Here is a 288,358-nt window from a genome sequence, read left to right on the forward strand (position 1 = left end):
ATTTGAGTGGGAGTGTCTCTCTCAGTAATACAGGCTGGATGTTAGCCAGGGAGCTGCTGTCTTTATTGCTTATATAGAAGCACAGCTTCTATCCTGCACTCATTTCCTCTTCATATGCTTTCCTCCTATGCTGCAGCCTGTTTTCTCTGGTCTCCCTAAGACTGTAAATGATTTCCCCCTCCCCCTCTCTGGCTGCTATCTCGAACGCTGAGAAATGACAACGTGGATCAGAGATGGCCGTACGTTATTTGCATAAGAGACTTAAAAAAAAACTGCAGCAGTAAAATGGTAGATCACTTTATAAATGGTCATCCTAAATAATGTTCTAACTTTGAATCGGGGTCCTATAAATCTTATTTTTTTCAGCAATAGCCTTTAAATGGTGTCTGCCATCAGGTGTTCGCTATGTAATCTTAGCACTGCATAATGTAGGGGCAGAGACCCTGATTCCATTGATGTCAATTACTAAGTTATGATTTGCTGTTTTTCAATACAATCAGTGTTTTATCAGCAGGAGATTATCATTACCGGACTAGGTGTCTCGTGCCTCCTGGTCCAACCACACCCCAGCACTGATTGGCCGTTCTGTATACACTATATTGACAGAAAGCTGCCAATCAGTGGTGTGGGCGGGGCTAGACACAGCTCAGCATTCTGAGCTCTGCCAAATCTACAGCAGAGAAAACAGGGATTCTATCACAATTGCTGCATCCATTGAACTAAGTGATACATCACTGGAATCAGGATCTCTGTCCCTACATCGGATTACATAGTAAAAACCTGCTGACTGATTCTTTTTCAGCCCCAACTACCAATGTCTCTGAACATTGACTACTACTTTGCCCTTTTACCAGCTGGGGTGCCATGGTTTTTGGCAACTCTCATTACCAGCCATCAACTAATCCAACTATCCATAAGCGATGAAAGATTTAAAGGGGTATTCCATAATAACATTTAGCTTTTTATATAATGCAGACATGATAAATGGTAGATTGGTGGGATGTCAATCGCAGGGAGATAAACCGTATCCACCCAGATTACGCACATATCAAAAGGTTGTCAAAGTTTTATTTCAAAGTTTCCTTTTAAATTTTAGGATTGTTTTTTTTTAATTCTGAAAATCTTTCACAAGCAGATTCGTCTTCTGTACGTTACTAATAAAACTTCTTCTTGATGATTCATTTTATTTTTTGTATATTAATTTTTGCCGATTTATACAAAAAAGGATCGAACAATATTTATAATGTTATGAACAAAACTAGGACAGTTCTGCCAGTTTCCATGTAGTACCATCTCATGACCTGTAGGTGTCACTGTGTTTTTTTTTTTCCATGACTTTACATACATTTCATGGCTTTATCAGAACTTGTCACTTATTTCATCAGTAAGAATTTATACATAGTAAGAACCTGCTGGCAGATTAATTTTTAAGGTTTTTTTTTATTATTATTTTTTAGAGAATATTTGATATAACTCTGAAGTTTTGATTGCTGGGAATCTGGGTGCTGCGAATCCCACTTAAAGAAAAGGGCAGAAGTGATACTATGATGTGTCAATTTTTTTAATTTTTTTTTAAAGTGACAGTAACTCTGACAAAGTAGCTGGTGAACTTTTCTCCCGTGACTATTTCCAGTTATTCCTTCCGACCGATCTTCGTGGCTCTCGGTGATGCCTTAGCACAATTATGAGTTGTTACATTTTCGAAGTACTTTTGTATTTTATGCTCTGACGATTTGTATGCAATCTGCTGCTTTCAGCAAAACTTTCCTAACAAATGGTATATTTTATTTAACTTATCATTAAAACTGAATGTCCTCATTCCTAGTGCATTATTATTATGTGTATATTATTTGGGGGGAGGGGAGGCCTCCATTGGTGGTCTGGGTATAAATAGTTTGTAGCAACACTTTTTTTTTTTTTTTTATATAACAAAGAAGTTTTCTGTCTGCTAAACACTGTATGGTAATCGATGAGCATGTTACGTGCACTGACAATATCCTGGCCCTGCATTAAACAAGGTGTATTTTTCTAAAACTAAATAAAGACGTCCCTTTATATTTACTGATGTGTTGAGTTGTGATCTTTTCAGTGCACTCATAGCTCCACGCACCCCTGGTGGAGCATCGTTTGTGAAACAAACCCCACGCAGCCCCTGATGGAGCATCGTTTGTGAAACAAACCCCACGCAGCCCCTGATGGAGCATCGTTTGTGAAACAAACCCCACGCAGCCCCTGATGGAGCATCGTTTGTGAAACAAACCCCACGCAGCCCCTGATGGAGCATCGTTTGTGAAACAAACTCCACGCAGACCCTGATGGAGCAATGTTTGTGAAACAAACTCCACGCACCCCTAATGGAGCAACTGTTGTGAAACAAACCCCACGCAGCCCCTGATGGAGCATCGTTTGTGAAACAAACCCCACGCAGCCCCTGATGGAGCATCGTTTGTGAAACAAACCCCACGCAGCCCCTGATGGAGCATCGTTTGTGAAACAAACCCCACGCAGCCCCTGATGGAGCATCGTTTGTGAAACAAACCCCACGCAGCCCCTGATGGAGCATCGTTTGTGAAACAAACCCCACGCAGCCCCTGATGGAGCATCATTTGTGAAACAAACCCCACGCAGCCCCTGATGGAGCATCGTTTGTGAAACAAACCCCACGCAGCCCCTGATGGAGCATCGTTTGTGAAACAAACCCCACGCAGCCCCTGATGGAGCATCGTTTGTGAAACAAACCCCACGCAGCCCCTGATGGAGCATCGTTTGTGAAACAAACTCCACGCAGACCCTGATGGAGCAATGTTTGTGAAACAAACTCCACGCACCCCTAATGGAGCAACTGTTGTGAAACAAACCCCACGCAGCCCCTGATGGAGCATCGTTTGTGAAACAAACCCCACGCAGCCCCTGATGGAGCATCGTTTGTGAAACAAACCCCACGCAGCCCCTGATGGAGCATCGTTTGTGAAACAAACCCCACGCAGCCCCTGATGGAGCATCGTTTGTGAAACAAACCCCACGCAGCCCCTGATGGAGCATCGTTTGTGAAACAAACCCCACGCAGCCCCTGATGGAGCATCGTTTGTGAAACAAACCCCACGCAGACCCTGATGGAGCAATGTTTGTGAAACAAACTCCACGCACCCCTAATGGAGCAACTGTTGTGAAACAAACCCCACACAGCCCCTGATGGAGCATCGTTTGTGAAACAAACCCCACGCAGCCCCTGATGGAGCATCGTTTGTGAAACAAACCCCACGCAGCCCCTGATGGAGCATCGTTTGTGAAACAAACTCCACGCAGACCCTGATGGAGCAATGTTTGTGAAACAAACTCCACGCACCCCTAATGGAGCAACTGTTGTGAAACAAACCCCACACAGCCCCTGATGGAGCATCGTTTGTGAAACAAACTCCACGCACCCTCTGATGGAGCAATATTTGTAAAACAATCTCCACGCACCCCTGATGGAGCAACTGTTGTGAAACAAACCCCATACAGTCCCTGATGGAGCCATGTTTGTGAAACAAACTCATGCAGAAACTGGCTAGAATTTTAGCCACGGGCAACTGGTCCCTGCTTGTGAACTCACCATTAAAGGTCTCCACTGCCAATAAGTTATCAGTTTCACTGCGCCGCCACCACTGACTAAAATAAAACTTTACACGGTGCCCATACAAATCAATTTTTTGTTTCGCTGGACAGAACGGGTCCTCTGGAGCGAGAAATGCTACTTGCAGCCCTATGTAATCTGGTTAGCAAATGAGAATTCTAGACTTCGCCATCAAATCCCCTCGAGTTTCCTATTAAGCATATATAAAAGGCGTATAAATCCCAAGACACTGATTAAGTGTTGTTTTTGAAGACTATAACTGTCGTGTTGTGTTTTGTGGGTTATATGCAGTAGTACAGTCCGTCACCCCTATAGCCAACCATTATGGAATGGATAGCGTTTCCTCACACTTCCGCGGCCCTTTCCCTTTTGATTTAGCAATAATCGTCAGTCTCGGCAGGAGGACGTGATTGTGGCGATGACAGCATTGGTCTCCACTCGAGAACCTGCTGAACAGTCCACGGTGTGACGGCTGCCGACAGATCCCAGGATCTCCAGGAAATAAGGCCGAAAAGTAAAGATGAGCAAAATGGCCTCATGAAGTGGAAACGCCTGATCTGTCCGCCCAGGTTTATTCTACAGGGTGCGCCATTAAGATGACAGAACTATGGTGTCCCGTCCACACTACACCGTCATCCCGAAGAGTGAGGTCACACACTGATGGTGGGGAGCGGCCGGGGCCACAAGCTCCGCTCTAGTGTGTCCCAAAAATGTCGGCTGCGGTCTGTGCGGCCGCGCGTGGTTTGCTCGGCGTTGTGCTTGGTGATGTATGGCTGCATGGAGCTGCTCCTGCTGGGGTTATTTGTGAATGAGCGAAATTGCTGGGATAAGGTGTTATCTGAGCATGCTCGGGTGCTAACAGAGTGTCTTCAACGTGCTCGAATAATATGCTCGAGTCCCCGCGGCTGCATGTGTTGCGTTTGTAACAGCTACAAGCCTGGAGTATAGCGCCCGAGGGGGTCTGGACTCTGCAGTTATGGGGTCAGTCAGGCATTGGGGACTTTTCTGCCCCTCAGCACTCGGTGACCCCATTCTGTAACGTAAGAGTGTCACGTGACGCTGTGGCGGCCTTGCACATGCTCAGTGAGTTAACCCATCCGTGCAGGTGTCTAACTGACGCATGCGCAGCGGCCATCCGTGGATCTGCCGGGTTGGAAAGTGACTTGCTGGAAGCGGCGTGGTGGAACATTTATAAGCCCCGCCCCCTCACACGTTTCTTCGTAACCGCTCCCTTCTGTCTAAACCACGCCCTCAGGTCATGTGGCTAAGACCGCGCCTGCTCCCTTCCCCCACTTCCGGTGCAGTTCGGGATGTGGCGTTCGTGACGTCATTTGGACCGCGTTGGAAGCGCTGCCGGGGCTGAGCGTGACGTGGCAGAGAGACGAGTATCCGCCGGGTAACAGAGCGCAGCACAGCGGCCGCCGAGCACCGACCATGGGCCTCACCATCTCCTCGCTCTTTTCCCGGCTCTTCGGCAAGAAGCAGATGCGAATCCTGATGGGTGAGTGCGGGCCTGTGACAGCCGGGGAGAGGCCGGTGTGGGCAGCGAGGTCAGCGCTGAGGGGCCCTCCTGGCACAGAGCGGAGCACAAGGGCCACAGTGGGGAGCGGTGAGGACGGGACTGGAGGCCTGACAGAGCGGTGTGTGGCGGGGGGCCGGGGCCAGCATCTGGGGGGGGCCGGGGCCAGCATCTGGGGGGGGCCGGGGCCAGCATCTGGGGGGGGGGGGGGGGGGCCGGGGCCAGCATCTGGGGGGGGGGCCGGGGCCAGCATCTGGGGGGGGGGCCGGGGCCGGGGCCAGCATCTGGGGGGGGGGGCCGGGGCCAGCATCTGGGGGGCGTCTCTAGTCACAGCTAAGGGGGCCCCGGCCAGGTCTGTGCGTGTGTGTAAAATATATATATATATATATATATATAATCTGTGCTGGTCCCTGACCAGGTGTCTATATGGCTTCTGCGCTGGTTCCTGGGGGGCCCCGGACAGGTGTGTATATGGCTTCTTAGCTGGTCCCTGGGGGGGCCCCGGCCAGGTGTCTATATGGCTTCTGCACTGGTTCCTGGGGGCCCTGGCCAGGTGTCTATATGGCTTCTGCGCTGGTTCCTGGGGGCCCTGGCCAGGTGTCTATATGGCTTCTGCGCTGGTTCCTGGGGGGCCCCGGACAGGTGTGTATATGGCTTCTTAGCTGGTCCCTGGGGGGGCCCCGGCCAGGTGTCTATATGGCTTCTGCACTGGTTCCTGGGGGCCCTGGCCAGGTGTCTATATGGCTTCTGCGCTGGTTCCTGGGGGCCCTGGCCAGGTGTCTATATGGCTTCTGCACTGGTTCCTGGGGGGCCCTGGCCAGGTGTCTATATGGCTTCTGCGCTGGTTCCCGGGGGCCCTGGCCAGGTGTCTATATGGCTTCTGCGCTGGTTCCCGGGGGCCCTGGCCAGGTGTCTATATGGCTTCTGCGCTGGTTCCCGGGGGCCCTGGCCAGGTGTCTATATGGCTTCTGCGCTGGTCCTGGGGGGCTCTTGTCAGAAGCTGACCAGCCACCTTCTCTCATCCCATCACTTTTACAAGGTTAAGACAAGTATTGCACTGCTGTCGACCGCCCCTTTAATCTGTGATAAACGCTCCAGGGAAAAGGTTTTAGGCATAGCTCCATTTGTTTTGTCCATGCCTTACAGAATTGTGCTGCTAAGTGTTTTTTAAAGGATTACTTTATTCCTGCATTGTTAAAGGTGGTGTCCAGGACTTAAAGGGGTTTTCAGGTTCTCCCTGGGTTTTTTATAAAGCTTTACTTGCCGTCCCCAGGTCCATGACTGAGTCTCCACCGCTTCCCCCAGTGTCTGTTACTGTCTTCAGCGCTGGCATCAGATTTTCCCAGGGTCTAAGTTCTGGTTCCCCCCTTCCCCAGAATAAGTGGATCTCTGGAGGAACAGAGCAAGAATACAGCAATCTGTAAGAAAATTAAAGGGGTTTTACAGATAAAGAGAAAAGTTCCCCAGGGGCTTGGAGCTATAAGTGTTTCCTGCCTATTGGCACACATCTGCATCTAGTGCAGGCAGCCGTGTGATCAGTGTCTCGCAGGAAGTGATGTCACACCACCAGCAGGACCGCTGCGGCCCGTGATTGACTGCAGGTGACTTGACCAGTGCGGCATCCTGAAAACCATCCACTGCTCAAATAGGCTGACCACTGCAGGCAATCACTGGTGATGGAACAGAGACATTGCAGACCAATGAGCGGCCTGTGCTGGTAGGTGAATACTACTTTTTTTTTTTTGTAGCTGACCCCCTGGGAAATCTCGTCTTCTCGACCCCCAACAAAACCTTTAAAAGCGCAATGTATTGTATCCCCAATATAAATGGAAGTGGTAGCGCTTTTTTCAGAGTGATGCTTTTGACCGATCCTTCACTGTATGTTTTGCTGGTTCCTCCTCCTCTCACCTTCCCCTTACTGTTGGGGGTCCTCAAGGATCAGTCCTAGGCCCCCTCCTCTTCTCTTTGTATACTGCCCCTATTGGACAAACAATCAGTAGATTTGGTTTCCAGTACCATCTCTATGCTGACGACACCCAATTATACACTTCTTCTGATATCACGCCTGCCTTATTAGAAAACACCAGTGATTGTCTTACCGCAGTCTCTAACATCATGTCCTCCCTCTATCTGAAACTAAACCTGTCAAAAACTGAATTCCTCATGTTCTCTCCCTCTACTAACCTACCTTTGCCTGACATTGCCATCTCCGTGTGCGGTTCCACCATTACTCCACAGCAACATGCCCTCTGCCTTGGGGTCATCCTTGATTCTGACCTTTCATTCACCCCCCACATCCGATCACTGGCTCGCTCTTCTTATCTGCATCTCAAAAACATTTCTAGAATTCGCCCTTTTCTTACTTTTGACTCTGCAAAAACTCTGACTGTTTCACTTATTAATTCTCGTCTGGACTATTGTAACTCTCCACTAATCGGCCTCCCTCTTACCAAACTTTCCCCGCTCCAATCTGTCCTGAATGCTGCTGCCAGGATCATATTCCTCACCAACCGTTACACCGATGCCTCTACCCTGTGCCAGTCATTACACTGGTTACCCATCCACTCCAGAATCCAGTACAAAACTACTACCCTCATCCACAAAGCACTCCATGGCTCAGCACCACCCTACATCTCCTCCCTGGTATCAGTCTACCACCCTACCCGTGCCCTCCGCTCTGCTAATGACCTGAGGTTAGCATCCTCAATAATCAGAACCTCCCACTCCCGTCTCCAAGACTTTACACGTGCTGCGCCGATTCTTTGGAATGCACTACCTAGGTTAATACGATTAATCCCCAATCCCCACAGTTTTAAGCGTGCCCTAAAAACTCATTTGTTCAGACTGGCCTACCGCCTCAATGCATTAACCTAACGATCCCTGTGTGGCCTATTTAAAAAATAAAAAAAAACGGTTCCTCGCATCATGTTCTCATTCACATTATGCAGTTAATAGCCCTCTGTGTCTGTACTGCTACATACTTAGGCAGATAACTGGTTCATGCAGCTTTACATGAACACCCGAGCCTTACACTATGGCCGGTCCGAATAACTAAAGCAATTGTTACCGTCCACCTCTCGTGTCTCCCCTTTTCCTCATAGTCTTTAAGCTTGCGAGCAGGGCCCTCATTCCTCCTGGTATCTATCTTGAACTGTATTTCTGTTATGCTGTAATGTCTATTGTCTGTACAAGTCCCCTCTATAATTTGTAAAGCGCTGCGGAATATGTTGGCGCTATATAAATAAAAATTATTATTATTTAAATGCTGCAATATTGCCCTGTAACATTACGTACAGCGTTTGTGATCCTGGTGGGCCCCAGGTGACTCTTAGGCGTGCCTTGCATATACCCGATCGGTCACGATGCGGTACCACCCCTCATCACCAGGGATAACACGTAGACCAGTCTAGCATTGCATGTCAGGAGTGTGTGCGTAGAAAATGCAGACCACCTTGGAGAGCAGATGCACGTCATTTGGGGGGAGGACTGGAGCTCGGAGCTGCAGCAAATTGGAAGCCGAGGAAAGGTAGTGGGGAAAAGTCTACAAATGTCTACTACATCTGTAGCTTTCCTAGATCAGCATTTCCCAAATTCTTGTTTAGATTGGTCATCAATGCGGATACTGTAGAAATATATAAATGGCTACATACTAGTCAGGTCTGATTGTCCTGGTGGCACAAGTAATAGAGAACGTGCCTTCAGACCACCTGCTTTTAAAGGGGTCAAATCAGCAAATATCTTCCTCTGGCCATAAATGAGACTTATCTGCAGACCATTGGATGATTCACCGATACATAGTAAGATTACCGAAGTCAGCGTTATCCCTCATGGGCAGCTGCTAACTCTATAGGGAGTCTAATAGGAGAAAAAAATTACCCTTAGAATATAGGAAAATGCCCGGGGCCCAAACATGTCGGTTCCCCAGCATTTTTTTGTGTGAAATGCCTTTTGTCCAGGACACAGATATTGATGACTAGCCAGGGGATTTCAGATTGGTGCGAGTCAGGCTTTCCAATGATCAGCAATTACTAGGTCTCGTGGCCGCCGTAAGTACAGGACTACCACAGCTCTGCACCCTGTTTAGTGGCCGTTCTTGGGTAGTGCGGCTCTGCTCTCGTTCAATTCAATGTGAGCTGAGCTGCAGTACCCTGGAATGGCCACTATACACTGCATGGCGCTTTAGTGTTCCAGGGACGGTTGATCCGTGGGGCGTCTGATGATGGTGACTCATCCGAAGTGTTTGCCCCAGTATCCAAGTCTTGGACGTCCCCTGTGGGAACAATGTGGGTAGTTTTGAGCAAGCAGAGTAAATTTGGGCACTCCTGGCATCGGACTACATGGGCAGCTAGTGTTTTTCTGCTGGCAGATATATACCCTCTTCTAACAACTAGGAAGCTTTTGCTGCTTTTTTTTTTTTATAGGTTCTTGCAGTAAAAATTTGATTAAAGGGTAACTCACTAACGTGAGGGGCGACAAGTGTTACATTTTTTTGCAGAGCCACCACAGGGGTCTTTATGTGATGGTTACCTTTTCCAGGCAGTACTAGCAAGAGTTTTTCTTCCAGGATAGAGCATATTTGTATGTTGTGTTTTTTTTTCTTCTCATTAATACTTTATACATAGAAGGCTCCCGTCATCTCCCACAACAAAAATCGCTCATCTCTATATTGATGATGCCCCAAATCGGTCTCCTACGAGGCTTATAAAAGGGTCAGCACTAGTGATGAGGTCTGTGGGTGCAGCATGTCCCCTGGTAGCCGTCTGTAGAGGATGACGTGGGGTCACAAGTACGATACCCTCTGGAAGAACAGTGGTGGGACTCTTCTAATCCCAGGTGTCACTATAGGATCTCCCACCCGCTGACTTGTCCACATCACTTTCACTCCAGGCTGCAGATTCCCTTCTGACCCCCTTTGTTATCCAGCAATGTGATCCAGCAGATCCGGGTGTGCGTTATCCAGGAATGTGATCCAGCAGATCCGGGTGTGCGTTATCCAGGAATGTGGTCCAGCAGATCCGGGTGTGCGCTCTGCCAGTGACTGAGCTGTAGTTTGAGGTTTCCTTATTGTCTCCATTCACCATTATGCAATCCTCTCTTCCTGTTCCGGGAGTCCTTTGTGATGTGGAAGGAGGCCAACAATGGGGTGAGCAGAGGCGGCACAAATATATTCCAGCTCCTCTTTAATATTTCTTATTTTTTTTATTAATCCATGGGGGTATATACAGTTCTCCCAGTCTAGAATTTTTATTTTTTTATTTTTACTTTATTAATTTAATCCATTAGTCAATAAGTAATTTTAATCCTTAAGTTAAAAAAAAAAATGTTCTGGAAACCGCAGCTCTGCAGTGTTAATTACCATCTTGTTTTTCGTACGTTTTCATCCTTTTCAATTATTTATTTATTTTTTTCTTTAGTGTTCGGAAAGGGAATAATCGTGTGTTGGGGGCGAAAAGGGAGAATATGGCGGTCAATCAACAATTTAAGGCACCTGTCAATGCAGAACTAAGAAGCAGAGTAGAACCCTTTAAGAGTTTGTTCACTTGCACCTTTTTTTGTAATTCAGTTTTTTTCTTACTCGGCCTCAATGAGGTGGAAAAAAAAATACACGCTGATTCCCCCTCCCCCCCCCCCCCCCTTAAACTTTTTTTTTTGAACAATGCTATGTGTAAATGAGATTTTAGAACGCACGTTCATTTTGCTGCTACCGTAAAAGCATTCTTTCCTCAAAAAACACAGGTGAAGCATTAACTGTGAACAAGCCCTAAGGCTACATCAGTTAATGTAAAAATTTCTCCAATCTATGGAACTTAATATGTCCTAAATAAGAGATTATATATATTTTTTTCTGTGATCACACATGTCTGATTTCAGCATGTCCAATCTTTCTCACCCCCCTCTTTAAAGCACAGCAGTAGTTTATCATGGAGTCAGGAGGAACAAGGAGGCTTTTCCCATCAGATCGGTTCCTTTTGTGTCGTAATACGTCAGCTAATGACTGATCCTATCAGCTCACGTGTGGATCAATGGCGGATTAGTAATGCATATAGCCGGGGATGCGGTGTAATCCGTCTTTATAGAATATGCCTGTCGGTTGTCTGTGGAGCGGGGGAGACAAGCGGCGCTGCAGCAGTCTGGGCGACGGTAATCTCTGGAGGAAGGACTGAGCGCTGACACAGTATGGCAGATAAGATCTATGGTATGGAAAGGCATTGGGCAATGGTTACCGACACATGTTGTAATTATGATGGTTTAGTGTGAATGATCACATCCTTGTATACAATTCACACTATTGCTGTTGGCACATCCTCTGCATACACGAAAAAGGGTGGCGAGAAGCTCATTATTCAGTGTATTCAGTTTCCACCTACCCTGCCTGACTGACTGCTGCAGCTTGTTCTGAGCAGTGTGAGATCTTAACAGCGGGGAGGAGGTGCACTGAGGAATCTAGGTCGTGCTGAGATTGAATTTAAAATTTCCAAAATGAGTCTCCAGCCATTCTGACATGGATATTTTTGTTGTCACAATAAGTACACCATCATCATCAAGTGAAAAAAAAACCAAAAAAAAAACCAATCTTAATGAAGGCAGTTCGTATTGTGAAAACTGCTGACTGATCCTCTTCAAGTTTTCTGTTCACTTTAGTGCTTTGGTGCGACACTGCAGGAAGTAGCAGTGGAAATCGGTGAATCAGCGCTTGTGCCACAGTCATCTCCTGTTGGTCAGGGTCCCTGTTAAAGGACCCCCACCATTATGGATGATGCCATATTATATCATTATGCCCTTTTTAATAATCCTCAGATTGTTCTAATCCTGAGAGGAAAAAAAAAAATCAGACCATGTGTCCAATCAGTAGTTCCCTTCGGAGCTGGTTGGTGTGCCCCCATACTGCAGACAGGCTTGGCACTGCACCACTAATCGCTGGTATCTGAGGAATGTGAAGGACTGATGGATGCAGGCCCTGCGGTGTGCAGTCTACCAGCCTACCTGCATTGCTCCTGTGCTCGTCTGCGTGCTGGGTGAACCCTCGTGTGACTGCTCTACCCGTGGTAACAGGTGGCATTGCTGCTGCACTCGTCTGCGTGCTGGGTGAACCCTCGTGTGACTGCTCTACCCGTGGTAACAGGTGGCATTGCTGCTGCGCTCGTCTGCTCTGCGTGCTGGGTGAACCCTCGTGTGACTGCGTTGCCTGTAGTAACAGGTGGCATTGCTCCTTTGCTCATCTGTGTGAACCCTCGTGTGACTGCTCTACCCGTGGTAACAGGTGGCATTGCTGCTGCGCTCGTCTGCTCTGCGTGCTGGGTGAACCCTCGTGTGACTGCGTTGCCCGTGGTGTGGTAACAGGTGGCATTGCTGCTGTGCTCGTCTGCGTGCTGGGTGAACCCTCGTGTGACTGCGTTGCCTGTAGTAACTGGTGGCATTGCTGCTGCGCTCGTCTGCATGCTGGGTGAACCCTCGTGTGACTGCGTTGCCTGTAGTAACTGGTGGCATTGCTGCTGCGCTCGTCTGCATGCTGGGTGAACCCTCGTGTGACTGCGTTGCCTGTAGTAACTGGTGGCATTGCTGCTGCGCTCGTCTGCATGCTGGGTGAACCCTCGTGTGACTGCGTTGCCTGTAGTAACTGGTGGCATTGCTGCTGCGCTCGTCTGCATGCTGGGTGAACCCTCGTGTGACTGCGTTGCCTGTAGTAACAGGTGGCATTGCTCCTTTGCTCATCTGTGTGAACCCTCGTGTGACTGCTCTACCCGTGGTAACAGGTGGCATTGCTGCTGCGCTCGTCTGCTCTGCGTGCTGGGTGAACCCTCGTGTGACTGCGTTGCCCGTGGTGTGGTAACAGGTGGCATTGCTGCTGTGCTCGTCTGCGTGCTGGGTGAACCCTCGTGTGACTGCGTTGCCTGTAGTAACTGGTGGCATTGCTGCTGCGCTCGTCTGCATGCTGGGTGAACCCTCGTGTGACTGCGTTGCCTGTAGTAACTGGTGGCATTGCTGCTGCGCTCGTCTGCATGCTGGGTGAACCCTCGTGTGACTGCGTTGCCTGTAGTAACTGGTGGCATTGCTGCTGCGCTCGTCTGCATGCTGGGTGAACCCTCGTGTGACTGCGTTGCCTGTAGTAACTGGTGGCATTGCTGCTGCGCTCGTCTGCATGCTGGGTGAACCCTCGTGTGACTGCGTTGCCTGTAGTAACTGGTGGCATTGCTGCTGCGCTCGTCTGCGTGCTGGGTGAACCCTCGTGTGACTGCGTTGCCTGTAGTAACAGGTGGCATTGCTCCTGCGCTCGTCTGCATGCTGGGTGAACCCCCGTGTGACTGCGTTGCCTGTAGTAACAGGTGGCATTGCTCCTGTGCTCGTCTGTGTGAACCCTCGTGTGACTGCGTTGCCCGTGGTGTGGTAACAGGTGGCATTGCTGCTGTGCTCGTCTGCGTGCTGGGTGAACCCTCGTGTGACTGCTTTGCCTGTAGTAACTGGTGGCATTGCTGCTGCGCTCGTCTGCATGCTGGGTGAACCCTCGTGTGACTGCGTTGCCTGTAGTAACTGGTGGCATTGCTGCTGCGCTCGTCTGCATGCTGGGTGAACCCTCGTGTGACTGCGTTGCCTGTAGTAACTGGTGGCATTGCTGCTGCGCTCGTCTGCGTGCTGGGTGAACCCTCGTGTGACTGCGTTGCCTGTAGTAACTGGTGGCATTGCTGCTGCGCTCGTCTGCGTGCTGGGTGAACCCCCGTGTGACAGCGTTGCCTGTAGTAACAGGTGGCATTGCTCCTGTGCTCGTCTGCATGCTGGGTGAACCCTTGTGTGACTGCGTTGCCTGTAGTAACAGGTGGCATTGCTCCTGTGCTCGTCTGCATGCTGGGTGAACCCCCGTGTGACTGCGTTGCCTGTAGTAACAGGTGGCATTGCTGCTGCGCTTGTCTGCGTGCTGGGTGAACCCCCGTGTGACTGCGTTGCCTGTAGTAACAGGTGGCATTGCTGCTGCGCTCGTCTGCATGCTGGGTGAACCCCCGTGTGACTGCGTTGCCTGTAGTAACAGGTGGCATTGCTCCTGTGCTCGTCTGCGTGCTGGGTGAACCCCCGTGTGACTGCTCTACCCGTGGTAACAGGTGGCATTGCTGCTGCACTCGTCTGCGTGCTGGGTGAACCCCCGTGTGACTGCTCTACCCGTGGTAATAGGTGGCATTGCTGCTGCACTCGTCTGCGTGCTGGGTGAACCCTCGTGTGACTGCTCTACCCGTGGTAACAGGTGGCATTGCTGCTGCGCTCGTCTGCTCTGCGTGCTGGGTGAACCCTCGTGTGACTGCGTTGCCTGTAGTAACAGGTGGCATTGCTCCTTTGCTCATCTGTGTGAACCCTCGTGTGACTGCGTTGCCCGTGGTGTGGTAACAGGTGGCATTGCTGCTGCGCTCGTCTGCATGCTGGGTGAACCCTCGTGTGACTGCGTTGCCTGTAGTAACTGGTGGCATTGCTGCTGCGCTCGTCTGCATGCTGGGTGAACCCTCGTGTGACTGCGTTGCCTGTAGTAACTGGTGGCATTGCTGCTGCGCTCGTCTGCGTGCTGGGTGAACCCTCGTGTGACTGCGTTGCCTGTAGTAACAGGTGGCATTGCTCCTGCGCTCGTCTGCATGCTGGGTGAACCCTCGTGTGACTGCGTTGCCTGTAGTAACAGGTGGCATTGCTCCTGCGCTCGTCTGCGTGCTGGGTGAACCCCCGTGTGACTGCGTTGCCTGTAGTAACAGGTGGCATTGCTCCTGTGCTCGTCTGTGTGAACCCTCGTGTGACTGCGTTGCCCGTGGTGTGGTAACAGGTGGCATTGCTGCTGTGCTCGTCTGCGTGCTGGGTGAACCCTCGTGTGACTGCTTTGCCTGTAGTAACAGGTGGCATTGCTCCTGTGCTCGTCTGCGTGCTGGGTGAACCCCCGTGTGACTGCGTTGCCTGTAGTAACAGGTGGCATTGCTCCTGTGCTCGTCTGCATGCTGGGTGAACCCTTGTGTGACTGCGTTGCCTGTAGTAACAGGTGGCATTGCTGCTGCGCTTGTCTGCGTGCTGGGTGAACCCCCGTGTGACTGCGTTGCCTGTAGTAACAGGTGGCATTGCTGCTGCGCTCGTCTGCATGCTGGGTGAACCCCCGTGTGACTGCGTTGCCTGTAGTAACAGGTGGCATTGCTCCTGTGCTCGTCTGCGTGCTGGGTGAACCCCCGTGTGACTGCGTTGCCTGTAGTAACAGGTGGCATTGCTCCTGTGCTCGTCTGCGTGCTGGGTGAACCCCCGTGTGACTGCGTTGCCTGTAGTAACAGGTGGCATTGCTCCTGCGCTCGTCTGCATGCTGGGTGAACCCCCGTGTGACTGCGTTGCCTGTAGTAACTGGTGCCATTGCTCCTGCTCTCATCTGGGTGCTGGGTGAACCCCCGTGTGACTGCGTTGCCCGTGGTGTAGTAACAGGTGGCATTGCTCCTGTTCTCATCTGTGTGAACCCTCGTGTGACTGCGTTGCCCGTGGTGTGGTAACAGGTGGCATTGCTGCTGCAGGTGATGACACCGGTGATTGACCGTGCGTTTACTGTGGCTTGCAGCGTGTGCTGCTTGTTAGGCTACGTTCCCACCAGCGTTGTGCGCCGCTGCGTCGGCGACACAACGCAGCAAAACGCACGCAAAAACGCTGCGTTTTGCGACGCATGCGTCGTTTTTTTCCAAAAATCGAACTTGTTGCGTTTTCTTGGTCCGACGCTTGCGGCAAAAAAGACGCATGCGTCTCACAACGCAACAAACAAACGCATGCGTCCCCCATGTTAAATATAGGGGCGTATGACGCGTGCGTCGCCGCTGCGTCACCCGACGCACACTAGCATAACGCTAGTGTGAACGTAGCCTTAGCATCGGACTGTTAGTGCCTGACTCTTGGTCGGTCAGTATGTATGTATGTAAATGACAAAAGCTTTGCAACTAGATGTACGAGTTGTCTGAAGGACCTGCCGCTGGCAACTGCAGAAACACAAGAGTATTGAGATTTGCTGGGAATCGGTCTCACTGCGACCTCTAATCTAATAGAGCATTACAATGGACAATAATATTTGGAGGGCGTCCGTCAGAGGGGGCAGAGTGAAGGTGCCCTATTACACAGCTGAGCTGTCTCCAGGAGAAGCAGCAGGAAACGCTCCAACAACCTTCACTACAAAGCTCCAGGGACGTCCCAGCCACACACCTATTCTTGGACTGAACACGCTGGGGAGGTGCGATTAATGGGAGCCAGGCATGGTGTGATCTCCCATAGACTCCTGGGGATGTCACTGTTGGGTGCTCCACCCCCCCAGACCACCTAGTGACAGTGACCGGGCATTCCCAACACAATGTACCCCTTGAGAGAGGTGTTGACTTTCTGATTGGTGGAGTAACAACTTCTGTAACCCCCTATAAAGATTGGGACTCACAATGATGCAGCCCACCTCTCCATTCATTCCGTATAGGTCCGACTAGGGTCACATTGCGTTAGTGCAATCCGTATAGCGCTAGCGGATTGCGCTAGCGCAATGTTTTCTATGGGGCCGCGGTTCGGGGTCGCGGTAAAGTCCCCGCTCTCGCAGAACCCCGATCTGCGAGAGCGGGGAACGGACCGCGGGCGCGCCGCGGACGCTGCAAGCAGCGTCCACGGCGCGCCAGGAATCACCAGCGCGTCGCTAGCGCGTGCCGAACATGGCACGCGCTAGTGTAGCGCGTTCCCATTGCCTTCAATGGGCGCGTTAACGGACGCGTTGCACGGCGTTAATTTCGCCGTGCAACGCTGTCCGTTAAGCGCGGTCCCATAACGCAATGGGAACCCAGCTAATTATTACTATTACTTCTCAGTATTGGGATAGTGATGACACGTTGCTCTTCTTGCCATCCCCGGGTGCAACATCTGCCCCTTTAATAACTGCAAAGCGCCGTTCTTCAATGAATGATCAGACGTGACTAATTGATTCTGACCAATATTTTGTTTGTTTTTTTATTTTTGGACCGCTCATCATTTTTTATTTTTTCAGATATTTTTATTGAATTTTACCGAATACGAAAACATTAACACAAATCCCCTACTCCCACCCTCTGATACAGATTAAGAATTATTGGTATAAAAATTAAGAGGCTGCAATATTATCTAAAGGTAATTACACATACCGTATATTAGTTGTCACACTATTAATACAAAGACTATGAACATGTCCATAGTAACGTGGGAGCAGACTGCTGCCCTCTTATCGTTTCGTCATGTGCTCACCTGTTTCCGGAAGACCCGTATTACTCCTGTGTACCGTAACTTAGGTGGTTATATATTTAATATTCCAACTTATACCCTATTAAAAAGTGAGGCCTTTACCCAGATGTAGCACCTAGTAATGACCAAACGGACGCACCATGATGGGCTCTCCATCCTCCCCATATCTTGTGTTTGTGCAGTTTTCCTTTTTTGTATGCTTCTTCCTCTAGCCAAATTAATAAATGCGTCTTGTAATATATCAGCTGGACCCATCCCTCATCTTGTGCATACATCATCTGCTCTCGCTCCTATTTTATACACCAGGTGTAACGGGTACAACTGTCCAATCTGTGGGCATCTGTGGGACTGAGGACATTATTCTGTCCCAATGATCAAGATCGATTCTATCGCGCACGTCATTCTTGGCACTGGTCGCGGTACAATGGATTGTTTGCTCTAGTGTTAACGAGATGAGTAACCTTATACTGTTGACATTTACGCTGTCATTATCATTGATTCGTTGTGTATTTACTCCGGTCAACCAAGGGCATCCAATCCTCCATCCTGAGCCGCCACATCGGTTATAATCGCCAACAGTCTTTGCAGTTTTTTTTTTTCCCCTACTATCCAAATTATGGGCACCCTTATGTAGATCTGTGCACCCTCCTGTAAGGCTGTGTTCACACGTTGCGGTTTTTTCGCGTTTTTCCCCCATAAAAACGCTATAAAACCGCAAAAAAAACCGCATACAATAAGCATCCCATCATTTAGAATGAATTCCGCATGTTTTGTGCACATGGTGCGTTTTTTTTCCGCAAAAAAAACGCATACCGCACAAAATCCGGGCATGCTCTATCTTTTTGGGTTTTTTTTGCGGATTTCCCACTCCAAAATGCATTGGGAAGTGTCTGGAAAAAACCGCGGCAAAAACGCATGCGGTTTTCTTGCGGATTTCTTGCAGAAAATGTCCGTAATTCTCAGGAATTTTCTGCAAGAGATCCTGAACGTGTGCACATAGCCTAAAAGTCATGACTCCAGAGCCTCCAGCAGTCCATGTCAGGCTGGTTTCAGTCCTGTACTACTGGGGTTTGGTTTTTATTACTTACCCCTTTAAATAAATGTAAAAACTATATTAGGGAAAAGAATATATCTACTTGCATGGCCAGCTTTATATCTGTGAACAATTGCTTTAATAAATATGGTAGAAACCTATGACTGTCCACCCATGGTTGAACTATCCTAGAAAGTTTTTGCCATTTTAAAGGGGACCCGTCACTTGCCATAAATGTGTAATTTTTGTTTCCTGGTGTAAATGCCCATGTTCTCCTGAATCCGACTTTGTCTTTCTTTTGTTCCTGCACTGATTCATTCCCCAGATATGAACCAGTCTTCCCTGTATGTAAATTTGTCATTTTATCAGAGGGGGCGTGGCACTCCTGACAACGCCCACAGAGAACAGTGTAGTGCCACGCCCCTTTCACTAACAAGACTAGATTTGCATACAGTAAAGAGTCGGCCATATCTTGGGAACGGAGAGGCGCAGGAAGAAGATAAAAACTACGCCGGATTTGGGAGAACTGCGGCATTTACACCAGGTAAAAAAAATTGCATTTATCTTGCCACACATTATTTTACCAGTAATTACAATGTAGTCATGCTTATACTTACTCAAAAGATACATTTTGGCTATATAAAGTCTGTCTATTGGTGAAACAATTACCGCTGTAGATGCACCAGGGGGTTTAATATTCTGAATTTATACACAGTTATCATCTTAAATTCCCTGTAAAGGTGAAATGGTGAACTGGAGTAATTCTGATCAGTGGAATGCGATACCGGTGATGAATCTAGAGGTTGCCTCTGTCATAAATGGGTTAAATTGTAAAAAAATATATATATTGTTCCTCCGCTCCGGGCTCTGCGCCTCCTGCTCTAGTTCACACTTTATTATCTGCCCCCTTGTGTCTCCTCACACTGTAACTATATAATTTTATAGCGGGAGGAGGTTTACGTCTGATGGATTAATGTAGGTGTTCTTCTTTTTAGTTGGTCTTGATGCTGCCGGTAAAACAACAATCCTGTACAAGCTGAAATTGGGAGAGATCGTCACAACCATCCCCACCATCGGTGAGTCCATTTCTAGAGCTGAAATGTCAGTGGTCCTTGCTGGCTCAGTATCTTCAGAGCTCTAGCAGTGAGCATTGTGAAAAAGCGGTCTGTAGATAACCTCTGAGTGCACCTGTCAATAAGCTTTTTTTTGACGGTTTCTGATAAGTAGCAGAATTTTGGATGCAGCTCTGAATTCTACTATAGGCGGTATGCAAACCAGCAAAATGTAATGTATATCTACTCAGCAACCTGTCCCCTATTATATTGATACTTACATTTTTGGTGCATCCCTTGTAAGTGCAGATATTCCTAAATAAGCCTTCCCTCTGCAATACCTCCTTGCACATGCTGTGATGTCTGCCGCGCTAGGTTACTGAGCTCCCGCATGATGTCGGGGGATGGTGCGATAATTTGGAGTTACAGGCTCTGGTTTTTATGCTTTAAGCTAATTATATATTTATTTTTTTAAGGTTTTAATGTGGAAACTGTAGAATACAAAAACATCTGTTTCACCGTCTGGGATGTCGGCGGCCAGGACAAAATCCGACCCCTCTGGAGGCATTATTTCCAGAACACACAGGTGAGGCGTGCGCTCAGTACTGGCCTCTTGGCTTCTGAAGTTACAAAACATTAAAAAGGGTCAACTGTGGGGAAAAAACGAGCTGTAAAAATATCAAGCCAAGTGATGTCTATCTGGATCCAGTGCAGGCTGCTGTGTGATCTGTGCTGACACAGGAAGACAAGACGTCACCGTTCCACCTGTCAATAACAAGCTGCAGCTGAACTGCTGCTAGTGGAGCTGTGACATCTTGTCTTTATGTATAGAGCTGACCACGGGTTAACATCTGCTTTCTGGTGGGTGAGCATCACTTCGTTAATAAAGAAGGGAAAAAAAAAAAAAAACTGCTTCAACCTCAGTGGTCATCTGCTGTACTGCCTGGTATCATGGCTCAGAGCCAAGCAGTGATGCCAGCAGTACGGTACATCACCACGATCACATGCTGGCATCATTGCTGGAATGGAGATGAGTAGTGTTGTGTGTATTTTATACCATTTGCAGCTTTTGTGTTGAAAGCCGACCACAAACATCAGGGTCGTTGTCAAAAATACTCAGCAAAATATATTCTTAAAGGGAACCTGTCACCCCAAAATTCGCGGGTGAGGTAAGCCCACCGGCATCAGGGGCTTATCTACAGCATTCTGTAATGCTGTAGATAAGCCCCCGATGTTACCTGAAAGAGGAGAAAAAGACGTTATATTATACTCACCCAGGGGTGGTCCTGCTGCTGGTCAGGTCAAACGGGCGTCTCCGGTCTGCTGCGGCGCCTGAGCGCCTCCCATCTTCATTCCAAGACGTCCTCTTCTGATCTTCAGCTCCGGCGCAGGCGTACTTTGCTCTGCCCTGTTGAGGGCAGAGGATAGTACTGCAGGGCGCCGGGCCTCTGACCTTTCCGGCGCCTGCGCACTGCAGTACTATCCTCTGCCCTCAACAGGGCAGAGCAAAGTACGCCTGCGCCGGAGCCGTGGCTGAAGATCAGAAGAGGACGTCTTGGAATGAAGATGGGAGGCGCCGGAGCGGACCAGAGACACCCATCCGACCTGACCAGCAGCGGGACCGCCCCTGGGTGAGTATAATCTAATGTCTTTTTCTCCTCTTTCAGGTAACATCGGGGGCTTATCTACAGCATTACAGAATGCTGTAGATATGCCGGTGGGCTTACCTCACCCGCGATTTTCGGGGTGACAGGTTCCCTTTAAAGAGATGGTATTTTTAGAAAACTGCTAGTCACTTACTGTGATTTTTAAATCTGTAACATGTAATTTATTCCTGTTGGTTTTCATGGTGGACTCGCCCTGTGCAATGTGTAGGATGAAATCTGCAACAAAATCTGCATGCGGATTTTGGTTACTCAGCAGAAAATGTGCACAAAATTCACCCGAAATGTACCGTATATACTCGAGTATAAGCCAACCCCCCTAATTTTGCCAGAAAAAAACTGGGAAAACTTAATGACTCGAGTATAAGCCTAGGGTGGGAAATGCATCAGCTACCAGTAAATGTGAAAAGTAAAAATAGATGCCAATAAAAGTAAAATGAATTGAGACATCAGTAGGGTAAGTGTTTTTGAATATCCATATTGAATCAGGAGCCCCATATAATGCTCCAGAAAGTTTATAATGGCCCCATAAGATGCTCCATATTAAAATATGCCCCATATAATCCTGCATTAAGGTTAATAATGGCCCCATAAGATGCTCCATAGACACATTTGCCTAATATAATGCTGCACAAATGTTGATTATTGCCCCATAAGATGCCCCATAAGATGCTCCATAAAGATATTTGCCCCATATATAGCGCTGCACAAACGTAATGGGCCCCATACAGACACTTGCCCCATATAGTGCTGCACAAACGTTATGGCCCCAGAAGATCCTCCATACAGACACTTGCCCCATTTGCTGTTGCTGCGATAAAAAGAAATAAAAAAAATCATATACTCACCTCTCCGTCGCTCAGGCCTCCGACACTCCATCTTCAGCGTCTCCTGTGCTGACGTTCAGGCAGAGGGCGCACTAACCACATCACGGCGCCCTCTGACCTGAGCGTCACTGCAGATGAAGACGGAGCTGCGCCGGAAAGAGGAGCAGGTAAATATCGTACAGCGCTGTGCTCCCCTTCCCTTTATACTCACCTGGTTCCCAGGTGTCGGCAGCTTCTTCCTGTACTGAGCGGTCACCGTTAACGCTCATTACAGTAATGAATATGCGGCTCCACCCCTATGGGAGGTGGAGCCGCATATTACTGTAATGAGCGGTACCATGTGACCGCTCAGTACAGGAAGAAGCTGTCAGCGCCGGGGAAAAGACGTGCAGGGACCGCGCCAGGAGCAGTTGAGTATAATTAGACAGCTCCCCCTCCCCTGCCGACCCCTGGGTATGACTCGAGTATAAGCCGAGAGGGGGACTTTCAGCCCCAAAAAAAGGCTGACAATCTCTGGCTCATACTTAAGTATATACGGTATATGCATATGGTGTCGGCTTTATGAAATGATCGGGTATGTGCACACACTTTCGGGCAGATCATCTCTAAAACCAGAACGAAAAGCAGAAAAAGTGGACTTGACCACAGTGTGTGAATGCACCTGTATTTAACAAGCTACTTGTTAAATGGAAACTTGTAATGATCCAAAGGACACGAGGCTCAAACGGGGATATTTAAAGCAAATTCTTAATCAAAGCAGCATACACAGCATTAATAAATGATCCTCTGTGGTGAGAGCTTAGTATGTACGAGCAGCGTGTGATGTGAAGTGCTCTGCAGCCATGCAGTGAGCTCCCAGGTACTGGCAGACCTGTCTTTTCGCCCAGCGTGAGGTCACATTAATTAGGATGTGACGCGGAGCTGCAATCTGCTCATGTATAACCCATTGTAGATGTTACTGCGCGATGGACCTTCTATGATGCATTCAGTGGCAGCAGGTTATGGTGACTCTTGGCGGATGCATGACGTTTTGATTTCCTCTGCACTGACATGTCACGGTGGAGGTGCAGCTGCAAAATAAATGTTATTTATTTTGAGTTAGCATGGTGCTCATTGTTAGTTCTGCTTTTTGTTTTCTAGGGTCTCATTTTTGTTGTAGACAGTAATGACAGAGAGCGAATCCAGGAAGCCGCAGAGGAGTTACAGAAGATGGTAAGAGCCTAAGAGGAGGAGGTTAAAATATTCATTCACTTTTCTTTCTGTATAAATAATAATAATAATAATCTTTATTTTTATATAGCGCTAACATATTCCGCAGCGCTTTACAGTTTTGCACACATTATCATCACTGTCCCCGATAGGGCTCACAATCTAAAATCCCTATCAGTATGTCTTTAGAATGTGGGAGGAAACCGGAGTGCCCGGAGGAAACCCACGCAAACACTGGGAGAACATACAAACTCTTTGCAGATGTTGTCCTGGGTGGGATTAGAACCCAGGACCCCAGCGCTGCAAGGCTGCAGTGCTAACCACTGCGCCACCGTGCCGCCCTATAACTGGCCTCATTGGTAATGTGTCAGGCTATGGACGCTCCTCTTGGGAGGGTTGTTGGCGGCTTACATGCGATCACACCCAGACACGCCCACCTTCAGGGGCCAATGAGCAGACGAGTTTGCAGGTGTAACGCCTCAGCGTGCACCGATTGGTGGTTGCAGGTGGGTGTGTCTGTCATCCACACTCCTGCACTGTGGGCTTCTGGCTTTAACACCCTTCATTACCTGTGACGTATAGGTAGATCATAAGTCGTGTCCTGGCATTTGGTGCAGGCTCTTGTGCTGAGCCCGCATCTTTTCTGGCACATGACAGCTGATTTGATTCGCCTCTAACAGCCGCGGGTGATTACATGATAAATGCCGCCGTCAATCTGACAGCATCATTTAACACAAGGTTACAGGAAGCTCGTCACTAACATCCATCATCGCACAAATGTATTTATTATACATTTCTTATATAGCTCCATCATGTTCCACAGTGCTTTACAGATCATCACTGTCCCCATTGGGGCTCACAATCTAAATGTGATGGCACAACAACCAGGGGTCTGCAGAAGACCCCCACCCCACCCTGCTCGTCTGTGCAGATTTCCTATGAACGCTGACCCATGGCTGACTTTCATAGATGATCTTGCCTACACGTAGCAGGACCGAATCCCTGCTTGTGTAGCACAAGTGATGAGATGATCTCAGCTTCCAGTCTCCAAAGGAGGAAATTGTAGGAAAAACTATTTTTCAAATCGACCCATTTTGAAGTAAAACAATATATAAAAAAAATACGCATTTGGTATGGCCGCATTCAGAAACGCCCTATCTAATCAATCCGATCAGTAAGCGGCATAACAATTTTTAATTTTTTTTAGTTTTGCTTTTATTTTTGTACATGCCAAAGTTTAAAAAGGAGCACTATGATAAACTCAAGCTATAGCTCCCAGCAACCCAAAACTGTTCATTCCTTAAGTGTCATACTTGTGTAGAAAACCTCCGATTGATGAGAAATGTCAGCGCCAAGTGGTCAGCTCATTCATTCATTTCCAGGAGGAACAACAGAGGAATGGCACAGCAGTTCTATGAGAAGGTCCATAATGTTATTAGCTTGCCCATTGTAGTAACTACTTGCAGGTCGTAAGATCTGGCTTCTTGGAGCAGCATTACTACAGCAGATGGCATTGTGGATAGCTGGTACAAGATATTCTGCTTCAGTGTGGGCGTCTTCTAGGGCGATCCTGTGCAGTCAGAAATATATCTGCTGTATCGCGGTCCCTACTCCATGTAAATAAGGTCCCTAACATATGGCTGCATTTGTTTTCAGCTCCAAGAGGATGAGCTGCGGGATGCCGTGCTGCTGGTGTTCGCCAACAAACAAGATTTGCCCAATGCTATGGCCATCAGCGAGATGACCGATAAGCTGACGCTTCAGTGTCTACGCAACAGGACTGTGAGTACATCATCAGCATCCTCATTATCAGTGTTCTATATGGCGTCCTTAATCTACAAATGTATTCTTCCTTAGTGGTTATGGGGGTATGTATAGCCAAAGGACACGGGATAAATGTATGATCACTGCGGCTCCTTCCTCTGGAACCCCCCACGATCCTGAAAGCATAATCTTCCTTATGGGGGGTTTCAACTTCCTCTGGGTCAACATGTTAGGTTATAGGTTGAACTCGATGGACTTATTCCCGTCTCCAAGATCCTATCCCTATATGTACTAGGTGTAATAATATCAATATTAGCAAATACCTTTTAATTAAAAATGTAGTATGGTTTTTCTGATTGCCTGTCTCTTTTGTCATGTGCAGGCATTCAGGACCTTAAATATCCATGGTCACAACCACTGATATGACAGTTACCTAGTTTTTAGTGGTCATAACCATGGATGCCTAAGGTCCTGCAGTGCCTGCTCATGAGGAAAGAGCTGTAGACAATCAGAACGATACTACATTTTTAATTGGAGATATATAATAATACACCTACTACATATTGGGATAGGATATTAAAGATGGATATACCCCTCTAAGTCTTCTTTCATATGTAGCCTGCGCTGTTCTTGAACATCTGATGTTGGATGTCCATATATCTACTATGTCGGGAAAAGTCAAAAATACATTTAGATTTGATTTTGAATGCTTCTAAGTATGGAAACGTTTGCGACTTAATCTCTTTCTCTCATCTTTTAGTGGTACGTGCAAGCGACATGCGCAACTCAGGGGACCGGTCTGTATGAAGGACTGGACTGGCTATCAAACGAGCTCTCCAAGCGTTAAGGCAGTCGGCGTTCAGCAGAGGACACAATGAATAGAAGTGGTCTAGGCACGTAACATCCAAACTAGTTCGAAAAATGGTATAAAGAAATGGAATGGGGGGCGGCAAACACTCTACAGTTTCCAGATTCTTTTGTTGCCGGTTACTTTGCCGGGTTTTCATATTGCCTTCAGAGCAATGTGGCTAGATATAAAGCGGAAAATAATAAATTCTCCCTTATGTGAAAGTGTTTTTTTCTGGTTTTACTTCTCCTTTACATGCCTGGAAATGATTATTGTGATGCTATAGATCTGACTGCTTCCCCTCCTTCTCCCCTTGTAATGCCCTCTCTTTCTTTCCTGACGGACACCATGTCCTTTCTGAGTCGCTCGCAGCTCTCCTATGTAAAGTCGGGCTGTTTTAATTATTGCACACTTTGCAGAATTCTTGCTTTACTGATGTTTTTTTCTGTCCCCCTTGCTCCATCTCTGTGTCATTCCTTAAGACTTTCTGCTGAATTAAAACGTAGCGTTCCATCATTCCTTATCTATTTATTTTTCATCCATGCCAAAAAATAAAATACAATTTTTTTGCTAAAAAAAAAACCTTTTTCGGAGATTAAGATAAACACTATGAATCAACAACAATTTTCATTTCTTTTAACCATGTGTTGGCCAAGACTAAACTTTCTAATGCCTTTGCAATGAGGGTTGGTAATAAAGGCCTTTGCTGCAGAGAGTTTGCAATAACACCTTTTTTTTTTTGTTGTTGTTGTTGCTGAGAACGCCCGCAGCAGAAGGAGCCCCCCGGCTTGTTTTATTTCTCAGCAGATTGTCTCAATTTGGGGGTATATTTTTATTTTCTTTGTTGCTTTCAGCTTGGCTGTTTTTTTTTTTTTTTTTTCTTTTGCCCATTGTATCATAGTTCTGCTGATGTTTTATTGTTTATTGGTGAACATATCTTCATGATGCAAAACTTATTATTTTTTGTTTTTGGAATTCCTCTGAACAATTGACGTTTTCTTCATACCCCACTAAAAATTATTCCTAATAAAATAACAAAAAAGTTTTTTCTTTTGTGGTGTTTGTTTCTAATGAATCTGAGTTATTTCTATGCAAAAAAAAATACTATTCCTCTCTACTCCTAAGGCCGACTTCAGATCTGTGTACAGGCTGCAATTTCCAGACAGATAGCGGTTCTCCCAACCTGAACTTACAGCTTCATAGACCCATAGCAAGCTGTAAAGGTATGTGCATACGTTGCGGATTCCATTGCAGATTTTTCCTCGCGGATTCTGCAGAATCCGCAGGTAAAATGACCTGCATTTTACCTGCGGATTTCGCCTGCGTTTTGACACCTGCGGATTCCTATAATGGAATAGTGTAAAACGCTGCGGAATCAGCACAAAGAATTGACATGCTGCGGAAAATAATCCGCAGAGTCTCTGCGTGGAATTTCCCACAGCATGTGCACTGCAGAATTGGTTTTCCATAGGTTTACATGGTACTGTACACTGCATGGAAAACTGCTGCGGATCTGCAGGGCCAAATCCACAACGTGTGCACATACCCTAAGTTCGGGTCGGGACACCCTCGTGCGTAGGATGCTGTACGTTTGGCTCAGGACACCCTCACGCATTGGATGCTGTATGTTTGGGTCAGGACACCCTCACGCATTGGATACTGTATGTTTGGGTCGAAAGACAGTCAGTCCCGGATATTGCTGTCACACATGGACTGTGAAATATGCAGCAATCTCTGCCCTCCTTTATTGGCTCATTGTCTCACAACCCATCCACGTCTTTGCAATCATTACTGTGTCAAGGACGGCACTAATGTAAAATCATAGGTGCAGTGTGAGCCCATATGGGCAACACAAAGGGATTATTCAATTTTTGTACTCGGGTGTGATTAAAAAAAAAAAAAAAGCACGCATGCAAACAGTACTGCACTATAAAGCATGGAGGATAGGTAGTTAATTTTAGATTTGAGTCACTGACTTGTTTCCTAATAGGAGTCTGTCTACAGAAAAATTACTGTTCAAACAAAGCACAGGCAGTTGGTGAACCCTTAGGCTATGTGCACACATTGCGGAATGGGGTGCAGACATTTCTGCACAAAATCCGCATCTCCTGGCAGAAACCGCAGGTGCAGATTTGCTGAGGATTTTGTGCGGTCTTTATGCGGTTTTTACCACTGTGGATTTTTATAATGGAAGGGTGCGTGCAGAAACGCTGCAGATCCGCACAAAAGTAACATGCACTTCTTTTAAATCCGCAACGTTTCTGCACTGATTTTTCCGCTCAGCTTTTTTTTTCTTTCACTATTGATTTACATTGTACTGTAAATCAGTGCGGATCAGCAGCGTTTCTGCGTGGAAAAATCCGCTGTGGATCCGCACTAAATCCACATTGTGTGCACATAGCCTTAGGGTATGTGCACACGCTGCGGATCTGCCGCAGTTATCCATGAGTTTACAGTACCATGTAAACCTATGGAAAACAAAATCGGCAGTGCACATGCTGCAGAAAAAAAGTGCGGAAACGCTGCGTTGTATTTTCCGCAACTTGTCAATTTTTTGTGCGGTTTCCACCTGCTCCATAATAAGAATCCGCACAAAAACTGCATAAAATCCGTAGTAAATCCACAGGTAATCTGCAGTGCGGTTTACCTGCAGATTTACAAAATCGGGTGCGGAAAAATCCGCAGACACCCCACCTAGGTGTGCACGTGGCCTTAGTGTGGCCAAACAGTTCTGTGCAACCCACCCTCCTCCACTTGTTTTCCATCTATCTGTCACTGGAGATGAAAAGCAAGTGGAGGGAAGGTGCACTGAACGGTTTGGCCCCACCGAGTGCCTGAGCTTTGTTTGATCAGTCGTTCTAGGCTGACAGCTAGGCTCAATTAAAGTCCAACAAGCAGCAAATGATAGATAATAAAGACTAGGGAAGTGTTAAAAGGGAGTGAACTACAAAAAGTGGTATTCCCATCTCCGCTATGACAATACCAGTCTGTATGCAGTGGTCACAACTACAGACCCCCAGAGCGGGATGGGCCATGGGTTGGAACTGCTAGTCTCTACTGTGGATGGTCTGCATCGACAAAAACTAAGGGTATGTGTCCACGTTCAGGATTGCATCAGGATTTGGTCAGGATTTTTCACCAGTATTTGTAAGCCAAAACCAGGAGTGGAACAATTAGAGGAAAAGTATAATAGAAACATGTGCTCCACTTTTGCATTTATCACCCACTCCTGGTTTTGGCTTACAAATACTGATGAAAAATCCTGACCAAATCCTGATGCAATCCTGAACGTGGACACATACCCTAAATCTCCGAGCAGTCCCAAATACTCGGAGACCACCCGAGCAACGAGTACTCGCTCATCACTAATAAGGAATATTTGAGGTGAGTACTTCTATAAGGTTGTTCTCGTATTGCTGATACAGAACATTTATTCGGACTCCCATGAGAGCACCACGAGAGGGCATCCGCCCATTAGGAACAGGAAGCCTACAGATACAAAAGGGCGGCACCTCTCCCACGTATCAGTTGGTTTTCTGTTCCTAAAGGGATGGGATCCTACAGAATTTTGTCAAGGATCCCAGGCCGGCCGATTCAGGTAGCAGGGGGGGTCTCCTACCTCGGTCCGTGCGGAGATCCTGGAAGACGGTGGTCCTGCCAGGACTGCACAGCGGTGGCGTTTGCAGCAGGGAGCAGTCACTGGTGGTGTTCGGTCTCCAGGAGCCAGGGCGGGTAAGTATTCCTCTGGGGTCACTCCTTTCAGGCAGGCTTGTGTGCAGGCCGGGGTCCGTGCGGTGGCATTGTGGTGGCGCCACCCAGGGTACTGCTGGTCCGCCGGGCGTCCCACGCTGCTCTCAGCGCTGACAGGAAGCGCTGTGTAGCCAGGTGACGTCTGGGGTGGAGCCGGCGTTTACTTCCGGGTCGCGGGGTTCCGCGCATGCACGGTGGCTCCAAGATGGCGGCGCCCACCGGGAAATTGCACGCCGCTCAATTTCAGTTCCCCACAGACATCCTACAACTGGAGGGAGGGACAACGAATCAGGGGAGAGGGGTTATAAGGAGATTCCGGAGCTAGTCCCTTGCTTCTGGCCTCAATCCGTGAGGTATGGAGAACGACTGTGAACAGCAGCCTCAGCTGCTGGATGAGGTTTGTCAGAAGCCTAAAGGTGACAGAAGGAGTGTTGACTCTGGCCGCAAAAGCTCCTCCAGACATGGGTCTGGAGCATCAGCCAGGAACAATCCCTCTCATATTCCGGTATTTCCTTTTTTGAGCAGGCACTGGTGGTAAGTGATCTTTGAGAATGTTCACTCAGTGATGTGAGTCCCCTCATATTTATTGTAGGGGAAGAAATGCATCGGTAAGGCAAAACAGTGTGCTATCTGCGGGGTTCCCTTACCTGATAACTGCCCCAAAAAGCTATGTGGCCCCTGTATCCAGCAGACGGTGAGGTCTCAGGGAGGGGGTGAGGGCATTAGATCTGCGGAGACTAGATTGCCTTACTTTGCCCCCTCAGGTAGCGGAAGAATCCCTTAGTGTGGCAGCAAGCCTGAAGGAGATGGTCAGGACGGAAGTCAAACATTCCATTGAGTCCCTATCTAAAGCAGGAAGCTCTAAATACAAAGCTCCTCTGATATCTGACTCTTCTGTGGATGAGAATATAGATGAGATTTCCTCCGATTCAGCTGCATCGTACTCGGAGGAAGATACCGCCCGTTTTTGTCTACCCCTTGAAAGGATAGATAAGGTACCTTCACACATAACGATATCGTTGCTTTTTGTGACGTAGCAACGATAACGTTAACGAAATCGTTATGAGTGACAGCGACCAACGATCGGGCCCCTGCTGGGAGATTGTTGGTCGCTGGGAATGATCAGGACCTTTTCTTTGGTCGCTGTCATCGCTGAATCGGCGTGTGTGACGCCGATCCAGCGATGTGTTCACTTGTAACCAGGGTAAACATCGGGTTACTAAGCGCAGGGCCGCTCTTAGTAACCCTATGTTTACCCTGGTTAACATTGTAAAAGTTAAAAAAAACAAACACTACATACTCACATTCCGGTGTTTGGTCACGTCCCCCGGTGTCAGCTTCCCGCACTGACTGTCACAGTGCAGGGAAGCTGACGCCGGGGGACGCGACCAAACACCGGAATGTAAGTATGTACTGTTTGTTTTCTTTTACTTTTACAATGGTAACCAGGGTAAACATCGGGTTACTAAGCGCGGCCCTGCGCTTAGTAACCCGATGGTTACCCAGGGACTTCGGCATTATTGGTCGCTGGAGAGCTGTCAGTGTGACAGCTCTCCAGCGACCACGCAACGACCTCAACAGCGACGCTGCAGCGATCGGCATCGTTGTCTATATTGCTGCAGCGTCGCTAAATGTGACGGTACCTGTAGTAAAAGCGGTCAGAGGGACAATGGGCATAGCAGAGCCCAAGCCTCAATTATCCTGGGAGGAGATGATGTTTTGTGAACTGGAGCAAAAAAAAGCGTAGTGTGTTTCCGCTTAATGAGAAAATTCAGGAGCTCATTAATAGGGAGTGGAAAAAACCTGAGAAAAAATGTTCCTTGCCTCCAGCACAAAATTGCAGATATCCGTTTGATGACCCGACAGTTAGCAATTGGGAGAAGGCTCCTAAGTTAGATGTGGCAGTAGCCAAAGTGGCGAAGCGAGCGTCTCTCTCTTTTGAGGATATGGGAACCCTTAAGGACCCCCTTGACCAGAAGGCGGACACTTTTCTGAGGGGTACCTGGGAAATGGCGGCCGGTTCCTTAAAACCTGCGGTGGCAACATGTACGGCTAGGTCTATGATGGTTTGGCTGGACCAATTAGAGACCCAGTTGATGGAGGGGGCCTCTAGAGAGTCTATTCTGCTTTACCAGTGATTCAGGAGGCGGCTGCCTTCTTGTCAGATGCTTCCATTGACTGTTAAAATGGCTGCTAGAGCGGCAGGAATCTCTAATGCAGCCAGAAGAGCCTTGTGGTTGAAATGCTGGCCAGGAGATATACATACGAGGTCAAAGCTCTGTGCCATTCCTTGTAAGGGAGAATATTTGTTTGGTCCCACCTTGGACGAACTCCTAGAAAAAGCGGGAGATGATAAAAAGTTTTCTAATTTGTTTGGATCACACCGTCGTCCCTTTAACAAGAAGAGATTTGGCCGGGGAAGGAGGCGTGCCTTTTCCCCTTAGAGATCGGTCTAGATGGGATGATAGGCGTAGAAGAGGTGCAGGATTTATGTTCCGTCGTTCCTCAAAGGAAAGGAAGAAGACAAATGACTAGTAATCCCGGAGGGGGGTAGACTGTTACATTTCTGTTCGGAATGGTCAGAGATCACAAATATAGTGTTTGGGTACAAAGCACTATATCTCAGGGTCTCACACTTGAGTTTGTTCGTACCCCACGGGATAGTTTTAAATTGACTCTTTTACGCTCTTCTCCCCTTGAACAGTCGGCTTTAGAAGGTGTTGTCTCTTTGTTCTAAAAATGTCCTTATAGAAGTCCCAAAATCTGATAGAGGAAAGGGGTTTTATTCTCCCGTTTCTTATTCAGAAACCTGATAAGACTTATGGGGCCATCATAAATCTTAGACACCTTAATAGTTACCTGGTCAAACATACCTTCAAAATGGAATCTATCAATACAACAATAAAAATGGAATACTAAAAAAGAAAGTAAAAAGCACTGGTGCTCCTGATAGTCCCTAGTGGGGAAACAAAATAGCCGAATGTAGAGTGCTGCTGGTGATTGTGACAGGTTCTGTGTAGACCTGTAAAGTATATAAAATGAAAAAGAGTGGTATTCACCTGCGCTGTCTACAAAAACGAACAATAAAATGAAAAATAGATGAATAAATGAATAAGAGAGCACTTACTTAATGAGTAATCATTGGTTATGCAGTGGATGTTGCAATGGGTCCTTAAAGTACTACCAGAATCTTAAGGGAATGAGGAGAGGAAAAAATATATATATATATATAAATGTTTGTATTGGTGAATTTAGTGAGACTAAATATATTTATAATATATACTCACTCAGATATTAAATGGAAATGTGCAATGAAGAGACGTGATCCCTGTGTATCTGCAATTGATGCGGGTATTGTGATGACCACGGTTGCTTAATCTTCAGAGGTTTATAGTAGATGCCCCTGCTTAGATAAATGTACAACCTTTATAGGTAATGGTGGTTTTAAATAAATGTGGTCTAGTTTTCCCAGTACACAATAAACTTACTGCTGGTGGGAGTAGCGCAGGATTCCGTTAGGTTAAGGTAGTAAGATGACCATCAGGTGCTGGCTGACAAGGATTACTGTGATTAGAATGGATTGCCCATATGTTGAGATGAGGAGAAATGCTCCCCTAGTATGTTGGAGCACTAATATGCCACAATTGCTATGTGCACATAAAATATGCTGTACTCACTGCGGTGCTGAGTGCGGAGGGAAGCGGTTCCGGAAAGTCTGAGCCACCACTAGGTGTACCGCTATGACAGAGCGGTGGGTTAAGGAGAAAGTGGCGGCAGAAGCCATGCGACCGCGAAACCTCGCGTGCCCCGGCCGGATGCAGCGCTGAGGTAGCGGTCGGAGAGGGTGGGCGGAGCTGCTGGTGACGTCACCACGCTACGGGGCTAAAGAGGACAGGTGTGCTAGTATAGCTAGTCAGCAAACCAATGCATTTCAAGGGCTCAGGCCCTCTTCATCAGGGTTAATGCTGACCGCATGTCTTCCTGCTTCTTTCTTACTCATTAAGTAAGTGCTCTCTTATTCATTTATTCATCTATTTTTCATTTTATTGTTCGTTTTTGTAGACCGCGCAGGTGAATACCACTCTTTTTCAACAATAAAAATGCTGTTTAAAGATTGTTTCATGGTAGTAGTGGATTTGAAAGGTGCCTATTATCATTTGCCCATTCATGCAGAATTCCTAAGGGTAGCAGTATTAACGGGGGGAGTAGTACACCATTTCCAGTACGGGGCGCTTCCTTTCGGTATAACTTCAGCCCCTAGAGTATTTACAAAAATTGCAGAGGTTATGGCACATTTACGGGAGTCTAATATTCTTATTGTTCCCTACCTTGATGATTTCCTCATTGCAGGGAATTCGATGGATCACTGTTTGTCTCAATTAGAAACAGCTACAGTTAGATTGGAACACCTGGGTTGGATAATTATGAGAAATCTCTGTTGCAACCCCTAAAAATTCAAAAGTTTTTAGGATTATTATTAGATTCAGCTACACAAGTGTCTTCTCCCTATTGAGAAATTAGATCAAATTCCGCGCCAGGTGTTAAGGGCAATCAATACACCCTCCATGACCCTTCAACAGGCTATGTCCCTGCTAGGGTCCCTCACATCATGCATCCCGGCAGTCAGATGGGCTCTATTTCATACTAGAACCCTACAGAAGGATGTTTTGATGAATGATAAAATCTTGAGAGGAGCCTTACGGGAAAAAATAACCTTGAGGCCGGTAACTCTTGACTCCCTAATGTGGTGGCTAGATAGAGATAATTTATCAACAGGGGTTCCCTGGATGACAGACATAACCCGGGTGATAACTACGGATGCCAGCCCCTCAGGGTGGGGGGCCCACATGGGTGATATTGTGGTTCAGGGACAATGGGAACCATATACGTCTTCATCCAACTAGAGGTACTTAATAGAGATTCAATTAGCAGTTAAAAACTCATATCTGCAGGGTCACCACATCAGGATCCTCTCGGACAACCAGGTGGCAGTGGCCTATATAAATCATCAAGGTGGAACTCGTTCCGAGGCTCTGATGCAGGTCACAAATCGCTTATTCCATACGGCGGAGACAAATTTTCAATCTTTGACTGCTCTTCACATCAAGGGGAAAGAAAACGTAAAGGCAGACTTTCTCAGCCGCAATATACTAAGACAAGGGGAATGGTCTCTAAATGGAGACTTCTTCAATCAGATTGTCCGCCGATGGGGTCAACCAGTGGTGGACCTATTTGCCACAAGAGACAACAAAAAGTGAAAAGATTTTGTTCTTTAAATCCCAGGGAGAATCCTCTAGTGGTGGATGCATTCCTAATAAAATGGGATTTTACTCTGGCTTGCGCCTTCCCACCATTGAACCCATTACCTCTAGTGGTGAGGAAAATCAGGGAAGATTGTGTGAAGGTCATTCTGATTGCTCCTTTCTGGCCCAGGAGAACCTGGTTTGCATGGCTCAGGACAATGTCGGTAGCTGATCCCTGGGTACTACCAGATATCCCGAATTTGCTTTTCCAGGGGCCGATATGCCATCCACAGGTGAACGGACTCCATTTAACGGCTTGGAGTTTGAGCGGTCACTATTAAAGAACAAAGGCTTCTCCCCAAATTTGGTAGATACCCTTCTAAAAAGTAGATAACAAATAACAAAAAAAATCTACTCGAGAACCTGGAGAAAGTTCTTGGCCTTCTCAGATTTTAACATCGAAGAAGGGGTACCAATACGCCAGATATTAGAATTTCTGCAAAAGGTATTAGAATTAAATCTTTCTACAAGTACACTGAGAGTGCAGGTATCAGCCCTTGGTGCCCTGTTCTCTTGTAATATTGCCAATAATTATTGGGTGTAGAGGTTCATTAAGGCAGTCGGTAGAGCTAGACCTTTGTATAAAAACAAGGCGGTACCGTGGGACCTAAATCCAGTCCTTTCATCTGTAATAAAAGACCCATTTGAGCCCTTACATGAAACCTCTATCAAAATGTTGTCCCTTAAAACAGCTTTTCTGGTAGCTATAACATCGGCTCGCAGAATAGGAGACATCCAGGCACTTTCCAGACTTCCCCCGTATAGAGAGTTCTTACAGGATAGGGTGATTCTCAGACCGGACCCAGCTTACTTACCAAAAGTAGCATCCCAATTTCACAGATCACAGGAGATCGTTCTACCATCCTTTAGCCCTTATCCTTCTAACCCTAAAGAAAAAGAACTCCATACATTAGATGTTAGGAGATGCCTTCTACAATATATCTGTCACTAATGATTGAAGACAATGCACTATTCTTATCCTTCCAAGGTCCTAGGAAAGGGGTAAAGGTACCGTCACACTAGACGATATCGCTAGCGATCCGTGACGTTGCAGCGTCCTGGCTAGCGATATCGTCCAGTGTGACAGGCAGCAGCGATCAGGCCCCTGCTGTGCTGTCGCTGGTCGGGGAAGAAAGTCCAGAACTTTATTTCGTCGCTGGACTCCCCGCAGACATCGCTGAATCGGCGTGTGTGACACCGATTCAGCGATGTCTTCACTGGTAACCAGGGTAAACATCGGGTAACTAAACGCAGGGCCGCGCTTAGTAACCCGATGTTTACCCTGGTTACCATCCTAAAAGTAAAAAAAACAAACAGTACATACTTACCTACAGCCGTCTGTCCTCCAGCGCTGTGCTCTGCACTCCTCCTGTACTGGCTGTGAGCGTCGGTCAGCCGGAAAGCAGAGCGGTGACGTCACCGCTCTGCTTTCCAGCCGCTGTGCTCACACAGACAGTACAGGAGGAGTGCAGAGCACAGCGCTAGAGGACAGACGGCTGTAGGTAAGTATGTAGTGTTTGTTTTTTTTACTTTTAGGATGGTAACCAGGGTAAACATCGGGTTACTAAGCGCGGCCCTGCGCTTAGATACCCGATGTTTACCCTGGTTACCGGCATCGTTGGTCGCTGGAGAGCGGTGTGTGTGACAGCTCTCCAGCGACCAAACAGCGACGCTGCAGCCATCCGGATCGTTGTCGGTATCGCTGCAGCGTCGCTAAGTGTGACGGTACCTTTAGAGCATCAAAATACAGCTAGCTAAATAGATTAGGGAGGCTATCTCTCTGGCTTACACAGCAGGTGGGGGTCTGGCTCAGCAGAATCTGAGGGCGCATTCCACCCGAGCCACGGGCATCATCCTGGGCGGAAAGGTCTGGAGTGTCAATCGACCAGATATGTATGGCGGCCACATGGTCATCCCCTTCCACCTTTTTCAAACACTATCGGTTGGACTTGGGGTTCTCCTCAGATCTCACCTTCGGGTTAAGGGTGCTGCAGGCTATAGTCCCTCCCTAAGGTAGCTTACATCTCTGTAAATCTCTTGTGGTGCTGTCATGGGAGTCAGAATATAGCATTAAGCTACTTACCGGTAGCGGCATTTTTCAGAGGCCCATGACAGCACCGTTAGTTCCCTCCCTATTCACGTGGGGGTTGCACTTCCTTAAAATATAACAAAAAAAAAAAAAAATGATTTTCTCACGTGTGATATCTGGATTGTTACTTTATTAAAGATATTGTATTTGATTGTATATAATATTTGTGTATGCTTGTCATTAACCGCGGAAGTCCTCTCAGGCTCTGTAATAGAACTGATACGTGGGAGAGGTGCCGCCCTTTTGTATCTGTAGGTTTCCTGTTCCTAATGGCGGATTCCCTGTCTCTCGTGGTGCTGTCATGGGCCTCCGAAAAATACCGGTAAGTAGCTTAATGCTTTTCCAAAAACGCAGGCTTAAAAGTAAAATATATTTCAGCAATGACACCGTTTTTGTGATATCTCAGCAAAAATGTGTACCACAAAAAAAAAAACTTGTGTAAATGCTCTGAAGCTGCAATGTGTGAACACAGCCCAAGGATCACAGCTGCTAATTCCTATAATAATCAACAAATCAGTGCAATCAATTCAGTCACAGAAAAGCCCTTCCTATAGGCAGCTGTGGCGCAACCGCTTGTGTCCCATTCATGTGGATGCGGTTGTCGACAGCAACTACATTAAGATCTATCAAACGCTGCTTCCAGTTGTGACAATTCAGCAAATCGGCCACGTGGCTATAGAAAATACATATATGCACATAAGGCCGGTCTCCTGATCAGGGCTAACGTTGTGTGTATATGTGTAGACGTACGCACGCTGTTTCATGACTGTCTGAAACCAGGCAGGAGAGCGGCAAGAACTTATTTTAAATGGCTTTATATCACTTTTTAGTGGATGATATTTCCTTCTCCTTAGTTGATAAATGTATTCATGCTCTCTCTGAGCCTGAGTGCACTCTCACTTCCTGGGCCTGCGTGTGCTCCCTGGTCCTGAGCCTGCGAGCGCGCTCTTGCTTCCTGAGCCTGCGCGTGTTCCCTGGTCCTGAGCCTGCGAGCGCGCTCTCGCTTCCTGAGCCTGCGCGTGTTCCCTGGTCCTGAGCCTGCGAGCGCGCTCTCGCTTCCTGAGCCTGCGCGTGTTCCCTGGTCCTGAGCCTGCGAGCGCGCTCTCGCTTCCGGAGCCTGCGCGTGTTCCCTGGTCCTGAGCCTGCGAGCGCGCTCTCGCTTCCTGAGCCTGCGCGTGTTCCCTGGTCCTGAGCCTGCGAGCGCGCTCTCGCTTCCTGAGCCTGCGCGTGTTCCCTGGTCCTGAGCCTGCGAGCGCGCTCTCGCTTCCTGAGCCTGCGCGTGTTCCCTGGTCCTGAGCCTGCGAGCGCGCTCTCGCTTCCTGAGCCTGCGCGTGTTCCCTGGTCCTGAGCCTGTGAGCGCGCTCTCGCTTCCTGAGCCTGCGCGTGTTCCCTCTTATTGAGCGTGCTCTCTGGGAGCCTGTGCGTGCTCTGCTAGTTTTGCCTAGTAATTGACCAGTAGTTTCTATTTCCTCATAGAACTGTTTTACAAACACATTTATTGTCGTCATGCTCCAGTAACAATGATTTTAGATGCTTTTGGGCCTCTTTCCCTCTTCATGAATTTTCAGGACACTTATTTTGAACGTAGACCGATTTGCTCACCCGTCCTCTATCCTCCAGCCCCACCCCTTTTACGCAAATTCTTTTGCGGTTATTATTTCACCAATTAGCACCTCAGAAAAAATATTTCATAGTGTCCCAAACAGTCATTAAAGGGGGGGGGGGGGTGTTCCCATCTCCAAGATCCTATCCCAATAAGTAGGTGTAATAATAATATTTGCAAATACTTCCAATTAAAAATGTAGTATAGTTCTTCTGATTCACTATGTCTCTTTCCTCATGTGCAGGACTTTAGGTATCCATGGTACGACCACTGACATAGTGAGTTAGCTAGTTGCTAGTGGTCGTAAGTTGCATTGGGCCAAGAGAGACCACTTGATCCTCCTGGTCTCAGATGAGGGGATCAAAGACTTACGGCTACGTCGGTATAGCAGACATTGGGGGGGTCAGGGGAAGACACGGCCCTGCAGGGGAGTATTAAGCAACTGTACCCCCTCTAGGTTCCTCTGCGACAAGACACCTATATGGCCACCGATGCTTCCACCGCGCACAGCCAGCCAGGATCCCTTAGACCAGCCTGGGTCAGACCTTGGGCACCGACTCAACGCAGCCCTTCGCCCGCACACTGGTTAGGGCGATTTTCTTCCTCTGGAATAAGTAGATTCCCAGCAGGATTTTAACCAGGATAATGGGAGCTCTGCTCCTACACGTTACCCATTGTTATGGAGGATATTACAGGGCTAGATCATGTAACTGATGAATTGTATGCTGCTCCTGTGCTTACCTAAAGCCCCCCTTAGCTCTAATTAAGGGTACGTCTCACGGCATACCTCTAGGACCTGTATTTGGTGGGAGATCAGACCCTTGATGCTGCCTCCGATCCTCAGAACGAATAATCATCTGCAAATTAGATGATAACCAAAGCTGTGATTTTTCTATAGCCGGAGAGATCCTCCTCCGATGAGGAGCCCGTGGTCATTTAGTGGAGGCTCATGGTCTCCTCAGCATTTGGTGAACACTCAACGTGAGGGAAAACCTGAACCAGACCCGACGTGCCATCCATATAATAAACCCCATCATTCACACTAAGGCCAGCTGAACACGAGTCCTCTAGACCCCGGAGCCGGCAGTCATTTTCCTCAAGTATCTTCTCCATCACTCCTTAATTGACCCCACCATGAAGCCCCTGTAGACTTTGAATGATGTAGTATCTTATATGCCAGACCACCACCCTGTGTGCACCGCTTCTCCCCATATTCATAGATATTCAGCAATGAATATTGATGACTTATCAGTTTCTCAGTGGAAAAAAAAAAAATAGTTGCCAGAAACCAAATCTGCATCTTGTTACATCAAACATGAGACCGATCTCCCGCCGTTCCCCCGATCCAGTGTCGTACTCTTTACCTGCTGCCATCAGAACTGCAGTCTGTGGTTAGTTTTTTGTTAGAATCCTAAAGGTACCTTCACACTGAGCGACTTTAGAACGATAGCGATCCGTGACGTTGCAGCGTCCTGGATAGCGATATCGTTGTGTTTGACACGCAGCAGTGATCTGGATCCTGCTGTGACATCGCTGGTCGGAGCTAGAAGGCCAGCACCTTTTTTGGTCGCTGGATCACCCGCTGAATCGGCGTGTGTGATGCCGATTCAGCGATGTCTTCACTGGTAACCAGGGTAAACATTGGGTTACTAAGCGCAGGGCCGCGCTTAGTAACCCGATGTTTACCCTGGTTACCAGTGTAAATGTAAAAAAAAAAAAACACTACATACTTACATTGCGGTGTCTGTCGCGTCCCCCGGCGTTCTGCTTCCCTGCACTGTGTCTGCGCCGGCCGGACGTAAAGCAGAGCACAGCGGTGACGTCACCGCTGTGCTTTACGGCCGGCGCTTACACAGTGCAGGGAAGCAGAACGCCGGGGGACGCGACAGACACCGCAATGTAAGTATGTAGTGTTTTTTTTACATTTACACCGGTAACCAGGGTAAACATCGGGTTACTAAGCGCGGCCCTGCGCTTAGTAACCCGATGTTTACCCTGGTTACCCGGGGACTTTGGCATCGTTGGTCGCTGGAGAGCTGTCTGTGTGACAGCTCTCCAGCGACCACACAACGACGAAACAGCGACGCTGCAGCAATCGGCATCGTTGTCTATATCGCTGCAGCGTCGCTTAATGTGACGGTACCTTTATTCTTTCACATGTGCATTGCTTTTTATGACTTTTTGAGCTACATAGAAGATCATTGTCCTGTATAATCAGGCTGAGCCTGTTGACAATGTCTGGTCATGTGTTGCGAATGTGTGCGTGCGTGTGTTTATTTTTCAGGATACCTTTCTGTAAAAGGAAGACCCACAGCAATACTGTAGACATTTTATGGTGGTCAGTGTTAGTATCAGCAGCATAAAAATACCACATTTATACCCTAATCTGGAGATCTCGATGGCTCCTACTTCCACCTCAGGTCGCATATAAGAGCTATGTGGTCAGACGGGTGCGAGACGCTGGGTAAAGCCTGGTGGCTGGTGACTTCTTCATGACTTGGCATAGGAATGACTTGTTCCACTTCTAAACTTTCGGAGTCAATGAATATATAATCCAGGCAGCCGTGGAAGCCCCCCACAAAGTTGGTGTAGGCGGGCTCCCCGCAGGCGCTCTTCAGTTTGAGCGGGTGGCTGAGAGACATGTTGCAGCGTTCCTCCTCTCCGTTAGATGTCCAGTCCTCGTGGTTCTCCGAGATGGTCCCATCTCTTACAAAACTGTACATCCCCGTGGAAGGGGTGCTATTAAAGTCTCCGCAGAAGATGATGGGAATGCCGGGGTAGAGTTCATACGCCACGTGTCGGATGTGAGCCAACGCAACGGTTATTTGCAGTAATCGGATGTTGCCACCTAGAAAAGAGAAAAAAAATAAATGGATAAAATTGCTGGAAATCCCAAAATCCATCCATAATCCATAGTGGATGCTGGAGGAACCAGAAGTGCCCGGCGTCTGCGCATCCCGTCCATGGAGAAGACGTATGTGGCCAATCTGGACAACAACCATGGAGCTGTACGCGGACCGTCCATTATCAGTTCAGAGTCCACGGCTGCCATCAGAATTGTCAGGTCTCTAATGGGGGGACTGGCAAATGTGGGCACTCCAGCTGCTGTGAATGACAACTTCCGAGAAACCTTTGATGGCTGAATAAGGGAATGTGGTTGTCAAGGAATGCTGGGAGTTGTAGTTTCACAACAGCTGAGTGCCGCCGATCCCTGCTCTAATGTGAATGAAGGCCTTCAGTAAGGAGTTCTATAAAGAGTAACAGATGCCAAAAACCAGGACGGAAGAAGCGGCGCGTGCGTCCATAGAAAGAAGAGCGCACGTTCTCTCACCTTTTGGGTGGAAGTAAAGATGAGTGTTGGCCACACAGAATTTTCTAGAAGGATCAGTCGTGGACTCGAGGACCGACACCTAGAAAGATGACATAACATGCATCATAAGTCGCAAAACTTTATTTAGGCCCCGATACATCATCTGCGTTGTTTTTGGGGTTTTTTGTTATATAGTATTTTTTTTTTTTTTTGCCTTGTGGTATTCAATGCTGTTTTCTTGCAATCAATTTGTGAAAGCGTTGTGAGCGGTTCGTTAATTTTGCGCAAAATCAAAAATGCTTTGACGTTTACATTTTTATATGACTTTTTAGAGCAAACAGTCAAATTTAGTTAAAATGCATGAAAAATGTATAGATATACATAAAAGTCCATTCCAGGGGGAAAAAGGGAGGACATTTGTGCAAAAATTTAGCAATTAAAGAAAAATATTAAAAAAAAAAAAAAAAAAATCACAATTAATAAATCAGCTGAAAACATCCGGCCACAATAGTGAAAATAAACTAAAATAGGCGAAAGCAATAAGGTGGACATGAAAAATGGGGACGCCGGCAGCGCCTGTCCTTTGTGCGCGGGGGACGCCGGCAGCTCCTGTCCGTTGTGCCCGGGGGACGCCGGCAGCGCCTGTCCTTTGTGCGCGGGGGACGCCGGCAGCGCCTGTCCTTTGTGCGCGGGGGACGCCGGCAGCGCCTGTCCTTTGTGCGCGGGGGACGCCGGCAGCGCCTGTCCTTTGTGCGCGGGGGACGCCGGCAGCGCCTGTCCTTTGTGCGCGGGGGACGCCGGCAGCGCCTGTCCTTTGTGCGCGGGGGACGCCGGCAGCGCCTGTCCTTTGTGCGCGGGGGACGCCGGCAGCGCCTGTCCATTGTGCGCGGGGGACGCCGGCAGCGCCTGTCCTTTGTGCGCGGGGGACGCCGGCAGCGCCTGTCCTTTGTGCGCGGGGGACGCCGGCAGCGCCTGTCCTTTGTGCGCGGGGGACGCCGGCAGCGCCTGTCCTTTGTGCGCGGGGGACGCCGGCAGAGCCTGTCCTTTGTGCGCGGGGGGACGCCGGCAGAGCCTGTCCTTTGTGCGCGGGGGACGCCGGCAGAACCTGTCCATTACCACCGCTGGGATATCTGCATAGTGGGCGGAAACGGCAGATTCTCCGGAGAGAGGGACGGTTTTATATCTGCTCCCAACTTTTGCTGACTGATGAGAGTACCAGCTACAAGGAGAAAATTAACTTGTTTTCTTCCAGAGCCGCCAGCTTTCAGTCATGGGGGCGTGCATGGAGAGATTACAGTCATCGCTCACTATTCTGTGAGCAGCCGCTGTAGGACAGCCCTGAAACTTTCATTGATGGCCGGCTTTGAAGCACATCTGAACAGAGCCAGGGCGTGCTTACAGCTTAAAATATAACTGAAAGCCGGCGGTCTCCAGGAGGAAACAAGTTAATTTTCTCCTGAAAGTCACATTTGGAGGTATTTGTGAAATTCACTATGGTGGCAATAGCATCATGGATGCCTCAATTACAGCTTATGAGACACCCAATACCTAGGATCAATTTTGTAAGGATATATGAAAGCCAGTGCAGAAAAGGTGTTGCCTTAACCCCCTTTATAAAAGGGACTGGAAGCAGCAAGCTGCTCGGTTACTACGGGTAACAACTCCGCTCCTTAGCATCAGCTATTCATGTTTGCCCATAGCAACCAGATACCAGCTTTTATTACTCAGCAATGAATACGGTTGGTTGCACCATTTTTTCCTCCAATCAGATCAGGGTTTATTCATTCTCCAGCCTTAGTGGTAATGAAAGCCATAATCTTATTGGCTACAACTTTTTTATGTCAGTTTTTGACCAATGAGATCACAGCTTTCATTCTCTAGACTTTCAGGGCAATGAAAGCCGGAATGTAATTGGTTGTTTTTGCAAACTCCCTGAGGTATAAAGCAGCTGGGCTCGCAGTCCGCGCTCACCTGCAGGGCGGAGGATCTCTGCAGCATCTTCTCCTTGGCGGCCGGGTAGCAGGACAGGCGCTGCAGCATCTCCTGGTGCAGCGGGTCCCCGGTCAGCGCCTCCCCCAGCAGGATGTCGTGCTGGCTATACAGCCGGTAGCGGCTCCGGCGGTAGAAGGTGGCTAGGCCCTCGTGCTGCTTGTCCTTGAGGCGGAAGATTCCGTCCAGGCCGAAGGCCTCCAGTGCCGGGGCCAGGCTGTCGGAGAACACGGCGCGGTCCACCTCCTGCAGGCACAGCAGGTCGGCCCGGTAGCCGCTCAGCTCCTTGCGCAGCAGGCAGTGGCGGTACTCCAGCTCCAGGGCGTAGGGGGCGCAGTAGGGGAAGAGCACGGTGCGGGCGTGCTCGGTCTGCGCGTACACGTCGGCCAGCAGGTTGTAGGACACGGCCCGGATCACCGGCTCCTCCGTCAGCCGCTGCGTGTACAGGTGCCGCTCATCGAACGTGCAGGCCCCGGGGCCGGCCTCCACCGGGCCCGCCACCTCCAGCTCCCGGCTCTCCCCGAGCCTCTGCCCGTCCCCGGGCGTACAGCGCACCTTCAGCCGCAGCCCGATGTCCCCGACCGCCGGGGTGAAGACCCGCTCCTGGCCGGCCTCCTCCCACTGCTGCCCGGCAGGGCTCCCAGGAGAGTCCCCGGCTCCGCTCCGGGCCTGCTGCTGCTGCTGCCTGTACCAGGTGAAGAGCGAGTGCTCGGGGTCGGAGAACTCCAGCCGCAGGCGCGGACACACGGGGAAGCCGGCCATGACGTGCCGGGGCAGGGCCAGCTCCTGGCAGAGCGGCGGGTTCCGCTCCACCCGGTACAGCACGTTCCCCACCAGCAGCTCGGCGCCGTCCTGCCACGCCTCGGCGTTGGGGGCGGCCTCACACACCGGCTGCCCCCGGTAGAAGAGCCGCACTGGGGGCCCCGGAGCCGGAGGTTCCTTGCGCTTCTTGGTCTTGGTGGCGCTGGCGGAGATCCGGGCCAGGGCTCTGCTCAGCGGCTCCGTCTGATCCCGCTGCAGCTGCCGCTGGGAGCCGGACAGGGTGAGGGAGATGCTGAGCTTGTCCTCGGACGGGACGGCCCTCACCACCGCCTTCTCCATGCTGCCCGCCCGGCCTAGGAGCCTGAGCACGCCGCCAACCAGCCGGCCCGAGCAGCCGCTCATCGCAGCGCCCTCTGCTGGCGGCGGCCGCCGGCGCTCCTCCCTGCGCTCCTCCCTGCGCTCCTCCCTGCGCTCCTCCCTGCGCTCCTCCCTGCGCTCCTCCCTGCGCTCCTCCCTGCGCTCCTCCCTGCGCTCCTCCCTGCGCTCCTCGTGACGCTGCCGGGCTGTTAAAGGGAACCTGTCACCCCGTTTTTTCAGATTGAGCAATAAGTACTGTTAAATAGGGCCTGCGCTGTGCGTTACTATAGTGTATGTAGTGTACCCTGATTCCCCATGTATGCTGAGAAATAACTTACCAAAGTCGCCGTTTTCGCCTGTCAATCAGGCTGGTCTGGTTAGGTGGGCGTGGTGACATCGCTCTTTCCTTCCCCAGATGCAAACTCTGCTTTGGGAAAATGGCCGCCGCGATCTCCATCTGCGCACGCGCGGCATCCCGCAGCCATTTTCCTGAAGCCCCGTGCAGCAGAGCACTCCATCTGCGCACGCGCGGCCCCAGGAAGATGGCCGCCCCCACCGATGACAGGGGTAATAGCGCAGATCGCGCGCTGTTTCTTCACGTGCGCGCAGTGGATTCGTAACTTGGACATGCGCACACCACTACGCCACCAACGGAAAGCTGGGGAAGAAAAGAGCGCTGTCACCACGCCCACCCGACCTGACCAGCCTGATTGACAGGCGAAAACGGCGACTTTGGTAATGTATTTCTCAGCATACATGGGGAATCAGGGTACACTACATACACTATAGTAACGCACAGCGCAGGCCCTATTTAACAGTATTTATAGCTCAATCTGAAAAAACGGGGTGACAGGTTCCCTAAAGGGCTGGTTCATACTAGGGGACTGAGTTACTGCGGGTTTATGATGCTGTGATTACACACAAGGCTATGGTTGTACGGTGACTGGTTACAACAGCCGTCAATAATAGGGTCGGCACTGTGACAAGGAAGTCTCAAAAAATTAGTCACTGTGTAGCCTTAAAGGGATCCAATGCACAGACAACAGGAGCGGCCGCAGAGTACACGGCACAAGTAATGGCTCAGTCACAGCCGATCCCATAGGTGATGGTGGCAGTACAGCGTCACTACAGCTCTGTGCGGTATTTACTCCTCATCTAGTACCACACGCCTGCAGGAAAGGGTTAACGCGTTACTCCCATCTTCAGGGATGGATATTGTGGACTGCACTGGTAGAAACAAACACTTCTGCAATTTACTGCTTGTTGCCTTGGAGACCGACCAGTGCTGCAGTCTGGCTGAAGGTGGCCGGGATCAGGAGATAACTGCGCCCCTCAGGACCCATCGCCCAGAACCTCACTTTTGTGGCAGAGTTTGGCTGTTCCTCGTCCAGTCTTATGCCTCCTACACGGCTGTTTCAGTTAATGATTATTATTATGGACTGATATAATGACTTTTATTACAGTTAATGATTATTATTATTATGGACTGATATAATGACTCTATTATTACAGTTAATGATTATTATTATGGACTGATATAATGACTATTACAGTTAATGATGATTATTATTATGGACTGATATAATGACTATTATTACAGTTGATGATTATTATTATTATGGACTGATATAATGACTCTATTATTACAAAATCCCTGACTTTGTGAAAGTTTCTCCTACAATAACTGATGCTGTTGTAAAGTCAGTAGTTGGTCACGTCAGATATTGATTGGCTCTAGATTTCTCGTTTGTTCATTCACTTTGTATTTTGTTAATTGATTACATGAATCATTTAAATTTCAAAATTTTAAACCGATCTTACTTTACATATTTTTTTTGTACATCTTTTGTATAGTTGTTTTTTTTTTTTTTTTGCTGTGGGGGTAAATTGTAGGATATTGATTTCGGAGGGGTTTCCTCATCCTCTGACTCTCCCCTCTTATTGACCCAAAGGCCCTTTTAAGGGCACCCAAATGTGTAACAGATAGAACCAATATTTGTGTCTTTTGTCCGTCTTATGAGCCTGTCATTAACCCCTTCCCACCTTGTGCAGTATATATATATATATATATATATATATATATATATATATGTATTATACATAGCATCCTTAAGGGAACACTTAACGCAATGTGACTCCAAGTCAATGACACTTCAGTGAAACCAACCTGTCCAGTTATGAAGTAACACCGATTGTGAATCAATTTCTCCGGCTGTTCTGCAAATGGAACAGACAACAGGTAGAAATGTTCAGTAATTAGCAAGACACCCCTATAAAGGAGCGGTTCTACAAGGGGTGACCACAAACCATTTCTCTGCTCTCATCCTTTTTGTCTGTTATTTGCGTCACTTTTGCATTTTGTCATTGCTCTCACTCCTAGAGATACCGTACAGTAGCAAGAGGCGGTGTCTACAACACACAGAAGTTGCTCAGGTAGTGCAGCTCATCCAGGATGGCACATCAGTGTGAGCTGTGGCAAGGAGGGAAGCTGTGATTGTCAACAGTGTCCAAAGCATGGAGAAGATACCAGGAGACATGGAGGGGGCCGCAGGAGGGCAACAACCCAGCAGCAGGACAGCTACCTCCTATGTGCAAGGATTAGCAGAGCCAGAGCTCTGCAAAATGACCTCCAGCAGGCCACTAACATCCATGTGTCTGCTCAAACTGTCAGAAAGCGTGCTGCATGCGGGTTATATGAGGTCTCAACGTCCACAGGTGGGTGTTGTGCTTACAGCCCATCAATGTGCACGGCAATTGGCATTCACCAGAGAAAACAAGGATTGGCAGATTCAACATTGGCGCCCTGTGCACTTCACAGATGAGAGCAGGTTCATACTGAGCATGTGACAGACCGGATTGGCAGTGGATCAGTAATGGTGTGAGGTAGCATTTCTTTGGAGGGCCGCACAGCCCTACAATGTGCTCGCCAGAGGCAGCCTGACTGCCATTAGGTACTGAGATGAGATCTTCAGACCCCTTGTGAGACCATATGCTGGTGCGGTTGGCCCCAAATTCCTCCTAATGCAGGACAATGCCAGACCTCATGTGGCTGGAGTGTGTCAGCAGTTCCTGCAAGATGAAGGCATTGAAGCTATGGACTGGCCCGCCCATTCCCCAGACCTGAATCTGATTGAGCACATCTGGGACATCATGTCTCGCTCCATCCACCAACGTCACGTTGCACCACAGACTGTCCAGGAGTTGGCGGATGCTTTAGTCCAGGTCTGGGAGGAGATCCCTCAGGAGACCATTCGCCACCTCATCAGGAGCATGCCCAGGGATTGTAGGGAGATCATACAGGCACGTGGAGGCCACACACACTACTGAGCATCATTTCCTTGCCTTGAGGCATTTCCACTGAAGTTGGATCAGCCTGTAATTTGATTTTCCACTTCCATTTTGAGCATCATTCCAAATCCAGACCTCCGTGGGATATTAGTTGTGAGTTACATTGATAATTTTCATTTTTTTATTGTTCTCACTACATTCCACTATGTAATGAATAAATATTTACAACTGGAATATTTCATTCAGTGATATCTAGGATGTGGGATACTAGTGTTCCCTTTAATTTTTTTGAGAAGTGTATATATTATATGCGTAGTATGTACAGGAGGGCCTTAGTGGGATTTTCCAGGACAGACATATTGATGAGCATCATGGTTCCATTCGCTGTGTAGTGGCCGCGTCCTGGTGCCGCAGATCATCTCCTATTCCATGTGAATGGCGCGGATGATGGGGGGATTCGGTGCCATGTGTCGGACCTTACAGATCTGATATTGATAACCAATCATCATTATGATAATACTCCATTAATGCATTGTCTGGGATTAATACAACGTACCTGTGCACTGGATGAATGCGGGGTTTCAGGTCAGCCATCTACTTCAGTGTAGCTGGTAATGCCACCCGGCAAATCTATGAAAGTGCCAGGGGCCACAGCAATGTACAGACAGTGCCGGAGTATAGGATGGAGGATTTCACAGAAAAAAGCTGAAAATATGCATAAAACGTATGAGGGATGCATCACAAGTGCACATAGTGTCAGCAATGCTTCTCCTGACAACACGGAGTTTTTTCATGGGGACAAAACTGTTTAGAAAAGCACAATATGAACATCCCCCTGATATTAGGCAGCTCAAGGATCTGTATTACTTGGAAATGTTTTATTTAGAAGAAAATCCCTTTAAGCGGCATTGTGATTATATAAATATATATACTGTTCCCCCATGTGACATACTGCATACCTCATAGGGCAGCAGTCGGGAAGCACCAGTAGTACCAGCAGTCCCACTGTACACTGCACATGTAACATTCTCGGTGTGTAATGACCAATCCTGTCCGCCAGGTGGCATCAGCGGGAAATTACAGCGAGGAGACAAGCCCCGCCCCAATCTGCCGCAGATCAGACGCGCCCCCTACCAACACCCCGCCTCCGCTGCCATGACAACCGAAATGTTTAATGTCAGAAAGGGAGACAAGTAGCGGGGCAGCAGCCGGAGCCCGGGGGTCCGCACAGGTGAGCGCCCCCCATAGCCGCTGTGTGCACTGTACATACCGTGTATATACGGCACAGCAGCCGAAGCCCGGGGGTCCGCACAGGTGAGCGCCCCCATAGCCGCTGTGTGCACTGTACATACCGTGTATATACGGCACAGCAGCCGAAGCCCGGGGGTCCGCACAGGTGAGCGCCCCCCATAGCCGTGTGTGCACTGTACATACCGTGTATATACCGCACAGCAGCCGAAGCCCGGGGGTCCGCACAGGTGAGCGCCCCCATAGCCGTGTGTGCACTGTACATACCGTGTATATACCGCACAGCAGCCGGAGCCCGGGGGTCCACACAGGTGAGCGCCCCCCATAGCCGCTGTGTGCACTGTACATACCGTGTATATACCGCACAGCAGCCGGAGCCCGGGGGTCCGCACAGGTGAGCGCCCCCATAGCCGCTGTGTGCACTGTGCATACCGTGTATATACCGCACAGCAGCCGAAGCCCGGGGGTCCGCACAGGTGAGCGCCCCCCATAGCCGTGTGTGCACTGTACATACCGTGTATATACCGCACAGCAGCCGAAGCCCGGGGGTCCGCACAGGTGAGCGCCCCCATAGCCGCTGTGTGCACTGATACCGTGTATATACCGCACAGCAGCCGGAGCCCGGGGGTCCGCACAGGTGAGCGCCCCCCATAGCCGCTGTGTGCACTGATACCGTGTATATACGGCACAGCAGCCGAAGCCCGGGGGTCCGCACAGGTGAGCGCCCCCATAGCCGTGTGTGCACTGTACATACCGTGTATATACTGCACAGCAGCCGGAGCCCAGGGGTCCGCACAGGTGAGCGCCCCCATAGCCGTGTGTGCACTGATACCGTGTATATACGGCACAGCAGCCGGAGCCCGGGGGTCCGCACAGGTGAGCGCCCCCCATAGCCGTGTGTGCACTGTACATACCGTGTATATACCGCACAGCAGCCGGAGCCCGGGGGTCCGCACAGGTGAGCGCCCCCCATAGCCGCTGTGTGCACTGTGCATACCGTGTATATACTGCACAGCAGCCGGAGCCGGGGGGTCCGCACAGGTGAGCGCCCCCCATAGCCGCTGTGTGCACTGTGCATACCGTGTATATACTGCACAGCAGCCGGAGCCCGGGGGTCCGCACAGGTGAGCGCCCCCATAGCCGTGTGTGCACTGATACCGTGTATATACGGCACAGCAGCCGGAGCCCGGGGGTCCGCACAGGTGAGCGCCCCCCATAGCCGTGTGTGCACTGTACATACCGTGTATATACCGCACAGCAGCCGGAGCCTGGGGGTCCGCACAGGTGAGCGCCCCCCATAGCCGCTGTGTGCACTGTGCATACCGTGTATATACTGCACAGCAGCTGGAGCCCAGGGGTCCACACAGGTGAGCGCCCCCATCGCCGTGTGTGCACTGTACATACCGTGTATATACCGCACAGCAGCCGGAGCCGGGGGGTCCGCACAGGTGAGCGCCCCCCATAGCCGCTGTGTGCACTGTGCATACCGTGTATATACTGCACAGCAGCCGGAGCCCGGGGGTCCGCACAGGTGAGCGCCCCCCATAGCCGCTGTGTGCACTGTACATACCGTGTATATACCGCACAGCAACCGGAGCCCGGGGGTCCGCACAGATGAGCGCCCCCCATAGCCGCTGTGTGCACTGTACATACAGTGTATATACTGCACAGCAGCCGGAGCCCGGGGGTCCGCACAGGTGAGCGCCCCCCATAGCCGCTGTGTGCACTGTACATACCGTGTATATACCACATAGCAGCCGGAGCCCGGGGGTCCGCACAGGTGAGCACCCCCATAGCCGTGTGTGCACTGTACATACCGTGTATATACTGCACAGCAGCCGGAGCCCGGGGGTCCGCACAGGTGAGCGCCCCCCATAGCCGCTGTGTGCACTGTGCATACCGTGTATATACCGCACAGCAGCCGGAGCCCAGGGGTCCGCACAGGTGAGCGCCCCCATAGCCGCTGTGTGCACTGTGCATACCGTGTATATACTGCACAGCAGCCGGAGCCCGGGGGTCCGCACAGGTGAGCGCCCCCCATAGCCGCTGTGTGCACTGTGCATACCGTGTATATACCGCACAGCAGCCGGAGCCCAGGGGTCCGCACAGGTGAGCGCCCCCCATAGCCGTGTGTGCACTGTACATACCGTGTATATACCGCACAGCAGCCGGAGCCCAGGGGTCCGCACAGGTGAGCGCCCCCCATAGCCGTGTGTGCACTGTACATACCGTGTATATACCGCACAGCAGCCGGAGCCCAGGGGTCCGCACAGGTGAGCGCCCCCCATAGCCGTGTGTGCACTGTACATACCGTGTATATACCGCACAGCAGCCGGAGCCCGGGGGTCCGCACAGGTGAGCGCCCCCCATAGCCGCTGTGTGCACTGTGCATACCGTGTATATACTGCACAGCAGCTGGAGCCCAGGGGTCCGCACAGGTGAGCGCCCCCATCGCCGTGTGTGCACTGTACATACCGTGTATATACCGCACAGCAGCCGGAGCCGGGGGGTCCGCACAGGTGAGCGCCCCCCATAGCCGCTGTGTGCACTGTGCATACCGTGTATATACTGCACAGCAGCCGGAGCCCGGGGGTCCGCACAGGTGAGCGCCCCCCATAGCCGCTGTGTGCACTGTACATACCGTGTATATACCGCACAGCAACCGGAGCCCGGGGGTCCGCACAGGTGAGCGCCCCCCATAGCCGCTGTGTGCACTGTACATACAGTGTATATACTGCACAGCAGCCGGAGCCCGGGGGTCCGCACAGGTGAGCGCCCCCCATAGCCGCTGTGTGCACTGTACATACCGTGTATATACCACATAGCAGCCGGAGCCCGGGGGTCCGCACAGGTGAGCGCCCCCCATAGCCGCTGTGTGCACTGTGCATACCGTGTATATACTGCACAGCAGCTGGAGCCCAGGGGTCCGCACAGGTGAGCACCCCCATAGCCGCTGTGTGCACTGTACATACCGTGTATATACTGCACAGCAGCCGGAGCCCGGGGGTCCGCACAGGTGAGCGCCCCCCATAGCCGCTGTGTGCACTGTGCATACCGTGTATATACCGCACAGCAGCCGGAGCCCAGGGGTCCGCACAGGTGAGCGCCCCCATAGCCGCTGTGTGCACTGTGCATACCGTGTATATACCGCACAGCAGCCGGAGCCCAGGGGTCCGCACAGGTGAGCGCCCCCCATAGCCGTGTGTGCACTGTACATACCGTGTATATACCGCACAGCAGCCGGAGCCCAGGAGTCCGCACAGGTGAGCGCCCCCCATAGCCGCTGTGTGCACTGTGCATACCGTGTATATACTGCACGGCAGCTGGAGCCCAGGGGTCCGCACAGGTGAGCGCCCCCATAGCCGTGTGTGCACTGTACATACCGTGTATATACCGCACAGCAGCCGGAGCCCGGGGGTCCGCACAGGTGAGCGCCCCCCATAGCCGCTGTGTGCACTGTGCATACCGTGTATATACTGCACAGCAGCTGGAGCCCAGGGGTCCGCACAGGTGAGCGCCCCCATAGCCGTGTGTGCACTGTACATACCGTGTATATACTGCACAGCAGCCGGAGCCCGGGGGTCCGCACAGGTGAGCGCCCCCCATAGCCGCTGTGTGCACTGTACATACCGTGTATATACCGCACAGCAACCGGAGCCCGGGGGTCCGCACAGGTGAGCGCCCCCCATAGCCGCTGTGTGCACTGTACATACAGTGTATATACTGCACAGCAGCCGGAGCCCGGGGGTCCGCACAGGTGAGCACCCCCATAGCCGTGTGTGCACTGTACATACCGTGTATATACCGCACAGCAGCCGGAGCCCGGGGGTCCGCACAGGTGAGCACCCCCATAGCCGTGTGTGCACTGTACATACCGTGTATATACTGCACAGCAGCCGGAGCCCGGGGGTCCGCACAGGTGAGCTCCCCCCATAGCCGCTGTGTGCACTGTACATACCGTGTATATACCGCACAGCAGCCGGAGCCCAGGGGTCCGCACAGGTGAGCGCCCCCATAGCCGTGTGTGCACTGTACATACCGTGTATATACCGCACAGCAGCCGGAGCCCGGGGGTCCGCACAGGTGAGCGCCCCCATAGCCGTGTGTGCACTGTACATACCGTGTATATACCGCACAGCAGCCGGAGCCCGGGGGTCCGCACAGGTGAGCGCCCCCATAGCCGTGTGTGCACTGTACATACCGTGTATATACCGCACAGCAGCCGGAGCCCGGGGGTCCGCACAGGTGAGCGCCCCCCATAGCCGCTGTGTGCACTGTGCATACCGTGTATATACTGCACGGCAGCTGGAGCCCAGGGGTCCGCACAGGTGAGCGCCCCCCATAGCCGCTGTGTGCACTGTGCATACCGTGTATATACTGCACAGCAGCCGGAGCCCGGGGGTCCGCACAGGTGAGCGCCCCCCATAGCCGCTGTGTGCACTGTACATACCGTGTATATACCGCACAGCAGCCGGAGCCCAGGGGTCCGCACAGGTGAGCGCCCCCCATAGCCGTGTGTGCACTGTGCATACCGTGTATATACTGCACAGCAGCCGGAGCCCGGGGGTCCGCACAGGTGAGCGCCCCCCATAGCCGTGTGTGCACTGTACATACCGTGTATATACTGCACGGCAGCTGGAGCCCAGGGGTCCGCACAGGTGAGCGCCCCCCATAGCCGTGTGTGCACTGTGCATACCGTGTATATACCGCACAGCAGCCGGAGCCCGGGGGTCCGCACAGGTGAGCGCCCCCCATAGCCGTGTGTGCACTGTACATACCGTGTATATACCGCACAGCAGCCGGAGCCCGGGGGTCCGCACAGGTGAGCGCCCCCCATAGCCGTGTGTGCACTGTGCATACCGTGTATATACTGCACAGCAGCCGGAGCCCGGGGGTCCGCACAGGTGAGTGCCCCCCATAGCCGTGTGTGCACTGTGCATACCGTGTATATACCGCACAGCAGCCGGAGCCCGGGGGTCCGCACAGGTGAGCGCCCCCCATAGCCGTGTGTGCACTGTGCATACCGTGTATATACCGCACAGCAGCCGGAGCCCGGGGGTCCGCACAGGTGAGCGCCCCCCATAGCCGTGTGTGCACTGTACATACCGTGTATATACTGCACGGCAGCTGGAGCCCAGGGGTCCGCACAGGTGAGCGCCCCCCATAGCCGTGTGTGCACTGTGCATACCGTGTATATACTGCACGGCAGCTGGAGCCCAGGGGTCCGCACAGGTGAGCGCCCCCCATAGCCGTGTGTGCACTGTACATACCGTGTATATACCGCACAGCAGCCGGAGCCCGGGGGTCCGCACAGGTGAGCGCCCTCCATAGCCGTGTGTGCACTGTGCATACCGTGTATATACCGCACAGCAGCCGGAGCCCGGGGGTCCGCACAGGTGAGCGCCCCCCATAGCAGTGTGTGCACTGTGCATACCGTGTATATACCGCACAGCAGCCGGAGCCCGGGGGTCCGCACAGGTGAGCGCCCCCCATAGCCGTGTGTGCACTGTACATACCGTGTATATACCGCACGGCAGCTGGAGCCCAGGGGTCCGCACAGGTGAGCGCCCCCCATAGCCGCTGTGTGCACTGTACATACCGTGTATATACCGCACAGCAGCCGGAGCCCAGGGGTCCGCACAGGTGAGCGCCCCCCATAGCCGTGTGTGCACTGTACATACCGTGTATATACCGCACAGCAGCCGGAGCCCGGGGGTCCGCACAGGTGAGCGCCCCCCATAGCCGTGTGTGCACTGTACATACCGTGTATATACCACATAGCAGCCGGAGCCCGGGGGTCCGCACAGGTGAGCGCCCCCCATAGCCGTGTGTGCACTGTACATACCGTGTATATACCGCACAGCAGCCGGAGCCCGGGGGTCCGCACAGGTGAGCGCCCCCCATAGCCGTGTGTGCACTGTACATACCGTGTATATACCACATAGCAGCCGGAGCCCAGGGGTCCGCACAGGTGAGCGCCCCCCATAGCCGTGTGTGCACTGTACATACCGTGTATATACTGCACGGCAACTGGAGCCCAGGGGTCCGCACAGGTGAGCGCCCCCCATAGCCGTGTGTGCACTGTACATACCGTGTATATACCGCACAGCAGCCGGAGCCCGGGGGTCCGCACAGGTGAGCGCCCCCCATAGCCGTGTGTGCACTGTACATACCGTGTATATACTGCACAGCAGCCGGAGCCCGGGGGTCCGCACAGGTGAGCGCCCCCCATAGCCGTGTGTGCACTGTACATACCGTGTATATACCGCACAGCAGCCGGAGCCCGGGGGTCCGCACAGGTGAGCGCCCCCCATAGCCGTGTGTGCACTGTACATACCGTGTATATACTGCACAGCAGCCGGAGCCCGGGGGTCCGCACAGGTGAGCGCCCTCCATAGCCGCTGTGTGCACTGTACATACCGTGTATATACTGGTTGTCTGCGCTAACAGGCTCCAGTCGTGTATTGTGTATATATACTCTATGTATGTGCGTGTATATATACTGTATATGTGTGTATATATACTTTATATCTGTGTATATTGTATATGTGTGTATATATACTTTATATCTGTGTATATTGTATATGTGTGTATATATACTTTATATCTGTGTATATACTGTGTGTGTGTGTATATATACTTTATATCTGTGTATATACTGTATATGTGTGTATATATACTTTATATCTGTGTATATACTGTATATGTGTGTATATATACTTTATATCTGTGTATATACTGTATATGTGTGTATATATACTTTATATCTGTGTATATACTGTGTGTGTGTGTATATATACTTTATATCTGTGTATATACTGTATATGTGTGTATATATACTTTATATCTGTGTATATACTGTATATGTGTGTATATATACTTTATATCTGTGTATATACTGTGTGTGTATACATATGTATACTGTATATGTGTCTATAAATATATAGAGAGAGTATGTGTTATGTATATACAGTATATGTGTCTATATATAGTATGTGTTGTGTATATATACTCTATGTACGTGTGTATATATATACTTTATATCTGTGTATATACTGTATATGTGTTGTGTATATGTGTTGTGTATATATACTCTATGTGTATATATATACTGTATATGTGGTCAGAAGGTTTACAGTATAATGTAGTAACAAATGTCCATCAATTGTATTAATTTCAACATCAGGGAAGGAGGCGACACATATGGCCGTGCCACCGAGTCTAGTGCCGCAGCTCAGCCGTGCGGCTTTTTATGCATTTTGTTTTATATATAGCGGTCAGTACCTGCGTGGCCAGGAATAGTTTACAGTAAATTGTTGCACGTTTACAATACAGTTTTTGATAAATGAAATAAATATTTTTCATCAGTAAAAACTTCCCAGCTAAAAGCGGCAATGCGAACCCATGCCAGGCAGTGAAGTGTTATGTCAGTGCACTCCCTAAACTCGCCTTCACATGAGTTCTCTCACCCCGTATCACGCACCCTCCTCCTCAAGGGCTCCTGCTTTTATCTTCAGTGGTTCCTCAGCCCAACCCCTTTAATATTTCTTTAACGTTTGTCCCTTTAATAGATGGCTTCCAACAGGACCTCGCGCCTGCCTCCTCCGGACCGCCTCACCGTTCACCTGCCTCCCGCGGACCGCCTCACCGTTCACCTGCCTCCCGCGGACCGCCTCACCGTTCACCTGCCTCTTGCGGACCGCCTCACCGTTCACCTGCCTCCCCTCACCCTCCCGACCACCTCCCTGAGCACTATAGGCAAGAAGCTGATGAGACACAAGAGAAGCTGGGAGACGCAGATGGCCCTCAATGGCATCATGTACGACGTCACTGGTGATGGGAGTCAGATGTGTCGTCGTCTCTTCTTATTTCTTACCGTCATGTCTTCCCTTTACAGCATGAAGGAGGCATTAAAGGCTTATGAAGAAACTGTGACAGAGCAGCAGCGCAGGATCCCCTCGCCCCCTGAGCCCCAGTTACCATCTACTGTGAGATCATACATCCGTTTTCATTAGATCACTTTTCTAATTAGTAGTAAAAAAACCACAAATGCAAATAGTACTCACCCTCCCCCGGTCCAGTGTTTTGCTGCAGTGGTAACATCACCGCTGCTGCCAATCACTAAGCTTGGCAACTTTTGCCATTAGCAACAGCAGAGCAACTAAGTTCAGTGATTGGCCACAGCAGTGATGTGCACTGTGGTCATGATGTTACCGCTGCAGCCAAACCATGTGACTCTTGATTGTAGTGATGGGTCGTACGACCCGCAGTGCCCCGATCACCGCCGATCCCAGTGCTCAGGAATCCTCCACATTACACGTCTCTTCTTACTGATAACATTTACTTTATTTTAGATATATAATGTGAAATTCTCCTATTTTTTCTGACAGATGAACAGTGAGCAGAGAAAACTAAGGGTGAGTTTTATTTAAAGAATTCCTATGTTTTTTATGTATCCCATTTCCCTAACTTATACGCTCTGCAGCTGAGTGGGGTCCAGAACCCGAGACCCCCCTGATTGCTCAAAAATCACTTGGCAGCAGCTGGTCAGCACTGAGATCCTGCAGATACAGAGCGGCAGACGGCCTCATAGACTTTCTGTGCTCAGGGAGGGAGATGTTACTTCTATGTATTTCTTATCCTGTACTCATAATGAGTTATATTCTGCATTATACCCCAGAGCTGCACTCACTATTCTGCTGGTGCAGTCACTGTGTACATACATTACATTACTGATCCTGAGTTACATCCTGTATTATACCCCAGAGCTGCACTCACTATTCTGCTGGTGCAGTCACTGTGTACATACATTACTGATCCCGAGTTACACCCTGTATTCAGCGTCGGACTGGAGCACCTTGGGCCCACCAGAGAAAATCATTCTTGGGGCCCACTATGTAGCTACATAGAAATAGATACAAGACCACCAATTGTGCGGTAAAAAGCGCTAATATCAGGGTATAATATAAGGTAGTTCACGTCTTAATAATGTAGCAAGGGTTGGGGTAGCCCCCTCACAGAATATAATGTAGCCCCCTCATAAAATATAATGCGGTCCCCTCTCATAGAATATAATGCAGCACCCCACAAAATATAATGCAACCCCTTCAGGTATGACACAGTCCCCACCATAGAATATAATGTAGCACCCCCATAGGGTATAATGCAGCCCACCTCATATAGTATAGTGCAACCCACCACAGAATATAATGTAGTCCCCTGAGAGAATGCAGTTCCACCACAGAATATAATGCAGCCCCCCAATAGAGTATACTGTAGCCCCCTCATATAGTATGATGTAGCCCCCCATAATATAATGTAGTACCCTGAGTATAATGCAGTCCCCCCACAGAATAGAATGTAGCCCCCAAGGGCATTATTTAGAGTTTCTGCTGCCCTAGGCACTTTTAGTGCTGCCTCCCCCTTTGGTGAGTATCGGCATAGACTTTGGCAAGAATCGCTGATGTGAAAGTCGCCTTTTGCAGCAGATCGGGCAGTTTTTCTGCATCTGCCGCGTAACGGATCACTTACAGCAATACTGCGTTCGGCCTCATTCATTCCCTATGGGATTTGCGGCACTTGCCGTGATGTGGCAAATGTGGTACCATACCTCCCAACTGTTGAAGAAGGGAAGGAGGTATAAAGTTTGCGGCGCGCTTAGTGCGCCGCGGCAAATTTTGGGCCACGCCTCTTACCACACCCATTTCACAACTAGTCACACCCATATCCATGTCCCAACCACACCCATTCAGCACTGCTGATCACACTGTTTTATATACAATAATTATAAACAAAAAAAAATATGGCCACACATAATGCTCAATACTGTATAATGGCCACACACATGATGCTCCATACTGTATAATGGCCACACAGTGCTCCATACTGTATAATGGCCACACATAGCGCTCCATACTGTATAACGGCCACACACAGTTCTCCATATTGTATAATGATCCCACATGATGCTCAATACTGTATAATGGCCACAAATGATGCTCCATACTGTATAATGGCCACAAATGATGCTCCATACTGTATAATGGCCACACATGATGCTCCATACTGTATAATGGCCACAGATGATGCTCCATACTGTATAATGGCCACAAATGACGCTCCATACTGTATAATGGCCACACATGATGCTCCATACTGTATAATGGCCGCACACAGTTCTCCATATTGTATAATGATCCCACATGATGCTCAATACTGTATAATGGCCACAAATGATGCTCCATACTGTATAACGGCCACACATGATGCTCCATACTGTATAACGGCCACACACAGTTCTCCATATTGTATAATGATCCCACATGATGCTCAATACTGTATAATGGCCACAAATGATGCTCCATACTGTATAACGGCCACACATGATGCTCCATACTGTATAACGGCCACACATGATGCTCCATACTGTATAATGGCCACACATGATGCTCCATACTGTATAACGGCCACACATGATGCTCCATACTGTATAACGGCCACACACAGTTCTCCATATTGTATAATGATCCCACATGATGCTCAATACTGTATAATGGCCACAAATGATGCTCCATACTGTATAACGGCCACACATGATGCTCCATACTGTATAACGGCCACGCATGATGCTCCATACTGTATAATGGCCACACATGATGCTCCATACTGTAAAACGGCCACACATGATGCTCCATACTGTATAATGTCCATTGGCCACACATGATGCTCAATACTGTATAACGGCCACACATGATGCTCAATACTGTACAATGGCCCCACATGATGCTCAACACTGTATAATGGCCACACATGATGCTCAATACTGTATAATGGCCACAGATGATGCTCAATACTGTATAATGATCCCACATGATGCTCAATGCTGTATAATGACCCCCCCCCCTCCTGTATGCATGGCTCACATTCCCCCCCCCCCTGAATGCATGGCTCATATTCCCCCCTCTATGCTTGGCTCATATTCCCCCCCTGAATGCATGGCTCGTATTCCCCCCCGAATGCATGGATCTTATCCCCCCCTGTATGCATGGCTTATCTCTCAACCCCCCGCTCCCATCTTGCATGGCGCGCCGGCTTATGTCCTCCTTCAGAACCCCCATGTGTGTGACAGCACCCCCTCCTTCCCCACAGACTCCCCCATGTGTGTGATAGCACCCCCTCCTTCCCCACAGACCCCCCCATGTGTGTGACAGCACCCCCTCCTTCCCCACAGACCCCCCATGTGTGTGACAGCATCCCCTCCCTCCCCACAGACCCCCACGTGACAGCACCCCCTCCCTCCCCACAGACCCCCACGTGACAGCACCCCCTCCTTCCCCAGACCCCCACGTGACAGCACCCCCTCCTTCTCCACAGACCCCCACGTGACAGCACCCCCTTCTTCCCCACAGACCCCCACCTGACAGCACCCCCTCGTTCCCCAAAGACCCCCACGTGACAGCACCCCCTCCTTCCCCAAAGACCCCCACGTGACAGCACCCCCTCCTTCCCCAAAGACCCCCACGTGACAGCACCCCCTCCTTCCCCAAAGACCCCACGTGACAGCACCCCCTCCTTCTCCACAGACCCCCACGTGACATCACCCCCTCCTTCCCCACAGACCCCCACGTGACAGCACCCCCTCCTTCCCCACAGACCCCCACATGACAGCACCCCCTCCTTCCCCAAAGACCCCCACGTGACAGCACCCCCTCCTTCCCCAAAGACCCCCACGTGACAGCACCCCCTCCTTCCCCACAGACCCCCACGTGACAGCACCCCCTCCTTCCCCAAAGACCCCCACGTGACAGCACCCCCTCCTTCCCCACAGACCCCCACGTGACAGCACCCCCTCCTTCCCCACAGACCCCCACATGACAGCACCCCCTCCTTCCCCAAAGACCCCCACGTGACAGCACCCCCTCCTTCCCCAAAGACCCCCACGTGACAGCACCCCCTCCTTCCCCACAGACCCCCACCTGACAGCACCCCCTCCTTCCCCACAGACCCCCACGTGACAGCACCCCCTCCTTCCCCACAGACCCCCACATGACAGCACCCCCTCCTTCCCCACAGACCCCCACATGACAGCACCCCCTCCTTCCCCAAAGACCCGCACGTGACAGCACCCCCTCCTTCCCCAAAGACCCCCACGTGACAGCACCCCCTCCTTCCCCACAGACCCCCACGTGACAGCACCCCCTCCTTCCCCAAAGACCACCACGTGACAGCACCCCCTCCTTCCCCACAGACCCCCATGTGACAGTACCCCCTCCTTCCCCACATTCAAAAGTCACCCTGCTCTCTGTACAGCCCCCATGTAGGAACGTCCGCTTATCTGTGCCCCCACAACCCTCAGATCAGCCCCATGGAGTACTCCTGTCATGTACAGAGCCCCCACCATTGCGCTGCTTCTCAGCCTCTCTCCACAGCACAGGAGATCTCCTGCTATCAGCGCCGCACTGGAGGACGCCCCGCCCCCATCCCTCATACTCACCTGACCTGACCCGTCCCTCAGACTCACCTGTCCTGTCCCACACACCGCGCGGCCGCGTAGACATGGCTCCAGGCTCTGTCCCGACTTCCGGCGCAGCACCTTCTTCCTGCTTGAGCGGTCATGTGATACCGCTAATTAAGGTCATGAATATGCGCATATTCATGACCTTAATGAGCGGTACAACGTGACCGCTCAAGCAGGAGGAGCTGAGCTGCAGACGCCGAGACCAACCATCGCTGGAGCAGGGTGAGTATCGTCTTCAAGGAAGGAAGGAGGGTGGGAGGGAGGTGGGGGGGGGCCCTGGAGCAGTGGGGGCCCACACAGCAGGTGTCAGTGCCTGGGCCCACCGGAGAATCCTCCGGTTCTCCGGTGGGCCAGTCCGAGCCTGCCTGTATTATACCCCAGAGCTGCACACACTATTCTGCTGGTGCAGTGTTATGACCTGGTGGTCAGGACAATAATGGACCTGGTGGTTAAGAGCACACGGAATGACCTGATAGTCACTGATAATAAGGACGAGCTCTGGGACGTGGGAACTCTGCTGACCGCAATCCCTAATCCTATCACACACACTAGAAATAGCCGTGGATTGCGCCTAACGCTCCCTATGCAACTCGGCACAGCCTAAGAAACTAGCTAGCCCTGAAGATAGAAAAATAAAGCCTACCTTGCCTCAGAGAAATTCCCCAAAGGAAAAGGCAGCCCCCCACATATAATGACTGTGAGTAAAGATGAAAATACAAACACAAAGATGAAATAGATTTAGCAAAGTGAGGCCCGACTTACTGAACAGACCGAGGATAGGAAAGGTTACTTTGCGGTCAGCACAAAAACCTACAAAAAGACCACGCAGAGGGCGCAAAAAGACCCTCCGCACCGACTCACGGTGCGGAGGCGCTCCCTCTGCGTCCCAGAGCTTCAAGCAAGCAAGACAACAAATTAAATAGCAAGCTGGACAGAAAAATAGCAAACCAAAGAAATACAAGCTGGAACTTAGCTTCTGATGGGAAGACAGGTCACAAGAACGATCCAGGAGTGAACAGACCAATACTGGAACATTGACAGGTGGCATGGAGCAAAGATCTAAGTGGAGTTAAATAGAGCAGCAGCTAACGAATTAACCTCGTCACCTGTGAGACTCAGAAACACCCACCAGAGGAAGTCCATAGACAGAACCAGCCGAAGTACCATTCATGACCACAGGAGGGAGCCCGACAACAGAATTCACAACAGTGCAGTCACTGTGTACATACATTACATTACTGATCCCGAGTTACATCCTGTATTATACCCCAGAGCTGCGCTCACTATTCTGCTGGTGCAGTCACTGTGTACATACATTACATTACTGATCCCGAGTTACATCCTGTATTATACCCCAGAGCTGCACTCACTATTCTGCTGGAGCAGTCACTGTGTACATACATTACATTACTGATCCTGCGTTACATCCTGTATTATACCCCAGAGCTGCACTCACTATTCTGCTGGTGCAGTCACTGTGTACATACATTACATTACTGATCCTGCGTTACATCCTGTATTATACCCCAGAGCTGCACTCACTATTCTGCTGGTGCAGTCACTGTGTACATGCATTACATTACTGATCCTGAGTTACATCCTGTATTATACTCCAGAGCTGCACTCACTATTCTGCTGGAGCAGTCACTGTGTACATACATTACATTACTGATCCTGCGTTACATCCTGTATTATACCCCAGAGCTGCACTCACTATTCTGCTGGTGCAGTCACTGTGTACATACATTACATTACTGATCCTGAGTTACACCCTGTATTATACCCCAGAGCTGCACTCACTATTCTGCTGGTGCAGTCACTGTGTACATACATTACATTACTGATCCTGAGTTACATCCTGTATTATACCCCAGAGCTGCACTCACTATTCTGCTGGTGCAGTCACTGTGTACATACATTACATTACTGATCCTGAGTTACATCCTGTATTATACCCCAGAGCTGCACTCACTATTCTGCTGGTGCAGTCACTGTGTACATACATTACATTACTGATCCTGAGTTACACCCTGTATTATACCCCAGAGCTGCACTCACTATTCTGCTGCTGCAGTCACTGTGTACATACATTACATTACTGATCCTGAGTTACATCCTGTATTATACCCCAGAGATGCACTCACTATTCTGCTGGTGCAGTCACTATGTACATACATTACATTACTGATCCTGAGTTACACCCTGTATTATACCCCAGAGCTGCACTCACTATTCTGCTGCTGCAGTCACTGTGTACATACATTACATTACTGATCCTGAGTTACATCCTGTATTATACCCCAGAGATGCACTCACTATTCTGCTGGTGCAGTCACTATGTACATACATTACATTACTGATCCTGAGTTACACCCTGTATTATACCCCAGAGCTGCACTCACTATTCTGCTGGTGCAGTCACTGTGTACATACATTACATTACTGATCCTGAGTTACATCCTGTATTATACCCCAGAGCTGCACTCACTATTCTGCTGATGCAGTCACTATGTACATACATTACATTACTGATCCTGAGTTACATCCTGTATTATACCCCAGAGCTGCACTCACTATTCTGCTGCTGCAGTCACTGTGTACATACATTACATTACTGATCCTGAGTTACACCCTGTATTATACCCCAGAGCTGCACTCACTATTCTGCTGGTGCAGTCACTGTGTACATACATTACGTTACTGATCCTGAGTTACATCCTGTATTATACCCCAGAGCTGCACTCATTATTCTGCTGGTGCAGTCACTATGTACATACATTACATTACTGATCCTGAGTTACACCCTGTATTATACCCCAGAGCTGCACTCACTATTCTGCTGGTGCAGTCACTGTGTACATACATTACATTACTGATCCTGAGTTACATCCTGTATTATACCCCAGAGCTGCACTCACTATTCTGCTGATGCAGTCACTATGTACATACATTACATTACTGATCCTGAGTTACATCCTGTATTATACCCCAGAGCTGCACTCACTATTCTGCTGCTGCAGTCACTGTGTACATACATTACATTACTGATCCTGAGTTACATCCTGTATTATACCCCAGAGCTGCACTCATTATTCTGCTGGTGCAGTCACTGTGTACATACATTACTGATCCTGAGTTACACCCTGTATTATACCCCAGAGCTGCACTCACTATTCTGCTGGTTGCCTTTTGTTGTTTTCATTATGCCGGTTGACAGACCGGACTTTCGCTCTCCTGATCACTATGCCTCACATTTGTTTGGGTGTCGGGGTTTGGATTTCTTTTGTGGTCATTCTCTTGTTTTCTCTTGCAGATGAATTATCTGTTCATGAAGAGAAGTGTGGAGTGCGGCCCCGTGGTGCCCATACAGAAGCACTGGCTGGACTCCATGCTCAGCTTTGTGCCACGGACTCTCCAGAAGGGGAAGCACAGGGAGGCTCTGGTCAAAGAACTGTTGGAGGAAGTTTCCCAAGATTTTGAGAAAAGTATGAAGACACACTTGGGTGAGTCCAACCTGAATTTAAATGCCCTGCAGCCAAGCATGTCCCCGTACTTGTAGACTAAAGCCCCCATTACTTATCACCAGTAACAGCACCATTTGCACAAAGCCAATATTACGGCCCATGGAGCCGCTACAATTCAATATTAGGACAAATGCACAAGGAGCATAAATGCTGCACAAATCTGCACAGAAAATCTGCAGCATATTACAGTACCAGCCACATACTGGTCATTTCTGTTGTTAACCACACATTTAATGTGTTAGGGCATAAGGGTAACCTCTCTCCTTGTGCAGAGCGACATCCTGACATGTCAGTGTAAGGCTATGTGCACACGCTGCGGATTCTCTGCGGTTCAGAAACGCTGCAGATCCGCAATTGATTTACAGTACAATGTAAATCAATGAGAAAAAAAAAAGCTGTGCACACGTTGCAGAAAATCCGGTGTGGAAACGCTGCGGATTAAAAGAAGTAGCACGTCACTTATTTTTTGCGGATCTGCAGCGTTTTTGTACCCATTCCATTATACAGTAGAAATCCGCAGGGGTAAAAACCGCAGGAAATCCGCAAAAAATCCGCAGCAAAAACGCACAAAAAAACGCGACAAATCTGCAGCTGCATTTTCTGCCAGGAGAGGCAGAATCCGCACCAGAAATTCCTAAGGCTAATCCGCAACGTGTGCACATAGCCGAAGGAGACTTTTAGGCCATTCTAGCGCTACACAAGCGTTCTAGTCCTCTGTTGAGGCAATTTACTTATTAAGGCTATATGCACACGTTCAGGTTTTTTCGCGATAAAAACTCATTAAAAACTCATTAAAAACGCATTCATTATGCATCCTACCATTTAGAATGCATTCTGCATGTTTTGTGCACATGATGCGTTTTTTTCCACGAAAAAGCGCATTGCGGTAAAAAAAGCAGCATGTTCATTAATTTTGCGGATTTTCTGCGTTTTTCCCGTTATTCTATGCATTTGGGAAAAACGCACAAAAAACGCGTCAAAAACGCATGAAAAACGCGAAAAAAAACGCATGCGGATTTCTGGCAGAAATGTCCAATTTTTGTCATTAAGGCTGGGTTCCCATTGCGTTATGGGACCGCGTTAAACGGACAGCGTTGCACGGCGAAATTAACGCCGTGCAACGCGGCCGTTAACGCGCCCATTCACGCTAATGGGAACGCGCTTCACTAGCGCGTGCCATGTTCGGCACGCGCTAGCGACGCGCCGGGGATCTGCGAGAGCGGGGACGTTACCGCGACCCCGACCGCAGCCCCATAAAAAACATTGCGTTAGCGCAATCCGCTAGCGCTAGCGCTAAACAGATTGCACTAACGCAATGTGACCCTAGCCTAAAATTTCTGCAAGAAATCCTGACGTGTTCACATACCCTTAATGTAGACTGGTGAAATTTCAGTTTTGCCATCTTAACAAACCCTAAGAAAATGCATGGTATGCTCATTTAATCACAAAATGAACTGTTAATTGATTAGGTCAATTCGTTAGGAATTTCTCGAAAATGTGGGATTTATTTCTTATTAAATATACTCTCTCAAGAATGAAGGAATTTTTAATGTTCTAGATTACTGCTTGTTGTCTATGTTGCCGGCCACCACTGCAGTCTATCAGCCCTGGCCGGTCCTCTTGGCGAGGGTCACAGCAGTTGCAAGGTCTTTTCTATAAAGCTTGGATTCAGCCAGATTCAGTGTTCCTGTGCTCCTCTGATGCTGCATCGCAGAACGCACAGTACGATACAGCGGCGCCACCAAACTACTGGTCTACACTGCCAGTCAGGTGCAAAAAAAACTCCTGGCAAGCAAGAAGCCAAGAGGCAGGGGATCAGTGCACTGTTTGAGGCAGGGGATCTGTGCGCTCCAGGAGGCAGGGGATCGGTGCGTTCCTGGAGGAAGGGGATCGGTGCGCTCCAGGAGGCAGGGGATCAGTGGGCTCCTTGAGGCAGGGGATCAGTGTACTCCAGGAGGCAGGGGATCGGTGGGCTCCAGGAGGAAGGGGATCGGTGCGCTCCAGGAGGCAGGGGATCGGTGCGCTCCAGGAGGCAGGGGATCGGTGCGCTCCAGGAGGCAGGGGATCAGTGTGCTCCAGGAGGCAGGGGATCAATGCACTCCTTGAGGCAGGGGATCTGTGCATTCCTGTAGGAATGGGATCGGTGCGCTCCTTGAGGCAGGACATTAGTGCGCTCCTTGAGGCAGGGGAACAGTGCTCTCTGGTAGGCAGGGCATCAGTGCTCTCTGGGAGGCAGGGGATCTGTGTGCTCCAGGAGGCAGGGGATCGGTGCGCTCCAGGAGGCAGGGAATCTGTGTGCTCCAGGAGTCAGGGGATCGGTGCGCTCCAGGAGGCAGGGGATCGGTGCGCTCCAGGAGGCAGGGGATCTACAGTATGTGCTCCAGGAGGCAGGGGATCGGTGCGCTCCAGGAGGCAGGGGGTCGGTACGCTCCAGGAGGCAGGGGATCGGTGCGCTCCAGGAGGCAGGGGATCTAGAGTATGTGCTCCAGGAGGCAGGGGATCTATGTGCTCCAGGAGGCAGGGGATCGGTGCGCTCCAGGAGGAAGTGGATCGGTGCGCCCCGGGAGGCAGGGGATCGGTGTGCTCCAGGAGGCAGGGGATCAGTGCGCTCTGGGAGGCAGGGGATCAGTGCGCTCTGGGAGGCAGGGCATCGGTGCGTTCCAGGAGGCAGAGGATCGGTGTGCTCTAGGAGGCAGGGGAACGGTGTGTTCCTAGAGGAAGGGGATCGGTGCGCTCCGGGAGGCAGGGGATCGGTGTGCTCCAGGAGGCAGGGGATCGGTGTGCTCCAGGAGGCAGGGGATCGGTGTGCTCCAGGAGGCAGGGGATTGGTGCGCTCTGGGAGGCAGGGGATCGGTGCGCTCCAGGAGGCAGGGGATCAGTGCGCTCCATGAGGCAGGGGATCGTTGTGTGCTCCAGGAGGCAGGGGATCAGTGCGCTCTGGGAGGCAGGGCATCGGTGCGTTCCAGGAGGCAGGGGATCGGTGCGCTCCAGGAGGCAGGGGAAAGGTGCGTGTCTAGAGGAAGGGGATCGGTGCGCTCCGGGAGGCAGGGGATCGTTGTGTGCTCCAGGAGGCAGGGGATCAGTGTGCTCAGGGAGGCAGGGGATCACTGCGCTCCGGAAGGCAGGAGATCGGTGCGCTCCAGGAGGCAGGGGATCGGTGCGCTCCAGGAGGCAGGGGATTGGTGTGCTCCGGGAGGCAGGGGATCGGTGCGCTCCGGGAGGCAGGGGGATCAGTGCGCTCCAGGAGGCAGGGGATCGTTGTGTGCTCCAGGAGGCAGGGGATCAGTGCGCTCCGGGAGGCAGAGGAACAGTGCGTTCCTAGAGGAAGGGGATCGGTGCGCTCTGGGAGGCAGGGGATCAATGCGCTCCAGGAGGCAGGGGATCGGTGCGCTCCAGGAGGCAGGGGATCAGTGTGCTCCAGGAGGCAGGCGATCGATGCGCTCCTTGAGGCAGGGGATCTGTGCATTCCTGGAGGAAGGGGATCGGTGCGCTCCTTGAGGCAGGGGATCAGTGCGCTCCTTGAGGCAGGGGAACAGTGCTCTCTGGGAGGCAGGGCATCAGTGCTCTCTGGGAGGCAGGGGATCTGTGTGCTCCAGGAGGCAGGGGATCGGTGCATTCCTGGAGGAAGGGGATCGGTGCGCTCCAGGAGGCAGGGAATCTGTGTGCTCCAGGAGTCAGGGGATCGGTGCTCTCCAGGAGGCAGGGGATCGGTGCGCTCCAGGAGGCAGGGGATCGGTGCGCTCCAGGAGGCAGGGGATCGGTGCGCTCCAGGAGGCAGAGGATCAGTGTGCTCCAGGAGGCAGGGGATCAATGCACTCCTTGAGGCAGGGGATCTGCGCATTCCTGGAGGAAGGGGATCGGTGCGCTCCTTGAAGCAGGACATCAGTGCGCTCCTTGAGGCAGGGGAACAGTGCTCTCTGGGAGGCAGGGCATCAGTGCTCTCTGGGAGGCAGGGGATCTGTGTGCTCCAGGAGGCAGGGGATTGGTGTGTTCCTGGAGGAAGGATATCGGTGCGCTCCTGGAGGCAGGGAATCTGTGTGCTCCAGGAGTCAGGGGATCGGTGCGCTCCAGGAGGCAGGGGATCGGTGCGCTCCAGGAGGCAGGGGATCTACAGTATGTGCTTCAGGAGGCAGGGGATCTATGTGCTTCAGGAGGCAGGGGATCGGTGCGCTCCAGGAGGCAGGGGATCGGTGCGCTCCAGGAGGCAGGGGATCGGTGCGCTCCAGGAGGCAGGGGATCTACAGTATGTGCTCCAGGAGGCAGGGGATCTATGTGCTCCAGGAGGCAGGGGATCAGTGCGCTCCAGGAGGAAGGGGATCGGTGCGCCCCGGGAGGCAGGGGATCGGTGTGCTCCAGGAGGCAGAGGATCAGTGCGCTCTGGGAGGCAGGGCATCGGTGCGTTCCAGGAGGCAGAGGATTGGTGTTCTCCAGGAGGCAGGGGAACGGTGCGTTCCTAGAGGAAGGGGATCGGTGCGCTCCGGGAGGCAGGGGATCGGTGCGCTCCAGGAGGCAGGGGATCGGTGCGCTCCGGGAGGCAGGGGATCGGTGCTCTGGGAGGCAGGGGATCGGTGCTCTGGGAGGCAGGGGATCGGTGCGCTCCAGGAGGCAGGGCATCGGTGCGTTCCAGGAGGCAGGGGATCGGTGCGCTCCAGGAGGCAGGGGAACGGTGCGTTCCTAGAGGAAGGGGATCGGTGCGCTCCAGGAGGCAGGGAATCAGTGTGCTCAGGGAGGTAGGGGATCACTGCGCTCCGGAAGGCAGGAGATCGGTGCGCTCCAGGAGGCAGGGGATCGGTGCGCTCCAGGAGGCAGGGGATTGGTGTGCTCCGGGAGGCAGGGGATCGGTGCGCTCCGGGAGGCAGGGGGATCAGCGCGCTCCAGGAGGCAGGGGATCGTTGTGTGCTCCAGGAGGCAGGGGATCAGTGCGCTCCGGGAGGCAGGGGAACAGTGCGTTCCTAGAGGAAGGGGATCGGTGCGCTCTGGGAGGCAGGGGATCGGTGTGCTCCAGGAGGCAGGGGATCGGTGCGCTCCAGGAGGCAGGGGATCGGTGCGCTCCAGGAGGCAGGGGATCAGTGTGCTCCAGGAGGCAGTGGATCGATGCGCTCCTTGAGGCAGGGGATCTGTGCATTCCTGGAGGAAGGGGATCGGGGCGCTCCTTGAGGCAGGGGATCAGTGCGCTCCTTGAGGCAGGGGAACAGTGCTCTCTGGGAGGCAGGGCATCAGTGCTCTCTGGGAGGCAGGGGATCTGTGTGTTCCAGGAGGCAGGGGATCAGTGCGCTCCAGGAGGCAGGGGATCGTTGTGTGCTCAAGGAGGCAGGGGATCACTGCGCTCTGGGAGGCAGGGCATCGGTGCGCTCCAGGAGGCAGGGGATCGGTGCGCTCCAGGAGGCAGGGGAACGGTGCGTTCCTAGAGGAAGGGGATCGGTGCGCTCCGGGAGGCAGGGGATCGGTGTGCTCCAGGAGGCAGGGGATCGTTGTGTGCTCCAGGAGGCAGGGGATCAGTGTGCTCACTGAGGCAGGAGATCAGTGCGCTCCGGAAGGCAGGGGATCGGTGCGCTCCAGGAGGCAGGAGATCGGTGCGCTCCGGGAGGCAGGGGATCGGTGCGCTCCGGGAGGCAGGGGATCGGTGCGCTCCGGGAGGCAGGGGATCGGTGCGCTCCGGGAGGCAGGGGATCGGTGCGCTCCGGGAGGCAGAGGATCGGTGCGCTCCGGGAGGCAGGGGATCGGTGTGCTCCGGGAGGCAGGGGGTCGGTGCGCTCCAGGAGGCAGGGGATCGGTGCGCTCCAGGAGGCAGGAGATCGTTGTGTGCTCCAGGAGGCAGGGGATCGGTGCGCTCTAGGAGGCAGGGGATCGTTGTGTGCTCCAGGAGGCAGGGGATCAGTGCGCACAGGGAGGCAGGGGATCGGTGCGCGCAGGGAGGCAGGGGATCGGTGCGCTCCAGGAGGCAGGGGATCGGTGAGCTCCGGGAGGCAGGAGATCGGTGCGCTCCAGGAGGCAGGGGATCGGTGCGCTCCGGGAGGCAGGGGATCGGTGTTCTCTGGGAGGCAGGGGATCAGTGTGCCCAAGTGGCAGGGGATCAGTGTTCTCCAGAAGGCAGGGGATCGGTGCTCTCTGGGAGGCAGGGGATCAGTGTGCTTCAGGAGGCAGGGGATCAGTGCGCTCCAGGAAGCAGGGGATCAGTGTGCTCCGGGAGGCAGGGGATCGGTGCGTTCCTAGAGGAAAGGGATCGGTGTGCTTTGGGAGGCAGGGGATCAGTGCTCTCTGGGAGGCAGGGGATCTGTGTGCTCCAGGAGGCAGGGGATCAGTGCGCTCCAGGAGGCAGGGGATCGTTGTGTGCTCAAGGAGGCAGGGGATCACTGCGCTCTGGGAGGCAGGGCATCGGTGCGCTCCAGGAGGCAGGGGATCGGTGCGCTCCAGGAGGCAGGGGATCGGTGTGCTCCAGGAGGCAGGGGATCGTTGTGTGCTCCAGGAGGCAGGGGATCAGTGTGCTCACTGAGGCAGGAGATCAGTGCGCTCCGGAAGGCAGGGGATCGGTGCGCTCCAGGAGGCAGGAGATCGGTGCGCTCCGGGAGGCAGGGGATCGGTGCGCTCCGGGAGGCAGGGGATCGGTGCGCTCCGGGAGGCAGGGGATCGGTGCGCTCCGGGAGGCAGAGGATCGGTGCGCTCCGGGAGGCAGGGGATCGGTGCGCTCCGGGAGGCAGGGGATCGGTGCGCTCCAGGAGGCAGGGGGTCGGTGCGCTCCAGGAGGCAGGGGATCGGTGCGCTCCAGGAGGCAGGAGATCGTTGTGTGCTCCAGGAGGCAGGGGATTAGTGCGCTCCGGGAGGCAGGGGAACGGTGCGTTCCTACAGGAAGGGGATCAGTGCGCTGCGGGAGGCAGGGGATCGGTGCGCTCCGGGAGGCAGGGGATCGGTGTGCTCCAGGAGGCAGGGGATCGGTGCGCTCTAGGAGGCAGGGGATCGTTGTGTGCTCCAGGAGGCAGGGGATCGGTGTTCTCTGGGAGGCAGGGGATCAGTGTGCCCAAGTGGCAGGGGATCAGTGTTCTCCAGAAGGCAGGGGATCGGTGCTCTCTGGGAGGCAGGGGATCAGTGTGCTTCAGGAGGCAGGGGATCAGTGCGCTCCAGGAAGCAGGGGATCAGTGTGCTCCGGGAGGCAGGGGATCGGTGCGTTCCTAGAGGAAAGGGATCGGTGTGCTTTGGGAGGCAGGGGATCAGTGCTCTCTGGGAGGCAGGGGATCTGTGTGCTCCAGGAGGCAGGGGATCAGTGCGCTCCAGGAGGCAGGGGATCGTTGTGTGCTCAAGGAGGCAGGGGATCACTGCGCTCTGGGAGGCAGGGCATCGGTGCGCTCCAGGAGGCAGGGGATCGGTGCGCTCCAGGAGGCAGGGGATCGGTGTGCTCCAGGAGGCAGGGGATCGTTGTGTGCTCCAGGAGGCAGGGGATCAGTGTGCTCACTGAGGCAGGAGATCAGTGCGCTCCGGAAGGCAGGGGATCGGTGCGCTCCAGGAGGCAGGAGATCGGTGCGCTCCGGGAGGCAGGGGATCGGTGCGCTCCGGGAGGCAGGGGATCGGTGCGCTCCGGGAGGCAGGGGATCGGTGCGCTCCGGGAGGCAGAGGATCGGTGCGCTCCGGGAGGCAGGGGATCGGTGCGCTCCGGGAGGCAGGGGATCGGTGCGCTCCAGGAGGCAGGGGGTCGGTGCGCTCCAGGAGGCAGGGGATCGGTGCGCTCCAGGAGGCAGGAGATCGTTGTGTGCTCCAGGAGGCAGGGGATTAGTGCGCTCCGGGAGGCAGGGGAACGGTGCGTTCCTACAGGAAGGGGATCAGTGCGCTGCGGGAGGCAGGGGATCGGTGCGCTCCGGGAGGCAGGGGATCGGTGTGCTCCAGGAGGCAGGGGATCGGTGCGCTCTAGGAGGCAGGGGATCGTTGTGTGCTCCAGGAGGCAGGGGATCAGTGCGCACAGGGAGGCAGGGGATCGGTGCGCGCAGGGAGGCAGGGGATCGGTGCGCTCCAGGAGGCAGGGGATCGGTGAGCTCCGGGAGGCAGGAGATCGGTGCGCTCCGGGAGGCAGGGGATCGGTGCGCTCCGGGAGGCAGGGCATCGGTGCGCTCCAGGAGGCAGGGGATCGGTGCGCTCCAGGAGGCAGGGGATCGGTGTGCTCCAGGAGGCAGGGGATCGTTGTGTGCTCCAGGAGGCAGGGGATCAGTGTGCTCACTGAGGCAGGAGATCAGTGCGCTCCGGAAGGCAGGGGATCGGTGCGCTCCAGGAGGCAGGAGATCGGTGCGCTCCGGGAGGCAGGGGATCGGTGCGCTCCGGGAGGCAGGGGATCGGTGCGCTCCGGGAGGCAGGGGATCGGTGCGCTCCGGGAGGCAGAGGATCGGTGCGCTCCGGGAGGCAGGGGATCGGTGCGCTCCGGGAGGCAGGGGATCGGTGCGCTCCAGGAGGCAGGGGGTCGGTGCGCTCCAGGAGGCAGGGGATCGGTGCGCTCCAGGAGGCAGGAGATCGTTGTGTGCTCCAGGAGGCAGGGGATTAGTGCGCTCCGGGAGGCAGGGGAACGGTGCGTTCCTACAGGAAGGGGATCAGTGCGCTGCGGGAGGCAGGGGATCGGTGCGCTCCGGGAGGCAGGGGATCGGTGTGCTCCAGGAGGCAGGGGATCGGTGCGCTCTAGGAGGCAGGGGATCGTTGTGTGCTCCAGGAGGCAGGGGATCGGTGTTCTCTGGGAGGCAGGGGATCAGTGTGCCCAAGTGGCAGGGGATCAGTGTTCTCCAGAAGGCAGGGGATCGGTGCTCTCTGGGAGGCAGGGGATCAGTGTGCTTCAGGAGGCAGGGGATCAGTGCGCTCCAGGAAGCAGGGGATCAGTGTGCTCCGGGAGGCAGGGGATCGGTGCGTTCCTAGAGGAAAGGGATCGGTGTGCTTTGGGAGGCAGGGGATCAGTGCTCTCTGGGAGGCAGGGGATCTGTGTGCTCCAGGAGGCAGGGGATCAGTGCGCTCCAGGAGGCAGGGGATCGTTGTGTGCTCAAGGAGGCAGGGGATCACTGCGCTCTGGGAGGCAGGGCATCGGTGCGCTCCAGGAGGCAGGGGATCGGTGCGCTCCAGGAGGCAGGGGATCGGTGTGCTCCAGGAGGCAGGGGATCGTTGTGTGCTCCAGGAGGCAGGGGATCAGTGTGCTCACTGAGGCAGGAGATCAGTGCGCTCCGGAAGGCAGGGGATCGGTGCGCTCCAGGAGGCAGGAGATCGGTGCGCTCCGGGAGGCAGGGGATCGGTGCGCTCCGGGAGGCAGGGGATCGGTGCGCTCCGGGAGGCAGGGGATCGGTGCGCTCCGGGAGGCAGAGGATCGGTGCGCTCCGGGAGGCAGGGGATCGGTGCGCTCCGGGAGGCAGGGGATCGGTGCGCTCCAGGAGGCAGGGGGTCGGTGCGCTCCAGGAGGCAGGGGATCGGTGCGCTCCAGGAGGCAGGAGATCGTTGTGTGCTCCAGGAGGCAGGGGATTAGTGCGCTCCGGGAGGCAGGGGAACGGTGCGTTCCTACAGGAAGGGGATCAGTGCGCTGCGGGAGGCAGGGGATCGGTGCGCTCCGGGAGGCAGGGGATCGGTGTGCTCCAGGAGGCAGGGGATCGGTGCGCTCTAGGAGGCAGGGGATCGTTGTGTGCTCCAGGAGGCAGGGGATCAGTGCGCACAGGGAGGCAGGGGATCGGTGCGCGCAGGGAGGCAGGGGATCGGTGCGCTCCAGGAGGCAGGGGATCGGTGAGCTCCGGGAGGCAGGAGATCGGTGCGCTCCGGGAGGCAGGGGATCGGTGCGCTCCGGGAGGCAGGGGATCGGTGTTCTCTGGGAGGCAGGGGATCAGTGTGCCCAAGTGGCAGGGGATCAGTGTTCTCCAGAAGGCAGGGGATCGGTGCTCTCTGGGAGGCAGGGGATCAGTGTGCTTCAGGAGGCAGGGGATCAGTGCGCTCCAGGAAGCAGGGGATCAGTGTGCTCCGGGAGGCAGGGGATCGGTGCGTTCCTAGAGGAAAGGGATCGGTGTGCTCTGGGAGGCAGGGGATCAGTGCTCTCTGGGAGGCAGGGGATCTGTGTGCTCCAGGAGGCAGGGGATCAGTGCTTTCCTGGAGGAAGGGGATCGGTGCGCTCCAGGAGGCAGGGAATATGTGTGCTCCAGGAGTCAGGGGATCGGTGCGCTCCAGGAGGCAGGGGATCGGTGCGCTCCAGGAGGCAGGGGATCTACAGTATGTGCTCCAGGAGGCAGGGGATCTATGTGCTCCAGGAGGCAGGGGATCTATGCCGTCCAGGAGGAAGGGGATCGGTGCGCTCCGGGAGGCAGGGGATCGGTGCTCTCTGGGAGGCAGGGGATCAGTGTGCCCAAGTGGCAGGGGATCAGTGTTCTCCAGAAGGCAGGGGATCGGTGCTCTTTGGGAGGCAGGGGATCAGTGTGCTTCAGGAGGCAGGGGATCAGTGCGCTCCAGGAAGCAGGGGATCAGTGTGCTCCGGGAGGTAGGGGATCGGTGCGTTCCTAGAGGAAAGGGATCGGTGTGCTCTGGGAGGCAGGGGATCAGTGCTCTCTGGGAGGCAGGGGATCTGTGTGCTCCAGGAGGCAGGGGATCGGTGCTTTCCTGGAGGAAGGGGATCGGTGCGCTCCAGGAGGCAGGGAATCTGTGTGCTCCAGGAGTCAGGGGATCGGTGCGCTCCAGGAGGCAGGGGATCGGTGCGCTCCAGGAGGCAGGGGATCTACAGTATGTGCTCCAGGAGGCAGGGGATCTATGTGCTCCAGGAGGCAGGGGATCGGTGCCGTCCAGGAGGAAGGGGATCGGTGCGCTCCGGGAGGCAGGGGATCGGTGTGCTCCGGGAGGCAGGGGATCGGTGTGCTCCGGGAGGCAGGGGATCAGTGCGCTCCAGGAGGCAGGGGATCGTTGTGTGCTCCAGGAGGCAGGGGATCAGTGCACTCCGGGAGGCAGGGGAACGGTGCATTCCTAGAGGAAGGGGATCGGTGCGCTCTGGGAAGCAGGGGATCGGTGTGCTCCAGGAAGCAGGGGATCGGTGCTGCGCTCCAGGAGGCAGGGGATCAGTGTGCTCCAGGAGGCAGGGGATCGATGCGCTCCTTGAGGCAGGGGATCTGTGCATTCCTGGAGGAAGGGGATCGGTGCGCTCCTTGAGGCAGGGGATCAGTGCGCTCCTTGAGGCAGGGGAACAGTGCTCTCTGGGAGGCAGGGCATCAGTGCTCTCTGGGAGTCAGGGGATCTGTGTGCTCCAGGAGGCAGGGGATCGGTGCATTCCTGGAGGAAGGGGATCGGTGCGCTCCAGCAGGCAGGGAATCTGTGTGCTCCAGGAGGCAGGGGATCGGTGCGCTCCAGGAGGCAGGGGATCTACAGTATGTGCTCCAGGAGGCAGGGGATCTATGTGCTCCAGGAGGCAGGGGATCGGTGCGCTCCAGGAGGAAGGGGATCGGTGCGCTCCGGGAGGCAGGGGATCGGTGTGCTCCGGGAGGCAGGGGATCCGTGTGCTCTAGGTAGCAGGGGATCAGTGCGCTCCAGGAGACAGGGGACCGTTGTGTGCTCCACGAGGCAGGGGATCAGTGCGCTGCGGGAGGCAGGGGATCAGTGCGCTCTGTGAGGCAGGGGATCGGTGCGCTCCGGGAGGCAGGGGATCGGTGCGCTCCGGGAGGCAGGGGATCGGTGCACTCTGGGAGACAGGGGATCGGTGCGCTCCGGGAGGCAGGGGATCAGTGCGCTCTGGGAGGCAGGGGATCGGTGCGCTCTGGGAGGCAGGGGATCGGTGCGCTCCGGGAGGCAGGGGATCGGTGCGCTCCGGGAGGCAGGGGATCAGTGTGCTCCGGGAGGCAGGGGATCGGTGTGCTCCGGGAGGCAGGGGATCGGTGCGCTCTGGGAGGCAAGGGATCGGTGCGCTTCAGGAGGCAGGGGATCGGTGCACTGCAGGAGGCAGGGGATCGGTGCGCTGCAGGAGGCAGGGGATCGGTGCGCTTCAGGAGGCAGGGGATCGGTGTGCTTCAGGAGGCAGGGGATCAGTGCGCTCTGGGAGGCAGGGGATCGGTGCGCTCCGGGAGGCAGGGGATCGGTGTGCTCCGGGAGGCAAGGGATCAGTGCGCTCTGGGAGACAAGGGATCAGTGCGCTTCAGGAGGCAGGGGATCGGTGCACTGCAGGAGGCAGGGTATCGGTGCGCTCAGGGAGGCAGGGGATCAGTGCGCTCCAGGAGGCAGGGGATCGGTGCGCTTCTGAAGAATGAATATGTAACAACCCATTTAAGCTTTCTGCTATGTGGAATAATTTCCATTTTTTTCCCTTTTTACATTTTCAGTGAAAAGTACTCTAGTGAAGCCAGAGGTTAAAGGATTAGAAGCAGAAGAGTCGGGTCTATTACCTGAATTTCCCACGTGAGTCTTTCTCTATCTGCTCCTTGCATAATGTCATCACTCATTAATCATTATATATTCAGTTTTGCTTCTTGCCCTTTCAGAGGTCTGGATTTCTCCAACCCGTGGCATCAGAGCTTCGTCCAAGCAAGAAATGAGATCGTTAAAAACCTACATCTGGTCCACCCGACCATTCGCACCATGCTTGATTTGGGATACACAACTTTCTCCAATCTGCTCATTGTTGATCTGTCTGGATACAGGTTGGACAGATGTCGATTAATCCATTTCCCCATTTTTATGTATAATTTAGTAATTATAAAGATAGTAGGTGTGCGCTGCCATCACAAATATGATAAAGTTCTTTATTTTTTGTTAGGTCCAGGGGTCCTGTAGAATGTGAATCCCTGAGGAACAGCGTTTCCTTGACTTGTGCCAAGACAGAAGAAAAGTTGCTGAACACCTGGTACCCCAAAGTGATCAATCTGTTTGCCAATCAAGATGTCCTGCAATTGATTAAAGCAGACAAATGGGATTCCTTTTATAACTGCGTCTCGACGCTTATGTCCAACCAGGTAAAGGCGGCTGCAAGATCTGTGATCTATGAGGATTCATATTCATTGTTGTGTCTCTGGATGAAGCATAGACTCAAAGGGGTATCCCATGTTATACATTTATGGCATATCCACAGTCCTCTCTCCTATTAGCCAAAATGGCACACATTTGGCTAGTAAGGACAATACAACCAGACACATCGTCTATGGGCTTCACGGGAGGACAAAGTTGGCAGCCATGGGGACCTTCAGCAGGCCTCTAGATGCATCGACAACCAGGGGCGTAATGATCGCGATTGCAGAAGGTGGGGGACCGCCAATGAAAGGGTCTATTTCAGATGAATGTGCATCGGCGTATGCGCATTCAGCTGAACTGCCGGGTCCTTGCAGAGCAATACACGCCGCTGCTCAGTCACTGTTGAAGGATGGGGACGTTATGCCAGTAAGGGGCCCAGGATGGGAGATATTGTTATAGGATGGGGGACATTATTCCAGGATTGGGGACATTGATGCAGGAAGGGGCGCAGGATGAGGGACAGTATAACAGGATGGGGGGACACTGTTGAAGGATGGGGACGTTATGCTAGTAAGGGGCTCAGAATGGGAGATATTGTTATAGGATGGGGGACATTATACCAGATAGGGAACATTGTTACAGGAAGGGACCAGGATGGGAGGCATTATTACAGTAAGTGGTCCAGGACCAGGGACATTATACCAGGAAGGAGCCCAAAGTGGGGACATTATTGCTGAAAGGGGCTCAAGATGGGGGGCATTATTCCAGGAAGGGAGACTTTATTACAGAAAGAAGCCCAGCATGGGGGATATTATAACAGAAAGGGGCCTAGGATGAGAGACATTATTACAGGATGGGGGCTACAGTGGGAGGGACTGTTACAGGAAACAGTCAGGACGAGTTGAACACATATGTCATTACAGGATCTAGAATGTCACAAGGGCCCATGAATCTGACCAACATGCAGGTGGGGGCCCAGGTCCAAATTTTGCACATACACAGGAACATGACATATGGCGTACCAGTATGTCATATGTTGGGAAGGGGTTAAGCTACAGCAGTTGACATAACCTCTTGCAGCTGTATAAATGTAAAAATAAAAATGGCTCTTTGAAGAAGGGAAGTCATGTATTTGATTTTTCTCACGAACACTAATATATCTTTTCTGATTTCACAGGTGAGAGACCTTCTGCAGAAAACTGTAGAAGCTTTTGTCCAGTTATTTGACCTGAAAGACACACAATTTTTACCGATCTTCAAAATGCAACTTACATTTGATGATGAGAAAATGGATTTCTATCCAAGCTTCCAGGATGTAGAAGAAGTTGTACTATTTATATTAACTCGGATCTCCAAGACCCTTCAGGTATTTAGGATTTTTGTATCAGTGGTCCAGACACCTTTGTTTTCTTAATTTAGATAATCCTATTCCCTGGATCCACACATACTTTGCTGCCTGCAACCACCACTAGAGGGAGCTTGGGAGCAGACTGTATACTGTGATATTATTGAGCTCAATGTAGTGTGTGCTTGGCTCATAAATGGGTCTGTCGCCCAAGACTCAAACCACATATACCAAATAGGGGATTTTATCCCCTATAAAAATCATACCTGTAGTATACATTTCACTAATTTAATTTTGTATAAAAATAATTTTGTCACATATATAAATGAGGGGTTGTCGGTACACCCTTGAGACAAGAGCTCAGTGCTCCGTTGCACCCACACAATTGCAATCCTCTGCACCTCCTCTTATATTGATTGACAGTGCTTGCTTTGGAGCGCTGACTGAATTGAATCCCCCACCCTGCACACACTGACACTGCAGGAGCCGATGGCACACAGTGTCAGTGTGTGCTGGTGCATTCTCATTCCTCTCCTGTCTGCAGCTGCTGATGCATTCTCATTCCTCTCCTGTCTGCAGCTGCCGGTGCATTCTCATTCCTCTCCTGTCTGTAGCTGCCGGTGCATTCTCATTCCTCTCCTGTCTGCAGCTGCTGGTGCATTCTCATTCCTCTCCTGTCTGCAGCTGCTGATGCATTCTCATTCCTCTCCTGTCTGCAGCTGCTGGTGCATTCTCATTCCTCTCCTGTCTGCAGCTGCTGGTGCATTCTCATTCCTCTCCTGTCTGCAGCTGCTGGTGCATTCTCATTCCTCTCCTGTCTGTAGCTGCTGGTGCATTCTCATTCCTCTCCTGTCTGTAGCTGCTGGTGCATTCTCATTCCTCTCCTGTCTGCAGCTGCCGGTGCATTCTCATTCCTCTCCTGTCTGCAGCTGCCGGTGCATTCTCATTCCTCTCCTGTCTGTAGCTGCCGGCGCATTCTCATTCCTCTCCTGTCTGCAGCTGCCGGTGCATTCTCATTCCTCTCCTGTCTGTAGCTGCCGGCGCATTCTCATTCCTCTCCTGTCTGCAGCTGCCGGTGCATTCTCATTCCTCTCCTGTCTGCAGCTGCCGGTGCATTCTCATTCCTCTCCTGTCTGTAGCTGCCGGTGCATTCTCTTTCCTCTCCTGTCTGCAGCTGCCGGTGCATTCTCATTCCTCTCCTGTCTGCAGCTGCCGGTGCATTCTCATTCCTCTCCTGTCTGTAGCTGCCGGCGCATTCTCTTTCCTCTCCTGTCTGCAGCTGCCGGTGCATTCTCATTCCTATCCTGTCTACAGCTGCCGGTGCATTCTCATTCCTCTCCTGTCTGTAGCTGCTGGTGCATTCTCATTCCTCTCCTGTCTGCAGCTGCTGGTGCATTCTCATTCCTCTCCTGTCTGCAGCTGCTGGTGATTTCTCATTCCTCTCCTGTCTGTAGCTGCCGGCGCATTCTCATTCCTCTCCTGTCTGCAGCTGCTGGTGCATTCTCATTCCTCTCCTGTCTGCAGCTGCTGATGCATTCTCATTCCTCTCCTGTCCGCAGCTGCCGATGCATTCTCATTCCTCTCCTGTCTGCAGCTGCTGGTGCATTCTCATTCCTCTCCTGTCTGCAGCTGCCGGTGCATTCTCATTCCTATCCTGTCTGCAGCCGGTGTATTCTCATTCCTCTCCTGTCTTGAGCTGCCGCTGCATTCTCATTCCTCTCCTGTCTGCAGCTGCCGGTGCATTCTCATTCCTCTCCTGTCTGCAGCTGCCGGGGCATTCTCATTCCTCTCCTGTCTATAGCTGCCAGCGCTTTCTCATTCCTCTCCTGTCTGCAGCTGCCGGTGCATTCTCATTCCTATCCTGTCTGCAGCTGCTGGTGCATTCTCATTCCTCTCCTGTCTGCAGCTGCTGGTGCATTCTCATTCCTCTCCTGTCTGTAGCTGCTGGTGCATTCTCATTCCTCTCCTGTCTGCAGCTGCCGGTGCATTCTCATTCCTCTCCTGTCTGCAGCTGCCGGTGCATTCTCATTCCTCTCCTGTCTGTAGCTGCCGGCGCATTCTCATTCCTCTCCTGTCTGCAGCTGCCGGTGAATTCTCATTCCTCTCCTGTCTGCAGCTGCCGGTGCATTCTCATTCCTCTCCTGTCTGTAGCTGCCGGCGCATTCTCTTTCCTCTCCTGTCTGCAGCTGCCGGTGCATTCTCATTCCTATCCTGTCTACAGCTGCCGGTGCATTCTCATTCCTCTCCTGTCTGTAGCTGCTGGTGCATTCTCATTCCTCTCCTGTCTGCAGCTGCTGGTGCATTCTCATTCCTCTCCTGTCTGCAGCTGCTGGTGATTTCTCATTCCTCTCCTGTCTGTAGCTGCCGGCGCATTCTCATTCCTCTCCTGTCTGCAGCTGCTGGTGCATTCTCATTCCTCTCCTGTCTGCAGCTGCTGATGCATTCTCATTCCTCTCCTGTCCGCAGCTGCCGATGCATTCTCATTCCTCTCCTGTCTGCAGCTGCTGGTGCATTCTCATTCCTCTCCTGTCTGCAGCTGCCGGTGCATTCTCATTCCTATCCTGTCTGCAGCCGGTGCATTCTCATTCCTCTCCTGTCTTGAGCTGCCGCTGCATTCTCATTCCTCTCCTGTCTGCAGCTGCCGGTGCATTCTCATTCCTCTCCTGTCTGCAGCTGCCGGGGCATTCTCATTCCTCTCCTGTCTATAGCTGCCAGCGCTTTCTCATTCCTCTCCTGTCTGCAGCTGCCGGTGCATTCTCATTCCTATCCTGTCTGCAGCTGCTGGTGCATTCTCATTCCTCTCCTGTCTGCAGCTGCTGGTGCATTCTCATTCCTCTCCTGTCTGTAGCTGCCGGCGCATTCTCATTCCTCTCCTGTCTGCAGCTGCTGGTGCATTCTCATTCCTCTCCTGTCTGTAGCTGCTGGTGCATTCTCATTCCTCTCCTGTCTTGCAGCTGCTGGTGCATTCTCATTCCTCTCCTGTCTGCAGCTGCTGGTGCATTCTCATTCCTCTCCTGTCTTGCAGCTGCTGGTGCATTCTCATTCCTCTCCTGTCTGTAGCTGCTGGTGCATTCTCATTCCTCTCCTGTCTGCAGCTGCTGGTGCATTCTCATTCCTCTGACAGGAGAGAGGGATGAAAGTGCACACAAACTGAAATTGTGCACTTGTGCTCTCAGCTGCTGTAGTGTTAGGCTGGCGTCACACACAGCGTAAAACAATACGGTCCGTAAATTACGGCCGTAATACGCTGAAAAGTCCCCAAAATAGTGGTCCGTAGCTCCTCCATAGGCAGGGTGTGTCAGTGTTTTTTGAGCATGGCATCCTCCGTATGTAATCCGTATGGCATCCGTACTGCATGCTTTTTCTCGTAGGCTTGCAAAACCAACATACCGCTATAGAAGGGATACATATGTCACAAAAAAAATATATATATATATACTGTCTATATATATATATATATATATATATATATATATATATATATATATATATATATATATATATGTCAGTAGACACATATATATATATAAAAAAGCTAAAACTCGGAGAACCATGAGTCAAAAAGTAGCCAATAGATAATACAAAACTAATATAAATTTTATTAAATACGTAAAATCATACAATTACCATGTAAATAAAGAGTGACAGATTGTGACTACATCCAGGTACAAAAAAGACCACGACTCACAGATCGGGACAAGTAACCTCAATGCATGCAGTAGGTATACTACCAGTACATACACATCAGAGTGTTGCCTAATTTCCAATCAGCCAGATGTCCTAGTATACACATATAGACAAGTGCTATAGCGATGGCCGTACATTTATGTGAATGCGATGGAAAAAGTGCAGATCAAATTAATTACCCATGTGGGATGAAGAGGTGGTCCCGTCTGGATGCCGGTCAGCGACCCCAACGCGCGTTTCGCGTTTGATTGTTATCGCTTCCTCAGGGGGCGTGCACCTCTTCATCCCACATGGGTAATTAATTTGATCTGCACTTTTTCCATCGCATTCACATAAATGTACGGCCATCGCTATAGCACTTGTCTATATGTGTATACTAGGACATCTGGCTGATTGGAAATTAGGCAACACTCTGATGTGTATGTACTGGTAGTATACCTACTGCATGCATTGAGGTTACTTGTCCCGATCTGTGAGTCGTGGTCTTTTTTGTACCTGGATGTAGTCACAATCTGTCACTCTTTATTTACATGGTAATTGTATGATTTTACGTATTTAATAAAATTTATATTAGTTTTGTATTATCTATTGGCTACTTTTTGACTCATGGTTCTCCGAGTTTTAGCTATTTGGTTGAGTCGCCTTCTCTTTGAAGTTATTTATTCAGGCTGATGTTTATTTATGTACATATATATATATTAATATTTCTTCCAGCGCTAGATAGCTTTAAAGCCGGTAATTCAATTACCGGCTTTTGCTCTCTCCTTCCTAAACCCGGCATGATTTGAGACATGGTTTACATACAGTAAACCATGTCATATCCCCCTTTTTTTGCATATTCCACACTACTAATGTTAGTAGTGTGTATGTGCAAAATTTGGCCGTTCTATCTACTCAATTAAAGGGTTAAATGGCGGAAAAAAATTGGCGTGGGCCCCCGCACAATTTTCTCCGCCAGAGTAGTAAAGCCAGTGACTGAGGGCAGATATTAATAGCCTGGAGAGGGTCCACGGTTATTGGCCCCCCCCTGGCTAAAAACACCTGCCCCCAGCCACCCCAGAAAAGGCACATCTGGAAGATGCGCCTATTCTGGCACTTGGCCACTCTCTTCCCATTCCCGTGTAGTGGTGGGATATTGGGTAATGAAGGGTTAATGCCACCTTGCTATTGTAAGGTGACATTAAGCCAAATTAATAATGGAGAGACGTCAATTATGACACCTATCCATTATTAATCCAATACTAGTAAAGGGTTAAAAAAAATACACAAACACATTATTAAAAATTATTTTAATGAAATAAAAACAAAGGTTGTTGTAATATTTTATTCTACGCCCAATCCAGTCACTGAAGACCCTCGTTCTGTAACAAAAATAACATAACAAACCAACAATATCCTTACCTTCCGCAGATCTGTAAAGTCCAACGATGTAAATCCATCTGAAGGGGTTAAAATATTTTGCAGCAAGGAGTTCTGCTAATGCAGCGATGCTCCTTGCTGCAAAACCCCGGGGAATGTACGTAAAGTAGGTCAATGACCTATATTTACCTTCATTTGCGGTGAGGCGCCCTCTGCTGGTTGTTCCTAGATCGTGGGAACTTTCCTAGAAAGCTCCCAGGCTCGAGTTCATATGAGGACAACCAGCAGAGGGCGCCTCTTATGAACTCGAGCCTGGGAGCTTTCTAGGAAAGTTCCCACGATCTAGGAACAACCAGCAGAGGGCGCCTCACCGCAAATGAAGGTAAATATAGGTCATTGACCTACTTTACCTTCATTCCCCGGGGTTTTGCAGCCAGGAACAATGTTGCATTAGCAAAGCTCGTGGCTGCAAAATATTTTAACCCCTTCAGATGGATTTACATCGTTGGACTTTACAGATCTGCGGAAGGTAAGGATATTGTTGGTTTATTATGTTATTTTTGTTACAGAACGAGGGTCTTCAGTGACTGGATTGGGCGTTGAATAAAATATTACAACAACCTTTGTTTTTATTTCATTAAAATAATTTTTAATAATATGTTTGTGTATTTTTTTAACCCTTTACTAGTATTGGATTAATAATGGATAGGTGTCATAATTGACGCCTCTCCATTATTAATTTGGCTTAATGTCACCTTACAATAGCAAGGTGGCATTAACCCTTCATTACCCCATATCCCACCACTACACGGGAATGGGAAGAGAGTGGCCAAGTGCCAGAATAGGCGCATCTTCCAGATGTGCCTGTTCTGGGGTGGCTGGGGGCAGGTGTTTTTAGCCAGGGGGGGCCAATAACCGTGGACCCTCTCCAGGCTATTAATATCTGCCCTCAGTCACTGGCTTTACTACTCTGGCAGAGAAAATTGTGCGGGAGCCCACGCCAATTTTTTCCGCCATTTAACCCTTTAATTGAGTAGATAGAACGGCCAAATTTTGCACATACACACTACTGACATTAGTAGTGTGGAATATGCCAAAAAAAAAAATGGTGATATGAGATGGTTTACTGTATGTAACCAGGTCTCATATCATGTCGGGTTTAGGAAGGAGATAGCAAAAGCCGGTAATTGAATTACCGGCTTTAAAGCTATCTAGCGCTGGAAGAAATATTAATATATATATATATATATATATATATATATATATATATATATATATATATATATATATGTGTCTCACTGACATACAGTTAGGGCCAGAAATATTTGGACAGTGACACAAGTTTTGTTATTTTAGCTGTTTACAAAAACATGTTCAGGAATACAATTATATATATAATATGGGCTGAAAGTGCACACTCCCAGCTGCAATATGATAGTCTCCACATCCAAATCGGAGAAAGGGTTTAGGAATCATAGCTCTGTAATGCATAGCGTCCTCTTTTTCAAGGGACCAAAAGTAATTGGACAATGGACTCTAAGGGCTGCAATTAACTCTGAAGGCGTCTCCCTCGTTAACCTGTAATCAATGAAGTAGCTAAAAGGTCAGGGGTGGATTCCAGGTGTGTGGTTTTGCATTTGGAAGCTGTTGCTGTGAGCAGACAACATGCGGTCAAAGGAACTCTCAATTGAGGTGAAGCAGAACATCCTGAGGCTGAAAAAAAAGAAAAAATCCATCAGAGAGATAGCAGACATGCTTGGAGTAGCAAAATCAACAGTTGGGTACATTCTGAGAAAAAAGGAATTGACTGGTGAGCTTGGGAACTCAAAAAGGCCTGGGCGTCCACGGATGACAACAGTGGTGGATGATCGCCGCATACTTAATTTGGTGAAGAAGAACCCGTTCACAACATCAACTGAAGTCCAGAACACTCTCAGTGAAGTAGGTGTATCTGTCTCTAAGTCAACAGTAAAGAGAAGACTCCATGACAGTAAATACAAAGGGTTCACATCTAGATGCAAACCATTCATCAATATCAAAAATAGACAGGCCAGAGTTAAATTTGCAGAAAAACACCTCAAGAAGCCAGCTCAGTTCTGGAAAAGTATTCTATGGACAGATGAGACAAAGATCAACCTGTACCAGAATGATGGGAAGAAAAAAGTTTGGAGAAGAAAGGGAACGGCACATGATCCAAGGCACACCACATCCTCTGTAAAACATGGTGGAGGCAACGTGATGGCATGGGCATGCATGGCTTTCAATGGCACTGGGTCACTTGTGTTTATTGATGACATAAGAGCAGACAAGAGTAGCCGGATGAATTCTGAAGTGTACCGGGATATACTTTCAGCCCAGATTCAGCCAAATGCTGCAAAGTTGATTGGACGGCGCTTCATAGTACAGATGGACAATGACCCCAAGCATACAGCCAAAGCTACCCAGGAGTTCATGAGTGCCAAAAAGTGGAACATTCTGCAATGGCCAAGTCAATCTCCAGATCTAAACCCAATTGAGCATGCATTTCACTTGCTCAAATCCAGACTTAAGACGGAAAGACCCACAAACAAGCAAGACCTGAAGGCTGCGGCTGTAAAGGCCTGGCAAAGCATTAAGAAGGAGGAAACCCAGCGTTTGGTGATGTCCATGGGTTCCAGACTTAAGGCAGTGATTGCCTCCAAAGGATTTGCAACAAAATATTGAAAATAAAAATATTTTGTTTGGGTTATGTTTATTTGTCCAATTACTTTTGACCTCCTAAAATGTGGAGTGTTTGTAAAGAAATGTGTACAATTCCTACATTTTCTATCAGATATTTTTGTTCAACCCTTCAAATTAAACGTTACAATCTGCACTTGAATTCTGTTGTAGAGGTTTCAGTTCAAATCCAATGTGGTGGCATGCAGAGCCCAACTCGCGAAAATTGTGTCACTGTCCAAATATTTCTGGCCCTAACTGTATATATATATATATATATATATATATATATACCTATTCTATGTGTAGACATTTATCTTAGCTATTCTTCTGTAAGCTGTCAGTGTGATTTTACTGTGCACCGCACTGAATTACCGGCTTTTCTCTCTAACACCGCTGCATATTTCTTGCAAGTCACACTGCTGGTCCGTGTGTGATCCGTATTTTTCAGGCTTCCATAGACTTTCATTGGCGTATTTCTTGCGCAGTACGGTGACAGACGCAGCATGCTGCGATTTTCTATTGCCGTAGAAAGCCGTATAATACTGATCCGTAAAATACTGCAGATAGGAGCAGGGGCATAGAGAATCATTGTACTGTTTGTTTTGCGAGTTTTACGGACGTATTTTCTGCGCTCATACATCCGTAAAACTCGCAAGTGTGACGGCGGCCTTAGAGTGTGCCCAGTCTCATCTCCCTCGCCTGTCAACATCGGCCGCCCGCTACCTTGTGATCCTGTGTGCATCAAGCAGTCGCTGCAGACAGGAGAGCGAGATGAGAGCTCGCCTCCACTGACACTGTGTGTGTTCTCTTCTCCTGCAGTGTCAGTATGTGCAGGGCTGGGGACTCAAATCATGCAGCTCAACAATGTAAGAGCTGTCAATCAACATTAGAGGAGAGGTGGACAATTGTCATTGAGGAGGTGGAACCATGCACTGAGCCCCTGGCCACATCCAGGGTACGCCGAGGACCCTTCATTCGCACATACTCTGTTTATTTGAACCTCTTTTTCACTAGTTGGGGGGTACTTATATTTGACGCACACAGCAATATCTCAGGGGGTTTATATTATCGACTTCTGCAATAATTATGTCACTTTATAAAACATTCTTCTTTGTCCAGAACATTCAGACAGTTCAGTCGTGGCTTTCTGGTAGTAACACGGTTCAGATCATCGAGGCCAAACTCCCTGATTACATCTTTGATTCTGCCGTGCTGAAGCTGAAGGAGGCCGTCAGCCACAATCTACATGAGCCATTCAGGCACTTCCAAACGTATGGTAAGCTGGATGTAAATCATTAAAGGGATGGTGCATACAGTAAGCTAGATGTGAATTATTAAAGGGATGGTACAGTAAGCTGGATGTGAATCATTAAAGGGATCCTGATGCCTTTCCAAAAGTCATTTAACCGCAGGTCAGGGATTCCCAGAGGTGAGACGCTCAACTATTATCAGAAAATAATATACATATGATTGGTCTAACAAGCACTTCAAAGATCATCGGTCACTAGATTTCACCATATAAATCTAGATTATTAAATTGATCTCTTAGACCTGATGAAGCCAGTGAACTTCCTTTAAATTTCCATGTCCGATCAGCTGTATAATCCTCTTTGAAAGTTTTCATCGTCCGATATTAAGATGAGTGTAGATACAACTAAAAATTCTGTGTTCTATTATTTGATAGTGGAAAGCTTCAGCTGGCTGGTGGATGGTTCAGCCGCCGAGAAGGTAGAAGCTTTCTTATCTGAGGAGCACAGTTTTGATGAATACGTAGGGGTACGTATGTGTGGACCTGCTCTTGCATGTTATCTCCAACCACCTTTAGGGTAAATTGGCTTATTCCTGCATGGCAACACTGTCTTTGATGGTTCTTGTAAAAATCGACTGCTTATGCGCCGTTCATCATATGCAAGTTATCTAGGACTTGTCCAGCGGCACGTCACTTCCCCCAGACAAATCCGGCCTCAGATGCTGTGATCACACCCTGGGGGGGCATACATGATTGGCATCTTCCACCCAAACCATGGCATCTTAGAACTTACGGAAATGTCACCTGCGTCCTACCTTCTTACCTGGGCATGTGCAATGAAGCCAGGCGTACCCTTAATGGTTTCATTGACTCACTGAGCATACCCAAGAAGGAATATTGAACGGTATATTGACGCCAAGTCCTGCTCAGGCCAGAAACTGCAGAGATCTTTATTTTTCGTAATGCACAATGCCTTGCTCTCCTCTCCTGAGCATGCACAGTGCACCAATGAAACCAAGGAGGACACACCCAAGTTAATGCTAAGGCTTACCTGGTGAGGTGGATCCTCTAAGCCTCAGGTCCAGGAGGGCACACAGACCCCAAGTGTAGATGTTTCAAGCAGGAAGGCACATGGGCAGCAAGGACTTGGCACACTCAGGAATCAGGACAGATGAAGTATAACCCAACAGGAATGGAAGCAAGTTAAAGCACAAGTTGGAGCACACCAAACAAAAGCCTAAAACCTCAATCCTAAGACCCAGGTGTGTGTCCTAGTTTAGGTCCTTAAACAGGATTGGGGAGATGACGTCTCTGATTCACACTGGCCACCTGCAAAACCCAACGTGGAGCACAACAGAGGGCAGCGGACCGAGGTGGAAGGAAGCAGAGCCCAGGATACCCGGGTTTGGTGTGTTATGCTTAATTACACATGCCCAAGCAAGCAGGACACCAGCAAGATTACCGGCAGTCATAAGATGCCAACACTAATTTGCATATAACGACCGGCACATAAAAAGTTTAGTTTTTCAAGGTAGAAACATTTTTACGAGATATCAACCATGGATGTCAATGTAGGAATTTACCTTTATAGCAGCAGTTTGGGGACTTCCTTTGGTTCATTGGAAGGGTCCCTTGACAGTAAGGGTGCCCCAACATCAGCTGTAGTCGGGGAGTGACGGGGGACGCAGCAGCAAGGACTAAGTTGTGCAGCAGGAATCATTTTTTTGCCATTCCCATTAAAATCAATAGTGTCCCACAGAGCGAGTGGCGCTTCCTAACCAATCCCACGATCTGGATAATGCTTGAGGGTCAAATCAGAAATCTCAAGGGTAAACGAGACTGATTCATATCAACGGTTTGTATTTCAGTTTATAGAACAATTTCACACCCTGGCCAGAGATATCATGGGACTGCCCACCCGCGCTTACTTCACGATGGTCCACCTCGACTGCGATGACTTAAAGCAAGGCCTGGCCGACAAAGCAAAAAGTTTTGCTAATATATTACTGGATAGACTGGTGACAAACCACAGATTGGAGAACGAAGAGTGAGTAAAATCCTGGATTCCCTCCTTCAATCTGTAATGGGCCCCTACCTACCATGTGCCATTCACGGGCCCTTGGGTTCGAAGTCAAGTGCTACTTCTGCTATGAGTTCATCCAGTCAGATATAGATGATGATGCTACAATAAAAGTTATGAATCTCGCATTACTTTACTTATGATGCTACAAAATATGGTCACCTTCCAGTGTATAATCCCGTATATGTAATAATCTTAGGATCTGCAAGGAATTTGAGAAAATCAAAGAACAAGCATTAAAGGTTCCCGAAACTACTGAAGATGTCATAGAGGAGATTGCATTTGTGGAGCAGGCGAAGAATAAAAGCCTGGTGGAGCTAAAATCCCGAATTGCTGTACGTACGTCCCTGGGTATAATTAGTTTATAATGTGAAGGATTATTCCGATATTTCTTGTGTTTTGTTTAAGATGTATTTTTTTCATATAGGTCATGTCATACTAGCTATACTTACCAGTCCCCCTCCATCTTCTAGTGATGAGCTCTGTTGTGAATTCTGTGGCTGAGTTCACTTCTGTGGTCACAAGTGGTATTGCAGTCTCTGGGCTTCCTCCCTCAGGTGTTTTGGTGAGCTCGTTGGCTGCCTTGCTATTTAGCTCCACCTGAGTCTGTCTTCCTTGCTCCTTGTCAATGTTCCAGTGTTGGATCTGAGCTACTGCATCTTTCCTTGGGCCTGCTGCTCTGCTAGATAAGTGCTTCTAGTTTGTTTTCTGTTTTTTTCTGTCCAGCTTGCTATTAACTTTTGCTGGAAGCTCTGAGAAGCAAAGGGGTGCACCGCCGTGCTGTTAGTTCGGCACGGTGGGTCTTTTTGCCCCTTTGCGTGGTTTTCGTTTTAGGGTTTTTTGTAGACTGCATAGTTCTCTTTGCTATCCTCGCTCTGTCTAGAATATCGGGCCTCACTTTGCTGAATCTATTTCATTCCTACGTTTGTCTTTTCATCTTGCTAACAGTCATTATATGTGGGGGGCTGCCTATTCCTTTGGGGTATTTCTCTGAGGTAAGTCAGGCTTGTATTTCTATCTTCAGGCTAGTCAGCTCCTCAGGCAGTGCCGAGTTGCATAGGTAGTGATAGGCGCAATCCACTGCTGCTTATAGTTGTGTGAGGATAGATCAGGTACTGCAGTCTACAGAGATTCCACGTCTCAGAGCTCGTCCTATTGTTTTTGGTTATTGCCAGATCTCTGTATGTGCGCTGATTACTGCACGCTGTGTTGCCTGATTGCCAGCCATAACAGTACAAGGAGCCACACCAATGATTTCCAATAGAGGGAAAAGAGAAATCCTGACATCATTTTTTTTTCTTAGCTCTGTCTTCAGTCTTTTTTTTCCCCTAGACATTAGAGTGCTTCAGGACACAGCTGTGGACATGGATATTCAGGCTCTGTGCTCCTCAATGGATAATCTCGTTGTAAATGTACAAAAGATTCAAGATACTATTGATCAGAAATCGATGCTAGAACCAAGAATTCCGATTCCTGATTTGTTTTTTGGTGACAGAACTAAGTTCCTGAGCTTCAGAAATAATTGTAAGCTATTTTTGGCCTTGAAACCTCATTCTTCTGGTAATCCTATTCAACAGGTTTTGATTATTATTTCTTTTTTGCGCGGCGACCCACAGGACTGGGCGTTTTCTCTTGCACCAGGAGATTCTGCATTGAGTAATGTTGATGCATTTTTCCAGGCGCTGGGATTGCTTTACGATGAGCCTAATTCAGTGGATCAGGCTGAGAAAAATCTGCTGGCTTTATGCCAGGGTCAGGATGATGTAGAAGTATATTGTCAGAAATTTAGGAAGTGGTCAGTACTCACTCTGTGGAATGAATCTGCACTAGCGGCTTTGTTCAGAAAGGGTCTCTCTGAAGCTCTTAAGGATGTAATGGTGGGATTTCCTATGCCTGCTGGTTTGAATGAGTCTATGTCCTTGGCCATTCAGATCGGTCGTCGCTTGCGCGAGCGTAAATCTGTGCACCATCTGGCGGTACTGCCTGAGAGTAAACCTGAGCCTATGCAGTGCGACAGGACTATGACTAAAGTAGAACGGCAAGAACACAGACGTCTGAACAGACTGTGTTTCTATTGTGGTGATTCTACTCATGCTATTTCTAATTGTCCTAAACGCACTAGGCGGTTCGATAGCTCTGCCGTTATTGGTACTGTACAGTCCAAATTCCTTTTGTCCATTACCTTAATGTGCTCTTTGTCATCGTATTCTGTCATGGCGTTTGTGGATTCAGGCGCTGCCCTGAATCTGATGGATTTGGATTATGCTAAACGTTGTGGATTTTTCTTGGAGCCTTTGCGGTGTCCTATTCCGTTGAGAGGAATTGATGCTACACCTTTGGCCAAGAATAAGCCTCAGTACTGGGCCCAGCTGACCATGTGCATGGCTCCTGCACATCAGGAAGTTATTCGCTTTCTGGTACTGCATAATTTGCATGATGTGGTCGTGTTGGGGTTGCCATGGCTACAAACCCATAATCCAGTATTGGATTGGAACTCTATGTCGGTAACCAGCTGGGGTTGTCAGGGAGTACATGGTGATGTTCCATTTTTGTCTATTTCGTCATCCATTCCTTCTGACATCCCAGAGTTCTTGTCTGACTTTCAGGATGTATTTGAAGAGTCCAAGTCTGATGCCCTACCTCCACATAGGAATTGTGATTGTGCTATCGATTTGACTCCTGGTAGTAAATTCCCTAAGGGTCGTTTATTTAATTTGTCCGTACCTGAACACACCGCTATGCGCAGTTATGTGAAGGAGTCCCTGGAGAAGGGACATATTCGCCCATCGTCGTCACCATTGGGAGCAGGGTTCTTTTTTGTAGCCAAGAAGGATGGTTCGCTAAGACCGTGTATTGATTACCGCCTTCTTAATAAGATCACTGTTAAGTTTCAGTATCCCTTGCCATTGATTTCTGACTTGTTTGCTCGGATTAAGGGGGCTAGTTGGTTTACTAAGATTGATCTTCGTGGTGCGTATAATCTGGTGAGAATCAGGCAGGGAGATGAATGGAAAACGGCATTTAATACGCCCGAGGGTCATTTTGAGTATCTGGTGATGCCGTTCGGACTTGCCAATGCTCCATCTGTTTTTCAGTCTTTTATGCATGACATTTTCCGTGAGTATCTGGATAAATTCTTGATTGTTTACTTGGATGACATTTTGATCTTCTCAGATGATTGGGAGTCTCATGTGAAGCAAGTCAGAATGGTTTTCCAGGTACTGCGTGCTAATTCCTTGTTCGTGAAGGGATCAAAGTGTCTCTTCGGTGTGCAGAAAGTTTCATTTTTGGGGTTCATCTTTTCCCCTTCTACTATCGAGATGGATCCGGTTAAGGTTCAGGCCATCCAGGATTGGACTCAGCCGACATCTCTAAAAAGTCTGCAGAAATTCCTGGGCTTTGCTAATTTTTATCGTCGCTTCATCTGTAATTTTTCTAGCATTGCCAGACCATTAACCGATTTGACCAAGAAGGGTGCTGATTTGGTTAATTGGTCTTCTGCTGCCGTGGAAGCTTTTCAGGAGTTGAAGCGTCGTTTTTGCTGTGCCCCTGTGTTGTCAACCTGATGTTTCTCTTCCGTTCCAGGTCGAGGTTGATGCTTCTGAGATTGGTGCAGGGGCGGTTTTGTCACAGAGAGGTTCTGGTTGCTCAGTGTTCAAACCATGTGCTTTCTTTTCCAGGAAATTTTCTGCTGCTGAGCGTAATTATGATGTGGGCAACCGAGAGTTGCTGGCCATGAAGTGGGCATTCGAGGAGTGGCGTCATTGGCTTGAGGGTGCTAAGCATCGCGTGGTGGTATTGACTGATCATAAGAACCTTACTTATCTTGAGTCTGCCAAGCGCTTGAATCCTAGACAGGCCCGTTGGTCGTTATTTTTTGCTCGTTTTGATTTTGTGATTTCATACCTTCCGGGCTCTAAAAATGTGAAGGCGGATGCTCTGTCTAGGAGTTTTGTGCCCGACTCTCCGGGGTTATCTGAGCCGGCGAGTATCCTCAAGGAAGGAGTCATTGTGTCTGCCATCTCCCCTGATTTGCGGAGAGTGTTGCAGAAATTTCAGGCTAATAAACCTGATCGTTGTCCGGCCGAGAAACTGTTCGTCCCTGATAGGTGGACTAGTAAAGTTATCTCTGAACTTCATTGTTCGGTGCTGGCCGGTCATCCAGGAATCTTTGGTACCAGGGAGTTGGTTGCTAGATCCTTCTGGTGGCCATCTCTGTCACGGGATGTGCGTGCTTTTGTGCAGTCCTGTGGAATTTGTGCTAGGGCTAAGCCCTGCTGTTCACGTGCCAGTGGGTTGCTTTTGCCCTTGCCGGTCCCGAAGAGGCCTTGGACACATATTTCGATGGATTTCATTTCTGACCTTCCCGTTTCTCAAAAAATGTCGGTCATTTGGGTGGTCTGTGATCGCTTTTCTAAAATGGTCCATCTGGTGCCCTTGGTTAAATTGCCTTCCTCCTCTGATTTGGTGCCTTTGTTCTTCCAGCATGTGGTTCGTTTACATGGCATTCCTGAGAATATTGTTTCTGACAGAGGTTCCCAGTTTGTCTCGAGGTTCTGGCGAGCCTTTTGTGGTAGGATGGGCATTGACCTATCTTTCTCCTCGGCCTTCCATCCTCAGACTAATGGCCAGACCGAACGAACCAATCAGACCTTGGAAACATATCTGAGATGTTTTGTTTCCGCTGACCAGGATGATTGGGTGTCATTTTTGCCGTTGGCTGAGTTCGCCCTTAATAATCGGGCCAGCTCGGCTACCTTGGTCTCTCCATTTTTCTGCAATTCTGGGTTCCATCCTCGTTTCTCTTCAGGACAGGTTGAGTCTTCGGACTGTCCTGGTGTGGATTCTGTGGTGGACAGGTTGCAGCAGATCTGGACTCAGGTAGTGGACAATTTGACCTTGTCCCAGGAGAAGGCTCAGCTTTTCGCTAATCGCAGACGCCGTGTGGGACCCCGACTTCGTGTTGGGGATCTGGTTTGGTTATCTTCTCGTCATATTCCTATGAAGGTTTCCTCTCCTAAATTTAAACCTCGTTTTATTGGTCCGTATAGGATTTCTGAGATTCTCAATCCGGTGTCTTTTCGTCTGACCCTCCCAGACTCCTTTTCCATACATAATGTATTCCATAGGTCGTTGTTGAGGAGATACGTGGCACCTATGGTTCCATCTGTGGAGCCTCCTGCCCCTGTTTTGGTGGAGGGGGAATTGGAGTATATTGTGGAGAAGATTTTGGATTCTCGTGTTTCTAGACGGAAACTCCAGTATCTGGTCAAATGGAAGGGTTATGCTCAGGAAGATAATTCCTGGGTTTTTGCCTCTGATGTCCATGCCCCAGATCTTGTTCGTGCCTTTCATGTGGCTCATCCTGGTCGGCCTGGGGGTTCTGGTGAGGGTTCGGTGACCCCTCCTCAAGGGGGGGGTACTGTTGTGAATTCTGTGGCTGAGTTCACTTCTGTGGTCACAAGTGGTATTGCAGTCTCTGGGCTTCCTCCCTCAGGTGTTTTGGTGAGCTCGTTGGCTGCCTTGCTATTTAGCTCCACCTGAGTCTGTCTTCCTTGCTCCTTGTCAATGTTCCAGTGTTGGATCTGAGCTACTGCATCTTTCCTTGGGCCTGCTGCTCTGCTAGATAAGTGCTTCTAGTTTGTTTTCTGTTTTTTTCTGTCCAGCTTGCTTTTAACTTTTGCTGGAAGCTCTGAGAAGCAAAGGGGTGCACCGCCGTGCTGTTAGTTCGGCACGGTGGGTCTTTTTGCCCCTTTGCGTGGTTTTCGTTTTAGGGTTTTTTGTAGACTGCATAGTTCTCTTTGCTATCCTCGCTCTGTCTAGAATATCGGGCCTCACTTTGCTGAATCTATTTCATTCCTACGTTTGTCTTTTCATCTTGCTAACAGTCATTATATGTGGGGGGCTGCCTATTCCTTTGGGGTATTTCTCTGAGGTAAGTCAGGCTTGTATTTCTATCTTCAGGCTAGTCAGCTCCTCAGGCAGTGCCGAGTTGCATAGGTAGTGATAGGCGCAATCCACTGCTGCTTATAGTTGTGTGAGGATAGATCAGGTACTGCAGTCTACAGAGATTCCACGTCTCAGAGCTCGTCCTATTGTTTTTGGTTATTGCCAGATCTCTGTATGTGCGCTGATTACTGCACGCTGTGTTGCCTGATTGCCAGCCATAACAGAGCTCTCCCAACAGCATCATGTGATTGCTGCAGCCTATCACAGACTACAGTTGTAACCGGCTACAGCTAGTGATTGGCTACAGAAATCACATGTCCAGATAGAGCAGGGAAAACACAAACCAATGTGGGGGAGCCGGAGTTGTGGAGCAACAGTATAATTTTATAACCTAAGCGGTTTTTGGAAAAGATATAATTGGATCGGCAAACCCTGGGATTGTAGATGCTAGATACATCTGTACACTGTGATTTTCATTTTTTTTATTTCAGGAGTGTCAGCGGAGGATGAATTATCTTCTAGATGTTCATTTATTTTTACCTGAAGATATCGCCCTGAACTCAACAGTGTTACTCTGGCCAAAAAATATCAACCCAGTGTTTGATGAAAATGACCAGGTATGTGGGTTCATTTCTGAAAATGGGGTCTCAGGTGCCAGCGGTGGGTTTAATAGCTCCTCCTGCTTCCAATAATAGTGTGGCACAGCTTTGTATTTTGAGATTGCGTTATATGAATTAAATACATTTTTATTTTTATACTAGTTTTTAGTTTATCATCAGAAAATGTAGATAGTTACATAGTTAGTACCGGTTGAATGGGAGAGGATAAAGGGAATGGGTGTAGGGACATCCATAATGCACAGGTGCGACATATGTTTATTCTAACAGCGTTTTTCGATAACTGTTCCTATCTAAAAGCTGATTGAAAACGCCAAGCGTAAAGGAGAGGGCGAGCTGCTGGGGAAAAGAGAGAAGCTTATGCTGGAACTGGAGAAACTCTCGCGTCGGATGGAAGAATTTGCAGAATGCTCTGAGCTGGACATGATGCAGCAGGTATGATAATCATGGGCTCTGTTATAGTTTTCCCTCTTCCTATTCTCATATTTGTACCTTTTTACCCAAGACAATGCATTGCCGAGATCAATGATCTTATTGTGCAACACAAAAGATCCTTTCACCCAACGAACAAGTGTTTAGCTCATTCTTCGGTGATCGGCAGCCTGTTTATACTGCACAATTTTCCTTAAACGAGCGTTCCTATGAAGCCGTAAAATGCTCCCTAACTCCGGTTTAGAATTGCTTTAGGCTTTTTTTAAATGTTTTTTTTTTTGTTACCTTTTTTGAAATCCTAAGAATATTGATACTACAAACAATAGTGTAACCTGAAGCTTGTGGGCTTCAATGCAAAATCTCCTTCAGGGCCCCCAACTATTGCAGGTCTTTAATAGTAGTGGTCTTCTTATATGAGCCAAAGAGAGCTTTTGGGCACCTCCTTAGCTCCAAGTGCAACTGCAACCTCAGCACTCACTGTAGTTACACAGGGGACTGCAGAATTATTTTTGCTGTGCAAAAAAAACCTATGAAAAAAGCATAAACCCGACTGAACATCATTATCAGTCGGAACAGTCTTTATAGAGGCAGTCTCTGGTGCTTAACCTGAAGTGCAGTCAAACAAAGGCAGGTCCTAGTGGACCAGTGTATAAAAGGGTCCACTAGGCCTGAAACGCGTTGTGTCCACTAGGCCTGAAACGCGCTGTGTCCAATAGGCCTGAAATGCGTTGCGTCCCCTAGGCTTGAAATGCATTGCGTCCACTAGGCCTGAAATGCTTTGTCCAATAGGCCTGAAATGCGTTGTGTCCAATAGGCCTGAAATGCGTTGCGTCCCCTAGGCTTGAAATGCGTTGTGTCCAGTAGGCCTGAAATGCTTTGTCCAATAGGCCTGAAATGCGTTGTGTCCCCTAGGCTTGAAATTCGTTGTTTCCAGTAGGCCTGAAATGCTTTGTCCAAGAGGCCTGAAATGCGTTGCGTCCACTAGGCCTGAAACGCGTTGCGTCCCCTAGGCTTGAAATGCGTTGTGTCCAGTAGGCCTGAAATGCTTTGTCCAATAGGCCTGAAATGCGTTGCGTCCCCAAGGCTTGAAATGCGTTGTATCCAGTAGGCCTGAAATGCTTTGTCCAAGAGGCCTGAAATGCGCTGCGTCCACTAGGCCTGAAACGCGTTGCGTCCCCTAGGCTTGAAATGCGTTGTGTCCAGTAGGCCTGAAATGCTTTGTCCAATAGGCCTGAAATGCGTTGCGTCCACTAGGCCTGAAATGCGTTGCGTCCCCTAGGCTTGAAAGGCGTTGTGTCCAGTAGGCCTGAAATGCTTTGTCCAATAGGCCTGAAATGCGTTGCGTCCACTAGGCCTGAAATGCGTTGCGTCCAATAGGCCTGAAATGTGTTGCGTCCACTAGGCCTGAAATGCATTGTGTCCAATAGGCCTGAAATGCGTTGCCTTCAGTAGACCTGAAACTCTTGTGTCCACTAGGCCTGAAATGCGTTAGCACCTTTTGGAATTACACCTCTGACATAAGCGGTCTATAAAGTGGAGAATATAGAAGTCTGTATTCTGTAATCGAGAAGTAAAGTGCAGACGTGAAGGAAGCAGCGGTCAGGAGTCCGTCTCATACTGTAACTTGTGAATGTAGAACTCACGTTCTTTAATGGACGCAGTCCTTTTAACCCTTTATTTATCCGTGTTTCTTCTGTCTGGTTTCAGTACGTGACAGATGTGAGGACTGTACAGAAGCGAATAGCAGACGCAGAGGAGGCGGTGTCTTATATTAACAAAGAAGAAGCCCTGTATAAATGGGATCTTACTACATACCCTCAGCTGGATTCTGCAAAAGTCAACATCGAACCTTACCAGAAACTTTTTGCACTGATTTACAAATGGCAGAAAACTGAAAAAAAGTATGTGCACCCTGTTGGGGATTTCTGAGTTAACTCTTGACATACCTTAATTTATTAACACCATACGTTATTTGATGTGGAGAGTAATTGGCACATTTAGATAAGCTGATAATCATGCGCATGCGTGACCACCTCTCACACAGATGCACACATGCTTCATTCACAAAGCTGTTTCTAGAACCCCATTTTTCAAACCTTCTGGGGGCTCCTGCATTCTGACTCCCAGCGATCAGACATTTATCAACGACCTTGTGGATAGGTGATTAAACATTATGGGACAACCCCTTTAAGAAAAATAAAATAGGCGTAGATGTAGAAGAGAAAAAAGCAGCATAGACAGTAATACAACCCCTGACAAAAATGATGGAATCACCGGCCTTGGAGGATGTTCATTCAGTTGTTTAATTTTGTAGAAAAAAAGCAGATCACAGACATGGCACAAAACTAAAGTAATTTCAAATGGCAACTTTCTGGCTTTAAGAAACACTAAAAGAAATCAAGAACAAAAAATGTGGTAGTCAGTCATTTACTTTTTATCCAAGCATAGGGGAAAAATTATGGAGTCACTCAATTCTGAGGAAAAAATTATGGAATCACCCTGCAAATTTTCATACCCAAAAATAACACCTGCATCAAATTAGATTTGCTCGTTAGTCTGCATCTAAAAAGGAGTGATCACACCTTGAAGAGCTGTTGCACCAAGTGGACTGACATGAATCATGGCTCCAACACGAGAGATGTCAATTGAAACAAAGGAGAGAATTATCAAACTCTTAAAAGAGGATAAATCATCAGACAATGTTGCAAAAGATGTTAGTTGTTCACAGTCAGGTCAGCTGTGTCTAAAATCTGGACCGAATACCTACAAACATGGGAAGGTTGTTAAAGGCAAACATACTGGTAGACCAAGGAAGACATCAAAGCCTCAAGACCAGAAACTTAAAGCAATATGTCTCCAAAACAGGAAATGCACAACAAAACAAATGAGGAACGAATGGGTGGAAACTGGAGTCAATGTCTGTGACCGAACTGTAAGAAACTGCCTAAAGGAAATGGGATTTACATACAGAAAAGCTAAACGAAAGCCATCATTAACACCTAAATAGAAAAAACAAGGTTACAATGGGCTATGGATAAGCAATCGTGGACTGCGGATGACTGGATGAAAGTCATATTCAGTGATGACTCGCGAATCTGTATCGGGCAAGGTGATGATGCTGGCGCTTTTGTTTGGTCCCGTTCCAATGAGATTTATAAAGATGACTGCCTGAAGAGAACATGCAAATTTCCATAGTCATTGATGGTATGGGGCTGCATGTCAGGTAAAGGCACTGGGGAGATGGCCGTTATTGCATCTTCAATAAATGCACAAGTTTATGTTGATATTTTGGATTCTTTTCTTATCCCATCAATTGAAAGGATGTTTGGGGATGATGAAATCATTTTTCAAGATGATAATGCATCCTGCCATAGAGGAAAAACTGTGAAAACATTCCTTGGAAAAAAGACACATAAGGTCAATGTCATGGCTGCAAATAGTCCGGATCTCAATCCAATTGAAAATCTTTGGTGGAAGTTGAAGAAAATGGTCCATGACAAGAATCCAACCTGCAAAGCTGATCTGGGGACAGCAATCAGAGAACGATGGAGCCAGATTGATGAAGAGTCCTGTGTGACCCTCATTAGTCCAGGCCTCAGAGCCTGCAAGCTGTTAGAAAAGCCAGAGGTGGTGCAACAAAATACTAGCGATGTGTTGGAGGGTTTGTTTTTCATGATTCCATAATTTTTGCCAGGGGTTGTAGATGACCTGAGGAAGTGTTTTACCTTATAGAACTCAGTGATTTGTAGATTAAAAACATGAAATTTATCAAAATGTTACTTGAAGAAACCTCATGCTTCCAGGTGGATCGACGGTGCTTTCCTTGACCTGAACGGAGAAAGCATGGAAGCAGAGGTGGATGAATTTTTCCGTGAAGTCTACAAGATGATGAAGTATTTTCAGCAGAAGCAGAAGAAGTTAGAAGAGGAGAAGAAAAAGGCGGCTCAACACCGAACACTGTCTGAAGATAAGGATACGGTGGACGAGGAGAAGAAGGAAAGCCGCATAGTTCTCATGTGTTCTGCCATCACCGAGCAAATCAAGGCCTTTAAGGTAGGTGCATGAAATAATGGATATAGCAGTAATCTGGGCCAGGTTTGCTGGAGCGAGCTGTTACCTCCTAATCCCAGCCAACTTCAGCACAGTGCTTACTAGCCAGACAGCAGTGGTGGTCGGTCTCCTAGGCAACGATCTATAAACAAAAGAAAAGTGTTACTATCTCCGGAATGGCTGCCCATTTTAAGAAGCAGTAAATTGCAAAAGTGCTTGTTTTTACAATATCTATGAGGATGAGGATAGCCCTTTAATTAATTTTTGTGGCTGAAATCCCTGGACACTGATTTTGATTGACTTCTTTGCAGGAATATATCCCTCTGGTGAGCATCCTTTGCAACCCAGGAATCAGAACCCGACATTGGCTCCAGATGTCTGAGATAGTTGGCTATGACCTCACTCCAAATTCTGGCACCAGCCTGAGGAAGGTTCTGAAGCTGAGCTTGGATCCGTACTTAGACCAGTTTGAGCAGATTAGTGCGGCGGCTAGTAAGGTAAGCATCTTTGTCTAATAAATGTGTATCAGAGGTCGAAAATAATATCCTGTGTTTGAAATTAATAACAATGAATGGAAAACTGAAAAAAAAAAATGAAGAAAAATTGAGTTAAAAAAGCCGACAGCTCTCATGGATAAGCGCTTGAGCTTTTTAAATTTTAGCAGTTTTGCAAGTGGTTTTGTGGAAGTTTCACCAGTGGCTATCTCAAGTGTGTGGAAGTTTCACCAGTGGCTATCTCAAGAGTGTGACAGTTCTGCCAGTGGCTATCTCAAGAGTGTGACAGTTCCGCCAGTGGCTATCTCAAGAGTGTGGAAGTTCCACCAGTGGCTATCTCAAGAGTGTGCAGGTTTCACCAGTGGCTATCTTAAGAGTGTGGAAGTTCCACCAGTGGCTCTCTCAAGAGTGTGACAGTTCTGCCAGTGGCTCTCTCAAGAGCGTGATAGTTTCACCAGTGGCTATCTCAAGAGCGTGATAGTTTCACCAGTGGCTATCTCAAGAGTGGGACAGTTCCACCAGTGGCTATCTCAAGAGTGTGACAGTTCTGCCAGTGGCTCTCTCAAGAGCGTGATAGTTTCACCAGTGGCTATCTCAAGAGTGTGACAGTTTCGCCAGTGGCTATCTCAAGAGTGTGACAGTTTCGCCAGTGGCTATCTCAAGAGTGTGACAGTTTCGCCAGACGCTATCTCAAGAGTGCGACTGTTTCTCAAATGCTATCTCAAGAGTGTGACAGTTTCGCAAGTGGCTATCTCAAGAGTATGATAGTTTTGTCATTGGTTATCTAACAAGTGTGGCAGTTTTGCCAGTGTATATCTCAAGAGTATGACTGTGTCGCCAGTGGATTTCTCAAGAGTGTGACCGTTTCGCCTTTGGTTGCCTCAAGAGTGTGACCATATAAACTTTTTTTAGAGGCTGAAATCAGCTTACTCTACTTTTCATGTACAGGACATGCATGCTCAGATCAGATGACCATGCATGTGTATTTTGAGAGATGGGGTGGGAGAGAGAGCTGTTGGGTAGCCTTAATGACCAACCTAAAGCTTGCATCTACTAAGGATAAAAGTCGACTAAATCAGCCAACGATCTAATGTGAATGAAACCCGCCTCACTATCCCCTGGTGGCAGAGGTCAGAGGAAAGAGGAATCTGCTACTAGCGAAATGTTTCTGTGTTTTCTTATTAGGAGTTTTCCCTGGAGAAAGCAATGCATACCATGGAAGAAATGTGGGACTCCATATCCTTTAATACTAGTCCCTATCGAGAATCTGGGGTTTCTATTCTATCAGCAGTGGATGAAATCCAAACCACTCTGGATGACCAAATTGTGAAGACTCAGACGATGAGGGGATCGCCTTTCATCAAGCCCTATGAGAAAGAAATCAAGGTATAAAATATTCACTTGCTTATTAGCAGACGCTAAGGTTTCATTAGGAGCTCCGAGGCTAAAGTTACACGCGGCTCCAGCTTACATATAGTACATGTAATGGGGATAGCATCAAGGAATCTCACTAAACTTTGCCTACAAATGTCCAACATCTTCTAAAATGATTGGACTTTTTTCTCCATCATTTGCATATTATCAAAATTTTGATATTATATGTAATTAGACTTTCTATTAACTTTTTACTCTCCTCCTTTAAGGAATGGGAGGAACGACTGATAAGGATCCAGGAAACCATTGATGAATGGCTGAAGGTGCAGGCCCAGTGGCTTTATCTAGACCCCATCTTCTCTTCTGAGGACATCATGCAGCAAATGCCTGAAGAAGGACGATTATTCCAGACCGTGGACAGAAACTGGAGAGAGATCATGAAACATTGCGTTAAAGATCCGAAGGTAAATCGATGCTTCATAGTGGATTGATACAAGAAAGTACGGCCATCTTGAAGTAATCCGACGTTGTCCAGGTTCTTCTAGAAGCTCCTGATACTTCCATCACACGGATATCTGCATTTCCACAACTCGTGCGCCATTCTGCATCTTCCATTTTCTATCCAAAAAGGTTTTAATATGTTTGATATGATCTATGGGTACAATATTGGATGAACGTGCCCTTTTTCCCGTCTATAGAACTATATAATCTAATCTTACTTGTAGGCTGTCTGCTTTGTTTTAGGTTTTAAGTGCGACTTCTCTGACCGGACTTCTGGAAAAACTTCAGGACAGCAACGTGCTTCTGGATAAAATCATGAAAGGTCTGAATGCCTATCTGGAGAAGAAGAGGCTTTTTTTCCCACGGTATAGTCCTTTCACTTGTTGCAATGATTCTGTATACTCCTTAAAGTGTTTTTTTTTTTTTAAATCATTTTTGTAATTGGGTTTCATTAACATTTTTGTACTGATTTTTGTCTGTAGACTCTGCGTTGCGCTGGTTATTGTTGGTTGCAAAATGGGCTTTTTATCGTTTTTTTCTTTTTATTAGCCGATTTATGACCACAGACCACATCAAAGCTGAATGTGTGGGAAACAAAGAGCCTGGAAAGGCCAAACGGTGCAATATTTTTAATAGAACTGAATTGCAATAATGATTTTAACCTGCAAATACTCGCATTTAAGTAAAAAAAAAAAGTCCTCAAACCTGGATAGCCCCCTTAAGCTGACCATACTCATGAGATACCTGTCATCTGACTCTCACATATTCTGTGTTTTTAATGGGGAAAGAGGAGAAAGCCGGTGCCGGACACATCGGGAAGTATACCGGGTATTGATATTCCAACTGCCCTATCCTTACGGCCCTCACATCCTCTATTGGGGGAGAGTTGGGAGACCCCATACCCCATCAGTGGGTAGGCTGGTCTTCCTGCAATTGTCAGGTTTGACCTACTTTCATCCATTGTATATGAGAACCTTTAGAACACATTAGATAGTCGGCCGGTTCCACCAATATCAGATTTGCCCAACATTCATCTCCTGCACCCTATGTGTTATTAGTCTAATTAATAATAGTTCTCTAGGTATTGGTAAAAGTGGCTGAATCTTTACTGTTACGCTTTGCTTTTCTAGGTTCTCACACAGACATGGTGCCTGACTCAATGATTTAATGACATTTTTTGTTATAGCTTTTTCTTCCTGTCCAACGACGAAATGTTAGAAATTCTCTCGGAGACTAAAGATCCTCTGCGGGTCCAGCCACATCTAAAGAAGTGCTTTGAAGGGATCGCAAAACTGGAGTTCCTTCCTAACCTGGATATCAAAGCCATGTACAGCACCGAGGGGGAACGTGTAGAACTCATCCAGACCATCTCCACCTCTGAGGCTCGGGGGGCCGTGGAGAAGTGGCTCATCCAAGTGGAAGATGTCATGTTAAGGAGCGTTCATGATGTTATTGCTCGGTCGCGAATGGTACGGATCTACCTACAGACAAAAAGCCTTCATTGGAACCAATCTAGTACTTTTATATTTCTACAGTTATAACTGATTACTTGGCAGCAGTGAATGATTTGTGGATGATGTATATGTATCTCCTACAATGGAGCTGGGTAGTTGATCTTCTTAGGGGTGACGCTGCAAATGGTAGAATTGCATTTGCTGGGCAATATTTGTAAGGTTGTCTCTCTCTTAAATGTTTTTGTCAATGTAATGTAACTTTTTTTAAGGCATACCCTGAGACTGCAAGAAAAGACTGGGTCAGAGAATGGCCCGGACAGGTCGTGCTCTGTGTGTCTCAGATGTTCTGGACAAGTGACGTGCATGAAGCTATCGGCAGTGGCCCAGAGGTACGGTACAAGGCTCCATCAAGTGTGCTTCAATACATATATATATATATATATATATATATATATTTATATATATATATATATATATATATATATATATATATATATATATATATATATATATTAGTAGACAGAATTAATCAGTTCTCCTGCTGATAGACAGTCATACCCAGGGACACAGCTTATAGGGGCTGTCTGGGGCGGACATACCAATGGTGCCACTTGTGCAGCCACACAGAAGCCCAAGAGGTAAGGGGGCCACATCCACATCAAAAGATGCAAGCAGCTTATGCCATGGTACATTATGAAACTGCAAAGGGCCCACGTAGTGTTTTTGCTCAGGGGTCCTCTTCTGTAAGTGACCAGCCCTGGGGGTTGCAGTTGAAGGGCTCATATACTGGTCTTGCTCAGGGGTCCTCTTCTGTATGTCACCAGCCCTGGGGGTTGCAGTTGAAGGGCTCATATACTGGTCTTGCTCAAGGGTCCTTTTCTGTATGTCACCAGCCCTGGGCGTTGCAGTTGAAGGGATCATGTACTGTTTTTGCTCAGGGGTCCTCTTCTGTATGTCACCAGCCCTGGGGGTTGCAGTTGAAGGGCCCGTGTACTGGTCTTGCTCAGGGGTCCTCTTCTGTATGTGACCAGTCCTGGGGGTTGCAGTTGGAGGGCCCATGTACTGGTCTTGCTCAGGGGTTCTCTTCTGTATGTGACCAGCCCTGGGGGTTGCAGTTGAAGGGCTCATATACTGGTCTTGTTCAAGGGTCCTCTTCTGTATGTGACTAGCCCTGGGGGTTGCAGTTGAAGGGCCCGTGTACTGGTCTTGCTCAGGGGTTCTCTTCTGTATGTTACCAGTCCTGGGGGTTGCAGTTGGACACAACTATGACATCGCGTCAAGCCAACAAATCAAAAGCGGAGTCCAGGGATGCCGGCAGGTTCACAGGGCTCCGGTCCTGCGGCTGTGGACTACTGACCTGGCCACTGGAAATCGATTTGCTCATCTTTACTCTCGTCATATCTTCCACTAAGGGAGGACATTGTATGGAATTTGCCATAGTACCTGCATAAAATTAATCCTTATACATTGACTTCTCCCTGCTGGTTGCTGTGACAGAGTTTTATAGTTTGTGAGACACAGCCGGGTATTTGAGCTCCAACTTCTATAAAGATATGTTGAAAAATTCCTTCATACATAAAAAGTGACTGCGTGGTCTGGAGTTCTCACTTTAGGGTCCAGGCTTATAATTTGTGTATATTTCAGCTCACTTGTCATATGTATGTTCTGTGTGTGTTTCTGCAAATGATTTTATGATTTGACCGTTACATCCTTCTTTTAGGGCCTGAAAAATTACTACGATAAGCTGCAGCTTCAGCTAAATGATATCGTTGAGCTTGTGCGAGGCAAATTGTCCAAGCAGACACGTACGACATTGGGAGCTCTCGTCACCATAGATGTGCACGCTCGTGACGTGGTCATGGAAATGATCGAAACAGGTTCGTGCAAAAATTTTTCATGGAATGAAGGTTTCCAATACAATATGTTTCTGTACTCTCCACTACATGGACTAAGGTGTCGGGTCCCCTCCATATTACACCTACAGGAGCTTTTGTGGCATCCTATTCTAAATCTATAGACAGTTTACTAGTATGGAGTCGGTCCCTCTGCAGCTGCAACAGCTCCCACTCTTCCGGGAAGGTTTCCTACAAGATTTTGGAGGGATCTGTATGAATTTTTGCCCCTTTATCCAGAAGAGCATTTGTGAGGTCAGACCCTGATGTTGGGTAGAGGCCGGGCTCACAGTCTCTGGTCTAGACCATCACACAGGTGTTTAGTGGGGTTGAGGTTGGGGTTGTGCGTGAAACAGTCATGTTCTTCCACAGCAAACTTACCTACCGATTCCCATAGGGTTGGAAGCTACAATTGTTTAAGATGTCGTTTGCTGACGCATTAAGAGATTGTTTCATTGGAGCTCACGACCCTAGATAAACCCCTAAAAACAAGGCCATACCTCCTCCACCACCAAACTGTACAACGGGCACAATGCCGTCAGGGAGTAATGTTCTCGTGGCATGCACCAAACCCAGACTCCTCCATCAGATGCCGAATAGAGAAGTGTGATCCATCACTGCACAGAACACGTTTCCTTCAGAGTCCAGTGGTGGCGGCTTTATACTACTCCATCCGACGCTCACATGGTGCTTGGTGATGTAAGGCTGCATGTAGCTGCTCTGCCATGAAGCTCCAGCGGGGCACAGTGTTTGTGCTGATGTTAATTCCAGAGGTCATTTGTACTCTGCAGTTCTGGAGTCAGCAGAGCGCTGGTGACTTTTCTGTCCTGTGCCCCTCAGCACTCGGCTCCTCGCTCTGTAACATTACAGGGTCTCCATTTCGTGGCTGAGTTGCTGCGGTTCATTTCATCTCTCAGTAATATCACTCACAGGTGATAGCGAAGATTTAGGAGGAAGAAATGTCATGAACGGACTTGGTACCCCGGTGGCTCCTATTACAGGACCGCGCCGGTATAAGGGAGCTCTGCCCCGCCTATATGTCACGTATTAGTAACAGCACACACCTGGGAAGGGGCCGGATGTTATACACCGGTGGGGAGGGGCTGGATGTTATACACTGGGGGAGGGGCTGGATGCTATACACCAGTGGGGAGGGGCTGGATGTTATACACTGGGGAGGGGCTGGATGTTATACACCGGTGGGGAGGGGCTGGATGTTATACACTGGGGGAGGGGCTGGATGTTATACACCGGTGGGGAGGGGCTGGATGTTATACACTGGGGGAGGGGCCGAATGTTATACACCGGTGGGGAGGGGCTGGATGTTATACACTGGGGGAGGGGCCGAATGTTATACACCGGTGGGGAGTGGCCGAATGTTATACACCGGTGGGGAGGCGCTGGATGTTATACACTGGGGGAGGGGCTGGATGCTATACATCAGGGGGAGGGGTTGGATGTTATACATCAGGGGAGGGGCTGGACGTTATACACCGGGGTGAAGGGCTGGATGTTATACACTGGGGGAGGGGCTGGATGTTATACATCAGGGGAGGGGCTAGATGTTATACCCTGGGGAAGGGGCTGGATGTTATACATCAGGGGAGGGGCTGGATGTCATACCCTGGGGGAGGGGCTGGATGTTATACATTGGGAAAGAGGCTGGATGTTATACACTGGGGGAGGGGCTGGATGTTATACACCGGGGTGAAGGGCTGGATGTTATACACTGGGGAAGGGGCTGGATGTTATACACCGGAGGGAGGGGCTGGATGTTATTCACCGGTGAGGAGGGGCTGAATGGTATACACTGGGGCTAGGGGATAAATGTTATACAACAGGAGCGAGAAGCTTGATATTATACACCAGGGGAGAGGGGCCGAATGTTATACACCGGAGGCAAGAGGTATGATCTTATACAACGTGGACAAGATGACGGATGATCTACACCAGGGCTAAGGAGACAGATGTTAGACACCGGGGGCGAGGGTACGGATGTTAGACACCGGGGGCGAGGGGCTGGATGTTATACATGGGGAGTAAGGAGACGGATATTAGACACCAGGTGCAAGGGTTCGGATGTTATACATAGGGGCTAGGAGACGGATGTTATACACCGGGGGGAAAGGGATGGATGTTATTAACCAGGGGCGAGGGGCTGGATGTTGTACATCGGGGCTGGGGGGCTGGATGTTATACACCGTGGAATGAGGGCATGGATGTTATACACTGTGGGTGAGATGCTGGATATTATACACCGTGGAATGAGGGCATATATGTTTTACACTGGGGCTGGGGAACGGAGGTTAGACATCGGGGGAAATGGGACTGAATGAAGAAGTGGAATTCAGTGATTCGCAGTTTTGTCCTATACTGTTTGTGCATTTGTCTTCACTTCAGAAATTCTTCCTTGTAGTCCTGCAATGATTTAGAAGTTGACTTTCTTCTCCTACATTCCTCAGGAGTCTCCCATGAAACAGACTTCCAGTGGCTTGCCCAACTCCGCTATTACTGGGAGAATGAGAATGCGAGAGTGCGAATCATCAACTGCAATGTGAAGTACGCCTATGAGTACCTGGGCAACTCTCCACGCCTGGTCATTACTCCGCTCACTGACAGATGCTACCGGACTCTGGTAGGATGTGATGCCTTGTGCTCGGAAAACCTTTTGACTTGTGTGATACCGGGAAGGAAAAATATAATGAAACTTATTAACAAGTTTATTGCCATTTCTTACCGGTTCTTTCATGTTATACTGGTAGATCGGTGCTTTTTATCTAAACCTGGGTGGAGCTCCAGAAGGTCCGGCTGGTACAGGAAAAACCGAGACCACCAAAGATTTGGCCAAAGCGCTGGCCGTGCAGTGTGTGGTCTTTAACTGCTCTGATGGCTTGGACTACATAGCAATGTCGAAGGTACATACAGTGATAAGCTGCTCCACTGTTGATAATAAGCAGACTCCAACCGAGGTTTAGCTGACATCTTTCCATTAAATATATATTTTTTTAGTTTTTCAAAGGGCTGGCATCATCGGGAGCATGGGCATGTTTTGATGAGTTTAACCGTATTGAGCTGGAGGTGTTGTCCGTGGTGGCACAACAGATTCTCTGCATCCAGAGAGCCATACAGACGAAGATGGACATGTTCAACTTCGAAGGAACAGAACTGAAGCTTAACCCAAATTGCTTTGTAGCCATTACCATGAATCCTGGCTATGCGGGACGTTCCGAGCTGCCGGATAACCTCAAGGTAAAGGGTCCCAGTGCTTTCTGTATCTGGTGTGACCTCCTTCTGCTGCAATAACTTCATCTAAACGTTTCCAATAATTGTTGATTAGTCCTGCAAATTGTCTTGGAGAAATTTTAGCCCATTCCTCCCTACAAAGCAACGTCACGTTGGTGGGTTGTTTCCCATGGACTGCTCCCATCATGTCTTTACACAACATTTCTATAGAATTAAGGTCTGGACTATTAACCGGCTATTCCAAAACTTTATGTTTATTCTTCCTGAACTGTTTTTTTTTTCCTGTCTGCAAAAATATTGCTTCTCATTTAAGCCAAAAATCTTTATTTTTGTCTCATCCGTCCACAAAACATTGTACCAGTTGCCTCCTGGCTTGTCCAGGTGAGTTTTAGCAATGGAATTTTAGAGCGCATAGAGTTTCTCCTTGCAATCCTGCCATGCTCACCATTCTTGTAGACTTATGAACATTAATATTAGCTAATATGAGGCCTTTAGTTGCTTAGAGGTTACCTTGAGTTCCTTTGTGACCTCGCAGACTGATGCAGTTTTAGATTCAATACAACGGATACAAAGTATCCAAACACACCACTGAAAAATATGTAAATTAAAATATAATTTTTATTGAAAATATTTACAATTTCAAAAAATAAAAAAACATAAATTGAAATAAAGACATGTAATATCTGAGGGTATGATCAAAAAAGGATAGTACCCAAGTACAGACAATGGCAAGATGGAATAATAACAGGTTATATGGTAGCTAATTGGAAGGGCCAGCAATAGGCCCAAAACATAAAGCCTAGATTCTCAGGCTGAAGGTAAAGTGCATATAGTGCGGACTCTAACGGTCACAGTAATGCAGCAATAACAACAATTAAATGGAAATAGAATTTATAGCTTACCCATAATATGGTATATAGGACCCGTCCAAAGTGCCACAGATGCCCCACATTTGTGCAGTAGTACAGACATTTTTGAGGGGTTCACAAACTTTCCTGTAAACTGTAAAAAAGATGTAGGTTTACAAAACAAATGTAAGATTTCATCAAAGTGACTATTCACCCCCGAACCTATATGTGATTGTACATTTCCCATGTATAATCACAACTCCTGATTCCCTCCTTTCTGCAGCCTCCATAACATTGATGGCCCATTCTCCTCTTTTCCAAAATGGACGCAGCAGAGAGCGAGAGATTTGGAAACTGTTAAAGGGATATCCCCATCTCCAAAATCCCATCCCAATATGTAGTAGGGGTAATAATAGTAAATACCTCCAATTAAAAATGTAGTATAGTTCTTCTGATTCATTATGTCACTTACCCCATGTGCAGGGCATTGCAGTAGCTTCGTTATCCATGGTTACGACCACTAGCAAATAACTAACTGTTATTATGAGTGGTCATAGCCATGGATACCTAAGCTACTGCATTGTCCTGCACATGGGGTAAGTGTCATAGTGAATCAGAAGAACTATACTACATTTTTAATTGGAGGTATTTGCTGATATTATTATTATTACACCTACTACAAATTGGGATAGGATTTTGGAGATGGGGATATCCCTTTACCCACACCTTGCATGACTTTCCTTTGCTGCAGAATAGATGCATAACTTTTGGGTTTGGGGTGGAGGTTAGTGTAAATGGACATCATGGGTTTACAGTCATTTAGTTTCATTTGTTGGCTGACTCATCTGGTTTGCGCATTTCAGGTTCTTTTCCGGACTGTAGCCATGATGGTCCCCAACTATGCCCTGATTGCAGAGATCTCCCTGTATTCTTACGGTTTTCTGCACGCTAAGCCTCTCTCGGTGAAGATCGTCATGACTTACCGGCTGTGCTCGGAGCAGCTCTCATCCCAGTTCCACTATGATTATGGGATGCGTGCAGTGAAGGCCGTGCTGATCGCTGCTGGGAATCTGAAGTTGAAATTCCCCCATGAAAATGAAGATATTCTCGTAAGTTCCGAGATGTTGGATACTTCACATCTCCTATAGGATAGCATTACCATCTTATCGAGAGGCATTTGGATCCCAAATCACAAAAATGAGAGATGTCTGAGTGTAGAATAGCAGACAGAGACTTATCAATAATTCCAGCACGTTGCTGTTCCTGGCTTGTTAGGCTACGTTCACATTGGCGTTCCGCCAATGTGCGTCGCTGTTGCGCCGGCGACGCAGCGGCGACGCGCCCCTATGTTTAACATAGGGGACGCGTGCGTTTTTTGGGTGGCGTTTTTTGACACTTGCGTCGTTTACGACGCTAGCGTCGGACGCAAGAAAATGCAACAAGTTGCATTTTCTGTGCGTCCGATTCTCGTCAAAAAACGACGCACGCGTCGCAAAACGCGCGCGTTTTTGCGTGCGTTTGTGCGCGTTTTTTCGTGCGTCGCGCGTTGCGTCGCCGACGCAGGGCGGCGCAACGCTAGTGTGAACGTAGCCTTAGATCTCATCAGTGCAAAAATATAAAAACTATAGTTGTTTAACGTGTAGCCTAAAGGGGTTGTTCATCTTTTGGGACGGTTTTGATTTTTAACTTAAACACATGTATTTTAGGCAAAAAATCATTTTTTGCAATTGGATTTTATTAAAAATTTGGTTTTCACCAGCTCTTTAATACAATGCGCAGATTGTATAGGATTGTCCCCTATATACATGAAATATAATTAATACATACATTTCCAAGAGGTATAACAGAGGAATGATAAAAATATTTTCTTAAAACTATATTGTAAAGCTTATTTTATGGAGAAGACTATTCTTTACTAACACAGACGTACCACAAGGACTGACTGCTCCTTTTTAATATAGTTTGATGTCATATTGTATATGAATTATTTTTTCATCTAATTATTTTTCATTCTTTTTAGCTTTTACGGTCAATTAAAGATGTAAACGAGCCCAAATTTTTGTCTCATGATATTCCTCTGTTTAATGGGATTACCAGTGACCTGTTCCCTGGCATTCAGCTTCCAGAAGCCGACTATAAGGTATAAAAATATAAGTGTCTTAAAGGGATTTTCCAAGACTTGAAGAGAACTTGTCACTCACTATAAATATGTAAATGTCGCTGTTCTCCTGAATCCGGAGTTGTTTTTTCTTTTCTTCCTGCTCCTCTCCATTCCTGACATCTGTCACTCTCCTCCCTTTGTGTAAATCAAGACTTTTAAGCCAACTGGGCATGGTTTTCCTGAAGACTCCCATAGAGAGGACTTGGTGACCACGCCCACTTGGCTTTTAAAACCAATTAACTAGATTGATATAAAGCGGCCATATCTCAGGAACGCAGAGGCGCAGGAACACAAGAAAAACAATGCCGGATTCAGGAGAACAGCGTCATTTACATCAGGTAATAAAATTACATATTAATGGTAAGAGATAGGTCCTATTTAGCCGGCCAGCTATCTTTAGGATGTACGTCATAGTTCCTGGCTCCTCCATATTCAGGAACCCTTCTGTTTTCTCTATGAGAGAGTCACCACCAGAATCATGTGGCAGCTGCTCATTTCGGGATCGGAAACAAAGGATTGGGTGATTCAATTCCAACTGTCCGATTCTTATGTCCCCCAACATGCTCAGTCAGGAGACCCCAACACACACAGTAGATGGCAGACCAATCCCATCGAAATCGCCAGATCCTGATCCACTGCTTTGGAATTGGGTTACATACTTTCGGGGGACAGCCAGGAGCCCTCCATACACAGTAGATGGCAGACCAGTCCCATCAAAATCACCAGATCCTGATCCACTCATTTAGAATTGGGTTACATACTTTCGGGGGACAGCCAGGAGCCCTCCAAACACAGTAGATGGCAGACCAATCCCATCGAAATCACCAGATCCTGATCCACTGCTTCGGAATTGGGTTACATACTTTCGGGGGACAGCCAGGAGACCTCCATACACAGTAGGTGGTAGACCAATCTCAGGAAAATCACCAGATCCTGATCCACTGCTTCGGAATTGGGTTACATACTTTCGGGGGACAGCCAGGAGCCCTCCATACACAGTAGATGGCAGACCAATCCCATGAAAATCACCAGATCCTGATCCACTGCTTCGGAATTGGGTTACATACTTTCGGGGACATTCAGGAGGCCCCCATACACAGTAGGTGGCAGACCAATCCCATCGAAATCACCAGATCCTGATCCACTGCTTTGGAATTGAGTTATATACTTTCGGGGGACAGCCAGGAGACCTCCATACACAGTAGATGGTAGACCAATCCCATCGAAATCACCAGATCCTGATCCACTGCTTTGGAATTGAGTTATATACTTTCGGGGGACAGCCAGGAGACCTCCATACACAGTAGATGGTAGACCAATCCCATCGAAATCACCAGATCCTGATCCACTGCTTTGGAATTGAGTTATATACTTTCGGGGGACAGCCAGGAGCCCTCCAAACACAGTAGATGGTAGACCAATCCCATCGAAATCACCAGATCCTGATCCACTGCTTCGGAATTGAGTTATATACTTTCGGGGGACAGCCAGGAGCCCTCCAAACACAGTAGATGGTAGACCAATCCCATCGAAATCACCAGATCCTGATCCACTGCTTCGGAATTGGGTTACATACTTTCGGGGGACAGCCAGGAGACCTCCATACACAGTAGATGGTAGACCAATCCCATGAAAATCACCAGATCCTGATCCACTGCTTTGGGATTGGGTTACATACTTTCGGGGGACAGCCAGGAGCCCCATACACAGTAGGTGGTAGACCAATCCCATGAAAATCACCAGATCCTGATCCACTGCTTTGGGATTGGGTTACATGACCCTGTCACTTATCGTCCGGTCCCATTAGTTCCACCTGGGCAGCCGCACAGGGGCACAAGAGGTAAGGGGGCTCACGTACCTTCAATGACGGATGATCTCATGTAGAAAAAAAATGGTTTAAACATCTGTGAGTGATTTATCACTAGTTTGGTTGTGGGTAAATTTTATTTTGATGTAATTTTTAGATGAATGAATCAATTCACATGGCATAGTCAGTACTCCATGGGCACTGATTGGGACCCCCAAGAGCCGCCCTATATCTTCCGGCACCCCCGGCTTCTTTTCTGATTAGCCGCCCTGGCATGACATTATGGTTGCAGCATGACGCATACCAGGCCGGCTAATCAGAAGACGAGCTGGCAGTGTCGGCATGTAAGAGGCGGCTCTCGGGGGTCCTATCCAGCACTCGCAGAATACTGATCAGGGCCCTGAAAATGTATTCTCTCACCTCTAAAAGAATCCACTGGAAACAAGCTGATGAGATATTTTACCTTCCTTTTGCTCAGGATTTACTCGAATGCGCACTCGAGTGCTGTGCCAGACACAACATCCAGCCGGAGAAGGTCTTCCTGGAGAAAATGATACAGACATATGAAATGATGATTGTCAGACACGGGTGAGCTGGAACTACAGAAGCCACTGGGACAGGTGTTTTATTCTTCACTGCTCACATCTTATACAATGGGCCGTGCTGCGTTGTGTTTATCCCGTACAGCTTTATGTTGGTTGGAGAGCCGTACTCCGGAAAAACGAAGGTCCTCCATGTCCTCGCTGATATGCTGTCTCTTATGAACGAGCGAGGGTGCGAAGAAGAAAAAGTTGTTTATCGGACAGTCAATCCTAAAGCCATCACCATGGGACAGCTGTTCGGACAGTTTGATCCAGTCTCACACGAGGTTCGTCTATCGTTGGAATTATTGTTTAAAATGGTAATAATAGCTTTGCCGAAAATGGGAAAAACTCTCCTTTTATGGCTTATGGACATGATAGAAGAGGTTCCTTCAGAGGCATAGTGGAGAGCAGCCTCCTGATAGACCCCAGCCATGCATTTTATTATGGCTTACTCCCTGTTTGCACAAAAATGGGAAACTTTTATTTTCCCCATCAGACGTGGTAACAACAAATTTTATATAATTTATGCCAGAAATTAGCATAAATTATAGCGCAAGTCTACGCAAGCCTGAGGCTGCCATTGATTTTATTTTTAGGCACTCAGACTGTACAAACCTCTTACATCAGCTGGCTTTTAAGTAAAGGGTTTGTCCAGCCTTGGGCTACAAGTCTGCAGTCTCTGTGACTGCAGACTTGTGAATCCTCACATTGTGCGTACTTCCCGCTGTGATGATTCCCCAATGCCGGCGCTGAGAGCAGGCGGTCATATGACTGCAAGCATGCAATTTGCAAACTTCCAGCCACATTCCGACTAGACTGCGTCCGGCCTCACTCGATACACTTGCCGCACAAGTCTAGTTGGCATGTGAACACATTCTTGCAGTCACACACCCGCCCACTCCCAGCACCTGAGATTCCTCCCAGCATGCACTGCTTGTGATGTGAGGATTCACAAGTCTGCAGTCACATAAAGCTCCTTTAAGTCTGGTGTATTAAATGCCAGTCTTAACAATTTTCCACTTTTGTATCTGTGTCATAAGGATGGGACCGACTTGACCACTGTGTCTCATGGAACTATTAAGACGCAGACTATATGTTTGCCCCTGATAAATGGGGGGTACATAAACATCATGGGGTGCTTGTAGCTCCTGACATGCAGGTTGTGCACCTTTGATCTAGCGCATCTATGTTATTCTTGGGATTGGTAGCACTCAACCAATCAGCCATTTTAGCTCCGGTAAACAGTGAATGAGTTGAAACAGCTCAGCTCCTTCCACTGTGTAGTGGCCATTGTCAAGAACCGCAGCTCTGCTCACATTCACTTCAATAGGGGCCATGTGTTCTCCATACATAGTGTATCATCAATATCATAAGCCCAGACATTCCCTTTAATAATTCATTTGTTACAATTATGGGATTTTATAGGAAGTGCTCTTTCATTGATGCCCCTCTTCATTTTTAGTGGACCGATGGGATTGTCGCTAACACTTTCCGTGAGTTTGCATTATCTGAGACCCCGGAAAGAAAGTGGGTTATTTTTGATGGACCTATTGATACTCTATGGATAGAAAGTATGAACACAGTCCTAGATGATAATAAAAAGGTAACTCTAGATTTTACTTTGTGAAAACTTTTTTTTATTCGCATCCTTTTATGTTTTCATCCCCATGTAGTATAACAAAAAGTTACAGAAAAAGCATTTTGCCATATGTATCTATAACCATGCAGGAAAATATTAAACAATCAATTTCTATGCATCTTTATTACTAGTTATATGTCTACCTTATTCCTATAATTATTGAGATTTTATAGTTTAAGAGCTATTCCCATTTTCACAGATGAATGTTGCAATTTATTGCTTATTAAAATTTGCAGCTTTTCTTGAGATATTAAAACTTTTCTATTGTTTAGCGTTGCTTGCCCAAGAAACTGACCACCACTGCTGCGTTGCCTGCAAGCACTGCGCTGAAGCTGGCCGGGATTAGGAGGTAAAAGCGCACTTCTGGTCAGCTACAAAACACTGCTTACAAGCTCAAAAGAAGAGCGCTTGCACATGTTTTGGTTTTAAGCAGCAGTGGTCGGTCTCCAAGGCTACGAACTGTAAACAACAGAAAAGTGTTAATATCTCTAGAACGGTAGAAAATTTTAATTAGCGGTAAATTGCAAAATTGCTTATATTTATAAGCATTATCTGACACTCCTTTCAGATATTATTTTGTGTATATAATGATTGTATTTTCTTGCCTAAAGCTTACAATAATCCTTTATGAGGTTACTGATCTGACTCCGTGGGTTAAGTAAGTTATTATTCATTTGTACAACATTTAAACAATATGTCCCTTTCTTTTTAGCTTTGCTTGATGAGTGGTGAGATCATTCAGATGTCACCTCAAATGAGTCTGATTTTTGAAACAATGGACCTTTCTCAGGCATCGGTAGGTTTTCATCCATCCTATAGGAGAATACTTCCCATATAATTGTACATCGGGGTAACTAATGCTAACTAATGAGATTTAGTTATAGAATTGTCTTTTAGAAGTATTCTCATCTCTTATAGCATATCCACAAAGTACCGTGTTTTTCGGACTATAAGACGCACTGGACCATAAGACGCACCCCAAATTTTCAGAGGGAGAATAGGGAAACAAATGAATGTGTCAAATGGCATCAGTCTTACAGTCTGAATTCAGCTTACCAGGGGGATTGGCAACGCTGGTGGAGCATGGTCACAGGGGGTGCTTGGTGGTCCGGTGATATGACTCAAATCCCAGGCTGGTGCAGCAGGTTCGGCGGTTCTCTGTGGTGTGGGGGGCTCCGCCGGCATGCAGTGGCTTCTGGGAAATCCCATCCAAGGCTGGCGCGGCAGGTTCGGCAGTGCTCTGTGGTGCAGAGGGCTCCGCCGGCATTTTATGAAAGCTCAGAGCTCCCCCACACATTCATTACTGCGATGTGGTGGCCTCCGGAAAAATGGTGGCCGGGTCGGCGCATGCTCAGTTTGAGATCTCATCTCCCGAGATCTCAATCTGAGCATGTGCCGCCCCCGAGGCCACCGCATTGCAGTAAAGGATGTGCAGGGGGCTCCAGGCTTTCACAAAATGCCGGCGGAGCCCACCGCACCACAGAGCACTGCTGAAGCTGCCGCACCAGCCTGGGAAGTGAGTGTGTTCATCTCCTTGCAGCATCAGACCGCCGCAGAATCGCACAACTGCTGCCACACTACTTGTAAGTATATTTCAACTATAAGACGCACCCCCATTTTCCGCAAACATTGTTTGGGAAAAAAGTGCGTCTTATAGTCCGAAAAATATGGTAAGTTATAAATGTCTGATAGATGAGGGTTTCACCTCTGACACACCTGAACCTTTGTTGAATACGAGGCTCCATCTCGTGCTGCTGGGAAAGGAGAATTGGCAGCATTGCAACACTTCCCATTCATTTCTTTGGAAGTCCCACATACACAGTCATCAAGGGTGTAACGATCGCGGTCACAGAGGTTGCGACCGGGCCCGTGCTGGTTAGGGGCCGACAACAGCACAAACTTCACCTGGATGTGTGGCCTCAGACATGCAGCTGAAGTGTATTGTGGCACAGAGACCCGCCGAGTCTGTGCGCTACAATGCATGCTGCCGGCCAATCAGAGGCCAGGAGCTGATGTCGATGTGCACATGGCTAGGGGCGCATAGTAATGACGTCATGTGCTCCCATCGCTTGCATGCTGAAGTCAGCTGCCACCTTCTGAAGAGGACGCCGCGTGGCAGTGGAGAGGAGAGAAGGTGAGTAGAATCATTTCTTTTTTTCTATGCATTAAAGAACAGCGTCAGAATGGGGGACATAGATCAGGATGGGTCCCTGGATAACGGACATATATACCAAGATGGGGCCAGGAAGAGAACATATATAACAGGATGGGGGAAATATATACCAGGATGAGGGCATATATACCAGGATTGGGCTCAGGATAAAGGATATATATACCAGGATGGGGGCATATATACCAAGATTGGGCTCAGGATAAAGGATATATATACCAGGATAAGGGACATATATACCAGGATGGGGGATATATATACCAGGATTGGGTTCAGGATAAAGGATATACAGTATACCAGGATGATTACTACCTAACTGTGGAGGGAGTGCAACTTGTATGTCCTTATAAGATTTAGAAAGCTACAAGGGTCCATAACATGTGGGAGGCCGGGGGGTGAAAAGTGGTCCAAATCTGGCACCTGGGCCCATCGGACTCCAGTTACGCCACTGACAGTCATCCCTACATTCACTTTAATCACTACAATTAAAGGGGTTGTTAATCCCTTTCATTCTGGTGCTACTGCAATAATCAGCTAAATGGTGAGGATCCAGTTACTGACATCAGCACTGAATGAAAATGTAATGTTACATAGCTGCTACTCGAATAAATGGACATACATGTAATATGTGGATTTCTCTCTCCAGCCTGCCACGGTAAGCCGCTGCGGTATGATCTATCTGGAGCCCCAACAGCTGGGCTGGGCCCCCCTGGTGAAGTCCTGGCTTATCACCCTTCCCGATGCACTGAAGACTAAGGAACACCTCGCTCTTCTAGAGGAACTCTTTAAGTGGCTCGTCCAACCTTCCCTCCGATTCCTCCGAAAACAGTGCAAGGTGAGGGCTTCTTGTTCTCTCAATTGTAGGTGCATCGCACAAGTTTATGGTCTACATCTACGCTTAGTGTCCCAATGTCTGTCCTCGCAGGAACTGGTGACAACCAGCAATGGCAATGTGGTGATATCACTCACCAGATTATTGGAGATGCTGATTTTTGATGTGGTGAGAGAGGACCCAAATAATAAGAACATTCGTATCTGGATCATGGTAAGTGTAAGATCTCCTGATCCCATGCACAGTATTACTAATGCTTATGCAGATATGGACAGTGCTTTCCTATGGCACATTCTCCCTTGTATAATCTACATTTTATTGTCAAGTCTTACTTCTGAATTATGGCCCCAACAGTGCTCATTGGAACCGTCACTAGTTTAGAAATTTTTCTGTAACCAATGCTATCAGTATGTTTTGCATCAATAAGGTTGCAAAGGTCTTGTGACAGCTCACTGGTTTTATCCATCATGAGATGTTTCTCGTGTGGCACCTTGGTAATGAGACATCTTTTTATAGGCCATCAGGTGAACCAGCTGATATTATTTTTCACTATGTGGTAGGATTGCTTTCTAATGACTGATAGATTTCAGTGGGTGACATGACTTTCCAGGGCTTTTTGCACCTCTCTTGCTTCGTGTGTTGAATACTTTGTCCCTGTGTCATTTTTCATTATTACACATAACTTAATGTATAGACATCTATAGACGATTTCTTTGTCTGTGTGGATTGAATGGGTTTTTACCGACATCTGGTGAGAATTTCATGTCAATAGCACCTTTCATTTCCCTTAGGCCAGTTTTGCTTTCTCCCTGGTTTGGTCCATTGGCGGCTGCTGTGACGCCGACAGCCGAGTGAAGTTTGATGCTTTTTTCAAAGAAATTGTGGCAGGAAAGAACGATCAGAATCCTCTCCCGTCCTCCGTGGGGAAATGGGAATGTCCTTTGGATGATAAAGGCCTGGTCTATGACTACATGTACGAGGTAAAGCGATTTCATGGACATCTAGCCTGATGCTCAACAACGTATAACTTTGGCCTTTGGGTTATTACTTTAGGCCTCTCAGGACTTGTTCACACTGTGTTTATGCAGTACGTCTTTGATTCTGCCAGACGTTCTGACTAAATCCTCGAAAAACTGAATTAAGAAGGAGACATAGAGTGTAATGAACTAAGTGGATTCCATCAGATCCCCCGCAGAGTAATAGACGTGCTGCGTAAAGGCAGTGTGCTGTATAAAAGCAGTGTGCTGTATAAAAGCAGTGTGCTGCATAAAGGGAGTGTGCTGCATAAAGGGAGTGTGCTGCATAAAGGGAGTGTGCTGCACAAAGGCAGTGTGCTGCATAAAGGCAGTGTGCTGTATAAAAGCAGTGTGCTGTATAAAAGCAGTGTGCTGCATAAAGGGAGTGTGCTGCATAAAGGGAGTGTGCTGCATAAAGGGAGTGTGCTGCACAAAGGCAGTGTGCTGCATAAAGGCAGTGTGCTGTATAAAAGCAGTGTGCTGCATAAAGGGAGTGTGCTGCATAAAGGGAGTGTGCTGCATAAAGGCAGTGTGCTGCGTAAAGGGAGTGTGCTGCGTAAAGGCAGTGTGCTGCGTAAAGGGAGTGTGCTGCGTAAAGGGAGTGTGCTGCATAAAGGCAGTGTGCTGCGTAAAGGCAGTGTGCTGTATAAAAGCAGTGTGCTGCATAAAAGCAGTGTGCTGCATAAAGGGAGTGTGCTGCGTAAAGGGAGTGTGCTGTATAAAAGCAGTGTGCTGCATAAAGGGAGTGTGCTGCATAAAGGTAAAGGGAGTGTGCTGCATAAAGGGAGTGTGCTGCATAAAGGGAGTGTGCTGCATAAAGGGAGTGTGCTGTATAAAGGGAGTGTGCTGCATAAAGGGAGTGTGCTGCATAAAGGGAGTGTGCTGCATAAAGGCAGTGTGCTGTATAAAAGCAGTGTGCTGCATAAAGGGAGTGTGCTGCATAAAGGGAGTGTGCTGCATAAAGGCAGTGTGCTGCATAAAGGGAGTGTGCTGCATAAAGGGAGTGTGCTGCATAAAGGCAGTGTGCTGCATAAAGGCAGTGTGCTGTATAAAGGGAGTGTGCTGCATAAAGGGAGTGTGCTGCATAAAGGGAGTGTGCTGCATAAACGCAGTGTGCTGCATAAAGGGAGTGTGCTGCATAAAGGGAGTGTGCTGCATAAAGGCAGTGTGCTGTATAAAGGGAGTGTGCTGCATAAAGGGAGTGTGCTGCATAAAGGGAGTGTGCTGCATAAACGCAGTGTGCTGCATAAACGCAGTGTGAACAGGACCTAAATGTCAAACTTATTTAATGTATCAGTGCTCTCTCATCCCTGCATCAAATGTGATTGAATATGGTTTATCAGCTTTTTTTTATTCTTTGAAGCTAAAAGGCCGCGGGCGCTGGGTTCACTGGAATGAGTTTATTAAAGGCACCGCCACGTGGGACAAAAGCACCAAAATCCAAGATATCATTGTGCCAACTATGGATACTGTCAGATACACCTTCCTCATGGATATGTGCATCAAGAACACCAAGTAAGAGTAACACAATCACTCTTATTAGGAAGTCCTGTTGAAAATTATCCATTTTGCCATCACAATTACATATTGTATGGGAAAACCATTCGGATAATGGTGCAGGAAATCCTGGAATAATTAGGAAACCCTATGGGTCTGTTAACAGAATACTGGCCAACATGCACACCTGATGGTTTTCTGTCTGTTTCTATAAATGCAAACAGTTTGCTAATTACTTAATGCCGTCAAACACGGACCATGATGGACGGACCGGACGCGGGACCCCTGACCTGAAATTGACAGCCTCATAGACAAACATAGAGCGGGCGAGGTCGGGTCAGGAGATCATGGTCCACTCATGGATTAACAGACATCCAAATTCTGGCCTAAATAATTAGTTTTATTATCTATATTTTATGGTTTTTCTACAAGCTGCTTTCCTTTTTTCGCAGACCACTCTTATTTGTGGGACCGACGGGGACAGGCAAGTCTGTTTACGTCAAAGACAAACTGATGAACAATCTGGACAAAGAAAAATTCTTTCCCTTCTTCATCAACTTTTCTGCTCGTACCAGTGCCAATCAGATTCAGGTTTGTCTTCTTTTTTATCACCCTGGTTTCTGACAAATGCAAGAGGTTGCCTCATTAGGATATATCGATGTCATTTGGGGGGGATACGCCACTTTGGACCCACTGCTATGAGCCACAGAGTAGACCCACAAACAACGGAGGTCTCTCTCGCAGACCCTGAAGATCCATGTATCACGTGATCAGCCATACGTTGAAATAGGTTGATGGATCCATGTGTGTCCTAAAGCAAAAAAGACCCCCTGACGCTTCTCTGCGCTGCTGCCTGTGTCCCCCATTGGTCTCTTCACTTCCTTTTCTACTAGGAGATGCCAACCAATTTCTGATGATCGCCTGCAGTGGTGACTTTCTTTCTGAGCCAGAAAAGAGAGCTAGCAGGCTGTTTTTTCTTCCTCTGATGAAACATCAATGCTGCAGCCAATCAGTAGCTGCTGATTGGTTGCAGCGGTCATGCAATGTTTCCTACCTGAACATGAGACACAGGCAGTAGTGGTCAACCGATTGAATCTTCCTACACATAGTTTGCATCATATTCTAGAATATCGTCATGGACAGACTGGACAAAAGACGGAAAGGCGTGTACGGACCTCAGATGGGGAAGAAATGCGTCATATTTGTGGATGATATGAACATGCCAGCATTAGAAAAATATGGTGCACAGCCACCTATCGAGCTCCTGCGGCAGTTCTTCGACCACGGGAATTGGTAATGTACATAGAAAAAAAAATGATGTATTTTTTATTTAAATTATTTTTTTTTATCTTTTCCACTATATATATTTAAACAAAAAAAATCACACCTTTTAGGTATGACTTAAAGGACACCTCCAAAATCTCATTGGTTGATGTACAGCTGATTGCAGCAATGGGTCCCCCTGGAGGCGGAAGAAACGCAGTTACACCTCGATTTTTGCGTCATTTTAACATCTGCACTATAAACGCCTTCAGTGACGAGACCATGGTCCGCATCTTCTCCGCCGTGGTGGCCTTCTATCTGCGCAACAATGACTTTTCACCAGAATTTTTTACTGTTGGGAACCAAATAGTTAACGGCACCATGGAGGTGAGAAATGCGCAAGTTTTTTTTTAGATCATTTAACTATAACCCGTTAAAATACCACTTTAAAAAGAGTGTCCCCATGGTGCTGCGGCCCCTCCATTTAGATGATTGGTGGGGGTACCTGAATTCAGACCCCAACTAATTAGATTTTGATGGCTCATCCAACTTTCTTACGGTTTTACTTCATTCTAGGTGTACAAGAAAGCCATGGAGAACCTATTACCCACCCCGGCTAAATCCCACTATACCTTTAATCTGCGGGACTTCTCTCGAGTGGTGCAGGGATGCTTACTGATCAAGAAAGAGTCAACGGAAAATAAACGCGTCATGGTGCGACTCTTTGTCCACGAGGTCCTGCGGGTGTTTTATGACCGCTTAGTCGACGACCAGGACCGATCCTGGCTGTACAAACTATTGAAAGATGTAGTGAAAGATCACTTCAAAGAAAGTTTCGATTCTGTTTTTGATAACCTAAAACAAGACAACAAACCGGTAAGTACTGAAATACTGACTAGCCTAAAATCAGACGTCCATATAGCGGGCTTCTTCTACGGTCCGTTGTGTTATGGATGCAATTCCCTGGCCAACCGTTCTGACTTTTACTAGCATAGCCTCATAACCCATCTCTGATGCTGTTAGTTTGGGACCGGCTGATCCTTGGTAGGATTTGGAAATGCAATGTAACATGGAGGCTAAAATACATTTGCTATAACTGCACAAGCTATGATATTTGGTGTTCTATAATAATCCGATACATAATTGTGGGGGTTTTTTTTAGCTCGTAGAGGAAGATATTAGAAATTTGCTGTTTGGCGACTACATGAATCCTGATCTCGAAGGCAATGAGCGTTTGTATGCCGAGATACCAAGTGTGCATCAGTTCAACGATGTTGTGGAGAGATGTCTGGATGAATACAACCAGACCCACAAAACCCGTATGAACCTTGTTATATTCAGGTATGCTTGTAATTGGGCTGTAGATAAGCAACATAGGACAATATAGCTGGATTCATGTACTGACAATGGTTTTGGCGCTGTATTCATGTACTGATGGTGGTCCTGGCACTGCATTCATGTACTGATAGTGGTTCTGGCACTGCATTCATGTACTGACGGTGATCCTGGCACTGCATTCATGTACTGACGGTGGATTTTGCTGTGCATTCATGTTCTGTCAATGGTTCTGGTGCTGCATTCATGTACTGACGGTTGCCCTGGCACTGCATTCATGTACTGACTGTGGTTCTGGTGCTGCATTCATGCTGATGGTGGTTCTGATCTTGTACACATGTAGCAATCCATAACACTCTTCATGGCTATGTTAAAACTTAAAAATCGTCAAAGCTTTTGAGATTTGGTATTATGAGGAGGATTTGACGAGTTCATGCTCCAAAAACTCAGTTTAATTTAGCGCTTGTTCACACCGATTTTTTTTAATTTTTGTTTTAAGCATAAACTCTCCAAATCCTTCTCAAATACTCAAACCTTGGTTCTGGTGTATTCATATAATTACCCCTTTTAAAAAAATTGCGGCCCATATGGCAATGTGGCCTGTATAACATGCAAAGCCTAACACGCACGTTACTTGATGCATCAGGTTTGATCGCTATGAGCTCAGTCCGGCTAAACCTCAGGGACCTGTGTGGTGGGCATATTCGGAAATAGCCTATCCCACCAATGACCCTGTCCGACACGGCATCTTTTGCCATCATTTGAATGTTTCGTCAGATGTAGTAATTAATATCAGCTTATTTGCTATGTCATTCCATCTTGTCTGAATTCTCCAACAACAGATACGTATTGGAACATTTATCTCGGATTTGTCGGATCTTAAAGCAGCCCGGGGGTAACGCCCTGTTGGTTGGGGTTGGAGGGAGCGGACGTCAATCGCTGACTCGCTTGGCTACTTCTATGGCAAAAATGAGTATCTTTCAACCTGAGATTTCAAAGAGCTATGGTATGAATGAATGGAGGGAGGACCTGAAGGTAAGCCTTCTGGTAGATGGTTGATATGGGTGCACACGGCCATGTGTTATAATATTCCCTCCATGGTTCCTTCTTTACAGAGTTTACTGAGGAGCGCAGGAATGAAAGGACACAAGACTGTTTTCCTGATCACTGACACGCAAATCAAACAGGAGGCCTTCCTGGAGGATGTGGACAGTCTCCTCAACACCGGGGAGGTTCCAAATCTTTTTGCCGTAGATGAAAAGCAAGAAATAATGGAGGTAAAGTGTTTGGCTGATCAATGACTGTCAATCTGCTATGTACAAATCAGACAGCACTCGGCATTTCAGAGAAAACTTTGTTTGAAAACCTGGATGGGGACTATAGGGACTGACCTGACTAGTCCGGCGAGGCCCCTGCCTGTCTTGTCCTGACTCTGCTCCAGTTGATTGATAGGGAAAGGCCTGTCAATCAACTTAAGTTGCGTGGGGAGAAACTGTCTGGGGGCATCGTCAGGCTAGACGGCCATCACTTGTAGGCCCAGCTTCTTCTCTAGTAGGAAGAGGCAGGCTGCACTTGTCGGGCCTCCTGAAAGACTTGCAAAAATGCTGGTTCTTTTTTTATATTAAACTAGCTGAAGAGCCCGACGTTGCCTGGGCATAGTAAATATCTGTGGTTAGTTATAGCACCTCACTTGTCTTATTTTCCCATCACGCCTCTCATTTTCCCAATCACATCTTTCATTTTCCCCCTCACACCTCTCATTTTCTCCCTCACACCTCTCATTTTCTCCTAACACTTGTCTTTTCAACCTCACATCTGTCATTTTCTGATCACTCCACTATTTTTCCTCACTCCTCTCATTTTGCACTCACACCTTTTCATTTTCACCTCACACCTCTCATTTTCACCTCATCACCTCAGTATATACATGTTTGTCATCTCCCTTATATATAGTATACATCTGTATGTCATCTCCTGTATATAGTATATACCTGTATGTCATCTCCCCTGTATATAGTATATACCTGCTGTGTGTCATCTCCCCTATATATAGTATATACCTGAATGTCATCTCCTTCTATATATAGTATATTCCTGTATGTCATCTCCTCCTGTATATAGTATATACCGGTGTCATCTCCCCTGTATATAGTATATACCAGTGTGTCATCTCCTCCTGTATATAGTATATACCTGTATGTCATCTCCTCCTGTATGTATATGTACCTGTATGTCATCTCCTCCTGTATATAGTATATACCTATGTGTCATCTCCCCTGTATATAGTATATATCTGTGTGTCATCTCCTCCTGTATATAGTATATACCTGTGTGTCATCTCCCCTGTATATAGTATATATCTGTGTGTCATCTCCTCCTGTATATAGTATATACCTGCATGTCATCTTCTATATATAGCATATACCTGTATGTCATCTCCTCCTGTATATAGTATATATCTGTGTGTCATCTCCTCTGTATATAGTATATACCTGTGTGTCATCTCCTCCTGTATTAGACCTCGTTCACACGTTATTTGCTCAGTATTTTTACCTCAGTATTTGTAAGCTAAATTGGCAGCCTGATAAATCCCCAGCCAACAGGAAGCCCTCCCCCTGGCAGTATATATTAGCTCACACATACACATAATAGACAGGTCATGTGACTGACAGCTGCCGTATTTCCTATATGGTACATTTGTTGTAGTTTGTCTGCTTATTAATCAGATTTTTATTTTTGAAGGATAATACCAGACTTGTGTGTGTTTTAGGTCGAGTTTCGTTTGTCAAGTTGTGTGTGTTGAGTTGCGTGTGGCGACATGCATGTAGCGACTTTTGTGAGATGAGTTTTGTGTGGCAACATGCGTGTAGCAACTTTTTGTGTGTCGAGTTGCATGTGACAGGTTATTGTAGCAAGTTTTGTGCATGGCGAGTTTTGCGCGTGGCGAGTTTTATGTGTGGTGCCTTTTGAGTATGTGAAAGTTTTGTGTGAGGCAACTTTTGCATGTGTTGCAACTTTTGTGCATGTGGCAATTTTTCCGCGTGTGCAAGTTTTGCGTGTGGCGAGTTTTCCATGAGGTGAGTTTTGCACTTGTGGCGAGTTTTGCAAGAGCCTAGTTTTTGCATGTGGCGAGTTCTGCGCGTGGCGAGCTTTGAGCGGCGACTTTTGTGTTTCGACTTTTATGTGGCGAGGTTGGTGTATTTGTGGTGAAATGTGTGCTGAGGGTAATATGTGTTCAAGCATGTGGTAGTGTGTGGCGCATTTTGTGTGTGTGTTCATATCCCCGTGTGTGGTGAGTATCTCATGTCGGGGCCCCACCTTAGCAACTGTACGGTATATACTCTTTTGCGCCATCGCTCTCATTCTTTAAGTCCCCCTTGTTCACATCGGGCAGCTGTCAATTTGCCTCCTACACTTTTCCTTTCATTTTTTCGCATTATGTAGATAGGAGCAAAATTGTTTGGTGAATTGGAAAGCGCGGGGTTAAAATTTCACCTCACAACATAGCCTATGACGCTCTCGGGGTCCAGACGTGTGACTGTGCAAAATTTTGTAGCTGTAGCTGCGACGCCTCCAACACTTTTCCTTTCACGTTTTTCCCCATTATGTAGATAGGGGCAAAATTGTTTGGTGAATTGGAACGCGCGGGGTTAAAATTTCGCCTCACAACATAGCCTATGACGCTCTCGGGGTCCAGACGTGTGACTGTGCAAAATTTTGTGGCTGTAGCTGCGACGGTGCAGATGCCAATCCCGGACATACATACACACATACACACACAAACACACACATTCAGCTTTATATAGTAGATTCTATAAATTGTGAAAAATAATGTAAAAACAAATGTTCCAGTGAATAAAAAGCAGAAACTTGACTGTTCCTCGTTACGTCCCGGATTATATTGATGATTACAGGGAGTCCGTCCTGCCGCCCAAGCTGGAAATAAAAACTTCGAGCTCAGCCCGTTGTCTCTCTTTGCCTTTTTTGTGAACCGCTGCAAGGAAAACCTTCACATTGTGGTGGCTTTCAGCCCAATCGGCGATGCTTTCCGTAACCGCCTCCGACAGTTCCCGTCACTTATCAACTGCTGCACCATTGACTGGTTCCAGGTGAGTTCAGAGTCCTCACGACGGCACTTCTAGACTGTTAGAAATTCAGTTCTTCGCTCATTGACTGCTATTTGTTTTGTTTTCTTACAGCCGTGGCCAGAGGATGCCCTCGAGAGGGTGGCCGTAAAGTTTTTGGAAACCCTTGAACTCTCCAATACTGAGCACCAGGAAGTGGTCCCCATCTGCAAATACTTCCACACATCAGCCATAGCGTTGTCCGACAAGTAATTCATCTATTTCTTGTATTGTGGATCTGTTCTAATATAATTGTGAAAGGAGGAAACACTTCACGACGGTCGTATCTCAATGCTCGGACTGGCCGGCAGCTCTTCTCACCAGAGCGTGACAGCATGTATTTCTATGCATCTGTCACTCTTGGGTGAAAATAGCCGATGACCAGTCCGAGCATTGCGATACGATCCTCGTCCGTGTTATACGGCCGTCTGACTCCGCCATTATACTCCCGTCCGGTGCCGACGCCATTCCAGCGGTGTAATGGAGTGAATAAGGTCACTTTACCGAATTCACATCTTATTGTATTCCTATATACAGCGAAAATCATCCGGTGCAAGCGATTCATGCAAGCAGCAATTTCTGCAGTGTGTGACATGGCAGGAGCAAAACTAAAACTTCTGTATAGAAAGTAAAATGAATGCTGTTACCACTGCGCGGATCCTTATTTTACCTTATTCAGGTTTTTGAGAGAATTGGGAAGACACAATTATGTCACACCGACGTCTTACCTTGAGCTGATCGCTGCTTTCCGCCAGCTCTTATCTCAGAAGCGAGACACCGTGATGAAAGCAAAAAAGAGATATACGAATGGGTTGGACAAGCTGGCATTCGCCGAGTCTCAGGTTGGTATTAGGGTGGCTTACACCCCTACCATTTTTTCCGCAGGACTGATTATTTTTCCAATACAACTAACAGTAGTGACCGAAGATAAATAAAATCTATAAAAAATCGTGCATCCAGATTGCATTGTGCCAATTTATGCCTTTTATAGACTTTCGAGAAGGAATAACCCAAAGTAGAAATTACCCAGTTTGGTAAAGTAATTGCTATCAATGGAGACATTATATATGGTTCTCCTTCCCATTCCTTTTCGGAACTTTTTATCAAGAGTCCTAGTTAAATGGGTTTTACGGTTTTGGAAAACCCCTTTCCCCCAGCTGCAATTTCTAAAAAAAAACAAACAAACAAACAAAAAAGGCTCCTTACTCACCCTCCCCTGGTCCGGCGCTGTCCTCTATTTTTGTCTGTCGTTCTGGCATCACATAGAAAGCGCTGCAAGCAATACCCGAGCTCCGCGGCTCATGCCGCCATCTCGTGCCGATCTGCTTTAGCTCACTAATTGACTGCAGCGCTGTCACGTCGTCAGCGCTGCAGACAATAACAGACGCTGGAGACTCCTCTAGTCCCTGAGTTATCATTGATTCATTACTATGCTTTATGCAGGTTGGAGAAATGAAGAAGGAGCTGGTCGACCTACAGCCCAAACTGGAAGAGGCCAAGATTGAAAATGCAAATATGATGAAGGTGATTGTGATATTCACAGTGGACAGTAGCGACGCAGAATAGAGGGACACAGGCTTTTTTAGGATATTTTCATTATAATTATCACACATAAGATATTCACAAATCATTTGCTTTAATTGGAAACAATTGTCTTCAAAATATCTTCTTGATACCAGTAATGAGATGCGGAATATTCGGGTGCACCTGTAATGGTCAGTTTGGAATATTTAATATTTTTAGTTATCATAATTTTTAATAAGAAAGTTGCTCATTGTAAGCGCAGAGGTGAATGCACCAAGCTGGGGCCTAGCACCATGTTCCACACCACATAAGTGCTTGTACTCGGTGGGTATAACCCGGGATGATACTTTATAGAGGAGTCTTTTATCTGAACTTTTAGTTCCTACTTTGAAATGTAGTAACTTGTTTCTGGGTGTAAGGGGCTCCGATTATATCAGACCAGTGCTCTCTGTGGTTTTCACGGATCGCACTCGTACCCATGATATTCACATGCCCAATTATTTCCTTGGACCAAGTGATCCAAGGAAAAAAAAACGGTGACATGTTTTATTTTGATCTGAGTGTCAGCTCAAAATCACCAATGCAAGTCTATGGGTCCGTGAAAAACATCGGACTGCAAACAGATTTAGCCCCATGCACATTTGAACCTTCAGACGACCATTTTTCACATTTCTCGTACCCTTTGTAGTCTTTGGGGCTGTTCAGTTGTCTTTGGGTTTTTTTTTGTGTGTGGATCAATTGCAAAACAAAACTGAGAAATGTCCGATTTTGATCCAAGTCAGGGATCAAAATCACTCATTCAAGTCTATGGATCTGTGAAACAATGGACAGCAGACAGATGTCAGCCGAGGCCGTGCCTCCTTAATGGGCAGGAGAAGATTGGATTTTTTATTTTGCATACAGGAAAAATGATCGTAAAAATGGACACACAGACAAAAAAAAGTGGGTGAAAATCGTACTCAGCACCCTGAAGAAAATCTTAAAAAATTATTGTGGAAAATATAGCGGAAAAATAATTAATTTTTCACTGTAAAATTAATAATTGTTTTATAGGATGAAATTATATTGCATAGAAATTGGACCTTGCATATTACTTTTTTTTTTTTTTAAATCTGAACTGTCCTTACAACTCGTCTTATTTTTATAGATCATAGAAAAGGAGTCGGCAGAGGTGGAAGCAAAAAGTAAAGTGGTCCGAGCAGATGAAGAAGTGGCCACCCATAAAGCCACCGAGGCCCAAGCGCTAAAAAACGAATGCGAGAGCGAATTGGCCGAAGCCATTCCTGCCCTGGAGGCGGCCATGTCGGCCCTGGACACTCTGAAAGTGAGATCTGCCGAGACGCCACTTTATCTGCTAATATCATAGCAATGTAGACTGATGATTACTATCTATACAGCCAGCAGATATCACCATTGTCAAAACCATGAAGAATCCCCCGTCGGGGGTAAAGCTCGTCATGGCCGCGATTTGCGTCATGAAAGAAGTTAAACCAGAGAGGATTAATGACCCGGCCGGGACGGGACAGAAGGTAATCGCCTTCCTCTATATAGTGTGGTCAATGATATATGATTTTGTATAATTGTTAATATTTTCTAGATACTTGATTATTGGGGACCGAGTAAAAAAGTGCTGGGAGACATGAATTTTCTCAAAGACCTGCGGGAATACGACAAGGATAATATTCCGGTAAATAAAAAAAAAATTGTTTTAGTAACCTATACCTGCTCCGTATGTAATATTTCCGTTCTTTGCAGGTGTCGGTGATGCAGAAGATCCGCAGTGAATATATCACCAATCCCGACTTTGATCCGGCCAAAGTAGTGAAAGCGTCTTCTGCGGCAGAAGGGCTGTGCCGATGGATCCTCGCCATGGAAGTCTATGACAGAGTGGCAAAGGTAGCGGGATTGGTCACGGCTGATAAATTGGCGCATCGGATATTCACCTTCTAAGGATTCTTCGTGTTCCGTTTACTTATCATCGGCCATGTATAGGTTGTCGCACCCAAGAAAGCTCGTCTAGCAGAGGCCCAGCACTCACTGGCTGAAACAATGTCCGTGCTCAACCAGAAGAGGGCAGAACTGAAAGAAGTGGAGGATCGACTCGCTGCCCTTCAGGAGACATTTCGGGAAAAGACAGAGGAGAAAGTTCGACTTGAGTTCCAAGTAGATCTGTGCGCTAAGAAGCTAGAACGAGCGGAGAAGCTGATAGGAGGGCTCGGTGGGGAAAAACACAGGTTCGTCTTCTTAAAATGACTTTTTTAGGCTCTCTGCACATCACGCACAATTGCTAAGCTTGTACTCGTAGTTCAGTGCAGTATACGTTTTAAAGTGTTATTCCCAAGAAACAATTTATCCCCTATTCTATAGAGCAGAGGTCGGCAATTCATTTTCCCGAGGGGCCACATGAGAAACTGTGACTGTTGTGCAGGGCCAAACCAATAGGCTGAAATAAATTCTGCTCAATATTAATAAGAACATATTAATTATATATATCAGTATTAAATGTATCACTTAATAGTGAGCAGAATTAAGTATGCTGATATCCCCCTATATGTATGTATGAGCCCGCACATATATACAGTGTGAGCCCCACATAGCCTGTTATTTACAGTGTGAGCCCCACATAGCCTGTTATATACAGTGTGAGCCTCACATATCCTCCATATATACAGTGTGAGCCCCACATATCCTCCATATATACAGTATGAGCCCCACATATCCTCCATATATACAGTGTGAGCCCCACATATCCTCCATATATACAGTATGAGCCCCACATATCCGCCATATATACAGTGTGAGCCCCACATATCCTCCATATATACAGTGTGAGCCCCACATAGTCTCTTATATACAGTGTGAGCCCCACATAGCCTCTTATATGCAGTGTGAACCTCACATAGCTTCCATATATACAGTGTGAGCCCCACATAGCCTGTTATATACAGTGTGAGCCCCACATAGCCTGTTATATACAGTGTGAGCCCCACATAGCCTGTTATATACAGTGTGAGCCCCACATATCCTCCATATATACAGTATGAGCCCCACATATCCGCCATATATACAGTGTGAGCCCCACATATCCTCCATATATACAGTGTGAGCCCCACATAGTCTCTTATATACAGTGTGAGCCCCACATAGCCTCTTATATGCAGTGTGAACCTCACATAGCTTCCATATATACAGTGAGAGACCCACATAGCTTCCATATATACAATGTGAGCCCCACATATCCGCCATATATACAGTGTGAGCCCCACATATCCTCCATATATACAGTGTGAGCCCCACATAGTCTCTTATATACAGTGTGAGCCCCACATAGCCTCTTATATGCAGTGTGAACCTCACATAGCTTCCATATATACAGTGAGAGACCCACATAGCTTCCATATATACAGTGTGAGCCCCACATATCCTCCTATATACATACAAATATCCCATACACATGTAAAAGAAAACATCACATACTTACCTCGCTCCCATTCCCGCGGTGCTCCTGTCTCCTGTGCACTGAGTCTCAGCAGAAGATGAAAGGACGTCGTTGCGTCAGGTGTCTCACACTCTGATTGGTGGAAGTTGGAGCAGGCGGCCCCGTCCTCCACCAGTGTATTCACTTATGTCTGTTCCAGAGTATTGATCTCAGGATTGCTGGAGTTTCCAGTGATCGGATGAATCTTCAGCGATCCCAAGAATCCGTTGTATATTTTGGGGGGACTAACCCTTTAAGAAACCTCATCAATGTGGATGTTTCCTGTTTATAAATTGTGATTCTGATTCTTTTTTTCAGAATTAATTGGCACTTCACTATTATGATGCATATGATGACGTCTGCAGCATGTCTGCAAAAATAAAATCTGCAGCAAAATCTCATTTAAAGCAGAGACCCAGAGTTCAGACGAGCGCACTATACTGTATAACTATGATTTGGTCGGAGAAACTGATGGCTAGCGTCCTTACGATCTAAAGCTTCAGCGATTGACTTTCCAACTCTTCTCTAACTCTTTTCCATCCACATTAGGTAGTTTTTGCCCAACAGCCGCCAGCTCTATTTAGCATCCGTTAAACAGTTTGGGCATCACCTATTTCCCAAATGGGTTTTCCAGTTTTGGAAAGCACTGTCCCCTAAGTGTGCCTTATTCACCATCCCTGGGTCCAGTCATGACATCACGTTGACACAGTTGCAACCAATCAATGAGCTTAGCATCTCTTGCCCTAAACTCAGGCAGAGTCACTGAGCTCAGATATTGGCTGCAATGCTGACGTCAGCGCTGCATACAATAACAAACATCGCAAGCAGCGACGAAGACGCAGCACTGGACCCAGGAAGGGTGAGTATAGCTCATTTTTAGAAAAAAAAAAGCCTGAACCTGGGAACTGGGTTTAGGGAAAAAAAACTTCTCAATTTATATTTTACCACTTACCTATAAATTCTAGACATACGGTAATTTTTGTGGTCCAGCATCTGTCCCATGCATTATATTACTTGTTTCTTTGTTTCTGGATATTAGATGTTGTATTTAGCACTAAGTTTTTTTTATTTTACTGCATCGATCATTAGATGGTCCAATGCCGCTGATTCACTTCAAAACATGTATGATAACCTAACCGGAGACGTCCTGGTATCTGCCGGCGTCATTGCCTACCTGGGAGCTTTCACGGCCGGCTTCCGGCAAGAATGTACCAGAGAATGGAGCAAGCTGTGCAAGGTGAATGTACCGGGAGGGGGGTATTTCTTTTTTTTCTGTGCTATCCTATTACATTTATTTTGGTCTGAACTAAATTGGAGAAGGTAAGAACAATCCAAAAGTTCATCATATCAGACCTAGCACCAAGATCTGTATTGTTGGGGAAGGAGAGCATGCAACCGCTGCAGCCAGTCACTAGACTTCAGCTGTCTTGTGCCAACCAACTCAACATCACTACTGAGCTCAATGATTGGCTGCAGAGGTCACTTATGCAGCCTGACAGCAAATACTGGGGGTTGTGACTGCGAGGCATCACAAAAACATAAAAAACTAATCCTATAAAATCCCTTTAAGTTAAAGGCAATATTTTTTATTTATTTATTTTAGAGTAAAAATATTCCATGCTCCGATGACTTTTCATTGAGTAAGACTCTCGGTGACCCGATCAAAATCAGAGCCTGGAATATCGCCGGATTACCGACGGACAGCTTCTCGGTAGATAACGGCGTCATTGTCAGCAACTCAAGACGCTGGTCAGTACTGTGTCGCTTTTAACAAGTTATTAATCTTAATTTTTTTTAATGTTTTATTACATATTAGTTGTGGAGTATAGAAGAAGACTAAAGCCAAGATTAATGTCCCCGGTGTGTCTCTTCTTCAGGCCTTTAATGATAGACCCTCAGGGCCAAGCCAACAAGTGGATTAAGAATTCAGAGAGAGACAACCAACTGAGTGTCATCAAACTGACAGATTCAGACTACATGCGAACCCTGGAAAACTGCATCCAATTCGGGACGCCACTGTTATTGGAAAATGTGGGAGAAGATTTGGATCCGTCGCTGGAGCCTTTACTATTAAAGCAAACGTTTAAACAAGGCACGTGCGACAATGAAAGTGGTCACTTTGTCATGTTAGTGGTCACTGCAGGTAGTATGGTGGCCACTTATATGAGTGGTGATCTACGTGACGTATAAGAGGCTCCAGTCCTCCTGAACAAGGGCTACTGCTTATTAGCCGCTGTCCACTTTCCATTGGAGCGCAGTCTGACAGCCGTATAAATCGGACCGAACGACGGTTCTCCCAAAAGAAATAAATGAAGCTGTCACGCTCTGGTCGGGAGAGCCGCCGGCCAGCTTGACAGCTGTATAAATCGGACCGAGATCAGAATGCAGTGTACGGACTGGCCAGCGGCTCTCCTGATCCAAAGAAATACATAAAGCTGTCAAGCTTGGGTCGGGAGAGTGGTTGGCCAGTTTAACAGCTGTATAAATCGGACCGAGATCAGAACGCAGTGCACGGACTGGCCGATGGCTCTCCCGAAAGAAATACCGTACAAGAAGCGGTCAAGCTCGGGTCGGGAGAGCCGCCGGCCAGTTCAACAGCTGTATAAATCTGACTGAGATCGGAACACAGTGCACGGACTGGCCGGCGGCTCTCTTGACCCAAATAAATATATGAAGTTGTCACTCACGGGTTGGGAGAGCCGTTGGCCAGTTCGACAACCGTATAAATTGGACCGAGATTTGAATGCAGTGCACGGACTGGCCGGCAGATCTACTGACCCACATAAATACGTGAAGCTCTAACACTACGGTCGGGAGAACCACCAGCCAGTTCAATGGCTGTATAAATCGGACCAAGATTGGAATGCAGTGCACGGACTGGCTGGTGTCTCTCCCGACCCAAAGAAATACATGAAGCTGTCACACTCGCGTCATGAGAGCCGCCAGCCAGTTTGTCGGCTGTATAAATCGGACCGAGATCAGAATGCAGTGCACAGACTGGCCGGCAGCACTACCGACCCAAATAAATACATGAAGCTGTCACTTTTGGGTCGGGAGAGCTGCCAGCCAGTTTGACAGCTGTATATATATGACCGGGATCGGAACGCAGTGCACGGACTGGCGAGCGACTCTTCCACCCCAAAGAAATACATGAAGCTGTCACACTCGGGTCAGGAGAGCCGCCGGCCAGTTTGTCGGCTGTATAAATCGGACCGAGATCGGAATGCAGTGCACAGACTGGCCGGCAGCTCTACCGACCCAAATAAATACATGAAGCTCTCACTTTTGGGTCGGGAGAGCTGCCAGCCAGTTTGACAGCTGTATATATATGACTGAGATTGGAATGCAGTGCACGGACTGGCCAGCGGCTCTTCCGACCCAAAGAAATACATGAAGCTGTGACACTCGGGTCAGGAGAGCCGCCGGCCAGTTTGTCGGCTGTATAAATCGGACTGATATCGGAATGCAGTGCAGGGACTGGCCGGCAGCTGTTCCGACCCAAATAAATACACTAAGCTGTCACTTTTGGGTCGGGAGAGCCGCCAGCCAGTTTGACAGCTGTATATATATGATCGAGATCGGAATGCAGTGCACGGACTGGCCAGCGGCTCTTCCGACCCAAAGAAATACATGAAGCTTCACACTCCGTAGGGAGAGCCACCAGCCAGTCCATGCATTGCGTTCACATTTCGCTCCGATTTATACGCCCATCTGACTCTGCCCTTATAGAGGGGGTCATTTCTTGGGGATATAGACGGGGTGGTCTTTCTGAAAAAAAAAAAACTTTTAAAATTAGTTATAGAAAAAAGTTGACATCAGTTCTTCATCGACTTCACTCTAATCACTTTTTATTGTCGCCATTCTCTCTATTTCTGCCTCCTTGGAACAGATGAAGGTAATCCACATCTTGTCATTAGATGTTCCTGCCTACAAACATTGGAGCAGTGTCATTCGTGTCTTTACTTGTCAATTTGTGTGACCCCACTTGTGGGGGAAGCATGTAAAATGTTAGATATGTTGTGCTAAGGGGGTCTTGTGTTGTCTTTAGGAGCGCAGCTGATTTTTAATAATGGGTAAGTTGCAAATTTGCGTATTTTTACATGCGATTTGCAATTTTACCCATTTAACAAGATGAGACGACCACTTTAAAGGGTTATTCTCATCCCAGCAAGCTTTGAGCTAACCACAGGATGGATGATAATGTACTGATTGCTGGGGGTCTGGCTGCTATGTATGGCCACGCATGCAGTAAAAATGATATGTAGAGATCTGATGTGCCAGTCATGAGAAATTCAGCATAAAAGCCACATGCAAATAAGGCTGAATGTGCACTGGGGGCGTGTCAGTGCATGGGGGCTTGTCAGTACTCTGGGGGCGTGTCAGTACTCTGGGGGCATGTCAGTGCATGGGGGCGTGTCAGTACACTGGGGGCGTGTCAGTACTCTGGGGGCGTGTCAGTGCATGGGGGCGTGTCAGTACACTGGGGGCGTGTCAGTGCATGGGGGCGTGTCAGTACTCTGGGGGCATGTCTGCACGGGGTGTGTCAGTACACTGGGGGGCGTGTCAGAGCATGGGGGCTTGTCAGTACACTGGGGGCATGTCAGTACACTGGGGGCGTGTCAGTACTCTGGGGGCGTGTCAGTGCATGGGGGCGTGTCAGTACACTGGGGGCGTGTCAGTACTCTGGGGGCGTGTCAGTGCATGGGGGCGTGTCAGTACTCTGGGGGCATGTCTGCACGGGGTGTGTCAGTGCATGGGGGCGTGTCAGTACACTGGGGGGCGTGTCAGTACTCTGGGGGCGTGTCAGTGCATGGGGGCGTGTCAGTACACTGGGGGTGTGTCAGTACTCTGGGGGCGTGTCAGTGCATGGGGGCGTGTCAGTACTCTGGGGGCATGTCTGCACGGGGTGTGTCAGTACACTGGGGGGCGTGTCAGAGCATGGGGGCTTGTCAGTACACTGGGGGCATGTCAGTACACTGGGGGCGTGTCAGTACTCTGGGGGCGTGTCAGTGCATGGGGGCGTGTCAGTACACTGGGGGCGTGTCAGTACTCTGGGGGCGTGTCAGTGTATGGGGGCGTGTCAGTACTCTGGGGGCATGTCTGCACGGGGTGTGTCAGTGCATGGGGGCGTGTCAGTACACTGGGGGGCGTGTCAGTGCATGGGGGCATGTCAGTACACTGGGGGCATGTCAGTACTCTGGGGGCGTGTCAGTACTCTGGGAGCATGTCTGCACGGGGTGTGTCAGTGCATGGGGGCGTGTTAGTACACTTGTAAAGCTTCTGCCCCTTGTGCACTTCCAGTCTGATTTGCATATGGCTTTCTACAATAGATTTCTCATGACGGATCCCTGCACAAAAGATATAATCTTTATTGGGAGACAAGTGCATACAGCCATACCATACGTAAAAACATTCCCTTTAAGTATTGTAGTAAAGCAATGTACAAAAATTACCCCTGGGGTATGAGTATTGTGTGGATAAAAGAGCTTTTTTTCCCACTTTCCCTAAGAACAAATGTATTTTTTTGAACTCTCTGTTTGTTTCCCGTTTACGCCCATTGTATAATGAATTGCTTTTGCATTCACAGGCGGCATGGACTGCATCAGACTTGGAGAAACAATCATCGAATATTCTGCGGACTTCAGATTTTATATCACAACGAAACTCAGAAATCCTCATTATCTGCCTGAGTTAGCAACAAAAGTGTCCCTGCTAAACTTTATGATCACCCCCGAGGGGCTGGAAGATCAGTTACTTGGCATCGTAGTAGCAAAAGAGAGGTGAGCGGTCCTCGCTGCAGTCCTCGCTGCAGTCCTCGCTACGGTCCTCGCTGCGGTCCTGTATATGCGTCTGTCTCCTGGCAGACACGGATAGATGAGGCCCCCGTGTAGGGACAATATATGGGCTCTTTGCAGTCCAATAATGCACAATTCCTCCTGCTTTGGAGACAGTAGGGCCCCCCGACCTCTTGGGCCCCTCTGTGGCCGCACTTGTTGCACCAATGATATATCCGCCCCGTCTTCTAGAGGATTGTAAAGACACAAGAAGCACAGTCCCTCCATTGTCAGCTTAGTGGTGGGACTGTTGCTTTAGTCTACTGAAACACACGTCATCAATGTACCCCAAAGGCTGCCATCTTCCCAGTGTCCTTCCTTACCTGAACTCTTGGGTATTCTGAAATGACTAGAGATTAAAAATGGATCCATTACAACTTTCCTGAAAACTTTGATTCTCCTGGATCTGAAATTTTGGTGATTTGATGCACGTGAAGCCTGCAAAAGTGCGTTCTGCGTTTATTTTTTAGGTTTAGGCGTCAGGAAGAGGTTAATATAATAGAATACATTATACTCGCCTGTCCTAGGCCCTCTACTGTCTTATGCCGATTCCATTGTCGCAGATCTCCAGTCCTCTGCACTAGTGATGAGCGAACGTGCCGGGATAAGGTGTTATCTGAGCATGCTCGGGTCCTAACCGAGTGTCTTCGGCGTGCTCGAATAATATGTTTGAGTCCCTGCGGCTGTTCGACAGCCACAACACATGCAGGGACTGCCTATTTGTTAGGTAACCCCTGCATGTGTCGAACGGCCGCGAGACATGCAGCCGCAGGGACTCAAACGTATTTTTCGAGTACACCAAAGTCTCTCAGTTAGCACTCAAGCATGCTCAGATAACACCTTATCACGGCACGTTCACTCATCACTAGTGCCGCTGTTCAGTGGGGGAGGCAACAAAACACAGGAGAGGGTCTAGGACTGGAGGGTGTAGTGTATTTTATCATTTATTAACCTCTTCCATCCATTTATTTTACTCTGGGGTCTGGAAAGACATCTGAGCATATAAACCTCTTTTAATATGGACCAATTTTATTTAGACTGATTATGTCTGCCAGATGATTCAAAGAAATCTGCTCAAAACTAATTTTGGAAAATTCGTTCCTCTCCACTGGTGACCAACTGTGCCACCGCCTGTGCTCAACAGAGTAACACAAATTTTTATTTATTCTTTTTCAAAGCTGGTGTTATCTTGTCGCCCATCTCTAAATATCTGGAGTCAAGAAGAAAAATGTGAATAGATACATGTGTAATTATTAAGAGCACAGCATGAGCTCCGAGGAAGTACCACATAAAGACTAACGTGCCCCCTGAGAACCAAAACTGTGAAGAATACATGTGTGCAACCGGAGCTTCATTGTGCTTTCTGCTCCGCTTTAGTTTTACTATTATATAGATTTATACTTTATATTTACCGTTATACTTTCCTCATTACAGGCCTGAGCTCGAGGAAGAGAGAAACGCTTTAATTTTACAATCAGCCGCCAATAAGAAACAGCTGAAGGAGATTGAAGACAAAATATTGGAGACCTTACAGTCCTCAGAAGGGAACATCTTGGAGGATGAGAGTGCCATTCAGATCTTGGATTCAGCCAAGATCATGAGCAATGAGATCACCAAAAAGCAACAGGTGAGCAAAAGGCCACAGAAATCATGGCTGTCGCTACTCCCGACACTTTGATTGACAGCTCGCGCTGCACACACGCGCTGCACGCATGCGCTGCGCATACGCGCTGCACACACACACGCGCTGCACACACACGCTGCATACACACACAAGCTGCACACACACACTGCACACAGAGCTGTCAGTCAGAGTTCCGAGGAGGGATTATAGCCATCTGTAACCATTCCATGTCCGGCGGCTCCCAGAAGTATACAAGTTAATTTCCTCCCAGTAGCCGCACTTTCAGTAAAGCTGCCAACCAGCATTTTAACGCTATTTACTACAAAATTAACCCCATATATGCAGTAAAATAGCATTTTTTGCACATGACAGGTTCCCTTTAAATGACCAACAAACTTTGCATAAATCAATAGTATAAGCAAAAATAAGAAATATTGTAATATATCTTATATCAAGAAAAATGCTTCTTTCTCCACTTAGGAGCCAGTTCTCTCCACGTCTCCCATTCCTCCATCTAATAAATTCATCATCCACACAAATAGCTACATTTCATCTTGGGTAAAACAATACAGACTGATTACAGCTACCAGTTGAAGTCTATGGAGAGTGGGAGATGAGGCTGGAGAACAGTGAGCACAGGAAGGAAGAGGGAGAACAGGCAGAGGAAAAACAGACAGGTCATCCTGCTGTTTTCTAATAATGTTTTATTTCAGTGGTGGATTCACCTCTACACTGCTCAGTATCGCTGTATATGTTTTATTTCAGTGGTGGATTCACCTCTACACTGCTCAGTATCGCTGTATATGTTTTATTTCAGTGGTGGATTCACCTGTACACTGCTCATTACTGCTGTATGTTTTATTTCAGTGGTGGATTCACCTCTACACTGCTCATTACTGCTGTATGTGTTATTTCAGTGGTGGATTCACCCTACACTGCTGTATAATATTCTCCATCCTTACGCTGCTTCTGAACATGTGCTATATACACCTGCAGGAATCCCTCATGTCTGTGTGCGGTGTACAGGAGACATCATAAGAGTCACTCTACATCACTAGCTCAGAGACAACTGAAAATTAGTGTCTGTAGAGGGGAAATTAGTGAACAAAATGTGGGATACAAGTCATATAATGACCAGAAATTGTATTATTTTTCATGTAGCTTGGAGGCCATAGTTAAGTTGTATTTTTGGATAGTAATTGCTGATTTTCTAGATTTTTATCCTTTCTTGTCTGCTTCTATAGATTGCAGAGAAAACAGAAATAAAAATTGCAGAGTCCAGAGAAGGCTACAGGCCCATCGCCAAACATTCCTCCGTGCTGTTCTTCAGTATCGCGGACCTTGCTAACATTGACCCGATGTATCAGTATGCGCTCAACTGGTTTGTCAACCTCTATATCAACTCCATCCAGGACAGGTGAGGGTTCACAATCACACTTGGCGAAATATATATGTGTACATGTATATATATATATATAATATTTATGTGTTTGTTTTCAGCAACAAATCTAAAATCCTTGAGAAGCGTCTCCGTTACCTGATCGATCACTTCACCTATAACTTGTACTGCAATGTGTGCCGCTCGCTGTTCGAGAAGGACAAGCTCCTGTTCTCCTTCTTGCTCTGCTGCAACCTCCTCATGTAAGTCTTCCTCCGGGCGCTGGCAGGCGGTATAAACTACGGCCACATAATTGTTCGCCATCTTTCACACTGACGTTTTACCCATGATAATTTTAGGGCAAAGAAGGAAATCGAACACCAAGAATTTATGTTCCTGCTTACCGGCGGTGTCGGCCTGCAAAATAATGTTGCAAACCCGGCGCCGGGCTGGCTTCCAGATAAAAGCTGGGATGAGATTTGTCGTGCAAGCGATTTACCTTCTTTTAAGAGAATGAGGTAAGTGTTATAATAGATCACATCCAACTTTCAGAATTGCATTGTTATTAATTTTGTGGCTATAGATCATTCCTTGGTAGTCTTCTGCCATCTAGTGGCGACCTCTGGTTTTGTCTTCTTATTTTCATTATTTTGTGTCTCTCATTAGCCTCCCCTTGCTTTCATTGTTTCTTGATTTTAATTACCAACTTTTAATTTTTATTGTTTAGTTGCATACCTCAATTAAATATTTATTGTTTATGGTATATTCATTTGTTTGATTTCTGATTATTCTGGAGTAAACACTTATATTTTAGGCTTGCTCTGTGTGCTCTCATTTATATTGGAATTAGTTTTTGAGAAATAGTTTTTCTTAAACTGAAAAATCACTTAGTTATAGAGCGATACTTCCTCACCTCTAACTGCAGCCATTTTATTAGCAACTTAACAAGTGAATTCATAGACCTGTATGGACACCTTTTTTTTTTAAAGAGAATCCTAAAGAGGACTTTTCACTGCATTTTATATGTAAACTGGCCCCATCATGATGAAGTGGTTGAAGATCTAAATAAAACATATTTCTTATCTTTTTTATTTCTCATCTCCATTACAGAGATATTAGCCCTTCCGTTAAAATTAAAGGGGCAACAGCAGTAGTTTTTCACTTGGGGACAATTACTTTTTTCCCCTGTTTGCCATTGCCCTATCATAAGCAGGAGGCAGCATACAGGGTGAAAAAAGAAAATAGAAAATGCTACCCAGAGAAGCCAGACTTGGCTTTCTCTGTGTGATGGGGTAAGACTGATATGGCTGACAGGGTTAAACAGATGTCAATGGCGTGTGAAGAAGAGCAGAGCTGTGTGTCGCTACAAACACCACTCTGTATCTTTCCCTGGCATCAGAGAATAATGCCCCAATACCTGGGATAGATGCAGAGTGCTGAATGTGTCCAGCCCTGATCGAAGAACTGCAGCTTTCATCTCACAGCGTGACAGTGCTGAGAGATGAGAGCTGTAGTCAGATGCAGAACAGCGTTTGTTATGTTTTTTTTTTACATAGATGGTTACTATATATGTGTTGAAAAATCTATTGTATTTCATCACGGTCTCTGTGTTATTGGGTGGACAGGGAACATTTCATTGACAATCCCGATGAATGGCACGTGTTGTATGACAGCAGGGAACCTCACAACGTCCCATTACCTAATCCATATAATGAGAAGCTGAATGAGCTGCAGAAGATGATTATTCTGAGATGCCTCAGACCAGACAAGGTAAGAAATATGAATTGTCCATTGTTTTTAATTGTAGTTTAATCTTACCAGCATTGTTTATTTTAGTAGTTGCCCTATATTTGCTTTCATATTACATTACAAATAGGGGTTATCTGATGAAGAAAGTCCCTTTCCCTATCTCCTATTAGACCATATGGATGTTATTGATAGGAGGGCTCCCACTCAGGACCCCCTTGTACTACCCAGGACTGAGATCTACTACTAATAATAATATTGCTGGCTGCAGAATGAGTTAACTGGGAATCCACCAGTGAGCTCACTATGGCAGTGTGACTAGGAGTTTATAGCTGTCTTTTTCTGAGCTCCTCTCAGCTGACTTGTTACCACAGACCACATCAAAGCTGAATGTGGAGGAACACAAGAGCCAAACGGTCACAATTTTTTAATGAAACCCAATTGCAAAAATGATTTTAAACCAGTAATACAAGTATTTAAATAAAAAATGAAAAGAAAAGAAAAACAATGCTTGGTTGTCCACTTTTGGTGACAATTTTGTTGGTAAATATGCGATACTTGGAGCAATGTGTTTCCTTTTTTTGTAGATGAGCCCGGCTGTGACCAACTACGTGACTGACAAACTCGGAAAGAAATTTGTGGAGCCGCCTCCATTCGATTTATCGAAAAGTTACCTGGACTCTAATTCCACAATCCCGCTCATCTTTGTCTTGTCTCCTGGAGCTGATCCAATGGCGAGTAAGTATATATATATATATATATATATATATATATATATATATATATATATATATAAAAAAATCAGTAAAAATACAAAAAAAAAAGGCGTATCTCCTATTTCTAAACTACCAAAACCTCCGCACCAGAGAAGCACACAGAGCACTGATCTCTCTGTACAATGTAAACTAAAGCAGCCGTCCTGAGGGCCCGACAATGCATATTCACTTTAATAGGGCTGTGCTGTAGTACCACATTTAGCCTGAAGACGAGTGGCGCTGTTTCTGGTAAAAAAAAATTATATACACATATATATAATTTTTTTTTTCTCAGTTGCTCCATTGAGGGACACTGGGGACGGTGAGCTTCTCCTGGGCTCCTCGCCGCACCTGTCCCCGGGACCTCTTCTCCAACTTCTCAGCCCAGGTTCCTGTCTAGGTAGGCTGCCTGCCCTGGGACCCCATACAATGGCCCCCGAGCAGGCTCATCCTCTCCTGGCAATCATTAACCCCGTCTCGCCTGTTCCTATTTCTTTTCTATCCCTGTCTGGACTCATAGAAAGACATATATGTCCGTCCTCCCAGCCTTCGCTGGTCTTGTACTTTTGCATATCCTGTAAGCAAAAGTTACCGTCGGGTAAACTCGTGGCGAACTGCGCAGTGTGGGGTCCCAGGTCAGGCAGCCCACCAGACCAGCCTGAGGAGTTCTGGTGACAGGAGCGGTGAGGAGCTCAGGAGCAGCTCATGGTCTCCTATGTCCCACAATGAAGGCTTTGAGAGAGATCTTATGGTAAATAGAAACATCCTCTTTTTTCTGCTCCTCTATCTCCTCTTTTGGTACATTTTACTCGGTAAATGATGCATTTTTAGATATATTTCTTATAAATATATCGCTAATAAACAATTGAAACTTTTCTGTTTCAGGTTTGCTAAAATTTGCCAATGACAAAAATATGGGAGGGGGCGACAAGTTCCAAGCCATCTCCCTAGGACAGGGACAGGGGCCGGTAGCTGCAAAAATGATCAAGGAGGCTGCGGCCAACGGGACGTGGGTTTGTCTGCAGAATTGTCACCTGGCCGTGTCCTGGATGCCAACGCTGGAGAAGATTTGCGAGGAGTTCACCAGTGACACCTGTCACCCAGACTTCAGACTGTGGTTAACTAGTTATCCTTCACCCAAGGTAATAGTAATCTGTCATGTATCATTGTATTCAGGCTCGGACTGGCCCACTGGATACCAGGAAAATCCTCCGGTGGGCCGCCATGCAAAGAATGCAATCTCCACACAGGGCCAGTCACGTCCACAGTGTGCAGACATGACTGGCCAGAGTTTTCGTACAATCTTCTTTGCATTTGACAGTCTTTCTCATATGTCCCCAGTTTCCCGTGACCATTCTCCAGAACGGTGTGAAGATGACAAACGAGCCACCGACAGGACTGAGACTAAATCTGCTGCAGTCTTATCTCACCGACCCAATCTCGGACCCAGAATTTTTCAGTGCATGCCCAGGAAAAGAGCAAGTACGAGACTCGATCTAATAGTATATGCGACATGGTAGGGATCTAAAGTCTAACCCCATGTCGTCTGCTTTTTCCTTCCAGATATGGGAGAAGTTACTTTTTGGGGTGTGTTTTTTCCACGCTTTGGTTCAGGAAAGGAAGAAGTTTGGTCCTTTGGGATGGAATATCCCCTATGGATTTAATGAGTCTGATTTGAGAATCAGTATTCGGCAACTACAAGTAATTACTTTATGTTTTATATCACTGTTATAGGGTGACACTATCTTCTTAAAGGGATTCTGTAACTAGGCTTTTGCTACCCCATCTTAGAACAGCATAATATAGGGACAGAGACCCTGATTCCAGTGATATGTCACTGACTGGGCTGCTTGCTACATTGCTACACTTTTGATAAAATCTCTGTTTTATCTGATGCACATCTAGCAGTTCTCTAAATGCTGAGAGCTGTAAAACTCCGCCCGCATCACTGGTTGATTTCTGTGTCACTGTTCATAGTCAGAAATCAGTGGTGGGGGCAAGGTTATACAAAGCTCACGAATATGGAGGACTACATGGCAGCACGTTTACTAATCCTCTAGTGATAATCTCCTTCTGATAAAACAGTGATTGTAGCAAAACTACAGCAAGCAGCCCAGTAAGTGATACATTGCTGAAATCAGGGTCTCTGTCTATACATTACGCAGCTTTCAGAAGAGGTTGCAAAGACCGATTCCCTTTAAAAAGGACCTTTTAGCAGTTTGAGCGTGTTAGAGTAGCCACATCTTAGAATACTGGCTGTAGAGCTGAATAAAACATTGGTTTATTTGTATTTCACATCTCCGTTGTGGAGATCTTAGCAAGTACATTTTGTGACTGCTATGCTACTATAATCAAGTGGACGGTAGCAGAGATTATTTACTGGGGGTCATTTACTTTTTCTCTTTTCTGCTGCAAGAAATCGACAGACTTTCTCTGTGTGATATGGAAAGATCTATAATGACACACAGCTGTCAGATTGCTCCCTCCCTCTCAAACTGACATTGCTGTGAGATGAGTGCTGTAGCAAGCCTGGGATAAATGCAGTGAGATGATTGTAATGTGTTTCATTGCAAATACCTCTCTGCGTTAATCCCAGGCATGATGAATAATGCCCTGTTAGTGGGAACAGATTCAGGGTGATATGTGCGACCTGCTGCAGCTCTCATCTCACAGCACTGTCAGATCTGCTTTCCTCCTCCTCAAACTGTTAGTGCTGTGAGATGACACACATTACAAACACCTCTCTGCATTTATCCCAGGCTTGCTGCAGCATTCATCTAACAGCACTGACAGAATGAGAGGGAGGAGAGCAGATCTGACAGTGCTGAGAGATGAGAGCTGCAGCAAGCCTGGGATAAATGCAATGAGGTGTTTGTAATGTGTGTTATTACAAACACCTTTCTCAATTTATCCCAGTCATCGGGAATAGTGCCCTGATAGTGGGAACAAATTCAGAGTGATGTGTGACATGGTGCAGCACTCATCTCACAGAAAAAGCCAGGTCTGACCTTCTACTATGGGTGCATTTTCTTTTTTTATCCTGCATGTCAGTGCCTGTGTCTGATTGGTCAACCTCATACAGGGAAAAAGTACTCACGCAGTGAAGAATCTTTGCTAACGCTCCTTTGGTTATAGGTGAGAAATATAACATAGCATGGTGTTTTATTCCGTTTTGCAGCCACTATTCCATGATGTGACCAGTTTAACATGCTCAAACTGGTGAAAGATCCTCTTTAATACACCCACATATATAAGGGCTATAGTGGCAGCGTACACCCGGCCAGGAGTACCCTTAAAGTGTAAATTCACACCTGACAGTGTGCAGAATTTTGTTTTCTTTTCATAGTAATGAAATAACTTTTTTTTTTCCATTTTTTATTTCAGCTCTTTGTGAACGATTATGAACATGTACCATTTGAGGCCATATCGTACCTAACCGGAGAATGTAACTACGGAGGTCGTGTGACCGATGACTGGGACCGGCGCCTACTTCTGACCACTCTGGCAGATTTTTATAATAATGACATAGTGGAAAATCCACGTTATTCCTTCTCTCCAAGTGGGAACTACCTAGCGCCCCCTAAAGGCACTTACGACGATTACATTGAGTTTATCAAGGTGATTGTCAGACGCCACTATACAATGTACTATCATCAGAGTGCTGCTATTAGCAGGATTCAGTAGGATTGCTGCCATTTGTGAACGCATACGATTAGTTCTGCCTGCCTGCAGCTATTGGAAACAGTCAGCATGCTTGTTGAAGTTTACACTCTCAACAACTTGCTGCCATCTAGTTATAGAGTTCATTTTAACATACACCACCTGGCCCTAAAGAGTTTACATCCTAGAATGGAAATAACCAAGGTGAAAGAATGCTGTGGGATTTCAGCTCCGGAGCTGTGATCAATTAAAGCAGCATTTTTTTCCTTCCATAGGACCTTGAAATACCCTCCTTACATGATATCAGCAGAGGAATCTGGAAAGTGATACTACGGGCTCTCCGTCTCTAACACTCCGTCCTGTTCTCTACCCAGAACATCGTATGTGTGACTTTCTTCCATCTCTCTCCCTGTCTGGCAGAGACTCCCGTTTAGTCAGCACCCGGAGGTTTTCGGATTGCACGAAAATGTCGACATATCAAAGGATCTGCAGCAAACGAAGATCATTTTCGAGTCCTTGCTCTTGACCCAAGGGGGAAGTCGTCAAGGAGGGTCATCCGGGGCCAGTGATCACACACTGTATGAAATAGCTAACGATATACTCAGCAAGGTGAGACCTTATATCAGTCATTAATTCCAATCAAATACATTTTTGTATTTTTCAGACTATAAGACGCACCGGACCATAAGACGCACCCCAGTTTTTGGTGTGGAAAATAGGAAAACAAAGATTTTTATAAGATGGGGGTCCGTCTTATAGTCCGAATTTAAGGTTTCTTGCCTGGGGGCCGGCGGCGGTAGAGTAGGGTCACAGGAGGCATGGTCCCTTGCTCAGGAAGTTGGTGGCGGCAGAAGTGGGGCAATGCTGAGAGCCGTGGGTGGTAGGAGGCAGTTTCCCAGCGGTGCAATGCTGTGGGCCATTATCCTGAAGCCGTGGGCTGCTAGAGGTGGCGCATGCCACAGCCTCAGGAAAATGGCAGCCTCCGGAGGCGCATGCGCAGATTGAGTTCAGCAAAATGGCCACCGGGAAACCAATGATGCACTCCACTTTGCTGACAACATCGGGCTCGCAGCATCACCACACTCCTGCCGCCGCCGGCTTCCTCAGTAAGGGACCCTGCTCCACCACCACCGCAACTCCCAGGTAAGCCTGCATTCGGACTATAAGACGCATCCCACATTTTCCTCCCAAATTTTTTGGGGAAAAAAGTGCGGGTTATAGTCCTAAAAATACAGTATACCTTTATTTTCATCTTAAAGAGGTTTCTGTAAAAACGTAACCAGATTATGGAATGTTATAGATAAAAAACAAAAACCAATATTACTGAGCCGTTGAATCCAATGCCGACTCCCTGGTGGTCCACACCTGATTTAGAGAAATGACATCCCACCCATGAGTCACATGACTGCTGTAGCCAATCACTGGTCTCAGCTGTCATGTACTGACACCATTGATTGGCTGCATCGATCACGTGATTATTAATGGGACATCCTTTGTGCCGGTAATATGGAATTGAATATGTTAGTAGTGATTTATTTTAAGAAAATGTCATATTTATCAGAAATTTTCCTAAACTTGTGAATTTGGGGAGAATACAGAAATAAAATATGGGAAACAGCCGAAAAAAAGTAATCATCGATAACACGACGATTATAATTCTCCGGTGAGAATTACGGTATTTACTCAGGAAAAGCCAAAATGTGATTTATTTTCTAACATTCCTTACTAATGGATAACTTTTTGTCAAATCCCTTTAAATCTGGTAAAAAATAAAATAATAGCAAAGTGAAATAATATAAGTACAAGAAATCCTAATATTGGTCGTATTTCTGCAGCTTCCTAAGGATTTTGACATCGAGGCCGCTTTGCAGAAGTTTCCGGTGCGGTATGAAGAGAGTATGAACACAGTGCTGGTGCAGGAGATGGAGAGGTTTAACAAGTAAGGGGGTTTTAAGTGTAATTGTACCTCTCGGGGGGGCAGGGCTGGCACCTGGTGTACGAGTTTTGAGTGTTAAGTATTTGCTGCAGAAATCTCTGCATCATTTCTTGGCAGGAAAACACTGCGTAAAATTGGTGCGTTTTTGCAGCGTCTTTGAAAAATTCTACATAATGATAAATAAAAATAATAATAATTATACTCCAAATATATACATACCAGGATGTACCACCAGGGGGCACACTAATCAAGTTAAAAGATCAAGGAAAAAAATACGCAACATGTGCTTGAGATTTCAGAACTCCTATTCACTTTGTTGGTGCTGTAAAACGTTGCGTTTTTTCTTTTCGCAGAAACAATGCAATGTGTGAACAAAGCCTTAGTGTCCAAAACGGATCTTTTCCAGATGCTACACCTTTTCATATTATAAGCAAAAAAAACCCACAAAACTGATCTGTTGTAAAACCAAAGCAAATACCGTAAATGTATTATAAAACAAGTATTATTTATTTGGTTTATGTCAAGGTTTACGTGGAATCAGTTTCATTAACTTTCTAGAAATAAAAGGAATTAAAGAAATTGGGAAACAAGAGAGACAATAGATAATTCATCTGCACAAATAAGTCAGTAGAGCAGATTTTGCTCCTATAGAGCGGATTTATTTCGCCTTTGCTGAGTCTCACGGAGGGGAAAACTGCAGGGAAAAGTTTGATCATGTGCTGTATATGGCGGTGATTCACATTTATTGATCAGCGGCATTTTGCCGTTATTGATGGCGTTATATGGCCAGCAGCCACATCTCTAAGCATTTCTAGGATAGCCACACAAGGTTATTATTATTATTATTATTATTATATTGATGTATTTCTCGTGCTCTCACTCAGTACATCTTGTCTTATACTTTCCAGTTTAATCCGCACTATAAGGACAACGCTACAGAACCTGCAGAAAGCCATCAAGGGTCTGGTGGTCATGGACTCCGAACTGGAAGCCCTGTCTGGCAGCTTAATCGTGGGGAAGGTTCCCGAAACGTGGGCAAAGCGGTCTTATCCCAGCCTGAAACCTCTAGGAAGTTACGTCAGTGATTTCCTGGCCCGGCTTAGATTCCTGCAGGTGGGTGATCATTGCTGGGACCCCATTCCCTCAATAAATGGGGTCTTTGTGCTGCTGCCTCTTTTTGGCCCCATCTTCCTTAGCAATATGTGATACTTTTGGGCAGGTGCAGAAAACCATAATCGGACGAGTGCCATCCATCAGTTTGACAGATCGCACTCTTCCTCATGTTATTCAATGAGGCCGTGCACATGTCTGATTTTTTTTCTTCAAGGTCTCTCCAAGGGAAAAAAAAAAATCACTGTATGCTCGAGTTTGACCCGATAATCAAATCGCACTCGGCCATGCAAGTCAATGAGTCTGTGGAAAACATTGGACTGCACTCGGATGACATCTGAGTGTAGTCCGATTTGCATGGACTGACAGAATGAAGAAGATGGAGACATTTTTCTCTCTTATCTTTTCCACATCAGATTCTGATCAGAGAGTGATTAGCAAAATTGATCCAATTTTCTCAGATGAGGAAAAATACGCTCGTCTGCACCTAGGGAAGTCTCCAACATAGCCCCAAAGGGAGATCTCCCCGTACGGACAGCGTACTCCACTATTGCACCACAGCAAAGCGTTGTATAATTATTATTCATTTTATCCAGTGCTATAGGAAAGAGATCAATCCACCGTTCTTTATTGATTACATACCGCCATATGTGTCTGGTTTCTCGTAGACCTGGTTTGACTGTGGAAAGCCTCACGTCTTCTGGCTGTCGGGCTTCTTCTTCACACAAGCATTTTTAACTGGAGCCATGCAGAATTATGCAAGGAAATACAGAATCCCCATTGATTTGCTAGGCTACGAATTTCAGGTGAGTTCGCATGAGTACATCGATCCTTAAGGATTCATTAAAGGGATTGGCCGCCTTATATGCAATCTACATAATCTATACGTACCAGGTAAATCCCCGGCCTCCCCAGCGCTACTGCTCTATTGGTCTGTCCGGTCTTTCTTAGGCTCAGATTACCACTGCAGCCAATCACTGGCTTTAGTAGTGAAGGTTGACGGTCATAGCGTGACCACTGAGGCCAATGATTGGCTGCAGGGTTCACATGTGCGCATTTGGAATGGGGATTTTTATAAGGCGGGGGTGCACAGACTGCGGCCCACCATGACATTCCATGTGGCCCCCAACCATTTAGTCACAGAAATGCTCAACTGTTGTGCGGTTGCTGCTCACATGTATGTTTCATGCCAAAATAAACCATAGCAGCACGTAAAATGGGACCAAGGATGGGTAAGAACTAATAGTACAGTGTATGGTCATGTCTATCAGAAAGGTGGTCCCCTGACCCCCATGTGGCAATCAAGAAAGGAATGGCGGCCATGCATGAGCGTGTATTGTCACTATAGTGTATGGGAGCGGCGAAACACTCCACGCTTTCAGCCGTTTCCATCAAGTAGAATGGAGAGAGCCACATGCACGGAGAATTCATTTTTAGGGTGCGAACGTAGAAGAAGAACATATTCTCCCATTTTCCCAATAAGTGGGGAGCCTACTAAATGCAATAAGTGTCCCAAATGGTAATTTTCATTTAAGTTTTATTTCTGCTCTTCGTATTGACTCAATCTAACAATGTGATCCTCAGACAAAAAAGAAAAAAAAATATATATATATATATATATATATATATATATATATATATATATATATATATATATATATATATAGTCATGGCCGAAAGTGATTTAAGAAAATTATTGCATATGTTTTGTTATACACGTTTATTTCTTTTGGGTGTATTGGAACAACACAAAAAAACAGAGAGAAAAGGGTGCAGAATTGTTGGCACCTTTCCAAAATTGTACTTAAACAACTTTGTTTCAAGCATGTGATGCTCGTTCTAACTCACCTGTGGCAAGTAACAGGCAATATGAAAATCACACCTGAAATCAGATAAATAGAGGAGAAATTGACTCAAAGCACAAAGAACAGAAAGAGGAGAAGAGAACTGTCTGAGGACTTGAGAACCAAAATTGTTGAAAAGTATCAATAATCTCAAGGTTAAAAGTACAAGGTACTCTTTTTTTTTTCTGGACCAATTTCAAGGGTGTGTAGACTTTCGGCCATGACTCTATAGCAAAGTCAATATATGGAATCCAATGACAGAGACATTGATTTCATGTAATAAAGTAATTTATCATGAACTAAAAGAGCGTTTTGTTTTTTTCACCAGGTTCTGCCCTTGGACACCTCCGACACATCACCAGAGGATGGAGTCTACATCAATGGGCTGTTCTTAGACGGAGCTCGCTGGGACAAAGAGAGGTCGGTGACTCCAATGGCTGCACGATTTATACATTGTCATTATATATTCATCATCAAGGATAAAGACAGAGTTCACTCCACCATCTTATGTATGATAGAATGGCAGACTGACACCACCCTGGTTTTTTCCACCTATTTTTCTCCTGCCTGACTTACTTACTTTTGCTGCTGCGGATTCCGATGATCATATAATTGCATCCACTAGTAATGGAAATTAAAGGAATCTTCCAGGAAAAGCTGATATATCATGTATGCCTAGCGTGAGGAATCAGAGAAACGGTGCTTAGCTACGGAATGAGATTACTCCTGCTCCCCTCAAGCCCGGCACTCAGCATCGTCCAATCTCAAACCTGAACATGGAGCAATAAATGAGTCTTCTAGTCCAAAACTTGGGCAGAACCATTTTGATGCTTCAATTGAATCGTCCATCTAAACCTTAGAACCCCGTACAGACCGCAACACCAAATTACCAATTAACAAATCCTCGGCTACTGTCCAGATTCATCCCAAATCCGTGAGTTTTTGGTCGTTACCAAGAAGAACCAGAATTCTGCATTACACCAAAATAATACGATGCAAAACCCTCCTATAATAAGTGATGATGAAACTAATTTTGTAATAACATTTCCGTTATCGTTGTATATTAATTAGATGGGTAAAAGTTGTTTTTTTTTTCATCTTAAAGTTCCTCTATTTCTCTCCTTAATACCGTTTTTGCAGTGGCGTACTCGCAGAACAGCACCCCAAGATCCTGTTTGACTCCGTGCCGATAATCTGGATAAAACCAAGTAAGTGATGGAAATATATATTATCCATTCAATTCAGGACATTTATACAATACACGGCATAGAAATGTCGGCGATGAGTTGTGCTGGTGATGGATCTGTCTTGTTAGTCCTTCCCCTGACTCTACTGGGTACGCTGATGAACACAGCATCGGAAATTAGGCAAATGGCCATTTCTTTAGTTTGTACCAACATTGTCCATGAAGCCGGTAGTCATCACGTGGATCCAACCTCAGACATGTGGAAATGCCATAAATGCCTGATGGACACAGGTGTCACCTTTGGGGTCGGCACCTCTCCTGAGAACGGGCCTGTCTCATGTCATCACATTCGCAGCTTCCTCTCTTCCCTTCAATTGAAGTTCTGAAACATACCCCAGCACACTTGTTTGACTTTTTTTCAGAACAGAATAGAGAGCTGTACATGGCGAGACACCTCTAAATTACAGGAGGCAGAACCCAGAGATGGGAACGGAACAACCAGCAGACATGTAGAGCATACAGCATCCTATGTATAGGCCATAAATGTGCAAAATGGGAATACTGAGCTCTCCTTCACTAGGTCCTGTGACCTTACTCCAGCGCACAGGAAGGTTGTGTGCTACAATAAAGGACAAGAAATTGTGGATTATCCTTCACATGATTTGGAGTCTGGAAGTCGTCCACAAGGAGAACATTACTGTACGCTCCGGATCCAGCTGGCAAATCCGCAGTGTTAGATATAGAACTTTGTCTTAATAGGGAACACATGAGCGACCCTGCAGCTGTTGTCATTAATTCACCCTCCACCAATGTGAGATTAATTGTGTGATTTTTATATTGCTAGGTCAGAGGCACATCAAGAGCACTTGAGCAGGAGCACCCACTTCATAAGTTTTATGGCTACTTTTTGCCCCATCTCCATACTTTGCAATTCCCGGTATTGTAGTATAGATTCACGCACATGCAAGCTCAGTTAAGCCGAACATGCATATGTTTTCAATGTGGGAAAGGTAATAAGCTATTGTCAGACATCTCTGGCACCAGCTCATTACCTGAAAAAAAAAAAAAAAATAATCAGTAGTTTTAACCCCTTCACGCTATTTGATGTATATATCCGTCATGTGTACATGTCACTTTATGACGGATATATCTGTCATCCTAATGGCTTAGTACAATCTCAGCGATCAGCTACATTTGGTAGACTACCAAGGAGTAAACAGAATCAGACTACACAAGGTTTATTTGTTGTCTGTTGCCATGGTTACACATTTGTAATCAAGACAAAATGCAAAGTTCTTAAATTTTTCTTTTTAAATGCATTGGAATTATAGAAAAAAAAGGAAATTCCTAGCATAGAAGGCAATGGGGTTATTATAAGATGAGGGATCGCTGTGTTGTGCAGTTTGTGAATTAACTTTATGATCCCAATTAAAGGGACACGTGTCATCACAGGTCACAGTGACCTCTATGTCGCTGATGTCCGGGACATTCAGGGTCCCTACTGTGAGCGCAATCCTTGCTCAGCGGAGTTAGTAGTAACTCTATATTACATTTGCTGCAATGACAGACTCTCCTGGTCAGCTGTACACATGGAGCTATACGGAGGATCGCATCCGGGCTGCTGCGTGCTCACCAGAGATCAGCGTGCAGTTTATAGGCAGAAGTGATCTACATAAGATAACAGATTCTGCATTACAGAATGTATTATGGTCCACAGCTGCATTCACAGTTCTGTAAGTCTCAGAGCTGAAATCTCATGCAATCTCATAACTCTGATCTCTGGTGGTCCGACCACTATGGCCCCCACCAATCCAAAGAATGGAGCTTTTCCTGCTGGACTGTGGCACCATTCATTCTAATAGGAGCACGAAGATCAGCCGAGCGCCGCACTCAGCAATCTCCAGCGCTCCCACTGAGGATGAATGGAACAGAGTTGGACTGCGGCACCATTCATTCTAATAGCACGAAGATCAGCCGAGCACCGTGCTCAGCAATCTCCAGCGCTCCCACTGAGGATGAATGGAACAGAGTTGGACTGCGGCACCATTCATTCTAATAGCACGAAGATCAGCCGAGCACCGCGCTCAGCAATCTCCAGCGCTCCCACTGAGGATGAATGGAGCAGAGTTGGACTGCGGCACCATTCATTCTAATAGGAGCACGAAGATCAGCCGAGCACCGCGCTCAGCAATCTCCAGCGCTCCCACTGAGGATGAATGGAGCAGAGTTGGACTGCGGCACCATTCATTCTAATAGGAGCACGAAGATCAGCCGAGCACCGCGCTCAGCAATCTCCAGCGCTCCCACTGAGGATGAATGGAACAGAGTTGGACTGCGGCACCATTCATTCTAATAGGAGCACGAAGATCAGCCGAGCACCGCGCTCAGCAATCTCCAGCGCTCCCACTGAGGATGAATGGAGCAGAGTTGGACTGCGGCACCATTCATTCTAATAGGAGCACGAAGATCAGCCGAGCACCGCGCTCAGCAATCTCCAGCACTCCCACTGAGGATGAATGGAGCAGAGTTGGACTGCGGCACCATTCATTCTAATAGGAGCACGAAGATCAGCCGAGCGCCGCACTCAGCAATCTCCAGCACTCCCACTGAGGATGAATGGAGCGGTCATGCGCAGGATTGACCACTCCATCATTCAACCAGGAAAAAGGCCCAATTTTCAGGATCTTTGGGGGCCACGGCTTTCAGATCCCCCAATCCTATCTTGTGGATTGAGGATAACGTTTACAAGAAGTGACCTGACCATTCTCCCTGGTGTATTCCATTAGAATGATACTCTACACTTTACAATAAAAGTCAATGAGAAAGCTAAAAGACGCCCCAGGCGGGTGTTGCACTTTTTTTTTTTTCATTTCCACTGAAAAATAAACTACCAGTTTCTTCATTGATTACTGAATAAACATAACAGCCAGAAAATGATGGGGAAAAAAACACACAAAAACCACCACCAAAAAAAAAAATCCCTCAGAAAATAATTTTAAAAAGCCAGCAAAAGATACTTCAGAAAAAAGGAGCGTTTCCTGAATTGTGATTCAAAAACACATGAAAAAAGGCGCAGTGTGAACACACCCTAGGACAAAGGCCATGAAATGGCAGAGAATATAAGAGTTTGCTGATCCTTACTGATCTCTGTGAGGCCAATCTGATATTCACTAACGCATCATTGTTGTCGCCATTTTATTGACTCTTTTTAGATAAAAAGTCAGACATCAAGAAGACCAAGTCGTACGTGTGTCCACTCTACAAGACCAGTGAGCGGAAGGGCACCTTGTCCACCACCGGACACTCCACCAACTTCGTCATTGCCATGCTGCTGCCGACAAGTAAACCCGTGCAACACTGGATAAAGAGGGGGGTCGCTCTTCTCTGTCAGCTCGATGACTAAGGAAACGCCATATTGTATTTATTTGTTAAAGGGAGTCAGTCACCACAGAATGACTGTTCAAACCAAGCACAGGCGCTCGGTGAATCATGGCGGCCAAACATTTAGGGCGCAGTCAGATGACCATATAAATCGGACCGCAGTGCGCTGACTGGCCAGTGGGTACTTGGTTTGAACAATTATTCTGTGTTGACAAAGTCCTTATTATTATCTTGTTTTATCATCAGGAATTAAGCCCTCAAATCCCCACTGTCCTCTTATCCAGTAGCCGGTTCCCAATGATGTTTCTTTATTTTCTGGCAGGTGCGGCATCTGACAGAAAAGCAAATTTAAAGGCTGTATTCCCAGACCTGTATACAGTTAAGGGTGAAGCCATTCACTGGAAAAATCAATCTGGCCGGTCACCGGATAAGTCAATCTGGCCGGTCACCGGATAAGTCAATCTGGCCGGTGACCGGAGAAGACAGTCTGGCCGGTGACCGGAGAAGACAGTCTGGCCGGTGACCGGAGAAGACAGTCTGGCCGGTGACCGGAGAAGACAGTCTGGCCGGTGACCGGAGAAGACAGTCTGGCCGGTGACCGGAGAAGACAGTCTGGCCGGTGACCGGAGAAGACAGTCTGGCCGGTGACCGGAGAAGACAGTCTGGCCGGTGACCGGAGAAGACAGTCTGGCCGGTGACCGGAGAAGACAGTCTGGCCGGTGACCGGAGAAGACAGTCTGGCCGGTGACCGGAGAAGACAGTCTGGCCGGTCCCTTTCCTGGCTTCATAGATGTCCCACAGTACGTCATACACAATCTATCTCTAGCGCATGTGTAGTTCACAGATGGCGCCGGTCAGACACCTCACAGCACTGCGCGTGTGTCGGAAGTTGTGCGGTGTATAAAATACAGAAAACAAAAGCTCATCACTGATAGCAGGTTGGTGATGGCTTAGGGACTTAATTCCTGATGACAGGTTCCCTTTAAATGTTAATTTGGATACAGAATTGAATGCATCATACAGACATGACAGTGAATCTTTTCCTTATACTTTCCTGTATATACGGTATATCTAAAAATAAAGTCTGAACAACGCAAACATATCTCCAGAAATACAGTACGATTTATGTTTAAAGTACGTTACAAGTAAAATTTAAAGGGGTTGTTCAGGTTAAGAAAAATATGGCTGTTTTTTTTAAATACACTTTTCACCTGCCTGGCTTGATGAAAGGGAATGAGCTGAGCTGCTTCTGGGAGAAAACGGCCATATTTTTCTTATCTGTTACAGGCCAGTGAAATCTTGCTCTGTTAGAGCAGTGAGGAAGCCACTGAGCCCTGGGACGGGAACGCCAGTGGTCATGATTGGCAATTCACTAGTAGGTGCCATGCAAGACGTCCAATATCCAAAACAAAGTACGGTAAGCAGCAAATTTATCCCTCATGTGGGCAACTTCCACTGTAGTCCTCAGAGGGTGATCACGGTAATCCTGCAAAGTGGTATCAACAGGTTAATCAAGTTCGAATTGTAGTGGCTCTTTTGCCAGGATGTAATTGTGCATAACAACACATGCTTTGACCACATCATCAATTGTCTCAGTTTTTAGATTGATTGGTGTTCCCAAAACGCACCACTTTGATGCCAGCAAACCAAAGGCACACTCCACAGTTCTTCATGCCCTTGTCAGTTGGTAGTTGAAAATCCTTTTTGTGTGATTCAAGTCCCAACTTGAGTGCGGTTTTATGAGGTTGGCGCACATTTGAAATGCATCATCCCCAACCACAACAAATGGCATTGGCTGTCCTTCAGTGTTGGGGCAGGGGAAAATTAAAATTATTACCATACAAACGTTGTACCATGTCAGAGTTTTTGAAAGTCTGTGAGCCATTTCCTCGTCCAAATGAGCCAACATCAACGGCGACAAATGGACACTCAGCATCTGCAATCGCCATGATAACAATCGAAAAGTATTTTTTGTAATTGAAATACTCGGATCCACTTCCAGCAGGTTTCAGAATCTGAATGCGTTTGCTGTCCACAGCCCCCACACAGTTAGGAAAATTACAAATTTAAAAATTTTATTACAAATTTAATTGAGTTTTGCTGCATTTTTCAGCCAGAGTTCAGTTGTGGGTTGGGGGAGGGATTCTGCATGCAGAACATCACATAAAGCATGGCAGGTTTCTCCAACAATCCCAGAAAGGGTGGACACTGCAATCTGAAATTGGAAATGTAGAGATCTTAAGATCTCTCCGGTAGCTAGGAATCTGACGAACAGAAAATGGGGGGAAAAAATCAGTACATGGCTTTTCTAACAATAATACAAACGATGTGTTTATTTTTCAAAATTGGTACCTTAGGGTCACAAACAGATGTTCCTCAGCAGGAATTGCTCTCGGTAGATATGTGTCCTGCCCGGTGATGGATCCTCGCACGCATTGCAGCAATTCATCGAAGCTCTGTTCAGACATCCTCGTGTATTCGAAAAACTCCTCCGGGTTTTCACATAGCTCGGTGTACAATGACTGGTAGGCTCCACGGCTCTCTCGGACTTCAACCATGGAGTGTTGCCAGTAGCGATGACGTCTTCTCCGTCTTGCTCTTCTCCTTTCTTCTTCACAAGCCACAGCGAAAGCAAAAGCCAATTTCAATTCCAAATCCAGATTACGATAAAAGCTCTCCATGCCAAGATCCATCTTGCAGCTGGATACAGCATCCAAAGACGAGGATTTCATCTGTGTAGGGTCTATATATACAGATTCCCCATGAGACACGCCCATTAGGTGTGGCTTTTTGTCAAGGAAATTCTCCTGGAACAGTATTTGCCGCATAACAAAATTCTTTAAAAATTCGAACACATGTGCAGAAAAAATGCAAACGGATGCACAAGCAGTGTTTTTTGCATAATGCGTAAGCTGATGCGGATAAAAACCGCAGCGTAGCCATGCATTTGAATGCGTTTTGGCATGCGCAGATGATACGCTGTGCACAGAGACGCTAATGTGAACTTAGCCTAAGCGCCAGATTTCGGCTTCAAGGTCAGGTCCTTCCCCCAGTCAGATGTCAGGAGTAAGACTTCGCTTCCTACAATGGAACGAGGTCCGATATGCAATCATATGGGTTATTCTTCTGTCCAGCCTCTTCCGATGGATCGTGGAAGGTGAGGGACACATACAGGGCACATGTGCTTGTAGAAATAACACACCAGCCTCTCATCCTTAGCATGTAACTTGTGGTGTAGCAGAAGAGCAACCCATGTGAATGGCACATGTGAAGTCAGGCTACCATGAGAACTGCCATATTGTTCCTTCCACAAGGCCGGGAGAAGGTGCGGACCACTTGTAAAGATTTTTTGCAAATCTGCAGTATAGATCGGCAAGCGGGAAATGAGACTGTGTCATCAGGATGTGCAAGATGATATCTAAAATGCAATGATGGATGAGCCTATAGGGAGAGGTCACAAACAATCGTATCATCCTTGGCTCTCGAATACTAAATGCGGACACATTATGGGAGATGTCAGTAATCTGTGACCGCTGGATGACTTACCTCCTAAGGCCGGGGTCACACTTGCGAGTGTGATGCGAGAAACTCTCACGAGTCTCTCGCCTCAATACCCGACACTGCCGCCGGCACTCGGGACCGGAGTGTGCGGCTGCATAGAAATACATGCAGCTGAATGCTCCAGTCCTGATTGCCGGCGGCAGTGCCGGGTATTGATGCGCGAGACTCGTGCGAGTTTCTCACATCACACTCGCAAGTGTGACCCCAGCCTAAGATGGATACTGACCTATTAGTATGAGGACCCCACAGCTCCTCACACAGTACGAGGGCCCTCACAGCTGCTCACACAGTATGGGGGCCCCCAAAGCCACATATTCAATATAAGAGTCCCTACACAGAATGAGAGCCCCCCCACAGTCCCTCATTCAGCATAGGAGCCCCCCACTTAGTATAGGACCCCTTACACAGTATAAGAGTCTCTACACAGAATAAGGGCCCCCATAGTCCCTCACTCAGTATAGGAGCCCCCCACTTAGTATAGGACCCCTTACACAGTATAAGAGTCTCTACACAGAATAAGGGCCCCCATAGTCCCTCACTCAGTATAGGAGCCCCCCACTTAGTATAGGACCCCTTACACAGTATAAGAGTCTCTACGCAGAATAAGGGCCCCCATAGTCCCTCACTCAGTATAGGAGCCCCCCACTTAGTATAGGACCCCTTACACAGTATAAGAGTCTCTACACAGAATAAGGGCCCCCATAGCCCCTCACTCAGTATAATGGCCCCCACTTAGCATAGGACCCCTTACTCAGTATAAGAGTCTCTACACAGAATAAGGGCCCCCATAGTCCCTCACTCAGTATAGGAGCCCCCCACTTAGTATAGGACCCCTTACACAGTATAAGAGTCTCTACACAGAATAAGGGCCCCCATAGTCCCTCACTCAGTATAGGAGCCCCCCACTTAGTATAGGACCCCTTACACAGTATAAGAGTCTCTACGCAGAATAAGGGCCCCCATAGTCCCTCACTCAGTATAGGAGCCCCCCACTTAGTATAGGACTCCTTACACAGTATAAGAGTCTCTACACAGAATAAGGGCCCCCATAGCCCCTCACTCAGTATAATGGCCCCCACTTAGCATAGGACCCCTTACTCAGTATAAGAGTCTCTACACAGAATAAGGGCCCCCATAGTCCCTCACTCAGTATAGGAGCCCCCCACTTAGTATAGGACCCCTTACACAGTATAAGTCTCTACACAGAATGAGGGCACCCATAGTCCCTCACTCAGTATAATGGCCCCATCTCTACACATTATATTTTAGGTATATATTCAGATTTTCAGACAACATATAGAAGCATCGGGGGTTATCAGAACTGCAGGCAGCCGGTGTTCCTCAGCTGTGCTGCAGATCATTTTTGCCGTTTTCTAGCACATAAACCCCTTGTCGCGCTGCGCGGAGAAGCGTTGAGTCCGGCATCTGCAGCCTCCTCCAATTCCTCTCCGGTAATCCACCTGATTGTGTTACCAAACATAGCTCGGCCACGTGACGGGGGGCAGGAGAAGGTCTGCGACTGTCCCATGATCCAGTATTTATAGGTCAGCGGCAAAGTCCCTGTTCATGTCTGCATCAAATCAAAACTAATGCTGAGGAATGGAGCCGTCACATAAAGAGGAGAAACTTTCTGCTTTGTAAAGATCGGATCAGCGAAGGCGGATGAAGAATTCTCAAGATCTGCTGAATACGGGGAGGCAAGGTAAGACGTCAGAGCCGGAACGGGGGGCTCCTAGGAGATGTAGGGGGCTATAGCCATGATGCAAATGTAACGGACATACAACACTATATAAGTCCCGGTAACAGGCGCAAACAATGGAGTTGTCTGCAGTCTATATATGACTGATTAAAGTGGCGCTGTCTGCACTGCAATGGCGAATTATAGACATGTTAGTATGAAATATTGGCTTTTATCGACTTCTATTATGTGAGATATGTGGCCAAAATCACCATTACTCACCAGTTAAATCCCTTTCCTCTTCCTCTCCTCTCACCCCCAGTCCCGTACTGATGAATCCCTATCCATCGTCAAATTTATAACCACTGCAGACAATCACATGTAATAAATAATACATCACGTGACTGCAAATAACATCGATTGGCTGCATCGGTCACATAAATAATAATGAATCTGGATCATGGGACTGGGGGTTTAATAAGTAAGAATAAGTTGTTTCCTTATCTTATAAATAATTTAATTCCCTTAGCCCACTTAGCCCTAAAATCCTTGACATCCCCTTTAATATTACACTATGACACCCTAAAATAAACCAAACCTTTCCATGCACCTACATAATTGTATTTAATCTTGTACCTTCACGTATAAGCAATTTTTTTTTTATGTGGGATATGAAAAACATGCATGGATGAGATATAAAGATATTTCTAAATCATTTTGTGTATCGATTGTTGTTTTCTGATCCAAAGATCAAATCCATAATTTCATTAAATGATACATTTCTCCCTTCCTGCAGCCACCACTAGGGGGAGCAAACTGGATACTGTTTATCTATTGAACACTATAAACAGCATGCATCAAGCTCCCCCTACTGGTGGCCAAATGTTATGATTTAAAGTGAATATATCTCCAGAAAATGACATTATTTCACATCAAGTCCCCCCCAAAAATATTCTAAATATTCTAATCTCTCGTATAATAAAATAAATCGTTAATGCCATGAATCACTACAGACAAAGGGAGCCAGCTATATTGATAATTTTAGACATTTTCCATAATATTACAGCATGTAGTAATATAGAGGGACAGATGAGATCATTTCTTGTTTCTTCTCCCTATAACCAGTGTGAAATCATGGATTTGTCTACACTCAGTGATGATCTGGATGACGATGTCGCGGCTCAGTATGTCATACATCAAAGCCTTCGAGAGGTTTACAAGAAGGATTCCATTGTGGAAGCCGCTGAGAACTGCAGGTACGCTGTCATTCTTTCTGCATTATTTTAAAGATCTGCTTCAACAAAGATTAGTTGCAAAATAATTAATAATCATAGATGACGCTGTGAATTTTTCAATAATAACATGGATTTTTTTTTCTTACCTTTCTCAGCTCCTACTTCATCAGTTCTGAACATGACAAGATAGTAGCGGCTATTCGGGTCGGTACGTATCAATACACAACAGGATCTACTGTAGGATATTCACTGTATAAATAGTGCTCTCGTATTCGGGTAGTACAGAGAAATCTATATATATATACTGTATGTACTTTTTAAAAAAATCCTAGGGTATTCCCATAGTAAAATGTAAGATCAAATGTCTATCCCTATGGTACGCGCTCAGCCACCTGTCCACATAAAAATATAAGATGTTCCTTATTGCCAGACTAAAATTACCGTGAACCTTCTGACAACAACTGATCGCTTTTTTCTTGGCTTCTAAATCTACGATCACACGTTCCGTATTTTCTAGAAACATCTGAATCATGATACAGCAGCAGTGAAATACTGTACAGTCATGGCCGAAAGTGTTGGCACCCTTGAAATTGTTCCAGAAAATAAAGTATTTATCCCAGAAAATGATTGCAATTATACATGTTTTGTTACACAAAAAAAAACGGCAAATTGGACATAATTTCACTCCAAAATTGTTTACATTTTTCAAAAATTGTGGGTAAACAACTTTGTTTCCAGCATGTGATGCTCATTCAAACTCACCCGTGGCAAGTAACAGGTGTGGGCAATATGAAAATCACTCCTGAAACTAGATATAAAGGGGAGAAGTTGACTCAGTCTTTGCATTGTGTGTGCCTTACTAAGCATGGAGAACAGAAAGAGAAGAAGAGAGCGGTCTGAGGACTTGAGAACCAAAATTGTTGGAAAATATCAACAATCTCAAGATTACAGGTCCTTCTCCAGAGATCTTGATGTTCCTTTGTCGACGGTGCACAAAAAAAAAAGTCATGACGCTTACAATCCTTGGCACTATAGCTAATCTACCTGGATGTGGACGGCAGAGAAAAGTTGATGAAAGGTTACAACTCAGGATAGTCCGGATGGTGGATAAGCAGCCCCAATCAAGTTCCAAAGAAATTGAAGCTGTCCTCAGGGTGTCAGCGCGAACTATCCGCCTATACTTGCAGTTATTTATTCCAAAGGGCGTGCAACTAAATAATAAGTTAATGGTGCCAACAATTTTGTCCGACAAATATACGATATAATCTTTGTGTGAAATTATGTCCAATTTGCCTTTTTTTCTTGTGCTGTTCCAATACAAACAAAGGAACTAAACGTGCATAATATAACATGTGTAATTGTAATAACTTTCTGGGATTAATACTTCACTTTCTGGAATAATTTCCACGATGCCAACACTTTCGGCGATGACTGTAGATAAGATCCTAAATTAATTTCATCTACATGTTGCTAAAAATCTTAAGTGAAAATTTAGATGGGGCATGGATTGTAAAATCTGCAGAATGTCAGTTTTCATTGTGAAAGAATTGCAGATATCACCCAAAATCTGAAAATCTGCTGCAACTCCAAAACTGAATCGAAGGTGATAATCTACTGCACTGGAGTTTGCTGCAAATAATCTGCGGACAAATCTGCTACGTGATTGCGGCTTTTTTACTTTTCCTCATTGATGTCAGTGAAAGTCCTCGGCAAGTCCTTGCATTTTTTTTTACAATGTTCCTACAGTAGTGATGAGCTTGGGTCACGCATGCCTCTCCATTCCCCAATGCTGAGAGGGCAGGTCCCACGGTGGGCGCCATATTGATCAGACACTTATCCTGACCATATCAGCCATGCTGTCAATAAACTGATCAATAAACAATCTGGAAATACCTTTATTATGCCAGTATTTCTCCATGTACTTGCAGGCGATGAACAAACATTAGAAAAGTTGTGCGTCCATCAGTCAGCATTTGAGGAGGCCGATGACAGAGGCTGGACTCCACTTCATGAGGCCGCGGCTCAGAGAGATAAAACCATCCTAGAAACGATATTCAAATGTGAGGAACTTGGGCAAAGCTATCATTTACAAACATAGCCGATTATTTGTAAGGCCATGTTCACAAGTTCAGGTGTTGGGACTGTCGAGACATGCAGCCTTGGGGACTGGAACATATATTTTGAGAATGCCGAAACATGAGCATGCTCAGATAACACCTTATCCCAGCACGTTCGCTCATTTCTGCTCCTGACCAAATACTGAACGTGTGACTGTGGCCTTAATATTAGAACGAAAGGAGAAACATTTGCAGCCATGCTCAGACATGTTTGGTCTATATTACTTTTACCCAATTTTCTTCCGTCAGCTTCCAGCTACAGAGTTTGGGAGCAGGAGACCCTGAAAGGTGAAACCCCCCTGTTTGTTGCCGTTGATCACAGCAGACTAGACAATGTCAGCTTCCTGCTGGCAAACAACTGCGACCCGGACGCCAAAAACGATACGGAAGATTCTCCGCTTATTATAGGTAATTAAAGAGGTTTTCCTGACTGTGTTTGTTAAAAAAAGGCACGTTCATCACCCTCCCCAGGTCCACGGTTGAATCTCCTAGCATGTTGTTGTCTGCAGTGCTGACGTCACATCGACACTGCAGCCAATCATTGAGATCAGCAGATCTGCGGATGTGGACAGCTGACTGGCTGCAGCAGTGACAACGTGGCGTCAGCACTGCAGACAATAAAACACTGGAAGCAGTGGCAGAGATTGAGTGTTGGACCTGTGAAGGGTGAATATAGCCCTTAAAAAAAAATACAGCCGGGGAACAGGGCTTTTCCAAATTTGTTCCAAGGCTACGACATAAGAAAAAAACTACTTGCAAGGCCCATAACAATTAGTTCTGCTCAGACTGAATGTGCGGTGGGCCGAGCGCTCGGCACGGATTAATTATTCCTTATTTTCTCCTGTCTTTTCAGCGATACGCCATGGATCTTACGATATAGCATCGCTCCTACTGCGCCATAATGCTAACGTAAATTTAACATGCACTGATAACAGGATTGCTCTCCATGAGGCGGCGAGGCTGGGGCGCAAAGACATTACGGGTCTACTACTCCGGTCAGGAGCCGACCCCGACTTCTCCAGTAACTTTGGGTTTACGCCTCTGGCCCTGGCCGCGCAGAGCGGACACACGGATGTGATGGAGCTGCTCATTCAAAAAGGTAAAAAAGGTGTCTGGTTTTATCCTCCTCATATTAGGAATCAAATTTGGGTTGAATTTTTGGGAATTTGCTGAACTCGAAAAATGTGAAAATTTGTGCAAATGACAAAAATTGTCCGTCACCATTTTCCACGTTGCTGTTGATCAGGAGGGACAATCGTAGCCACGTACCCCGGTAACACTGAGGGGGCAGAATACAGAATGTGTCTGCACATGTGGCATCCAGGCTCCTCGCCAGGTAGTGAGGTTATGTAAGACTTGGCACACGGTATGAGATGGGCGCCGGTTTGTAAGTGGATATTGGGCTTCAATAAATCAGACGGGGTAATATTAACTGGGAAACAGAAACCTGTGAAACCCATAAAGGCAACAGGTTTCTGCTAATAACCAAGAAAAATTATCTTTCACAATTGGTGCAGAATCCAACCAGAGGAGCAGCAGTTTTAGACCTAATACTATCTAATAGACCTGACAGAATAACAAATCTGCAGGTGGTTTGGCATCTAGGAAATAGCGACCACAATATTGTACAGTTTCACCTGTCTTTCACTAGGGGGACTTGTCAGGGAGTCACAAAAACACTGAACTTTAGGAAGGCAAAGTTTGAACAGCTTAGAGATGCCCTTAATCTGGTAGACTGGGACAATATCCTCAGAAATAAGAATACAGATAATAAATGGGAAATGTTTAAGAACATCCTAAATAGGCAGTGTAAGCGGTTTATACCTTGTGGGAATAAAAGGACTAGAAATAGGAAAAACCCAATGTGGCTAAACAAAGAAGTAAGACAGGTAATTAACAGTAAAAAGAAAGCATTTGCACTACTAAAGCAGGATGGCACCATTGAAGCTCTAAAAAACTATAGGGAGAAAAATACTTTATCTAAAAAACTAATTAAAGCTGCCAAAAAGGAAACAGAGAAGCACATTGCTAAGGAGAGTAAAACTAATCCCAAACTGTTCTTCAACTATATCAATAGTAAAAGAATAAAAACTGAAAATGTAGGCCCCTTAAAAAATAGTGAGGAAAGAATGGTTGTAGATGACGAGGAAAAAGCTAACATATTAAACACCTTCTTCTCCACGGTATTCACGGTGGAAAATGAAATGCTAGGTGAAATCCCAAGAAACAATGAAAACCCTATATTAAGGGTCACCAATCTAACCCAAGAAGAGGTGCGAAACCGGCTAAATAAGATTAAAATAGATAAATCTCCGGGTCCGGATGGCATACACCCACGAGTACTAAGAGAACTAAGTAATGTAATAGATAAACCATTATTTCTTATTTTTAGTGACTCTATAGCGACAGGGTCTGTTCCGCAGGAACATAGCAAATGTGGTGCCAATATTCAAAAAGGGCTCTAAAAGTGAACCTGGAAATTATAGGCCAGTAAGTCTAACCTCTATTGTTGGTAAAATATTTGAAGGGTTTCTGAGGGATGTTATTCTGGATTATCTCAATGAGAATAACTGTTTAACTCCATATCAGCATGGGTTTATGAGAAATCGCTCCTGTCAAACCAATCTAATCAGTTTTTATGAAGAGGTAAGCTATAGACTGGACCACGGTGAGTCATTGGACGTGGTATATCTCGATTTTTCCAAAGCGTTTGATACCGTGCCGCACAAGAGGTTGGTACACAAAATGAGAATGCTTGGTCTGGGGGAAATTGTGTGTAAATGGGTTAGTAACTGGCTTAGTGATAGAAAGCAGAGGGTGGTTATAAATGGTATAGTCTCTAACTGGGTCGCTGTGACCAGTGGGGTACCGCAGGGGTCAGTATTGGGACCTGTTCTCTTCAACATATTCATTAATGATCTGGTAGAAGGTTTACACAGTAAAATATCGATATTTGCAGATGATACAAAACTATGTAAAGCAGTTAATACAAGAGAAGATAGTATTCTGCTACAGATGGATCTGGATAAGTTGGAAACTTGGGCTGAAAGGTGGCAGATGAGGTTTAACAATGATAAATGTAAGGTTATACACATGGGAAGAGGGAATCAATATCACCATTACACACTGAACGGGAAACCACTGGGTAAATCTGACAGGGAGAAGGACTTGGGGATCCTAGTTAATGATAAACTTACCTGGAGCAGCCAGTGCCAGGCAGCAGCTGCCAAGGCAAACAGGATCATGGGGTGCATTAAAAGAGGTCTGGATACACATGATGAGAGCATTATACTGCCTCTGTACAAATCCCTAGTTAGACCGCACATGGAGTACTGTGTCCAGTTTTGGGCACCGATGCTCAGGAAGGATATAATGGAACTAGAGAGAGTACAAAGGAGGGCAACAAAATTAATAAAGGGGATGGGAGAACTACAATACCCAGATAGATTAGCGAAATTAGGATTATTTAGTCTAGAAAAAAGACGACTGAGGGGCGATCTAATAACCATGTATAAGTATATAAGGGGACAATACAAATATCTCGCTGAGGATGTTTATACCAAGGAAGGTGACGGGCACAAGGGGGCATTCTTTGCGTCTGGAGGAGAGAAGGTTTTTCCACCAACATAGAAGAGGATTCTTTACTGTTAGGGCAGTGAGAATCTGGAATTGCTTGCCTGAGGAGGTGGTGATGGCGAACTCAGTCGAGGGGTTCAAGAGAGGCCTGGATGTCTTCCTGGAGCAGAACAATATTGTATCATACAATTATTAGGTTCTGTAGAAGGACGTAGATCTGGGTATTTATTATGATGGAATATAGGCTGAACTGGATGGACAAATGTCTTTTTTCGGCCTTACTATGTTACTATGTTACTATGTAATATAGATAGTCCACCTGGTCTAACCTGGGGTGACCCTGGCCTATTTTAGGGTAACCCAACTGTTGATTCGGGTTAGACCTGGTTCAGACAGTAAACCAGGCCAGTCACAACCACAGCTTGCAGACATGACCGGCTCCTTGTGCTTATCCACATGGCAGACAGGTGCTGGACTGGCCTTAAATTTTGGTCCATAGTCCATTTTACATAACCCCGGAGCCAACACCGGACTATGAACCTCAACCTGTAGACCTGCCGCGTTATTCCAGAGAAGGCAAATATTGCTTCCCCCTTATACGGTATTCCTTCCCGACTTACCAGTCCTTATTCTCTTGCTGTAGGAGCCAGCGTTATGGCACAAGCCTCCGACTCTGCGTCCATCCTGTTTGAAGCAGCCGCCGCCGGTAACCCGGATGCTGTATGTCTACTCCTGGAGTATGGAGCAGACGCCAATATACCCAAACACTCAGGTCACTTACCCATACACAGGGCGGCATACCGAGGGCATCTCCTGTGAGTACGCATCATTGCTATACTATTCTGCACTAGTTTTTTTTTATTAGGAAACAGCGCCCCTTGTCTGGTAGGCTGTGTTTGGTATTGCAGCTCAACCCTATTTGAGTAACTGCACAAGGGCGCCGTTTCTGGAAATTAAATGATACCATGCACCCACTCTAGGGAAATCTGCCACTTACCCTAGTGAGATAAGAAAACATATCGCTCTCCGCCAGCCAGACGGAGAATTTGTACGAGCCCTACTTGTACACTGGTCGTATTGTCCTGTATATGAAGCAGATAAAATGGATCCGTCAGCCTGCTGCCAGGTCCAGCTTTCTGCAGAACATGTCTGTCATTTACAGGAAGAAAAGCTGATGAGTGGAGCTGTGCAGTAATAATCATTCTCCTCGACCAATGTTATTAGCCAGTAGTATTAGCGCCTTATTAAAATGGCTGCTAGACGACAGAGTCAGCATCACCCAAACATTAAACGCATTAACGCCCAGATATCTTAAAGTGCTTGGCTTGCAACATTACTTAAAATGATCCCACTGATGCCCTTCAAAAACTTCACTAGATCAGACCCTCATTAGCGATCAGGCTATTCTGGGACGTGTAGTTGTACGAATGACACCAATAGATATTGATGTCATGACTTCTAACTCACCGTTACCATCAGTGACTTTTACAGTTTTTAGTGATTTTGTGGAAAAGACAGAACCTGGGGGCTGGTGCACTGATGACCAGTGGTCCCAAACATACCCTTTTCCACACCAATCCGTTCCTTTTGCAATAGAAAGAAAGCCCACAATAGGTCAATTTCTTGAATTTGACTGTTTTCACACCAATGAAAGTGTCATTCTACAAGATACATATATATCCAGGGGCCCTAAATCAATGGTCCTCATTGGGCCACCCCCAAAAGACAGGACACCGGATATTGTGTTGTGGCCGCCACATGATCTCAGGAACCTCTATGTAAAGACTGAGATGCTATGGTCATAAGGTGCAATCAGCCAGCTCCAATTACACCAGTTATCGACAGGTGTAAACTAGCTGGCACCTGCCAGGTATGGGGTAAGCTTAGCGAGAGTGCCAGCTTCATACAACTCCTCCTGGCTCACGCTATGTATGTTTCGCACTAATGAACAGCATAGACCTGAAACACGCTCATCTGGAGGCCAATTTCACACGTCCAACATTCACGGTCTGAGCATGGACAGCAATATTTTGGCCGGCTACCGGTCTCCTCAGCCTCATAGACCATCGGACTGATGCCACTTCCGACCCACATTGAGTCCGTGCATAGCGGTCCATACTTCCACCATGAATGTCAGATGTGACAATATGTTCTCCTGCTGTTTGAGTACTACAAAGATTGATGGCCATAGTGTCGGATAGTTCTGGGGTGGTGGTACAAATCCCGTACGTCTATGTCCCCTGTTAGTAACGTTTTCCGTCTGTCATGTCCAGGGCTTTACGGAAGCTGATTCTCGTTACTGACATGACCGCAATCAGAAGAAGTGGCATCAGTCCAGTCCACTCGGCCGCGGCAGGAGGACACCCCGAGTGCCTGGATCTTCTCCTCCGATCTGGTTTTGATGTAAATTTTATGCTGGCCCAAAGGGTTCGCAAAGGTTACGACGATGAGAGGAAGTCGGCCTTGTACTTTGCGGTTAGCAATAATGATACTTCTTCAGCTAAAGTTCTCCTAGACGCTGGAGCTCTCCCCAACCAAGACCCCATTAACTGCCTGCAAGTGGCTCTAAGAATGGGTAACTACGAACTGATGAACTTATTGCTCCGCCACGGGGCCAACGTCAACTACGTGTGCAGAGTTAACCCTTTGCACTTCCCGTCGGCCCTGCAGTACGCGCTCAAGGATGAAGTCATGCTACGGATGTTACTCAACTATGGCTACGACGTCTATAAGTGTTTCGAGTGTCCGCATGGAAATAATATACATTCTATACTTGGCTATGAAGGATGGACTTCTACAGTGATCAAAGATACCATGGTATTTATTACATTCATCTGGTTATCTGAGATCTCTGCAGAGTGGCATTAAGGCCGCCACGCCACATTGGTCACATGGACAGAGGTTGCTGTACGCGGCTTCTCCACCGCAGCATCGCCCAAGTGCATGGGATTATATTGTGACCCGAAAGGTACCAGGACAAAAAATTAGATTTTTTGTGACTTGCTTGTTGCAGTCGCGGTACCTTGCGTGTCACAGTGCAGCCCGGCTCTTACACTATGCGGCCATGTAGCAAACTTTGGCCAAGTGACCCGTGTCACAGCCTAAATAGCCGTGTAGCCCTGGCCTTATTAGTACCAAAAACAGGAATGGTCTCCAGCCTTTACTTGAAAGTTTCCTGTACAGACCGGCCATGTGGACAAGAAAAAAGGTCACTAGTAGTGATAAGCGAGTATACCACCCGAGCAACGAGTATACTCGCTTATCACTAGTGATCGTTCCACAATTGTATGTTCTGCTCCAAAATCCATATCCAAATACTCTTTGCATAATCTTCCAATTTATTCCAATGGTAAAACACTTGTTAAGTGCACATGGAAAAAGAAACATGTTTTTCAGCTCCAAATTTAAAAAAAAAAATCCAAATTTAACTTCTGAATGAAACATGGCGTTTTTCTATGTAGATTTTTGGGCCTCAAAAATCCACATACAAGAAAACTCTTTTGTATTTGGGGTAAGTAAAGTTCCAGCTTCATTCTACTGTTACATCGATCTTATTCTGACTCTGATCCCAAGTTCGTCAGTTTTTCTTTTCTACCAAATCCAAAATAAAGTTATAAGTTATTCCTAAATACAACGCTAAATAAAAAAAATGTGTGATATTGTCGGGGTGACATCCAATACGAAAAGCACCTGCTAAGGAGATTTACGTGAAATAAATGCCTTCTAATCTATGAATAGATTACAAAAAAAAGATCTCTTAAAGACCTGATTAGACAGGTGTACTTACTCTGAAACTTAATTTCAGAAGGGAAGGCTTGGCAATCCTTTGCATTTCTCTGCTTAATATCATAATATACTCACCTTACTAATATCAGGATCGAATGGCTGTACCAATTTGGAATTTTCTAAGTAAGCGCCCTAGCCTCATCAGGTTTAATAATGTTTGCAGTTCGGATTGTGAAATCCGGTAACAGATCCTCTTGAAATAGACAGGTAAAGACCCCGTAAAATAATTCGCTCCCCACATTTATAGTAATATGACATCACACACCACTTTTTCCATCCAATTTCTGCTCACGATGGCAGTTACCAGTGAGCACTATTAAAACCGATCACGTACCGCAAGTATAAGTTTATTTCACCAATTCTCCCCCATATCTGTCGCTTTCTCAGTTTTGTGAGGTCATCACTCTGACGTGGCTCCGGCACCTGTCCGGGAACGTCGTTCGGGTCATGCTGGACTACGTTGACCGTGTGGACATTTGCTCCAAGCTCAGGGACACACTGATGAAGCAGAAGCTCTGGCCTGAAATTCACTCCATCACAAGTAAGTAACTGGTGGTCATTCATTGCTGTAGTGTAAAGCACAGATATATTAAAACTGAGCAGAAAGATCTTTAAAATCCAACACCCTATTACTGTTGACCCACATACCCTTTAAAGGGAACCTTTTCGCGTCTGAAAACATTATTTATCTGCAGGTAAATAATGTTACAATGTTACCTGGCTGCATTACTGAAAGTGCGGCTGCTGGGAGAAAATGAAGTTATTTCCTACCAATAGCCGCCGGCTTTCAGTCAATCAGGTGCACACGGAGCAGCTACAGTCAGCGCTCACTATTCTGTAAGCACGACCCAGCACCTTGATTGACAGCTCGTACTGCACATACACGCTGCATTACAAGCTGCCAAAGTGTCAGGGTGTACTCACAGCTGACGCTTAAAGTCCAGTGACCCCATGACTGAAAGCCAGGGACTGGACAAAAACCTGCAGATTAACCATTTCTACAATGGCATTTTCCGAGGTTATCAATTCCCTTTAACACTTCCAATTGATACATTTAGATATAGAAATCCCAAGAAGAAAGCTCTGTCCCTGAAGTTTCATAAAGTTCACCTTCAAGCAGATTTTATTATTATTATTATTATTGTTGTTGTTGTTCACTTTGTATCCTAAATGCAAAGTTAAGAAATCTTCAAAAGTCTTCATAAAAAAATTTTCTACAACTTTGTGCAGAGTCTGTACATCCTTTAGCTGAGCGATCTGCAAGAAAAAATATAAAAAATATAAATCACCAAACCAGGGATTCAAGCTTCAGGAGGCTAATTTGCATATTCCAGGTGCCTTCTGGGAGAAGCGAAGTCTCCCTAAGCTAGAAGATCGTTGGGTACAGCCGGGACCAGCTGCTTCGAAAGCATCACCAAACCAGGGATTCAAGCTTCAGGAGGCTAATTTGCATATTCCAGGTGCCTTCTGGGAGAAGCGAAGTCTCCCTAAGCTAGAAGATCGTTGGGTACAGCCGGGACCAGCTGCTTCGAAAGCATCACCAAACCAGGGATTCAAGCTTCAGGAGGCTAATTTGCATATTCCAGGTGCCTTCTGGGAGAAGCGAAGTCTCCCTAAGCTAGAAGATCGTTGGGTACAGCCGGGACCAGCTGCTTCGAAAGCATCACCAAACCAGGGATTCAAGCTTCAGGAGGCTAATTTGCATATTCCAGGTGCCTTCTGGGAGAAGCGAAGTCTCCCTAAGCTAGAAGATCGTTGGGTACAGCCGGGACCAGCTGCTTCGAAAGCATCACCAAACCAGGGATTCAAGCTTCAGGAGGCTAATTTGCATATTCCAGGTGCCTTCTGGGAGAAGCGAAGTCTCCCTAAGCTAGAAGATCGTTGGGTACAGCCGGGACCAGCTGCTTCGAAAGCATCACCAAACCAGGGATTCAAGCTTCAGGAGGCTAATTTGCATATTCCAGGTGCCTTCTGGGAGAAGCGAAGTCTCCCTAAGCTAGAAGATCGTTGGGTACAGCCGGGACCAGCTGCTTCGAAAGCATCACCAAACCAGGGATTCAAGCTTCAGGAGGCTAATTTGCATATTCCAGGTGCCTTCTGGGAGAAGCGAAGTCTCCCTAAGCTAGAAGATCGTTGGGTACAGCCGGGACCAGCTGCTTCGAAAGCATCACCAAACCAGGGATTCAAGCTTCAGGAGGCTAATTTGCATATTCCAGGTGCCTTCTGGGAGAAGCGAAGTCTCCCTAAGCTAGAAGATCGTTGGGTACAGCCGGGACCAGCTGCTTCGAAAGCATCACCAAACCAGGGATTCAAGCTTCAGGAGGCTAATTTGCATATTCCAGGTGCCTTCTGGGAGAAGCGAAGTCTCCCTAAGCTAGAAGATCGTTGGGTACAGCCGGGACCAGCTGCTTCGAAAGCATCACCAAACCAGGGATTCAAGCTTCAGGAGGCTAATTTGCATATTCCAGGTGCCTTCTGGGAGAAGCGAAGTCTCCCTAAGCTAGAAGATCGTTGGGTACAGCCGGGACCAGCTGCTTCGAAAGCATCACCAAACCGCGCGCCTTACGGCGCGCGAATTTTTGCCTGTAGGACATTATTGCAAGAGAGCTTGGCTGAGTAGATTACACAAGAAGGAAAACACACAGCAAGTCAGCAGGATCTAGGAGCAACATGGCAGATGTGACAACCTACATGGTGAGCTGCAGCATGTGCTACATGTTCACAGATCGACCAGAAGAAGAATCCAATTTCACCTGTCAGAAGTGTAGACTAGTGGCCCTTTTAGAAGAAAAGGTGCGGGGTCTGGAAGAAAGAATAGCAACTTTGAAACTCATCAAAGAGAATGAAGACTTTCTAGACAGAACAGAAGCATCTCTACTGGTCACAGAAGGTGCAAAAAGTGTCAGAGAACCTCCAAAAGCAGATGAGTGGAAGCATGTGACCAAAAGAAGCAAGAAGACCATGGAGAAATCACCAACCACACAACTGAAGAACCGATATCAAATCTTTGTAGAGGATGAAGATGGCACACCTAAGAATGAAGCAATACCAGCAAGCAAAAAAGAAAAGGGCACACAGCAACAAGTGACAGCAAAAAGTACAGCCAAGAAGCAACGAAGAGTGGTGGTGGTGGGAGACTCACTACTGAGAGGCACCGAAGCAGCCATCTGCAGACCAGACATAACTGCAAGAGAAGTATGCTGCCTTCCAGGTGCGATGATCAAGGATGTGACCGATAGGATACCAAAGCTCTTCAGCTCCAAGGACGTCCACCCATTTCTTCTGATACATGTTGGCACCAATGACACGGCAAGGAAGGACCTACCGACAATCTGCAAGGACTTTGAAGAGTTGGGGAAGAAAGTAAAGGAACTGGATGCACAGGTAGTTTTTTCTTCTATCCTTCCAGTAGACGGGCATGGCACCAGGAGATGGAACAGGATCCTTGATGCAAACAACTGGCTAAGACGATGGTGCAGACAACAAGGATTTGGATTCCTGGACCACGGTGTGAATTACTGGTATGATGGACTCCTCGCCAGAGACGGACTACACCTCAACAAACCTGGGAAACACACATTCGCCAGAAGACTCGCTACACTCATCAGGAGGGCGTTAAACTAGAAGAAGAGGGGACGGGAAGAAAAACATTAGACTCGAACAAAGACGACCCAGGAAAACATACTCAGAAGGGAGGTAAGAACATTTCTAAAACAATCCACAGTGAGGAGATTGGAACAAAACAAAATCCTCTAAACTGCATGCTCGCAAACGCCAGAAGCCTGACAAACAAGATGGAAGAACTAGAAGCAGAAATATCTACAGGTAACTTTGACATAGTGGGAATAACCGAGACATGGTTAGATGAAAGCTATGACTGGGCAGTTAACTTACAGGGTTACAGTCTGTTTAGAAAGGATCGTAAAAATCGGAGAGGAGGAGGGGTTTGTCTCTATGTAAAGTCTTGTCTAAAGTCCACTTTAAGGGAGGATATTAGCGAAGGGAATGAGGATGTCGAGTCCATATGGGTCGAAATTCATGGAGGGAAAAATGGTAACAAAATTCTCATTGGGGTCTGTTACAAACCCCCAAATATAACAGAAACCATGGAAAGTCTACTTCTAAAGCAGATAAATGAAGCTGCAACCCATAATGAGGTCCTGGTTATGGGGGACTTTAACTACCCGGATATTAACTGGGAAACAGAAACCTGTGAAACCCATAAAGGCAACAGGTTTCTGCTAATAACCAAGAAAAATTATCTTTCACAATTGGTGCAGAATCCAACCAGAGGAGCAGCACTTTTAGACCTAATACTATCTAATAGACCTGACAGAATAACAAATCTGCAGGTGGTTGGGCATCTAGGAAATAGCGACCACAATATTGTGCAGTTTCACCTGTCTTTCACTAGGGGGACTTGTCAGGGTGTCACAAAAACATTGAACTTTAGGAAGGCAAAGTTTGAACAGCTTAGAGATGCCCTTAATCTGGTAGACTGGGACAATATCCTCAGAAATGAGAATACAGATAATAAATGGGAAATGTTTAAGAACATCCTAAATAGGCAGTGTAAGCGGTTTATACCTTGTGGGAATAAAAGGACTAGAAATAGGAAAAACCCAATGTGGCTAAACAAAGAAGTAAGACAGGCAATTAACAGTAAAAAGAAAGCATTTGCACTACTAAAGCAGGATGGCACCATTGAAGCTCTAAAAAACTATAGGGAGAAAAATACTTTATCTAAAAAACTAATTAAAGCTGCCAAAAAGGAAACAGAGAAGCACATTGCTAAGGAGAGTAAAACTAATCCCAAACTGTTCTTCAACTATATCAATAGTAAAAGAATAAAAACTGAAAATGTAGGCCCCTTAAAAAATAGTGAGGAAAGAATGGTTGTAGATGACGAGGAAAAAGCTAACATATTAAACACCTTCTTCTCCACGGTATTCACGGTGGAAAATGAAATGCTAGGTGAAATCCCAAGAAACAATGAAAACCCTATATTAAGGGTCACCAATCTAACCCAAGAAGAGGTGCGAAACCGGCTAAATAAGATTAAAATAGATAAATCTCCGGGTCCGGATGGCATACACCCACGAGTACTAAGAGAACTAAGTAATGTAATAGATAAACCATTATTTCTTATTTTTAGTGACTCTATAGCGACAGGGTCTGTTCCGCAGGACTGGCGCATAGCAAATGTGGTGCCAATATTCAAAAAGGGCTCTAAAAGTGAACCTGGAAATTATAGGCCAGTAAGTCTAACCTCTATTGTTGGTAAAATATTTGAAGGGTTTCTGAGGGATGTTATTCTGGATTATCTCAATGAAAATAACTGTTTAACTCCATATCAGCATGGGTTTATGAGAAATCGCTCCTGTCAAACCAATCTAATCAGTTTTTATGAAGAGGTAAGCTATAGACTGGACCACGGTGAGTCATTGGACGTGGTATATCTCGATTTTTCCAAAGCGTTTGATACCGTGCCGCACAAGAGGTTGGTACACAAAATGAGAATGCTTGGTCTGGGGGAAAATGTGTGTAAATGGGTTAGTAACTGGCTTAGCGATAGAAAGCAGAGGGTGGTTATAAATGGTATAGTCTCTAACTGGGTCGAAGTGACCAGTGGGGTACCGCAGGGGTCGGTATTGGGACCTGTTCTCTTCAACATATTCATTAATGATCTGGTAGAAGGTTTACACAGTAAAATATCGATATTTGCAGATGATACAAAACTATGTAAAGCAGTTAATACAAGAGAAGATAGTATTCTGCTACAGATGGATCTGGATAAGTTGGAAACTTGGGCTGAAAGGTGGCAGATGAGGTTTAACAATGATAAATGTAAGGTTATACACATGGGAAGAGGGAATCAATATCACCATTACACACTGAACGGGAAACCACTGGGTAAATCTGACAGGGAGAAGGACTTGGGAATCCTAGTTAATGATAAACTTACCTGGAGCAGCCAGTGCCAGGCAGCAGCTGCCAAGGCAAACAGGATCATGGGGTGCATTAAAAGAGGTCTGGATACACATGATGAGAGCATTATACTGCCTCTGTACAAATCCCTAGTTAGACCGCACATGGAGTACTGTGTCCAGTTTTGGGCACCGGTGCTCAGGAAGGATATAATGGAACTAGAGAGAGTACAAAGGAGGGCAACAAAATTAATAAAGGGGATGGGAGAACTACAATACCCAGATAGATTAGCGAAATTAGGATTATTTAGTCTAGAAAAAAGACGACTGAGGGGCGATCTAATAACCATGTATAAGTATATAAGGGGACAATACAAATATCTCGCTGAGGATCTGTTTATACCAAGGAAGGTGACGGGCACAAGGGGGCATTCTTTGCGTCTGGAGGAGAGAAGGTTTTTCCACCAACATAGAAGAGGATTCTTTACTGTTAGGGCAGTGAGAATCTGGAATTGCTTGCCTGAGGAGGTGGTGATGGCGAACTCAGTCGAGGGGTTCAAGAGAGGCCTGGATGTCTTCCTGGAGCAGAACAATATTGTATCATACAATTATTAGGTTCTGTAGAAGGACGTAGATCTGGGTATTTATTATGATGGAATATAGGCTGAACTGGATGGACAAATGTCTTTTTTCGGCCTTACTAACTATGTTACTATGTTAGAGCTCTGACTGCTCTCTCCCTTCTCTCAGTGTAAGGCTATGTGCACACGTAGATGGAACCTCTGCGGATTATTCCACGCCTGTTTTGAGAAATCCGCAGGTAAAAAGAACTGTGTTTTACCTGCGGATTTTATGCGTTTTTTTGTGCGGATTCCACCTGCGGATTCCTATTATGGAGCACGTGTAAACCGCTGCGGAAAATTGACATGCTGCGGAATAAACAACTCTACGTTTCCACGCGTTTTTTTCCGCAGCATGTGCACTGCGGATTTTGTTTTCCATAGGTTTACATGGTACTGTAAACTCAGGGAAAACAGTTGCGAATCCACAGCAAAATCCGCAACGTGTGCACATACCTTAAGAGGTAGCAAAGGGAAGAGGGTTGTACACAGATTTCCACATCAGAGAGAGGGAAGGTATCTCTGGGAGGGCAGAGAAAACAGCTCATAGAAAAAGGAGGAAAACACAGAGGAAATAAGTGCAAGATAGAAGCAGTATTGTCTTATTACCAGAGAATACAGCAACATCCTGGAAACTCAGTACTCACGTCCAGCCTATATTACAGAGAGAGTCAATCCCATAAGGAAAGAATCTGAAAGTTGGATCAGGCTGCAAACTTTGTAGCAGGGGGTTGAAAACAAAGGAATACATATTGCAGATTGAAATTTAAGCCATCTACTAACATGCATAAAAATACCCCCCCATCAAAAGTATACATACCCTTTAAGGTAAAATGTGTTTGTGTTCTGTGTTTTTTCCTTACCTTTTATAGTAGCGTCCTAGGCAGCATCTACCACTCTTCCTCTAAACTGTGCTACGGGTATCCAGTATATAGCCGCTCAGCTCTATATACCTCTAGTTCTAGGCTTTCTGCATTTTTAATGTCCACATTTTTCTACTTTGCCCAAACTTCAAAGCATAGCACTATAAGGGGGTATATAGTGCCAAGAAGTCCCCCATCACAGGTGTAACTAGACCCAATGAGTCCGGTTCTCTTCTGAGGGATAGGCACCCAGTAGCACTTGGAACTGCTGGGACCCCTATGGAATCATCAGTTTGGGGGTTTGCTTCCTTAAATAAACGTAAAAGGGAACACGATATGTTGTTATGCAGGAATGGAGAAATAAAGGGGAACATAATCATTTTGGATATCACATTTCCCAGTTTCCTTTTTTTTTTTTTCCAGCCAATCCGCGCTCCCTGAAGCACTTGTGTCGTCTGAAGATCCGGAGGTGTATGGGGAGGCTTCACCTGCGCTGTCCGGTTTTCATGTCATTTCTGCCACTGCCCAACAGACTAAAAGATTATATCCTGTACAAGGAATACGATCTGTACGGACAAGGGAGCTTTGTGCGGAGCTGGTGAGAAGCCATAAGCGGACAGCCGGACATTCCCTGGATGATCTCGCTACTTCTTCATCTTTCATGAACATCAAACGGTAACTTTCCCCTATTGATGGAAGCAGAGAACCCGTCGGATCGGTGTTCGCTTTTAGCTGTTTTTGGGCAATCCATTTTACTTTCATCATCAATCAGGTGGTTATTAAACTTGGGGTCCAGCCCCTGAGACCCCCATTGCTTTGGAGAATCTGTGTTTTCAGCATTGCGCAGAAAACTTACCAAACTCTTAGTCATCTCTATGGAAAAGAAAATTGCAAGAACAGATATTCGTGGGTCCTCAAATTGTCAGGGGGCTCCAGAGGTTAGACCCTCTCTCCTCCGGATCGTCAGGTTCTTGGTTGGACACGAAGGACTTGTGCCTTCTTTTCTATGAAACTTGCTTCTAAATCATGTTCTATTAGGAAACAAGAGCGGTCATGGACAGCCCCCTTTAAGAAAAAAAACTACCTACTGTACATGGACTGAATATTATAAAAATAAAACAATTGTCTTTCTGGTAAACGAATAAAAAAAAACGGACATCGGAGAACGAGGATATTTTGCCGATCATTGTGCGTAGTTTACGTGTAATTATTGTGACATGCTAATAAAATGCGTATAATTTAAATACTGGATGCGGTCAATATCTGGGAAATTCTTCACGCCGGGGTCACCGTACAACCGTATGTTCTCCCATCCAAGAGAATAGCGCAGATTATGTGGATCAGAGTGTGATCCAAATATCTCAGATGAGAAGATGGAGGAAAAAAAAAACAATTTCTCCATTCTGTCAATCTATGGAAATCGGACAGCACTCAGATGTCATCCGAGTGCAGACCGACGTTTTCTACAGACTTATTGACTTGCATGGCCGAGTGCGTGCGATCCGAATATCAGATGCAAATTGAGCACGCTGCGATTTTTTTTCCTTTGCCAGATTCTGTCCAAGACAAAGACCTGACACTTGCGCAGCCCCATGGTCTAACGTTGGTCCGAGTGCGATCTGGTGTTTTATCGGATCGCACTCGGACCAAAAATACAACCATGTACACGAGCCCTTATACTGGAAAATATCCACCTGGGTGCAAGTGCAGCATTAGAGCAGGGGTACACGAGGGTTTTACTTATACATATTTGACATATTCAGAGCGGATTAATGTTAAAGGATTTTTTCATCCCTGTCCATGTGTCGTTAAAAGAAGAAGCTGTACCACTGCTTAGGTTACCCCTCAATGAGGAGAAGGTCACACAAGCAGATAAAATAAAAAATAAAAATAGGCCGATTTTTTTTATGCAGAAAAAAAAAAAAACGGCAATTTTCATCCAGAAAAAAAAGCTGATTTTTCCATCCGCATGGCATAGTTTTTATACATCAGAGGTTCATAAAATTTTCAAGACCTATACAATTACCTATCTTAATAATTGTAATGTATCTGTAAATATCGGATGATCCGTATCGGATGTTTTTTTTTTTACTCTGCACCCATACGCTTGAATAAGCAAGTCTCATCCAAATTCCGTACACGCTGCTATTTTTTACATGGATACTCGGTCCTAGTGAAAATATGGCTATCTGACCCCAGCCCAACCAGTCCTGCTGCTGTTCGTGGGAGATCACTTTTTTTTTTTCTCCCCAGGGACATCACCGAGACCGAAAATACAGTGGTGTGAATGTAACCTTAGGGTGTGTGGAGTCAGACGGCCATATAAATCGGAAAGCAGAGCACAGACTGGCCGGCGGCTCTCCGGACTGGAACGTGACAGCTTCGTGTATTTCCATGCAGCTGTCACACTCGGGTGGGGAGAGCCGCCGGCCAGTCCGTGCACCGCGTTCCGATCTTGGTCTGACTGCGCCCTTATTGAGAGGTTTTTAGATTTAGAGCGTTTCTGCTTAAAAAAAAAACTTCATGTGCACCCAGCCTTATAGTGATGAGTGCCTGCACAGCGCCACCATCTATGGAGGATTCACCTGTATGGGGGCCAAGGAAGAGCAGACGCAAAACCAAAATGGAACAAACGTTTTGAATTCCTCAGTCGGAGTTGTGAGAAGGTTACTACAGTAAGGTGATGGCTCGGGAACATCTAACCTAGTGCAACCGTGCCAAATACCAGGAGGCATAGGACACACACACACATATGTCCTCCCTTACCTTTTTTTTTTTCTTGGTTTATTTTGCAGGCTGCCATTTATATCACATATGGTATAAACAGAGTATACCGAAAATAATAATTATTTTTTTATTCTTTGTTTTTTTTTTGTTTGTTTTTTAAAAGCCGGAAATCTTGCCCCGCTGATCCTAGGATACGTAAAGCCAAGAAAAAAAAAGGAAGAAGCTTGTGTAAACCAAGGAACGTGGAATTTTAACAAATAAATCCACACAGTCGGTTTAGTAAAATGCTTTCTTGTGCCGTTATCACATATAACAGATACATACAGTACATAGAATGTCCAGAAAGGGTCGACAAGAGTCTGAAAAAGTCTCCACTACGTCGTGTTCTATACAAATCGCAAACACTTAAATCACAAGGCGTGGTCGAACTCTCGGGACGCCCAGCGTGGAGGACAGAAACGTGTAGAAGCGTCCACGGCGGTAAATTCCCAGATAACCGTTATACTAAGTGTATTTTATGACCGTGGAGAAAATCGGGAGAGGATTGCCCAACTCCAGCTATTCAGTGCATGGAAAGGCGGTCTCGAAGAATGGCGCGACCATACAGTCGACAGTCCTCTGTGTATATGCTACAAATGAGGCATGAAACAGACAGTGTCTCGTGCCTCAATGACGGGAATTCATAGTCTGTGATATATAGGATCAGCCAAAATGTTTTCTACCCTGCACTTTGAGATTCAAAATATATGGTAAATGATAAAATGCAAAAACTCCCTAAAATAAGAGCATCTTTAAAAGGGGCTGTTCAGGTTTGGGATGAAAGTTCGGAATCTTCACAGCGCGCGTATTGATTCACCAGTGCCTATATGCATGCAGTCACAGTCAGACTAGACGTGCTCAGTTCACTTGTATTGAGTGAGGCTGTGCACGACTAGTCGGAGTGTGGCCGGACGTATGCAAATATCATACTTGCGGTCATGCGAATGTCCGCTCTCGCCACTGGCACCGGAGAATCCTAACAGCGCGTGTTCTGAGGATTTCATCCCAAACCTGGAAAACACAATTCTGTAATCATTTATACAGTATGTGACCTGTATTATTAATTATGGATAATTAAAGGCACTAAAAAAAAAAAAAGATTTAAAAAAAAAAAATTTCTGGAAAGCAAAGATGACTGTAAAATTAGTAGGAGAGATTTCCGAAAACGGGTGTAAATAACAAGTGGAGCAGCGGCACAAGGCAACCAATCAGATCACTGCTTTACTTTCCAAGAAATGGAATCAGATTTGTTCCGATAGAAAATGTCTCTGCTTTTTTGTTTTATTCTCTTTTTATATCTATCTTTCCTGTAACCTGTTACTGAACAGTAAGGCGGAAGGAACTACACCCGATACTGTGCCCGGAGTCCAGATGAATGGCCTCCAACCTCGGGCTCTCCAATTCTTGCAAAACTGCAACTTCTAGCATGCAGCGAGTCACAATTTGGGAGAGCAATAGTTTAGAGCAAAAAAAAATCACATTCTTTAAAAATATAGCAATATTTTTAGATGAAAGGAACTTTTGGTTAATAGTTAAAATCTTAAAAATGCAAAGAAATTGTAAAAATCACTGTCGATCATAGAATAACTCCGCCCACCGGACTCCTAATTTTACAGTGAGCAAGGATGTAAGGGAATTCAATAAAGGTGAATCGTTTTCCACGAAGTTATACATTAATCTACTCAATTCCTCTTGATCTTTAACATGCGGCCTGCCGATTGGATAATGTGAAAGGATACATGTTAAAGGGAATGTGTCATCAGAAAATAACATCTGGTTTAAAAAGGGTTTTCTTGAGATATATAATATATAGATATAGATAGATCTATACACACACACACACTGCTCAAAAAAAATGAAGGGAACACTTAAGCAACACAATATCTGTCTGTCACAGATATTCGTTGGTCGCGGCCTCTGTCTGTCATGGAATCCAAGTCGCTGATTGGTCGTGGCTGTTTTGCCGCGACCAATCAGCAACGGGCACAGTCCGGAAGAAAATGGCCGCTCCTTCCTCCCCGCAGTCAGTGCACGGCGCCCGCATACTCCTGTCCGGTCACCGCTCACACAGGGTTAATGCCGGCGGTAACGGACCGCGTTATGCCGCGGGTAACTCACTCCATTACCGCCGCTATTAACCCTGTGTGACCAAGTTTTTACTATTGATGCTGCCTATGCAGCATCAATAGTAAAAACATCTAATGTTAAAAATAATAAAAACAATAAAAAATCATTATATACTCACCTTCCGCCACCTTTCCCGCTCCTCGCGACGCTCCGGTGACCGCTCCATGCAACCGGCAAGTTCCGGTGGCAATGATGGTATGCGACAAGGACCTGCGATGACGTCACGGTCATGTGACCGCGACGTCATCACACCCTGGGACCGGAAGCTGCCGCACGGTGACAGAACTACAAGGGGCCCTCGGATTGGAAGGTGAGTATGTTTATTTTTTAACCTGTGACATACGTGACTGGGCAATATACTACGTGACTGGGCAATATACTATATCCCAGAATAGAAGAAAGACAGCGCCACAACGGTCAGTGATGAAGACCTTACGTGTTTAATCTGCCTCCTGCGGCGACGTTTCGGTACAATAACCTTTATCAAGCACGCTTGATAAAGGTTATTGTACCGAAACGTCGCCGCAGGAGGCAGATTAAACACGTAAGGTCTTCATCACTGACCGTTGTGGCGCTGTTTTTCTTCTATTCTGGGATATGGACTTGCAGCTGGGCTGGACCCCTTGGCATTGACTTGCGCCAATATGCGAATGGAAGCTGTATGGACATAGGGTGCGGTTTTTCTCTTTGTGGGCAATATACTATGTCACTGGGCAATATCCTACGTGGCTGGGCAATATACTACGTGACTGGGCAATATACTACGTGGCTGGGCAATATACTACGTGACTGGGCAATATACTACGTGGCTGGGCAATATACTACGTGACTGGGCAATATACTACGTGGCTGGCCAATATACTACGTGGCTGGGCAATATACTATGTGACTGGGCAATACACTACGTGGCTGGACAATATACTACGTGGCTGGGCAATATACTATGTGACTGGGCAATATACTACATCACTGGGCAATATACTAAGTGGCTGGGCAATATACTACGACGCTGGGCAATATACTACGTGGCTGGGCAATATACTACGACGCTGGGCAATATACTACGTGACTGGGCAATATACTACGTGGCTGGGCAATATACTACGTGACTGGGCAATATACTACGTGGCTGGGCAATATACTACGTGACTGGGCAATATACTACGTGGCTGGGCAATACACTACGTGGCTGGGCAATATACTATGTGACTGGGCAATACACTACGTGGCTGGGCAATATACTATGTGACTGGGCAATATACTACATCACTGGGCAATATACTATGTGACTGGGCAATACACTACGTGGCTGGGCAATATACTATGTGACTGGGCAATATACTATGTGACTGGGCAATATACTATGTGACTGGGCAATACACTACGTGGCTGGGCAATATACTATGTGACTGGGCAATACACTACGTGGCTGGGCAATATACTATGTGACTGGGCAATACACTACGTGGCTGGGCAATATACTATGTGACTGGGCAATATACTACATCACTGGGCAATATACTATGTGACTGGGCAATACACTACGTGGCTGGGCAATATACTATGTGACTGGGCAATATACTATGTGACTGGGCAATATACTATGTGACTGGGCAATACACTACGTGGCTGGGCAATATACTATGTGACTGGGCAATACACTACGTGGCTGGGCAATATACTATGTGACTGGGCAATATACTACGTGACTGGGCAATATACTATGTGACTGGGCAATACACTACGTGGCTGGGCAATATACTATGTGACTGGGCAATACACTACGTGGCTGGGCAATATACTATGTGACTGGGCAATATACTACATCACTGGGCAATATACTATGTGACTGGGCAATACACTACGTGGCTGGGCAATATACTATGTGACTGGGCAATATACTACATCACTGGGCAATATACTATGTGACTGGGCAATATACTACGACGCTGGGCAATATACTACGTGGCTGGGCAATATACTACGACGCTGGGCAATATACTACGTGGCTGGGCAATATACTATGTGGCCGTGCATATTCTAGAATACCTGATGCCTTAGAATCGGGCCACCATCTAGTAGAGATTATATATATATATAAATAAATAAAAAGGGGAAACCGCACAGCAGACTTCCATAAAAAAAAGTGATGTTTATTTGCCCAAATGGCGTGGCGACGTTCTGGATACAATCCTTTCTCGAGAAATATATATATATATATATATAAATATATATATATATATATATATATATATATATATATATATATATATATATATATATATATATATATATATATATATATATATATATATATACAGTTAGGTCCATATATATTTGGACAGAGACAACATTTTTCTAATTTTGGTTATAGACATTACCACGATGAATTTTAAACAAAACAAATCAGATGCAGTTGAAGTTCAGACTTTCAGCTTTCATTTGAGGGTATCCACATTAAAATTGGATGAAGGGTTTAGGAATTTCAGCTCCTTAACATGTGCCACCCTGTTTTTAAAGGGACCAAAAGTAATTGGACAATTGACTCCAAGGCTATTTCATGGACAGGTGTGGGCAATCCCTTTGTTATGTTATTCTCAATTAAGCAGATAAAAGGCCTGGAGTTGATTTGAGGTGTGGTGCTGCATTTGGAAGGTTTTGCTGTGAAGTAAACATGCGGTCAAAGGAGCTCTCCATGCAGGTGAAACAAGCCATCCTTAAGCTGCGAAAACAGAAAAAAAAAACATCCGAGAAATTGCTACAATATTAGGAGTGGCAAAATCTACAATTTGGTAAATCCTGAGAAAGAAAGCACTGGTGAACTCATCAATCCAAAAATACCTGGGCGCCCACGGAAGACAACAGTGGTGGATGATCGCAGAATAATCTCCATGGTGAAGAGAAACCCCTTCACAACAGCCAACCAAGTGAACAACACTCTCCAGGAGGTCGGCGTATCAATATCCAAATCTACCATAAAGAGAAGACTGCATGAAAGAAAATACAGAGGGTTCACTGCACGGTACAAGCCACTCATAAGCATCAAGAAGAAAAAGGCTAGACTGGACATTGCTAAAAAACATCTAAAAAAGCCAGCACAGTTCTGGAAGAACATTCTACGGACAGATGAAACCAAGATCAACCTCTACCAGAATGATGGAAAGAGAAAAGTATGGCGAAGGCGTGGTACAGCTCACGATCCAAAGCATACCACATCATCTGTAAGACACGGTGGAGGCAGTGTGATGGCTTGGGCATGCATGGCTGCCAGTGGCACTGGGTCACTAGTGTTTATTGATGATGTGACACAGGACAGAAGGAGCCGAATGAATTCTGAGGTATTCAGAGCCGCCATACTGTGTGCTCAGATCCAGCCAAATGCAGCAAAACCGATTGGTCGTCGTTTCATACTACAGATGGACAATGACCCAAAACATAAAGCCAAAGCAACCCAGGAGTTTATTAAAGCAAAGAAGTGGAATATTCTTGAATGGCCAAGTCAGTCACCTGATCTCAACCCAATTGAGCAGCATTTCACTTGTTAAAGACTAAACTTCAGACAGGAAGGCCCACAAACAAACAGCATCTGAAAACCACCGCAGTGAAGGCCTGGCAGAGCATCAAAAAGGAGGAAACACAGCGTCTGGTGATGTCCATGAGTTCAAGACTTCAGGCAGTCATTGCCAACAAAGGGTTTTCAACCAAGTACTAAAAATGAACATTTTATTTAAAAATTATTGAATCTGTCCAATTACTTTTGGTCCTTTTAAAAACAGGGTGGCACATGTTAAGGAGCTGAAACTCCTAAACCCTTCATCCAATTTTAATGTGGATACCCTCAAATGAAAGCTGAAAGTCTGAACTTCAACTGCATCTGAATTGTTTTGTTTAAAATTCATTGTGGTAATGTCTATAACCAAAATTAGAAAAATGTTGTCTCTGTCCAAATATATATGGACCTAACTGTATATACTAGATTGTGGCCCGATTCTAACGCATCGGGTATTCTAGAATATGCATGTCCCCGTAGTATATGGACAATGATGATTCCAGAATTCGCGGCAGACTGTGCCCGTCGCTGATTGGTCGAGGCAACCTTTATGACATCATCGTCGCCATGGCAACCATTATGACATCTACGTCGATACTGTGCCCATCGCCGAATTAGAAACACGGGATGTCTACGTCCTTTATGACATCATCGTCGCTGTGCCCGTCGCTGATTGGTCGAGGCCTAGCGGCCTCGACCAATCAGATACGCGGGTTTCTACGTCGATACTGTGCCCGTCACTGATTGGTCGAGGCCTGGCGGCCTCGACCAATCAGAGACGCGGGATTTCCAGGACAGACAGAAAAACCCTTAGACAATTATATATATACATAATTGTCTAAGGGTTTTTCTGTCTGTCTGTCTTGGAAATCCCGCGTCTCTGATTGCTTGAGGCCGCCAGGCCTCGACCAATCAGCGACGGGCACAGCATGGCGACGATGATGTCATAAAGGTTGCCTCGACCAATCAGCGACGGGCACAATCTGCCGCGAATTCTGGAATCATCATTGTCCATATACTACGGGGACATGCATATTCTAGAATACCCGATGCGTTAGAATCGGGCCACAATCTAGTATATATATATATATATATATATATATATATATATATATATATATATATATATATATATATATATATATATATATATATATATATATATATATATATATAGCTAGCCCTTATAATGGACTCATACTTGCTGCTCTGTACAGATGATTTTTCAGAAGTCTCATGATCATCACAGACAGGATCTACATATAGTGGATAACACAGGATCCACCATTAACGATAGGCAATATCACAGCTCACCTCCTCCCCTCTTGCCCTGACTTGAGCATGACTAGATAACACTTCTTTACAAATAAACGGGTCTGAGTAATTTTATTGCCGCTAATGTCCATGTTAAGAACAGAAAGTAGGACTCCAATATTAGGCCTAGTGGTCAATGTAAAAATTGCAATTTTTTTTAGACAGATAGTAATATGAATATGATTAATAAAATAACATCCAAAAACCTTTATAAATCACATTTAACATAAGACCTAAAACATTTTCTGATGACACTTTCCATTAAAAGTCAAAAGAAGCCGAGTGACTATTTTATTTTTGGACTGTTCAAAGCCGGACAAACTCTTTAAATACCTCCGCCTCCTCCTCAGTGATGTATATGGACGTGTACAAATACACTGATCAGTTTACAAATATTATAAATGACTCAACACCACAGTAATCAAACGAGAAGCAAATAACCCCAAATATATACGTCACCAACTGCTCCGAAAATGTCAACCTTTCCACATGAACATCTAGTCATAAAACTCCCTTGTCAAACGTGACTTAAAAGTTGTCCAGGATCAGTTTCTTCCCCAAAAACAGCAACATGTTGATCCGTTCGTTGTGTGCGGTATTACAGATGGAACAATGCTGCAATACCAGACACAGCCTATGAATAAGAGTGGCGCTGTTTCTGGAGAGTAAAAGAAAACACTTTTTTTTTCTTTTTAAATCCTGGACGGCCCCTTAAGTTAGTTATTAAAACTATTTACAAAGATTAGTGCAAACCGTTACATTCACATAGAAATTAATTCATAGGTTCATCATCCAAATCGCAGAAGTAGTAAAAGGAAATTTGTCTCTTGATAAATACGTCTATGTAAGAAAAACGCACGCCGGGGACGATGTATGACATGAACGGCCGTTCTAGAAAAGGTGGAGATGAGACCACTGAGAGGGTATGGTTATACGGGATGAAAAAAAAAAAAAAGGCCACCGGAGTACGGTAAAATCTGCATGCGGAAAAAAGTGAATTCTGCTGCTGATTTGTGGTGGATTTCATCGTGGATTCAACAATATATAGAAAAGGATGAAATTCGGACACCATGAGGGGAGCTGAGCTCACGCAAGACCTCTCAGTGCCAAAGACTGAAGCATTAGTATACACGGCACAGGGTATTCTGTGCACCCCAAATTGGCCATTTCCGAAGACTCCACAGTCTGCATTCACCTGCATCTATCTTGATATTGGGGCCAGTTTTGTGCTACAAACATGTTTTATCCATTTGTGGCCCCTTGAGCATGTGCCCCCAGCGGTTCCCATAAATATAAAAATGAATAGGAAAAGTGGCCATGCCCAGCCATCTATCCATTTGTGGCTCCTGTGCACGTGCCCTCTGCAGTTCCCACAACTATAAAAATGAATAGAAAAAGTTGAGCATGCCTGCCCACCTATCCATTTGTGCCCCCTGCGCACGTGCCCCCAGCGGTTCCCACAACTATAAAAAATCAATTTTAAAAGTTGTGCATGCCCGACCACCAATTTTTTCACACCGGCACGAAACATGCCCCCCGTTCTCCAGAGAGTCAAAGGTCCCACAGCTGACAGGTCTTTATAGCATATGCAGAGGATAAGCCATAAATGTCCGAGATGAGAGTACCCCTTTAACTTTTTCTAGTACATAAACAGTTATGGTCAATGCTTTGTTCGTTAAAGGCTATGACGTCTGCTGTTGATACGATACGCTACCAGCGTCCCGGGAAAAAAACCTTTTAGGACGCGATAACCTGCTCAGTAAACGAACAATAAGAAACGCCGACCAACAGCGAAGGAGTAGAAAAGCAGAATTAGGTCGACTTCTGAAAAATAATTCTAAATAAGACACAAAAAAACAAACCACTCAGACCCCAAATCTGACGTCTGTTTCTTAGGATTTCTTAAAAATAAAAAAAAATTAGATTCCACATAAGTGAAATCTCCAGTCCGTGATCCATGGCCGGAGTTACGCACTGCTGCAGACATGACTGACGGCGTCCAAAATCACAAGAGTACAAAACTTCTGTCTCACGTGCCACACAAATGAGCAGGAGCATTACGGCGACGAGTCTCTGCCTGTGTCATGTCTCACGCCTCCGACTCCCCTTTCTTTTTCGATTCCTCGCTGTGGTCACCATCCTCCAATTGGTTGGCACCAAGAACAACAATATGTCCTTCTGCGCCCGTCTGGTTGGGTCTACTGGAAGCTGCTATCAACCGACTCTGCTCCTCCAAGTCCTGAAACAAAAAATTATTTTTTTATTTTACTTTTTTTGAATACTCGTGTCAATTCTTTCATTAATATCAGATAAATCTTGTCACTTCAAGGAGACGTCAAATATTTTTTTTCCGCAGAAACATCGCCATCTTATATCATTAGGTTCTGTGACACCAAACATTTCGAAGACAAGGTTAGCCCCATTTTTGGATTCTCTGGAAACCCAACTGACACACGCCGGACCCTTTAAATGAAGCCCCAAATACTTCCCCATTTACCTTTTCTATCTGTTTTTGTTTGTTGATTTCTTTTTCTTGCTTTTCCTTCACTTTCTCAATCTCCTTTTGCTTTTCCGAAGCCCTCCGATCCTTCAATACAATAGTAAGGCCATGATGGGTTTGTAAAAGAAACGATATACAAGGATAGCGAAGAACGGACGATCACTTACTAGCTCGGCATGAAGAGCAATCTGCTTGGCCAGGCCAACCGAGTCACAAATCTGGGGATACGCAAGTAGATTAGGTCCAGGAGGAGCGACAGAGGAACGGCATGGCATGTGTGATATAAACCGCTGTACATAGTGTGCCTTCAACAAAATTTCACTTCTGAAGAGTTATAAAGTTAGGACATATCTCTAGAATATGGAGGGTTTGACCACTTCTGGCGCAGAAACTGCAGTCAGTCCCCTTGACATGAATGGGGTCCTGCTGCGTTCCCTACAGTGAGCCAAGACTCCACAGTACAACAGGAAAACAGTCAAGACCATTACATTATGTGAAAATCCTGGTAATAACATGCTTACGAGCCCAGCGACCACATCCCTGACCCCGCGTGCAGCCCAGCGACATCCCTGACCCCACGTGCAGCCCAGCGACCACATCCCTGACCCCACGTGCAGCCCAGCGACCACATCCCTGACCCCACGTGCAGCCCAGCGACCATTTCCCTGATCCCGCGTGCAGCCCAACGACCACATCCCTGACCCCGCGTGCAGCCCAGTGACCACATCCCTGACCCCACAATCAGCCCTGAGACCACATTCCTGACCCCACGTGCAGCTCAGCGACCACATCCCTGACCCCCATTGCAGCCCAGCGACCACATCCCTGACCCCCATTGCAGCCCAGCGACCACATCCCTGACCCCCATTGCAGCACAGCAACCACATCCTTGACCCCCATTGCAGCACAGCAACCACATCCCTGACCCCATATTCAGCCCAGCGACCACATCCCTGACCCCGCATGCAGCTCAACGACCACATCCCTGAGCCAGCGTGCAGCCCAACAACCACATCCCTGACCCCATGGACAGCCCAGTGACCACATCCCTGGCCCCATGTGCAGCCCAGTGACCACATCCCTGGCCCCATGTACAGCCCAGTGACCACATCCCTGGCCCCGTGTTCAGCCCAATGACCACATCCCTGGCCCCGTGTGCAGCCCAACGACCACATCCCTGACCCCGTGTACAGCCCAGTGACCACATCCCTGGCCCCGTGCGCAGCCCAACGACCACATCCTTGACCCCGCGTGCAGCCAAACAACTACATCCCTGACCCCGCGTACAGCCTAAAAACTACATCCCTGACCCTGCATTCAGCGTAATGACTACATCCCTGACCCTGCGTGCACATGACAACACTTCCTGTTCAGAGAATTGCCAGTACAATGCTCAGACCCGCTCCGAATTACATTTCACATTCGGCGTTTCTGGATTATTGCACCAAGTGACCAGCTCCTATATTGCGCATCTAGGGTGGATACACCGGTAGTGATTGGTGGAGCACTTCCTGGGGACTGTCAGATCTACCAGTGCAAGGAATGGACACTTATGGCACAGACCATTCATAGACAATGATATATTAGATTTACCTTCTCGCCTTCATTGTTTGACTCAAAAATGTAGCACACAGAGACGGGTCTGCCCTCTGTCCGTCCCCCGGCCGTTCTCAGCACGAAGCCAAAGAGACGCTTGTTCTCCTGATGGGTGGCGTATAAAACCACATTTGGCAGCGGAAACTAAAAAAAGAAAAAAAAAAACACATCAAAGCTAATTATGTGGCGGGGGTTGTGCATTCTTACAGATCCACATTGTAGGGATCCATAACACAGGGGCCCATAAATAGTTATGGGAGGAGGCTGCACCTGTAATTTTACATGGAGGAACACAAATGATGATATGTTAATGATATATTACGTATTCAAATGGAATACTAAGCTGAGGCCATAATGCTTCTAAAGCAGAAATACAGTGTAAAAATCCAATGCAGAATCTTTACCTATTTGTAGGGTGCAGTCTAAATAATTTTACAATAAATCCATAAAAAAAACTAAAATCTCTCATGTAGGCGGATGATGGGTGTAATTTCAGCGGAGCCCAGAGATTATGGAACGCTGGGGAGTAAAGTGCATTGTTATACTGCCCTCTAGTGGACAGCAAGGTGCTCTACACACTGCTGAAGTTGCCATCATCTCCCCAGTGCGGAGATCAGTTTTATATTGACATTTTTGAGTTTTTTCCAGCACTTACCCTCAATCTTGTCACTTGTGTTTGAGGATCAATCAGCCTATAGAGACAAGATGTGAAAAGGTTTAGGACGTGCAGTAAATCTTCCTCCTCCGAAGCTTCACTAGTCACAAATGGAAGTCACTTACTTTAAACAGTCACAAGTTACAAGGAGATGCGACTCCGTCATGCGAAATATGTTGTGTATCGCGCGGGCTGCTAAGATTTGGCGCATAGTTTCATATACGACCTCCGGACAGTCGTCCGCTTTCACTTCCATGGATCCCAGGAAACGGACGATGAACAACTGGTGAAGGATCGAATCTAAAGGCAGAAAAAACATGAAAATAACGGAAACGGAACTACTCACAACTGCAAAACGCCTCCTGGTGATGACACTGGGGTGACGAGTTTCCTTTACAATGGGGTCTTGCAAATAGAGAATCAGCTAGGAATTATAGGATCTGACACTGAAAATCTGCTACAAAATCCAGAGCAAGGATTGTGAAGTGGGTTATTAAGACCCCATTTACACGCAGAAGATTGTCACTGTGGATTTAATTTTAAATCTGCCTATTAAATTACCGATGGGCAGCATTTGTAAGAGGAAATCTGCAGCAAATACATGACGGAATAGGCACGATGTGGTTATGTAAATCTGTAGTGACCGGTACCAGGCAGGAAGCACCAGGCAGAGGGAGCACCAGGCAGAGGGAGCACCAGAAAGGGAGCACAAGGCAGAGGGAACACCAGGCAGAGGGAGCACCAGGCAGTGGGAGCACCAGGCAGAGGGAACACCAGGCAGAGGGAACACCAGGCAGAGGGAACACCAGTCAGGGAGTACCAGGCAGGAAGCACCAGGCAGGGAGTACATGGCGGGGCGCACCAGAAAGGGATCACCATGCAGAGGAAGCACCAGGCAGAGGAAGCACCAGGCAGAGGGAGCACCAGGCAGAGGGAGCACCAGGCAGAGGGAGCAACAGGCAGAGGGAGCAACAGGCAGAGGGAGCACCAAGCAGAAGGCGCACTAGGCAGAAGGCGCACCAGGCAGAGGGAGCACCAGGCAGAGGGAGCACCAGGCAGAGGGAGCACCAGGCAGAGGGAGCACCAGGCAGAGGGAGCACCAGGCAGAGGGAGCACCAGGAAGTGGGAGCACCAGGCAGAGGGAGCACCAGGCAGAGGGAGCACCAGGAAGTGGGAGCACCAGGCAGTGGGAGCACCAGGCAGTGGGAGCACCAGGCAGTGGGAGCACCAGGCAGTGGGAGCACCAGGCAGTGGGAGCACCAGGCAGTGGGAGCACCAGGCAGAGGGAGCACCAGGCAGTGGGAGCACCAGGCAGAGGGAGCACCAGGCAGAGGGCGCACCAAGCAGAGGGCTCACCAGGCAGAGGGAGCACCAGGCAGGGGGCACCAGTGTGTCTTAGAAAGGTAAGGGAATGTTGTGAAAGTTGAGCTTTAATCTGTAAACTTTGCATAAAAATTACCTTCGGATTCCGATTTTTCACCAGATTCTCCAAAAGGGTTTGTTCGTCTGTTAAAATAAAAAAAGCACTGACATTAGATTGCAAGCTTCCTTGGTGAATCAAAGCATGCTGCATGAAGTGCTAAGTAATGTTGGGGTCATAAAAAAAAGGAATTAAAAAAAAAAAAAAAAAAAAGTATAAACATCCAAAGCTAAAACCATGACCCTCATCGTGCCGCTTGTACCTGCCAGACTGTCCGGGGGTCCTGGGTTGTCCAGACTGGTCTTCGCTGACTGGTGAAATGATATCAAACTGTATAGGAGTGTCTGGTGCTACAATGGAGTCCAACGACAGAGAAGTCAAAGCGGAGGAGTCGGAGCCCACGGAGCCGATGCTGTTTGTACGGGTGGTGCGAGGACGAGACTGTCTGTATAGGAAAGTGTGAAACAATCAATTCTGCACTAAATTGCAGTGAGGGCGTCCTAGTGATACTCCATAGACACACACAAAGATTAGCAGCTTGCTAAGACATCGGAGTGGCGTCCTGCGTACTCACGGGCCGGCTAAACTTCACTGTGCAGAGAGGATTGCCTTGCAATGGAAAGAATCAGGAGGAGAACGCAGCCAAGTCTCTCAGCTGTGCCCTCCTAATCCATCTTGGAATAAAGCAGTAAGTATAAAAAGCCAGTTAGAGGTTTAACCCCTTCCCAATACAGGGGGTAAAAGTATGTCTCATGCTGGCTACCCAAGTATGGAGCAGGCTCAGGAGCTGAGCCTACAGGATACGAGGCAGATGCCGGCTGTGCTACATAGCCGACATCTGCAGCAATCAGTGTGCGAAAACTAATATTGGCCTCAGTGTTAACGGGTTAAAAATGCGTAAATATGCTATGGCCAAAGAGGGTACCTTGTTCCACTTGTTCCAGGTGGGTCTGTATCTGTGTAAGACCCCATTTACCCTGTGGTAAGAGGATTGGATTACAGCCGATCGTTGGGTGATCCAGCAGAGGTAACACCCTGTAATCAACTTACTGTGAACAAAACCTATCAAAAAGATTGTTTAAACCAGTCCTCAAGGAGAACAAGCAGTCCATGTTTTCCAGGATTTCCTTAGTATTGCGCAGGTGATAATTCAATCACCAGCACCTTGTGCAATGCTAAGGAAACCCTGAAAACATGCTCTGTTGGTGGTCCTTGAGGACCGGAGTTGTGCACCCCTGATTTAAAGCATTACACCTTTTTTAAAACGTTACAGAAACAAGAAAATTAAAGAGGTTTTCAAAAGTCGTTAGAGGGAAAGGCCATAGAAAAACTTTTGAAACCCTGCAGCTCCTCTCTTACGTGATGTGATGGTGTCTGTGGGCATCCGACTACTGGGACCTGCATCAATTGGCAGAAGACTGGACTGGCGTGGCAATGCGCATGCTCAACCACCTCTCCATTTATTCCCTATAGGGCTGCCGAGCGCTGCACTCGCCTCTTTCTGTCGGTCCCATATAGAGCAGATGGAGTAGCCGTCAGGCATACGACCTGCCATGACAATTTGTAACAGTGATACAACTTCTGCTTTCCTCCGTAAGTTGTGGGTCCCAGTAGTCGGACTTCCACCAATAAATTATCACCTAATCCTGCAGTTGTTTTCACCGGACAACCCCCTTAAAGGCTTAGTGTAAACTTTAGATATGCAGGACCAGCTAATATCCAGGATAAGAGGAATACCCACATGATCACACACAGACACTCGCTTTATAAGACCCAGGGATTCAAATCAATATATTCCCAAAAAAGCAGTTCAGACCACAAAAACCAAAGCCACCTCTCCCCCTCCCCCCCAAAAAAGGTAAAAACTTGTGGTCTTGTTCAAAGTGACATTTTGCTTGCATTCAGGCCAAAAGATAAGAAAAAACAAGAATAACTCATCCTCCATGGCTAAGAGGTCACAGGACACCACCACAATTTTCGCGTCCAATTACTAGAGACGATTTATCCCAAGGTCTCGGGCTCCACTAGTGAATACTAGGTAAAGCCGCTGTCTATTTTGAAACAGCCAGGGTGCGATCTGCTTATTCCCCGGATATATATATCTATATATATCTATAGGTCAATCTACTGGTCCTACTAGGTCAATTTGCAACTTTTTGTAATGCAAAAGTTTTGTCAAAGTTTTCCAAAGACCATGAAACTTTTTTTTTTTTTTTTTAATTAGCCAGGGAAGTCATTATTCTGAGCAGCTTAGCCCAAAAGAGAAAAAATAAATAAATCTCTTGACTGTCCTGAAGATTAACTTACACCGGCCGCATACTCTCATGGCGTTGCTGGAAAGACGGAGATGGAGTCACCGCTTCTATGGCAGACTGGTTAACTCTTGCAGCAGTTTCCTGTGTTGGAAACATTCAATAATATGTAAAAAAAAATAAATAAAGCGGCCATTTAGGTCAGGATGCTGCAGGGACAATTCAGTTCACGATAAAATATCAAATAAATAATTTATTTTTTTATGGGTGAGAAAGTAATTGTATAGAGAGTCTGGTGGCGTCTATCACATGAATCTCTAAAGCAAACCTGAAAAAGGGTTGTCTACCTTTGGGATCAAATTTTATATTATATATATATATTTATTTTTTTTACATTTAAATGCATGTTTTGGGGGCTAAAATTATTTTTGCAATTGTGTTTTATTAAAAATGATGCACACTTTGCCTTCTGAGTTGCACTTTTGCTGGCTGCAAAATGAGTTATCTGAGAATCTGTCAGTGAGCTCGTTCTGATGAAGGAGTTTGTAACTCGTTATCTGTCTTTATCCTGAGCTCCTATCAGCTGAATTATGACCATAGACCACAACCTGTAACAGTAAAACGCTGCAACATTTTTATTGAAACCCATTTGTAAAAATTATTTCTTTCTCGCCTAATTGGGGGACACAGGTAACCACGGGTGTATGCTGCTGTCGCTGGGAGGCTGACACTATGCAAATAAAGATAACTCTTCCCCGGCAGTGTACACCCTCCGACAGGCACCTCAGTTTTTGCTTAGTGTCTGTAGGAGGCGGACCTGGATCTAACACCAGATCCGCTTTATATTTCCTTGCAGGGTTTTGTTGTGTGTTTTTAATCATTTCCCCTTTCTTTTTCAGATTGTCTCTTCTGGGTAACAGGGTGCAGTTTTTTCTCACCCCGTTTTCCCTTCATTATGCGACCGAGAGAGCAGTGCGGTATCACCCACATCGCACCCTCTCGGACCCGCTGGGCAGGACTCTGTCCCCCGTCACCCTTATGGGTGTTTCAGGGAGACTATCTTGATGGCCAGTCCTCGCCCTATCGCCTCCTCATCCCTCTCCTCGGAGAGGGCTGAGAGGAAAACAGCGGTCACCTTTGGTGGCCTCCCCCCTTTCAGGGGTTGACGCCGTCGTCTGCGCCGTTGCACGGTGTGGTAAGGAGGATCCCCTCTTCCAGGACCCTTTCTACTCCCCAAGGGCTCCTGACGTGATCCTCGACTGGGACAAGATCAGGTACAGAGAAACTAATCATTTCCCCCCCCCCCCGGTCAGTCCACCCTGCCTTTTCATAGGGACTTCGCTTCTTTAAGCACAGCCTTCGCAGCACTACCTTGTGCAGCGCTCTCCACAGTTTTGGGCGCTCCTTTTATGGGGACACGTTTGGGGGGACATAGCGGACGCTCCTGTATTTTAAATGCGTGCCTTTTCTTCCCTGCTGAGCGCACTTCCCTGCCGCTGCTTCCGGCGTGCTTCGCTCCGTAAGGCCACGCCCCCTTGCTTTTCGGCGCTCCCTCTCCGGATCTTCTCAGCGCTGGGCACGTCTCTCCATGGAACCCAGCGCTGGTATTGGTCATGCTCAGGCGGGCCATGCCCCTCTATACCGCCGTCCTATCAGGTCGCCGGTTTCTATTCGCTCGACCACGCCCCTTCTCTGGTGCGCTCTCTGCACATGCATGGCACAGCATACCGCGTCTTCCCGGCTAATTACCTCCGCCGCGTCGTGTGCCCTCCAGGACCTCTTCTAGGCGGGGGACACAGTTTTTCCTGCACTGCGCTGATCGCCAGGTCCTATACTCCTTCCCCGGCCGCTACTTCCATAAGCAGCATTGCATGCTGGCATTGTGCTTCTGGTATTTTTCACTCTCTACATATGCCCAACCCCACAGGGGCCCCCGGCTATATCCCTACGGTAATTCACTACGCTTGTGCCCGCTATAAGAAAAAGTGGGCTTCAGGCCAGCCGTCGCCTTTCTGTACGTCCTGCAATCCTTCCATCATGTCCGTCTCTCAGGAGGCCCCTAATGCTCGGGATGAGTGCAGTCCCCCGGAGTGGGCTGTTGCGATGTCTCAGTCAGGCTCGGACTTGACTAAAAGTATCTCAGTCCTGACTAAAGTATCTCAGTCCCTGGTTCAGGTACTAGAACATATTCCACTGCTGACTACCGCCACCAGTGCCACGAACGCTTCCCACAGCGATTCGCTCGCACCTGACCAAGACCCTCATAGGGGCAGACTTGAGAAAAGATCCAAAAAGCGATTTCTGTCTAGTTCTTCATCCACTTCTCCGGACTCCACTGCGTAAGCCGGAATACCGCTCTCTACCCATTCCCCCTCCTCGCAGGTGGACGTCGGGTCAGATGTATCTTCTCAGTCAGATTCTGACTCAGATGCAGATCAGACTTCCCAGACGCAGGATATGGTTGACAGCCTTATCTCGGCCATAATGCTTGAGTTTAAAGAGGCAGCTTCTCGGGACATCTCCGTTTCTTTCAAACGGATGAAAAGTCCTGGAGTTTTTCCCAATCACAAGGAATTTGACAACACTACGTCTAGACACTGGGAACATCCCGGTAAACGCTTTCCGGGAAGGAAACGTCTGGACATTTTATACCCTTTTGATTCAGACCTTGTTAACAAATGGTCCGAATCACCTAAGGTAGATCCACCTGTGTCTAGATTATCCTCCTAAAGAGTGCTGTCCATTCCTGACGCGGAGTCTCTGAAGGACCCCACGGACAGGCAAATCGAGGCTTTAACCAAATCGGCCTTTGAAGCTTCTGGTACCTTTCTCTGTCCCAATTTCACCTCTTCTTGGGTGGCGAAAGCGGTGTCGGCATGGGCCAAGGCCCTACGCAGAGGCATTGTAGCTTCGGCTCCCGCACAGGAGCTAGCGGATTTAGCAGATCTGATTTCACTTGCTGGGAAATACCTCGAATGCCTCTCTGGATGCGCCTGCTTGCTCCGCTAGGGCAAACAGCAACATTGTCGCCATTTGCCATGTCCTTTGGCTGAAGGCGTGGAACGCAGATCCCTCTTCCAAAAAATCCCTCACAGATCTGCCTTTCCAAGGATCCAGGCTTTTTGGCGCACAGCTAGACCAAATGATTTCAGACGCCACTGGCGGTAAGAGCACTTCTCTGCCGCAATCTAAGCCTAGGCGTCCCTTCAATAGAAAGGGTCCCCAATCCTTTCGCCCCTTTGCTTCATTGGATGGTGCCTCTCAGCAAGACCGGCCCTCCTCTCAAAGGGAACGAAAGAAGCCTTCTTTCCGACCTACCCCTCACTAGAGAGCTAAAAGTCGCTCCTCCAAGTCTTCTGGTTCTCGCGACCACAGATTTTCTTCTAAATGACCGGTCACCCCCACCTGGAAAACTTTCCAGGGTGGGAGGCAGGCTTCTTCTCTTCACAGAGGCTTGGTTATCGGTGGTCGATGATGCCTGGGTCAGGGTGATCGTTACATCAGGCTACAAAATAGAATTTTCTTTGCCCCCAGGAAGACGTTTCTTCCTCTCTCATCCACCCAAACAGCCCTCCCATGTCCCAGAGCTTCTCCAGGCTGTCAATTCCCTCCTCGCCTCCGGGGTAATCATCCCAGTCCCTTCCAACCAGCGATTTTCATTTGAATCTTTTCATAGTTCCGAAAAAAGACGGCTCTCTTCGCCCGTTTTTGGATCTCAAACAGTTGAACCGCCACCTCCGGATTCGGCATTTCAAGATGGAGTCTCTACGCTCGATGATCACTTCCATGGAACCGGGGGAATTTTTGTGCTCTGTGGACATTTAGGATGCGTACCTACACATCCCAAAGGTTCCTTTGTTTTGCGATCCAGGACCAGCATTTCCAATTCACGGCCCTTCCGTTCAGCCTGGCGTCCGCTGCCAGGGTCTTCATGAAGGTAATGGCGGCGGTCATGGACATCCTTCGATCGAAAGGGATTCTTGTAATCCCCTACCTCGATGACCTTCTCGTGAAACGTCCGTCTCACCGGGACTGCGGTCAGAACCTCCAGATCACTCTGGACACGTTGACCCACCTCAGTTGGATAATCAACGAACAGAAGTCCACCTTGATTCCGACCCAACGTCTAGAATTCCTGGGCATGGAATTCGACACCATTCAGGCCCAGGTCTTCCTCCCAAGGGAGAAGTTCCTTTCTTTTCAGAGGGGCATCAAAGCCCTAATGCGTCCTAACTCCTCTACAGCTCGGCATGAGGGTTCTGGGAAAGATGGTCGCTTCCATGGAAGCGGTCCCTTATGCTCAGTTCCAGTCTCACCCTCTCCAACTGGCCCTTCTGTCCGCTTGGGACAGGAGTCCACTTTCCCTAGCCTGCCCCATTCTCCTCCCTCTCAATGTGAGAGTCTCTCACTTGGTGGATGCTATCCACCTCCGTTCTGCACGGGAGGTTGTTTCTCCCTCACCGCTGGCAGATCATCACCATCAACGCCAGTCTCCAGGGGTGGGGTGCGGTCTTTCTCCGCCTCACAGCCCACGGTCACTGGACTGCTCAAGAGGCACGTCTCCCGATCAATCTCTTGGAGATCAGGGCTATCTTCCTAGTCCTCCTCCGCTAGCAGTCCCTCCTCTCGGGAAAACCAGTCCGCATTCAGTCGAACAATGCCAGAGCTGTGGCTTACATAAACCACCAGGGAGGGACTCGCAGCATGCAGGTCATGAGGGAAGACACAAAAGAGAATAGTAAAACCAAAAACACTCAGTTTGAAAAAATTATTGCAGTAATCCGGACAATTGGGAAGCCGACTTCCTCAGCCGTCAGGCTCATGTCAAGCGAGTGGGCTCTTCTCCCCTCTGTCTTCGACTAGATTTGTCAAAGGTGGGGCGTGCCGGACGTCGACCTCATGGCCTCCCGAACAAACCGCAAGGTTCCCCAGTACGTATATCTAGATCTCGGGATCCGATGGCCGTTGGCTGCGACGCCCTCGTGATTTCGTGGGCCCAGTTTCAGATGCCTTATCTGTTCCCTCCTCTCCCCTTGCTTCCAAGGGTCGTCAAAAAGATAAAGTCAGAGGGAGTTCCTGTTCTCTTAGTAGCTCCAGATTGGCCCCGCAGGGCCTGGTACGCGCAGCTAGTGAACATGTTATCGGACGTCCCCTGGAGACTTCCAGACCGTCCGGATCGTCTATCGCAAAGTCCCCTCTTACACCCGAATTCTCGGTCTCTGAATTTAATGGTATGGCCGTTGAGTCCGCGGTCCTAAAGGATGCAGGTTTTTCTCAACGTGTCATAAAGACCATGATAAGGGCTAGAAAACCGGCATCTTCCCGTATCTACCAAAGGTGTTGGAAGGCCTTTTTCCGATTGTGCGACGACAACGGTCTGTCTCCTATGGTTTTTCCCTGCCTTCACTTCTTGGCTTTCTTCAATCGGGTCTCGATTCGAGCCTCTCTCTGAGCACGTTAAAGGGTCAAGTCTCGGCTCTGTCAATTCTTTTTCAAAAGAGACCTGGCCTCTCTTCCCCAGGCGAGAACCTTCCTTCAGGGGGTTGCTCATATAGCACCTCCTTACCATCCTCCGGTTGATCCCTGGGATCTCAACCTTGTGCTCGGCGCCCTCCAGTGCGCGCCATCTGAACCGATTCGGGACATTTATTTCCCGTTTCTTTCTTGGAAAGTAGCTTTCTTGGTCGCCATCACCTCGATCAGGAGAGTTTCTAAGTTGGTGGCGTTGTCCTGTCGTTCTCCCTTCCTGATCCTACACCAGGACAAAGTTGTCCTTCGGCCTGTTCCTTCCTTTCTGCCGAAGGTGTTTTAGGCTTTTCACAACAATGAAGACATTGTCCTTCCTTCGTTGTGCCCTTCTCCAGTTCATCCTTTGGGGAAATCTCTCCACAATTTGGATGTGGTCAGAGATATTCGAGTCGATCTTTCCAGAACTGCTCCTCTTCGTCAGTCCGATCCTCTGTTTGTCGTCTCGGAAGGGGCTCCCTGTCTCAAAATCCACAATTGCTCGGTGGATCCATTCGGCGGTCCTGGAGGCATACCGTGTTCAAAACAAACAGCATCCCCCGGGGGTGAGGGCTCACTCTACCCGGGTTGTGGGAGCTTCCTGGGCAGTCCATCACCAAGCTTCGGCCTCACAGGTTTGCAAGGCCACAACATGGTCCTCCATCCACACCTTTGTAAAATTCTACAAGGTGCACACTCAGGCTTCTGCGGATGCAGGCCTGGGTAGGAAGATACTGCAGGCGGCGGTTTCGCACAGGCTGACCTAACTCTCTTTCCATATTAACCCACCCTTGGGACTGCTTTTGGACATTCCAAGGTAACCTGTGTCCCCCAATGAAGCGAGAAAGAAAGAGGAATTTTTGGTTCTTACCGTAAAATCTCTTTCGTGGAGCATTCATTGGGGACACAGCAGCCTCCCTTAATTTTGTACCGTGTCGGCCAACGGGCCGTTGTTTTGGGTTGGTACATAGGTTGAGTTTGTTTATACTGGCTCCTACTACTGCTTTTGCACCAACTGAGTTGCCTGGTGCCTGACGGAGGGTGTATACTGCCGGGGAGGAGTTATCTTTATTTGCATAGTGTCAGCCTCCTAGCGACAGCAGAATACACCCATGGTTACCTGTGTCCTCCAATGAAGGGTCCAAGAAAGATTTTACGGTAAGAACCAAAAATCCCTCTTTTTTTAGCCCCAAATACATGCATATGGCCGTATGAGGGCTTGTTTTTTTGCAAGACGAGTTGTACTTTTGAAAGACACCGTTCATTTTATCGTGTGATGCACTACAAAGCAGGAAAAATATTTCACATTTGTTGAAAATTGAAAAAAAAAAAAAGTGAAATTCCACATTTTTTTGGGGGGAGGGGGCGGGGTAGTTTTGAGATTCTACCAATTGACATTGAGAAGTAGCATCTCTAGTACACAGACACTCACCTCAGGATTCTCCGTCAGATATATACGCTTGGAGATGTTATTAATTGTAGTTATCCACTGCAACATAAGAAGGAACATGGAGTCACGGTCATGGAGAAGAAGCATCTCATACATACACATTACATAAAGACCAAAGCAAAAGAACCAAAAGACTAGCAATAAACCACCGGTGAAGAGTAAAAGAAATAGTGTGTTGAAACATTACAAGTTAAAACATTTTTTAACCCCTTAGTGACCGAGCCAAATTTTTGAAATCTGACCAGTGTCACTTTATGTGGTAATAACTCTGCAACGCTTCAACAAATCCCAGTGATTTTGAGATTGTTTTTTCGTGACACATTATACTTTATGATAATGGTAAATTTTGTTCAACATTTTTTGTGTTTATTTATAAAAAATATAAAAAATTTGAGAAAAATGTTAAAAAATTAGCAATTTTCTAAATTTGAATGATTATCCCTTTAATCCAGATAGTCATACAACAGCAAACCATTAATAAATAACATTTCCCACATGTCGGCTTTACATCAGCACCATTTGTAAAATGTTATTTTATTTTGTTAGCATTTTAGGAGGTTTAAAAATGTAGCAGCAATTTTTCATTTTTTCAAAGAAATTTACAAAATTTATTTTTTTAGGGACTTATCCATGTTTGAAGTGACTTTAGGGGTCCCATATATTGGGAAACCCACAAACGTGATACCATTTTAAAAACAGCACCCCTAAACATATTGAAAACTGCTGTCAGGTAGTTTATTAACCCTTCAGGTGCTTTACAGGAATTAATGCAAAGTGGTATGACAGAAATGAAAATGTGTATTTTTATCACCTAAATGTCACTAACTTCTGAACAGATTACTACAGCCGTCAGACTCTAAGGCCACTATTTGGTCATGAATTGCCATGGCAAACATCAGGACAACAAAATCATGATCTGAGGGCACCAATTGTGATAAAGAAGAAGCCCCCACACTCTGTTAACCATTTATAATGATGTAGTCACTATTGACAGCAGCATCTAAGGGGTTAAACAGATTTAGATGGTGCAAATACTGATCGTGGCTGGTACAGCAAGTTGTCAGCTATAGTGTACAACCGACAGATGCTGGATTGTTTCCTGTATGGGGAGGCTATTCTCTTATATCTCAGGTCAGTTAAAAGACGTATTGGCGGTCATTAAGGGGTTAAATCATTATCATTGGATACAAACAATGGAGGAATCGGTGAAGCCCACCAGCGCTGCCCCGACGCCCGTTTCGCGTCTTGCTTTCTCAAGGGGAGGTTCCTCCATAATTATGGGTAAGCAATACTACACCTAACCAACTTCCCCTTGCCTCTATTCATGCATGTGGCCATTTGGCTGATTTTACAGTGTATTCATCTACAGAGACTGGGTATTTTGATACTTTGAACATTATGTGCTGCGTTACATATAGGATTCCAATGTAAGCCTTCCATCTTTCATTCCTCCTGAATAGAATCATTGTTTGTATTGAGTGGTAAGAAATGATTAACATGTAATGTTTCAACAATTTCTTTTACTGTTCATCGGTGGTTTATGGTTCCTTTTGCTTCGTTCTTTATAGCTTGGAGTACTCCACTACTTTATTATGATACTAGCTGAAGAGCCCGGCGTTGCCTGGGCATAGTAAATATCTGTGGTTAGTTATAGCACCTCACTTCTCTTATTTTCCCATCACGCCTCTCATTTTCCCCCTCACATCTCTCATTTTCCCCCTCACTCCTCTCATTCCCCCCTCACTCCTCTTATTCCCCCCTAACACTTGTCATTTCAACCTCACATCTGTCATTTTCCGATCACTCCACTATTTTCCCTCACTCCTCATTTTGCACTCACACCTTTTCATTTTCACCTCACACCTCTCATTTTCACCTCAGTATATACATGTTTGTCATCTCCCTTATATATAGTATACACCTGTATGTCATCTCCTGTATATAGTATATACCTGTATGTCATCTCCCCTGTATATAGTGTATACCTGTATGTCATCTTCTATATATAGCATATACCTGTATGTCATCTCCTCCTGTATATAGTATATATCTGTGTGTAATCTCCTCCTGTATATAGTATATACCTGTATGTCATCTTCTATATATAGCATATACCTGTATGTCATCTCCTCCTGTATATAGTATATACCTGTAGGTCATCTGCTCCTGTATATAGTATATACCTGTGTGTCATCTCCTCCTGTATATAGTATATACCTGTATGTCATCTCCTCCTGTATATAGTATGTACCTGTGTGTCATCTCCCCCTCTATATAGTATATACCTGTGTGTCATCTCCCCTTTATATAGTATATACCTGTGTGTCATCTCCTCCTGTATTAGACCTCGTTCACACGTTATTTGCTCAGTATTTTTACCTCAGTATTTGTAAGCTAAATTGGCAGCCTGATAAATCCCCAGCCAACAGGAAGCCCTCCCCCTGGCAGTATATATTAGCTCACACATACACATAATAGACAGGTCATGTGACTGACAGCTGCCGTATTTCCTATATGGTACATTTGTTGCTCTTGTAGTTTGTCTGCTTATTAATCAGATTTTTATTTTTGAAGGATAATACCAGACTTGTGTGTGTTTTAGGGCGAGTTTCGTTTGTCAAGTTGTGTGTGTTGAGTTGCGTGTGGCGACATGCATGTAGCGACATTTGTGAGATGAGTTGTGTGGCGACATGCGTGTAGCAACTTTTTGTGTGTCGAGTTGCATGTGACAGGTTAGTGTAGCAAGTTGTGTGCAGCAAGTTTTGCGCGTGGCGAGTTTTGTGTGGTGCCTTTTGAGTATGTGCAAGTTTTGTGTGAGGCAACTTTTGCATGTGTTGCAACTTTTGTGCATGTGGCAATTTTTGCGCGTGTGCAAGTTTTGCGTGTGGCGAGTTTTGCGCATGGCGAGTTTTGAGCGGCGACTTTTGTGTTTCAACTTTTAAGTGGCGAGGTTGGCTATGTGTGGTGAAATGTGTGCTGAGGGTAATATGTGTTCAAGCATGTGGTAGTGTGTGGCGCATTTTGGCGTTTGTGTGTGTGTTCATATCTCCGTGTGTGGTGAGAATCCCATGTCGGGGCCTCACCTTAGCAACTGTACAGTATATACTCTTTGGCGCCATCGCTCTCATTCTTTAAAGGGAACCTGTCACCCCGTTTTTTCAGATTGAGCTATAAATACTGTTAAATAGGGCCTGCGCTGTGCGTTACTATAGTGTATGTAGTGTACCCTGATTCCCCATGTATGCTGAGAAATACATTACCAAAGTCGCCGTTTTCGCCTGTCAATCAGGCTGGTCTGGTCAGGTGGGCGTGTTCACAGCGCTCTTTTCTTCCCCAGCTTTCCGTTGGTGGCGTAGTTGTGTGCGCATGTCCAAGGTCCGAATTCCCTGCGCCCACGTGAAGACACAGCGCGCGATCTGCGCTGTCATCCCTTTCATCGGTGGGGGCGGCCATCTTCCTGGGGCCGCGCGTGCGCAGTTGGAGTGCTCTGCTGCACGGGGCTTCAGGAAAATGGCCGCGGGATGCCGCGCGTGCGCACAAGAGATCGCGGCGGCCATTTTCCCAAAGCCGAGTTGCATCTCGGCTTTGGGAAAATGGCCGCCGCGATCTCTTGTGCGCACGCGCGGCATCCCGCGGCCATTTTCCTGAAGCCCCGTGCAGCAGAGCACTCCAACTGCGCATGCGCGGCCCCAGGAAGATGGCCGCCCCCACCGATGAAAGGGATGACAGCGCAGATCGCGCGCTGTGTCTTCACGTGGGCGCAGGGAATTCGGACCTTGGACATGCGCACACAACTACGCCACCAACGGAAAGCTGGGGAAGAAAAGAGCGCTGTGAACACGCCCACCTGACCAGACCAGCCTGATTGACAGGCGAAAACGGCGACTTTGGTAATGTATTTCTCAGCATACATGGGGAATCAGGGTACACTACATACACTATAGTAACGCACAGCGCAGGCCCTATTTAACAGTATTTATAGCTCAATCTCAAAAAACGGGGTGACAGGTTCCCTTTAAGTCCCCCTTGTTCACATCTGGCAGCTGTCGATTTGCCTCCAACACTTTTCCTTTCACTTTTCCCCATTATGTAGATAGGGGCAAAATTGTTTGGTGAATTGGAAAGCGCGGGGTTAAAATTTCGCCTCACAACATAGCCTATGACGCTCTCGGGGTCCAGATGTGTGACTGTGCAAAATTTTGTGGCTGTAGCTGCGACGGTGCAGATGCCAATCCCAGACATACACACATACACACACACACACACACATTCAGCTTTATATATTAGATACCAAAGGAGGACACTATACTCTAGTCCCATTCCTTAAACCATGACTAAGTGCTGTTTGAATTTTGTTTTGTTGATACCCATTACATAGTTACACAGAAACTTTTTTTTTTTTTTTTTTTTTGGGGGGGGGGGGTGAGGGTAAGTCTTTCGCTTACAAAAAAACTTGACATTACCCCCAGCAAGATACCAAATACAATGTTTTGTGCTGAAGTATTAATATTTCTCTTCATTGGATCGAAGGGCCCAATGCCGACCCCTGATAACAGCACATAGTATTACCCTCCTCCACCAAACTGTACAGCGGGTACAATGCAGTCAGGGGGGTAACATTCTCCTGGAGTCACCAAACCCAGACTTGTCTTATCAGACATCATGGTGAGGGGCTGAATGTTAAGGTACCTTCACACTAAGCGACGCTGCAGCGATACCGACAACGATGTCGATCGCTGCAGCGTCGCTGTTTGGTCGCTGGAGAGCTGTCACACAGACAGCTCTCCAGCGACCAACGATCCCGAGGTCCCGGTAACCAGGGTTAACATCGGGTTACTAAGCGCAGGGCCGCGCTTAGTAACCCGATGTTTACCATGGTTACCAGCGTAAACGTTAAAAAAACAAACACTACATACTTACCTTCCGCTGTCTGTCTTCCGGCGCTCTGCTTTCCTCTGCACTGTCAGCGCCGGTCAGCCGGAAAGCAGAGCGGTGACGTCACCGCTGTGCTTTCCGGCTGGCTGGCGCTGACACAGGATGCAGGAGGAGTGCAGAGAAGCAGAGCGCCGGGGACAGACAGCTGAAGGTAAGTATGTAGTGTTTGTTTTTTTAACGTTTACGCTGGTAACCATGGTAAACATCGGGTTACTAAGCGCGGCCCTGCGCTTAGTTACCCGATGTTTACCCTGGTTACCAGTGAAGACATCGCTGGATCGGCATCACACACGCCGATCCAGCGATGTCAGCGGGAGATCCAGCGACGAAATAAAGTTCTGGACTTTCCTCAGCGACCAACGATCTCCAAGCAGGGGTCTGATCGTTGGTCGCTGTCTCACATAACGATTTCCTTAACGATATCGTTGCTACGTCACAAAAAGCAACGATATCGTTATGTGTGAAGGTACCTTTACACAATTGGACTAAATGAAAAACAAATTCACTAAATTAAAAGATATGTTTCGATACTGCTGTCTGTACAGTTAAGCTCAGAGATGTTTCATGTTATTCTCTATGTGAATGCACAGAAAACAAGGATGCAGATGTCGGTACCTCCTCGCTGTCCTTCCTGCTCTCTGCTTGTAGAATTACAAATCTGCAAAAAAAAAAAAAAAAAAAAAAAAAAAAGCACAAATATTATTCCCAAATATCTTAACAAAAAAGTTATAGAAGGCCCAACATTGTCCCCCCTGGCTGCCATCTTACTGCTACAAGACTCTTCCTATAAGTCCCCTAGTGTTGCTAAAGTAAACGATAAAACAAAATATATAATGTTAAAAAATAATAATGTAAAAAAAATTCCCATTAAAAGGTAACAATGTATAAAAAAAACCATGCACATCATTTTATTTTTACAGTTGTAACAACTCTACCGATTATCATGATACTTAACCCACATGGTGAACGCTGGGGGAAAAAGAAAAAAAAAAACAATGGCAGAATTTGGTGTCTCACCTCTCAAACATATATAGGATAAGCAAAAAAAAAATCCTATATAAGGCAGACAATAAAGCTACAACTTGTCCCGCTCTCACACAGCTCTGTTGATGGTAAAAAATATTTTTTAGGGATCTTTGAATGTAGCAGTATATCATTTTAATTTATTTTTATGTTTTAATTGAGCAAAAAAAAAAAAAAATGTATAAATATTATTAATATAGTTGTGACCTTGGCCAGAGTGAGACCACCCAGAGACCCATATATTGATACCAACTTTTTCCCGTCGAAGGATGTGATTTGGAAGCAATATCTTCGATCTTCGGAGTCCACGGCCATCACGGAGCAGTTGTCTATGTCCATGACCAGACCGCCGGCCACGTCTCCCCTCGCCTGACTCATCAGATTTCCTCCCTGAGTGAAGAAGTATTGTCGCTCCCAAGTGGAGGACACCAGCCCCGTCTTACTGCAACAGGAAGAGAACCGAAGACTTAGCCGTGATGGCAGTTGTCACGCTGCGCAGAGCCGCTAGCTGTACGGGCATGCTTAACGACGCGGCCACCAAACACATGGGCATCATACAGCGCCTCTAACAATACAGCCAGACCGCTACGATAAGGGCAGGTATAGGCTGGGCATATAGCTCTGACGCAGAGGTCGCCTTCTCATACTTGCGTATGTTGAGGTAGCCGGCTTTCCGCGTTAAATTGCGGTTGACGGGAAGCTTCTTTGGATCCGGATCCGGTAAGTACAAGGGCTCACTCGCCACCTCCATGTCTTGGATGGTTTGATGCATCGTCTCCACGTCACTGTCCATTTCTCTACGTACACTAAAATGGAAATGTCACTGATGAGAAGACTCCTTTAACTCCTTCATGCCCGCGTCAAATTTCGGGGTTTTTTTGTTTGTTTTTTTCAGAATCTGGTGGTGGGCGAAGGATTTTTTTTTACCCCCAAGCTGGCGTTTTTACTGATACCATTTTGGTGAAGATACGATGTTTTGATCTCCACTTATTGCAATGTTGCGGTGGCTAAAAAACGTAATTCTGACGTTTTGATTTTTTTTTCATGTTACGCTGTTTACCGATCGGATTAATTTATTTTTCATTTTGATAGATCAGACATTTATGAATGCAACGATATGGAAGACGTGCATTTTTTTTTTTTAAATGGGGCAACATGTACGAACGCAGCAATACCAAAGTTCACAGGAGAATCGTCATGACAAGCATGGAGATCATCAGCAGACCCCCGGCTGTCATGACAGCCCATCGGCGCCCTGTGCTCAAGTCACAGCGCGCTGATGGGCGTATGGAATGACGCACTTCTGGCCGGGGTGTGTTAAATGAAGCTGTCAGTGATGGACTGTGGGATTTAACAGGTTAATAGTTGCTCTGCTCCACCTGTGGTGGTTAAAAGCACGTGATGGTTGATTTACAGACATCATCTGCAGGGAAATATAAGAGCGTGGCATGTGATTGACCCGCTTCTCATACTCACTTCTGCACGCTTGTAGAGATGTTGGCCATGAATTCCTCCAGCTGACCACTGAGGTTCTCCGAGCCCATCTTAAAAAAACTAATCTAGAAAAGAAAAAAGAAAAAGAAAAAAAAAAAAGATGAAATGATTGAACAGATAGTAAAATTTACAGAGATTTTTTTTCTACCGCCGGTGACGTTACCTGCGCCTGCATGTAGCCTAAAAGCGGCTCTAAGATTGCAATTTTCTTTTTGTATTGGATGGTGTTCAGTGCACAGAAATAATGCATCATGGTCTGGTGCTGCTTCTTCCTGGCCGTGTACACGTCTTCTGTGGCCTCGAACTTAGTCTACAAATAAAAGTCACATGTCAGCTCATTTCATAACTGCAAGGCGCAATGTGACCCAATGCCAAAACCAAAACCCAATAACAGCCGCATATGAGATCTCCTCCATCTTCAGGTGGCTGCCCAGTAAGTCAATGTCTACACTTAAAAAAATAAAAAAAAGCAAAATGCAAAAAAAACTCAACTTTATTGGATAACAATAAAATTCAAAATTAGGAGGAGGAGGTGAGCTGCGACATCACCTATTGTGAATGGTGGATCCTGTGTTATCTACTTTATATAGAGGTGTTATCAGTCATTGTACAGGAGGAGGAGGTGAGCTGTGACATCACCTATCTATTGTGAATGGTGGATCCTGTGTTATCTACCGTATATAGAGATGTTATCAGTCATTGTACAGGAGGAGGAGGTGGTGAGCTGTGATATCACCTATTGTGAATGGTGGATCCTGTGTTATCTACTGTATATAGAGGGATTTTCAGTCATTGTACAGGAGGAGGAGGTGAGCTGTGACATCACCTATTGTGAATGGTGGATCCTGTGTTATCTACTGTATATAGAGGAATTTTCAGTCATTGTACAGGAGGAGGAGGCGAAGGTGAGCTGTGCCATCACCTATTGTGAATGATGGATCCTGTGTTATCTACTGTATATAGAGGTGTTATTAGTCATTGTACAAGAGGGGGAGGTGAGCTGTGACATCACATATTGTGAATGGTGGATCCTGTGTTATCTACTGTATATAGAGGGGTTATCAGTCATTGTACAGGAGGAGGAGGAGGTGAGCTGTGACATCACCTATCTATTGTGAATGGTGGATCCTGTGTTATCTACCGTATATAGAGATGTTATCAGTCATTGTACAGGAGGAGGAGGAGGTGGTGAGCTGTGATATCACCTATTGTGAATGGTGGATCCTGAGTTATTTACTGTATATAGAGGTATTATCAGTCATTGTACAGGAGGAGGAGGTGAGCTGTGACATCACCTATTGTGAATGGTGGATCCTGTGTTATCTACTGTATATAGAGGGATTTTCAGTCATTGTACAGGAGGAGGAGGCGAGGGTGAGCTGTGCCATCACCTATTGTGAATGATGGATCCTGTGTTATCTACTGTATATAGAGGTGTTATTAGTCATTGCACAGAAGGAGGAGGAGGTGAGCTGTGTTATCCCCTATTGTGAATGGTGGATCCTGTGTTATCTACTGTATATAGAGGTGTTATCAGTCATTGTACAGGAGGAGGAGGTGAGCTGTGACATCACCTATTGTGAATGGTGGATCCTGTGTTATCTGCTGTATATAGAGGTGTTATTAGTCATTGTACAGGAGGGGGAGGTGAGCTGTGACATCACATTGTGAATGGTGGATCCTGTGTTATCTGATGTATATAGAGGTGTTATTAGTCATTGCACAGGAGGGGGAGGAGGTGTGCTGTGACATCACCTATTGTGGATGGTAGATCTTGTTTTATCAGCTGTAGATGTTGGAAATGAAAGGTTATCTAGGAAAAGAAGAAAAAGGAAAAAAAAAATCTACATAAAATGTATAAAAAAAAAGAACAATTACCCTTTCATTCTCTCGCTTTTTAGACAGCCGGCTGTATCTATTGATTGCTACATCATGATCTAAGAGAGAAAAAAGAATACATGGATCACTCATCACTGACAATAATATGGAAATATAACAATATAATACATTAAAGAGGATATCTGGGACTTAAAGCTGCGGAGTCTGACCCTCATCATTCCACCCAGCAATGTAAAATACTACACGCCCAGCTAAGTATGTAACACAAGTCCGGGGATCTAGAAGTAACGCACACATGACACTTGCATACCATTGCTGGAAATCTGGAAAATCTCCTTCAGAGTCAGGATTTCTGTATTGTAAAACAGAGAAGAAAACATAAATGAAGACATAATACAAGAAGGCCGGGCCGGATCTGGATATGGGCGGCATTTACCTTTTAGATCCCTCTCTTTAAACTGGCTAATGGGAAACATCATGGCGTCCGCCAGCTGCGTGGATAAGACGGCGTGGCACGAGCTCAGCTGTGGGCAGAAGAGATGAGAAAGGTACACTCATGGAAAATGTAGACAGGCGCAGCATCTCAGGAGCCGACCCAGGAGCAAAGCTAGCTCTACGTAGGGCGGGTGCTGGCTGTACTGTACAGCCGGCACCTGGTCTAACAGCAGCAATCTAATCGCTTCTGTTTAACCACTTAAATGCCACCATCAATATTTGACAACAACATTTAAGTTGCACAATTCTGGTCCCGTTCCAGCTTGTGCATATATCGACCCCCAATGACACGAGTGAGGGGGATCCAAAGAATTGTCATTGCAAACAATGGCCATCCAGGTACTCCTGTGAAGCCATATTAAGAAACCATGATTTTCACTGTATCCTGCAATGATGAAGTGTGTATGGCACAAGTGATTAAAAACAAATTAAAAATAAATTAATTTAAAACAAAAAAATTCAACAAAAAAAAACAAAACAAAAAAAACGCAGATTCAAGACCTTCAGGTGAAATAAAAAATGTTTTAAATTTTTTTTAAAAAAATAAGCTTTAAAATACAAATTTTAAATCACCCCTCCACTTAAAAAATGAAAAGCATTTGGTATTGCCATGTCCACAATGATCTGTAGACATTATTTAAACTTTAGAGTGAACATAAAGAGAAAAAAAAACACCAGAATTTCTATGTACCCCAAAATGGTGCCAATGAACTTTACAGCTCGCAACTCTAAAAACAAGCGCTCACACTGCAATGGAAAAAAAGGTTTCAGAAAATGGCAACAATTTTTTTTTTTTTTTTTTTTTTTTTTTAGCAAAGTTCAGAATTTTTTGTAGCACTTAAAAGGAAAAAAAACTAAAATAAATCATATATATATACATCGGTATGTATGGACTTAACTACATTTCTTTCACCATTTCCCTGAGGGGTAAAATGAATGGTGCCATCCAAAATTGCAACTTATCCTTCAATAATTAAAAAAAATTAAAAAAAAAACAAGTTCACATGCGGCTGGGATCTTGGAAAATGGTTCTTGGAAAAAAAAAAGGGAAGTGAAATATTTTCAACAGCAGGAGGGGGTGAAAGTTGCCAAATAACTATATAATCCTCACTAGAACATAAAGAAGGGCGAGCGGCTCCGGGTGTAGCTGGTGTACTTACTTCATCAATCACTTTTGAAAACTGCTGTAAAGTTGATGTCATCACCTCGTCGTCGCCCCCTAGTGGAAAGCGCTGCAAATAAAAATATACGTGGTATATAATGTGCAGGTAAATGCAGCTGCGGTACGGTCTACAACGGATAATATATCATTGTGATCTCCTGTTTACAGTAAAAAAAAAAAAAAAAAGTAATTCTAATTATTATTTTAATCAGTATTTCTTGCACAAAATGCATTTAGGGGGAAAAAAAACTGTTCATAAATGACGACGCTGCTGTCCATGCTCTGTACTTTGCACTGAGAATATAACACCTAGCACACACACTTATCTTCACCCATAACAGGTTAAAAGAGCGATCAAAGTGTGATAAGAATGGTTGCCTGCATTCCAGTACTAAGTGATGGCACAATATGGCCATGTTCACATGTGGAGGATATGTCACGACGGTTACTCATCAAAAATCCACAATCCAGTTAAAAAAAAAAATCAATAAATCTAGAATTCTTGGCTAGGAGTCTCAGGAGAGCAGAGATCCTTGGTTTCCCAGTTTTTGGCTGTAATGTAACCAGCTGCAGCAGGAGCTGCCCCCCACTGCTCTGGATGCAATAGGAGAACCCCGCCCCCGAGGAACAGCCAAACCTGTAAGGGATCAATGATCAAAACTTAACAATCCAGATGATATCCCCTAAAGATGTGATAAGGGGTCTGACTGCAAGCAAGCTGATAGCACTACGCATACAGGGGGACACAGGGACCCCAGTTCACCTGATATCGGGGGCTTCAAGGCTTATTCCCTGGATAGGCGATACATTTTGACTTTGGGGCAACCAACTAAAGTCAGACATACGGTATTACATACGGTCCACATACCTGCTTCTCGTACTCTTTCAATAGTTTGGATGTCAGGTGAGTGGCGGCACTAAGTTCATTCTGGTGACACAAAACAAAGTGATTATTAAAAGTTAATAAAATAATAATAATGTTTTTCCTCTAGATATAGAAAACTTCATAATATAATTAAAGGGTTATTCCCATATTTAGAAGCTATCAGCTATTGGTAATTGGTGGGGGTCCGACTGCAGGGACCCCCCCCACAAACACTGATGCCAAGAATGGGACTCTGCGGTGCCCAGTCTGAATGAAGCGGCCATCGAGCCTGCGTACTTCCGCTCCATTCACTCTCTATGGGGCTGCTGGAAAAAGCAGAGCTTTAAATGCAGTCCCATAGAGAATGAACGGAGCGTGGGGGGCGCACCTGTGAGACCGCCACGCAGTTATGATCAGACATTTCAGACTCTTTGATTTATATCTCATACATAGGATGTTAAGCCTTTACAGATCCACTACGCACTAAAAGGAACGTAGGAAAACGAGACCTAATGTCATAAACCAGTAAAATGTTCCAGAAAGGTCCACCGTTACGATCACTTTGGCGTGCATTCTGTCTACTATTTTTTTTTTTTAATCACACTTTTCAAAATCACCAATTTCTTCAATCAATTTGCTAAACTAAATAAAATAATCTAGGATCAAGACGGTGGCAATTTAATCTGAATCCATCAGCAGGTTTATAGTGCTTTAATCTGAGAGTAGCATAATGTAGGGGCAGAGAGCCTGATTCCAGGGATGTGTTACTTATTAGGCTGTTTAAATACAATCAGCGTTTTATCAGCAGGAGATTATCGCTGCAGGACTAGGTGTCACGTGCAGGCATGTCAGGCTAATCTGTGTAACCATGCCCCCCCATCATTGATTGGTACAATGCACCGTGTACACAGGAAGCAGCCAATCAGTGGTGTGGGCGGGGTTGTTCAGCATTCAGAGCACTGCCACATCTACATCAGATTAAACAAGGATTCTATCAAAACTGCACCAAGCAGCCCAGTAAATATGTCGCTGGAATCAGGCTCTCTACCCCTACATTATGCTGCACTTAGATTCCATAGCAAAAACCAGCTGCCGGATTCCCTTTAAAACAAGCAACTGATAAAAAAAAAAGAAAATTGACAAAATAATTAAAAACAGTGACGTTAATGTTTCGTTCCTCCCGGACTTCGGTCATTGTGGTATTCTGCCAGTAGGAACTAGAGAGGAAAGCAAACAATCGTTCCCTAAAAAGGTGAACACAATATAAGCACCGAGATTGTGTCACAGATGCAGAGTCCAGTGGGCGGTCCTACTTACTACTTAATGATTGTCAGTATAAGTGTGCATATAGGGAGAGCTGTCAATCACTGACAGGCCCGCCCACTGGACTCCCAAGCTCAGAAACTCCAGGAATTTCACTGAGAAAAATACTGAATCTTTTCCCATAAATCTAGATATCCTTCCGCTCAGTTCTCATGTACAAGTTCCCTTTAGTAACAATATATAAAGTTGTCTGCTAGTCAGTACCTGGGCATCATAGATCCTGCGCATGGCATGATAAAGCTGGCTGCAGTAACTGGAGATGGCAGCGGCATCCTCCTCGAATACTCCCAGGAGAGATCGGGTCTGAAAACAAGGGCAGGTCCGGTGTGAGCGGCTGTGTAATCATTCGGCACAGATGATAATTTAATAAATATTAGATCATGGTCGATATTCCCTGCCGAAAGTCATACAAGTAGAGGAAGAGGGGCCGAGATCAGTGCGGTGGGCGCCTGCTGCGACTACTGGGAAACATGCGTAGGGAGTCAGACTGCAGAGGCACCGTTGGGGTCAGAGCTCGCTGCACACATAATGCACAGGCAGCCATCCGGAGAAGTCTTGCACTGAGGGTCCTGCATGCACAAAAGGTCTCCGTGCCCAAACTCCGAGATGTGCACCTCTCATGACCCTAAGGCAAAAGAGAAGTCACCTGCAATATACTAAAAAATTATAAATAAGCCACAGAAGGTTTGGGATTCTGTTCTACGGAGCGATGTAAGTAAACCGGATCTTTTTGGGCCTACTGATCAGCCGCAAGTCTGGAGGAGGAAGAATGACATTTGCTAAAAAGAACACCCAGTGAGGCACGGCAGGAGCTCCGCGATGCCTATAGCGAAGGATGGATGATGCTTACAGTGAAAGATGGAGGGGGCTTGATGATGCCAACACCAAAGGATGGCAGGGGCTCCTGGTGCCTATTGTTATTACTACCGTATTTATTATGCTTTGCTTATATAGCACCATCATATTCCATAGAGGTGTTTTCACCGATGCCCCCAATGGGGCTCACAATCTATATTCCCCATCAGTATGTCTTTGGAGTGTGGGAGGAAATCAAAGAATCCGGAGAAAACCCACCCAAATACGGGGAGAACATACAAACTCCTGGCAGATGTTGTCCTTGGTGGCATTTGAACCCAGGACCCCAGAGCTGCAAGGCTGCAGTGCTAACCACTGAGCCCCAGTGCTGCCTGCCCTGACGCGCGCCGGGGTCTTGGTTGTGCTCTGGGGCTCACATTATACAGCAGGTAGAGAACAAGACTGATTCAATCACGTATTTTGAAATCAGAGGAGAAAGTATCATTACTTGGGTGCGGAAGCTGAAGCCTGGGTAACAGGAGGGGGGCAGGGGACCTTCCAGGCGGAAACTATGATAATGTGGGTGTTTGTACTGAGGACATGTCCCTACACCGCACACGGTCACACCCTTTGCACAGGAAGCAGAATGGCTGCACCCAGTAGTTCTATTCTGCATTTCCAGGAGGAGTAACCGAGGAGCGGCACCACAGTCACAGGAGCGGCCGCAGACATCCCACCATCAGGGCTTCAGCTGTCAATCATCAGTTGCCCCTAAATTACCATTGTAGCACGTGAAGCCCATGATGAAGGGGTGAGGCGGCCCGTGCTGCTGACACATTGCTGCAGACACAGCCTGACGTCATAAAATGACGTCAAACTCACTAGTTCTCCCCCATTACTGCAAGACTCCCTCTCCCAGGCAGAGCCCTGACCTGAGGACTGTCCTCCAGCGTCTCCTCGATGGGAAGTTTATCGGTACCGAGCATGGCGAGGGAGGAACCGAGGAAGCGAGACACCACAACCGGAGCGACAGCAGCTGATTTACATCCAGGAGCGCACACAGCGGATGTCCCGCCTCCGGGCAAGCTCATTGGCCAGGAAAACCTGTCACTCAACAATGCTTTAATGTCATTGGTCTAGACAGACGCCAGTCACTGCGTTGCTATGGGGGCGGGAGCATAGGAAGTTATCGTTCCCGTGGCCGGGAATGGGAGGAGGAAATGAAATGACAGTGATGAGATGGAACAGCATTCACACACTGGAGGCTTCCTCTGCCGCCCATCCTTATAGGGCACCCACAGCCATGCCACCCTCACTGCTGCCACCCATCCTTATAGGGCACCCACAGCCATGCCACCCTCACTGCTGCCACCCATCCTTATAGGGCACCCACAGCCATGCCACCCTCACTGCTGCCACCCATCCTTATAGGGCACCCACAGCCATGCCACCCTCACTGCTGCCACCCATCCTTATAGGGCACCCACAGCCATGCCACCCTCACTGCTGCCACCCATCCTTATAGGGCACCCACAGCCATGCCACCCTCACTGCTGCCACCCATCCTTATTGGGCACCCACAGCCATGCCACCCTCACTGCTGCCACCCATCCTTATAGGGCACCCACAGCCATGCCACCCTCACTGCTGCCACCCATCCTTATAGGGCACCCACAGCCATGCCACCCTCACTGCTGCCACCCATCCTTATAGGGCACCCACAGCCATGCCACCCTCACTGCTGCCACCCATCCTTACAGGGCACCCACAGCCATGCCACCCTCACTGCTGCCACCCATCCTTACAGGGCACCCACAGCCATGCCACCCTCACTGCTGCCACCCATCCTTATAGGGCACCCACAGCCATGTCACCCTCACTGCTGCCACCCATCCTTACAGGGCACCCACAGCCATGCCACCCTCACTGCTGCCACCCATCCTTACAGGGCACCCACAGCCATGCCACCCTCACTGCTGCCACCCATCCTTATAGGGCACCAACAGCCATGCCACCCTCACTGCTGCCACCCATCCTTATAGGGCACCCACAGCCATGCCACCCTCACTGCTGCCACCCATCCTTGCAGGGCACCCACAGCCATGCCACCCATCCTTACAGGGCACCCACAGCCATGCCACCCTCACTGCTGCCACCCATCCTTATAGGGCACCCACATACAGCCATGCCATCCTCACTGCTGCCACCCATCCTTATAGGGCACCCACAGCCATGCCAGCCTCACTGCTGCTGCCCATCCTTATAGGGCACCCACAGCCATGCCAGCCTCACTGCTGCCGCCCATCCTTATAGGGCACCCACAGCCATGCCAGCCTCACTGCTGCTGCCCATCCTTATAGGGCACCCACAGCCATGCCAGCCTCACTGCTGCCACCCATCCTTATAGGGCACCCACAGTCATGCCAGCCTCACTGCTGCCGCCCATCCTTAAAGGGCACCCACAGCCATGCCACCCTCACTGCTGCCACCCATCCTTATAGGGCACCCACAGCCATGCCACCCTCACTGCTGCCACCCATCCTTACAGGGCACCCACAGCCATGCCACCCTGACTGCTGCCACCCATCCTTATAGGGCACCCACAGCGATGCCACTCTCACTGCTGCCACCCATCCTTATAGGGCACCCACAGCCATGCCACCCTCACTGCTGCCACCCATCCTTATAGGGCACCCACAGCCATGCCACTCTCACTGCTGCCACCCTTCCTTACAGGGCACCCACAGCCATGCCACCCTCACTGCTGCCACCCATCCTTATAGGGCACCCACAGCCATGCCACCCTCACTGCTGCCACCCATCCTTATAGGGCACCCACAGCCATGCCACCCTCACTGCTGCCACCCATCCTTATAGGGCACCCACAGCCATGCCACCCTCACTGCTGCCACCCATCCTTATAGGGCACCCACAGCCATGCCACCCTCACTGCTGCCACCCATCCTTATAGGGCACCCACACTCAGCCTTGCCAGCCTCACTGCTGCCACCCATCCTTATAGGGCACCCACACACAGCCATGCCACCCTCACTGCTGCCACCCATCCTTATAGGACACCCACAGCTATGCCACCCTCACTGCTGCCACCCATCCTTATAGTGCACCCACATACAGCCATGCCATCCTCACTGCTGCCACCCATCCTTATAGGGCACCCACAGCCATGCCACCCTCACTGCTGCCACCCATCCTTATGGGGCACCCACATACAGCCATGCCAGCCTCACTGCTGCCACCCATCCTTATAGGGCACCCACAGCCATGCCACCCTCACTGCTGCCACCCATCCTTATAGGGCACCAACAGCCATGCCACCCTCACTGCTGCCACCCATCCTTATAGGGCACCAACAGCCATACCACCCTCACTGCTGCCACCCATCCTTATAGGGCACCCACAGCCATGCCACCCTCACTGCTGCCACCCATCCTTATAGGGCACCCACAGCCATGCCACCCTCACTGCTGCCAGCCATCCTTATAGGGCACCCACAGCCATGCCACCCTCACTGCTGCCACCCATCCTTATAGGGCACCCACAGCCATGCCACCCTCACTGCTGCCAGCCATCCTTATAGGGCACCCACAGCCATGCCACCCTCACTGCTGCCACCCATCCTTATAGGGCACCCACAGCCATGCCACCCTCACTGCTGCCACCCATCCTTATAGGGCACCCACAGCCATGCCACCCTCACTGCTGCCACCCATCCTTATATTGCACCCACACTCAGCCTTGCCAGCCTCACTGCTACCACCCATCCTTATAGGGCACCCACACACAGCCATGCCACCCTCACTGCTGCCACCCATCCTTATAGGACACCCACAGCCATGCCACCCCTCCTTATAGGGCACCCACATACAGCCATGCCATCCTCACTGCTGCCACCCATCCTTATAGGACACCCACAGCCATGCCATCCTCACTGCTGCCACCCATCCTTATAGGGCACCCACATACAGCCATGCCATCCTCACTGCTGCCACCCATCCTTATAGGACACCCACAGCCATGCCAGCCTCACTGCTGCCACCCATCCTTATAGGGCACCCACAGCCATGCCAGCCTCACTGCTGCTGCCCATCCTTATAGGGCACCCACAGCCATGCCAGCCTCACTGCTGCCACCCATCCTTATAGGGCACCCACAGTCATGCCAGCCTCACTGCTGCCGCCCATCCTTAAAGGGCACCCACAGCCATGCCACCCTCATTGCTGCCACCCATCCTTATAGGACACCCACAGCCATGCCACCCATCCTTATAGGGCACCCACATACAGCCATGCCATCCTCACTGCTGCCACCCATCCTTATAGGGCACCCACAGCCATGCCAGCCTCACTGCTGCTGCCCATCCTTATAGGGCACCCACAGCCATGCCAGCCTCACTGCTGCCACCCATCCTTATAGGGCACCCACAGCCATGCCAGCCTCACTGCTGCTGCCCATCCTTATAGGGCACCCACAGCCATGCTAGCCTCACTGCTGCCACCCATCCTTATAGGGCACCCACAGTCATGCCAGCCTCACTGCTGCCGCCCATCCTTAAAGGGCACCCACAGCCATGCCACCCTTACTGCTGCCGCCCATCCTTATAGGGCACCCACACACAGCCTTGCCAGCCTCACTGCTGCCACCCATCCTTATAGAGCACCCACACACAGCCATGCCACCCTCACTGCTGCCACCCATCCTTATAGGACACCCACAGCCATGCCAGCCTCACTGCGGCCACCCATCCTTATAGGGCACCCACAGCCATGCCAGCCTCACTGCTGCCACCCATCCTTATAGGGCACCCACAGCCATGCCACCCTCACTGCTGCCACACATCCTTATAGGGCACCCACAGCCATGCCAGCCTCACTACTGCCACCCATCCTTATAAGCCACCCACAGCCATGCCAGCCTCACTGCTGCCACCCATCCTTATAGGGCACCCACAGCCATGCCACCCTCACTGCTGCCACCCATCCTTATAGTGCACCCACAGCCATGCCAGCCTCACTGCTGCCACCCATCCTTATAGTGCACCCACGGCCATGCCACCTTCACTGCTGCCACCCATCCTTATAGGACACCCACAGCCATGCCACCCTCACTGCTGCCACCCATCCTTATAGGGCACCCACAGCCATGCCACCCTCACTGCTGCCACCCATCCTTATAGGGCACCCACAGCCATGCCACCCTCACTGCTGCCACCCATCCTTATAGGGCACCCACAGCCATGCCAGCCTCACTGCTGCCACCCATCCTTATAGGGCACCCACAGCCATGCCACCTTCACTGCTGCCACCCATCCTTATAGGGCACCCACAGCCATTCCAGCCTCACTGCTGCCACCCATCCTTATAGGGCACCCACAGCCATGCCAGCCTCACTGCTGCAGCCCATCCTTATAAGCCACCCACAGCCATGCCACCCTCACTGCTGCCACCCATCCTTATAGGGCACCCACAGCCATGCCAGCCTCACTGCTGCCACCCATCCTTATAGTGCACCCACAGCCATGCCACCTTCACTGCTGCCACCCATCCTTATATGACACCCACAGCCATGCCACCCTCACTGCTGCCACCCATCCTTATAGGGCACCCACAGCCATGCCACCCTCACTGCTGCCACCCATCCTTATAGGGCACCCACAGCCATGCCACCCTCACTGCTGCCACCCATCCTTATAGGGCACCCACAGCCATGCCAGCCTCACTGCTGCCACCCATCCTTATAGGGCACCCACAGCCATGCCACCTTCACTGCTGCCACCCATCCTTATAGGGCACACACAGCCATTCCAGCCTCACTGCTGCCACCCATCCTTATAGGGCACCCACAGCCATGCCAGCCTCACTGCTGCAGCCCATCCTTATAAGCCACCCACAGCCATGCCCTGTATGTAAACCATGTCTCATATCATGTCGGGTTTAGGAAGGAGATAGCAAAAGCCGGCAATTGAATTACCGGCTTTTAAGCTATCTTGCGCTGCATGAAATATTTATATATATATATATATATGTGTCTCAATGACATATATATACAGTATATATATACCTATTCTATGTGTCCACATTTATTCTACCTATTCTATTGTAAAACTGATGACACTGAGTCGGACAAAACTCGGATGAAACTGATGAAAAATCACAGATCAAATGTAAGCAGTGAAAAAAAACTGACAGAGGCCTCACCCAAAGAATTCGACAGAATTGGTCTCATAACTGCAGCTCTCTAGCTGCTGCGGGACTACAACTCCCATATTCTTTTGTATAAAGTGCTTTGATTATTACTTGCTCTGTGTGAAGTTATTGATTAACTCCGTATATTGCTGCCATATGCTTGTTTTGGATTTTGGACTATTTATGGGATGTGTGATATAGATGTAACTGACTCCTCCACGTAAGACTTCAACTATCTTTCCATAGGGCGGATTCACACGAGGCGATGGCGGCCGTTAAATGACTGCTGATCAGCAACAACAGATGGGTGTTCCTTTAATAAACTGCTGAGGCAGAGCGAATGGTAACAGATCGTTCTGCGCACGTAGACGGTCATTGCTCTCCACAGCATATGTGCCATTTACAACAGTCAATGTGCTGCCGAGAACGACAAAAAATAATTTCACCCAATGAATGGCTGATATTCGAGAGAAGAGCAGAAGACCACCAGACTGGCACCGTGCACAGCGCCCACTCACATCAACACTAATACACCCTGGATTCTTCCAGACTTTAACACATTTCTCCACAGACCTGAAATTCCAGCCTTTATATTTTAGAAGGATTTGCTGACTCTCGGTTCCCACTTGTCGTGTTGGACTTGTCTGTCGAAAAGGCTGATCTATCTTACATTGGCACAGATCTAGAAGCCAATATGGCACATGGTGTTTGACTTCTAACCTGACCTGAGGGTCTAGAGCAGGGATGTCAGACTCAAATACATAAAGGGCCAAAATTAAAAGCTTGGACAAAGTCGCGGGCCAACCTTGATATTTATTAAAAAATGTGTCTACACTGAGGACATTTTTCCTTATCATCAAATATCACTATGAACTTTTTCATATGGAAAGAAACTTAAAGGGGTTGTTCCACAAACAAAGTACATTTTAATATATAGATCTTAGAATAAAATATTGGAATACTATAACATGTTATATAAGATCAGTAAAACCATATGGCTCAATATCCTAATTTAAATATGGAGCGCCCCCAGACACAGGGCCACAGGTTACTCGGTACCGGTCCTCTCTGTCTCAGTTCTGGGGTTGTCACGGTGGCTGGACCCGGTCCGTGACCCTGCTAAGGGGCGTCCAATAAAAGGAGTGATGGTAGTTTGTCAAGGTTTCGTGACGCCACCTGTGGTATTCGGCCAGTGAGACCGACGCTACTTGGGGTCCACTGGGGTGATGTGATGGCATCTAGATGGTATACCTTCCCACAGGTGAAGTATGTCCCCAGGGCTTCCCGACAATGTAGATGGTGATGGTGTGAAGTGCAGACAATAACAAGGACACAGGCTTGCAGTCTCTTTACCTCTTTACTGAAGACTTCAGGATCCGCAATCCAGAGCACAGTTAACAGGGCTGTCTGAGACCGGCCAGTCCGATGGGCACATCCAGAGTTCCCTTTGCAGGTGGAAATCGTTGCCTACCACTAGCGCCTGTGTGTTGTAGTGCTACCCTGCTGAGCATTCGGGATAGTCCTCACAACTTCTGTTCTCATTCGTTCCAATTCTTTCTAGTTCTTTCTATTCTCCGTCCCCCAGGTTTGTTATGGCTAGGACGCACCCGTTTGACGGGAAGGCTCGGAGCTCTTCCGGGACCCTAGAGACGCCCCTCTCCACGCGTTGCCCCCTATGTCTGCGTAGGAAATTTAAGGTAGACAGCCATCCTATAATTAACTGTCCTGCGGTATTTGAAGCAAGGCATGGAGTCAGTTACTTCCTCGGTGTTCCTATGCGCCTCAGTAGGATGTTGCCATTCTCCGCGCATGACTCCTACTGGCTCTCCTTTGTGCTTTGATCTCGTTTCTCACTATCCACAATATCCTTCGCTTCGTGTCTCTTTCTTAGGATACCGCCGCAAGGTAGTGCAGGCGCGGTTCCGTAACGTTCTGTTCTAGTTACTAGGTACCTGCCAGGTTCCGACGCCTGACAGGGACCCCCCTGAATCTTCCCCTGCAACACCCCCTGCCACGAGATGTTGCCTGGACAAAACCCAGTCAGCTTCTGACTAACTTCCTATCCAATCCCTAGTTTTACCAGTGTGAGGAGTGGCCTAATAAATAAAACCCTTTGCTCCCCCTAGTGGCCGGAGTGTGAAGTGTAATGTGTGCTGGTGATACCTGGTCAGATGAACTCCTTTAGTGCCATCAGACGTACCATCACTCCCCTTAGTGGCAGAGCGTCATACTGCAACGACCAGGTCTCTGGGGCGCTGCAAATATATAATAACAAAGGATAAAAAAACTTGAATGATACAGATAATAAAGTATGATGCCAACAAAAGTGCCCCCAAACACAGTATGATACCCCCACAGTGAATTGCTCCACAAGTACCCTCTACACACATGGTACAGTGACCCTACTGTACCCCTCACTCCCTCAATCCCCCTGACAAAGAATTGTGACCCCATCACAGTATGATTCTCCAACTGTCATCCCCACACAGCGCTCCATACAGTATAATGGCCACAAAAAGTGCTCCATACAGTGTAATCGGGGCCTGCATTGCCTTCCATACAGTACAAAGGCCCTGCATAGTGCTCCATACAGTATAATGGCGGCAAAAAGATCTCCATACAGTATAATGGTCTCACATAGTGCTCCACACAGTGCACCATACAGTATAATGGCCCCACATAGTGCTCAATACATTATAATGGCCCCACATAGTGCTACACACATTATTATTGTCCATGTGGAAAGAAAGCGGATAGGCACTTGCCGTCCCATACAAAATAATCCTTTATTGTGGATACATAAAAGCCACAGCAGGCAGGTAAAACAGTGGAACTTGTGTGAGACGATGATCGTTTTGCGCTGCAATGCGCTTCTACAGAGTCCTGCTGTGGCTTTTATGATTAGGATTATTTTGTATGGGACGGTGAGTGCCTATCCGCTTTCTTTCCACATGGACATTTTGATTTTCTTATTGAATTTCTTTGGATATTGGCACCCGTATCCCCTGGTGTGATTTCAGCCTCATTATCCCGAAGTTGAGCAGCTGTGCCGGCTTTCTACTTTTCCTTTTGATGCATATACAGTGGGGCAAAAAAGTATTTAGTCAGTCAGCAATAGTGCAAGTTCCACCACTTAAAAAGATGAGAGGCGTCTGTAATTTACATCATAGGTAGACCTCAACTATGGGAGACAAACTGAAAAAAAAACAATCCAGAAAATCACATTGTTGTTTTTTTTTAACATTTTATTTGCATATTATGGTGGAAAATAAGTACCGTATTTGGTCAGAAACAAAATATCATCTCAATACTTTGTAATATATCCTTTGTTGGCAATGACAGAGGTCAAACGTTTTCTGTAAGTCTTCACAAGGTTGCCACACACTGTTGTTGGTATGTTGGCCCATTCCTCCATGCAGATCTCCTCTAGAGCAGTGATGTTTTTGGCTTTTCGCTTGGCAACACGGACTTTCAACTCCCTCCAAAGGTTTTCTATAGGGTTGAGATCTGGAGACTGGCTAGGCCACTCCAGGACCTTGAAATGCTTCTTACGAAGCCACTCCTTCGTTGCCCTGGCGGTGTGCTTTGGATCATTGTCATTTTGAAAGACCCAGCCACGTTTCATCTTTAATGCCCTTGCTGATGGAAGGAGGTTTGCACTCAAAATCTCACGATACATGGCCCCATTCATTCTTTCATGTACCCGGATCAGTCGTCCTGGCCCCTTTGCAGAGAAACAGCCCCAAAGCCTGATGTTTCCACCACCATGCTTTACACTAGGTATGGTGTTTGATGGATGCAACTCCGTATTCTTTTTCCTCCAAACACGACAAGTTGTGTTTCTACCAAACAGTTCCAGTTTGGTTTCATCAGACCATAGGACATTCTCCCAAAACTCCTCTGGATCATCCAAATGCTCTCTAGCAAACTTCAGACGGGCCCGGACATGTACTGGCTTAAGCAGTGGGACACGTCTGGCACTGCAGGATCTGAGTCCATGGTGGCGTAGTGTGTTACTTATGGTAGGCCTTGTTACATTGGTCCCAGCTCTCTGCAGTTCATTCACTAGGTCCCCCCGCGTGGTTCTGGGATTTTTGCTCACCGTTCATGTGATCATTCTGACCCCACGGGGTGGGATTTTGCGTGGAGCCCCAGATCGAGGGAGATTATCAGTGGTCTTGTATGTCTTCCATTTTCTAATTATTGCTCCCACTGTTGATTTCTTCACTCCAAGCTGGTTGGCTATTGCAGATTCAGTCTTCCCAGCCTGGTGCAGGGCTACAATTTTGTTTCTGGTGTCCTTTGACAGCTCTTTGGTCTTCACCATAGTGGAGTTTGGAGTCAGACTGTTTGAGGGTGTGCACAGGTGTCTTTTTATACTGATAACAAGTTTAAACAGGTGCCATTACTACAGGTAATGAGTGGAGGAAAGAGGAGACTCTTAAAGAAGAAGTTACAGGTCTGTGAGAGCCAGAAATCTTGATTGTTTGTTTCTGACCAAATACTTATTTTCCACCATAATATGCAAGTAAAATGTTAAAAAAACAGACAATGTGATTTTCTGGATTTTTTTTTCTCAGTTTGTCTCCCATAGTTGAGGTCTACCTATGATGTAAATTACAGACGCCTCTCATCTTTTTAAGTGGTGGAACTTGCACTATTGCTGACTGACTAAATACTTTTTTGCCCCACTGTACATTATTATTGCCCCACATAGTGCTCCATACATTTTCATGGCCCCTCATAGTGCTCCATACATTATAATGACCCCACATAGTGCTCAATACAGTATAATGACCTCACATAGAGCTCCATACAGTATAATGGGCCCCATATAATGCTCCATACAGTATAATGGCTCCACATAATGCTCCATACAGTATAATGGCCCCACATAATGCTCCATACAGTACTCCATATAGTATAATGGTTTCATGTAGTGTTCCATACAGTATAATGGCCCTACATAGTGCTCCATGTAGTATAATTGCCTCACATAGTACTCCATATCGAATAATGTGCCCACAGTGCTCCATACAGTATAAGGGGCTCACATGGTGCTCCATACAGTATAATGTGCCCACAGTGTTCCATACAGTATAATGTGCCCACAGTGTTCCATACAGTATAATGGGCTCACATGGTTCTCCATACAGTATATTGTGCCCACAGTGTTCCATACAGTATAATGTGACCACAGTGTTCCATACAGTATAATGTGACCACAGTGTTCCATACAGTATAATGGGCTCACATGGTGTTCCATACAGTATAATGTGCCGACAGTTTTCCATACAGTATAATGGCCCACATAGTGTTCCATACAGTATACTGGGCCACATAGTTTTCCATACAGTATAATGGCCCACATAGTGTTCCATACAGTATACTGGGCCACATAGTTTTCCATACAGTATAATGGCCCCACATAATGCTCCATACAGTACTCCATATAGTATAATGGTTTCATGTAGTGTTCCATACAGTATAATGGCTCTACATAGTGCTCCATGTAGTATAATTGCCTCACATAGTACTCCATATCGAATAATGTGCCCACAGTGCTCCATACAGTATAAGGGGCTCACATGGTGCTCCATACAGTATAATGTGCCCACAGTGTTCCATACAGTATAATGTGACCACAGTGTTCCATACAGTATAATGTGACCACAGTGTTCTATACAGTATAATGGGCTCACATGGTGTTCCATACAGTATAATGTGCCGACAGTTTTCCATACAGTATAATGGCCCACATAGTGTTCCATACAGTATACTGGGCCACATAGTTTTCCATACAGTATAATGGCCCACATAGTGTTCCATACAGTATACTGGGCCACATAGTTTTCCATACAGTATAATGGCCCATATAGTGTTCCATACATTATACTGGGCCACATAGTTTTCCATACAGTATAATGACCCCACATAGTGTTCCATACAGTATAATGTGCCCACAGTGTTCCATACAGTATAATGTGCCCACAGTGTTCCATACAGTATAATGTGCCCACAGTGTTCCATACAGTATAATGGCCCACATAGTGTTCCATACAGTATACTGGGCCACATAGTTTTCCATACAGTATAATGGCCCACAGTGTTCCATACAGTATAATGGCCCACATAGTGTTCCATACAGTATAATGGCCCACATAGTTTTCCATACAGTATAATGTGCCCACAGTGTTCCATACAGTATAATGTGCCCACAGTGTCCCATACAGTATAATGTGACCACAGTGTTCCATACAGTATAATGGGCTCACATGGTGTTCCATACAGTATAATGGCCCACATAGTGTTCCATACAGTATACTGGGCCACATAGTTTTCCATACAGTATAATGGCCCATATAGTGTTCCATACATTATACTGGGCCACATAGTTTTCCATACAGTATAATGGCCCCACATAGTGTTCCATACAGTATAATGTGCCCACAGTGTTCCATACAGTATAATGTGCCCACAGTGTTCCATACAGAATAATGTGCCCACAGTGTTCCATACAGTATAATGGCCCACATAGTGTTCCATACAGTATACTGGGCCACATAGTTTTCCATACAGTATAATGGCCCACAGTGTTCCATACAGTATAATGGCCCACATAGTGTTCCATACAGTATAATGGCCCACATAGTTTTCCATACAGTATAATGTGCCCACAGTGTTCCATACAGTATAATGTGCCCACAGTGTTCCATACAGTATAATGTGCCCAGAGTGTTCCATACAGTATAATGGCCCACATAGTGTTCCATACAGTATACTGGGCCACATAGTTTTCCATACAGTATAATGGCCCACATAGTGTTCCATACAGTATACTGGGCCACATAGTCCTCCATACAGTATAATGGGCCTACAGTGCTCCATACAGTATGGTAGACCCTCCTCCATCATTGCTTTCAACTTTGTCAGTATCTAGGATGCCAATATAATTGAAAAGGGCATCACGAGCCAAATATACTCGGGGGACCCACCCCGCGTCACGGGACAAATATACTCACCCTTGGTCCGCGGGCCAAAGTTTGACATATGTGGTCTAAAGACTTTAGGCAAATTTATAGTCCTTGTGTTCTGCTTTACTATTGCAGTTGTGTGAAGGAAGCATGTCTGCAGTTAAAACCGCTGCCAACACTCTCTAGAGGACGGGGAGATGGTGAGAACATACCAGGGGAGAAGGTCATGCAGGCTGTAAGACCAAGAAATACACAACTTACTGCCTTCCACAAATGGTACCGTATATTGTAGCAAAATGCAATTACTTCCAATGTGCAAACCCTGAAAATAAAACAATGCCTCCTTTTTTAAGCAGTGCAATGAGCCATTGGGGGGTGTTTGTGCAGCTTACTACATCTTGATTTATTATTACAATGTAGGGGGGGGGCATATGCACATCTTTAAAGGGTTATTCCAATTCTCATAGATATTGTCAGTGCTTGTAAATAGAATCAATTTTGCAGTTTACTGTTTATTACAAATTTCAGCCTTTCTTGAGATATTAACACTCTTTCTTATAACTCCATTCCTTGGAGACCGACCACCGCTGTCAGACAGCAGATCACGCGCAGGGCTTACAAACTAGTTTTTATTAATCTTGCAAGCAGTGTTTTCAGCAATTTCTCTGTATAAACTAGCGTTGTGATGCCAACAATAACAATTTTCATGGAGGCATCAATTATCCTATCACCCAATGATCTCGGATCTCATTCATCGAGTTATTGACGGGCATGTTTACACAGGACAATAATTGGGAATGAGGGTTCTTAATTCGCGAAGTATTGGCCTGCGTAAAGGGCCTCTACTTGGGAGAAGATGTTGCCCGGGTTTTTATAATGGGCGTAAGTGACTTATGCGCTTCCTCAGGTCCACTGGGCATGGCCGGTAATAAGACTGTCACCTTAATGGATTGGAAGTAGTAAGTGACTATTTCAGGTCTTAAGGCTCCAGACCACCCACCGTGACATTGTCACTATAGCCATTGTCTTACATGATCTCCTGGGATAAGAACCTGTTGCAAAACAAAGCACTCATTAAGGAGGAGGCAGCCAAAAAGTACCTGGGCATAAAAGGTGCCCATAATGATGCCAGCATCTACTGAAAATCAGGTTGGCACTGTTGGATTTTTATACCCATCCATCAATGATTGAATGTACTGTACGGGCGCCAACATATTGGGTAGATAGTAAGCTAAGAAAATAGACAATAAGACTATAGCCGGCCATACACATTAGATGACTGTCAGCGGACAAATGAATCAGCCGATGGCGGTTGTCCCATATTTCTCTATGAAAAAGCCACCACCAGAATTTCCTGGCGACGGCTTATCCTCAGGAGAACAAAGCGATTGGCAACCCGAAATCTGATATGCTGATGGACCTCTTCTCCAATGATTTATTGGCCGGAGCCCCCCATACACATGTCGATATCGGCGAGTTAAGACGACGGTAATCTAATGTGTATGGGGGCCTTAAAGGGAAGAGAAGTTCCTGCACATAAGAGCTTACCGCCTAAATAGAATAAGAAACGTGGCACCAAAGGGACATGGTACTAATTTTTCCCCAAATTAAAGGACTTTAATCTGTCACCTGGTTAGTAATTGTACATGCATATTTGTGTGTCTGTGCATGTATGGATAAGTAATTACATATGTGTGTGTGTTAGGGCTCATTCACACAACTGATGTTCTCATACGAGTGCTACCTGTTTTTTTTTTCAACGATAGCACTCGTACCCATGATATTCTATGGAGCTGCGCACACGTCTCATTTTTTTATTCGGACTGAGCTGTCAGCCCGAAAATGTCAGAGACACGTCCGATTTTGATCAGAAGGTCAGATCAAAGTCAGCATTGCAAGTCAGTGTGTCAATCCCAGACAGCTGCCAGCCGTAGCTTTCAGCTCAGAGTGGTGTGGGCTCTTTGCTTTGTGCTTCTGAATTCAGACATTCTGATCTTCTGTTGCCGGACCCTGGATTTGCCTATTGATTACCCATTTGTATTACCCCTTTTACCTTTGGAATTCTGACTCTGGACTGTGACCTGACTACACCTTCGTCTCTTCCCTCTGTTTATGACGTACCCTCCTGGCTTTTGACCTCGGACTCCTTGACCTTCCTGAGTCACTGCTTTGTCCATGAGAAGTGACTGAGCATCACAGTTATGAAATACATTTATACAAACCAACAAACCCCCGTCAATATGAGTTCAAAAACATCTATAAAGAGATATTAAATTAAAGGGACAACAAATAGTCTGTGTTCAACAAATCAAACATCCTACACCATCTAATGAAGGATATACTCACAGCAACAGGTGCCAATAGAGGTGAGTAACAGCAAACCTATCCAGCAAAGGAACTGTTCGACAGCCGCAACATATGCAGGGATTGTCTGTTTGTTAGGCAATCCCTGCATGTGTTGCGGCTGTCGAATAGCCAGGAGACATGCAGCCGCGGGGACGCGAACATATTTTTTGAGCAATCTGAAGACACTTGGTTAGCACACGAGCATGCTCAGATAACACCTAATCTGAGCACGTTCGCTCACCACTAACAAGTTCTTACAAATTTGGAGTCCTTGGATCTTGTTTCTGGACCCCCCTGAATTCCATAGGAAATGTGATGCCTCGTAAAAGATGGGTTCTAAATACTTACCCCTATATGCTCTCATCCCTCTCACTTTCTTTCGGTCTTGTTCCACTATCCTTCTTTCTTATCGTACTCTGTCCTCCTACTTTCTTATCCAATGTTAAATCTCAATTTTTTGTTTTCTTTTTCTCTGTCCCTTTTGTATCTATGGGTCAGAGACGTTAAACATGATTTTATTCAGTATTTCAATACAGAAAAGCTATATGAAGTTTGAGTTTCATATTATTCATCCCGTGAATTAACACAAACATTCTGTATGTACTTTTATTTGATCAGACATTTCCTTTGTTTTTTTCCAATGTTTGTATATATTAAAAAATAGATTAAACATAAATGGGGGTCCCAAGACAAGGATCTTCTTTGATGACATAATTAAAGTTCTATATCAGGAAAGAAAAGCCCCATGTGCTTAAAAATACATAAATTGATAAATTAATTATTTTTGGAATCAATTAAAAAAAATAAATGTTCAGGGATAGCATATTTACAAAGAACACCTTTTTGCTGATATAATTAATAGATGCTTATGTCTGGTTTAATTTTATTTATTTTTTTTTGCAATTATCCAAAGTAAGATTCTTTTAAAATCGACTTGAGGTATAATCAGAACATTATAGAAAAGATACAAAAAAAAATAAGAAAAATGGAAAATGTAGCTGGCAAAATTTCACATTGCCAATATCATTCATGCTTAATAAATCCTTAAATTATCAACTAATTTTATCTCAATAAAGAAACCTTATAGAAAAAAAAATCCCATTATGATATACAATTGATATATGTATATGTAAATGTTAATACGATGACCACACACCTGGCAATAACTAAGGAATTGACGAGAGATTCAGGTAAAAGCGCAAGCAGGTAATTGGACTTGTTGAAATACTAATTGATTTGGTAAAATCCTCTTATTACTAATACTATAGGGTTTATTTAAGAGGTTTTTTTTAACTAATTCCCCTGGGGACCAACAATGAAAACAAAAACTGTCACTGCTGATCCCTGAGGATGAGAGCGGCTCAGGAGCTACCGAATATACAACTTCTGGATAGAAATAATTACAATTTACAAGTTTCACATATTATAATTATTAAACGGAACGCAAGAAATTCTACACATATGATCCAAAAATATATAATAAGAAAACGTTAGGAAACATGTTCTACAGCATAATAAACATAAGCATCATTTGGTTACTAAATAGTTAACAAAATGTCATAAGTTAACAAAATTATCTCAAGAAATGTTTTGGATGTTATATATTTTTAGAAGACTTTTTTTTTTTGAGAAAGCGGGAGTAAGGCAATGTGCACACGTCAGGATTTTCTGCAGAATTTTCCTGAACAAAAACTGACTTTTTCTGCAGGAAATCCGCATGCGTTTTTTTTTTTTTCGCGTTTTTTTCTGGAGCTTCCCAATGCATTAAATAGCGGGAAAAACGCGAAAAATCCGCAAAATGAATGAACATGCTGCGTTTTTTACCGCGATGCTAAAAAACGCATCATGTGCACAAAAATTGCAGAATGCATTAAAAAATGATGGGATGCTTATGTATGCGTTTTTTAAGCGTTTTTTTCCCGCGGAAAACAGCCGAAAAAAACACGAAAAAAATGAGAAACATCCTGAATGTGTGCACATAATAGTTTCAGAAGGAACTGTACAGTCATGGACAAAAATTTTGAGAATGAGACAAATATTAATTTTTCCAAAGTCTACTGCTTCATTTTTTCCAATGGCAATTTGCATATACTCCTGAATGTCAGAGTGATCAGCTTAACAGCAATTACTGTACTTGCAAAGTCAATATTTGCCCAGAAAATGAACTTTAACCCCCAAAACACATTTCAACATCATTGCAGTCCTGCCTTAAAAGGAGCAGCTAACATCGTTTTAGTGATTGATCCATTAACACAGGTGTGGGTGTTGATGAGGACAGGGCTGGCGATCAATCAGTCATGATTAAGTAAGAATGACATCACTGGACACTTTAAAAGGAGGCTGGTGCTTGGTATCATTGTTTCTCTTCAGTTAACCATGGTTATCTCTAAAGAATCACGTGCAGCCATCATTGCACTGCACAAAAATGGCCTAACAGGGAAGAGTATCGCAGCTACAAAGATTGCACCTCCGTCAACAATCTATAGCATCATCAAGAACTTCAAGGAGAGAGCTTCCATTGTTGTCAAAAAGGCTCCAGGGCGCCCAAGAAAGACCAGCAAGCGCCAGGACCGTATCTTAAAACTGTTTCAGCTGCGGGATCGGACTACCAGCAGTGCCGAGCTTGCTCCGGAATGGCAGCAGGCTGGTGTGAGTGCTTCTGCACGCACTGTGAGGCGGAGACTCTTTGAGCAAGGCCTGGTTTCAAGGAGGGCAGCAAAGAAGCCACTTCTCTCCAGAAAAAACAGCAGGGACCGACTGATATTCTGCAAAAGGTACAGGGAGTGGACTGCTGAGGACTGGGGCAAAGTCATTTTCTCTGATGAATCCCCTTTTCAATTGTTTGGGACATCTGGAAAACAGCTTATTCGGAGAAGAAGAGGTGAGCGCTACCACCAGTCTTGTCTCATGCCAACTGTGAAGCATCCTGAAACCATTCATCTGTGGGGTTGCTTCTCAGCCAAGGGAATCGGCTCACTCCCAGTCTTGCCTAAATACACAGCCATGAATAAAGAATGGTACCAGAATGTCCTCCAAGAGCAACTTCTCCCAACCGTCCAAGAGCAGTTTGGCGCCCAACAATGCCTTTTTCAGCATGATGGAGCACCTTGCCATAAAGCAAAAGGTGATAACTAAATGGCTCATGGAACAAAACATAGAGATTTTGGGTCCATGGCCTGGAGACTCCCCAGATCTTAATCCCATTGAGAACTTGTGGTCAATCATCAAGAGACGGGTGGACAAACAAAAACCAACAAATTCTGGCAAAATGCAAGCATTGATTATGCAAGAATGGACTGCTATCAGTCAGGATTTGGTCCAGAAGTTGATTGAGAGCATGCCAGGGAGAATTGCAGAGGTCTTGAAGAAGAAGGGTCAACACTGCAAATATTGACTTGCTGCATTAACTCATTCTAACTGTCAATATAACCTATTGGTACTCATAATATGATTGCAATTATATTTCTGTATGTGATATAAACATCAGACAAACACTAATAAAAACCAGAGGGCAGCAGATCATGTGAAAATATAATTTTGGTGTCATTCTCAAAAATTTTGGCCATGACTCTACAGGCTGACAAAGGAAACACTGGGAGGCACTAGTGGGTGCTGCACTTAAGCCAAACTGAATAGCATAGGGACCTCAATTCACAAGACCAATGCGCTTCTACCTTGGCTTGGGGTCTTCTTTAGACACTACAGTATATCCTTCTCTTGGAGCAACGTGAGAGTATGTCCACCTGTTAAAATCATCCATTTTTTGGTTACCGTAATTAAGAAAACAGAAGAATTGGCAAACGGTGCCATAGTGATAATTAACATTATTAATAAGACCAGGAAGATTAAAAAAATATTCTTCTCCAGCTCCGGCACTGCTTTTCCATGCTCATTGCTGCGTTTGCAACTGGTGTGCTGGATTCAAATCCGGCTGGGGCGTTATGTGAGAGATGCAGCCAATCAGCTCCTGCTGATCGTCTGCGGTGCTCACACTTTGTCTGAGCGGAAGAACATTGTTATAGAACTTGATGATGATTTACTTACATCTCATTCATACAGATGCTCCATAGATATATTGCTTTAAGATACAGTATATATGATATAATGTAATTATTCTTTAAAAAAAAAATATATACAGTATATATATTTTCTTTTTTTTTGTCATCAAAATTTTTTTCGGCACAGTATAATATTATACCTCCCACTCTAGGATGTACATACAAGCAGAAAGAGTTATGTGAAGAAACCTTAAGTTAAAGGAGTCATCCGCTACTCTGACAACCCCTTCTGAATCTCTATGTTTCCCCCAGTAAAATAATAAGATTTATACTCAACTCCAGTGCCGACGCTGTTCCAATAGTGTAGGAGCGGCTCTCCTGGGGCTCCCATGACATTATGTCAGGCAATCCCTTAGGCCAATCCATGCTGGATTCACTCTTCCCTCCCCGTGACTTAATGACATCTGGAAGGTGTAAGAGAGGACAAGCAGTTCTCATTTACTCCAGATGTTTTCATTTTTTTCAAAGGATGGGAGATTGAATCCAGTGTTGAATGTCCACGGAGACTGCATGACACAACGTTACGCAATCCCTGAGAGAGGCAGTGCCGACACCGCTGGAACGGAGCTGGCAGCGGAGGCGAGTAGAAGTGTTATTATTTTACTGGGGAGAAATATCGGGTTAAACCGAGTAGTGGACAAGCCCTTTAAAGAAAATGTTCTGAGTGGCTGCCCCTTTGCAGTAAGTGTAGCAATTAACTTAGAAGTCATAAAAATATGCTACTTTCCATGTTAAACCAAGACATAAAGAATTAGATATGTGATACAAAGGAAAAAAAATTGTGTAAAAATACATGCATTCTTTACACACTTTTACATGCATTTTTACACACTTTTACATGCATTTTCACAAGCATTTTTTCCCCATTTATTTGGATGGATGTAAATCAGTGCAAAAATTATGAAACCGTGGACATGCTACAGATTCGAAGAAATGCTTTGATGGCTCAAATCTGCAAGGAAAAAATAAGTATCATGTGCATGAGATTTAAGAAATTTCATTCATTTTCCTGGTATTATAACTCAGTTTTTTTATCTGTAAAAAATGTGCTTTAAAAAAAAACCGTGGTGAAAATTAAACTTGTGAACAAGCCCTAATAACGTGCTCAGTGTAGGAAAATACAAATATTTTTCATACACTTAAAAAGTAACAGAAATTCCATAACATTTTTGAAAAGTCAAAGCGATATGTCAGTTTTGATTGGTGGGGTCCTGGTGCCGAGACCCCCTGTGATTGATCAAATCAAAGGGGCAGAAGCACTCTGCCCAGTGTTGTGCCCCTTCAAATCTGATGGGGTTATCTAAAGGTGGGCTCGTATACTTGGCACTATGATGTTGTGTGTACAGGGTCAAGGCATAAATCACCGGCATGGTCATCTGATATTACAGACTGACAAAAAAATCAGCAGTCCACCCTGATCAAAGCAGTTTCTTTTTTTTTTTTTTAAGACTGTTACCATATTTGATATATTTTTATTTTAGCTACTTGGGGTTTCCAAAAATACATTTGATTATATGAAAATTCATGGCGTTTAAGGGGCTCATAAAGTTCAGCTTTACAGGCACCATTTTTTTTAAATGACTACCATGAATAAGGCTCCTTAGCCGAAACGTGTTAGACCGGTTTCACACGTCAGTGTCTCCGGTACGTGAGGTGACAGTTTCCTCACGTACCGGAGACACTGACTCACGTAGACACATTGAAATCAATGTGTCTCTGCACATGTCAGCGTGTTTTAACGGACCGTGTGTCCGTGTGCAAAACACGGAGACATGTCAGTGTTCGTGGGAGCGCACGGATTACACGGACCCATTAAAGTCAATGGGTCCGTGTAAAACACGTACCGCACACGGACGCTGTCCGTGTGCAGTCCGTGTGCCGTGCAGGAGACAGCGCTACTGTAAGCGCTGTCCCCCCCACGTGGTGCTGAAGCCGCCATTCATATCTTCTCTCCAGCAGCGTTCGCTGGAAAGAAGATATGAAAAATCCTTTTTTTTTTCTTGTTTTAAATAAAGATCCATGTTCCCAACCCCCCCCCCCCAACCACCTGTGTGCCCGGCCGCTGGTAATAAAATACTCACCCGGCTCCCTCACAGCGTCCTCTCAGCGCCAGCTTCTCTTATATGAGCAGTCACGTGGTGCCGCCGATTACAGTCATGAATATGCAGCTCCACCTCCCATAGGGGTGGAGCCGCATATTCATGACTGTAATGGGCGGCACCACGTGACCGCTCATACAGGAGAAGGTGCGGCGAGGACAGGACGCTGCGAGGTAGCCGGGTGAGTATTTTATTACCAGCGGGCGGGCGCACAGGGGGTGGGAGGGGGGTGGGGACAGGGATCTTTATTTAAAACAAGAAAAAAAAAAAAGGACTTTTCATATCTTTTTTCCAGCGAATGATGCTGGAGAGAAGATATGAATGGCGGCTTCAGCACCACATGCAGGGGACAGCGCTTATCTCTAGCGCTGTCTCCTGCATGCTCTGTGTGGTACCCAGTCGGCACACGGGCGGCACATGTGTGCTGCACGTGTGCCACACGGATGGCCTACGTGAGCTCACGGACACGGATAACTCCGGTACCGATTTTTTCGGTACCGGAATTATCTGGACGTGTGAGACTGGCCTTAGTCAGTGTGCCGCTGGTGACTCCATCTTTGCTTTGGAATTTTATCCATTTTTTATAATAAAGCTTTTTTTCTGAATTAGACCACATATGCCTCGCTGGAATTCCAATCTCTTTCATATTGAATATTGAAGATTTTGCCTTGCTCCAGGCCATCCGTGCGGGACATCTCATCTGTATTCCTACAACGAGGTAAGCTGACTTTTCTTCCTTATTTTTTCACATTTTTTTTAAATGTGACCATAATCAATACAATGGAGTATAAAATTCAATATGTAATAAAATAAACAAATATATTTATTTTTAAACTTCCCGTAATAATTCTGATATTTTACTATTTTGCAATAGTAAGTACAAAAAATAAAAAAAAAAAAATAACCGGTAACTATTTAAAAAAAAAAAAATAAAAAACCAACATGATTAGTACTAACAATCACAATGTATGAAGAGTAACTAAATACTAATTGGTTAACATCCCGAATCCAATCCACCTGAATTAAAAGTGGCAATTGGTAAATAAATGACTGTATTATTATTTAAAATACAAGGTGCTACCGCCCCACTTTGTTAATCCGGGTCCTTAAAAAACAATTATTTGAACAACATTGCCAGCATGCAGTAATGTGCCCTGTGCCGAAAGCTATTGTTCCCCTTTACAGACCACAGTCACCACTAAATAATCATATGAAATAAATGCTGCATTTTCAGCGGGATTAGCCTAATAGCATTAAGAGCTTTCTTTCTTTCTTTTTTTTTCCGCCCCGGAAAGAAAAAATAAAATATAATCTAAATAAGATTACTTATTACTTGAGAGGCTCTCGACAATACGTCTTGCTGGAAACGAGTGGTGTCCGTGAAATTGAAAATTTGAGAAAAAAAAATAGAATTTTATACATTGATGATTTCAAATAAAAGAAGAGTTTAAAATTCTGCTCATCAGCCAGAGAAAGTAGAGATCTTCTGGCCAGGAGAGATAACACTGTCCCTCTTGGTGACTCCCACCCTAGTGTCCCCATTAGCTGCTAATTACTTGCCAAACAAATAAACAATTAACTCCTCTTGCCTCTTGGTGGGAGAGTCTTCATTGAGATGCTAAGACTTTCTAATGAAAGATTTTAATTAATTAGGTTGTAAATCCGGCCCCCCTTGTTAACACGGCTATAAGGAGGGACTCAAGACTCCACCACAGACATTCTGGTGTTGTTGGATCTACATGGAGACCAAACTCAAGACAACTGTATCTTTGTATGAGAGAAGCCCAAGGATGCCGGCCGAGCTCCAGAAAGGGTCCTGCCTCGCAGACAACAAACCCACAAGCTCTTCGTTTTCCATCGAAAGCATCCTTGGGTTGGAGAAAAATAGAGACCTGAACCCAACTTCCATAAGACACTACAGGCCCTGGATGGATAACTACTGCAGGAGAGGTAGGACCACCCATGTGCACGAGCCCCCATGTTTTGTATCTCATTGTTGTCAATGATTATCAGAAGTGACATCAGTTCTAGGGTAAATGTTATTGAGCAGGTGCCAGATCTGCACTTACACAATTCCAAAACAAAACAAAAATAAGTGAATTTAAAAAAAAAGGAACTTTGGTGTGTTCTCATATCAAATCTACATGATCAATTAGTGACATGTGTGTTTTGTTTTAGAGGTCGGTACACATTGTTGGCGACTACCTATCATCAGCTATGAAATACCTCTACAACCGCAACCCGCGGAACATATAGAAAAGGAACAGGATGTCACCTATGAAAAGTGCTGCCCAACAAGTGAACGCGTGACTTATAAAAGAGAACTCAGCTGGTATCGGGGAAGGAGACCCAGAACCGCATTCACTAGAAGCCAAGTAAGTATCTATCTATCTATCTATCTATCTATCTATCTATCTATCTATCTATCTATCTATCTATCTATCTATCTCTATCTATCTATTATCTATCTATTTATCTATCTATCTATCTATCTATCTATCTATCTATCTATCTATTATCTATCTATCTATCTATCTATTATCTATCTATTTATCTATCTATCTATTATCTCATTATCTGTTATTTATCTATCTACTATCTATTATCTATCTACTATCTATTTATTATCTATTTTCTACCTACCTATCTATCATCTATTATAATAGATGATAGATAGGTAGGTAGATAATAGATGATGGATAGATAGATAAAATAGATAGAAAATAGATGATAGATAATAGATAGATAATAGAAGATAGATAAAAGACAGATAATTATTTATCTATCTATTATCTATCCATCTATCTTCTATCTACTATCGATCTATTCTCTATCTATATCTATTATTTATCTATCTATTATCTATCTCATTTATATTATCTATCTACTGTTTTATCTATCCATCCATCTATGTATTATCTATCATCTATCTATCTATCTATCTATCTATCTATCTATCTATCTATCTATCATCTATCTATCTCTCATATCTATTATCTATTTATTTAATATCATCTATTTATCAACTATTATTATTTATCTATCTATTATCTATTATTTATCTATTATCTATCTATCTATCTATCTATCTATCTATCTATCTATCTATCTATCTATCTATCTATCTATTATGTATCTATCATCTATCTATCTATTTATCATCTATCTATCTATCTATCTATCATCTATCTATCTTGTATTATTGATTTATCTAAATATCACTTACTTTTTTTCACTCAAAGACATAAATATTACATTTTCTTTTCAGATTGACATTTTGGAGAATGTTTTCCAAGTCAATTCGTATCCGGGTATAGATGTCAGAGAGGATCTTGCTAACAAGTTGTCTTTAGATGAAGACAGAATCCAGGTAAAACCTTGCCACCTTCCATTGCATGTGATTTCTCCAAATTTTTGATTAATTTTGCTAATTCATTATTTAACCCCCTCACTCGAAAGAATCTCACGCCTACATATATCACATCACAAAATACATGTTACTGTTTTCAGACACTATTAATCTCTTAGGTTGAGGACTTTTTTTTACCCGTATTATATCCTATCTATATAAAAAAAAACAGTAAAATTAATTATTAACATGAAATACATCGTACATAAAATGTCTGATTTTTTTTTTAAATATATAATTGATTTATGTAACATTTGGAAAAGGATTTATGGAAGCCAAAATTTGACTCCAATAATGTTAATGTCAGGAAAAAAAATAATATTTTAGCACATGGCAAATGTCATACGTTTACCATGAGTTTCATATAAGTTTGAGTTTCAGATAAGACAGCCTTGGGGTAAATGTTTGTTCCCCTGCTAGCTGTAATCCTGAGCTCCCCACCAATTTATGGTCGAGAGGAAAACGAGATACAATGAGACAATCTTGATAAACCAAGGATTGGACATGCTGAAATTTAACAGCAACATCATTTCTCCCAACATCTGATTTTAGGGATTCCTTTCTTAAAAGTCTGCTCATACTCTCTTTATTAATAATGAATCAAATGGTAATTAAAGTTTTGGAAAGTTTTTATATGATTTTGTATTATGTTCCGATCACAGCAAGCAAACTGCACATTATCTGATATTTATATATTTTCACTTTTTTTTCCACTAAATTTTAGATTTGGTTTCAAAACCGTCGTGCCAAGTTGAAGAGATGCCACCGGGAGTCACAGTTCCTAATTGTGAAAGAATCACTTACGCCACAAATCCAAGAATAATGGTTTCTACACCAGATATTACTGTAACAATAGTGTAACATCAAATATAACAAAAAAATGCAAACAAAAGTGTAATGTCTCTGTTTAACTATTGGACATATGACGGTTTGGGGGAAATAGTTATATTTTGCACTGATCCAAGGACCCAACATATTTAGTTTTGTCCTGAAATACTGCATTGCTCGTGTTGAATGAGTCTAATGTAAATATTTTGTACTAGAATTCGCACTTTTTGTAAATATATTTTTTTTAATGAATTTTAATAAATATTTTTTTTAATTATTAGTTGAGTAATTTCTGTGTATTACGTGATATATGGAGGTAAAGTAACCTGTCTCTTATTAGAAGGTCTGTGAAGGGGTTGTGATAAAAAAAAAATGTTAAAGGAGTACAAAAAATGGGTCTGGTGTGATTACATAATATTTCATGATTAATTAAATAGAGTAGTAAAAAAAAAATACAAGTGACCATTATTTGTGTTTCTCAAATTTCTACAGAAAGTAAAAAAAAAAAGAAAAGGAAAACCAAGTCCTCCAAAAACTATAGTCAATAATCACCTATTATTACTGTGTTGTTTGCTTTAGTAGCTGAAACTGACTGTTGCCCTAAAGCATATACCCTTGGGATATTCGGTGCCCATCTACGACACATTCATTTTTTCCTGATGGCAAACCACTGATGGCCAGTCCTAAGGAAAAGCCCCCCACTGATCTTCAGAAAAAGGCCCATCGAGGACCATTTAATGGCACAGTGGTCCTTCAATACACATGACTGGCCCTTTTCTTCTACTTTTAGGGTATATTTACGTAGGTGGATATTTTTTGTCCACATTTTACCGGCAGAAAGTACATAGCTTATTATGGTACCAATAAAGTAGATGAGATTTTACCAAGTCTTTGCCATATGCTAGATAAAAAAAATCCACCTGGAATTCATGAGAAAAATCACTCGCTGCGTAGACCGCAATAAATTCTTCAACCAGACACAGAGTTTTATTTTTATGCTCAGAAATTATAGTTAAAATATAGCATATAATACAGTGGGTATGGAAAGTATTCAGACCCCTTTAAATATTTCACTCTTTGTTTCATTGCAGCCATTTTTTAAATTCAAAAAAGTTATTTTTTTTTCTCATTAATGTACACTCTGCGCTCCATCTTGACTGAGAAAAAAAACAGAAATGTAGAAATTTTTGCAAATTTATTAAAAAAGAAAAACTGAAATATCACATGGTCATAAGTATTCAGACCCTTTGCTCAGACACTCATATTTAAGTCACATGCCGTCCATTTCCTTGTGATCCTCCTTGAGATGGTTCTACTCCTTCATTGGAGGCCAGCTGTGTGTAATTAAACTGATAGGACTTGATTTGGAAAGGCGCACACCTGTCTATATAAGACCTCACAGCTCACAGTGCATGTCAGACCAAATGAGAATCATGAGGTCAAAGGAACTGGCCAAGGAGCTCAGAGACAGAATTGTGGGAAGGCACAGATCTGGCCAAGGTTACAACAGAATTTATGCAGTACTCAAGGTTCCTAAGAGCACAGTGGCCTCCATAATCCTTAAATTGAAGACGTTTGGGACCACAGAAGTCTTCCTAGACCTGGCCATCCAGCCAAACTGAGCAATCGTGGGAAAAGAGCCTTGGTGAGAGAGGTAAAGTAGAACCCTTAGATTACTGTGGCTGAGTTCCAGAGATGCAGTAAGGAGATGGGAGAAACTTCCACAAAGTCAACTATCACTACAGCCCTCCACCAGTCAGGCCTTTATGGCAGAGTGGCCAGACGGAAGCCTCTCCTCAGTGCAAGACATATGAAAGCCTGCATAGAGTTTGCTAAATAAATACATTAAGGACTCCCAGGCTATGAAAAATAAGATTTTCTGGTCTGATGAGACAAAGATAGACCTTTTTGGTGATAATTCTAAGCGGTATGTGTGGAGAAAACCAGGCACTGCTCATCACCTGCCCAATACAATCCCAACAGTAAAACATGGTGGTGGCAGCATCATGCTATGGGGGTGTTTTTCAGCTGCAGGGACAGGACGACTGGTTATTATTGAAGGAAAAATGAATGCAGCTAAGTACAGAGATATCCTGGATGAGCGGGAGTCATACTGGGCACAATAGGGGTTTTTAGGTTCTTCACTACTACTACCCCTCTGTCCATGTTCTCCTGACCTGGGACCTGCTCTTGGATCCTCTACAAGAATTGGGTGAGATTGTTACTTTTTAAGACTGACACTGACACCACTGAGCATTTTATATTTTATACATACTTTATTTTTTCACAAGATGGTAGCCCGATTCTAATGCATCGGGTATTCTAGAATATGTATGTAGTTTATTTATGAAGATTTTAGAATAATACATTGAATACACAGGATTTGGCCGGCCGCGACCAATTAGTGAAGCGTGGTTCAACTCCCGTGCCAATTCGCGGCCGGACTGCGCCTGTCACTGATTGTTCGTGGCCGGCCACGTAGTATATAGCACAGCCCACGTAGTAAATAGCACAGCCATGTAGTATATTGCACAGCCACGTAGTATATAGCAGAGCCACGTAGTATATAGCACAGCCCACGGAGTATATAGCACAGCTCACAGAGTATATAGCAGAGCCACGTAGTATATAGCACAGCCACGTAGTATATAACACAGCCCACGGAGTATATAGCACAGCCACATAGTATAGAGCACAGCCCACGGAGTGTATAACATCCCACATAGCATATAACACAGCTCACGTAGTATATAACAGCCCACGCACGTAGTGTATAACACAGGCCATGTAGTGTATAACACAGGCCACGTAGTGTATAACACAGGCCACGTAGTGTATAGCACAGGCCACCTAGTGTATAGCACAGCCCACGTAGTATATTGCACAGCCCAAGTAGTACATTGCACAGCCCACGTAGTACATTGCACAGCCCACGTAGTACATTGTACAGCCCACGCAATATATTGCACAGCCCACGCAGTATATTGCACAGCCCACGCAGTATATTGCACAGCCCACGCAGTATATTGCACAGCCCGCGTAGTAAATTGCACAGCCCGCGTAGTATATTGCACAGCCCGCGTAGTATATTGCACAGCCCACGCAGTATATTGCATAGCCCGCGTACTATATTGCACAGCCCGCGTAGTAAATTGCACAGCCCGCGTAGTAAATTGCACAGCCCGCGTAGTATATTGCACAGCCCGCGTAGTATATTGCACAGCCAGTGTACTATATTGCACAGCCAGTGTACTATATTGCACAGCCTGCATAGTATATTGCCCAGCGCGCGTAGTATATTGCACAGCCCGCGTAGTATATTGCCCAGCCCAGGTAGTATATTGCCCAGCCCGCGTAGTATATTGCCCAGCCCGCATAGTACATTGCACAGCCCGTGTGGTACATTGCACAGCCTGCGTAGTACATTGCACAGCCTGCGTAGTATATTGCACAGCCCGCGTAGTATATTGCACAGCCCACGTAGTATATAACACAGCCCACGGAGTATATAGCAATGTGGGCATCATATCCCTGTTAAAAAAAAGAATTAAAATTAAAAAAAATAGTTATATACTCACCTTCCATTGGCCCCCGGATCCAGGAAGCCGATACGTCATCATCTCGCGAGATCACAATGCATGGAGCGGTCACCGGCACGTCGCGAGGAGCGGGAAAGGCCTGTTGTGGATCTGAGGGGCCGACGGACGGTGAGTATATAACGATTTTTTATTTTGTTTATTATTTTTAACATTAGATCTTTTTACTATTGATGCTGCATAGGCAGCATCAATAGTAAAAACTTGGTCACACAGGGTTAATAGCAGAGTTAATGGAGTGCGTAACACCGTGGCATAACGCGGTCCGTTAGCGCTGCCATTAAGCCTGTGTGAGCGCTGACTGGAGGGGAGTATGGAGCGGGCACTGACTGCGGGGAGGAAGGAGCGGCCATGTTGCCGCCGGACTGTGCCCGTTGCTGATTGGTCGTGGCAATGGTCGTGTGCGTTTTGCCACGACCAATCAGCGACTTGGATTTCCATGACAGACAGAGGCCACCGACCAATGAATATCCATGACAGACAGACAGACAGAAGGACTGACGGAAGTGACCTTTTTTTCCCCATAAAAGTCTGCTTTTACATGTCCCGCATTTGTCTCTTCCTGTGGCTATGTCGTTATGAGTTGGTTGTTGTTTCCGTCTACACAAATGATCGACCTATCGACCGGAAAGGGCACAATTGCTAGATTGGTTGGGTGCCACCACTCCAACTCTCATAGAGCGCCAAGATGAAGGAATAGTGTCTCTCTTCATCCTTTGCTAGACTATTCCTGGCTGCAGGAATTACTGAATGAAGCAGCTGGTCAAGCTTTATTCTTAGTCTTTATGGCACTGAGGATACGTAGATAGTCAAGAGGCAACATTGCACATGGCTATCTTGGTCGGTACCATAGACTTTAAATGGCGCAGCAGGGAATATGCCTGATCAGCTGCTTCATTCAATCCCTCCTGGGGTATGCATGGGTAGATGATAATTTATGAAGCTTATAATCATTCTTTAATCCATTGCCACATCATACATACAGGTGTCCCATTGACTACCAATCGGGGTAACTTGCAAGAATTGGTGTATCCCATGAAGTTTGTCCATACATCATACAGAGCCACGACATCACACACATTGCATATTCTCACTGACGGGAGCATTTGTGCTGCACATCTACATGAAAAGCATCATCTACGTTGATGGAACAATTAATAAGTCAAGTAACTTTTCATTTTGGAACTATTGACCATAAAAACCCTATTACAAATTCTACGCACATTTCCAGGTTTTTTTGTATGAGGTGTGACATCCCGGTCTCGCTCCTCGGTGGTCTGCTCCCCTTTGCCTTAACATCATAATTTGTTCTCAGAAATGTCAATGACAATTCTGGAACATTGTCCAATTAGTTCTGTAAACATCCCCAGGGCAAGATGCCAACGGCTCATTCCGGCAAAGGTCCGCATCACTCAGTGCTGGGGAGCAGAGATAAACATGGTCGTTGCTTTCTTGTTACTTTGTCAATTCCCAAATTTTCCCAAATCCTGCTTTCTTGCTAATAGGTTTTAGCATTGACAGAAGCAGTGATGTCGCTGTCCTCTGCATGGTGATTACTTTGATGCTTTACTAGTGCTGCGATTGGGGCACTAGTATGTGCTTTTCATAATTAGTTAATTTGTTAAGGGATTGTTACAGTCCATCTTACTGATTCTTTACACTTACTCCTCAAGAAAATGGTTTTCCAACTTCTTTATTTTAGATCCCTCAAGTTTTTCATCCATTATTTGGTCAACATGTCCTCTTTTACAATCTATGTGTCATCCACTTTTCTTGAATGCAAAAAATAAAAAAGTTTTGAAAGGTTTTCTAAGAGTCTCCTAACGGGAGTCAGTAAGAAGTGGACATTATGTGGATGCCACGTGCTGTCCGTTGTTTTTTTTTTTGCAATGAACCATTTCCTTGATTGGACCAGTTTGGTCTGCAAAATGGATCAGAGAAGGAAATATGTCTATTTTTCTTATGTGGACCATCGGTGAGAAAAAAAAAAGTGAATAGAATCGCAGAATATAATGTGTCCGTGTTCTGTGGCAACACATGGATTCAGATGACAAACACTGACATGTGAACTCCATTAAAGTTTGGTAAAATTTCTCTCCAGTTTGCCTGGTATTATAATTAGGGACCCAATGTATTGAATCTACACAGCTGACTAGAAAGGAAGGAAAGGAAGTAGTTCATAATTGGACATAGATATTAAATATTTCTTCACCAGTCTTACAAATCTCAGTAATATATTCTAAAAATGTCATAATAGAAGAGACAGCAGAAAGACTCACTGCCAAGTCCAGAAGAAGCAGGTGACCTGGAGATTTTATTGACAATGCGTTTTGGAGTTGTTCTAACGTTGCAATCTAGAAGAGAAACAGACATCATTGTTCTCAAGGCACCCAGCAACTAAAGGTACCTTCACACTGAGCAACTTTAGAACGATAACAATAGGGATCCGTGACGTTGCAGCATCCTGGATAGCGATATCGTTGTGTTTGACACGCAGCAGCGATCAGAATCCTGCTGTGACATCGCTGGTCGGAGCTAGAAGGCCAGCACTTTATTTCGTCGCTGGATCACCCGCTGACATCGCTGAATCGGCGTGTGTGACGCCGATCCAGCGATGTGTTCACTTGTAACCAGGGTAAACATCGGGTTACTAAGCGCAGGGCCGCGCTTAGTAACCTGATATTTACCCTGGTTACCATTGTAAATGTAAAAAAACCCCACTACATACTTACATTCCGGTGTCTGTCGCGTCCCCCGGCGTCAGCTTCCCTGCACTGTGTCAGCGCCGGCCGGCCGTAAAGCAAAGCACAGCGGTGACGTCACCGCTCTGCTTTACGGCCGGCGCTTACACAGTGCAGGGAAGCTGACGCCGGGGGACCCGACAGACACCGGAATGTAAGTATGTAGTGTTTGTTTTTTTTTTACATTTACAATGGTAACCAGGGTAAACATCGGGTTACTAAGTGCGGCCCTGCGCTTAGTAACCCGATGTTTACCCTGGTTACCCGGGGACTTCGGCATCGTTGGTCGCTGAAGAGCTGTCTGTGTGACAGCTCCCCAGCTACCACACAACGACTAAACAGCGACGCTGCAGCGATCGGCATCGTTGTCTATATCGCTGCAGCGTCGCTTAATGTGACGGTACCTTTAGGGCGCTTAGGGACTTACGTACTTGGATACCTTGGAAACACTGAAGCCTCTGACTTTTTTTTTTTCTAGACCTCAGAGTTAGAACAACTCTGAAACGCGTTGCCAATAAAGTTCCCTTTCTTCAGACTCCTGGTCAACTGTTTCTTCTGGACTTGGCAGTGCCTTCAACATGTTGTCTTTCAGCTGTCTCTTCTATCAAGTTTCGTGCCTGACCTTGTCAGGATTAATAGGTAAAAGGAGCAGCCACGTCCACATCAGTTTGCAAGCCTCATGCAGTGTTTTGTTTACAATTTTCACAACCTTATTCGGTGATCTGCTCCCTTGAGTCCCCAGTCCTCTACCTTACCCCCACCAATATCACACATGGAGCTCCTCTGTCTCTTTTTTTTCCCCCAAATGCCATATCAATAACCTTACAGAATCAAAGCTCTCGCCTGCCCACTACTATCTTGCCCATAATCATTTTGTACTTGTCAGCCAATGCCCGGCCATACCCTCCTTACATCGAAGCAAATAATAGCATTGCCTCTATTACACACATGTGGTAAGGATGTACAAGTTACTTGACAATTACAAGATCATATATTTTTATCGATTCCTACTTCCCATCTTTCAAGCCCACGCGGCTAAAAAGTGATAACACCAACAGTGACATTTTTGTGCGGCTCACATGACTTGTCACATTTTACTCCCTGTTGTAAATTTCAGCTTTCAGCGGAATCATTTAATAATGTGACATTGTGGGAAAATGTACAAGGGAAAACTATTTCAACACCTCTAATAAAAACATCCTCACTTCTTTATTGGTATACTTTAAAACATATTAATGAGCCCATAGAGTCTCACGCGTTGCTGCTCATATTTTATTGGATAAAGAACCGTTTTACTTTGGACTTTACAGAAATCATTATCTTTATCATCAAAAACACAGAGGATTACAAGAAAGGACTGACACAAACAAGCAAAAGAGGTCACACAATACAGTATTATGTGTAAACAGACTCTAACAATTAACGCAGCACCATCTGCTGACTCTTCATCTTAGTTTCCAGCATAAGCCTGCAGCTGTTGTATACCACAAAGCCCCTAAACAGAAGTGAATAAAGATGATAGATCTCCTAGCTGGTAAAGGAGCTCTGTCTCATTCTTGCAGCTTTTCAAATTTGTTGATTTGCAGAACAAACGAAAAAACCCAGTTGTGGTCTAAAAATCATTTAAGAGCTTTACTTTTTTTGTATTGTTCTAGTAACCCTCTACCCCACATATGTCAAATTCTGACCCGCAAGCCAAATCTAGCCTGCAGGGTAATTATATTTGGCCGGCACCGACCCCCCAATACACTGTATGGAGGACTATGTGAGGCCATTATACTGTATGGAGGACTATGTGGTGCCCATTATACTGTATGGGTAACTACGTGGGGCCCATTATATTGTATAGGGGACTATGTGGGGCCCGTTATACTGTATGAAGGACTATGTGGAGCCCATTATTCTGTATGGATATCTATGTGGGGCTCATTATACTGTATGGAGGACTATGTGGGGCCCATTATTCTGTATGGATGACTATGTGGGGCCCATTATACTGTATGGATGACTATGTGGGGCCCATTATACTGTATGGAGGACTATGTGGGGCCCATTATTCTGTATGGATGACTATATGGGGCCCATTATACTATATGGAAGGCTACGTGGGGCCCATTATACTGTATGGGGAACTATGTGGGGCCCATTATATAGTATAGGGGACTATGTGGGGCCCATTATACTGTATGGAGGACTATGTGTAGCCCATTATACTGTATGGAGGACTATGTGGGGCCCGTTATACTGTATAGTGGACAATGTGAGACCCATTATACTTTGTGGAGGACTGTTAATATATATATCAAAGTTGTCTGACAACTTTGTACAAGTTTGTAATTTTGGCCCTCTCTGTATTTGAGTTTGACATCCCTGCTCTACCCCAATGGTGTACTCATGTAGTCTATGATATAACTTTAAGCTCATGAGTCCCAATGTAAAAGCTCAAATGGGGCCCCCAATTATTGCAAGACTTTAATAGAATTGGTCTTTCTACATAGGCCAAAGGGATTTTGGGGGCCCCCAAGGCTCTGTGCACAGGTGCGATTGCAGCACCTGCATCTATTGTAGTAATGCCCCTGCATGTAGGAACACCTAGTATCATGGCATGTCAGTAGTGTAATGTGTAGATATTTGGCAAAAACTTATGGAAAAACTTCAAGGGTACCTGGCACCATTTTTTACCCTGCTGAGGGCAGAGCAAAGTACTGCAGTGCGCCGGCGCTCTTTTTACCTTTTCCCGGCGCATGCACATCTACAGGGCAGAGAGAAGTGCGACTGCGCAGGAGTGCAAAGGGGAACACTGTTTTGATGATTTAGAATGCGTCTTCTACACGAAGCAAGAAGAGAGTTGGCATGGCAAGAAGAGTAGAGGCACCGGATCAAGACCGGTTACATCCATCAGACCGGACCACCCCATAGGTAAGTATAATAAAGGTCTTTTTTTTTGCTTTGCAATGTGAATTGGAGTCATATGTGCAGCATTATAGATTGCTGTCACATGGGGCTGAAAATGGTGGCCATAGGTTATGTCGAATATATATCAGTTATAACTGTCCATTCCCCTCCCCCCCACCCCCATCTTTTTGGTGGTCCTTGCTGCAATTGCACCACTTTGTAAGAAAAAAAAACAACAAAAAAAACAAATTCTGTGTTCTATCGATATGCCATTACTTTATAAGTAAGTAGGGAAATACTTTTATAAACAAATTCTAATCAAATCAGTGTTTGTTTTATTTTCAAATTGCCCAAGTACGAAGAAGGATGGGAACAAGATACTCTGAACAGAAGTAACAGAAAAGTATCGGCTATGTATGGATTAGCCATTGAATAAACTGCATTGAGTCCTCACTTTTGTCAAATGCAGAAGATACAATTAAATTTTGTGTCTACTGTGTGAGGGATCCACTGTCCTGAGTCACTCGTTTTAATGTAATTCCCTATCCATTGTTCACCTTAATGCTGGGAAAAACACTTGTACAATAGTGGAGGATCTAACTAATCCAGTCGGAGAAAATCAGCTTGAGTATCTCACTATTAACGGGCAATTGCCAAAATCTGGCTAATGTGTCCCTCGTAGAGGCAGAATGACAAAGAACCTCACTAAGGAGGGATAAAAAAAATACAATTAGCCATCTCTAGTGCTTAGATGCCAATTAAGGAAGGAAGATCATCAATTTATCAATAATCCCACCCAGTGTAATAAATTGCTTGTTAGTCCATGTGTCCTAATGGAAAGCCGATTCTCCAATGTTTTCGTTCTCATACTTGCACGCACCTATCTCAAACATATCTTGATTCCATTGTATCATTTAATAAAATTGTATATATCTAATTTCCCAGAGGAGCATGTATGGCTTATAAGTCTCCTCATTCTGACATGCCAGGCTTGGTTTGTCACTCTCCACAAGGAGAAACCTCTTATCTTAGGTCCCAATAAAATTGTACAAAACATACAATAATTGCAATAAAAAGATAAAACTTACCTAAGTAATAGGGAGTGGAAATCATGTTGTGTGAATCTGGAGATTAACTGTGATTTTTTGGGGAAATTTTATGTAGGGCGTATGAACTTCCAGTTTTGGAAGAACTAGACTGTCCCAGATATTGGTGTCATTGGGGCCAGGGTTAGTGCCCCTTTGAGGAATAATCGAGTCTTTGTGATGGAGGTCTTCACTCATGTTATTATCTGACTTTTTGTTACCAAAAGTTAGTTTGGTTTTGACAATACCCCATGGAGATATGGTCCCTGGTAGCCATCATCATCTAGTTATGAATTTCGGAACCATCTGCCAAGTTGGTTTTGGGGAAAGAACAAGACGATAGAATTGAAAACTAAGCAAACACATAATCCAAAAATACCCTTTAGGCTCTAGGTAAAGAAGTTTTCTAATCTGATGAAATTACGTATCACTAGGACATGCCATAACTAGAGGTGCCCTAGTCCAGCGTCTAGCCATATCCTTCATGGCAATCGTATTTTTGGTGGCCAACATCTTTGCACTTATTAGTCTTCGTGTCATCATGGTGTCATGGCACCAAAAAGGCATCGATAATGCCGGGCTGAGGATGTCGGACGCAGAAGTGAATTATTTTTGCTCAACTTTAGCCATAACATTTTGGAGGTCCAACTGATCTCCAAAAGAAAAATACACCTTTGAGACTTTACCTGTACAAAGGTACTCCTAGGCACCCACAATGACACAAAGCTCGATTTAAGGGAAATCTTCCTTTTGAGGATTCATAACAATCCTGGCAGTTAGAGCCCCACCCATGAGGAACCATTGGCATATGGTATTTTAGCAATATGCTGTTGCTTTGTATGGTTGGAAAAAAAACCTTATGGAGAAGATAGGGTGTTCCTGTACATATTTGTTCAAGATTACTATCAGCCTCTATTTTTCCTAAGATACTGCAAACTCAGGCTGAAATAAAACAGCCGATAAAACTTTTATTTTGAACCTCTATTTACATTCCTATATAATAAATTAGTGATTTTGTATGGACTTTGGGGCAATTCTTTACGAGGGATATTTTTGCAGTCAGTTTCGCTTATCTCGCAATGTTTGATAAATTTGGGGCATAATTACAAAGAACACTTATGTCTAGAGTGGTGTTACTTGTTTTTTTTTATTCCATGTCCTTAACGAAGTGAGAAAAAGACCCAATTCATCAATCTAACTTCTGTCAAAGTTTTCAAAAAAGTTTCGAAAGTAGCAAAAAGACACCGTTCTTGGGGGACAAAAATGGCTTTGATGAAATGTGCAAATTTTCTAATGCAAAATAAACTGGTACAAAAGTCCCCTTTGATTTTATCAGACAGCGTACTTTTATAACTATACCGTGATATTTTTATAATTTGATTTTTCTACAGATTTGCAAGTGTAACACTGAAATGCAAAATGGAAACAGCTTAAGTCTCACTTTTGCTAATCACCTGCTATTACCTGGAGTCCTCTGGCTTGAAAAAAAAATTAAAAATCCCACTTGATCTTGGTGGATTACTGGCGGCAGACTGGTAGGATCTGCTTACTCTTAGTCTACCTGCGTAATTTAGAAGACTTTTCTCTGACCTATAGCTCCAAGTGTAGGTTCCCAGCAGAAGAGACCACATTTTTGGAAAATCACAGACTAAGTAATGTCAATGGAAGCATACACCTAAAAGTCTGGAAGGTTTTTGTATATATCATAAGGAAAATCGGTTCACTTTGTATATAAAAGAGATTCTAACAGTGATCCCAAGGTTGCGCTAATGGGCAGGAAAAAAAAATTCTCTACCTAAATATCTTCACTGCATGAGATGGGAGCATTATCGAGACGTAATGCCGACATCTCAATGATTCTATATAAGAAAGTAAGATTGGGTCGGAGTTTATTGAATATTGTCATTTTCTTTTTAGGTTTTCTTTGTTTATGCTTGTGTGTGATAGCGAACGTTGTATATTTACGGGCACGTGGTCCAAAAGTAATGTAGAGGTATGCTGCAATTTGGCAAAATCCAACCAGTCATCCGTGTATGCAATGACATCAACGCGTATGGGCAGCTTTAGGTTGTGAGATCTGGGCACAAATGTTATCGTTACTCCTGTACGGTCCCGGTAATTTCAGAACTAAAAGGCCCCACAAGTTCCATGGGAGGGAGGACATGTTGTTAAAGGGTTAATCAAGCATTCTTGCTATCTGAGCTTCCATGCATAATCCTGCCTGATGAATTTGATTTCTTCATTTATCCCCTACCACTCGTTCCCCTAATTACTTAATATGTTTGACTAAAGCCAGACCATTCATTTATCTTAGACTGTAGGCACTGCAATCTTCTCTCGCACTCAACATCAGGGAAAGGAGTATTTGAAGTCTCAGCAATTTTCTATGGTTCCAGGAATTATATAAAATATGTGTATAAAAGATTGGCCCATTATGGTTGTTATTCTTGCTTTGTCCTTTAGGGGGGGAGAAACTTAAATGTTAGTATAATGTATAGCATAATATATGTATTTCTTTTTCGACCATTGATTATACTCTTTAAATCATTACAGTATATGGCAGAGCTGTGTGCGAGGGGCCGTATGGCAGCAAAGAGTCCACATTGGTAAAGCAAAGTGCCGGACTGGGCTGGCAATGGCCCACCAGTAAGATTGATTCTTAGGGCGCACTGTTCAGCTACATATAATAATGACCTGACCCTAGGACACAAATTTACTTTTTCTTCTATGTAATATTAATTTGGCTAGCTCTTTTAATGAATGACTAGATGATACTTTTTTTTTTCTGCAAATTGTGAATCAAGTGTAAGATCGCTGCTCACTAGAAGGTGGCCTACCGGAGGATTCTCCAGATGACCTGTGGACCAGTCCGAGCCTGTTAGGGCTCATGTAGATGTTTGTGCAAATCGGTTCGATCTGGGACCACAATGCAAAATCTGGCCGTGGTTTTCCCGACGGAAGCATTACAGCTTCATATATTTCTAGGAGGCAGTCACGGTCGGGTCAGGAGACACGCAGCCGATCCGTACATTATGGTCCGAGATCAGATCAATTTGCACGGATGTCTGCATCAGCCCTTATAGCGCTCTCCAAAGTATTGTCCCCCAAATGCTTCAAGGGTATACCGTCTGCGTATGCTCTAATTAATTAGAGTCTAATTAATACTCAGCATGCACAAGAGAAGAAAGTAGCATGGCAAAAACGCAGCAAAAAAAAAAAAGCAAAAAAAAAGTAAGAAAAACCAAACAAAACCTGTTTTTTTTTTTTACTGCTTCTTCACTGCCAAGAGAGCAGGAAAAAAATACAGCAAAAACACCACGTGTGAACATACCCTTATGTAGGAAATTGATAGATGGTGAATGCATGTACATTACTTACTGCAATGGATAATGGGATGGCTTGGTATTCTCCGAGTAGGAGCAGTTGGTCAAAATATTGAGGTTTCCGCTCCTCACCTATTACCTGGATATTGCTAATTTGTTGAAGTGGCCTCGCACCCAGCATAGCCCCCCAGGCCTGACAAAGAGCCTGATTGTTCTGCTAAGAAGCTCCCCGTCGTGTACTCATTAACTCTTAGGAATAGTCAACAAATGGATTTTTCAGCTATTACAACACGCCCTAGGCACAGACTTATACTGTAGACACCCATAGCCTGACTGATATACCTGTGCTAATTTACATGCCTCATGTGTCCATCAATGGTTCCAGAGCTGTACTTTATGGCCGTGTTCACAAATGCTGTTTTTTTTTTTGTTTGTTTTTTCTGCAGGTTTCCGCAGCACAATAATAAGCAATTAAAATCTTCTATGATTATTAGGACAGTAGGAGTAACCGTGTGTATATCCGAGAAGGAGCGGGCTACCAGCCATGGGAGCCAGGAGAGCTGAAAACAAGACACTCTACTTTGCCTTCTGTACTTAGCAACTTGCTTTTTTATCAAAAAGTCGCAGACGCACAATATTTTTTACAGACTCATTGGAAAAGCATAATAAATCGTTCTGATTAGAAGTTATCCGTGTCTGTAGCCCATAATTCTGATATGAAGACGTCAGCTGCATTCACTGTAAAATTATGATAATTGCAGTCAAAATAAACTGTATAACTTTCTTGAGCCTCAAAAAAAAAATCACGGACACTTTGAAATTTTTTTTTTTTTTTACGGACAGGGCAAAAAAAGTTTCTTATTTTTAAGGAATTTCTAGACCTTTTTATATATAAAAGTGTCCCCACAACATAGGGAATAAATGTCTGATATCTGGGCGTCCCACCGATCAAGAGAACTGAGTGGCTAACTAATAAGAGAGCACTAATATCAAAAGACTGAGCGCTCAGAAAGCCTATGTATACAAGTATCAAAAGACTGACCGTCCCTTCCAAACCGAAAACTGGTGTGTACAGGTACAAACTGAGAGTAGCCATCTCCATACATGACTAACACATAAAGTAGCACTCTGTAGCGCTATAGCATGGAAACATGAAATATATGAAATATGAATTGCATTACTGCTCAAGAAAATAGGAAAAATTGAGACTATTTAGCGCATAAATTGGCCAATTCATATGTACCCTGAAGCCACTATTTGGTGATTCTCTCTGATGGGACCTACCCTAATGAGCCAATTTATATGCTGAGTAGTCTCAATTTTTCCTATTTTCTAGAGCGGTAATGCAGGTCATATTTCATGTTTCCATGCTATAGCGTGCAACTTTATGTGTTAGTTATGTATGGAGATGGCTACTCTCAGTTTGTACCTGTACACACCAGTTTTCAGTTTGAAAGTGACAGTCAGTCTTTTGATATTTGCATACATAGGCTTTCTGACTGAGCACTCAGTCTTTTGATAATAGTCCCCTACTATGGGACTGACAGAGATAGTCGAGTGCTATCACTGTCAGTCCCACATGCGGCCTTGGCACTCCATTAAGTCCTGATCATTATGACTTCAATCAATGAAGTCTCTTTTGAGAATTATAAAAGCTAAAAAAAAAAAGGCGCAGTCGACCCATGCTTTTGAGCACAAATTACTAAAAATGTGGACGCTGCCGAAAAATGGCAGAGTAAAAAGTGACTCTGTCTGCCTCATTAATGTCAATAGACCCCTTGAGAAAATTCTGCCCTAAGACCATTTTTCAGGGCTGTAGATGGAAGCACCCGGCGGAGCCACTAAGGTTTTGCAAAAATGTAATGCCAACATAGCCTAAAAACTCACTGACTATAATGGGTCTGTTTAACATATAAAATATTTCTTTAAGGCAATTTTAGTAAAAAAAAATTCCTTCTAAACTGCACTTTCAGTTTACATCTAAGAGATAAAATCTCACTCAATGAGTTCCATATGCGGATAGTTAGGAGGTAGAAACGTACCAGATGTAGGCATATTATAATCCTGCCGGGGGTAAGAGCTGTTTAGTATTTTATGTTGATGAGTAGATTTAGATCCCTTTAGGTCTGCATATCATCATTGACTCCGTGTCAGATAAAAAAAAATATATATCTCCATGAAAAATGTGGAATGAAAAAAGTCAAAGGGAAGCACTGACCACAACTAGGCTGAAAAAGTTTCCAGAAAAAAAGTTATTGAACCCTAACTGCACTAGCGCTAGCAGTCACCCTTAAATAGGGGTCGTCCGGGACTTTTATATGGATGGCCTATCCTTAGAACTAGTAATCAATATCTGATTGGTGGAAGTGACACTTGGCGCACCCGTTAATCAGTTGTTCCCAATGCCAGTGTCGGGCTGAAGTGCTCAGTTGAAGAACTGCACAGCTCCGTCAACATACCGGGGAACGTCCAAACCCTATTGATTAATTTAGGGGGCAAACAACCAATATGTGCTTGATGGAGTTGTGCAGTTCAGCTCTGCAGCTCAGCTTTTCCCAACGCCAGTGGTACTGGGAACAGCTGAGATGCCAGGCGTCATACTCCCTCCGATCAGATATTGATGACCTATCCTAAGGATAAAAATCTTGGACAACCCCTTTAATGGAGCATATTGATTGCCTGGTACCAACATTTCCAGTTCCACAATGACACTTTTAACAAACTAATGTTTATTGGGCCATGTGTTGCTTGTGGTATTGTAGTTCAGCCCCATTCAGATGGATCCAAGGGTCGACATCACATGGAACCTATGGAGAGATGTTGGTGCTGTTTATGGACAAACTCAGCCATATTTTTCGAATACTTGAAAACCCGTTTAGATTGTAATGTTTCTGTCCGTGGGGCCCTCCTGACCATAGGCCTAATTCCCAGAAAGGTTAGCATAGATGTAGCTACAACCGATGACTATGGCTGAAATCTTATTAACACAGGACTACCTTGGGACATCCCTGGACCCATTGCCAAAATGCAACACTAAGTATAAGTCACAAAATTAAAGAATAAAACTGATTGATGACTGATAATCAGCTACCGAAATCTAAAAATTGACTGTTTTGGCCAATATTTATACCAAATTTGCGGTTGGCTTTAGTGGATGGCACAATTACAACCCAACATTAGGATCCCACCACAATGGATGACTTCTCTAGGGGGATAATACTAATGTCTTTTTCCAGGCTTTCGGGGATTTAGGGTATTAAAGTCTCAGTCCACATGATTGACCTGTTGTTAGGCGTGGTTCTTGTATCACACCGATAAGTCAGAGAGACAAAGCGGTCTCATTACGACAATACACATTTCCAATAAGAACCATTAGCTGAAAATCCAACTTTGTCAACACACTTATGGCCCATTTGACGTGATACAATTTTCTTAAACCTCCAGTGAACCATCACCAACTCATTACATGAAATCATGGGACTGACTTGAATTTTTACATGATCCAACCACAATAACCATTAATCTGGTGCCATAAGGAGACTTGACCCAGCACAGGTCCTGCAACAAAGATGGCTATGTGTCGGTGGTACATTGCAGCATAATACATGTGAATTCGGTCATAAAACTGTTATCCCACTACACCTACTGGCAGCAGCCATACTACATATCTGCTGTAAATATACACACATTTCATACTGATTGAGAAATAACTGTATTGATATTTTTTTAATATTTAGCTTTTATAGTATGAAAATATTATTTATTTTAGGTTATTGCCACTCATGCAATATGTAAGGCCAGGTTCTCACAACCATATGAAAAATCATCAGAGTTTCACCCAGAATCTTGGCCGATTTTTTTTCTCACTTGTTATCCGTGTTCAATGCGTTTTTGTTTTTATTCACAGCAGCAGCTATTAATAATTTCCAAGATGATTTACAGTTTCCTATGTTACGAAATTACAATGCAGCCTTAAAAAAAAATAGGATGCCATACTGTGGCTCTGTATGGCATTCGATTTTTCTTGTGCAACCACAGAGGGAGAGGGTCGCTCTTCCTCCTATGCACTCCTCTCCCCCTGCATGTCTCTGCCCCCATGAGTCGCTCTCCCCTCTATGCACTCCTCTCCCTCCGCATGTCTCTCTCCCCATGGGTCGCTCTCCCCTCTAGGCACTCCTCTCCCTCCGCATGTCTCTCTCCCCATGGGTCATTCTCCCTCCTATGCACTCCTCTCCCCCCTGCTTGTATCTCTCCCCATGGGTCACTCTCCCTCCTATGCACTTCTCTCCCTCCGTGTGTCTGTCTCCCCATGGGTCGCTCTCCCATCTATGCACTCCTCTCCCTCCGCATGTCTCTCTCCCCATGGGTCGCTCTTCCTCCTATGCTCTCCTCTCCCCCCTGAAAATCTCTCTCCCCATGGGTTGATCTCACTCCTCCCCCCCCTGCATGTCTCTCTCCCCATGGGTCGCTCTTCCTCCTATGCACTCCTCTCCCCCCTGCATGTCTTTCTCCCCATAGGTCACTCTCCCTCCTATGCACCCCTCTCCCCCTGCATGTCTCTCTCCCCATGGGTCGCTCTCTCTCCTATGCACTCCTCTCCCCCCTGCATGTCTCTCTCCCCATGGGTCATTCTCCCTCCTATGCACTCCTCTCCCCCCTGCTTGTATCTCTCCCCATGGGTCACTCTCCCTCCTATGTACTCCTCTCCCTCCGTGTGTCTGTCTCCCCATGGATCGCTCTCCCATCTATGCACTCCTCTCCCTCCGCATGTCTCTCTCCCCATGGGTCGCTCTTCCTCCTATGCACTCCTCTCCCCCCTGAATATCTCTCTCCCCATGGGTTGATCTCACTCCTATGCACTCCTCCCCCCCCTGCATGTCTCTCTCCCCATGGGTCGCTCTTCCTCCTATGCACTCCTCTCCCCCCTGCATGTCTCTCTCCCCATAGGTCACTCTCCCTCCTATGCACTCCTCTCCCCCTGCATGTCTCTCTCCCCATGGGTCGCTCTCTCTCCTATGCACTCCTCTCCCCCTGCATGTCTCTCTCCCCATGGGTCGCTCCCCTTCCTATGCACTCCTCTCCCCCCTGCATGTCTCTCTCCCCATGGGTCATTCTCCCTCCTATGCACTCCTCTCCCCCCTGCTTGTATCTATCCCCATGGGTCACTCTCCCTCCTATGCACTCCTCTCCCCCCTGCTTGTATCTCTCCCCATGGGTCACTCTCCCTCCTATGTACTCCTCTCCCTCCGTGTGTCTGTCTCCCCATGGGTCGCTCTTCCATCTATGCACTCCTCTCCCTCCGCATGTCTCTCTCCCCATGGGTCGCTCTTCCTCCTATGCACTCCTCTCCCTCCTGAATATCTCTCTCCATGGGTTGATCTCACTCCTATGCACTCCTCCCCCCCCTGCATGTCTCTCTCCCCATGGGTCGTTCATCCTCCTATGCACTCCTCTCCCCCCTGCATGTCTCTCTCCCCATAGGTCGCTCTCCCTCCTATGCACTCCTCTCCCCCTGCATGTCTCTGCCCCCATGGGTCGCTCTCCCCTCTATGCACTCCTCTCCCTCTGCATGTCTCTCTCCCCATGGGTCGCTCTCCCCTCTAGGCACTCCTCTCCCTCCGCATGTCTCTCTCCCCATGGGTCACTCTCCCCTCTAGGCACTCCTCTCCCTCCGCATGTCTCTCTCCCCATGGGTCCCTCTTCCTCCTATGCACTCCTCTCCCCCCTGCATGTCTCTCTCCCCATGGGTCATTCTCCCTCCTATGCACTCCTCTCCCCCCTGCTTGTATCTCTCCCCATGGGTCACTCTCCCTCCTATGCACTCCTCTCCCTCCGTGTGTCTATCTCCCCATGGGTCGCTCTCCCATCTATACACTCCTCTCCCTCCGCATGTCTCTCTCCCCATGGGTCGCTCTTCCACCTATGCACTCCTCTCTGCCTGCATATCTCTCTCCCCATGGGTCGCTCTCCCTCCTATGCACTCCTCCCCCCCCTGCATGTCTCTCTCCCCATGGGTCGCTCTTCCTCCTATGCACTCCTCTCCCCCCTGCATGTCTCTCTCCCCATAGGTCGCTCTCCCTCCTATGCACTCCTCTCCCCCTGCATGTCTCTCTCCCCATGGGTCGCTCTCTCTCCTATGCACTCCTCTCCCCCTGCATGTCTCTCTCCCCATGGGTCTCTCCCCTTCCTATGCACTCCTTTCCCCCCTGCATGTCTCTGTCCCCATGGGTCATTCTCCCTCCTATGTACTCCTCTCCCCCCTGCTTGTATCTCTCCCCATGGGTCACTCTCCCTCCTATGCACTCCTCTCCCTCCGTGTGTCTGTCTCCCCATGGGTCGCTCTCCCATCTATGCACTCCTCTCCCACCGCATGTCTCTGTCCCAGTGGGTCGCTCTCCCTTCTATGCACTCCACTCCCCCTGCTTGTCTCTCTTCCCATGGGTCGCTCTCTGTCCTGTGCACTCCTCTCCCTCCTGCATGTCTCTCCCCAAGGGTCACTCTCCTATGCATGACTCTCCCCTCTCCATGTCTCTCTCCCCATGGGTCGCTCTCCCTCCTATGCACTCCTCTCCCTCCGCATATCTCTCTCCCCATGGGTTGCTCTCCCCTCTATGCACTCCTCTCCCCCCTGCATGTCTCTCTCCCCATGGGTCGCTCTTCCTCCTATGCACTCCTCTCCCCCCTGCATGTCTCTCTCCCCATGGGTCGCTCTCCCTCCTATGCACTTCTCTCCCCCTGCATGTTTCTCTCCCCATGGGTCGCTCCCCTTCCTATGCACTCCTCTCCGCCTGCATATCTCTCTCCCCATGGGTCGCTCTCCCTCCTATGCACTCCTCTCTCCTGCATGTCTCTCTCCCCATGGGTCGCTCTTCCTCTTATGCACTCCTCTCCCCCTGCATGTCTCTCTCCCCATGGGTCGCTCCCCTTCCTATGCACTCCTCTCCCCCTGCATATCTCTCTCCCCATGGGTCGCTCTCCCTCCTATGCACTCCTCTCTCTCCTGCATGTCTCTCTCCCCATGGGTCGCTCTCCCTCCTATGCACTCCTTTCTCTGCTTTCCGCCCGCTGTGCTCACAGCCAGAGCAGGAGGAGTGCAGAGCACAGCGCTGGAGGACAGACGGCTGTAGGTAAGTATGTAGTGTTTGTTTTTTTTTTACTTTTAGGATGGTAACCAGGGTAAACATCGGGTTACTAAGCGCGGCCCTGCGCTTAGTTACCCGATGTTTACCCTGGTTACCGGCATCGTTGGTCGCTGGAGAGCGGTCTGTGTGACAGCTCTCCAGTGACCAAACAGCGACGCTGCAGCGATCCGGATCGTTGTCGGTATCGCTGCAGCGTCGCTTAATGTGAAGGGGCCTTAACTTTGCAGTCACCAACAAAATGGCTCCGCACTGTGTCCCTAAATGTCATCCTCTCTTATCCCTTAGCAAACACCCAGAAGGGGAGGAGAAGAGTGACATCACGCACATGTCAGCAGATTCAGCCCATAATTACTGCAGTGCAGTAATGTGAGCTAGTTGTACACTAGGTTTTTGTTAAATTTCATTAACTGCTCCCCTAGTGTTTAAAAGTGGAAATGCCAAATGATCTATATACATAATTGTCTAAGGGGTACTTCCGTCTGTCTGTCTGTCCTTCTGTCACGGATATTCATTGGTTGTGGCCTCTGTCTATCATGGAAATCCAAGTCGCTGATTGGTCGCTGCAAAACAGCCACGACCAATCAGCGACGGGCACAGTCCAGAAGAAAATGGCCGCTCCATACTCCCCGCAGGCAGTGGCCGGCGCCCGCTCCATACTCCCTGCAGTCAGTGTCCCCGGTGTTCTGCTCCCCGCAGTCAGTGTCCCCGGCGCTCCGCTGCTTACTCCCCGCAGTCAGTGTCCCCGGCGCCCGCTCCATACTCCCCTCCGGTCACCGCTAACACAGGGTTAATGCCAGCGGTAACGGACCGCGTTATGCCGCAGGTAACGCATTCCGTTACCGCCGCTATTTACCCTGTGTGTCCCCAACCTTTTACTATGGATGCTGCTTATGCGGCATCAATAGTAAAAGAAAGAAATGTTAAAAATAGGAAAAAAACAAAAAACCTGCTATACTCACCCTCCGTCGTCCGCTGAGCCGCTCGCGCCTGCCACCATCTTCCTTTCCCAGTGATGATTTGCGAAATTACCCAGAAGACCTAGCGGTCTCACGAGACCGCTAAGTCATATGGGTAATTTCGCAAAGCATCTGGGGAACGCAAGATGGCGGCAGCCGCGCGCCCATCTGCACAGGATCCCAGGAAACGGAGAGACGGGACGCTGAGGAGCAGCGACCAGAATGGTGAGTATGTTCAACTACAAGGGGCCCTCGGATCGTTAGGTGAGTATGTTTATTTTTTATTTTTTTAACCTGTGACATACATGGCTCGGTAATATACTACGTCACTGGGCAATATACTACTTGGCTCTGTGCTGTATACTACAAGGCTGGGCAATATACTACTTGGCTCTGTGCTGTATACTACAAGGCTGGGCAATATACTACGTCGCTGTGCAATATACTACGTGGCTGGACAATATACTACCTCGCTCTGCAATATACTACGTGGCTCTGTGCTGTATACTACGTGGCTGGGCAATATACTACGTGTGTAACAACTCTGCTGGCATCACAGCATGGCCTCACATCTCTCACACAATCTTACCCACTGCTCCAGGCCATGATGTGGTTTCTGTTTCATGCCAGCTCCATGTTCTGTGTCTCTGCTCTCTGCATGCCTCATGGCTATGTGTATAGGGGGCCGGCGCCTGAACTCTCTGGTTCTTATAGGAATCAGGTGCACCTGTCTAATCAGTTCCTGACCAATTACCAAGAGGCCTCCTGTATATAGTGCAGCTCCACCCTGTGGTCTGGGCCTGTGCAATGTGTTAGCTCAGTTAGTGTTTAGCTGCTGAGTTTGCCAGGCCTTGCTCTGAGTTACTCCCTCTGAGCTTTTCTCTGTGCTTTTGCCTTGTTCTTGTAGTCCGCCCTCCAGGAGGCAGAATATCCTGGTCCCTGTGTCTTGTTCTATTGCCTTGTCTGTACTTTGTCTTTTCTCGGTCTCCTTGTCTGTGGCTTCCTTCCCTGCTTTCTTTCCTTGTGTTTTTCTGTTTGCTTACACTCCGCACTCTTGCGGCTCTGCACTCAGACTTTGCTTCGCACTCTCTGGCTTTGCTCTGTGGCTCCGCTCTTTGCGGTTCTATCTGGCTCCGCTCTTTGCGGTACTATCTGGCTCCGCCTCCTGCGTCTCCGCTCTTGGCTCCGCCTCCAGTGTCTCCGCTCTTGGCTCCGCCTCCAGCGTCTCCGCTCTTGGCTCCGCCTCCAGCGTCTCCGCCTCCAGCGTCTCCACTCTTGGCTCCGCCTCCAGCGTCTCCGCTCTTGGCTCCGCCTCCAGCGTCTCCGCTCTTGGCTCCGCCTCCAGCGTCTCCGCTCTTGGCTCCGCCTCCAGCGTCTCTGCTCTTGGCTCCGCCTCCAGCATCTCTGCTCTTGGCTCCGCCTCCAGCGTCTCCGCCCTTGGCTCCGCCTTCTCCTTCTCTTTTCTTAGTTCCACCTTCTACTTGTTACTTGGTCCTCCTGTGTGAACAGGTCCCTATCTGTTTCTTCATACCTCATTCCTTTCTGCTTGTTTCCCTTCCTGCATCTTCTGTGTGTACAGGTCCCTACCTGTTCCTTCATCACTCTCACAATAGGACTGCACTCAGGTGTCATCTGAGTGCAGCCTGATTCATACTCCACATAAACCAGTCCTGTGTATCCTGTGTTCCTGCCAGTCCTGCCGTTCCTGCCCTGCCTTCCAGTCCTGTGTTCCTGCTGTCCTAGCCAGTCCTGTTTCCTGCCGTGTCTCTGCCAGCCCTGAGTTCTCTGCCGTGTCTCTGCCAGCCCTGTCTCAGCCGTGCCAGCCTACTCGTCTGTGTTCCAGCCGTGCTCTTCTGCCAGTCCTGCCTAATGCCCGCACCAATCCTGGTGTTCCTGTCTCCCAAGTGGGATCAGCAGCCACAGCCAGACACCACCCTGGAGTAGCACCTGGCAGCTGCCTGCTGCACAAGCCTGTCCTCACCATCAGAGGCTCCAGTGAAAACCCAGGCAGCTGTCATAGTCACGCCCCTTCCAGGGTAGTCTGGTTTGTGGCACAGTGGGGCCACAAACCCCCCGAGCTCACGCCCACCAGTCAGGGCGTGAGCGTGACAACGTGGCTCTGTGCTGTATACTACGTGGCTGGGCAATATACTATGTGGCTGGGCAATATACTATGTGACTGGGCAATATACTACGTAGCTGGGCAATATACTATGTGACTGGGCAATATACTACGTAGCTGGGCAATATACTATGTGACTGGGCAATATACTACGTGGCTGGGCAATATACTACGTAAATGGGCAATATACTATGTAACTGGGCAATATACTACGTGACTGGCCAATATACTACGTCGCTGTGCAATATACTACGTCGCTGTGCAATATACTACGTGGCTGGGCAATATACTACGTGGCTGGGCAATATACTACGCGGCTGGGCAATATACTACGCGGCTGGGCAATATGCCACGTGGCTGGGCAATATACTACGTTGCTGGGCAATATACTTTGTGGCTGGACAATATACTACGTGACTGGGCAATATACTACGTTGCTGGGCAATATACTACGTTGCTGGGCAATATACTACGTGACTGGGCAATATACTACGTGGCTGGGCAATATACTACGTTGCTGGGCAATATACTACATGACTGGGCAATATACTACGTGGCTGGGCAATATACTACGTTGCTGGGCAATATACTACGTGGCTGGGCACTATACTACGTGGCTGGACAATATACTACCTGGACATGCATATTCTAGAATACCCGATGCGTTAGAATCGGGCCACCATCTAGTTTTTCATATTTTACTAAATTATAAACAAATGATAATAATTTTTAAGAAAATTTAAACATTAATTCTTTAAATTTTTTCAATTGGTGAAATTTTTTTTTTAGTTGACACCTTCCCTTTAAATGACCTGTCTCATCCAATTTACAGGAAAAAAATAGTGCTTGCTGCGATTTATTGTTTCAAAAAGAGTAACTTTTCTCCTTGTGGAGGCTGAAATACCATCTCTAGCATGCCAAGACAGGGAGGCTTATTTGGCGTGCAATGCTCCTCTGGAAAACTAAATATTCAAATGACCTCTTTAGAGAGGAAGAGGACCTGAACTCCATAGCGCCACCTGTTGGAAGTAGCGATCCTACAAGTCAATATTGACCCTTTAACGAGTCTTGCAATATGACTTAGGATAAAAGCCAAGCTACAATCTCAATTTGCAGACACAGTGTTTCGGGATATTGCCCCTCATCAGTGCAAAGTATGAGATCTGATCTGGCTAAGTGAGAGGCTCTGGACTGAGGTCTAAAGGGTAACGTTTCTCCTTCTGGAGATTGACATATCGGCTCTGGCATGCCAATGTAAGGAGGCTTGTTCGCTGTTCAGTGCTCCTCTAAATGCAATGCGGTGAAAAACAAAAATCGCCACATTTAATGACATTGGTCAGAGCAGAGTGCGGTCTGTTTTGTCCGGACATCACTTGAACCAAAAAATATGGTTGTGTGAACAGTGATGCACAGTACCAATTATGTCCTGCAGGTGGCGCTCAATGACTTAAGAATTTCAGTGGGCTGACTATTGCCAGCCATACAAGACTGTAAGATTACATATTTGGGCAACATTTACCAACCACTTGCTCTTCAATAACTGTGTGGTTGGGGATATGGTGCAGCCACAGAACAGGTGCATGAAGGTGCAGTAGCCACTTCTCTAAGCTGCTCGTTTCTGAATATATTATTTGCACTGAAACCTGAGTTGTTTGCTTACGGTGAGAGAAATGAGAACTTCTTGTGTGGCCTCCACTTAGCAAATCCAGATGGTATTTTATGTTTATCTTCCATAATCTGCTATTACATAATTCCCTGTGAAATAATTCAATTTACCTTGAACCGATACGGATATTTTCCATAATAAGAGATAATATTTGCTTATTGAGTTGATGACTTCATGGTCAGCGTGACACAAGCATTCCGCGGGTTGATACTTTCCGTTCTGCAAAGATTCCTTTGTTTATACTGTTACCCCGTTCTAGGGGGTCTCTGGGATCGCTATTTTGTTGTACAGGGTACTGACGCTGAAGTCGTATCTCAGCCGTTAAAATTTAGCTAAATTACCGCAGTCAGGGGGCGTATTTTTAATTTAAATACATGTATTTGGGGCAACAACAAAAAAAAGATAATTTTTGTGTTTAATTAAAAAACGTTTACACTGTTCGTTTTTTTTCCAGGCACATTCAACTTTGATGCGGTCTATGGTCATAAGTCAGTTGAGTGAAGCTCAGAAAAATAGATTTAAGAGGCACAAATTCTCCATCAGACCATTATAGCGGCTCACCGACAGATTCTCAGTTAACTCATTCTGCACCAAGCACAACACAGAGGCTATAGAAGACAAAACAAACAGGGCATTTTTTAAATGGAACCCAACTGCAATTTTTTTTTAGCCCTAATTGAATGAATATAGTAAAAGAAAATAAAAACATTGTCCCCAACGGTGGACAACCCCACAAATCCACTAGCAACAAAATATGGATGTATTATGCCATCATGAGATTTATTAAGAACCTTGAAGAAAAAGGGTCCCAGAGGGCTCCTCTTCGCTTTGTCTTTTTTTTGCTCCTTGCCTTCCCGTTTTCTTCTTCAGTTGATAGTTGGTATCAGGGATTTTTTTTTTTTTGCAGCACGATATGTAATTTTTTAATCATTTTTCTTTTTAAATATTTTTCTTCCAAGTGACGTAAAAACAGCAATTCTGTTGTCTAGACTTTTTTTTTATTTACAATGTTTACTGTATGGGATACAAATGATATTTTATTAGTTTGGACAGTTACACATGCAGAGTTACTAATAATGATTATTTTTATTTTATTTTTTTTTTATTTCACATGAAAAATCTATATACCATAAGTGTTTATAGTCTTTACTAGATGGAGGCCCGATTCTAACGCATCGGATATTCTAGAATATGTATGTATGTATGTATATAACACAGGCCACGTAGTAAATAACACAGCCCACGTAGCATAAAACACAGCCACGCAGTATATAACACAGCCACGTAGTATATAACACAGCCACGTAGTATATAACACAGCCACGCAGTATATAACACAGCCCACGTAGTATATAACACAGCCACGTAATATATTGCCCAGCCACATAGTATATAGCACAGAGACGTAGTATATAACACAGGCCACGTAGTATATAACACAGCCCACGCAGTATATAACACAGCCCACGTAGTATATAACACAGGCCACGCAATATATAACACAGCCCACGTAGTATATAACACAGGCCACGCAATATATAACACAGCCCACGTAGTATATAGCAATGTGGGCACCATATCCCTGTTAAAAAAAAAGAATTAAAATAAAAAATAGTTATATACTCGCCTTCTGGCGGCCCCTGGATCCAGCCCAGGCCTTTAGCGATGCTCCGTTCGCAGTAATGCATTGCGGCAATAACACGTGATGATGTAGCGGTCTCGCGAGACCGCTACGTCATCTCCGGTCATTGCCGCAATGCATTCTTGGGACCGGAGCGTCGCGAGGAGCGGGAAAGACGCCGGATGGTGAGAATATAAGGATTTTTTATTTTTTTTATTATTTTTAACATTAGATTTTTTTTACTATTGATGCTGCATAGGCAGCATCAATAGTAAAAAGTTGGTCACACAGGGTTAATAGCAGCTTTAACGAACTACGTTACCAAATACCCTGTTTTTTACATCTTTTACTAGCACTTGCGGATTACTGCAACATTTTTTCAAACTGAGTGTTTTTGGTTTTACTGTTCTCTTTTGTGTCTTCAGGTTTCTTGGTGGTGTGTGAACATGATCATACAGACTTGTTCGCTGTGCAAGTAGCCCATGTGTTCCTGTTTCCATAATTGTTCTCTTGTGTCTACAAGACTGGGGAGTTCCACCACTCCTCTTGGGCTATCTGCACAAAAGCTGTTCTACCCTGTATGCACACATGGATTTTTCCTCTCTGAACCCTGTTCACACAGGTTATATACAGATGATCAGGTTTTTAAATACATCAGATAGGGATTGCATACATTAGTTAGGACTGCTCTGATAAGGGTATACCGTGAAGATTGGTAGAGCAGCTTAGTATACATTTTTTGCAAAAAACGTATCAACCAAATACCCTGTTTTTTACATCTTTTACTAGCACTTGCGGATTACTGCAACATTTTTTCAAACTGAGTGTTTTTGGTTTTACTGTTCTCTTTTGTGTCTTCAGGTTTCTTGGTGGTGTGTGAACATGATCATACAGACTTGTTCACTGTGCAAGTGGCCCATGTGTTCCTGTTTCCATAACACAGCCCACGCAGTATATAACACAGCCCACGTAGTATATAACACAGGCCACGCAATATATAACACAGCCCACGTAGTATATAACACAGGCCACGCAATATATAACACAGCCCACGTAGTATATAGCAATGTGGGCACCATATCCCTGTTAAAAAAAAAGAATTAAAATAAAAAATAGTTATATACTCACCTTCTGGCGGCCCCTGGATCCAGCCCAGGCCTTTAGCGATGCTCCGTTCGCAGTAATGCATTGCGGCAATAACACGTGATGATGTAGCGGTCTCGCGAGACCGCTACGTCATCTCCGGTCATTGCCGCAATGCATTCTTGGGACCGGAGCGTCGCGAGGAGCGGGAAAGACGCCGGATGGTGAGAATATAAGGATTTTTTATTTTTTTTATTATTTTTAACATTAGATTTTTTTTACTATTGATGCTGCATAGGCAGCATCAATAGTAAAAAGTTGGTCACACAGGGTTAATAGCAGCTTTAACGAACTACGTTACACCGCGTTATGCCGCGACCAATCAGTGACGCGGGATTTCCGTGACAGACAAACAGACGGAAGTACCCCTTAGACGATTATATAGATAGATTTTATTTATTTTTAAACCATGGATCAATGTGCTGTAATACTGTAATATTACAGTGCATTGTAAAATTATAGTTCTCCTATGAAGCCCAGCCACAGACTGAGCTTCATCTTCATAGGTGTACAAACATGGCAGACAATGAGGTTTTCAGTGGACACTCGGATGTCAAAGCATTGCCATCCGCCCCCTGCCAATGAGGGAACTGTGGTGCTTTGACAGGTGCCACATCCCCTTTATGATTGATCAGGCACAGCGCCCTACATTGTGCTGTGGTTGTGTCTGGTACTGCAGCACAGTCATATTCACTTGAGATGACCTGTGAAGAATATTTAGAGTAGATATGTTCCATTGGTCGTGAGCCCTACGGCCATTGTCCACTTCCTCCCCAGATTACTACTATTTAAATAAATAAATATTATATATATTTATTTATTTTTACATCAAATGCATGTATTTGGGGTTAAAATCAATTTTGCAATCGAGTCTTAATACAAATATTGCACTATTCGACGTCTGCAGACTTTGTTTTGCTGCGCATTTAATTTGAATGTGGTCTGTGATCATAAATCAGAGAGGAGCTCAGAAAAAGACATTAAAAAAAGTTGGAAACTTTCAGTACATTCAATCTTATAAAGAGCTCACTGATGGATTCTTGGTTAACTCATTCTGCAACCAGAGGTAAACCGGGCAACATAGAGGCTATAGAAGACAAATGTGCAAAAATACTTCTATGAAACCTAGTTATAAAAGTGATTTTTAACCCCAAACGCTGTACATGCATTTGCGTAAAAAAAAAAAAAAAAGAAATAGTCCGCAAAGGTGGACAACCCCTTTAAACTTTATTTACATAAGGAATGTCCCATTAATAAACAGCACCAGTGCCTTGTATTTAGTGCCATTATTTTGCAGCTTATGGTAGGTGACAGGTGTGATTGAAGAACAGCAAATACAGAGTAGACGCCTGACTCCGTAAGGACATCTACATCCTCTTAAATAAGGAGGTGAGGATTTAAGGATAAGAATATTACACCAAGCAGTAGACAAATATTGACAGCGAAGGGAAGTAACCGGCAAGAAATGTATAGATGGTTTCGAGGTCAATGCCTTGTAATACTCGATGTTATCACCAGCCCATGGGTAAATAGCGCACGGGACATGTCCCAACCTGCTCACGGTGCAAGAAGAGCGAGTTATAAAGAGAGGACACTGCACAGCATTATAAATAACAAAAACTGACTGGCGCTTCCAAGCTAATGTGAACAGGTGCATACTAGGAGCAGCCACCTCCATACACAATATACGAACGAAGTTGCACTCTGTCGTGCTAAAGCATGTAGACATGGAATATATGAAATAGGAATAGAAATACTGCCCTGGATAATAATAAGAAATTAAGACACTTAGCACATAATTTGCCCAATTCATGTGTGCCCAGCAACCAACGACAAGGTGGTCTCTATTTTTTCTTATTATGCAGTGCAGTATTGCTATTCATATTTCATATATTCTGTGTCTACATGCTTAAGAACGACACATTGCATGGAATATATGAAATATGAATAGCAATACTATGTCGTGCCCATTACAACGTATGGAGCATGTGTGATGCCCATTATACTGTATAGAGCACTATGTGGGGCCATTATACAGTATGGAGCACTATGTGGGGCTATTATACAGTATGGAGCACTATGTGGGGCCATTATACAGTATGGAGCACTATGTGGGGCCATTATACTGTATGGAGCACCATGTGGGGTTATTATACTGTGTGGAAGACTATGTGGGAAGCATTATACTGTATGGATCACTATGTGGGGCCATTATACTGTATGGAGCACTATGTGGGGCCATAATACTGTGTGGAGCACTATGTGGGGCCATTATACTGTATGGAGGACTATGTGGGGCTATTATACAGTATGGAGCACTATGTGGGGCCATTATACAGTATGGAGTACTATGTGGGGCCATTATACTGTATGGAGCACCATGTGGGGTTATTATACTGTATGGAAGACTATGTGGGAAGCATTATACTGTATGGATCACTATGTGGGGCCATTATACTGTATGGAGCACTATGTGGGGCCATAATACTGTATGGAGCACTATGTGGGGCCATTATACTGTATGGAGGACTATGTGGGGCCCATTATTCTGTATGGAAGACTATGTGGGGCCATTATACTGTATGGAGGACTATGTGGGAAGCACTATACTGTATGGATCACTATGTGGGGCCATTATACTGTATGGAGCACTATGTGGGGCCATTATACTGTATAGAGCACCATGTGGGGTTATTATACTGTATGGAAGACTATGTGGGGCCATTATATTGTATGGAGGACTATGTGGGAAGCACTATACTGTATGGATCACTATGTGGGACCATTATACTGTATGGAGCACTATGTGGGGCCATTATACTGTATGGAGCACCATGTGGGGTTATTATACTGTATGGAAGACTATGTGGGGCCATTATACTGTATGGAGGACTATGTGGGAAGCACTATACTTTATGGATCACTATGTGGGGCCATTATACTGTATGGAGCAATATGTGGGGCCATTATACTGTATGGAGCACTATGTGGGGCTATTATACTGTATGGAGTACTATGTGGGGCCATTATACTGTATGGAGGACTATGTGGGAAGCACTATACTGTATGGATCACTATGTTGGATCCATTATACTGTATGGAGCACTATGTAAGGCCATTATACTGTACAGAGCAATATGTGGGGCCATTATATTGTATGTAGTAGCACTATGTGGCCCCATTATAGCATATGGAGCACTATTTTGTGGCCATTATAACATATGGAGCATACCATGGGAGAGAAGCAGGACAAAGGCACAGCTGTATGACCTCAGGTTAATGAAGCTGCACACACACCAGGGATTACGGGTGCCACTTCCAAAAAAAGAGAATCCTTATGTCCATAGAAAAGAAAGCGGATTGGCACATACCATCCCGTGCAACAAAATCCTTCATTGTGGCATAATCATACCAACAGCAGGCAGATAAAACAGTGGCGCAAATACAGACGACGATCGTTTCACGCTTACATTGCGGTATGTGCCAACCCGCTTTCTTTTCTATGGACATAACACTATGTGATGCCCATTATACCTTATGGAGCACTTTCTGATGCCCATTATATCGTATGGAGCACATTATACCATATGGATCACTACGTGGGACTCGTTATACTGTGTGGAGCACATTATACTGTATGGAGCAACATGTGGTGCCTATTATCCTGTATTGACCACCATGTGGGGTTCATTATACTGAATGGAGCACCATGTTGGGCCATTATACCGTATGGAGGACTATGTGGGGCTGTTATAATGTATGGAGCACCATGTGGGGCCATTATAATGTATGGAGCACTACGTGAAGCCATTATACTGTATGGAAAACTTTTTGTGGCCATTACACTGAATGGAGCCGTATGTGGGGCCATTATACTGTATGGAAGGTAAAAAAGGGACCCATTATACTGTATGGAGCACGTTTTGTGGCCATTATACTGTATGGAGTGCTGTGTGTGGATTACAGTTGGACATTTATACTGCGATGGGGTCACCATTCTTTGTCAGAGAGGGGATTTGGGGGTACAGTAGTGTCATCATACCCTGCAACTGGAGGGTACTTTGGAGGAATTCACTGTGGGGGTGTCATACTGTTTGGTGGACACTTTTGTTTGCATCATACTTTATCTGTATTGTTCAATTTTTTTATAATTTACTAGATGGCAGCCCGATTCTAAAGAATCGGGAGTCTAGAATCCATATATACTTTATTTATTCAAATGTAAGAATAATACAATTAATAAATAATAGTAAGAAAGAACAAAAATAATAGGCAGTATATGGAGAAAACACCAAACAAAAGTTCAAAATTGGTGTGAAAATGTCACTGAACCACTTCACAACTAAATATATATAGTTTTGGTAAATGGTATTATCATTTTTTTGACGAAATTCGGCAGGAGCTTGAAGAACAACGTCACTGGGCCCGCCTCCACGCAGTAGAAACTTGCTGTGAGGTAAAAATTCAAAAATCACACCAAAATGGCGGGCGGAGTGTGTCACAGTACGGCACGTTTCTGATTGGTCGCTCGCAGCAGGCGGCAACCAATCAGACACTGGACACTGTTGACGTCACTTATCTCCGGACATTAGCTCCGGACATTAGCTCCGGACATTAGCTCCGGACAAAGCCACGGAAGTTGGCACAAATTGCAGGAAGTAGTATTCTAGGCAATTATATATTAGATTATTACATATTTAAATTAGACCATGTAGCTATATTGTCACGCCATTAACGGCGATAAAGGGGCAGGACGGCGTACTGGGACCCACACCTGTCCCTGCCACTATAATGGGGCCCTGGCTTTCCCTTATCTCAGGGGTACCTATGATGGTTAGGAGGCCTGAGCCGCCAGCGTATTCCTGTCTCCTCTGCAGACCTTATTAGTGGCCCCCTCTCCCCCCAAGGGAGGTGGACTGCTCCAGTGTATAAATGCAACAATAAACAGGGTATACAGACAAGGTAACTAAAAGTCTCAAACTCACCAAATGCTCACACAACCACAGAGGTAACACAGAGAAGGGAAGAGAAGGAAAAAACTAGGAAGGAAAACAGGTTTAACATGCAACCAAAACAGCAGACACCAATCTGTGTAAATAAACCTCCAAGCTCCTAATACCATGCTCCTTCAACCTCCAAGCCAGGCAGCTTAACTGATCACTGACAATAGCTGTAGTCAAGGCTGGGTCTATATAGAGGAGCTTACAAAATCCACTTCAGCTGAGAGACCCAGCTCTCAGCAACTCAGCAACAAGGTTAACTCCTGCACTGCTGGCACAAAGCAGCCAGATCAGAATACAGGAGAAGAGCTTCTGTTCACTGTGTGTGAACGAGGCCCAGAGCGCTGCAGTTCTCTGGAACCTCTCTGTCGAGGTAGCCCCGTGACATATATGCTTTTTAATGCTCTTGCATAACATATTATATTGTTCCAATATTTTATTCAACGATTTATTAATTAGAATGTACTAAGGGCAGCACGGTGGTGCAGTGGTTAGCACTACAGCCTTGCAGCGCTGGGGTCCTGGGTTCTAATCCCACCCAGGACAACATCTGCAAAGAGTTTGTATGTTCTCTCCGTGTTTGCGTGGGTTTCCTCCGGGCACTCCGGTTTCCTCCCACATTCCAAAGACATACTGATAGGAATTCTAGATTGTGAGCCCAATCGGGGACAGTGATGATAATGTGTGCAAAACTGTAAAGCGCTGCGGAATTTGTTAGCGCTATATAAAAATAAAGATTATTATTATTATTATTATTATTTGTTTGTGGGACACCCACATTAAGTTTGTTTCCATATGGAAAAGTTAATTATTATATTTATATATTTATAAGGAAAAACGTCCGCAATTGTTGACTTTTTTTAATAAATATCAAGGTTGGGCCGCGACTTTGTCCAAGCTTTTAATTTTGGCCCTTTGTGTATTTGAGTTTCACATCCCTGGTCTAGATCTACCAGCACTACTTTCTCTTGATCAGTCAAGAATAGAAATTCCAGCTCTCACTGCTCCAAGTCCTGTCTGTTCAGCAGTCATGGTGTGATGACCAGGGTAAAATGTCTAGAAAGCTGACCGCCCTGGTATTGAAAAATAATCAGGACATCAAGGACTGCTGATTATAACAAAACTCAAAAAATTAAAGGACCAAAGAAAGATTCAAAACATAATTTTTATTCATCCTCTATGGATTCTTCATTTTTTATTTAGTAAGATTCCTAGCATTGTCATCATAAACAGAAAAGGTAGGTTTTTATTTTTTTAATTTTCCATACCACTATTTAAAAATAAATAAATAATAATGATAATATACATATACATATACAGGTGCTTCTCACTAAATTAGAATATAATAAAAAAGTTCATTTATTTCAGGTCTTCAATACAAAAAAATGAAACTCATATTATATAGAGTAATTACAAAGTGATCTATTCTGTTTATTTCTGTTAATGTTGATGATTATGGCTTACAGGCAATGAAAACCCAAAAGTCATTATCTCAGTAAATTGGAATAAATAACAAAGAACACCTGCAAAGGCTTCCTACGCGTTTAAAAATGTCCTTTAGTCTGTTTCAGTAGCTCCACAATCACGGGGAAGACTGCTGACTTGACAGATGTCCAAAAGGCATCACTGACACACTCCACAAGGAGGGGAAGCCACAAAAGGTCATTAAGGTCATTGTTAAAGAAGCCGGCTTTTCACAGAGTGCTGTATCCAAGCATATTAATGGAAGGTTGAGTGGACGGAAAAAGTGTGGTAGAAAAAGGTGCACAAGCAACTGGGAGAACCGCAGCCTTGAAAGGATTGTTAAGAAAAGGCCATTCAAAGATTTAGGGGAGATTCACAAGGAGTTGACTGCTGCTGGAGTCATTGCTTCAAGAGCCGCCACACACAGACGTATCCAGGACATGGGCTACAAGAGGGTACAGACTGGGGCTGAAATTCAGTCCTGGCATATTAAATGATACAAACCCATGTTGTCCCTGTAGCCAATCACCAGATGGGATATATTACTAGCATTACCCTGGATCGAGGAAAGGAAAATTTTCTTCAAGACCAATATTTCTAATGATACCTGTGGCCTGCTGAGGTAAGTGGCGGAGTCAGCAACTTTGTGCTCCATCACACCTCTTAACAGTATGGGTGTCTTGAGAACACCAATTCTGTTAACAATGTAGCAGACAAGGCGGCCCATGTCCTTCTGGCATTTGCTAGAATTGCCAGATGGCCAGATCTGCCCTGGCTACAAGTGTCACATTCCTTGTGTCAAGCCACTCATGACCAATAGACAACACCAGAAGCGTCTTACCTGGGCCAAAGAGAAAAAGAACTGGACTGTTGCTCAGTGGTCCAAGGTGTTGTTTTCAGATGAAAGTACATTTTGCATTTCTTTTGGAAATCAAGGTCCCAGAGTCTGGAGGAAGAGTGGAGGCCACAATCCAAGCTGCTGGAGGTCTAGTGTGAAGTTTCCACAATCACTGATGGTTTGGGAGCCATGTCATCTGCTGGTGTAGGTCCAATGTGTTTTATCAAGACCAAAGTCAGTGCAACCGTCAACCAGGAAATTTTAGAGCACTTCATGCTTCTCTCTGCTGACAAGCTTTTTGGAGACGGAAATTTCATTCTCCAGCAGAACTTGGCACCTGTCCACACTGCCAAAAGCACCAATACCTGGTGTACAAACAGCAGTATCACTGTGCTTGATTGGCAGCAAACTCGCCTGACCTTAACCCCATAGAGAATCTATGGGGTATTGTCAAGAGGAAGATGAGAGACACCAGACCCAACAATGCAGACAAGCTGAAGGCTGCTATCAAAGCAACCTGGGCTTCCATAACATCTCAGTAGTGTCACAGACTGATCGCCTCCATGCCACGCCGCAGTGATGCAGTAATTGATGCAAAAGGAGCCCGACCAAGTATTGAGTGTATTTACTGAACATATATTTCAGTAGGCCAACATTTCAGATTTTAAAATAATTTTTCAAGCTGGTGTTATAAAGTACTAGCTATTGAACCCGTTCTACGCCCGGGTGGCGAGCATTTATATTGGTATATGGTCTCCATCCTGCGCCCCCATCCTGTCATGTGCTGCTCCCATCCTGCGTCCCCATCCTGTCATGTGCTGCTCCCATCCTGCGCCCCCATTCTGACATGTGCTGCTCCCATCCTGCGCCTCCATTCTGACATGTGCTGCACCCATCCTGCGTCCCCATCCTGCGTCCACATCCTGTCATGTGCTGCTCCCATCCTGCGCCCCCATTCTGTCATGTGCTGCTCCCATCCTGCGCCCCCGTTCTGTCTTGTGCTGCTCCCATCCTGCGCCACCGTTCTTTAATTTGCTGCTCCCATCCATATGCCCCATACGCTGCTCCATAAAGGTTTATGGCCCCCATAAAATGCTCCATAGTATATGCCCCGTACACTGCTCCATAAAGGTTGATGGCCCCCATAAGATGCTCCATAGTATATGCCCCCGTACACTGCTCCATAAAGGTTTATGGCCCCCATAAGATGCTCCATAGTATATGCCCCCATACACTGCTCCATAAAGGTTTATGGCCCCCATAAGATGCTCCATAGTGTATGCCCCGTACGCTGTTCCATAAAGGTTTATGGCCCCCATAAGATGCTCCATGGTATATGCCCCCGTACACTGCTCCATTATGGTTTATGGCCCCCATAAGATGCTCCATAGTGTATGCCCCATACGCTGTTCCATAAAGGTTTATGGCCCCCATAAGATGCTCCATACTATATGCCCCCGTACACTGCTCCATTATGGTTTATGGCCCCATAAGATGCTCCATTATGGTTTATGGCCCCATAAGATGCTCCATTGTATATGCCCCGTATGCTGCTGCAATATATATAAAGAAAAATAAAATACCATACTCACCTATGGTCGCTGGGCGCCGAGTGCTGGGGGGCCTGAGCAGGCGGGGACACCGGTGCGCTGTGGGGGTCAGGTGCCGGTATCGCCGCCAGCTCAGGCCCCCCAGCACTTACTATATTCACCTGGCCCCGTTCCACCGCTGCGCGCCGCCATCTTCCCGGTCCTCTAGCTGTGACTGTTCAGTCAGAGGGCGGCGCCGGTGCGCATTAAGCGCGTCATCGCGCCCTCTGAACTGAAGGTCACAGGCCGAGGACCGGGAAGATGGTGGCGTGCAGGGGTGGAACGGGGCCAGGTGAATATAGCTCATACTTACCCTCCTTGCGGTCCCTGCTTCTCTGTTGGAGATCGCGGTGTGCGTTCAGTGTTCACGCATACCGCGATCTCCTGGGAGCGTCACTCTGTGAGGCCCAGACTGCGCCGGCGCTTGCGCTTGCGCAGTCTATCAAGGCTTCGGACAGAGTGATGCTCCCAGCGTTATATTATAGATTCTAATTTACTGAGATAATGACTTTTGGGTTTTCATTGGCTGTAAGCCATAATAATCAACAATAACAGAAATAAAGACTTGAAATAGATCACTCTGTTTATAATGACTAATATATGAGTTTCACTTTTTGTATTGAAGAACTGAAATAAATTAACTTTTTGATGATATTCTAATTTAGTGAGAAGTACTTGTATACGTATGTGTATATATGTATGTATATATATATATATACACATATACATACTGTATATACATACATACATACGTATACACGGTATATACATACAGAAATACAGAAGTCTTACAATTCTCTTAATGGCTACTAGATTGTAAAGCGCTTCAGAATATGTTGGCGCTATATAAAGTTTATTATTATTATTATTATACTGGCAACAGAGGTCCTGATTCATCAAGACCAGCATTTTTCACAACGGTCTTGTTGACAGGGAGAGATGGAGGTGCCTCTTAATGAACCAGGCAAGGCATGAAGTGGCATAGGAAGCACCGACACGTGTCATGAATTTGATAAGCAGGAGTCACCACACCCTGACAACTTTGTCAAAACTGGGTGAAAATGGCGTGACAGAGCCTAATATTGCCTTGCGTTGACCAAAAATGTTGGAACTTTTCAAACCTTTTAACACCAATTTTTTTAGTGTAAAGGCGGCCAGTGATGAATTGGAGCCTCAGTTCCTGTTCTGTACAAATGACTTTTCAGAAGTCTCATTATCAACGCTGACAGGATTACAATAAAAGGTAACACCTCTGGAATAGAAAAATTCAGATGAGCCCTCATTCATAATAAGTGATGTCACAACTCCCCTCCTCTTCCTTTCTGCACAGGAACCTTTCCCCAGCTGAGACGTCACTTCCATACAAACTATTAGATTGGGAATCAGTATTAGCATTATCAAACATTTAAAAAAAAAAATACATTTAATGCATTTAACAGAAAAACTTGGTTTAAACAATTGTTCACTTTTTGGTAGCATATTCCCTTTAAATGGCCCCGTGTTATAGTCACCCTATAATATGGATCCTAACATGCTCTGATCACAATGTTCTCACATATAAAGGCAGGAACAATAAGCCAGTGATTACTTCCCAGCACTGGCATCAGCGGAATTTGATATTTCCTGTAGTGCGTAGACCTGTCAGCAAGTGCCGTACTACTTGTTGATGGTTTCCACCTTGTAGATGGAACAGTATTTGATGCTCCCATGTCCTGCACCAAAATATAAAGCAAATGTCAGGAAGACTTGTAAGTCTGATCTTAGGCCTCATTCAGACATCAGAAACTTTTCTTATAGGTTAAAACATAGGCCAGATTTTCATCGGTGGGCAAATATGTTATCCTCTGTGACAACATGATGTCTCCAAAATAAAAAAAAAGTGGTGAATTCCTGCTATTTACTAGTTCAGGGTTTGTGTGAAGACAGAATTGCCCCAAGGAAACAAATACTTAAGACTTGGAGAGAAGGTTCCAGGAGGAAGCGGGCAGTCTGACAAGCACCGAGGGCTGGAGATCCTATTGTCAGCCCTGAATAAGGAGAGGAAATCTCACCCCTGGCAGGAAGAGCCTCTGCAAATATCTCAGCAGGGAATTCCTGAGCTGTTCCTCAGGGTGTTTTTCCCTAAACACCATTTATTTACATGCGTATGGATTGTAGACACTGAGACAAAACAGAAGCTGAGGATCCTAACAATGATCCCAGGGGCGTAGGTGTAAGGCTATGTTCACACGTTCCTGATTTCCCTGCTGTTTTTTCTGCACTAAAAACCGCAGCTCTTGGCAGAAAACGCAGGTGCGTTTTTGGTGCGTTTTTTTATGCGGTTTTTAGTGCTTTTTTTTATGCAGTATTCTCTGCAGAGTCTGTGTGTTTTCTAGGAAGTATTTTAGGGTTAAAATGGCTGAAAATACCCTAACCCTACCCCTACCCCTAACCCTACCCCTAACCCTACCCCTAACCCTAACCCTACCCCTAACCCTAGTTCTAACTGTAGTGGGGGAACAAAAAAAAAATCTTTATTTTATTATTGTTACTACCTATGGGGGTGATAAAGGGGGGGGTCATTTACTTTTTTTTTTATTTTGATCACTGTGAGGTTATCACAGTGATCAAAATATGCCTGGAACGAATCTGCCAGCCGGCAGATTCGGCGGGCGCACTGCGCATGCGCCCGCCATTTTGGAAGATGGCGGCGCCCAGGGAGAAGACGGACGGACGGACACCGGGAGGCCCGGTAAGTATAAGGGGGGAGATGAGGACACGGGGGGGGGGGGGGGCGTCGGAGCACGGGGGGTGGCATCGGAGCATGGGGGGGTGGGATTGGAGCACGGGGGGGACAGCCACACTCCGCCCACGCACTTCCTGCTGCAGCGGTTCTGCTCCACAAACCGCAGAAAACCCGCAGATATTTTTTTCGTCTGCGGATTTTACTGCGGATTTGACCCTCACAATGGAGGTCAATGAGTGCAGAACCGCTGCAGTTCCGCACAAAGAAGTGACATGGTCCTTCTTTTTTACCGCAGCTATTCAGCGCGGCTTTTTTAGTGAATTTCTGCAATGTGGGCACAGCGGTTCCTGTTTTCCATAGGGTAACATTGTACTGTACCCTGCATGGAAAACAGCTGCGGACCCGCAGTGGCAAAATCGCGGCGGTTCCGCAGTAAAAAACGCATTGTGTGAACATGGCCTAAAACTTCACCTAAGGGTTCATCTCCACTTGTGTGAGAAAAAAATGGTCCGATTTACGGACCGAAAA

At 46.4% G+C, this 288,358-nt stretch overlaps 6 protein-coding genes across 6 annotated transcripts; 4 read left to right on the forward strand and 2 right to left on the reverse strand.

The window, feature by feature from the left end:
- The first annotated feature begins 4,890 nt into the window (after positions 1 to 4,890).
- ARF4 (ARF GTPase 4) lies at positions 4,891 to 26,810 on the forward strand. Its single transcript, XM_069736674.1, has 6 exons — positions 4,891 to 5,117; positions 19,398 to 19,478; positions 19,931 to 20,040; positions 23,086 to 23,157; positions 24,811 to 24,936; positions 25,679 to 26,810. Exons 1-6 carry the CDS (start codon positions 5,051 to 5,053, stop codon positions 25,763 to 25,765), a joined length of 543 nt encoding a protein of 180 aa, XP_069592775.1. The 5' UTR covers positions 4,891 to 5,050; the 3' UTR covers positions 25,766 to 26,810.
- Positions 26,811 to 40,827: 14,017 nt separating this feature from the next.
- On the reverse strand, positions 40,828 to 45,010 carry PDE12 (phosphodiesterase 12). Its single transcript, XM_069736675.1, has 3 exons — positions 43,792 to 45,010; positions 41,842 to 41,920; positions 40,828 to 41,358 (listed from the first exon to the last, which is right to left on the reverse strand). Exons 1-3 carry the CDS (start codon positions 44,971 to 44,973, stop codon positions 40,916 to 40,918), a joined length of 1,704 nt encoding a protein of 567 aa, XP_069592776.1. The 5' UTR covers positions 44,974 to 45,010; the 3' UTR covers positions 40,828 to 40,915.
- A 4,379-nt stretch (positions 45,011 to 49,389) lies between these two features.
- DNAH12 (dynein axonemal heavy chain 12) lies at positions 49,390 to 160,680 on the forward strand. The gene is made up of 74 exons (XM_069736676.1): positions 49,390 to 49,447; positions 57,036 to 57,283; positions 57,362 to 57,452; positions 57,855 to 57,881; positions 65,295 to 65,484; positions 77,796 to 77,871; positions 77,955 to 78,113; positions 78,230 to 78,425; positions 79,598 to 79,786; positions 88,631 to 88,787; positions 89,196 to 89,287; positions 90,629 to 90,807; positions 91,040 to 91,175; positions 97,281 to 97,406; positions 97,707 to 97,841; positions 99,546 to 99,739; positions 101,642 to 101,891; positions 102,200 to 102,385; positions 103,568 to 103,768; positions 104,026 to 104,220; positions 104,501 to 104,622; positions 105,444 to 105,726; positions 105,981 to 106,100; positions 107,432 to 107,588; positions 110,066 to 110,238; positions 110,366 to 110,518; positions 110,613 to 110,852; positions 112,558 to 112,803; positions 113,715 to 113,834; positions 116,141 to 116,250; positions 116,350 to 116,530; positions 117,709 to 117,849; positions 118,598 to 118,681; positions 120,702 to 120,890; positions 120,981 to 121,100; positions 121,679 to 121,867; positions 123,267 to 123,418; positions 123,853 to 123,991; positions 124,527 to 124,693; positions 124,795 to 125,050; positions 125,240 to 125,539; positions 125,826 to 126,004; positions 126,841 to 127,033; positions 127,114 to 127,275; positions 129,913 to 130,107; positions 130,198 to 130,331; positions 130,802 to 130,964; positions 131,566 to 131,646; positions 132,794 to 132,970; positions 133,044 to 133,175; positions 133,244 to 133,333; positions 133,402 to 133,542; positions 133,639 to 133,880; positions 136,214 to 136,361; positions 136,728 to 136,873; positions 137,002 to 137,216; positions 140,712 to 140,904; positions 142,393 to 142,585; positions 143,827 to 143,999; positions 144,083 to 144,223; positions 144,320 to 144,478; positions 145,586 to 145,730; positions 146,294 to 146,444; positions 147,347 to 147,603; positions 147,803 to 147,943; positions 148,025 to 148,162; positions 149,846 to 150,079; positions 150,542 to 150,730; positions 151,957 to 152,060; positions 152,966 to 153,170; positions 153,836 to 153,973; positions 155,340 to 155,431; positions 156,152 to 156,219; positions 159,410 to 160,680. The coding sequence occupies exons 1-74, from the start codon at positions 49,391 to 49,393 to the stop codon at positions 159,598 to 159,600; spliced, it is 12,036 nt and encodes a 4,011-aa protein (XP_069592777.1). The 5' UTR covers position 49,390; the 3' UTR covers positions 159,601 to 160,680.
- A 4,006-nt stretch (positions 160,681 to 164,686) lies between these two features.
- Positions 164,687 to 184,185, forward strand: ASB14 (ankyrin repeat and SOCS box containing 14). Its single transcript, XM_069736677.1, has 10 exons — positions 164,687 to 164,841; positions 165,943 to 166,073; positions 166,208 to 166,260; positions 167,981 to 168,112; positions 168,419 to 168,577; positions 169,023 to 169,268; positions 172,389 to 172,560; positions 174,019 to 174,562; positions 175,919 to 176,072; positions 183,365 to 184,185. Exons 2-10 carry the CDS (start codon positions 165,952 to 165,954, stop codon positions 183,541 to 183,543), a joined length of 1,761 nt encoding a protein of 586 aa, XP_069592778.1. The 5' UTR covers positions 164,687 to 164,841; positions 165,943 to 165,951; the 3' UTR covers positions 183,544 to 184,185.
- Positions 184,186 to 192,740: 8,555 nt separating this feature from the next.
- On the reverse strand, positions 192,741 to 223,084 carry APPL1 (adaptor protein, phosphotyrosine interacting with PH domain and leucine zipper 1). The gene is made up of 22 exons (XM_069736678.1): positions 222,940 to 223,084; positions 221,417 to 221,515; positions 219,893 to 219,952; positions 219,023 to 219,094; positions 217,804 to 217,891; positions 217,678 to 217,719; positions 217,407 to 217,465; positions 215,692 to 215,838; positions 215,511 to 215,593; positions 214,682 to 214,840; positions 214,288 to 214,476; positions 213,627 to 213,669; positions 208,059 to 208,115; positions 201,177 to 201,265; positions 199,132 to 199,314; positions 198,909 to 198,955; positions 197,575 to 197,749; positions 197,450 to 197,486; positions 196,792 to 196,938; positions 195,366 to 195,416; positions 195,196 to 195,285; positions 192,741 to 194,937 (listed from the first exon to the last, which is right to left on the reverse strand). The coding sequence occupies exons 1-22, from the start codon at positions 222,991 to 222,993 to the stop codon at positions 194,788 to 194,790; spliced, it is 2,121 nt and encodes a 706-aa protein (XP_069592779.1). The 5' UTR covers positions 222,994 to 223,084; the 3' UTR covers positions 192,741 to 194,787.
- Positions 223,085 to 245,477: 22,393 nt separating this feature from the next.
- Positions 245,478 to 247,919, forward strand: HESX1 (HESX homeobox 1). The gene is made up of 4 exons (XM_069735921.1): positions 245,478 to 245,637; positions 245,866 to 246,062; positions 246,956 to 247,057; positions 247,821 to 247,919. Exons 1-4 carry the CDS (start codon positions 245,478 to 245,480, stop codon positions 247,917 to 247,919), a joined length of 558 nt encoding a protein of 185 aa, XP_069592022.1.
- Positions 247,920 to 288,358: the final 40,439 nt, after the last annotated feature.

Source organism: Ranitomeya imitator, chromosome 8 (assembly GCF_032444005.1).
Source record: "Ranitomeya imitator isolate aRanImi1 chromosome 8, aRanImi1.pri, whole genome shotgun sequence".
Classification (NCBI taxonomy): domain Eukaryota; kingdom Metazoa; phylum Chordata; class Amphibia; order Anura; family Dendrobatidae; genus Ranitomeya; species Ranitomeya imitator.

What these genes read in the sequence shown, in the direction of transcription:
- DNAH12 (XM_069736676.1), top strand. Translation starts at nt 49,391, where the DNA reads ATGTCAGAAAGGGAGACAAGTAGCGGGGCAGCAGCCGGAGCCCGGGGG. An exon ending in AAGTATGAAGACACACTTGG is followed by an intron (nt 65,485 to 77,795) that starts GTGAGTCCAACC and finishes TTACATTTTCAG; the next exon opens with TGAAAAGTACTCTAGTGAAG. An exon ending in AGATCACCAAAAAGCAACAG is followed by an intron (nt 142,586 to 143,826) that starts GTGAGCAAAAGG and finishes CTGCTTCTATAG; the next exon opens with ATTGCAGAGAAAACAGAAAT.
- APPL1 (XM_069736678.1), bottom strand. Translation starts at nt 222,993, where the DNA reads ATGCTCGGTACCGATAAACTTCCCATCGAGGAGACGCTGGAGGACAGT. An exon ending in GCAGGATCTATGATGCCCAG is followed by an intron (nt 219,953 to 221,416) that starts GTACTGACTAGC and finishes TTGTGTCACCAG; the next exon opens with AATGAACTTAGTGCCGCCAC. An exon ending in TTGCTCTTCATGCCGAGCTA is followed by an intron (nt 195,286 to 195,365) that starts GTAAGTGATCGT and finishes ATTGTATTGAAG; the next exon opens with GATCGGAGGGCTTCGGAAAA.
- ARF4 (XM_069736674.1), top strand. Translation starts at nt 5,051, where the DNA reads ATGGGCCTCACCATCTCCTCGCTCTTTTCCCGGCTCTTCGGCAAGAAG. An exon ending in CACAACCATCCCCACCATCG is followed by an intron (nt 19,479 to 19,930) that starts GTGAGTCCATTT and finishes TATTTTTTTAAG; the next exon opens with GTTTTAATGTGGAAACTGTA. An exon ending in ATTATTTCCAGAACACACAG is followed by an intron (nt 20,041 to 23,085) that starts GTGAGGCGTGCG and finishes TTTGTTTTCTAG; the next exon opens with GGTCTCATTTTTGTTGTAGA.
- ASB14 (XM_069736677.1), top strand. Translation starts at nt 165,952, where the DNA reads ATGGATTTGTCTACACTCAGTGATGATCTGGATGACGATGTCGCGGCT. An exon ending in GAAGCCGCTGAGAACTGCAG is followed by an intron (nt 166,074 to 166,207) that starts GTACGCTGTCAT and finishes TACCTTTCTCAG; the next exon opens with CTCCTACTTCATCAGTTCTG. An exon ending in AGATTCTCCGCTTATTATAG is followed by an intron (nt 168,578 to 169,022) that starts GTAATTAAAGAG and finishes CTGTCTTTTCAG; the next exon opens with CGATACGCCATGGATCTTAC.
- PDE12 (XM_069736675.1), bottom strand. Translation starts at nt 44,973, where the DNA reads ATGAGCGGCTGCTCGGGCCGGCTGGTTGGCGGCGTGCTCAGGCTCCTA. An exon ending in AGAGATCCTCCGCCCTGCAG is followed by an intron (nt 41,921 to 43,791) that starts GTGAGCGCGGAC and finishes TCATCTTTCTAG; the next exon opens with GTGTCGGTCCTCGAGTCCAC. An exon ending in TCTTTACTTCCACCCAAAAG is followed by an intron (nt 41,359 to 41,841) that starts GTGAGAGAACGT and finishes TCTCTTTTCTAG; the next exon opens with GTGGCAACATCCGATTACTG.
- HESX1 (XM_069735921.1), top strand. Translation starts at nt 245,478, where the DNA reads ATGCCGGCCGAGCTCCAGAAAGGGTCCTGCCTCGCAGACAACAAACCC. An exon ending in GGATAACTACTGCAGGAGAG is followed by an intron (nt 245,638 to 245,865) that starts GTAGGACCACCC and finishes GTTTTGTTTTAG; the next exon opens with AGGTCGGTACACATTGTTGG. An exon ending in TAGATGAAGACAGAATCCAG is followed by an intron (nt 247,058 to 247,820) that starts GTAAAACCTTGC and finishes ACTAAATTTTAG; the next exon opens with ATTTGGTTTCAAAACCGTCG.